The sequence below is a fragment of the Camelus dromedarius genome, chromosome 35 (assembly GCF_036321535.1).
Source record: "Camelus dromedarius isolate mCamDro1 chromosome 35, mCamDro1.pat, whole genome shotgun sequence".
NCBI lineage: Eukaryota > Metazoa > Chordata > Mammalia > Artiodactyla > Camelidae > Camelus > Camelus dromedarius.
In genome coordinates, this window is record NC_087470.1 from 12,376,425 (window position 1) to 12,655,299 (window position 278,875).

Sequence of the window (278,875 nt, forward strand, 5' to 3'; positions counted from 1 at the left end):
GGGTTACAGTGTCACAAAGGAGATGGACAGGTCATCAAGGAACCACCCTGCCGTGATCACGGAGCCGGGAAACGGGGTGGGCGGCAAGATGTATGACGCAGCCGCAGCTGTGCCCGCGCTTCTAGGCAGGTATCCAAAGTCACCTCGACATGGCGTCCAATGCTTGTGCCCACGTCCTCATCACCTGAGATGTATTTAAGAGAAATGAAAACTAATAAACGGAAAATACCTTTGGTGGGCACACCGTCCAAAGAGCAAAATCACAGTTTGAAAACTGGCCATCTCGGTTCCCTGGGATTAATTCTTGGAGAACCTTAAAAACCACTCCTCTGTCCTCAAGAAGCGCTGCCTTCTTGTCCTAACTTTGGCTCAGGGATACAGCACGTTCACGTGAACTTCAATGTCTGCACAGATTTGACTGTCTTTGTCCAGGTTCACTTGTCCATTCTGAAGAGGCCTGAGTTAAGTCCATCCTCTGTAAGATCAATTCCCTCCAGTGAAAACTCATCGAGCCTGCAATTAAAAGCCAAATGAACAGGACTGTCCTCAGCTAAAAATGTCACCCACCCCTCACTGCTTTCTTAATTTCCTTTCCTGGCTAATTGCAACAGACTAAAAATTCCCTCCACCCAGCTACCCAACTATGTCAAACAGAAAGTAAGGTCCATAAAAGAGGAGACAACTCCATAGTCACCTCTGGATTCCTAGCATATACTAATGTCAATAAATAGAACTATGATTATGGCTTCTTTCCTTTAAAACCTTTCTGGTTATTTAAATGAGACCTTGGAAGAGAGCTGTTTGGGTCTAGTATCTTGATCCAGAAGACTCAGGAGGCCTTTTTCGGAATGGCTGTTCACTGAATCATTCAAAACACAACTTCTTATTCCGGGAGGAGCTGTGATTTTCTGCCAAGAGATTGTGGTCACTCCCATGCCAGAACAGCTTTAAACTAAATCCTTACTTTGGATTTGTTATTTTTCCCTGCTTCCCAAAAAATTGACTTTCCTTAATTTCTTGCCTTGAGGAATGATATTTTTCTTTCTTTCTAATTCACCCTTTATTAAACAGGATTCTCAGGATGTGCTTGGCCTTACATAGGATGAGCCATCCAACTCCCAGTGTGAGAGGTCTGGAGCTCACCTCCCACCCTCCTGCCAAGGCAACTAACACTCACTTCAGGAGCCAACCGGCACCCCAGGGCTTCTAAGGCTCGCGTATCTCCCAGAATCCCTGCTTTCTGGTTTGACTTGGCTTCTGAGGATTTCCCCTCACTTTCTTGAAAATTAGCTGTGCAGCTTGAAAGATGAGGAAGGAATGTTTTATTTCTTAATCAGCATTTTAAGGAACTTGTGTAATGAACGTTTTCACGAGTTTCTAGAACCCTCTATTGTCGAGACAGAAAACACAATAGATATTTTCTAAATTTAGGTATCATGTGCATTGTTTCTTTGCTTTTCTTTTCTTAACTACTAACACACATTTTTTAATTAAAAAAAATAAGGCCCAAAATAGGATAGAACCTTGAAGGGGCAAACAAAATTTAAGGGCAAAGAAAGAAAAATGATAAATACTCTACAAAGTTAATATAATATATACACTATGGATCAGATCAGCAATTCTCAGTAACAGCTAATTGAAACATGACCATGAGGTAAAACGTCTCTTCTGTCAGGAGATGACCAACAGAAAATAGGATTAAAACAACAAATTAAAATTCTAAGTCTGGTGAGGTATAGAAGGCTACCAGCTAAATGTGTCTTCTTCTGGAAAAGAGGGAGGCTCACCAGCTCTTTACTGTGGAGCCTAAGCCTAGGGGAGGGTGGTGAAGTACCGCCCTGTAAGTACCCAATTAGCAAAGTGGGTGATGAATAAAGAGATGTGAGCTTTGATGACAGAAATGAAACTACTATTCACTTGTCCTGTAAAGTATGTCTTCACGTTCAGTGATCAATACCTCTGCGTCCTTAGGGATTGAGATTATAGGAAAATGCACAGCCCGGGCCAAGTCCTCCTCTGTGAGCTCATGACACTGCACTTAGATGTCTCAAGGGCAACTCCAACTCCACCTGCAAAGAGCTGACTTCACGGTTCTCCTCCCATAGCCGTCCTGCCCAGTACTCCTGGTCGGGGGGAAGGTCTCTCTGCCCCTCCCAGCTCAGGCCCATCACTCACAGATGTGACGACCCCTCCTTCAGGGCTCAGATTTCCTCAGTCACCGAGCCCCACCACCCACACCTGACCTACCAGGTACTCACAGGCACTCCCTCAGCACTGACTCTGGGCTGGGGATCACGCTGCACACTGTGTGCATGTTATCTCACTGGATCTCCACAGCAGTCCTGGGAATTGGGTACATCACTGCTTCAATTGATTAGATAAATAGTTTCACTTCCTTGAGTGCATCATCCAAAGTGACACGTCTACTGAGCCACAAACATGGGACTGAAAACCACTTGAAAATTGAACACTGCTACACCTTGCAGCCACCCTACTCTGATTCGTCACATCACTTTCTGCCGAGCCTACTGAATGTTTGCAAGCATTCTACAAACACAAAAGTGATCTACGAGAGCACCCCACTCCCCTACTTAAAATCTGTCAATGACAGTCCACTGCCCTTCAGAGAAAGCCTCACCAGGCCTGAGCACAGCCCAACGGCCTGGCATCTTCGTTCCCTGCACGGCCGCGCCGCCTCACCCACCACGCAGCCCTACACGTGCCGTGTCCAGGACTGGGATGCTGACTCCGTACAACACGGGGCTCTTCTCACTCGAACAATGATCACGCTCTTCAGTGGTCACCCTCTTCACTGCTGACTCTCAGAAAAATGTTTTCTCAGGATGAATCAATATCTTTTTCCTTACAACTTCCAGTCATTGATAATGAGCTCCTCCAAAAAGAGAGAAGACTTAATCCTCAGTCTCCTTATCTGTAAAGTGGGAATAACAAGGAAATATGTGAGGTTTTCAGAGAAATAAAATTCATGTGAGTCTGAGGGACAATTCCCAACATACAGTAAGCACTCAATATGGGCTTACTTAGTATTAATAAGAATATGTTGCATTCCAGCAACCTTAAATCAATGTTTTATGGCTTTGTCCAACAGACTACTGACAAACAGTTGGACGAACCCCTTTGAGCAGATCAGCACAAGCGTATTGGGAGAGGTAATTGCTGCCTCCAGTTACAGCTCAAACTCTTACATGTTGTTTGAGCATTTAGTTGTTGTTATTGAATAAAGACAGGTGTTCTTTAGTCAAAGCTCCTGAAACATAAATCTTCAAAGATAGATACAAATTAGGTTTCAAGTACAACATTCTCACTAGAATTTATTTGAAAATGATAGTCTTAGCTCCTCTGTACATCAAAAGGGCATGTTCTTAATGTATCTGACTATATACACTGAAAGGATTGTTTAAAAGAAATTAAGATGAAGCCATCCTAAATTAGCTCTCAGTATCATCTGCACAAAGCCCCACCCAAGGGTCTCATTTCTCACTTCCACATAGGTGTTGAGGTAGTTTAACCTGGGTCTTGGGTTCTTATAACACAGGGGAGGGAAGAGTTGTGGATAGATTAATGTAGCAAATATAAACCTAGTGTATTTGATGTGTAGGAATCCTAGAAATAAACAAATTGATATATAGTCCCACCCTTAAGAAGCTCAGCCTTTCCATTTACAACAGCATTAAAAATAAAATGGGAGATACATTTAACAAAAATTTACAAGATTTGTACATTGAACAATTTGAAGTATCACTGAAAAAATTTTAGAAGATCTACATATATGGAAGACTTCCCATGTTCATGGAATGGTAGACAATATTGTTAAAAATGTTAAGACTCCCCAAAGTGATCTACAAATTCAGTGGAATCGCTAGCAAAATTCCAGCTGACTTCTTTGCAAAAATTGAAAAACTGATCCCAAAATTCATATGGAAGTGCAAGGGGCCCAGGTCAGCCAAAGCAATCTTGAAAAAGAAGAGAAAGTTAGAGGACTCACTTTAAATGTTACTACAAATCTATATCACTCAAGTCATTATGGTACTGTCATAAGTTTGTATACATAAATCTATGACACACAGTAAAAATTCCAGGGGGGAAACTTACATTTACAGTCAGTTTTCAACAAGGATGCCAACAACACTCCATTGAAAGAATAGTCTATTCAACGAATGGTGCAGGGACACCTGGGTATCTGCAGGCAAAAGAATGAATCTAGAATCTGAAACCCCCTATTGTATATAACAAATAAAAATTAATTGAAAATGGATCACAGACAGAAACATAAAATCCAAACCTATAAACTTTCTAAAAGAAGACATAGTATAAATCTTTGTGGTCCTAGGATAGGTTATGGTTTCCTAGATACAATACCAAGAGCAGAAGTGATAAAAAAAAAAAAGATAAACTGGACTTCATCAAAATTAAAACCAATTGTTACAAAAGACATCATCAAGAAAGTGAAATGAAAGGGGAAGGGGGTAGCTCAAGTGATATAGTGCGTGCTTGGCAAAAAAAATAAATAAATAAAATAAATGAATAAATCTAATTACCTCCCCTATAAAGAAATTGTCTTAATATTTAAAAAAAGTAAAGTGGAATGACAATCTGCAGAATAGTAGAAAAGATTTGCAAAGCATATATCTAACAAGAGACTAGTATCCAGGATATAAAACAAATGCTTACAACAGACCAATACAAAGAAAATTGACCCAATTTTTAAATTTACCAAGGAATTAAATAGATACACAAATGGCCAATAAGCATATGAAAAGATGCTCAGCATCACTAGTCCAATCAAAATCAAAATGAGATCTCATTTTACACCCACTAGGATGGTTATAATCAAAACATGGACAATAACAAGTGTCGGTCAGGAGGCAGAGGAATGGGAACCCTCAATATGCAGCCATTGGAAAGGGGCAATGGTGCAGCTTCTTTGGAAAAGTCTGGTGTTTCCTCAAAAGTTTAGTGTTATCATATGGCTTAGCAAATCTACTCCTACATATAGGGTCATCCCTCACTATCCTTGGGGGATTGGTTTCAGGAACCCACCACCATGGATTCCATAATCCAAGGATGTTAGAGTCCCTTTACAATCAGCCATCTGGATCCATGAAGTGGAAACTACAGATATGGCAGGCCAACTGTACAGCCAACAGAATTAAAACATATTCTCACAAAAATTTGCACATCAATATTCATAACAGTATCATTCAGAGTAGCCAAAAGTTACAAACAATATCCATCCATCAATGAATGGGTAAAAAAATTATCAAGAATAGTCCCAAAAACTTCTGGTCATTGAATCTTTGACAAAGGAGGTGAGAACATACAATGGAGTAAAGACAGCCTCTTCAGAAAAGGTGTAGGGAAAACTGGACAGCTGCATGAAAATCAATGAAGTTAGACTACTCCCTCACAGCACACATAAAAATAAATTCAAAATGGCTTAAAGACATAAACATGTAGACACGACACTACAAACCTCTTAGAAGAAAACGTAGGCAAAACATCTGACATGCATCTCAGCAATGTTCTCCTAGAGCAGTCTACTCAAGCAATAGAAATACAAGCAAAAATATACAAGTGGGGTCTAATTAAACTTACAAGCTTTAGCACAGCAAAGGAAACAGTAAGCAAAACAAAAAGACAACCTATGGAATGGGAGAAAATATTTACAATAAATGAGACTGTCAAGGGGTTAACTCCCAGAATATATAAACAGCTTTTACACTTGATAAGAAAGAAAAATAATCAATTCAATCCAAAAATGGGCAGAAGTGCTAAAGAAACTTTTCTCCAATGAAAACATACAAATGGCCAATAGGCACATGAAAAAATGCTCAATATCATTATCAGAGAAATTCAAATCAAAATTACAATCAAGTATCACCTCACACCAGTCAGAATAGCCATCATTCAGAAGTTCACAAACAATAAATGCTGGAGAGGCTGTGGAGAAAATGGAACCTCCTACACTGTGGAGGGAATGCAGTTTGGTGGAGCCATTGTGGAAAACAGTATGGAGATTCACCAAAAGACAAAAAATTGACTTCCCCTATGACCCAGCAATCCCACTCCTGGGCTTATATCCAGAAGTAACCCTAATTCAAAAAGACACCTTCCCCCAAATGTTCACAGCAGCACTATTTACAATAGCCAAGACATGGAACAACCTAAATGTCCACTGACAGATGACTGGATAAAGAGGTTGCAGTATATTTATACCATAGACTACTACTCAGGCATAAAAAATAATAAAATAATGCCATTTGCAGTAACATGAATGGACCTGGAGAATGTCATTCTAAGAGAAGTAAGCCAGAAAGAGAAAGAAAAATACCATATGAGATCGCTCATATGTGGAATCTTAAAAAAAAAAAAACAAAGAAAGAGAAACTTATCTACAGAGCAGAAACAGACACAGAGACATAGAAACCAAACTATGGTTACCAGAGGGGAGATGGTGTTGGAAGGGATAAATTGCGAGTTCAAGGTTTGCAGATACTGATTATGTATAGAATAAAAAGCAAGTTTATACTGTATAGTACAGGGAAATATGTTTAATATCTTATAGTAACTTATGTTGAAAAAGAATATGAAAATGAATACATGTATATTCCTATATAACTGATGTGTTGTGCTGTAAACAAGGAACTGATGCAACATTATAAACTGACTAGACTTCAATGAAACTATTTTTAAATAGACCAAAAACAAGAAAAAAAGGAAAAAGATATTATTAAACCAAAAGAATAAATTACTGTTTCAGGCTACAACATGGATGAACCTTAAAAAAGTATGCTGAAATAAGCCAGACACAAAAGGACAAATACTGCCCTTTTAGGTGAAGTGTATCTAAGTGTTCATTGTACTACTCCTGTAAATTTTCCAGAAGTTTGAAGTCTATCAAATTAAAAATAAAGTGTATTATTCATTAAAAACATAAAACGATTCCTCACAGGAGGGCTTTAAATAATAAATGAAGAAATGCATGTAAATCTCCTGGAACAACATTTGCATGTCCACAGACAGTCACTGCTGTCACTGCCACTCAGAGGTTGGTACCAGCGCTGATGAGAGCTGCCTCCACTCGCTGCCCTGCAGACAGGAGTGAGGGCCTGGGGTCTGACAGGCAGGGTGACCTGGAACCTGAGTCAGACACAGCCACGCCCCAGACTCTGTGTTACCCAACTTTCTTATACAAGCTGCTACATGTAACGTAAACACGCTAGAGGGATGTATCTTACAACATAGGCAATACAGTCAATGTTTTACAATAACTATAAATGGAGCAACTATTGTACACCTGAAACATATCATATTGTACATCAGATATACCTTTAGAAAAAATTAAAAAATAATGTAAAAATGTTATAACTTTAATATCAGTCCGGTTTTTAAGTAACTACTAAACACCTTAGAATGTATAAAAGCATTTAAGTGTGATGTTTATTTACATATATATTTACTTTCAACCTCCTGCTAAAAGAGAATTTAAACAATTTTTTAAACACAGCTTAACAACCATAACAACAAAAAGACAAAAGTGAGAGTGAAAAGAAAATGGAGATTCAATACTTAAATGAAACCAGGGGGAGGTAAAGTCATAAAAATCGATGCCATGAAGTCAGGGTAAGTGTTAAAGGCCGACTAGAAATTCAGCTGTAAGATTTTTGGCAGCTAAAGCAAAAAGAAAAAGATGAAGGGGCGGGTGGTAGAGCTCAGTGTTAGAGCTTGTGTATAGCATACACGGGGTCTGGGTACAAGCCCCAGGGCCTCCACTAACAGATAAATACACCTAATTACCTACCCCCCAAAAAAGAGCCCCAAAGAAAAGAAAAAGAGAAATTTGTTTCCTAAAAAAACCTGATATTAAATTTAGATTAAATACATAAAAAAAAAAAAAGAAAAATAGAAACAAATGAGTGACACAAGCGATAATGCCCGTGAGATAAATCTGCAGTGGCAGCTGGCAGGTCCCCATGTCCCACGTGGGAAAATCTGAAACATCCTTCACACCACCCAGAGTCATCCTAGGCCTACCCCACCCCTCCCCCTGTTAAATGCAGGAGCACAGCCAGGGCCGGGCCTTTGTTCTCTCTGTGTCATCACAGTGAGACAGGATGGAATGGGGCAGAGCACAGCCATTCAAGGAAGGCCACAGCAATAAACATCAAAATGGTGAAGGATTCAACCCCCAATAGGCCTTGAGGCTCAGGATGAAGAGATTTAACTTCTAGCAGAGCTTGAGCTTCATTATACGCCCATTGTAATAGTAACATGGTGAATAACACGCCCCCAGGCACCATGGCAGTCCCAAGGCTAGCCAAAACAGGTCAAAGTGTGGGAAATGGCCAACTCCTTGTGAATTCCAGCCCCTTGCCCTTAGGCTGGTCCTTCTACTTATTAGCATATGAAACCACCAAGCCCATGAATACAAGCAAAACAGCACCGCCTAGGGGTCACACCTCTCTCTCCCGCTTCAGAGAAGGCCCACAATCTGTGGAGTGTGTACCTACTTTTAATCTGAGCATCAAACCCCCACACATCGTGGAATTTCTCTTGCCTTTCAATGAATCTCTCTGAATCAATCTACCTTTACTCAACAGTGGCTTGCGCTTGAAAACTTTCCTGCATGAAGCCAAGTACCCACATCTGGCAGGGCACATCCAAGGGGCTCAACCAAAGCCTGGGACATAGCCCTTCTCATGTCCCACTTATTTTTTCTTGTATAAACAGGACTGGGTTGTGAAGGGAGCTCTAAGGCCCCGGCTAAGGGACAGAAGCAGCCCCAAGGGCTCGAATTGGCGGGGAGCCTCTCCCCCAGCAGGGGCCCTGGGGTCTGCCCGGTTCTCTGTGTTTCTTTGTTGTGCTGACTCCCCAGCCACAGAGCGTTCTCCCTAGTACTGTCCCCACAAAACCCTTCTCTCCAAAATACAAGCACATCATGTCACAGTCCTCTTGTTCAACCAGGAAATGTTCAGCCCACTATTTCCCTCCCCAGTAAAGTACCTAACTGTCCTCCCTCACATCCCACCACTTCTTTCTTTGTGACAACTCTGCACTCCCCACACACCATCCTGAACGCAGGTGCCTTGCTGGCTGGGACCGAGATATTTCACCCTTACACAGCCTGCGTCCTTTCACATTCCCCTTTCTACCTTAAAAAGCCTTTCCTGAGTCTCCCACACATCTGATTCTGAACTTCACAAAGTGCTGAGTTTACGGTCACTATGTGCATATATCCCAGGTTTTGACTAGGTTTCCTTCACAAGATCCTCATTAAGGAGCTGCATCAAGAAGTTTAAAGAGGCTATTCTTACATCTGAGTGGAGGAGCCTGCATAAAATTTAAATGGCTTTGAATAGACTGTTAACCAAGGACAGAGAGATCACAGGTCCTAGTCAACAGTGTCATGAGGCAAAATGTTCTTCAAAGGCTCAGAGTGGCTTCTGAACACGGAGTTGGCAGGGAGGAGGTTCCAGGCAGTGAGTGGAGTGTGTGACAGAGCTTACGCTCCCCCAGCTTGGGAAGAATTGAATTTTTTTCTAGTTTTCCAAACAATTTCTTACTACCTTTTTCTCCTATTGTCACATACCATTTCCTATGAATTAAGAAAATCAATATCAGTCATTTGGGCCACTTGGGAGAAGCTACACGATGCCATTCACATGGCTGGGGCATGACAGCCACGCCAGTCTAGGTTGAAAGACCAGTGGGGGTATTTCCAAGGTGATCACGGGCATGCAGCAAACTCCCCAGCTTCAATTACCTCATCTCAAAGGTGGGGCCAATAAAACTACCAAGCAAAGTGCGTGATGATTATGACCAACATCTGTTTACTAGGTAAGTGCCCATGACAGCTGCTGCTTAATGGGGAATGAGTATCACCAACGAGGCCCAGTCTACCTGGTCACATGCGCCCTGCCTTCCTGCCTTGGTGCAGCAGCAGAGCTTGTTTAGCTGAGATGAACGCCCCCAGAGCAGCCCTGACGGGAAAGCTCCCAGAGCTGCACAGCGAGGCCTGTTCCTTTCCTTCTCAGAGCTGATCACAGTTTGCAGTCATCTGTTTTTATGTTTATCCTTTTTGTAACTGCCTCCACCCCGGAGTTTTGCTCAAGCAGCACAGGGCCAGGTACGTCTTGCTCCCTGCTGGATATTCTGGGCTCGGGGACAGCCGAGCACACATCTGGCTCAGGTGCTGAAAGGAGAGGGCAGAAGGCCCAGGTGCCCATGCTGAACTGAGGCCCCTGCACCCAAAATTATGGTCTGACTTTGGGTAAATTACACAGTCTTCTTTACCCTGAGGTTCCTCATCTGTCCATGAAAATAACTGCCCATGGCACACAGATTTACCAAGATTAAAGGAAATAACCAAATTCACAACCTATTCAAGGGGCTACCAGTGCACCCTCAACAGACAAATGCTGCCTTTACGGCTCTGACACATGTGAAGCGGGACGTCCACACACAGTGAACACTGCTAAGTGCCAGTGTGTTAAGTGCTTCATGTGTGCTATAATACTCTTTACAACTTACAACAATCCCAGGAACAAACGAATATTATCATGCCCATTTCACAGATTCACCAACAGGTTAGGAGAGGTTACATTCTATTCCAAGGCCCCATGGTGAGGAAATGGCGATTTAAACCTGAATCTGGGCCCAGGCCTGGGCTCCATCTCTCTCCCATCCACCTGACCACTTGCCTATGAAATCCACCTGTCCAATACACAAGTTTGCAGCCGGCCAGCTCTTGAATGCGATGTTTGCCACCGTTTCTCAATGTTCATTAATTACCATAAACTGTTCTCAGAAACCACTACAGAAAAGAAAGGTGGGTTTACGTCCCTGCCCACAAAGAAAAGGAATTCTGCCTTCTCCTGTAATGTGCAGAACACCTTCCCTACACCACCAAATACTTTTGTATGCTTCCTCCATGTTTATGTTTGCACACGGCTTATTAAATTAGAAGGTACCTGAAGTAATTCCATCTCGGTTGCTTTCTAAGTTTGCAGATTATCCATAATCATTCTGTGACCGAAAATACTACAGTGTGAATGAAAATACTGCAACCATGTCAGTAAACAAAGAATGCTGAAACCAAGTCATCAGCGGCTGCCAACACACCCCAGCGAGGACAGGCCTGCAGCCCAGCCTCTACAGCCACTCACAATGGTGCCCTCTGAGCAGACTCAGAATAAGAAAGGACAGGATGCTTGCCCTAGATTGCTAGATGCTTGTCTAAAGAATGAATTCAGTGAGTCAAAATGTTTGCTTCCTCCCATACATGGAAAAGCACTAAATTCTTGAACTTGAGATACCTGGCTTTCTTTAGATAACAAGCAATCTTTTATTGTTCCATCATCTTGTCTTTGTTGTAAAGCTCCTGTATATCCTAGCTCCTCCTCAACCTCTTGGGAACAGTCCCTCTGAGCGATCTGAGAGGCTGTCATCCCGGCTCGAGTCCTCCCGCCAAATAAAACATAACTCTTAACTTTTAGGCTGCACATGTATTTCATTCAAAAGTTTTGGACACCAGGAAGGGACCCAGAGCAGACTTCTCTCCAGCTGAACTCTCCGAGTTACCGGAGCCTTGGTACCAGCATTGGCACTTTGTGCCCATCTGCCTCCTTGGGGAATCCAGATGAATTTGGGTGAGTCTCTCCTGGTTCTAGGATCTCCCATATTGGTTGATGATCCTGAGTTTTATTTGGTGGTGTATCCAGGTACCTGGCCCTCCAGTTGAAAGAGACTGGGGGGAATTACCCACCAAGTGGAGACATGCTGGGTGGGGCCTGGTTGAAAGATAACAGGAAACACCCACCTTGAGGAGACATCTGAAGTGGGGCTGGTGGAAACATATGAGGAAAATACTCACCCAGTGAAAACGTCCTGAGTGGGTCCAAGTTGAAAGACACTGGTTTCAGGACTGAGTTGTTAGGTAAGAGGCTGTTCTAATGTTGTCCTCGATTTGGTTACCTCCATTGAATTTTTCGGAATAAAAGTAAAACTCTTATGAGGAACCTTTCAACTCCAAAAATGGGACCCTCCTCCTGGCTGGTAACAGCTTTCTCCAGTGACGGAGAAACTTTCAGGAATGGTAGAGGCAAAGACTTCATGCCATAGTGTTGTCCCTGCGGGAAATCTTACCAGCAATTTTATTCTGAGAACCCGACCTTACAATGGGGAATAGAACTTTCAAAAAAAAAATTAATAAAAAATAAAAACACAGAACAGAAAAGAAAAACAAATGACAGATTGCTAGCGTCCAACTAATACACTGGACAGGTTTATATACGTACAAACTTACAAAATTAATTAGGAATTAGAAAAAAATCTCACCCTGAAAGTAACTAACCAGGCCTGATAAAATATTTTTTGGAATTCTGAACTTATAAGAACAAAATCCCATTTAGGGGGAACTTGGATTTCTCTTCCTGTGTCCTTGAAATGTAAACGTTTTATATTTCTCTGAGTGTTTTTTGTGTGTGCATGTATGTATATATGTGTTTCTTTTTTTTTAAACGAAACCTTGGACTCTGTCATACAAAAGGTACAAGTATTGTGTACATATTGTGGCCACGTAAATAAATTGGGATTCTCAAAAATCCTTTGATTTTACCAATTTTCAGATATTTTGCCATCTTAACCGTTGTTGCATCAGCCTGGACCACAAAGGCTTTTAGCTTTTGGAAAGTAAAATTTGAATTTTATTTAAGCAACACCCCCACTCTCATGTGGAAAAGCCTCTTCATCTTATTGGTTTAAAATCCCTATATATATATATATAAATTGATGGCCATATGATGGAACCTTTAATTTGGGAAAACTTTTAAATTGGTGAAAGTTGAAAGAGCTCTCATTATAAACAGCCGTTTTATTGGTACCTATTAAAATCAAGTTTAAAGGTAGAAAAATATATCTAATGGTTAACCTAAGAAATTAGTTTAAAAAAAAAAACTGGTTTGAAAAGCTACATTTGTGTTTTTCCTTTCCGATCAATGGTTTTAGAGATGCTAATAAATACTTAGAATAATTAATGTTAATTAGGCTGAATAACTGGAAAAAGGATTGTAAAAATGTCGGAAAAAAAAAAAATAAAGGGCTTATCCCAAATGGATAAATATTTTTATATGGTTATTTTGAATGAGATAAATAAAATGGACATTTTTGGATTTAGATACAAGGTTTTGATACTACACTATGTAAAGTAAAAAAAAAGGGCCAAAGAGATCACCTACTGCCCCCCAACATTAAAGTTCAAACAAGTCTGCTTTAGCACAGTTTAAAATATATGTATTTATAGAGCTAAAAATAATACATATTTATAGACTGAAATACTTGATCAATGATTGGGACAACAGACCTATTAATCAAATTGAAAATTGAGAAGGGCCTAAGCTCTTTGGCTGAAACTTGGGAATCCCAGAGACTTTTCTATATAATTAGATACAGTGCACAAAAAAAAAAAAAAAAAAAAGCTTCTGACACTCCTTCTAGAAATAGGAATTACTGATTAAACCTAATAAATATAAAAATTAAAGATACAAGATTTAATAAAATTGAGATAAAAGTGGTAAAATTGGTATATTAACTGGGCTTTATATAAAACTTTTGCTTAATTATATTGTGGGATAGATATACTTCAATGGAAAAACGCTTCCCCTTCTTGGTATTATAAGGCTGGGCACAAATCTGTCCCTCAGAAAATATTAATTGAACAAAGTAAAGGAAACCAATAGAGTTTCGTGAAACTTCCAATATAATGTAAAATTAAAAACTAATATTCAGTGGCTAATAGACAATAAAATAAGAGGTTTACCCTGGGTTTAACTTATAACTCAAGGAAAAGAGACCTCACTAAATACCTTATGCAAGCTTTGGAAGACATGCTAAAGTAAATCTTAAAGTTTTAAAACATGGAATTCTTTGTTTACATCTCTTCTCACTGATACAAAAAAGCCAATTAAGGAGATACAATTGGACCTGCGTGACAGAGCAGTTCTCTGGGGAACTGGAAGCATCTGTCTTTGTCTTGCAGATCAGAAATATAAATACAGCAAACAGTGACCTAGGACTGAGCCTAATTAGCTCAACGAGATAATACTGAAGGCCAAGAAATTTTTGGCATTTTAGAACTCAGAACTCTGATGCGTCCTTCAGCATTTGTCAAGAAATCTTAAATGTCGGTTTCATAAACAGTAAGCCTTAGTGATTTGAGCAAGCAAATTCAGCTTACTACAACTATTATTATGCCTATCTTATAAGTAAGTTTTAAAGTGAACCTATGAGATCTCTAGCTTTTGTCTGTATATAAGCCTGCGTACACATTATAGATGTGAGATATTTCTACAGCTGAAAAAAAATCAAAGTCAAAGATCTCTGCTTAATTGACATAAAAAAAGTAAGAGCTTACAAATTAAGTATTTTTAAAATAAAAACTGACCAAATTGACTTTCAGCTTCACATGAACTGGAAAATATTCAATATTAAGATAATATTTGATATTGTTTAGTTTAAGTATGTTCTAATTAAAATAGACATCTTTAAAGTCATCAATATTAAGTACAATACCTTTACTGTTCCTAGTTTTAATGAAAGTCAAATAAGATCCTGTTATATCTGTTGCAGAATTGTCAAGAAAAAAATACTAATGTGGTGTAGTAAAATTTTAAGTAAATTAAATGCAAGTGAGATGAGAGCTTTGGGTAAATTTTTAAAATATATTTTTAAAATGTATGGTTAAGATAATCTCTAAATGTTTGGTATCTTTAAATTCTAGAGTTGTGCTAAATTAAGTTAAATGATAGGATTTTATTAAATAGCTATGACACTTTCAGATAAAATAAGATTGAAATATGAATTATTTAACATTTAACTTACCCTTACAGAGAAACTAAAGGTGTTTAGAAATATTAATAAATGGTTGGTGCTACCCTGAAATAATCTCTATTATTAAGGGTATAATCTCAGTATCCTAGGAAAGTAAGATAAATGTGTAAAGGAAGATATATGAATGTAATTATATTTTGTTAATAAAAAATAGTGACTTTCTTCTGAAGCTGGTTACTTCTGAATGGAAGAGAAAATAAAGGACACACTAATGTGAGTATAGAAAGCTGTGGAACGCTTGTGGAAGAGGAACCCTGAGGAAAGAGTTTTGTACGTTGTCGGAATTGTCTAAGTTTAGAATCAACTTGGGCAAAGTAAATGAATCTTTGAAGTAATCTGGTACAAGACCAGATTTGGTTTTCTCTCTGTTAAGATGACAAAATTTTCTAAAAATGTTAATCCACTTTCAGTAACAAATTGTAAAGCTTCTTATACCACATAACTGACCTGTTCTGCTTTTACCTTTAACGTATTTTCTTGTTAATGAAGAAGAACTACTTTACAGTGATCTATATGTTTATCTGACCAAGTGTTCTGAAAACTTTTAACAAGCTCCCCAAATATCAATTTCTAATTAAAGTTCTTTTAATCTCCAGTTAAGTTTGGGATGCTACAGAGGGCCCCTGAAACATCCCAAAGAGAGATTTTAAACTAGTAAGTTTCATTTGGCATGTTAAATAACATGGTATTATCAAATGAATAATAGATCTTCCTAGGTTATATTGTATGAGAAAATATTATTAATATAGATATTCTAGAAATTATATGGATTCCCTAAAATTCTGGTATATCTGAAATGTTACCAGTCATAATTCTAGTTATAGTGACCAGCTTTCTTTATCGATTATAGTGTAACGTTGTTTAACCATGCTTTTAAATCACTTGTCATTTATATACAGTTAATTTTTTCCTTCTGATGATTTTGCAAATTGCTTTCTCTTCAAGGAGATTTATTGATTTCAAATAAATTTCAAACTATAGCACTGAACTAAACTGGGTAAGAAATTTTAAAGGTCTAATGAAAACTCTGAGTAAAAGAATTAGTTACATGGGACTGAGTAAACTGGTGAATATGGTTATAATTTTTGATTTTGTCTGAAATACTACTGGCTTTTAACCTGTTTCCCAGACATAAAGAAACTCTTCTTCTTAAGCTAGTTATGATTCACAGAAATTTGATAAATTATACTTATGTTCGCAGACTTGGAACAGTTATCTTTTCTCTCTATCTGATCCCTCAAGAGACTAAAAACTCTAAGGTCCCCAGTGGCTCTATCAGACAAATTAGGAAGATCATCTCCTAACAGATATAGGAATCTCGAGGTATTTTAAGGAATTTAAAGAGAAAAGAATTTACCTAAATCTGTAAGGCAGAAATCCATGGCAAGCCCTTGACAAGGCATTCCGGGCCTAAGAAAACCTTATTTACATTCTACCCTGAGAGTCCTTATTAAAAGTTCCAACACAGCCAATTTAAAAAAAAAAGCCTATATAATCAAATAATCAGAATTAGCTTGTAAATAAATTAATCTTGATTTGACTATATTTGAGAAAACTGAGGGTAACTTTAGAGAGAAAAAAGATTATATTTTAGTGGATATTAATTTCTAGTTTTGTTGATTGAGGTCTATATTTACTAAGACATTTCCCAGATCATTCCTTGCTGTTATGTCACTGCTGTAAAGTTTAATTGAATTATAAAAAGAATACTCTAGGTTTGTTTCTGAAGCTCAGTAATCTATCCTTGGGCAAAGTTCCAATGCCCCATGACCAGCAGCCAGGGTATTATAAATACTGGAACAGGCATGACTTAAAGAACTGTCTCCAACCTGAATGGAACGACCCTTTATCAGGTACTCTTAACTAGACCATACACACCAAAGCTGAAGGAAATGGACTTTCAGATACATTTCCTATCAGAAACAGCCCCTGCAGTGCACTGGCCTATAGAGCACTGCTCACCTTAAAACAATGCCCAAATGGAGAAGAATCTACCAGGTCAGGATGAGAAGAAGACAACATCTGAAGAAGACTGCAGGCCCAAGACCCCGAACCAGGCCTGTATGCCAATTACTTTGATAATTTCTCCTACCTTTGATTATGAACTAATCCAACTGTTAAAGTTATGGTAAATTACCTATGTCTAGTACTTCTGTGTTACCTTGGTGGGTTTCCCTACTCCAAGGCTCTAACTAGATAGCCCTCAGAAATGTTATTCTAAAAAGAAATTATAATTCTGTTTAGGCCACTGTTGATCTTACAAGGTGGGAGACCTCATCTGGCCAATTAATACCTGCTCTGACCCTGACCATAAATATGAAATTTCTCATAAGATCACTCAAACTCAATCAGGAACACAAGGAAAATTTTAACCCAAAAATATAACTTCTCGACTATTAAATTCTTACTCATGACTTTATAAACGTTACTAGCTGAATTATTTATATCCTGTCTATATAATAAAATTGTTGTCTGTTACTTTTCCCAATGTGTAACTAGGCCTACAAGATTGATGATGGCTAAACATCTTGAAGGAATAGATAAAATATATAACTCTGTGTAAAATAATTGTAATAGTGTGATTCTAGTTATGGTAATGAGCAATGAAGAGTAAACAATTCCTGGATCATAATAGACTAGTAAGACAGGCGATCCAGAGAACTTTTAGTATCAACAGGTTCTGATAAAAAACTAACACCTTGAATGGCAGCTCAGAAGATACTTCACCTGAACTAGGAATGAGCCATCCTAGCACCGTGTTACAAAATTGGTCATGAAACGTCTCTCAAAATATTGGTCGAATTTAGGACCAAGGGGGAGCACTGTGAATGAAAATACTACAGTGTGAAAGAAAATACTGCAACCATGTCAGTAAACAAAGAATCCTGAAGCCAAGCCATCAGCAGCCGCTGCCACACCCCAGCGAGGACAGGCCTGCAGCCCAGCCTCTCAGCCACTCATATTGGTGCCCTCTGAGCAGACTCAGAATAAGAAAGGACAGGATACTTGCCCTAGATAGCTAGGTGCTTGTTAAAGTATGAATTCAGTGAGTCCAAATGTTTGCTTCCTCCCATACATAGAAAACCACTAAATACTTGAACTTGAGATACCTGGCTTTCTTTAGTTAACAAGCAATCTTTTATTGTTCCAACTACCTGGTCTTTGTTGTAAAGCTCCTGTATATCCTAGCTCTTCCCATACCTCTTGGGAGCAGTTCCTCAGAGTGATCTGAGAGGCTGTCATCCCGGCTCGAGTCCTCCCACCAAATGAAAAACAACTCTTAATTTTAGGCTGAACGTTTATTTCAATCAAGTCCCAGAATAGACACAACTCATCACTTCTGTAATGGAATACACTGGATGAGGAACCAAAAGCGTGTTCTAGTCCTGAAAAACTACTAGTTCCTCTTTCTTCCTGTCATTATACAGTCCCACCAGAAATCATTACTTTGCTGTCTGCTCATCTGGTAACCAAACTCAGAGAAGAGTCAACTCAGCAGACTGCCCTACTGGGGAGAACAGCCGGCAAAAGCACTGTGGGTTTCCTGCCCTCCCGCACGCTCTGCTGACCCCTAGTGTCCTCCGTGGAGACCAGGGCAACAGAGCTGTTCCCAACAGCTGCAAAGTCCCACACATTAAGAAAACCATTTTATTTTATACGATATGTTACGTATATACCTATCTCTGAAAACAGCTTTGCCAGAAGTCCAAATCTTCAACATTAATCTGCAAAGGCAAATCCGGTCCCTAAGTGAAAACAAGTCTTAAGACGACGCTAAGGCCTCCAAAGTTCTCTCCACGACCATCAACCAAACTGCCTGCAGGTCTGCAGCTGCAGGCGGCAACATGTCTGCTTTTAAAGCAAACCCATCCTGCCCTCGGGTGCTACAATGTCCCTCTACGCCCTCCCATCTCAGGGTAAGAGCAGCCGCTGCAGAACCTCACAGGGCATCACTGACAGGACTGGACACAGAGGATCAGAGCTAAACTAAGCCTTCTGATGAAACGAGCTTGTCCCTGTGTCACTTTACAGATGAAGATATATATAGAGAGAACTGGGGTGATATTGCTCAAAGTCACACAGCTAATAAGTGGCAAAGTCTGTAACTCTGCTCCTCCCTCTGGCGTGACGCCCCAGCTGGGACGCCCACAGGGTTCTCTCGTGCCTGCCTGACCAGTCCTTTACTGTCACTTATAATACACCACAGGGTCTGACCCTAGCCTGCCTTTTCAGCATCTTTTACCTCCAGTCTCTCAGGAACAAGGCTGCTCGGGCCACTGTATGACTTCCGGCTTCCCAAACCCTCCGTGTTCAGGGTGGTCTTGCCTGTGCATCCAGCACCCTGCTCAGAGGCTCTTCCTCCCCTGCAGGAGGACGTTTCCACTCTCCACAGGGACACCCCCTCAGGGAAGCCCTCTTCTCTCCCTCAGCACAGCAGGTGTCCCAGGCCACATCCCGAGCTGCCCCATTAGGACTGCAGGTGCCCAGGGGACTAATCAGACTAGCAGCCTCAGAGCCAGGGATTATGCCCGGGTCTCCCTGCAAAACTACTGCCTGCCTCACAGTCCCCAGCCAGCAGGTCACCTGGAAGTCACAGCAAGTGCCCCACCCAATCCAGAAGTCTCTTCATTTGCCAGCACCGCTGAAGACTGGTTTCCAAACTTTGGTCAGTTTTGCACAAAAAGGCACCTTCCACTGTGAACCAGGGGGGTTTTGCTTATGCTACCCACCCTTACTGGAAACGTCAAAGGAAACCAAAAGGCCTTTTCTCGACACTTTTTTGATGACACCCTCCCACCCACAATACTCAAATGTTCAAGAGAATTGGGCCCACGTGATTTTGTTTTCCTTACGCTAAGTGGCTCAAAACACTGCGGGATTCTTTCTCTTTTGAGGGTATTTGTACTCAGTTCATAGGCTTTAATCTGCTTTTGTCTCTCTCTTCAGTATCCCTAGCAGTTGCCACTTCTTACTCCCTTCAGCAGCCTCCCTCCCAACATCAAGTCTAGGAAATCAGCTGTGATGAGGGGCCCAGGGGCAGTCACAGAAGATGCAACTAAGGCACAGAGAGGCGACATAATTTGTCCAAGGTGATCAGCTGCAACCCCTAACAGTGTGTGTCACGTCCCTCTGTTTAACTCTTATGCTAAGCAAGTTAACTTTTTGTAGATTATAGATATAAACAGATGAGGTATCAAAATATATACAAGGACACACATCAACTCTAAGATGTTGATTAACTCCACTATTTTGTTTCTATTTATTTTATTTCTGTTAAATAAATTAAGAACCTCTGCAGTCAATAAAGCAAAATGTTACTGGGTTTTAAATCCAGAATATAGAGGTGTTAAGTGTGTCATTGCTCATACTTATTTGTATGTTCACAAGACAAAATGATTTGAAAGTCTCTCTCCCCTCACCCTACTCACTACTGGCTCTCACCAGAGCTCCCAGTCCACACATCTAACAGCCTTTCATTTTACCCACAGCTGAACTCATCAGATTTTCCCCAGAACTACCTCTGCAGGTTTCCCTCATCACAGCACAGCAGGACTATCATTTACCTCATTAATCCACCCAGAAACCTGGGCCTTACTCCATCCTACCTTCACAGACAGCATTCATCCTTTCCTTTTTACCATCGAAACATGTCTTCAATCTGTTCGCTTTTACCCACTGACCATCCCACCGCTCAAGTGGAAGCCACCAACACTGCACACCTGGTCTCACGAGTCTCCCAAGTGGCCCTACAGCTGCTCTCCCCAACTTGAGACAAATGGGATTGTGTCACTCCCGCAATTTTAGGACTCTTTTCAAACCCACTTTTCTTAGAAGAAACTCCAAGTTCTTCACCTGGTGAAGGTCTTTGCCATCAAACTGTCAGCTCAGGGAGGGCAGGACCCGCCCCCTCCCCTCGGCCCAGCCCTCTGGCAGAGCATCAGCATGGGAGGACCTGCTGAGCTACACCAGCCTGTATTCTAAACCTGGTCTTGATTTCTTAGCAAACTGCTTTACTTATCCATATAAATCCAAGGTAGATTAGAAAGATTTTAGATGTTGAGCTAGACTATTGATTTGGGCATTTTGCACTAGCAACCTGCAAGTGCATGTTCTAATGATTCTGTCTTCTTAAAACCACACCCAGATTTAAGTAGTACTTGTGGAATGTCTTCGGAGTAAAAGGGACTGTACTTTTACAGACTTTATATTTTATAACATGAACAACCCGCACAGGGTCACAAAAGGAATTGCCTCACAAGTGGCAGAAGACAGGTGAGAGGCATATAGCAACAGGTCACAAAGATGGTAAGAGCAACGTTGATTCTCCAACCCCCGAAAAAATTCCTCAATGAACTGAAAACTCTGAATTTTGAAAGTAAAATACTATCATATAAAGAAATAAAATAAATAATCCTCTTCATCAGTGTTTCAAGATCTGACTCCAGAATTTTTAGCAGGGTATACTGAATCCTAGCACAGGAAAATCAGATAGACTAGTGGTGAGTAAGTTCCAGGGAAACGGCACTAATTCCTCCACTTTTAAAAGGACATAAACTCACCTGCCGAAGGTGAATGTAAACCGCATTCTGGAGAAATTCGGAAGCTCCCAGGCTCTGCTTCTGGATGGCAAGTACACGGACAGCTTCGAAGCATGCTTCTAACTGAGTCACCGGCATTCTTACACTGCAGGGGGAAACGGAGGCCCTCAGTCATGAGCTGAGATGTTCCTGTCGTGTCTCACAGCCCGCGCCTCGGGGACTCAGTGCCCTGCAGCAGCCCGGCCCCAGGCGAGGACCCGCAGCGTGGCCCACCCAAGCATGAGGTGCACTGTGCTTGAGAAAGCCCATCCCCGATGGGGGCAAGAGGTGCTGGTGGGGTTGTGTGAACCTATAAATGCTCACAGAAATACACCTACATACAATGAAGTGATACAATTAAGAGTAGCAGGCTATTTAACAAAATTTCAATTGTCAGTGGAAATTTTACCATTCCTTTCCACTTGTCCCCTGCACTCTGAGACAGGCTTAGACTCTCTCACACCTGCAGCTCTGATGCAATCGTTGTGAAGTCATTTTGCTTTGCTGCAAGTGTCTTCGCTCCCCGTGTCACTGTGACTGTCGTCTCTTAACAGAGTCAGATGTCTTCCTGGATCTCTCCCTGAGTTCCTTGCTCCTGCTTCTCAGATCCTAAGATAAAGGGCAAGTGAAGACACATGACTATAAAAGGCACTGTGGACTTGACTAAAGCCTTCAGTGACCCCTAGGTGATTGCTGCCCACCCCTTACCTTCGATTCTCAAGGTTCTGCCCAGGGTGACATCCAGACAGGATAGCTTCCTGGGCCAATTAAATGCTGTGTGGCTTGGGCGCACGGACAGGTGCAGGAGCTGGTTCCGGAGCCGGGCACCTCCCCACCTCTGCTCGTCTCTCTCCCGAAGCCCCACTTCCAAGCCCCCAGGCTCCCTAATCTTCTGTCTTCTCTTCTACTTTACTCCAAGCCCTTTTCCTCTTCCTTTATTCCCTACTTATCCCCAGCTGGAGTGATTTTTCAATCACAGTATCTGAAAAAATTTCCTGCAGCTGAAAAAGAGGTCTCCAGAAGTTAATGCCCATATGCTGGTTCTTGAAGAGAGCCCCAGTTTAGGGAGGCCCTCACCAACACTCACAGGGCTTCAGACATGTTGCAGGGTCGACCACCCCCAACAAGAGTTTGCTGTGACCCCAAGGCACGCACAGCATCCCTGCTCACAAAAATGTAGTTGGCTCATTTATCCATTATTGAGAAGAAAAATTAAAAAATGTTCATGTTCCTTACTAAAATTATTTATGAGGTGGAAAAAGGAATTGTAATAGAAAAGAAAAAATTTGACTTCATGTTAGATGCGTTCCTTTGGCTTTAAACCTGTGCCTTGTTTTCTAGGCTCAGACATGCTAGCTCTGCACCTTTTGTAAAAGAAAGTTGCCTTTAACCTGAAATATCCAGGAGTACCTATTCTGCGGGCTCTGATCTTTAAGGATGTTAGCTCTTCTACAATTATGTAGAGATGGCAAGTTGCAAAATAGAGAATAACCTTTTTTTTTTTTTTTGGAGGTTTTAAAGGTTCACTGTGATTTGACCCACATGGACAGCTGCAAGAACAAAGGATTCCAAGGAAATCAATTCATACAGCAAGAAGTTTGCAACAACCAACCACAACCCCGCCCCTTTTTAGTAAAAAAGGAAACTGAATTCTGACTTGGGGAAGAGGGTTCTCCAGGATATCAGTATGCCATCTTCTGGGTCTGCCAGCTTTTCAAATAAAGTCACTATACCTTGCTCTAACACCTCATCTCCCGATTTACTGGCCTGTCATTCAGGAAGCAGAACTAGCTTTGACGTGGTAACTAAATGACTTCATTGGAGGTAGTATGTCTCCACTGTTTCCTCATTTCCAATATGTCACAACCTATAAATTTTATATGCTGTTTAGCAACACAACCAAAAAACCTAACATAGGGAATTGATTCCATGGAAATAAAATTATTTCTACTCCTTCAAAACTTTTTTTCTTTTCTATTTTATTTGTTTTGCTTATTGAAAAGAAAATAAAAGTCAAATCTATTTATTTCATGTATTTTTGTTATAGCTGCATATTTTAAATACTAAAAAGATATTTAAATTGCAATAAAAATTGTTCATATATTAGTGTAAAGATATATAAACAATCAATGTGGATTAGGAAAGGAATGGATATTTACTAAAAATCCACTGCACATCCAGTCTTTTACAAGCATATCCTGGAATATAAGCTCTATGATCCAAGGGTCCACCACCCACATTCTCCCTGCCGAGTTCCTTAGTAATCAACTACCAAGGCACCAACATACAACCACGTGATCAGTATTTTAGGTATAAATGAGGGAATTAGCTCATTCAATTCTATAAAAAAAACCTTAAAATATTTACTGAACTTACTTACAGACAAAGAAAATTGGACACAAACAAGTACAGTTTCTTCCCAAAGGTCACAAAGCTAATAACTGGTAAACGCAAGATTTGAACTCATCTGCCTGATTCTAAAAACTAGGTGGAAATCCCATTTGACTGTGGAGGGTCCAGCAGCACAGCCTATCACCCTATCTTTGTTCAGATCTAGCCTTAGACAGCCTGAGACAGCACCCCATTCCTATGGAATTCGAGGGCAACTGATATCAATAAAGATTTTATACTCAGTAGATTCTTAGGCCTCATTTATATAAAGTGTCAGCAGGTCAGCAGAAAAACTCTGGGAAATATGAGTGGATCCAGAGCTTTTTGCTGATTAGCAACTCAGTCTACCAGGACAGAGTGGCCTTCCCATGAGAGGTCACATGGACATAAACTAAAGGCAGGTGAGCAATGAAAACTAGCAAGACCCTGGAACTCAAGCAAGAAGGACCCCTGCCATCCCCTGCCCAGTTGCCTCTTCTCCCGCATGGACACAATGGCAGAAGACCCAGGTTCTTGTCCAAGTTACACCATCATGGATTCTCACCCATAAAAAGTTACGGCTCTATGCTCTTAAGTACTTTCCAACTCAAATATGATGAAACCAATATCTCAGCAGAATGTCCATATCTCCACTTCCTCTCTTCTATTAGGAGAATATTTCTATGGCAACAAAGCAGAAATCCAATTAAAAACACCATGCAAGAAGCCGGGAGAAAGTCCTCATAAGAGACTTTGTTCTCACGCTCAGTGAATGGAAACACAGAAAAAGTGTTCCTTCTCCCTCAGCAAGTGGGAGGTAGCCTGATTGTGTGTGTGTGTGTGCGTGTGTGTGTGCGTGTGTGTGTAAATCAAATACAATGAATTCTGGGATATTTACAGATTTTTTTATCTTACTGTCATTTCATGAGGATGAGACAACCTTTAAAGTAATTTGATTCTAGTGTTCTGAGAGAGTCTCAGGCTCTTATGGTGGAGGAGGGGAAAGGGGAAAGGAAAGGAGGAAAGAAGTAAATGAAGCAAAGGAGTACGAATACTGCTAGGGAAAGGCAAGACATTAATTTTGTTCCTGCTTGCATCACACACAAATTAGGGACTGGCTTTCCCCCGATGTCTTGTCGAACACTGAGTTGCAGAAGAAAGGTGACAGCCCATTTCTCACTGAACTTGTGACAGTACGTGGCATCTTATAGACACAAATCATTTACCCTGATCAAACACTCTAGCAGCAGACCGTAATTCTCCTATTTTGAGACACAAGAAAACAGGGGTTCAAAGAGGATGTATAACTTGACAAAATTCAGAGGACAAGTAAACAAGAGAGGATTAATTCACACTCAGATCTGAATGCAGAGTCTGCTCTTCCCACTCCCAGGACTGGAAAATCCTTAACACACAGGCTCCCCAGCTCCCCTGCAGTGTTCCTGGCACCAAGGATTTCCCATGGCGATGGTCTCCAGTTCTCACAGACACAGCACTCTGTGCAGCCAATGGCCTCCATCAGACCTTGATCATCTACCTGCCACGCCCACCAGGCTTCACCATACAGGCAGGAAAGCTGGCTTTCAAGTGCATAAAAAGCCATCCCCAGTCTAACCTGGGCTCTTCTGCAGCTTCTCCAGCCTAAAGGCAGCCATGAAAGTGCTCAGATTTTGTACATGAGCCACACTACCTCTCTCCATCTGTCTCCACAAATATACTACTTAGCTATGACCATTTTGATAATCTTGGAAACAAATTTTTAAAAACAGAAAAGAAAGGATTCTGGAACAAGTACTTAATACTTACAATTTTAAATGACAATTTACAAAGTGAGTATTTACAAACCGAATCTGCCTTCCTAGGTGTCAGTTTTAACAGTTACAAAAGATAATAGCAAAAAATTCTCACTTACTGAATTAACAAAGACATCAACAGTAATCTGGAATAAACTCAAAATTAAAGCCCATGTTCTACATGGAGAAAACTACTGGACTCTACTGAGGAGTAAAGTAAGAGGTGTGAATGTATAGACATCAACATATTGCATGGAGGAAAGCAGTTTTGTAAAGATGTAAGTTCTCCTAAAGATAATTCAAAACTTACTAAAAAATCCCATGAAAACCCTTATCTGTTTTTTTTAACTTGAACAAAGTATTTTAGAATTCTTCAGGAATAATAAAGTCATATTACTAGCCAAGAAAATTTGGGATGGAAGAAAAGAATCAAAAAAAATCACACTTTCAGTTATTAAATAAATTTTTACAATATGTATAATATAGCACTGGAGTAAGAAATTAAAATTGACAGAAATAAACCATGAGCTCAAAAAGAGACTCTAGTGTACATAAGTATATTGTACAGGTGGGATTTCAAATCAAAGAGCAAAGTATGAATTCAATAATTGTCCTGGGACAATCAGAATCACCTGGAAAGAACAAATTCTATTCCTGTGCTAATGACCACAAGAAAAATTACAGATAGTGATGTAAATATTAAAATACTAATAACAACAAATGTAACTCTTTGCTCATATTAATTCAACTTTTCCTCACTATAACAAGTACTATTATCATCTCCATCTTAGAGATTAAAAAAACTTACAGAAGAGATTTATATCATTATAAGAAAGTGTTTCTAAGAATAATACCAAAGATAAAACCCAAAAGGAAGACATTTACAATCTTAAAAATATTTTGAGCCACAACGAAAATAAAAAACCTACTGAACAAAATGAAAGGCAAGAAATGACAAGAAAAAGCTCTGTGATACATGTTGATGAAGACAAGGGGTTAATGTTCATAACATACAAAGAGCTGTCACAAAGTAACAAGAAGCTCCCTCACTTAAATGTGTGCAAAGGACAAAAGGGATCATTCACTTTTAAAAAGTCAGATGGCTAATGAGTGAAAAATGCTCAATACCTCACTGGTCATCAAATACAAACTAAAACAATGAAAAAGCACTTTTGCTCATCATATTGGCAAATATTTATAAAAGATATTCTAGCTAGTGTCCATCTGTGAGAGAACAAACTGTGAGCGACATTTTGGAGGACGACATGCCAATGGATATGTAAACTCTGAAAAACGTGTGTACACACAGACTCAACTCAACTTCTAGGAATCATTTCATTTAGAAAAAAATCAGTTCAAAAGTTGTACTCATCAGAGCATTTACACAGCACTGTTTACAATGGTGGGATGAAAAGCTGAAGTGAAATCATATCCAGTGATAGAGAATTGGTTACATAAGTTATTCTACATCTTTTCATTCCCCACTGGAGAAGCAATTTCTAGAGTCACTTGAAAGGAGCCTGTGATGAATGTAAATGTCACATCCAGGGACTAAATTTCCAGAAGCCTTAACTAAAGGAATACACATACAAGATCACAGGTATGTTTGTACAAGAGGGATGCCAGTCAAACATCCTTTCTGACAGTGCAAATTGGAGAAAACTTAAGGGTCCAACATCAAGAAAATGATGCGGTAAATCACGGCAAGTTGTGGGCTCTGAAGGGGCCAGCGATTCGGCATGCTCCAGGGCCTTTTCCACATCACTCTCCCACCAAAGGTGTCCTTGCACAAGAGACCACACCTGCACATCAGGAGACCCCTCCACTCTATCTGAAAAGAAAGGGTGAGTCTGGAGTGGGAGGACGTCTATGATATACCCGTGAGTGAATAAAGCGAGCTGCAGAACACATATAGTATGGTCTTATTTTTCAATAAAGCATATATACACACACAGATACATAGATTTCTCATATACGTGTATGTATGTAGGTATGTATGTATTTATGGGTATATATATATATATGTCATAGGCATAAAGGTCATGAAATATATACACCACATTGGCAACAGCTTTTACACTCAGGAAATAAGGGGAAGGGAGGTAGGGCTCTTTCGGTACCACCACAGTTCTCTTTTCACTATTTCAGTTAAGTATACTTGGAATTTAAAAGTTTATTTAAGTCCGAAGTAAAATGGACCATGCCTCCACAAGACATAATGCTATAATGGTCATTAAAAATCATTCCAGGGGAGATAGAATATTGTAGAAAAACATGTAATAAGCTGAATGGAAAATGGAGGTCTCCACAGAGTAAACAGGCACAGAGTGCTCACTGGTTTTTATGACAGAGGTGATACACACTGACGAAAAGAACACAAAATAAATGTTAAAGTGTTAATTAGTGTCTCTGAGTAGTGGGACAAGGATACCCTCTTTTGCCCCTTTTTTCAGACTTATTATATTAAATACACATTATTTTTCATCTGAAAAAAGCATTTTTAGATGTCTAGTACCATGCATTGGAGAAAATACATGAGTACTTACAGAAACAAATAACTAGGAGACACCACAGCAGTGTCACACAATGTAGAACGGGCGATCCTGAATAACAACGTGCAGTTACATAAGGACCCACAAAGCGAGAGCACCTGCTGTAACAGGGCATGGCCCCCTTCTATTTGTCAGTTGTGTCTTCAGGGCTGAGGCAGTTCTGAGCATGGCCAGTTTCAATGCTGGTGTCTGGATGGATGCCACTGGAGGTGAGGGCACCTGCAAGCCGAGAGGAAGAACAGAAACCATCCTCTGCTTTTTCTGTCTTGTTTCTTTGTTACTGTAAAAGAGAGGCATAAATAAGATAAACTAAATCTTCCCTGCTAAAATTTAAGTAATGAAACCGTTTTTAAAGTCTTCACAGCTTATATTCTGCCTATAACTGTCTTTACAACAAAGCATCATATTTACTAAATGTTAATTAACTCAATTAACTCCCTGTTGAAACCTATTAAAGAACATGAAATGCACTACGTGAAAGCACCACGCCTGCAGTGACTACCTCAGCTGTCTTGACGGCAGTTCAGTCATCACACACCATCCCGTGGCCCTGAGCTCCTGATGCTGCTAAGAGAGCACTCTGCCACCTCAGATGGAGAGGAACTGTGAAAGCATTTTCTGAAGTCAACAGCACTGACAAAACATAACTGACAAATCCCAGGCTTCTTGGAGGATGTCATTTTCTGTTTCTTGCCAACACCTGTCAATGAGCAGAACCACCCCATTCTGAGCCATGGGACTCACGTGGGAAGCAGTTTTGGAGAAATTTCCATGTATAGAATGTAACCAACTATACATAGAATTCTGACAAAGGAAAAGATGAAATATTCTGATTTTGGAAGACACTCAAAATATTCTCCTAAGCCTTAGTAGCTGGAAAGGCTGGGCTACTCCTCAGCCACTTATTTATTTCACATCCAGCGAGAATCTCCCACAAACCCTGTTTCCCTGTGTCTGCTGGGAGACTCAGGCACACTCTTGCTGTCGATCTTATAAGTCACAGCAATCTTATAAGTCTTATATGTCTCAAGCCTGCAACCATCACACAATCTCGCCTCCTAGCCTCACTGTCTGAACTTGGCCCCATTTTCTCACCTGTTTATTTGGTATCTGTTCTTCTGTAAGCTGCCTAATATGCTTCTTGGAACATGTCAGAAGAATGAGTGGGTTGATAAATGGACAGATGGACAGGTGAGAGATGGGCAGACAAACAGAGAGACTCCAAGAAAAGGGGAAAGAAAATTTCCTGTGCAAAACCCTCTTCTAGTCAGGGAAGAAAACCGCCACGTAGAAGTGTGGAGAGGCAGGTGGCTTAGGACTGTTTCCTGGATTCCATGAAAAGTCACACCAAGAGATGAGAGCGTAGAACTATAAATAATAAAAGAAAAAAGCACACATGCTTGAAAAATATATCTACAATATGTACTCTCTAAAGAATAGATTCAAATCAGCAAGGCCCAATAACACAATTTTTGGTTATTTAGAGAAGTGAGAATCCCATCTCCAAACCACAAGACATCCCTTTGGCGCACTGAGAGTCTACACGGGACGGTCATAAAGCTGTCTCCGCAAATCCATTCTATCCTGCACTTACGAGGAACGAACAGCTGTGCTCGGGCTGCCCACTTGCGTCGTTTACACCCCACAGCACCTTTACGGGGGAGGGACGCCTAGCGAGCCCCGTCTCTGCAGGACAGGAAACAAGTATGGGAGAGGCTAAGCCGACCTACCAGTTCTCCATCTCACAGGACTGGTCACTCCAGAGCAGGACTCGATCTCAAACTCATGTTTGTAACCACAGTACTACCATGCTTTATGTGCTTTTTGTGTGTATAATACATTTGTTTCTGGCATGAAAGGATATTTAATAAATTTTCGGTTGTCTTGTCTATCTCATTAGCTCACAATCAATCTTTATACTGTTGAACTGTACTATTTCAAAAAGAGTACAACGGAAAGAACAGGGGTCAGAATAAGTGTGGCTGCATTTTTTATCTGGTACCTCATCTCATCCAAGTCCCCAACCAGGGAGAAGGAGCAAATGTTTTCATCTTTTAAAGAGAGGGCTCCACTGATGGTGACTTACTCAACTCCAAAACCAAGGCTGGGGGAAGGGCACAGGCAGCAACCAGAGCAGTATCACATGTAGGAAGGAGAAAAGAGCTCACAGGAGGGCTCAGGGGGTCAGCCTGATTTAATTTCAATCGATAAAAGAATACCACAGTCTGAAAATACTACCATGCAATGGATTTGCTATTTCTTGACATCTAGCAAGTTTCCACAGCCCACATGTAACATTACCATGTACCAGTGAAAGGAATAGTGTACAGACAGGGAAAATCAATGCCACAGGCAGGCTGAAAACCAGACTGGATGAAAGGAAGACAAAGGGCATAGTTAAGAGGAGGGGAAAGGCTGGGAAAAAGACATCATCAGAAGGACTCTCAAGCATCATCCAACAATCATATAATCATTCATTCAAGAGAGGGTTACTGAGGTCCTATTTTGTGCAAGATTTTACACAGGGCAAAGAAAGAACACAGCGTACATGGTGGCAGCAAGTGGCGGGGCTCAAATACACTTCTGATCCCGGTAACTTGCACACTTTTACTCAGTATAAAGGCAAAGAAAAAAAGTAAAATAATACTCTGTAAACACAATGCATTGTTGAAAAAAATTAAAAAAGTCCTAAATACCTGGACAGACACACCACGCACATTCCTGGATCAGAAGACAGCGCTCTTGGAATGGCAGTGCTCCCCAGAGCGATCCATACATACAACGTGGTTTCGATTACAATCCCAGCAGTCTCCTCTGCAAAAACTGACTAGCTGCTACTACAATTCATATGGGAATTCAAGGGTCTCAGTAACCAAAACGTACTTGAAAAAGAAGAACAACATGAGAGGACTTGTAATTCTCAATTTCAAACCTTACAACTGTATCTCCAAGTGATATAAGAGGCCATTTTTAAGTTATTATTGTGTTTATCCTTATTTTCCAAATTGTCTAAAATGAATATATCTTTTACAATAAGAAAAATAAAAAGTAAGGTACCTTTTAAAACATGCACACTGATTCATTCATTGGGAAAAAAATATTTTAACTGTAAAGAGGTAAACATATATGTAGTGAAAAAGGACTACTTAAAAACAAGAGTGCATTTACATTTTTCATAAATTGAAATCTGAAAAGCACAAACACATCAAGATTCTAAGGAGACCGATGCAACATATTAATATTTATTTCCAAAATTCTAATTTAACAATGAAAACTCAAGAAAGGTATAATTTAGGTATGAGACCTAAAATAAAACTACACTGACCTCTGCAAGGAAAATGAGGAGATGAGGTCCCCAAACAGAAAACAAACTAACAAGAAATCAAAAACGGAAACACTTTTTCATTAACAATTCCAGGAAGGAGAGGAGCATGTTTGGTGAAAAGCACAGATGTTGGGGACAAACATGAGGGTCTGAAGTCCCACAGCACTGGGTAGCTGTGACACTGATATGTCAGTGAAATTTTCTGCATCTCAGTCTCCTGTCCATAGACTGGGGACAACAACAGCACCCATCTCCTAGAACGGTCCTAAATTAAGTTATTTTATATATAAAAGTTTAAATAAAATACCTCAGATTTTAAATATTACCCCTAAAGCACAAGGAACAAAGAAAACAGAGATAAATTGGAGTTCATCAAAAGTGAAAACTTTGCTTTAAAGGACACAATCCAGAAAGTGATAAAACAACACACAGGAGAAAATTTTTTCAAATCATTTATCTGATTAGGAATTTGTATCTCCAAAAAAAAAAAACAAAAAAAACAAAAAACAAAAAACTCCTACAAGTAAACAATACAAAGGCAACTCAATTACAAATTGAATAATGGATCTGAAAAGGTATTTTTCAAGGAAAATATACAAATGGCCAATAAGCACAAAGAAACGATGTTCAATATCATTAGCTGTAATTGAAATCAAGTCAAAACCACTAGGAGAAACTGCTTCACACTCACTACAATAGGATATACTCAAAAAGAGAGTAACAAACAGTAATGAGGTCACAGAGGAAGTGGAGATCCCAGCCCTTGCTGGTGAGGACTTAACACAGCGAGGCCACTTTGGAAAACAGCCTGGCAGGTCCTCAGAGAGTTAAACATTTGGTTTATGAATGACCCAGACTTTCTGCTCTCTGGGCACACACGTAAGAGAACTGAAAACAAGTGTCCACATAAAAACTCCTACAGGAATGTTCACGGTGCCATTATTCATCACAGACAAAAAGCAGAAACAAACAAAATGCCTATCACCTGATGAATGGGTAAACAGTGGGGCCCAGTCATACAGTGGAATATTATTCAGCAATTGCAAAGCATAGAGTACTGACCCAGGACACAACTTTGACAAACATTGAAAACGTTACTCAGTGTGAAAGAAGTCAGTCATAATAGACGGTTTCATTTACATGAAATGACTCGATTTACATGAAAATGTCCAGCACAGGCAAATCCTCATAGAGAGAAGAGTGACTCCTTGGGGCTGGGGGAGGATGGGGAAGATGTGAATAACTGCTTATGTATACGGGGCTTCCTGTTGGGGGATGAAAATGTTCTAAGATTGACTGGAATGCACAATTCTGGGCATAGAGCAAAAACCGCTGTACATTTTAATGGGTGAATTGTATTAAAACTGTTAAGAACAAAAGCACCTCGGGCCAGTACCTTCCCATAGTAAATGCAAATTGCTAACTTTTATTACAGGAAGAAGAAACTGCCCTCAGCATGAAAGCAGGAGATCATCAAATGTGGGTAAACTGAAATTGGACAAGAGCATTTCACTTGAAACAGTTGCTGCGTGTACAAGAAATATTCAGAAATAGGAAAATCAGTTTGACATCACGAAGAAGCATTCTGCTTCAAATGAAGATCAAGGATTCGGCAAGCCCAGCTGCTAAAATTGACAAGAGAAGAAACCTGGTTCTTAAGCACCAGAGCCAAAAAGGAAATGCTGGTGAGGAAAGCAGGAGGCCGAAAATCTGGAACAGTTAGCTACAAATAATTTCTCCACTGAAAATTCAAATATAAAATGAAAGTGATGCAATGCTGTGTTGACCTCACGTGAATGGGCTTCCTCCGGTGCACGACAGTTCTGTAACCCCGAATGAGAGACTCAGGAGAATCAGCATGGTTCCTGGGAGCCCCAAGTGACTGCCCACCAGCACACCGACCACCATCACATCTGCCAGGGTTCAATTGCAGAGAAGAGACCAACTTCTGAAAGGCACAGGAAATGTTGACCAGGGAAGAAAAGGCTGCAGTCAGTCCTGGGACAGAGGCCCTGTGAGAAGAGGCCAGAAGGCTGCAGGTGAACTGGAGTTGCCCTGGGGCAGGAAGGGACCACAAGGAAGCAGATATCAATTCTCTACTCTCTCTCCCTCGGGTAGGAGAGATAAACCTGCATCCTTCTCACCTGGAACTGTGGGTTCTGGCTGGCAGAAATCTTACAGACACGGAATGATTATTCAAGACTGGAAAAAGTCCAGCAATCGATAGGGAGTAGGGAGCCAACTCCACAAGCCTATCAAATGCTCCCATATTTATTGTGTATAATCAAAGGAAATAGTCATTAACAGTTGTGTGATAGTAAGCAGGAACTTGGGGAAAGTGGATGAGACAGAGATTATAGAATCCACCATGAGTACAAAGTCTTAGTGTATCTTTAGGGAAGTCATCTGGTGAGGGGAACAAAATACATTCTTTAGATATGTGAATTACAAAGCAGACCACCAGACCTGCCAGGTCCTTGTTTTGGGGATAACAGACTGTCTAACAGCACACAAGCCCAGCTTTTATGACTGAGGTCCTGGGTCCTTGCTTTGCAATGAGCAGAATGCTATCTAAAACCTCAACTACGCAAGCAAAGCATTGTCTCTGCTTTTTAAAGCAAGGAGACAGGAGTGAGGATGCACAGGCGCTTGCTTGCAAAGCAGTTACTAAGCATAGTTTTTCTTCTTAAAGTTGACAGGCGGCCTGGGTCTGCTACAATTTGTTAACCCAATCAAGGGCTCCCACATGCAACCATTATGGAGAATACCCTGGGATGACAAATCCTGGTTTTGGGTCTTTTCCTGCCAGCTTCAGCCACTCTAGAAGGGTCCATGCACATCCCTGAATAACGATCCCACAGAACCACCCACACTCATAACTCCTGGTGCTTGAAACTTACTTTTAGCTCTACACAACTTAACTTAGAAAAGTTTCAGAAATAAAAGATATTATATACATTTTACAGTTCATCATAGGACTGATTTTTCTGATTGCTCTAAGCTGCTTCTACTTGGTAAAGCACCTAACTCTGCCGGTGAATTCAATACTTTCCATTGGGCATAACTAGCCAGTTTGAGCTCGGTAACTTCAATTGGTCAAATACCGATACACTTAATTGATTTTATTGTTCATCAATTTCAGCCGGGAGGAGAGGGAGTGTCACTCTGTTCCTCAGCCCACCCTCAACTGTTTTCTCATCAGCAACTCAGGCCTCCTGAAAACCAAAAAAAAAAAGCATTTGTTTCCCTTCTTCTACACATTCCACAAACCCAACAGGAAACATCAACCTGAAGAAAGAATTCAACACAAATGTTAAAACAAAAATCTATAAACCTGAAGTATCTCCATCTCCGAATCATGATACACAATGACATGAGAGTAAGTGTGTCAGGCACAAAGCATGTGTCAGCCTAACCACCTGATTTATATTCTTCAAAGGAAGGAAGGTTTTCGTATTTTTTATTATCACTCTTTGTCATTGTTTCTGATTAAGCCAAAAAATAGTTTATGAAATTATTTAGCACTGCAATAACAGATTTTTGTTGTATCAATTACAGAAGGCATTCAGAGGGGATAGGAAAACCCACCTCTTTAAAAATTCAAAATATCTTCCCCTGTTAAAAACACGTATACAAAATGCAATAGGGAATTAAAATTCTTGTGGAGAGGAGCAAAAGCCACAGAAAAAAAAGCAAAGTAATACTATGAGTCAATTCATAATTCACTGGACAAACATGCTCAATGCATTCAATGAATTTTAAAGGCACACTGCAAGCCATTCACTTAATGATATGCAGGCTAGAGGAAGAATTTCCCTCTTTAACACACAGCAGAAATCAATAGGGTGCTCCACCAAACAATGACCAAAGAACAATTAAGTTTTTAACAGTTCTGATAAATCAGCATGTTCTAAAGATGAAAATCCAAAAATTTTAAACATTCATTCACACCACAATGAAACAAGCACTTAAAAAAACCAAAAAACCCCAAAGAAACTAAGCACATAGATCATGTACATAGATCAATGAGAATTTCTTGTGCCGCTGGAAGAAAGAACAGGATATAGCCTTTTCCTTGAAAAATAAAACTACTTTTAAAGATAAATGTTAAAACACATTTCATCATTCATGTTGCCTTGAAAAATCTGAGGCACTTGTATCTGATCAGAAAAGCAATTCTGAGTAATAGTAGGTTACAATTCAGCGCCAGTTTGCTTTAGAAGAAAAGAGAAAAGAAAAGCTACTGTTCCTCAAATCCTGCACAGAGTGTGAAGTGCCTCCCGGCCTCTTTCTCCTCCCGTTTTCTAAGCTCATGCTCCCCAACCCTTCTGAAACAAGTATGAGAACGACTTATTCACACCAATATGCCAAATGACAAAAGAATATCAATTTATTTGTGTAAATATATGCCTACAGCTTAAACTAGAGGAGAAATATATCAGAAGTCTATATGGAACTTCTTTCTACATTCCTGAAATCACACACACAATCGTTCACAGAGACAGACATATTCCCCCTGGATTAATGGGCACTTCACAAGCTTAGGACTTCCAACTTCTAGAAGATAAATTTGTAGTTAGTTTAACATACAAAACTGTCAGCTTTTGAAAGCCTTGATCATCTGCTAAACCATCCAATTATCAAAGAGACCCAATTAGACTTCTCTGTAGAATGTAATTTCCCATGATGACAAAACAGACCCTAAGAAGTACTGGATCCAAGTCTCGTGTTTATCACTAGCTATGATTGTTTTTAAGCACATTAACAGATTCAGAAAGGTTTGTCCCAACAACATTTATTCTTCTTGATATAGTATATGTGTTCAAATGCCTATACAGAGACTATGTCCCATGATGGTGTTTAAGAGCTCTTTTGTGTATTACAATATTTATTTTTAAGTGCAGACAAGGAGGGTGGGTGTTACTCAGTTGTAGGCCACCTGCTTAGCATGCAAAATATCCTGGCTTCAGTCCCCAGTACCTCCAAAAATAATAAATAAAAATAAGTGCATATTTAAAAATGAGTAAAGATATAAAAAAATGCAGACTAAAAACCACTGCAATCTAGGAGCCACAATTGGAATAAAAAAACAAGTGTTTCTATCAAATATTGACTATATGCCAATCACAGAGACAACCACAAATCACACCTGACAACCATCACGTGTGATTCTCAGCAACCCTATTAAGTAGACACGGATGAGAAACCCAGCACTGCGGATGAGGAGACGGAGCTCAGAGGAGCCGGGGACGCTGACCGTCCTGCTCCCCGTGACACCGCGTCTGCCCAGGGCAACCGCTGACGGAGCTGCACTGAGGGGACACCCAGCTGCATGGAACCTTGGGGCACTGGGGAGTCCCAGAAAACACAAAAATTGTTTAGTGAAAAACCAGCTCAAATATATTACACTGTGCCACATCCTTTAAACAGGGAACATGACTGAGACCTTTTTGATGCCTCTGTGTCCTTTCTGCCATCATCAATATTTGCCCTCTCAGCGCGACCAGTGATGAACTGGACCCCATATGAAGTGCACTCAGATGGAAGATCATTTGAAGCTGTTTTATGAAGTTTATAGGACTCTGTCTATGCCTCACACAGGCGGTCATCCATCACTTCTCCCCGGTGTGGATGTACCACCTGAAATCACTCCTTTCTGCTTTTTAAAGTCCCTTCATCTACTCCAGACTTTTCAACAGCAAAGAAGCAGCTCAACCACAGACAGTGGACAGCTTCTCACCAAAGGGACTTGAACAGCCCATCGGACTACCTGGAAGCCCTTTTCTTCTATTAAACCCACTTTGAGGTAGTTCATCATTTTCTGATTGGTGGACTTGGCCTCTGACTGGCCTTCTCAGAAAGCTTCCAGCCTCACATCCAGGGATGGGATAGGACCCTGATATTGGGGTAAAAAAGTGCGGAAGGCGGACATCATCCAGTCAGGTCTACACGGTTAGAAGTGCCACAACGTGCTCAAAAATTATGCAGTCAGCACCCCTGGGCTCCCATGGACTGATTTCACATTAACCAAACGCATGAGACACTGATGCAAGAAAACCAGAAACTTAACTTATTAATGTAACAGAAGACGTGAAACCATGAACCAGACTGAAATATCAGAGTTCAACCATGAGTACATTTTCTCCTCAATGGCCCAATCACGGGCAGGCAGTCACATGGCAAGCATGGACAGAAGTAGAGCAGGAAGGGTTTCTAGATTAACTCAATGGACTAAATTTCTGTTATACCAACAGATCTACTGCCTGGAAAACAATGCTAATCAGGGTGCACTCTTCGTGGACAGTGGCCGAGACACGACTGTGAGCACCTGTGTGACTCTACTTTCCCTGTCCTTTCTGGGCTAACGGATGCACAGACGTACAGAGATCAAGGCATGCAGATACATCTAAACACCCAAAGCCCATCTCTGGGAGCCTCAAAACCAGACAGCCAGGGTTTAAATACAAGCTCTGCCACTTACTATTTCTGTGACCTTGGCCAACTTACCCTCTGTGTGCCTCAACTTCCACACTGTAAAGCTGGGTTAAAAATCAAACCTTCCTTACTCGCTTGTTGAGAAGATTGAAGGATACATTTCTGTAAAACTCTCAGAAAAGAATGTAGCACATTTTTGGTGCTCAACAAATGTCAACTTAATATTACAGTGGTTTACAAGTCTCCCTTCTAATCATCTTCTGTGTTTCCTGGCTCGTCTAAGTCCCAAAGAAAATCCTTATTTCTCCTTTTATAAACTCTTAGGGAGCACCCTTCTGTTCCATCCCACCACGTCTTTAAACTGAGGGGGGGATGCCTCCTCCCCACTCCTCTGGGCCATGGAGAGTGCTTCTCCCTTCACACCCCTGACCCCTTGCCCATAGCTAGCCCTCCTCACACTAACAGAGTGAGGTGTGATTCCAGGGAGACAAGCAGGGCATGTGAAACCCTTCCTTTCCCTCCAGGGTTGGCGACCCTTGGGAAGCACCCGGGATGCTCAGCTCCATGGCAGGACATCCCTGTGCATGATGGGGCAGATCCTCTCAAGGGAAGGCTTGCTGTGGCACAGAGATACCTGGGACAGGGTAAGTCTCTACTTCTGGGACACAGTATCACGACACTCATTTACCCACAGCCCTGAAGTTCATGGAGAACGTGGTTTCATCAGTAACAAAGAAGACATTTAACGCCTGCCTACTCTTTTGTGTCATCTCTCATTTGGCTGCTGGAGACAACATGTGTATAAGTATTGGATCCCCTTAAGCCCCAACATATATGAAGTAACAAAAAATTCTGTGGCTTAACATTGTTTCAGGGCCACTGTGTAACAGTTCTGACTCTGCTGATGCTAAGTTATGGGTATAGGAACTATGGAACCTCCTCAAATATCTTTCATCATAAAACCAGCTTTTCTTATTTTCCTGCTTCTTAGTAGTTGCCAAAGACCGTCAAATGATGGCTTCACACAAAACAGCAGCAAAAGTTTAAGAGCCCTCTTGACATACCAACTGTGGTAAACACTTTACATAACTTCTAATTCTCACAATTCTACAAAGCAGATACGAGCGTCCCCATCTCACAGATGAGGGAAAGACTCAGAACGAACTGACTTAGGCTCACGTGGCTCAGTGGCAGCACGTGCAGACAAAACCAAGTCAAAACACTACACCCCTTCTTATATGTACCAAATCATCTCCCACCAATAAGCACACAGCAGCGGGGTCAATACTCAGGGAACTCAATACACTTTTCACCTTTAAGGTGTTCCAGAGGCCGCTTAGAGCTGTTTTATAAAATTCATGCTCACTGGTTTCTAACACTGGAAGAAAAGTCCGATTTTGCCATTGTTTGCACAGCAAGTCTGAAAAGTTCACAGTGAGATTACAGAATAAAACTAAGATATAAGCAGAATAATTTTTCCAGGCAGACAGACACAATGGACATTTGGTATTCTGAAGCACTAAGCAAAGAAATCAAAATAAAATCACGTTGTTTAAGCCTTCTTTTAAAAACAGGAAAATTAAGACTGTAAGAAGGTGCAACAGTGCCACCTATGGCTAAAAAGACCTTCCAGGTTGCCGGGAAACATGCAACACAAAAATTGCCTGTAGGATGAGAAAAGAGAATCAGGTAACTAAAAGCTTGTGTACCACATACTGCACTTTGCTTCAGGGGAAGGGAGGGGTATTCAGTATTTAATCTGATATTGCTAATAGTCCTGAATATAAACAAAAGACATAGGCTCATGGAAACTCATCTTAGAGGAGGGAAGAATACAGTCCAGCCACTTCATTTTACAGGAGGGGAGACTGAGACCTGGGATCTGTCCTCCTGTCAATCCGGAGCAAAGTTCCCCTAGGCCTCATGTCTTGAACTGTAGCAAAAACCAACAGATCTGTACTAGGCCTATATTCATAAAAGTCACGTCTGTATTTATCCAAAAGCAGATAATCTAAGTATCTTGCAAAATACTTCTCAAAGAGCCAGAAATCATATGTTTGTTGAAATACAAAAACATTTATTTACCTAGTAAAACAGCATGAGCTTTATTCTCTCTATTAAAAAGTGACACGTCAAATCAATGTTTTGATATTTTAAACCTGTTAAGAGTGCAGGAAAAAAAATCAAAATTTTCTTTTATCACAAAAGTGAGAAGCTTACTCCCTGAAAGTGATCAATGTGGATTTTTCTAAATTTAATGGATCTGTTCAGAATCAGACGAATTTAAATGTCTGAGGGGATGGTTACATGGCAACATGAATTCTGAGATGTAACAATACATATTCTGAATAAATAATCTTCAAGGTCGTCTCCTTAAGGCAATTTAACTAGTCCCTGTCTCATTAGAATGATACAGATTTCGTTAAAACTTCATACTGCACACACAAAAAAGAATCCTTGTTACTTTAAACCATATTCATATATATCATATATAAACATATTGAATATGCATCAGAAATAAGCCACCTTCTTTAGTATTCAGAGTTGATCCTTCTAAACTATCTGGCGTTGTGACAGCATATTTTTATTATGCACATCTTGGGTGCTTTGTATACAAGGCGTCTAACTCTCACAGTCAGACAACTTAAACCATATTACTCAAATATCACAAATGAGGAAATGTACTTAAGTCATGAAAACAAATTACATATTCATCATCAGGAAAGAAAAGAGTAAAGATTTTAGTTACAATATTCACTGACAATCTTTTCTTCTATACTAAGACTACATAAAACAAATTCAGTCTTTGTAAGTATATCTGTCAATAAGGGCCACTAGAGAAAAACATGTAACATCATAAGCAATGGTTGGACTTTCAAAGCCCACTTCTCTTTTGCACAATAATTATTTTAAATGTTTTGTTTTAATGCTTACAGAACACTAAAATACAAAAATACTAAATTTTTAAGTAATTACCTGAGAATAAAACATTTCTGAAAATGTGCAATTTTAATTTATGCCACTCTGTCTCACATTCTCACTGGTGTCTCTCCTTTCAAGGCCTCATCAGGCTGAGATCACTAAAATCGGCCATTTATGGACTTAGAGGTGTTCGGGAAACCACTCAATGGGAGGCTGATTAGAGGAGCAATTAAAAATGCATCCTGTGCAGCCAGGGTTCCAGAACAGAGGTAGCCACCACCAGCTGCATATGATTTGGGACAAGCTGCTCCATCTGAAAATCCCTCAGCTGCAAAAAAGGAGACACTGATACCTACGCTCAAACACCTGCTATGAAATAAAACATGAGGAAAGCATTTTAGCCTTAGGTAGGTGTCGACTCACAGCGAGTTTGGTCATTATGATGATGAGGATGGCTGTTAATAAATTAAGCTAGACCAAAAAGTAGAAATCACCATAAAGGAGAAACATTTTAAGTCAATGAACATTTCCTTTTGGATGGAATGCAGAATATTCTATTGATTTTTTTTAATACACCAAGTTTTGTCCATTAATTATAGATTTACATGTTCATGGATAAGTCTCCAGAAAAAGAATTAGAGGCCTCTAAACTCTGAATATTAAGAAAGTAAAGTTTAAAAAAAACAGGGGGGAGATTATACCTCATTTGGGAGAGTATGTGCTTAGCATGCATGAGGCCCTCAGTTCAGTCCCCAGTAAATTCATTTAAAATTTTTTTTTAAGAAATGGAGAATTAAAGCAAAATGATGGAGGAATACAGAATTTTTTTAGAAGCACAACTCAGATTTAAGATGGGGAAAAAAACATCCATTTCTCAGAGGAAATCTTGAGAACTATGTAAACTGGATCTGAGATGTCTAGTCTTTTAACATTACTCAAGAATTCATATTACCAAGTCTTAAAACTACCTGAAAACCCACAGTGGTGATAGTGATCATAACAGCTGCCAACACGGATCGAGTTCCGGCTAGGACTGCTCTGTTCTGACATCTCTGCCCCTGAGGCCTCACCAGGCTGAGAGCACTAAATTCGGTCATTCATGAACATCACGTGTAATTCCTATATTTGTGCTTCTCACTCCCCCCTCCCCAGCCCCTCTGAGGGAAGCACTGTTATCATCTTCCCCACACGCAGATAGCCCACTGATGCACTTAGACTAAACCCCTTCCAGGTCACATCGGCATTAAAGGACGTCTGTATTTCTGCTATTTTCCTTTTGACAAAGGAATCTGACATATCAATTCAAGAGAGACTGTTAAATAATCAAGTCTGTCTGGTCTTCACCTTAAAGAGCAGATACTATAAATTCCTGATGTAGGATGAGGCTGCCGCCACAAACTGACTCAGCTTGAAATTAATATCCAAGATGAAGCAGCGGATACAAGTAAATATTCACGAGTGTCAACTCCGCTCACTGTTCTGGGCCCTTCACTGCCTGAACGGGGGTGAAATCCCCACCCGTGTCTGGGAGGGAAGCGCGGATCTTCCAGGTCTCACCCAGGCTTCACGGGTTATTTCCCCCCACAGACTGTCCTCAACGATTAAAAAGCTCTCAAGATTTTTACACCATGCAAAACTGAAAGACATTTCTGCAGATGGAGCACTTTCTCAGGCTTAAACCTTTTTTGCCTACACTTAGCAAAGGGGGAAAACGAAACATGACTCTGCAAAGTCTCTGACCCTCACCACTCACAGGAGTAGAACGGCCACAGCAGAAGATGACTCTTCACATTGCAGGATGAGGCCAAAATAAAGCCGCCCCAACCACAGGCACTCCCAGAGACAGCGCTAAGCAGTCTTCTGCACACTCACGGCTGTGCAGCCCTCACCACCATCTATCTCCAGAACTCTCCATCGTCCCAAAAGAAACCCCCTGTCCACTAGTAGTCACACCCCATCCCCCCTCCACCCAGCCATTTGCAACCATCACCTGCTCTCTGCCTCTGCATGTGCCTATTCTGGGCATTTCAGATCACTGAAATCAACAATATGTGGCCGTTTGTGTCTGGTTCCTTTCACTTAACATGCTGTTATCAAGGCTCGTAGATGTTGAAGTGGTATCAGCATCTCTCTCTGTTTTTTTTTTTTTTTTTTTTTGAAAACGTTAAAGTTTATTAGAAGGTGGTAAGTACTATCAAAAAGAGTAGAGTGGAGCATAAGGGTATTGGGTTTCAAACGGAAAAGGGCAGGTTGAGCAGTCAGGGTGGACTTCCCAGAACAGGTGGACTTTTTCATCTTCCCCTTTATTTTTTTTTCTTTTTTATTCACTCTTACGTCTGAATAATGTTCCACTACATGGAGATACTACATTCTGTTCATCCATTCAGCAGCTATGTATGGACGAGGTCCAGAAGTATGAGTGTAAGAGGTGACTAGCAGGGATGGCATTAAACAAAGGGCAAGATGTGCTTTAAAAAAAAAGCCAACCAATGGAGGCACAAGGAAATTCACTGCGTTTCTGAGCAAAGTGCATGCTTGGTTTGGCAACATTACCGTGCATGGCTGGGGTGGATATTGGCAGGAATCAAGGGGAGGGAGTCACCTGAGAAGACGCCCCACTGCAAGAAGCTCAGCCAGTTCTCCTCCCTCATCCTGTATTGTTAGAGCCATGTTTCTTGGTTTCTCTTATTTCAAGTAATGGCACTTTAACTACACATCTGATCATCTGCATCAGACCAACTTACCTCCAAGCCACAGAAAATCATTCACTGACCGGAGCAGCTCCAGGACATAATGGTGATGGATCAGGGAGTACTGCAGCATCCCTGCCTGCAGGCACAAACCCCACATATGCCCTTGTGATGTCCGGAAAATAAAATGCATGGAAATATCTCACTGCTGGTACACGACATCTAACCCTAAATTTCCCCAAAATCATGCTGGCAAAGCATTACTCAACCCTCTCACTACAAAACAAACAAACAAACAAACAAACAAACAAAAAACGGCTAAGAAGGCAAATTTAGGCTCTTCCATTGAAAACCAGCAACCATCAATGTCAGTATCTGAGCTGGAATGCTCCTGACTTCAAAAACCACTGCGTAGTTACTTTTGAATCGTGAAAGGCCCATATGTATTCCACGTAGATTATATTACAGTAGGATTTTTCATTTCAAAATTTCCAGTTGCAACATTAGCACAAGAAAGTTTATGTTTCAGATTTCAAAAAAATCAATTATCTTCCACATTCTTAATGTTGATCCTATTATTATTTTATAAAGGGAGCTATGCTGCATATTATAAACCAAGTGTTTGGTTTCTGCAAACAAGAGCTTTATGACCTCACTATTTCAGAGCAAACTTTAATGATGCTTTGAGAGTTGGGGCCTGGGACGCTCCCTAACAGCTCTTTAAATACTGACAAGGATGTGCTATTAAGTAATGCAAAGGCTATAAGTCCACATTAACTCAGAAACCAAAGAAACTACACCAAAGCCTTACTTTATCATTTTTATATATTCCTATTCTTTTGAATATTAATGTTCTTAAAAGATATGATTTTTTTAAGAAACATAACAGCTGTATTAAATTTCCTCTCACCAAGAATGCAATTTTTATCAAGAATAAAACCCCTATGGAAATCCAAAAGATGGGGTATTTCTACCGAAGTGTACATGCAGATCTGAACACAAATCTAAATCCTATCAGATCTCATGCGAACGAGCTCAACAAAGTCCTGGGCTACCCTGGAACTTAACTCTTCTGTTCCAAATGTTGGCTGAGCTAAGATCATCAGGCAAGGCAGGGAAGGAGAGAAGAGGAAAGTACACCTGGCGGCCTCCATCTGTTTTCTTCCAGCCAAAAGGCGCCGCTAGGGCGGCCCCGCTAACAAGCCCTCCCCATAAGAAAATCCATCATCCACACTGCCCCTGCCGTCCCCAAGCAGCCCCGACGCCCCTCTCCCACGGGTCACCTCCCAGCCTGTGAATGGTCTTCTAATGACCCCCCCAGTAGGTGGCACCCTCCCCCTCTTCCCCGCTACACACACACACACACACTCAGAGCAAGGGCAGCCTTCCCAAAGCACAAATTTGATTACATCACCCCCACTTCAAACCCTTCAGAGGCTCCCTGGTGGAGTTCTAGCCCCACCCCCGACACTGCTCACCCAGCCTCACCACAGTTCCCAGGTCCCCAGTGACCTCAGGGGCCCCCTGAACTGCTCCTGCTTCCCACTTGCCTCCAGGCTCATTTTGACTGTTTCTCAAGGAAGCCTTCCCTCCCCCCAACCTCCGCACTTTGTTCCTCTGTTCCTAGAACATTCTAGGTTAAGTCAACTTCTGACACTGCTAAGCTCCCAAGAAGCAAATACATTTTGCTTACTAATGTGGGTCCACACTCTCTCCCCTGGCCACTCAGAAGTGCTCGTGTTATGAATAAATGAATGACGGGTTGGGACTCAAAGGGACAGACATACCTGCTTTCGCCCATCCTGACCCTTCTTTCTGTAGAATATCAGAAGCAAAACCAGAAGTACCTTTTCTGAGGGTCACTTCCTGCTGACACCCTTCATTGCCTCCTGTGTCAGTTCTAGTAAAACCCAAACTCAACCAAAGCCCTCCACCCAAGGCCATCTCCAGTGTCCTCCCCAGCAGGGCACTCTCCACCCTGGACCACACAAGGCACACTCCACGAGTTTCCACCCCACAAGCCTCCAGGCCTCTGCCCGGGCTGCTCCTGCCACGTGAGCCATTTTCTTGATGCCTTCTCCTGGCTGACACTTACTATGTCCACACAACTGAATGTAGAGCCCATTTCTTCCAGGAAGTCCTCTCTGATAATGTCCTTTAGGTCTTGACTGGGCTCCCTCTACATCAGCACTGCATGGAGACCAACTGGGTGTTTGCCTGCTCCTTTGAGACCACGACCTCTTGGGGGCCACGTGTGAAGGAGTGAGAGATTACAAGAGGGGTGGGAGAAGCAAAAAGCAAAAATCACAGCCCAAGTCCCAAATTCAAGGTTTCTTTCTCAGAAAAAAAGAATAAAATATTTCACACGTATGCAATATGGTTACTATTTTTGTGGCTTGTGGACAGCAAGAGCTTGGTGTTCTAGTCCAAAACCCAGGTTACATGCAAAGAAATGTATATATTCATATCCAAAGGAAACCAGAGCTGCTCAACAACAGTGTGCAGTTAGAATTGAAAGGAACTTTGATAAAGGCAATCTCTCTCTCTCTCTTTTTTCTTTTCTAGCATCATATAATTTTAGAAGTATTTGCGTGACTAAGAGATGGCTACAGCCCGTGATTCTGCACTGGAGTGTTTGGGGCTGAGGAAGCCCAGATTACATGCACTGTGTAAATGCAATCACACCAACACAAAGACAGCGCCCTGGTGGTGGAGCTGATGTTCCAAAGCAGGCAGCCTTATGCTGTAAGAGAACTCTAAATAGAAAGGAAGAAATGCAATGTTCTGTACTCAATTGCATTCGCTATAAGGGCCATGAACTGATAGTATATCTTGTCTAATGAAACCCAAAAATAAACTGTCAACGTCGATTTTCTTCATCTGACCGTTTTATGCTAACTTTATATAAGAAACCCTCACTCCATACAGAAAGCTCAGGCCTACGCTGCAGCACAGTTACATCCCGTGGAAGAAAACCTATCAAGGGAGAACTAGAGAGTTTCCCTTCAGAAGCTGCTAAGTCTGGTTTTGCTCCTGTACGTCATTTGCAACCACGTCATCATCAAAGGAGTAAGACCTTACCTCTGTGGGGCGAAAAGCACTGCAGTGCTTCCGAAACATCAAAGAACACTGAGATTTGTGAAACAGTCCTGAGGCACATAAGTTGCACTTTTTCTGAAAGGCTCCAAAACTGACCCACTTCAACATTCCAAGTACAACAGGGAGGTACCGGAATTAGTAGAGAAAACATGCCCTTGAAATCTGACAAAGCCCTGCTTGAATCTTGCTACAGAATTTACTAGCTGCAAAACAGACCAATTCCTTAACCCCTCTAAGAAGGCTTCCCAATCTGCAAAAGGGGGCTGCCACCACCCACCTGGGAGGCATGGATGTGAATGCAACACGCAAGTAGGGCTGCTGACTGGTACCTGACACGGGGCCTGGCTAGTTTCCCTCCGCTGCCCTCCTCCCCCTTCAAACTTGCTCTGTTCACCCCGGTAAGGGTCAAGCCCCCGGAACAGACTGCCTGATTCTTCTGTGTGTCCCCGGATACATGAATTACCCTTAGGAGGCCAGAAAAACAACTGTCTCCTCCCCAGTCACCATCAATATTCTTAAGAGTCTGAGAATTTTTAACTCTATTTTGCAGGGAGACTATTCCAGAACTGTCCAAGCACCATTCTCCAGGTTGGCTCCTCACCCAGCGCCCATCCCTTCTCACCTCAGATCCTCTGTCTGATTGCCTTCTGTTCATAGGAAAGCAAGTCCAGTAGGGTGGGGACTTCCAAGGCCTCCCTCTCTCCCTCACAGATGGGTGTGACTACCTTCTCCCCACTCCAACTCTAGCTTCTGAGGAGACTCCCCTCCCGGACCCTGGACCCTGCAGCCTCTGCATTGTCCCAAGACGAGCACACGTAGCCACAACCTTCCCTTCAGATTTCTTCCTGGGTGGTCCTCCCCATCCCCCCGCCCCTTAAGGATAAATGGTATTGCTCTGAAAATCGCAAACGCTGCCGCTGACTGACACAGCAAACCTGCATTGTCTGGGCTTTCCTCCAACCGAGGCACAGCCCTGTGCCCCCTCAGCCTCAGTCTGCACCTCTCGAGATGAGCTCATCCACCTACACGGCTGTGAACACCAGCTAAGAATGACAACTCCCAACGTGTATCTCTAGTCCGGCTCCTTCACCTGAGCCCCAGGCTCATAGACCAGTGTGCGTCTTTGAAGTCCTAACTTGGATGACAAATGGCATCTTAAAAATGCCTCATGTCCACCATTTACTCTGGAATTCGATTCCTGGAGGTACCTCCCAGGCTCCCCATATTAGTAACAGACCCAGCACCCACCTATGTGTTTGAGGTCACATTAAATTTCCCCTGTTCCCTCCCCCTAGCCCTGCCCTGGAATCTGTCTTGTCATTTCCATCGCTAAGCCCATCTCAAGTCTGGTTCTGCAGGGACCATGGCCGGAACCCCACAAGCTCATAGCATGGTGCAGTGAGTCACAATCTTCCGAAGGGTGCTTCCTGGATGGGGAGGCATCTCCTGGCACGGGTCACCTCAGTAGGCACTGGATTCTCACAAAGGAGGCCCAGGAGAAGGGACTCAAGGTTCTCCCATGGTCTGAACTTTGAAGGGCCCGAGGTCTGTGGAAGCTCCTAATTAGCAGACACACTTGCCAGTGAGCAGATGAGGATGGAGGAACCCAGGCAAGGCTGTTCTCACTCCGACCCCTGGGCTCTCAGAGCCACGGGAAAGGCCTGTGTCCAGGGCACAGCCCACACATCACAGATCCCAGCCTGCATTTGCCAACCCGGACAGCCTAGACTCCTTCTACTTGTGACACTTACATTTCTTCTGTTCCCCCCGAGAATGTGATGGACTCTTTCAGAAAGCCTGGCCTGTCTCAAGTGAGACCAAGTCAGTGAAGGGTGAAGTGTCGATATTTGGACCAGAGCATGAAAGGAGAAACAAGGCCTCATGGTCAGCATGATGGTGGTGGCCAAACACTTCCCCCAGGTGAGATGAACCAGAGTGGGGGTGAGAATCCAAGGTCCTAGGTCGGTCAAAGCTTCTTCCTACACGGCTGACTTAGGTGTTGGAGACGCACTCGGCAAACTAACGACACGGCCGTCAGTGGTGGACGTCAGCTGCAACAGACACAGAGTCAGCTACTTACTGACAACATGCGTTAAAAGTAAAGTCCTGTGCAGGGAGGACTGCATGGCTGCTGAGGCAAAGCACAGACCCGACTCTGAATGCCCACTGTCTGAAGCAGAGAGGAAGCCAAGGTCCCCTTTAGCGGACCCTGTGTCCACCAGATCCAGGTGAGCCAGCTACTTAGGAGAAGGCCATGTTGTCCTGATACTCAGAAAAAACAGCCTTGTAAAGGGAACAAAAGAGTGACATGGATTTTAGACCCGCTTCTGCCCCTTTATGAAGGCAAAGTAAAGTAAATGGCACTGGGAAGTTGAATGCAAAAAAAAAAAAAATGGTGACTGCTTCCTCCAACAGCTTCTCACCCACGAGCCGGCCACTTCCTCACCAGTGACCTCCGACCAGGCAGCACCATCACGCACGTCACAGAGAGACAGCCAGGAACCGCGTGCCAAGCACGTTTGTGGAAAAGCAGGAATCGAGCAAGCTGCTGCAGACTTTGAGTTGACAAGTTTAAATACTCCATGAAAATAATCCCTCAGCAGCCGCCTAAATCAATTCGTATCTCACTTCTTCAAAACAATCAAACAAATTTAATAAGGGAGCATTTGTCACCAAATATAAGGAGGTCCAAACAGGTTCCTCAAAGCAAGGATTTTAACAGGTATCAAACAACAGTGGGTGATGTGATAACAAAGCAAACATTCCAAAAATTAGAAAATAAAAAGATGACTAGGATAATACATGGATCAAGGCAGCTGTTAAGTTTTTGCCTTTTAAAGTGATGGAGACAGCACGGAGGGTGATCCAGCTATTTCCAATGCAGGGTGTGCACAGCCCACCTTTTCAGACACAACAACATACTCAAAGGCCAGTACAAGAGAAAAAGGGAAAAAGAAAAAGGAAAAGAGGAACAAGCGAAAATTAGAAACACACAAGAACAAAAATGAATTTGACAGCCTGTACATGAATTTACGTGAGCGTGTGAGGCCAGGGACGCAGGGACAGTGAGACCCATCCTCACCTCCTGCTCCAGGGAAGGCAGGGGCCTGTGTGGAGCAGCGCTGCCAGGGGACACCAACGTGGTCAGAGCCCCAAACCAAAACTCCACCTACATGCGTCTAGACAGCTTTTGAGCTACAAATTGTGGTCACATTTCAGGCTGGACAGTTTTACTCACTCCCACCAAGAGTAGCAGGAGAGGATTAGGCTCTGCTCCTGCACCGAAGCATTGTTTTATAAATTAATGACTGTAGAATAGTAAAAGGAACAATGGAGTAAAAGTGACTGGAGAAGAACGTGCTTGACCCGAGCTCACTGGCTGCAGTATCTCACTGACGTTCAGATGCTGGCTGGGTGCTTTTTGTACCAAAACAGACAGACCCACCAGGAGGGAGGTTTAATGTGCTGCTGTATTTTGATGCCGAGAACCATGCCTGGTACACGAGGTTCTGGGTAAACAATGGTGACAGTGTCAAACACTATGGGCTAAGCACACATCCAACTACTCTGCGAAATCCCAAGGACAGATTTGAAAAGGCAAAAACAAGCTGGCATTCTCTGGTGGGTCTACAGACTCAGAGCCAAGCAGTTGCTGAGCAAAAATGTCACCAGTGCCTCCTATGACAATAGAGGAGGCACTGGCCATGGGGCTGGGGCAGGGCTCCAGGCTTCCACTGCTCACGCAGCAGTCTGTCCAGGGGGAGAAGTTGGTCCCTGCTTACATTGCACTGATGAACCTACCTGGACTAACGCCTCGGGGCTCAGCAGGAGGTGACAGGTGAAGTGAACGGAGCCAGTCTGGGAGAAGCCCGGTGCTGGCAGCTGTGCCTTCAGCAGTGCCCAGGCTCCTAAACCTGCCACCTCATCTCCAAGGAGCAGAAGGGGAGTGCGGACATGTAGATCACAGGGCCCTGTGAGGACAAGTACAGATCATGGCCATGACATTACTTGCCCCTTCCTTAAGCCATAGAAGAATGTCTGGGGAGGAACTGAAAATTCATCCAGAGTCCGCCAGGCAACTCACGCAGGTGGGACTCGGGTCCCCTGTGCCTCTCACTCACAGGGCTGGTCTGGACTTTCTTTTTATCAATTCTCTGGCACCTTCTCCTCCAACTGACCAACAACCAGAAATTAGGATCTGATCTTAGGTAAGTTCAAGAATCACAGATCACCGCCTCCACAGCGGACCCAGCTGCACGTTCTAGGAGCTCCGACCGTCACCTGTGAGACCGCCATGAGTGCTCTCCAGACTCAAGGCCCAAGGCCGTAGGCCGGGGAGACACAGATTCCCTCACTTTCGGCAGCAAAGGGGGACCACCTCTCTGCAAAGGCATCTCAACCTCTCCTGCCCAAGGGACAGCATGATGGACACACGGGGAAACAGAGCAGAAGGTGGGGAGTAGGAAGCCCAGAAGAGCTCGTCTGCACTTTCGAGACAAAGTGAGGCCTTTGACATAATCACAGGGACAAAGTGAATATGAACCTTTCCCTGCTCTGTCCCAAACTCCGTGACAAGCCTTTTCCTGCATAAGGAGTTCTTTTGGAAGTCCCTGGCTGTGTTTCTGATGTCTTAACCTGGCATGGTGACTGTCAGGCATGAAAAGAGGGCCTGAGCCGTGCAGGTGCTGCACCTAGGAGTCAGCAGACACCGGCTCCACCCCCACCTCAACTGGAGCCTCATTCTGCATCATGGTATTCAGCATCTCATCTATAAGCAAAGGGATGAGACTATCCCAGGACAGGCTACCCATCAGTAATGAAATGAGATCCATGTAAAGAAAGTTTCCCAGTTGACACATTTAAAAAGTAAACAAAGAACTAAACAAACAAACAAAAACAAATACTAGAAACTGATTTTAAGAACAGATCTTACTTATTCTACTGTATGTAAAATACTATCATTTTGACATGTAATCAATATAGAAAGTAACAAGATAGTTTACATTCTTTTTCCTAGACAAGTCTCAGCATCTGATGTGCATTTGACCTACAGCACCTCTCAGCTCAGACCAGCCTCCTCCCCAGAGCTCCTAGCATCAGTGGCTGTGGCTAATCTATTGGACAGCAGCTCCAAGGGTCCCACCAGGGTTCCTGTCTGAAAAGTGGGAGGCAGTATCCACACTAACCCTAAAAGGATCTCTCTGAAACAAAGGCGGATTCACTTTTAAATGTCTGTAAACCGGCGGGCTGCACCTCCCTCCACCCTTGGCTACTAGACAGCCCTCTTCCTTGCTGATCCCTTTCTGGATGTAGGGAAGCAACCTGGCACAGAACCAGGGCGGACGGGCCGCCAGGTAAATTACCTTCAGTCTGTGTCCAGTCCCATGAAGTCCTCCTTCTCAAACAGGATGCAGAGGAGTGGGATCTTGTCCCCAGATTTGTCGGGGGCCCCATCCAGCCACTTAAACTTGAGCAAGATGAAGTGTAACTCAGTGAAGCCCTCGATCCTCTTCACCACACTGCAGTCCTTGTAGATTGAACGCCACGTCGGTGCGTGTCTGCTCGGCTACCTCCCCATGCAGCACAAAGAGAAAGAGCTGAGAGTCATTAAGCATGGTGGTGCCATACAGCTCCTCTGCACGTGGAGCTTATCGAAGGCCTTGGCCAAGAGGCACTCCGCAATGGTGACAAGGCACACGACCTTGTGGTTGTTCTGGAGTTCGCTCCACCCATTCTCGGGCGCATAGTGGTGCCTGTAGTAGATACAGAGTGCCCACTGGGAGCCGCAGGGGATGATCCAGCTCACCAAGGAGATTTGCTTATAAATGCAAAAGAAATTCTCCTCTGAGATGATCCCAACGGCTTGGACCACCATGTGGAAGTCTTGTAGTCCTCAGCACTCTGAACGTAGTCAGGGATGCTCATGTTGCAGGCCCTGCAGAGAGGGGAGAGGAGATCGAGGTACATACTGTGCTGCGGGCTGCAGGCCCTTCTGGGTTGCAGTGACCTGGTGCGTACCAGCCAGAAGGCAAGGGAAGTCCAAGCAAAGCCGGGGGTACAGTTTGTCCTCAGAGTCTGCACATGGCTACCGTAGCTCGGATCACATTACGCAGCTTTTGGTCTAGGCTTCCGGGCCCTGCAGAGAAGGATCATTTATTGTTTACTGTACCAAGCACCTAGCCAGACCCTTATGCATAGTAAGTCCTCAAAACTGCTGAATAAAGAAATGAACAAAGGAACTGCTTTCCTGAACCCACTTCAGCAGAATATAAACAAAAGAACCACAGTGGGATTAAAACATCTGGATTTCAACTCCAATTTATTTGAACTCCTAAGCTGCAGAATAATGGATAAGAAAACTTGCCTTGGGTAGGAGGGTACAGTTCAGTGGTAAGCACGTGCTTAGCAAGTACAAGGTCCTGGGTTCAATCCCCAGTACCTCATTTTAAAAAATGAAACAAATAAATAAATCTAATTACTCTCCTAAAAAAATATTTTTTAATTCAAAATTCAAAAAACACCTTGCAATTGACACAACATTGTAAACTTGAGTATACTTCAATTAAAAAAGAAATCCTTGCCTTACAAGAATATATCTGGATTATGGATATGTAAAATGTAAAATGCCTAGGGTACCACCTGCATAAAAAACGGGAACTGTACAAATTTACTATCCCTCCTTTATGAGCTATACTTCCTTTGGGGGGTTTATAACTTCGCAGAGCTAATTTTCTCAGATTAAAAAAGAAAATATTACCTGATTATCAGTACTGCTGAAGAATCAGATAACCCTATGAAAGCATCTGACCCACTGAGGTTAGTCAATAAAAGTTTGTTGAATGAATGAATAAACAAGCAAAGTGAATGCTGCTGCTTGCCACAGACCATCATAATGGTACTGCCTGGAAATTCCAAGCCCACATTCCACCCGACTCTACATTAACCATGTGGGTGACCTGGGCATGCCTGTGTGCTTCTCTAAGACCCAGGTTAATCATGAATAGAAATGAGGGCAATAACACAAACCTCAAAGGGTTAGTGAGTCAGTAATGAATTGTATCCCAACTTTGCAAGGTGGAACCATTAAGGAAAATTGGGCAAAAGACCATAGGCCCTCTCCATATAATCTCTTATGACTACATGGGAATCTACATTACATCTTAAAATAAAAAGTCTAATTTTTTAAAGAGGCTATTGAGGTTAAATGAGCTCACTGTCTCAAATAAGGAACACACAGTACAAATAGAACAATGCCCAGCCCATGAGATACACTCAGTTAAATTTCCCACTGAATCCACTTGTCCCTCCAACTTAAGAGCACGAGGATGGGTCCTCGTGGCCAGAGGACACTGCACCTGAAACTAACAAAGCTAATGTTCCCCACTTCCAACAGCCCCTGTCACCACCCTAGGTCTAATTTTGTATTCGTAATTTTTTTTCTTTTTATTAAATAGAAACCCCCAATTGCATAGCCTTCAGGTCACCAAAAACTGACCACAGAGATCATGATGGCAGCCTTTCTTGGTGAAACAATAAAATGAAAAGCCATTTCCACAAGGCCTCTGTGTAAATATACTAGGGAACTTCATCCTGGACTGAGAGGAAGAGGACTGGGGAGGAGGGGGCAATCTGAGGCACACAGACCCATGGGCCACCTGTCCCATGATGGACTTTAGACTCAACCCTCACTTCCCAGAAACTTCAAAATACACACAGACAGACTGCTATGGACAAATTTTTTTTTTTCCGAAGAAATCCCTGACTCCTTAGCAGGTCTTGTTTCTACCGAGACACAAATGGTTTATGTGTATAATGTTTCACAAAAGCCTTAAAATATTATCACCCCAACTTGACACATTAGGAAACTGAGGGAGAGAGGTTTATCACATTGTGCAAGATTAGAGAGAGGCCACGTCAGTCACCGTATTTAAACCCAAGCGCCTACTCCTGTGCTCACACTAGAAAGTGTGACATACTGACCCTTTCCTGCTTTCTCCTTGCAATAAATCACTGAAGAGTCTTTTCTATGACACCTGGAATCACAATCACATCAATTTTCCACAAAGAGCTATGTCACTCCTTGGAGGACTTATCAAAATCTAAAGTGTTGGGATGGGAGGAGAGATTTGCATTTTCTGTTTCTCAAAGGAAACATGGCTTAAAAAGAAACTGAAAAGGACTTATCTAGTCTAAACCCTCATTGTGCAGAGAAGGAAATGGAGGCTCAGAAGAGATGAGGAAAGGGTCTTATTAACAGATATTGCCTCAGCATAGCACCAAACCTTCCCTCGGCACTTCTGGGGGAGGATCTGGAAGGCCCAGGAGAATATGTGTTAGAAAAAGGAAAGAGAAGAAGCATACAAGTCCCTGTATCTACAACACCATACCATGAATTTCCACCAAATTACCCAGTATGGGTGCAGCCAATATTAAGGTGGGCTAAACAGATTATAGAAACCTGGAATTCTCAACCATAGTGGAAATTCCAACATTTAATATGCTTTTTTTCCCAGTTCAAGCATCAGCTCAGTGGGCGCTCCATACCAGGGGCGACACTAGGCCTGGAGTTCTCCCAAATACAGATCTCTATTACCACATGTGCAAAACACATAGAGGCCCACCAGAAGAAAAATGCCCACAGATAAGATGGAATTACTGAAACTGAAAGCAGCCAACCAGCATATATTACTAGGAAAAACGGTGCTGCCAGAAATGGATTCATGGACATAGAAAGCAAACTGTGTTTAGCAGGCAGGAAAGGGGGGATTAACAGATACACATTAATAAATATAAAATAAATGACAAGGACCTACTATATAGCACAGGGAACTATATTCAATTTCTTGTAATGAGTTGTGCTAAAAACAATCTAAATCATATATATATACATATGAATATGTTTATAACTGAATCTCTGTTGTACACCTGAAACTAACATTGAAAATTGACTACACTTCAATGAAAATAATTTAAAAAATAAGTAAAAATAAAAGCAACGCCATTAAGAAAAAAATAGAAGAAAACTGTAATCCCCTTAGCTGTAGGTGGTGGAGAATTCTGGTTGCAAGCACCAAGTCCACTAGATCACTCCAGCACTGACTGAAATCTTTCTCACCATCAGAGAGTTACTTGGCTTCACTGAGGTTACTTTTCTCTCCTGTGAAAGGCAACAGTTGCAACTAACGATGTATAGAATCTCATCATTCACAAGCCCAACAATTAGTGAGGACTTCCCATGGGCCAGGCTCTGGACAGATGAAAAGATAGGGTCCCAGATTTATTCATGCGTAGAAGAAGTTTAAGCCATAAAGACATTAATTCTTCCTGTTTTGATAGACAGATTCAATGCAATTCTGATTAGAATACCAACCAGATATTTCATGGAATGTAACAAGTTAATTTAGGGTCAGGAACAGCCAAGAAACTTCTTTAGAACCACCACTGGGGAGGGGTAGTTAGGTCATTCATTTCCACTGTTCTTACTGAAGTGATGAAAACGTTCTGGAATAATAATGGTTGCACCACTGTGAATATGCTAAATGCTACTGAATTGTACCATTTAAATGGATGGACTTCACAGTGTGTGAAGAATATCACAATAAAGCTGTTATATGAAAAAATATTTCTTGACAATTATTTTTCACTCTATACAACTAGTCTGCCCCACAATTTAAGAAAAAGAAAAAACCAAAACAAACCAAACTGTGCCAGGAGCTCTTTAGGACTGCAATGTCCCTAGGTCTTCAACGCCTCTGGTGGTGCTGTTCCTGTTAACACATACTAGCTGGGCTGGACTACTTAGGGACTGCAACTGTATTCCTAAAATCAGCGGTCACATGTTTCACTCTGGGAGAGGGAAGGAAGGAGGATGTCGCAGCCTCATGCCTTCAGTTCATTTCTAAATGAACAAAGCCCTGCTTTCAACACTATAATCCCTCTCACTATAAAAACACGTGACATCAACAAGCACAGCCATCATAACAACTGAAAGTGTTCAAGGTACTTACCTGGGGCAGAAACACTGAGGGAGGAGAAGGAAGCTCGCTCAGCACTGGGGCTCCCTTTTCCTGACTCCACCAGGAGAAGCTGGACTTTACAGCTGGAGCCTCTCAGCCCAGGGAGCAGCACCCATGCTGCTGAGCTTGTCCTCAGGGAGCGGGAAAGGGAAAATGGCAGTGTGTGGACGCGGGCTACAGCCCCGCTCGGAGGCCAGCCCCAGCCCCAGCTGCTCACTCCCGTCCGGGTCCACAGACCCTGCCGGCCCGGGACACAGCCCTCCCAGGAGCAGGGACGGGCTGGTGGCCGAGGAGAGGAAGCCCAGGAGGAGAGGACTCGCGAGCAGGAGAGGGGAAGGGGACGCCAGCGGTGGACTGAGGGGAGCCTGGCTGGGGCGAGAAGCGGCAGGTGCACACCTGGCCCTGGGCAGCTATGGCCAGGGCGCCGGGGCAGGTGGCGCGGTCAGAGGGGCCTGGTCCAAGGAATTCAGCTGAACACACGCTGACTCGCGCCCTCGCCTGCTGTGACACGCATACCGCCCTCCCGCAGCCGCCTGACCCATTTCCCTGGAGACCCCAACTTGCACTTCCACAGCCAGAGGCCCAGGCTTCTGGAAGGAGCCAAAGCCTACAGGGAGACAGAGATGAGAAGCCTTTGGGGCTGATCCCCAGCTTGGAGCTGGGGCTTCCAACCCGGCGGTCCAGCGGGCACCGACTGCGCATGCGTAGGAGGGCCAGGGATCTTCTTGGTTCTGCGAGAAAAGCTGGGGCAGCAATGGAGAGAGAAGATGGGAGAAGGAGGGGAGGAGGGGAAAAGTGGAGTGAGACAGATGGACAGGAGGTGCAGAGAGAAGGGAGGGATCTGGAGAGGGGAGGGGAGTAGCGGAGATGCGGAGAAAAAGCTTTACCTCTGGGGGCACCACAAAGGAGGAGGCAGTCCTGCCTCTGTACCCTTCTCTAACACTTCAAGTCCCGCAGCTCAAGTTTTATCTCCCTGGTCCAGCCCTCCAGCCAAGGCCTCTGCAGAACCCCTACGGGGATCACACCCATTGCCCCCACGCAGAGCTGGGTTTCCTGTTGCTCTGGGAACCAAGCACCCTAAGGTGTTGTCGCTCAGAACTACCTTGGGAAGAGTACATATTCAGCTTTTACACGCTGGGAAACAGGCAGGCACGATCTCTGCCTTGGCTCCACTGTCCCAGGTGTTGGGCTGGTGGGGAGCGGTAGGTAGATCAGAGCACCAGACAGAGCAGACTGCCTCAGTGTTGGTGCATAGTCCCTATCCCTCCTGGGTAAACCACACCCCACCCTGGTGGAACCATCAAGGGCTCACAGCAGTTCCCTGGGTGTGGGAAAGCTGTCTTCAGTTCCAGTGCCCAGCTTGCTAGGTAGATAGGAGTGTTACCGAGTCCAAATTCATTCTTCTCAGTTTAGGACAGGCCAATAAGTTCGGAGACCAGGTGTTGGGGCATGGAATAGCAAGTTTCTGTAGACCTAGATGGCAAACTAATGTCCTGGAAAACCATCTCCCCAAGTCAGAATTCAGGCTCCTTTCCTACGTGCTTGGTTGTAGCAAACTTCTTGGTGTAGGAATTCTTTGTTTTTAGAATCCTTTGTTCTTGCAGCTATCTGCCTGGGTCAAATCTCTGTAAACTTCCAGCAAAACAAACGTTATTTTCTATTCTGCAACTTGTAATCTTTTTATGAATGAAAAAGTGTTAAATATCCTTAAAGGGCAGAGCCTTCAGAATAGGCTCCCCTGTATAGTTTAGGCTCTAGGCAACATTTTTATACAAGCAAGATAAAGCCTAGGAGGCAGAGCACAGGGTTAAAATCAAAGGAATAGATCTAATATGGAGACAGATTTGTTCTTTTCTATTACCGGGGAAGAAGCCACTTCAGTATTTACATCACTTTAAGTTAAATATAACTAAAACTTTAAAGGAATTTACATACATAGGTGGGAATGTGCATAGCATATCTGGAAAATCACACAAAGATTAGTAAACAGTAGCATCTCCAGGGAGGGCTGAAAGAACAGAGGATGAGGGAAAAATTCTTTCACTTGTGTATTTTTGTGCTCTGAATTTTTTTAACCACATGCATGAATTTCTTTTTCAGTAAAAAAAATTGTAATGGAGCAAAGGAGTAACTAGCACAGCAAATACAGCAGCCATGGAATCACTGAACCATCACTTTTGATTTAAGCCAGGAACCATTTATTGACTCTCTCCTATGTGCCCAGTGCTGTTTTAAGTATTCCTTTATTATTATTATTATTATTATTATTATTATTATTATTATTATTATTATTTTATAAAATTATAACATGATATCCCTCACCCCTGCCCTTGGTTGGTGGAAAACCCACTGAGTTTTTATTGAGTTGTTTTCCAAGGTGTAGGGATGAGTTATAAACAGAACACATTTTCAGGGCAAAAGAGTCGGAGTGATTTCCAGCAAGCCAGATATCTATGAAGAGTTTGTAATAGAGGCGCCCAGAGGCTGAGAGAGAAAGCCTCCAGGACCCTATAAAAAGCTGCCCAAAGTGCCTTCTCCATGGTACTACTGAAGTAGGAAAGAACAAATCTGACTCCATATTAGATCTGTTCCTTTGACTTTAACAAAACCAAGTTAATACGCTCCAGTCTTTTCATGGGTTATGATGTCACAGAGGAGAAGGACAGGTCAACAAGGAACCACTCTGCCGTGATCACGGAGCCAGGGAACGGGAAGGGCGGCAAGACGTATGATGCATCCTCAGCTGTGCCCGCGCTTCTAGGCAGGTACCCAAAGTCACCTCGACAAGGTGTCAAATGCTTGTGCCCACGACCTCATCACCTGACATGAATTAAAGAGAAATGGAAACCTATAAAAGTCCAATATACTTGGTGGTTACACCGTCCAAAGAAAAAAGTCACAGTTTGACAACTGGCCATCACAGTTCCCTGGGATTCTTTCTTGGAGAACCTTAAAAACCACTCCTCTGTCCTCAAGGAGTGCTTCATATTTGTCCTATTTTTGGCTCAGGGATGGAGCTCATTCAAGTGAACTTCAATGTCTGCACAGATTTGACTGTCTTTGTCCAGGTTCACTTGTCCATTCTGAAGAGGCCTGAGCTAAGTCCATCCTCCGTAAGATCTATTCCCTCCAGTGAAAACTCATCGAGCCTGCAATTAAAAGCCAACTGAACAAGACTCTCCTCAGCTAAAAAGTTCACCCACTCTTCATTGATTTCTTAATCTCCTTTCCTAGCTAATTGCAACAGACTAACAACTCCCTCCACCAAGCTCCCCAACTATGTCAGTTTGTCTCCCCAAACAGAAAGTGAGGTCCATAAAAAGGTGACTCCATTGTCACCTCTGAATTCCTAGCATATAGTAATGTCAATAAATAGAACTATGATTATGGCTTCTTTCCTTTAAAACATTTCCAGTTATTTGAATGAGACCTTGGAAGAGAGGTGTTTGCAGTCCAGTATCTTGATCCACAAGACTCTGGAGGCCTTTTTCGGAATGGCTGTTCACTGATCCATTCAAAACACAACTTCTCATTCCAGGAGTAGCTGTGTTTTTCTGCCAGGAGTTTGTGGTCACTCTCATGCCAGAACAGCTTTAAATTATATCCCTACTTTGGATTTGTTATTTTTCCCCTCTCCCAACAAAATTGACTTTCCTTACTTTCTTGCCTTGAGGAATTTTTTTCTCTTAGTTCACCCTTTAGTAAAACAGGCTTCTCGGGATCTGCTTGGCCTTACATAAGATCAGCCACTCAACTCCCATTGTGAGAGGCTTGGGGCTCAACTCCTGCCCTCCTGTCAGGGCATTTGAAACCCAGCTCAGGAGCCAAACGCCCCCCAAACACTTCTAAGGCTCGCTTACTTCCCAGAATCCCTTTCTTGCTTGTCTTGAATTCTGAGTATTTCCCATCACTTTCTTGGCAATTAGCTGTGCAGCTTGAAAGATGAGGAAGGAAGGTTTTATTTCTTAATCAGCATTTTAAGGAACTTATGTAATGAAGGTTTTAACGAGTTTCTATATCACTCCATTGCCGAGACAGGAAACAAACTAGATATTTTCTAAATTTAGGTATCATGTGCATTGTTTCTTTGCTTTTCTTTTCTTAACTAACAGATACTGTTTAATTAAAAAAAAATAAGGCCCCAAACAGGATAGAAACTTGAAATGGCATACAAAATTAAATGGCAAAGACAGAAAAATGAGAAATACTCTACAAAGTTAATAAAATACATACATTATGGATCAGAGCAGAAATTCTTAGTAACAGCTAATTGAAACATGATCATGAGGTAAAACTTCTCTCCTGTCAGGAGATGGCCAACAGAAAATAGAATTAAATCAACAAACTGAAATTCTACGTCTGGCGAGGTACAGAAGGCTACCAGCTAAATGTGTCTTCTTCTGGAAAAGAGGGAGGCTCACCAGCTCTTTAATGTGGAGCCAGAGCCCAGGGGAGGGCGGTGAAGAACCGCCCTGTAAGTACCCAATTAGGAAAGTGGGTGATGAATAAAGAGACGTGAGCTTTCATGACAGAGATGATACTACTATTCACTTGTCCTGTAAAGTATGCCTTCACGTTCAGTGATCAATACCTCGGCATCCTCAGGGATTGAGATTATAGGAAAATGCACAGCCTGAGCCCAGACCTCCTCTTTGAGCTCGTGACATTGCACTTAGATGTCTCATGGGCACCTCCAACTCCACCTGCAAAGAGCTGAATTCACGGATCTCCTCCAATAGCCGTCCTGCCCAGGGCCCCTGGTTGGGGGGCAAGGTCTCTCTGCCTCTCCCAGCTCGGGCTCATCACTCACAGATGTGACTGGACCCATCCTTCAGAGCCCAGATTTCCTCAGTCACCGAGCCCCACCACCCACACCTGTCCAACCAGGAACTCACTGGCACTCACTCAGCACTGACTTTGCGCTGGGGTCCATGCTGCACACTGTGAACACATTATATCACTGGATCTCCACAGCAGTCCTGGGAAGTCGGTACGTCACTGCTTTAATTGATTAGATAAATTGTTTCACTTCCTTGAGTGCGTCATCCAATGTGACATGGCTACTGAGCCACAAACATGGGACTGAAAACCACTTGAAAATTGAACACTGCTACACCTCGCAGCCACCCTACTCTGACTCATCACATCACCTCCTGCCAAGCCTTCTAAATGTTTCCAAGCATTCTAAAATACAAAATGATCTATGAGAGCACCCTAGTCCCCTACTTAAAATCTGTCAATGACGGTCCACTGCCCTTAAGAGAAAGCCCCACCGGGCCTGAGAACAGCCCAATGGCCTGGCATCCTCATTCCCTGCGCAGACACGCCGCCTCACCCACAACGCAGCTCTACACTGGCCGTGTCCAGGACAAGGATGCTGACTCCGTACAACCTGGGGCTCATCTCACTCGAACAATGAACACCTTCTTCAGTGGTCACCCTCTTCATTGCTGACTCTCAAAAAAATGTTTTTTCAGGATGAATCAATATCTTTTTCCTCACAACTTCCAGTCATTGATAATGTGCTCCCCCCAAAAGAGAGAAGACCTAATTCTCAGTCTCCTTATCTTTAAAGTGAGAATAACAAGGAAATATGTGAGGTTTTAAGAGAAATAATATTCATGTGAGGCTGAGGGACAATTCCACCATACAGTAAGCGCTCAATATGTGCTTACTTAATATTAATAAGAATATATTCCATTCCAGCAAACTTAAATCAATGTTTTATGGCTTTGTCCAACAGACTACAGACAAACTGTTGGACGAAACCCTTTGAGCAGATCAGCACAAGCGTACAGGGAGAGGTAAGCGCTGACTCCATTTACAGCTGCAGCCAACCAGCACTATGGGGCGGGGGCAGTTTGCTCAAACTCTTACATGTTGCTTGAGCATTTAGTTGTCATTATTGAATAAAGACATGTGTTCTTTAGTCAAAGCTCCTGAAACATAAATCTTCAAAGATTGATGCAAATTGGGTTTCAAGTACCACACTCTCACTAGAAATTATTTGAAAATGATAATCTTAGTTCCTCTGCACATCAAAAGGGCATGTTCTTAATGTATCTGACTAAATACACTGAAAGGGTTGTTTAAAAGAAATTAAGATAAAGCCATCCTGAATAAGCTGTCAGTATCATCTACACAAAGCCCCACCCAAGGGTCTCATTTCTCACTTCCACATAGGTGTTCAGGTAGCCTAATTTGGGTCTTGGTTTCTTATAACATGGGGGTGGGAAGAGATGTGGATAGATTTATGTAGCAAATTTAAACCTAGAGTATTTGCTGTGTACGAATCCTAGAAATAAACAAATTGATATATAGTCCCAGCCTTAAGAAGCTTAGCCTTTCCATTTACAACAGCATTAAAAATAAAATGAGAGATACATTTAACAAAAATTTACAAGATTTGTACATTGAACATTTTGAAGTATCACCGAAGAAAACTTTAAAAGATTTACATATATGGAAGGCATCCCATGTTCATGGAATGGTAGACAATATTGTTAAAAATGTTAAGACTCCCCAAAGTGATCTACAAATTCAGTGGAATCGCTATCGAAATTCCAGCTGACTTCTTTTCAAAAATTGAAAAACTGATACCAAAATTCATATGGAAGTGCAAGGGTCCCAGGACAGACAAAACAATCTTGAAAAAGAAGAACAAAGTTGGAGGACTCACTTTAAAGTTTACTAAAAAGCTATAGTACTCAAGTCAGTATAGTGCTGGCATAAGTTTGGATAAATAAATCAATGAGACACAATAAAACCCAGAGGGGAAAAACTTACATTTACAGTCAGTTTTCCACAAGAGTGCCAACAACACTCCATTGAAAGAATAGTCTATTCAACAAATGGTGCAGGGACAGCTGGGTATCTGCAGGCAAAAGAATGAATCTGGAACCTGGACCCCCATATTGTATATAACAAATAAAAATTAATTCAAAATGGATCACAGACAGAAACATAATAACTAAACCTATAAACTTTCTAAAAGAAGACGCAGTATAAATCTTTGAGGTCCTAGGATAGGTTTTGGTTTCCTAGATACAATACCAAGAGCAGAAGTGACAGAAGATAAAGGCAGGTAAACTGGACTTCATCAAAATTAAAACCTTTTTCTTACAAAGGACATCATCAAGAAAGTGAAATTACAGGGGAAGTTTGTTTCTAAGGGATAGAGTGTGTGCTTAGCAAGAAAAATAAAATAAATCAATACATCTAATTACCTCCCCTATAAAGAAATTGTTTTAATGTTTAAGAAAACTAAAGTGAAATGACAATCTGCAGAATAGGAGAAAAATTTTGCAAAGCATATATCTAATAAGAGACTAGTATCCAGGATATATAACAAATGCTTACAACTGAACAAGACAAAGAAAATCGACCCAATTTTTAAATTTGCCAAGGATTTAAATAGATACACAAATGTCCAATAAGCATATGAAAAGATGCTCAGCATCACTAGCCAAATCAGTATCAAAATGCGATCTCATTTTACACCCAATATGATGGTTATAATCAAACATGGACAATAACAATGTCATTCAGGAGGAAGAGATACCTTATATGTGGCCATTGGAAAGGGACAATGGTGCAGCTTCTTTGCAGAAGTCTGGTGTTTCCTCAAAAGGTTAGAGTTATATGGCTCAGCAATTCCCCTCCTACATATTGAGCCATCCCTCAGTATCCTCGGGGGGTTGATTTCTGGAACCCCCACCCTGGATACCATAATCCAAGGATGTTCGAGTCTCTTTACAATCAGCCATCTGGATCCATGAAGTGGAAACTACACATAAGGTGGGCCAACTCTACAGCCAAAAGAATGAAAAAATATTCTCACAAAAAACTTGTACATCAATATTCATAGTAGCCAAAAGTTACAAACAATATCCATCCATCAATGAATGTATAAACAAAATTACCAAGCATAGTCCCACAAAGTTTTGGTCTTTGAATCTTTGACAAAGGAGGTGAGAACATACAATAGAATAAAGATAGCCTCTTCAGCAAATGGTGTAGGGAAAACTGGACAGCTGCATGTAAATCAATGAAGTTAGACTACTCCCTCACAGCATACACAAAAATAAATTCAAAATGGCTTAAAGACTTAAATATGTAGACAAGACGCTATAAACCTCTTAGACGAAAAGATAGGCAAATCATCTGACATACATCTCAGCAATGTTCTCCTAGATCAGTCTACTCAAGCAATAGAAATACAAGCAAATATATATAAGTGGGATCTAATTAAACTTACAAGCTTTTGAACAGCAAAGGAAACAGTAAGCAAAACAAAAAGACAACCTATGGAATGGAAGAAAATATTTGCAATGAATGAAACTGACAAGGGCCTAATTCCCAGAATATGTAAACAGCTTTTACACTTGATAAGAAAGAAAAACAAACAATTCAATCCAGAAATGGGCAGAAGACCTAAACAAACATTTCTCCAATGAAAACATACAAATGGCCAATAGGCACATGAAAAAATGCTTAATATCATTATCAGAGAAATGCAAATCAAAACTGCAATCAAGTATCACCTCTCACCAGTCAGAATAGCTATCATTCAGAAGTTCACAAACAATAAATGCTGGAGAGGCTGTGGAGAATAGGGAACGCTCCTACAGTGTGGTGAAAATGCAGTTTGGTGGAGCCATTGTGGAAAACACTATAGATGTTCCTCAAAAGACAAAAAATTGACCTCCCATATGACCCAGAAATCCCACTCCTGGGCTTATATCCAGAAGTAACCCTAATTCAAAAAGACACCTACACCCCAATATTCAGAGCAGCACTATTTACAATAGCAAGACATGGAAATAACCTAAATGTCCACTGACAGATGACTGGATAAAGAGGTTGTAGTATATTTGTACATTAGACTACTATTCATCCATAAAAAAATAATAAATTAATGCCATTTGCAGCAGCATGAATGGACTTGGAGAATGACATTCTAAGTGAAGTAAGCCAGAAAGAGAAAGAAAAATACCATATGAGATCGCTCACATGTGGAATCTAAAAAAAAATAAAACAACCAACAAACAAAAAGATAAACTTATCTACAGAACAGAAACAGACACAGAGACATAGAAACCAAACTATGGTTACCAGAGGGGAGAGGGTATGGGAAGGAATAAATTGGGAGTTCAAGATTTGCAGATACCGACTATGTATAGAATAAACAGCAAATTTATACTGTATAGCACAGGAAAATATATTTAGTATCTTATAGTAACTTATGTTTAAAAAGAATGTGAAAATGAATACAGGTATGTTCCTATATAACTGAAGTGTTGTGTTGTACACAAGAAACTGATGCAGCATTATAAACTGACTAGACTTCAATTAAAATATGTTTAAATAGACCAAAAATGAACAAAAAGAAAAAGGATATTATCAAACCAAAAGAATAAAGTACTGATTCAGGCTACAACACGGATGAACCTTCAAACTTTATGCTAAAATAAGCCAGACACAAAAGGGCTAATTGTCCCCTTTTAGGTGAACTGTATCTAAGCGTTTATTGTACTATTCCTGTAAATTTTCCGGAAGTTTGAATTCTATCAAAATCAAAATAAAATGTATTATTCATTAAAAACATAAAATGATTCCTCACAGGAGGGCTTTAATTATTAAATGCAGGAATGCATGTAAAGCTCCTGGAACAACAATTTGCATGTCCACAGACAGTCACTGCTGTCACTCCCACTCAGGGGGTGGTGCCAGCGCTGATGAGACCTGCCTCCACTCGCTGCCCTACAGGCAGGAGTGAGGGCCTGGGGTCTGACAGGCAGGGTGACCTGGAACCTGGGTCAGACACAGCCACGCCCCAGACTCTGCGATAACCAGCTTTCTTATACAAACTGCTCCATGTAACATAAACACACTACAGTGATGTATCTTACAACACAGGGAATATAGCCAATGTTTTACAAAAACTATAAAAGGAGCATAACATTAAAAATTGTGCATCTATTTAACACCCTGAAACTTATATCATATTGTAAATCAGCTATACCTTTAGAAAAAATTAAAAACGTGATTTTAAAATGTTATCCCTTTAATATTCCATTTGGTTTTTAAGTAACTACTAAACAGCTTAGAATGTATAAAAGCATTTAAGTGTGATAAATTTGTTTACATATATATTTACTTTCAGCCTCCTGCTAAAAGAGAATTTAAACAATTTTTTAAACACAGCTTAACAACCATAACAACAAAAAGACAAAAGTGAGAGTGAAGAGAAAATGGAGATTCAATACTTAAATGAAACCAGGGGGAGGTAAAGTCATAAAAATCGATGCCATGAAGTCAGGGTAAGTGTTAAAGGCCAACTAGAAATTCAGCTGTAAGATTCTTGGCAGCTAAAGCAAAAAGAAAAAGATGATGAGGTGGTGGTAGAGCTCAGTGGTAGAGCGAGTTCTTAGCATGCACGGGGTTCTGGGGTCAAGCCCCAGGGCCTCCACTAACAGATAAATACACCTAATTGCCTAACCCCCAAATAGAACCCCAAAGAAAAGGAAAAGAGAAATTTATTTATGAAAGAAATCTGATATTAAATTTCGATTAAATACTTAAAAAAAACAGAAAAAGATGAGTGACACAAGCGATAATGAACGTGAGATAAATCTGCGGTGGCTGCTGGCAAGTCCCCATGTCCCATGTGGGAAAATCTGAAACATCCTTCTCACCACTCAGAGTCATCCTCAGCCCACACCACCCCTCCCCCTGTTAAATGCAGGAGCACAGGCAGGGCCTGGCCTTTGCTCTCTCTGTGTCATCACAGTGAGACAGGATGGAAGGGAGCAGAGCACAGCCATTCAAGGAAGGCCACAGTAATTAACATCAAAATGGTGAAGCATTCAACCCCCAATAGGCCTTGAGGCTCAGGATGAAGAGATTTAACTTCTAGCAGAACTTGAGCATCATTATACACCCATTGTAATAGTAACATGGTGAATAACACAACCCCAGGCATCATGGCAGTCCGAAGGCTAGCCAAAAAAGGTCAAATGGTGGGAAATGGCCAACTCCCTGGGAATTCCAACCCCTTGCCCTTAGGCAGGTCCTTCTACTTATTAGCATATGAAACCACCAAGCCCATGAAAACCAGCAACACAGCGCCACCTCGCGGGCACCCCTCCCTCTCCCTCTTTGGAGAAGGCCCACACTCTGTCTGTGGAGTGTGTACCTACTTTTTTTTTCAGTTAGCATTAAAGATTTGTATTTCAAAATACAGACGTTTTCTAAGCATTACAGCCAACAGATGACACTTAAAATTCAGCAACGCTTTGTTTACGCTTTAGCCCTAGTTCTAACAGATTTCATGCTCAAAAAAAAAAAGAGATAGAGAAAGAAGAAATTGAAAAAAATTAAAAACCCTGCCATATTTGAAATAATTAAGATCAACTATAGTCAAATTTCAAGTAAAAATGCATTTCACACAAAATAGAGAAAATGCTCAGAAAGGGTTTTATATCTGGAACCATTCCTTGAAAACTTCCTCACATTCTTTTTTTTTTTTTACATTTTTTATTGATTTATAATCATTTCACAATGTTTGTCAAATTCCAGTATTCAGCACAATTTTTCAGTCATACATGCACATATTAACACTCATTGTCACACTTTTTTCTCTGTTAGTTACCATAATGCTTTGTGTAAATTTCCGTGTGCTGTACAGTATAATCTTGTTTATCTATTCTACAATTTTGATATCCCAGTACCTACTTTTAATCTGAGCATCAAACCCCAAAACCTCGTGGTGTTTCTCTTGCCTTTCAATGTATCTATCTGAATAAATCTACCTTTACTCAACAGTGGCTTGCTTTTGAATTCTTTCCTGCATGAAACCAAGGACCCACATCTGGCGGGGCACATTCCAGGGGCTCAACCAAAGCCTGGGGCACAGCCCTTCTCATGCCCCATGTTTTTTTTTGTATCAACAGGACTGGATTTTGAAGGGAGCTCTGAGGCCCCAGCTAAGGGAAAGAAGCAGCCCCCAGGGCTCGAATTGATGGGCAGCCCCTCCCCCAGCAGGGGCCTGGGGTCTGCTCAGTTCTCTGTTGTTCTCTGTTGTGCTGACTCCCCAGCCAGAGAGAGTTCTCCCTAGGCCTATCCCCACAAAACCCTTCTCTCCAAAATACAAGCACATCATGTCACAGTCCTCTTGTTCAACCAGGAAATGTTCAGCCCACTATTTCCCTCCCCAGTAAAGTACCTAACTGTCCTCCCTCCCATCCCACCACTTCTTTCTTTGTGACAACTCTGCACTCCCCACACACCATCCTGAACGCAGGTGCCTTGCTGGCTGGGACCGGGATGTTTCAGTCTCACACAGCCTGCGTCCTTTCACTTTACCCTTGCTACCTTATAAAAGTCTTTCCTGAGTCTCCCACGCATCTGATTCTGAACTTCAGAAAGTTCTGAGTTTACTGTCACTATGTGCATACATCCCTGCTTTTGGCTAGGTTTCCTTCTCAAGATCTTCATTAAGGAGCTGCATCAAGACGTTTAAAGAGGCTAGTCTTACATCTGAGCAGATGAGCCTGCATAAAATTTAAATGGCTTTGAAGAGAGAGTTAACCAGGGACAGAGAGGTCACAGGTCCTAGTCAACAGTGTCATGAGGCAAAATGTTCTTCAAAGGCTCAGAGTGGCTTCTGAACATGGAGTCCGAAGGGAGGAGGTGCCAGGCAGTGAGTGGGGTGAGTGACACAGGGTACGCTCCCCCAGCTGGGGAAGAATTGGGTTTTTTTCTATTTTTCCAAAAAATTTCTTACTATCTTTTTCTCTTATTGTTACATACCATTTCCTATGAATTAAGAAAATCAATGTCAGTCATTTGGGCCACTTGGGAGAAGCTACATGATGCCATTCACAGGGCTGGGGCATGACAGCCACGCCAGTCTAAGTTGAAAGACAAGCGGGGTTATTTCCATGGTGATCACGGGCATGCAGCAAACTTCCCAGCTTCAAGTACCTAATCTCAAAGGTGGGGCCAATAAAACTACCTAGCAAAATGCATGATGATTATGACCAACATCTGTTTACTAGGTAAGTGACCGTGACAGCTGCCACTTAATGGGGAATGAGAATGATCAACGAGGCCCTGTCTACCTGGTCACACGCGCCCTGCCTTCCTGCCTTGGTGCAGCAGCAGAGCTTGTTTAGCTGAGATGAACGCCCCCAGAGCAGCCTCAACGAGAAAGATCCCAGCGCTGCACGGCGAGGCCTGCTCCTTTCCTTCTCAGAGCTGATCACAGTTTGCAGTCATCTGTTTTTATGTTTATCACTTGTAACTGCCTCCCCTCTGGAGTTTTGCTCAAGCAGCACAGGGCCAGGTGTGTCTTGCTGCCTGCTGGATATTCTGTGCTGAGTGACAGTCAACCCCACATCTGGCTCTGGTGCTTAACGAAGAGGGTAGAAGGCCCAGGGGCCCATGCCAAATCGAGGCCCCTACACCCAAAATTATGGTCTGACTTTGGGTAAATTACACAGTCTTCTTTACCCTGAGATTCCTCATCTGTCCATGAAAATAACGGCCCATGGCACACAGAGTTACAAGGATTAATAGAAATCACCAAATTCACAACGTATTCAAGGGGCCACCAGTGCGCCCTCAACAGACACATGCTGCCTTTACTGCCCTGACACACGCGAAGCGGGGCGGCCGCACACAATGAACACTGCTAAGTGCCAGTGTGTTAAGTGCTTCATGTGTACTCTAATACTCTTTACAACTTACAACAATCCCAGGAACAAACGAATATTATCATGTGCATTTCACAGAATCACCAACAGGTTAATAGAGGTTACATTCTATTCCAAGGCCCTATGGTGAGGAAATGGCGATTTAAACCTGAATCTGGGCCCAGACTTGGGCTCCATCTCTCTCCCATCCACCTGACCACTTGCCTATGAAATCCACCTGTCCAATACACAATTTCCAGCTGGCCAGCTCTTAAATGCATTGTGTTCCATCTTTTGTCAATGTTGGTTAATTACCATAAATTGTTCTCAGAAACCACTACAGAAAAGAAAGGTGGAATCACGTCCCTGCCTACAAAGGAGAGGAATTCTGCCTTGCCTTCTCCTGTAATGTGCAGAAAGCCTTCCCTACACCACCAAATCCTTTTGTATCCTTCCTCCATGTTTATGTTTGCACATGGCTTATTAAAGTAGAAGGTACCTGCAGTAATTCCATCTCGGTTGCTTTCCAAGGTTGCAGATTATCCATAGTCAGTCTGTGAAAGAAATTATTACACTGTGAATGAAAATACTGCAACCATGTCAGTAAACAAAGAATGCTGAAACCAAGTCATCAGCGGCTGCCAACACACCCCAGCAAGGACAGGCCTGCAGCCCAGCCTCTGCAGCCACTCACAATGGTGCCCTCTGAGCAGACTCAGAATAAGAAAGGACAGGATACTGGCCCTAGATAGCTAGGTGGTTGTCTAAAGAAGGAATTCAGTGAGTCAAAATGTTTGCTTCCTCCCATACATAGAAAAGCACTAAATTCTTGAACTTGACATACCTGGCTTTCTTTAGATAACAAGCAATCTTTTATTGTTCCAACTTCCCGGTCTTTGTTGTAAAGCTCCTATATATCCTAGTTCCTCCCCAACCTCTTCTGAGCAGTCCTTCAGAGCAATCTGAGAGGCTGTCATCCCAGCTCAAGTCCTCCTGCCAAATAAATCATAGCTCTTAACTTTTAGGCTGCACATGTATTTCAGTCAACAGTTTTGGAAACCATGAAAGGACCCAGAGCAGACTTCTCTCCAGCTGAACTCTCCGAGGAACCGGAGCCTTGGTACCAGCAGTGGCCCTTAGTGCCCGTCTGCCTCCTCGGGGATTCCAGATGAATTTGGGTGAGTCTCTCCTGGTTCTAGGATCTCCCATATTTATTGATGATCCTGAGTTTTATTTGGCAGTGTATCCAGGTACCTGGCCCTCCAGTTGAAAGATACTGGGGGAGAATTACCCACCCAGTGGAGACATGCTGGGTGGGGCCTGGTTGAAAGATAACAGGAAACACCCACCTTGAGGAGACCCAAAGTGGGGCTGGTGGAAACACACCAGGAAAATACTCACCCAGTGGAGACGTCCCGAGTTGGTCCAAGTTGAAAGACACTGGTTTCAGGACTGAGTGGTTAGGTAAGAGTCTGTTCTAATGTTTTCCTCAATTTGGTTACCTCTACTGAATTTTTCAGGATAAAAGTAAAACTCTTATGAGGAAAATTTCAACTCCAAAAATGGGAACCTCCTCCTGGCTGGTAACAGCTTTCTCCAGTGACAGAGAAACTTGCAGGATTGGTAGAGGCAAATACTTCATGCCATATAGTTGTCCCTGTGGGAAAACTTACTAGCAATTTTATTTTGAGAACCCGACCTTAGAATGGGGAATAGAACTTTCAAAAAAAGAAAAAAAAAAAGAAAAAGAAATGACAGATTGCCAGCCTCCATCTAATACCACAGCCAGGTTTATATACGTACAAATCTTACAACATTAATTGCAAAAAAAAAAAAAATACTCACTCTGAAAGTAACTAACGAGGACTGTTAAAAACATTTTTAGGAATTCTGAACTTATAAAACAAAATCCCCTTTAGGGGGAACTTGGATATTTTTTCCTATGTCCTTGAAATGAAAACATTTTATCTTTCTCTGGGTATTTTATTTTTGTGTACGTATATATATGTGTGTTTCCTTTTTTTTTTAAAGGAAACCTTGGAATCTGCCATACAAAAGGTAGAAATATTGTGTACATATGGTGGCCACGCAAATAAATTGGGATTCTCAACAATCCTTTGATTGTACCAATTTTCAGATATTTTGCCATCTTAACCTTTGTTTCATCAGCATGTACCACAAAGGCCTTTAGCTTTTGGAGAGTAAACTTTTGAATTTTATTTAGGCAACTCACCCACTCTCATGTGGAAAATCCTCTTCATCTTATTGATTTAAAATATATATATATATATATTTTATTTTATATAAATAAATATATAAATATTGATGGCCATACGTTGGATCCTTTAATTTGGAAAAACTTTTAAACTGGTGAAAGTTGAAAGAGCTCTCTTTATAAACATCTGTTTTATTGGTACCTATTAAAATCAAGTTTAAAGGTCGAAAAATATATCTAATGTTTAACCTAAGAACTTAGTTAAAAAAAAAAAAAACTAGTTTGAAAAGCTACATTTGTGTTTTTCCTTTCCAATCAATGGTTTTAGACATGCTAATAAAAACGTAGAAAAATTAATGTTAATTAGGTTGAATAACTGGAAAATGGATTATAAAGATGTAGGAAAAAAAAAAAATAAGGGGCTTATCCCAAATGGATAAATATTTTTATATGGTTATTTTGAATGAGATAAATAAAATGGACATTTTTGCATTTACATACAAGGTTTTGATACTACACTACGTAAAGTTAAAAAAAAAAGAGCCAAAGATATCACCTACTACCCCCAACATTAAAGTTCAAACAAGTCCGCTTTATTTACCACAGTTTAAAATATATATATTTATAGGGCTAAAAAATATATATATATAAATATATATAGACTGAAATACTTGATCAATGATTGGGACAACAGACCAATTAATGAAATTAAAATTGAGAAGGGCCTAAGCTCTTTGGCTCAAACTTTGGGATCCCAGAGACTTTTCTATAAAATTAGATACAATGCACGGAAAAAAAAAAAGGCTTTTGGCACTCCTTCTAGAAATAAGAATTATTGATTAAACATAATAAATATAAAAATTAAAGGTATTAGATTTAATAAAATTGAGATAAAAGTTTGTAAAATTGGTATATTAAATGGGCTTTGTATAAACATCTTGCTTAATTATGTTTTGGGATAGATATGTTTCAACGGAAAAACGCTTCCTCTTCTTGGTATTACAAGGCTGAGCACGTATTTGTCCCTCAGAAAATATTAATTGAACACAGTAAAGGAAACCAATACAGTTACATGAGCAGTCCAATATAACGTAAAACTAAAAACTAATATTCAGTAGCTAATAAAAAATATAATAAGAGGTTTACTCTGGGTTTAACTTATAACTCAAGGAAAAGAGACCTTACTAAATGCCTTATGCAAGCTTTCAAAGGCAAGATAAAGTAAACCTTAAAGTTTTAAACATGGAATTCTTTGTTTACAGCTCTTCTCACTGCTACAAAGAAGCAAATTAAGGAGATACAATTGGGCCTCCGTGACAGAGAAGTTCTCTGGGGAACTGGAAGCGTGTGTCTTTGTCTTGCAGATCAGAAATGTAAATACAGCAAACAGTGACCTAGGACTGAGCCTAATTAGCTCAACGAGATAAAACTCAGGGCCAAAGAAATTTGTGGCATTTTACAACTCAGAACCCTGATGGGTCCTTAAGACTTTGTCAAGAAATCTTAAATGTCTGTTTCATAAATAGTAAGCCTTAGTGACTTGAGCAAGCAAATTCAGTTTACTCCAACTATTATTATACTTATCTCATAAGTAAGTTTTAAAGTGAAGCTATGAGATCTCTAGCTTTTGTCTGTATATAAGCCTGCGTACACATTGTAGATGTGAAATAATTCTACAGCTGAAAAAATAAAAATCAAAGTTAAAGAGCTCTGCTTAATTGGCGTAAAAAATAAGAGCTTAAAAATTAAGTAGTTTTAAAATAAAAACTGACCAAATTGACCTTCAGCTTCACGTGAACTGGAAAATATTCAATATTAAGATAATATTTGATATTGTTTAGTTTAAGTATGTTCTAATTAATATAGACATCTTTAAAGTCACCAAAATTAAGTATACTACTTTTACTGAAACTAGGTTTAATGAAAGTCAAATAAGATCCTGTTATATCTGGTGCAGATTTGTTATAAAAAATAATACTAATGTGGTGTGGTAAAATTTAAATAAATTAAATGCAAATGAGATGAGAGCTTTGGTTAAATTTTTAAAATATATTTTTAAAATGTATGTTTAAGATAATCTCTAAATGTTTGATATCTTTAAATTCTAGAGTTGTGCTACATTAAGTTAAATGATAGGATTTTATTAAATAGCTATGCCATTTTCAGATAAAATAAGATTGAAATATGAATTACTTAACATTTAACTTCCTCTTACAGAGAAAATAAAGGTGTTTAGAAATATTAATAAATGGTTGGTGCCACCCTGAAATAGTCTCTATTATTAAGGGAATGATCTCAGTATCCTAGGAAAGTAAGATAAATGTGTAAAGGAAGATATAAGAATGGAATTATATTTTGTTAATGAAAAATAGTGACTTTCTCCTGAAGCTGGTTACTTCTGAATGGAATAGAAAATAAGGAACAAAGTAATATAAGTATAGAAAGATGTGGAAGGCTTGTGGAAGAGGAACCCTGAAGAAAGTGATTTGTACGTGGTCGGAATTGGCTAAGTTTAGAATCAACTTGGGCAAAGTAAATGAATCTTAGACATAAACTGGTACAAGAGTAGATTTGGTTTACTCTCTGTTAAGGGGACAAAATTGTCTTGAAATGTTAATCCACCTTCAGTAACAAATTCTAAAACTTCTTATACCACTTAAGTGATTTGTTCTGCCTTTACCTTTGACGTATTTTCTTAATGAATAAGTACTACTTTACAGTGATCTATATGTTTACGTGACCAAGTGTTTTGAAATCTTTTAACAAGCTCCCTAAATATCAATTTCTAATTAAAGTTCTTTTAATCTCCAGTTAAGTTTGGGATGCTACAGAGGGCCCCTGAAACATCCCAAAGAGAGATTTTAAACTAGTAAATTTATTTGGCATGTTAAATACATGGTATTGTCAAATGAATAATAAATCTTCTAAGGCTATGTTGTATGAGAAAACATTATTAATATAGATACTCTAGAAATTATATGGACTCCCTAAAATTCTGGCATATCTAAAATGTTACCAGTCATATTTCTGGTTATAGTGACCAGGTTTCTTTATCGATTATAGTGTAACGGTGTTTAACCATGCTTTTAAATTTTTGTCATTTATAGACAGTTAATTGTTTTCTTCTGATGATTTTGCAAAATGCTTTCTCTTCAAGGAGATTTACTGGTTTCTAATAAATTTCAAACTATAGCACTGAACTAAACTCGGTAAGAAATTTTAAATGTCTAATGAAAACTGATTAAAAAATTAGTTACATAGGACTGAGTAAACTGGTGAATATGGTTATAATTTTTGATTTTGTCTGAAATACTACTGGCTTTTAACCTGTTTCCCTGACATAAAGAAACTCTTCTCCTTAACTAGTTATGATTCACAGAAATTTGATAAATTATACCTATGTAAGCAGACTTGGAACAGTTATCTTTTCTCTCTATCTGATCCCTCAAGAGACTAAAATCTCTTAGGTCCCCAGTGGCTCTATCAGACAAATGAGGAAGATCATCTCCTAACAGATATAGGAATCTCAAGGTACTTTAAGGATTTTAAAGAGAAAAGAATTTACCTAAATGTGTAAGGCAGAAAACCATGACAAGACCTTGATGTGGCTTTCCTGGCCTTAGAAAACCTTATTAACATTCTACCCTGAGACTCTTTATTAAAAGTTCCAACACAGCCAATTTAAAAAAGCCTATATGATCAAATAATCAGACTTAACTTGTAAACAAATTAATCTTGATTTGACTATATTTGAGAAAAATGAGGGTAACTTTAGAGAGAAAAAAGATTATATTTTAGTGGATATTAAATTCTAGTTTTGTTAATTGAGGTCTATATTTACTAAGACATTTCCCAGATCATTCCTTGCTGTTATGCCACATTGCTTTAAAGGTTAATTGAATTATGAAAAGAATACTCTAGGTTTGTTTCTGAAGTTCAGTAATCTATCCTTGGGTAAAGTTCCAATGCCCCATGACCTGCAGCCAGGGGATTATACATACTGGAACAGGCATGAATTAAAGAACTGTCTCCAACCTGAATGGAAGGATCCTTTATCAGGTACTCTTAACTAGACCGTACATACCAAAGCTGAAGGAAACGGACTTTCGGATTCATCTCCTATCAGAAACATCCCCTGCAGTGCACTGGCCTATAGAGCACTGCTCACCTTAAAACAATGCCCAAATGAAGAAAAATCTACCCAGGCCAGGATGAGAAGACAAAGACATCTGAGGTAAGACAGCTGACCCAAGACACCGAACCAGGCCTGTATGCCAATTACTTTGATAATTTCTCCTACCTTTCATTATGAACTACTCCAACTGTTAAGTTAATGGTAAATTACCTATGTCTAGTACTTCTTTGTTACCTTGGTGGGTTTCCCTACTCCAAGGCTCTAACTAGATAGCCCTCAGAAACGTTATTCTAAAAAGGAAATTATAGTTCTGTTTAGGCCACTGTTGATCTTACAAGGTGGGAGATCTCACCTGGCTAATTAATACCTGCTCTGACCCTGACCATAAATATGAAATTTCTCATAAGATCACTCAAACGCAATCGGAAACACAAGCAAAATTTTAACCCAAAAATATAACTTCTCGACTATTAAATTCTTATTCGTGACTTTATTAACGTTAATAGCTTTATTACTTATATCCTGTCTATATAATAAAATTGTTGTCTGTTACATTTCCCAATGTGTAACTAGGCCTACAAGACTGATGATGGCTAAACATCTTGAAGAAATAGATATTTCTGTATAAAATAATTGTAATAGTGTGATTCTAGGTATGGGAATGAGCAACGAAGGGTAAACATTTCCTGCATCATAATAGACTAGTAAGACAGGCGATCCAGAGAAATTTTAGTATCAACAGGTCCTGATAAAAAACCTAACACCTTGAATGGCAGCTCAGAATATTCTTCAACTTAACTAGGAATGAGCCATCCTAGCACCATGGGACAAAATTGGTCATGAAATGTCTCTCAAAATACTGGTCGAATTTAGGACCAAGGGGGAGCACTGTGAATGAAAATACTACAATGTGAATGAAAATACTGCATCCATGTCAGTAAACAAAGAATGCTGAAACCAAGTCATCAGCAGCTGCTGCCACCCCCCAGCGAGTACAAGCCTGCAGCCTAGCCTCTCAGCCACTCACAGTGGTGCCCTCTGAACGGACTCACAGTAAGAAACAACAGGATACTGGCCCTAGATAGCCAGGTGCTTGTCAAAGAATTGAATTCAATGACCAAAATGTTTGCATCCTCCCATACATAGAAAAGCACTAAATTCTTGAACTTGAGATATCTGGCTTTCTTAGATAACAAACAATCTATTATTGTTCCAACTACCTGATCTTTGTTGTAAAGCTCCTATATATCCCAGCTCCTTCCCTACCCCTTGGGAGCAGTCCCTCAGAGTGATCGGAGAGGCTGTCATCCCGGCTCGAGTCCTCCCGCCAAATAATACATAACTCTTAACTTTAAGGCTGAATGTTTATTTCAATCAAGTCCCAGAATAGACACAACTCATCAATTCTGTAATGGAACACACTGGATCAGGAACCAAAAGCGTGTTCTAGTCCCAAAAACCACGGGTTCCTCTTTCTTCCTGTCATTATACAATCCCACCAGAACTCATTACTTTGCTGTCTGCTCAGACCAAACTTAGAGAAGAGTCAACTCAACAGAGTGCCTTGCTATGGAGAACCCCCTGCAGAAGCAAGGCGGTCAGCCTGCCCTCCCACACGCTCTGCTGACCCCTACTGTCATCCGTGGAGACCAGGCCAACTTAGCTGTTCCCAAGACCTGCAAAGTCCCACACATTAAATAAAAGCATTTTATTTTATACCATATGTTACGTATATACCCATCTCTGAAAACGGCTTTGCCAGAAGCCCAAATCTTTAACATGAATCTGCAAAGGTAAATCCAGTCCCCAAGGGAAAACAAGTTTTATGATGATACTAAGGCCTCTAAAGTTCTCTCCACTAACTTCAACCAAACTGCCTGAAGGTCTGCCAATGCAGGCGGCTACATGTCTGCTTTTAAAGCAACCTCTTCCTGCCCTCAGGCGCTACAATGTCCCTCTACGCCCTCCCATCTCAGGGTAAGAGCAGCCGCTGCAGAACCTTGCAGGGCAGCACTGACAGGACTGGACAAAGAGGATCAGAGCTAAACTAAGCCTTCTGATGACACGAGCCTGTCACTCTGTCACTTTACAGATCAAGATATATGTAGAGAGAGGTGGAGTGATATTGCTCAAAGTCACACAGCTAATAAGTGGCAAAGTCTATAACTCTGCTCCTCCCTCCAGTGTGACGCCCCAGCTGGGATGGCCACAGGGTTCTCTCGTGCTTGCCTGACCAGTCCTTTCTTGTCACTCATAACCCACCACAGGGTCGGACCCTTGCCTGACTTTTCAGCATCTTTTACCTCCAGTCTCTCAGGGACAAGGCTGCTCGGGCCACTGTATGACTTCCGGGTTCCCAAACCCTCCGTGCTCAGGCTGGTCTTGCCTGTATTTCCGGCCCCATGCTCAGAGGCACTTCCTCCCCTGCAGGAGGAAGTTTCCACTCTCCACAGGGACACCCCCTCAGAGGAGCCCTCTTCTCACCCTCAGAATGGCAGGTGTCCCAGGCTACATAATGAGCTGCCCCATTAGGACTGTGGGTTCCTAGTTCTGCTAGTCAGACCAGCAGCCTCAGAGCTAGGGATTATGCCCGGGTCACCCTGCAAACCTACTGCCTGCCTCACAGCCCCCAGCAAGCAGGTCACCTGGAAGTCACAGCAAGTGCCCCACCCAATCCTGAAGTCTCTTCATTTGCCAGCATAGCTGATGACTGGTCTCCAACCTTTGGTCAGTTTCACACAAAACAGCAGCTTCCACTGTGAAGAGGGGGTTTTCACTCCTCTGCCCCATCCTTACTGGAAATGTCAAGGGAAACCAAAAGGCCTCTTCTCAACACTTTTCTGATGACATCCTCCCACCCACAATACTCACATGCTCAAGAGAATTGGGTCCACGTGATTTTGTTTCCCTTACGCTAAGTGGCTCAATACACTGCGGGATTCTTACAATTTTGAGGGTATTTGTACTAAGTTTATAGGCTTTAATCTGTTTTTTTGTCTCTCTTCAGTATTTCTAGCAGTTGCCACTTCTAAATCCCTTCAGCAGCCTCCCTCCCAAAATCTAGTCTAGGAAATCAGCTGTGATGAGGGGTCCGGGGGCAGTCACAGAAGATGCAACTAAGGCACAGAGAGGCTACAAAATTTGCCCAAAGTGATCAGCCTCAACCCACAACATTGTGTGCCCCGTCCCTCTTTTTAACTCTTATGCTAAACAAGTTTTGTAGATTATGCTTATAAAGAGATGAGGTATCAAAATACATACAAGGACACACATCAACTCTAAGATGTTGATTAACTCCACTATTTTGTTTCTATTTGTTTTATTTCTATTAAAAAAAAATTAAGAACCTCTGCACTCAATATAACAAAATGTTACTGGGTTTTAAATCCAGAATTTAGAGGTTTTGTGTGTCATTACTCATGCTTATTTGTATGTTCACAAGACAAAATGATTTGAAAGTCTCTCTCCCCTCCCTCTACTCACTACTGGCTCTCACCTGAGTTCCCAGACCACACATCGAGCAGCCTTTCAATTTACCCACAACTGAACTCATCAGTTTTCCCCCCGAACTCCCTCTGTAAGTTTCCCTCCTAAAAGCACAGCAGGACCATCATTTACCTGATTAATCCACCCAGAAACCTGGGCCTTACTCCATCCTACCTTCACAGACAGCATTCATCCTTTCTTTTTACCATCTAAACATGTCTTCAATCTGTTCGCTTTTACCCACTGACAGTCTCACCGCTCAAGTGGAAGCCACCAACACTGCCCACCTGGACTCACGAGTCTCCCAAGTGGCCCCACAACTGCTCTCCCCTACTTGAGTCAAATGGGATTCTGTTAGTCCCTCGCTTATAGGACTCTTTTCAATCCCACTGTTCTTAGAAGAAACTCCCAGTTCTTCACATGATGAAGGTCTTTGCCATCAAACTGTCAGCTCAGGGAGGGCAGGACACGCTCTCTCCCCTTGGCCCCACCCTCTGGCAGAGCATCAGCATGGGAGGACCTGCTGAGCTACACCAGCCTGTATTCTAAACCTGGTCTTGTGTTCTTAGAAAACTGCTTCACTTATCCATATAAATCCAAGGTAGATTAGAAAGATTTTAGATGTTGAGCTAGAATATTGATTTGGGGACTTTGCACTAGCAACCTGCAAGTACATGTTCTAATGATTCTGTCTTCCAAAAACCACACCCAGATTTAAGTAGTACTTGTGGAATGTCTTCAGAGTAAAGGGACTGTACTTTTACAGACTTTATGTTTTATACCATGAACAACCCGGACAGGGTCACAAATGGAACCGCCTCACAAGTGACAGAAGACAGGTGAGAGGCATATAGCAACAGGTCACAAAGATGGTAAGAGCAAAGTTGTTTCTCCAACCCCCCAAAAAATTTTTGAAAGAACCGAAAACTCTGAATTTTGAAAGTAAAATTCTATCATATAAAGAAATAAAATAATCCTCTTCATCAGTGTTTCAAGATCTGACTCCAGAATTTTTAGCATGCCATGTTGAATCCTAGCACAGAAAAATCAGATGGACTAGTGGTGAGTAAGTTCCAGGAAAACTGCAGTAATTCCTCCACTTGTAAAAGGACATAAACTCACCTGTCGAAGATGAATGTAAACCGCATTCTGGAGAAATTCGGAAGTTCCCAGGCTCCGCTTCTGGATGGCAAGGACACAGACAGCTTCGAAGCATGCTTCTAACTCAGTCACCAGCATTCTTACACTGCAGGGGGAAACGGAGGCCCTCAGTCAAGAGCAGAGGTGTTCCTGTCGTGTCTGGCAGGCCGTGCCTCTGGGACTCAGTGCCCTGCAGCAGCCCGGCCCCAGGCGAGGACCCGCAGCGTGGCCCACCCAAGAAGGAGGTGCACTGTGCTTGAGAAAGCCCATCCCCGATGGGGGCAAGAGTGGCTGGTGGGTTTGAGTGAACATATAAATGCCCATAGAAATATGCCTGCATTCATTCAAGTGATACAATTAAGAGTAGCAGGCTATTTAACAAAATTTCAACTGTCAGTGGAAATTTACCATTCCTTTCCGCTTGTCCCCTGCACTCTGAGACAGGCTTAGGCTCTCTCACACCGGCAGCTCTGATGCAATAGTTGTGAAGCCGTTTTACTTTGCTGCAAGTGTCCTCGCTCCCCGTGTGGCTGTGACTGTCGTCTCTAAACACAGTCAGATGTCTTCCTGGATCTCTCCCTGCGTTCCTTGCTCCTGCTCCTCAGATCCTAAAATAAAGGGCAAGTGAAGACACATGACCAGAAAAGGCAACGTGGACTTGAACAAAGTCCTCAGTGATCCCTTAGGTGGGTGCTGCCCACCCCTTACCTTCGATTCTCAAGGTTCTGCCCAGGGTGACATCCAGACAGGAGAGCATCCTGGGCCAATTAAAAGCTGTGTGACTTGGGCCCTGGGACAGGTGCAGGAGCTGGTTCCAGAGCCGTGCCCCTCCCCACCTCTGCTCCCCTCTCTCCCAAGGACCCACTGCCAAGCCCCCAGGTTCCCTGATATTCCGTCCTTCTCTTCTAATCTAATCCAAGCCCTTTTCCTCTTCCTTTATTCCCTAATTATCACCAGCTGAAGTGGTTTTTCAGTCACAGTATCTGAAAAAATTTCCGGCAGCTGAAAAAGAGGTCTCCAGAGGTCAATGCCCATATGCTGGTTCCTGAAGAAAGCCCTTGGTTATGGGGTCCCTCACCAACACCCACGGGGCATCAGACATGTTGCAGAGTCGACCACCCCCAGCAAGAGTTTGCTGTGACCCCAATGCCCGCACAGCATCCCTGCTTTCATAAATGTATTTGGCCCACTTATCTGTTACTAAGAAGCAAAAGTAAAAAAATTGCTCATGTTTCTTACTAAAATTATTTATGAGGTGGAAAAAGAAACTGTAATAGAAAAGAATAAATTTGACTGCATGTTAGATCTGTTCCTTTGGCTTTAAACCTTTGCTGTTTTATAGGCTCAGACTTGGTAGCTCTGTACCTTTTGTAAAAGAAAGTTGCCTTTAGCCTGAAATATCCAGGAGAGCCTATTCTCCGGGCTCTGATCTTTCACGATGTTAACTCTTCTGCACTTATGTAGAGATGGCAAGTTGCAAAATAGAGAATCAACTTTGTTTTTTTTTTGGAGGTTTTAGAGGGGCACCATGATTTGACCCACGTGGACAGCTGCAAGAACAAAGAATTCCAAGGAGAAACAATTCATACCGCAAGAAGTTTGCAACAACCAACCACATCCCCGCCCCTTTTTAGTATAAAAGCGGACTGATTTCTGACTTGGGGGAGACGGTTCTCCAGCATGTCATTCTGCCATCTTCTGGGTCTGCCAGCTTTTCAAACAAAGTCACTATTCCTTGCTCCAACACCTCAATCTCCTGATTTGTTGGCCTGTCATGCAGCAAGCAGTACTAGTTTCAACTTGGTAACAAGATGACTGCATTGGAGGTAGTAAGTCTCCACTCTTTCCTCGTTTCTAATATGTAACATGCACATCATTTATGATCTAGTGCAAATAATTCATCAAAGACAACCACAAAAAGAAACTACACTCACCTAGCTATCAACACTGAAGTCACAACCTATCAATTGTATATGCTGTTTAACAACACAACTAAAAAACCTAACATAGGGAATTGATTCCACAGAAATAAAATTATTTCTACTCCTTCAAAACCTTTTTTTCTTTTCTATTTTATTTTGTTTTGCATATTGAAAAGAAAATAAAAGACAAATCATTTTATTACACGTATTTTGTTATAGCTACGTAATTTAAATACTACAAAGAGATTTAAATTGCAATAAAAAATTGTTCATATATTGTACAAAGATATATACACAATCAATGTGGATAAGGAAAGGAATGGACATTTACTAAAAATCCACTGCACATCCAGTCTTTTACAAGCATATCCTGGAATATAAGCTCTATGATCCCGGGGTCCCCCACCTGCATTCTCACTGCTGAGTCCCTTAGTAATCTTCTACCAAGGCACCAGCATAGAACCACGTGATCAGTATTTTAGGTATAAATGAGGGAATTAGCTCATTCAATTCTAAAACAAAAACCCTAAAGTAAATACTGAACTTATTTACAGATAAAGAAAATTGGACACAAACAAGTACAGTTTCTTCCCCAAGTTCACAAAGCTAATAACTGGTAAAGGCAAGATTTGAACTCATCTGTCTGATTCTAAAAACTAAGATGGAAATCCCTTTCGACTGGGGAGGGTCCAGCATCACAGCCTATCACCCTATCTTTGTTCAGATCTAGCCTTAGACAGCCTGAGACAGCACCCCATTCCTATGGAACTTGAGGGCAAATGATAACAATAAGGATTTTATATCCAGTAGTTTCTTAGGTATCATTTATATAAACTGTCAGCAGGACAGCAGAAAAACTCTGGGAAATATGAGTGGGTCCAGGGCTTTTTGCTGATTAGAAACTCAGTCTATTCAGGACAGAGTGACCTTCCCATGAGAGGCCACATGGACATAAACTAAAGGCAGCTGAGCAATGAAAACTAGCATGACCCTGGAACTCAAGCAAGAAGGATCCCTGCCATCTCCCGCACTGTTGCCTCTTCATCCACGTGGACACGAAGACAGAAGACCAAGGTTTTGTCCAAGTTACACTATCATGAATTCTCACCCATAAAATGTTACGACTCTATGCTGTCCTAAGTCCTTTCCAACTCAAATATGTTGACACCAATATCTCAGCAGAATGTCTATGTCTCCACATCCTCTCTTGTATAAGGAGAATAGTTCTATGGCCACAAAGCAGAAATCCAATTAAAAACACCATGCACTAAGCAAGGTGAAAATCTGTGTAAGAGACTTTGCTCTCACGCTCAGTGAATGAAAACTCAGAAAAATTGGTCCTTCTCCCTCAGCAAGTGGGAGGTAGGCTGATTGTGTGTGTGGGTGGGTGTGCGTGTGTGTGTGTAAATCAAATACAATGACGTCTGGGATCTGTACAGATTTTTTTTAAGTTACTGTCATTTCATGAGGATGAGACACCATTTAAAGTAATTTGAATCTAGTGTTCTGAGAGAGTCTCAGGCTCTTATGGTGGAGGAGGGGAAAGGGGAAAGGAAAGGAGGAAAGAAGTAAATGAAGCAAAGGAGTAAGAATACTGCAAGGGAAAGGCAAGACATTAATTTTGTTCCTACTTGCATCACAAACAAATTACGGACTGGCTTTGCCCCGATGTCCTGTCGAGCACTGAGTTGCAGATGAAGAGGTGACAGCCCATTTCTCACTGAGCTTGTGACTGTACATGGCATCTTATAGAAACAAATCATTTATCCTGATCAAACACTCAAGCAGCAGGCCGTAATTCTCCTATTTTGAGAGACAAGAAAATAGGAGTTCAAAGAGGGTAGATAACTTGACAAAAGTCAGAGGACCAGTAAACAAGAGAGGATGAATTCAAACTCAGATCTGAATGCAGAGTCTGATTTCCCACTCCCAGGACTGGAAAATCCTTAACAAAGAGGCTCCCCAGCTCCCCTGCATTGTTCCTGGCACCAAGCATTTCCCATGGCAGAGGTCTCCAGTTCTCACAATCGCAGCACTCTGTGCAGCCAATGACCTTCATCGGACCTTGATCACCTACCTGCCACGCCCACCAGGCTTCACCATAAAGGCAGGAAAGCTGGCTTTCAAGTGCATACAATGCCACCCCTGGTCTAACCTGTTCTCTTCTGGGGCTTCTCCAGCCTAAAGGCAACCATGAAACTGCTCCCAGTTTGTACATGAGCCACACAACCTCTCTCCATCTGTCTCCCCACATATACTACTTAGCTATGACCATTTTGATAATATTGGAAACAAATTTTTAAAAAAAGAATAGAAAGGATTCTGGAACAAGTACTTAATAATTACAATTTTAAATGACAAGTTACAAAGTGAGTATTTACAAACCGAATCTGCCTTCCTAGGTGTCAGTTTTAAGCAGTCAGAAAATACAATAGCAAACAATTCTCACTTACAAAATTAACAAAAACATCAAGAATAATCTGGAATAAACTCAAAAATTATGCCCACGTTCTAAATGAAGAAAACTACAGGACTGTACTGAAGGGTAAAAGAAGAGGTGTAAATGTAGAGACATCAACATATTGCATGGAGGAAAGCAGTTTTGTAAAGATATAAGTTCTCCTAAAGATAATTGAAGACTTACTAAAAAATCCCATGAAAACTCTTATCTGATTTTTTTTAACTTGAGCAAAATATTTTTGGATTCTTCAGGAATAATAAAGTGATAATACTGGCCAAGAAAATTTGGGATGCAAGAAAAGAATAAAAAACAAATCTCATTGTAAAATATTAAATAAATTTTTACAATATGTAAGATATGATGCTGGAATAAGAGAGGAAAATTGATAGAAAGGAACCATGAGCTCAAAAAGAGACTCTAGTGTACATAAGTATTTTGTATAGGTGGGATTTCAAATCAAAGAGAAAAAATTTGAATTCAATAATTGTCCTGGGAAGATCAATCACCTGGAAAGAATAAATTATATTCCTGTCATAATGACCACAAGAAAAATTACAGATAGTGATGTAAATATTAAAAAGTAATAATAACAGTAAATACAACAATTTGCTCATATTAATTCAACTTACCCTCACTATAACAAGTACTATTATCATCTCCATCTTAGACATTAAAAAACCTACAGAAGAGATTTATTCCATTATAAGAATGTATTTCTAAGAATAATGCTGAAGATAAAACCCATAAGGAAGGCATTTACTATCTTAAGTATATTTTGGGCCACAATGAAGATAAAAAACCTACTGAACAAAATGAAAGGCAAGAAATGACAAGAAAAACCTCTGTGACACGTGTTGATGAAGACAAGAAGTTAATGTTCATAACATACAAAGAGCTGTCGCAAAGCAACAAGAAGTTCCCTCACTTAACTGTGTGCAAAGAACAAAAGGGACCATTCATTTTTAAAAAGCCAAATGGCTAATGAGTGAAAAATGCTCAGTACCTCACTGGTCATCAAATGCAAACTAAAACATTGAAAAAGAACTTTTCATCATATTGGCAAATATTTGTAAAAGGTATTCTAGCTAGTGTCCATCTGTAGGAGAAAAAACTGAGCAAACTTTTTGGAGGATGACATGTCAATGAATATGTAAACTCTAAAAACCGTGCGTACACACTGACTTAACTCCACTTCTAGGAATCATTTCATTTAGAAAAAAGAAATCAGCTCAAAAAAATGTACTCATCAGGGCATTTACACAGCACTATTTACAATGGTGGGAAGAAAAGCTGAAGTGAAATCATATCCAGTGATAGAGAATTGGTTACATAAGTAATTTTACATCTTTCATTCCCCAATGGAGAAGGAATTTCTAGAGTCACTTGAAAGGAGCCTGTGATGAATGTAAATGTCACATCCAGGGACTAAATTTCCAGAAGACTTAACTAAAGGAATACTCATACAAGATCACAGGAATGTTTGTACAAGAAGGATGCCAGTCAAACATCCTTTCTGACAGTGGAAAGTGGAGAAAACTTAAGTGTCCACCATCAAGACAATGATGCGGTAAATCACGGCGAGCTGTGGGCTCTGAGGGGGCCAGCGTTTCGGTGTGGTCCAGGGCCTTGTCCACAGCACTCTCCCACCAAAGTTGTCCTTGCACAAGAGACCACACCTGCAAATCAGGAGACCCCTCCACTCTATCTGAAAGGGCCGGGTGAGTCTGGAGTGGGAGGACGTCTATGATATACCCCTGAGTGAATAAAGTGAGCTTCAGAAAACATATAGTATGGCCTTATTTTTTAATAAAGCATATATACACACACATATAAATATATTTCTCATATACGTGTATGTATGTAAGTATGTATGTGTGTATATATATATATATATATGTCATAAGCATAAAGGTCATGAAATATATACACCACATTGGCAACAGCTTTTACACTCAGGAAATAAGGGGAAGGGAGGTAGGGGCCTTTTGTTACCACCACAGCTCTCTTTTCAGTATTTCAGTTAAGTATACTTGCAATTTAAAAGTTTATTTAAGTCCGAAGTAAAATGGACGATGCCTCCACAAGACAGAATGCTATACTGGTCATTAAAAATCATGCCAGGTGTGATAGAATATTGTAGAAAAACATGTAATAAGCTGAATGGAAAATAGAGGTCTCCACACAGTAAACAGGCACAGAGTGCTCGCTGGTTTTTATGACAGAGGTGATACACACTGACAAAAAGAACAGAAAATAGATGTTAAAATATTAATTATTATCTCTGAGTAGTGGGACAAGGATACCCTCTTTTGCCCCTTTTTTCAGACTTATTATATTAAATACACATTATTTTTCATCTGAAAAAAGCATTTTTAGATGTCTAGTACCACGCATTGGAGAAAATACACGAGTACTTACAGAAACAAGTAACTAGGATACATGGCAGCAGCGTCACACAATGTAGAACGGGTGATCCTGAATAACACCACGCAGTTACATAAGGACCCAAAAATTGAGAGCACTTGCTGGAACAGGGCGTGGCCCCCTTCTATTTGTCACTTGTGTCTTCAAGGCTGGGGCAGTTCTGAGCACAGCCAGTGTCAGTGCTGGTGTCTGGATTAATGTCGCTGGAGGTGAGGGCACCTGCAAACAGACAGGAAGAACAGAAAGCATCTTTTGCCTTTTCTGTCTTGTTTCCTTTTTACTGTAAAGAGAGGCACAAATAAGATAAACTGTGTATCTTCCCTACTGAAATTTCAGTAATGAAACCGTTTTTAAATCCTTCACAACTTATAATGTGCCAATAACGGTTTTTTCAACCAAAGCATCATATTTATAAAATGTTAATTAACTCAGTTACTTAACTTCCTGTTGAAACCTTCTATTAAAGAACATAAAATGCACTACGTGAAAGCACCACGCCTGCAGTGACCAGCTCAGCTGTCTTGACGGCAATGCAGTCACCCCCACCATCCCGTGGCCCTGAGCTCCTGATGCTGCTAAGAGAGCACACTGCCGCCTCAGATGGAGAGAAACAGTGAAAGCATTTTGTGAAGTCAACAGCACTGACAAAACATGACTGAATAGTCCCAGTCTCCTTTGAGGCTGTCATTTTCTGTTTCTGGACAATACCTGTCAATGAGCAGAACCACCCCAGTCCTGAGCCATGGGACTCACGTGGGAAGGAGTTTTGGAGAAATTTCCAGGTATAGAATGTAACCAACTACACATAGAACTGTGACAAAAGAAACGATGCAATACTCTGATTTTGGAAGACACTCAAAATATTCTCCTAAGCCTTAGTAGCTGGAAAGGCTGGGCTACTCCTAAGCCACTTATTTATTTCACAGTCAGTGAGCATCTCCCACAAACCCTGTTTCCCTGTGTCTGCTGGGAGCCTCAGGCATACACTTGCTGTTGATCTTATAAGTCACAGGGTAGAGGCGTGTGTCTCACCCTGCAACCCTCACACAGGCTCACCTCCTAGCCTCACGGCCTGAACTTGGCTCCATTTTCCCACCTGCTTATTTGGTATCTGTTCTTCTGTAAGCTGCCTGAAATGATTGTTGGAACAAGTCAGAAGAATGAGTGGGTAGATAAATGGACAGATGGACAGGTGAGAGATGGGCAGACAGACAGAGAGACTCCAAGAAAAGGGAAACAAAGTAAATTTCCTATGCAAAACCCTCTTCCAGTCAGGGAGGAAATCCACCACGGAGAAGTGTGAAGGGGCAAGTGGCTTAGGATTGTTTCCTACTTTCCATGAAAAATCACACAAGAGATGAGAGTGTAGAACTATAAATATTAAAAGAAAAAATCATGCATGCTTGAAAAAAAATCTACAGTATATGCTTTCTAAAGAATAGATTCAAATCAGCAAGGCCCAATAACACAATCCTTCGGTATTTACAGAAATGAGAATCCCACCTCCAAACCACAAAGCATCCCTTTGGAGCACTGAGAGTCTACATGGGGTGGTCATAAAGCCGTCACCACAAAAGCTATGCTATCCTGCACTTACGAGGAATGAGCAGCTGTTCTCAGGCTGCCCACATGCGTCATTTACACCCCACAGCACCTCTACAGGGGAGGGACGCCTAGCCAGCCCCATCTCTGCAGGACAGAAAACAAGTCCTGGAGAGGCTAAGCCGACCTACCAGTTCTCCATCTCACAGGAAAGGTCACTCCAGAGCAGGACTCGAACTCAGACTCACAATTGTAACCACAGTACTACTATGCTTTATGTGCTTTTTGTGTGTGTATAATACATTTGTTGCTGGCATGAAAGGATATTTAATAAATGATCGATTGTCTTGTCTGTCTCATTAGCTCAAAATCAATCTTTATACTGTTGAATTGTACTCTTTTCCCCTGGAGAGAGGAACGGAACGAGCCGGGGTCAGAATGAGGTGGGGCTCCATTTTTATCTGGTACCTCATCTCATCCAAGTCCCCAACCAGGGAGAAGGAGCAAATGTTCTCTTCATCTTTTAAAGAGAGGGCTCCACTGATGGTGACTTACTCAACTCCAAAACCAAGGCTGGGGGAAGGGCACATGCAGCAACCAGAGCAGTATCACCTGTAGGAAGGCGAAAAGAGCTCACGGGAGGTCTCAGGGGATCAGCCTGATTTAATTTCAATCGATAAAAGATTACCACACTCTAAAAATACTAGCATGCAATGGATTTGCTATTTCTTGACATCTAGCAAGTTTCCACAGCCCACATGTAACATTATCGTGAACCAGTGAAAGGAAGAGTCTACAACAAGGAAAATCAATGCCACAGGCAGTCTGAAACAAAGGCTGGAGTTTAAGAAGGGGAAGGGCATAGTTAAGAAGTGGGGAAAGGCTGGGGAAAAAATCATCACAAGGACTCTCAAGCATCATCCAACAATCATATAATCATTCATTCAAGAGAGAGTTACTGAGGTCCTATTTGTGCAAGATTGTACAGAGGGTGAAGCAAGAGTACAGAGACCATGGTGGCAGCAAGGGGCGGGGCTCAAATACACTTCTGATCCCGGTGCCTTACACACTTGTCCTCAGTATAAAGGCAAAAAAAAAGTAAAATAATACTCTGTAAACTCAAAGCATTGTTGAAAAAATTAAAGTAGACCTAAATACATGGACAGACGCACCACGCATATTCCTGGGTCAGAAGACAATGCTCTTGGTATGGCAGTTCACCCCAGAGTGATCCGTGCATTCAATGTGGTCTCGATCACAATCCCAGCGGGCTCCTCTGCAGAAACTGACTAGCTGCTGCTACAAATCATATGGGAATTCGAGGGTCTCAGTAACCAAAGTGATCTTGAAAAAGTAGAACAACGTGAGAGGACTTGTAATTCTCAATTTCAAAACTTACAACTGTACCTCCAGGTGAGATTACAGGCCTTTTTTAACTTATTTACTGTGGTTTTCCTTATTTTGTAAATTCTCTACAATGAATATAACTGTTACAATAAGAAAATAAAAAGTAATGTATCTTTTAAAACATGCACACTGATTCATTCATTGGGGAAAAAAATTAACTATAAAGAGGTAAATAAATACCTAGTGAAAAAGGACTACTTAAAAACAAGAGTGCATTTACATTTTTCATAAATTGAAAACTGGAAAGCACAAACACATCAAGTATCTAGGGGGACTGCTGCAACATATTAATAGTTATTTTCAAAAATTCTAATTGAACAATGAAAACCGAAGAAAGGGAAAATCGTGATTGACACACAACTTCCAACACATGGAGAGCAAAGGCCTAGAAATCCCAGTCTCTGTAGCTCTGCTACTAACTCAGTAGGAGAGGAAATTCCTCACAGAGGGGACAGTGGGATTCCATGCATAAGACAGGATACACAGTACAAACTGCACTAGATACGGGAGTGATTTTCTTAGAAGAATTCTAAAGGTAGTACATTGCTGAAAAACTATAAAAACACTGAAAGACAGTTTAAAACACACACCCATATATATTATATATAAATGTATGAAGTCTGCTCCCATGTTGCATAGAAATACAAAGTTACATTTGTTCATTTATGGGCACTGATTACTTTATCCCAGGTAGAATATTTCAACTAAAACAAATAATAATACACCCCTCTTGTCAAATCTAGTTGATAAGTGAGTCTGCTATGTAACCATAATGTGTCAAAGATAGATCTATAATTAGTGAAAAATATCTTTGTATGGTTCCTTGAAATCTTCTCAAATTTCCAAGCTTAATTTTAAAATAGATCTGAGCAGTATTTTATGTTATCCTTTCCCTTATCAAATGAACAACACAGTCTATTGTCAATAATTAGGAAAACAACACAGTATGTCCTTACAATAATTCACGAGCACCGTATCCTAACAATACTGCTGGACAGCAAGGCACTAACCAGACACTGTGACCAAACAAATGAAACACAAGGAAGACAATTGACCCTATTCTGGAGGGCTTATAATCTATGGCAACTCTGGGGTTTTTATTTGATTGGTTAGCAAAATAAAATCAATCAAGTACTTTCTTCTTTGAGCATTCTGTAAGTCATGACTCTGCTGTTAGTGTCATGAGCAGGAAAGACTTAAGCATGACTTGATTAGGTCAACTAGCAACAGCCATCACTGCAGAGTGAGTAATAAAAATGTTACCTGATAACAATGCTTCTGCCTATATGAGACCTAAAATAAACCTACACTGAGCTCTGCAAGTAAAATGAGAAGATGAGGTCCCCAATGAGAAAAAAACTAACAAGAAATCAAAGAATGAAATACTTTCATTAACGATTCCAGGAAGGAGTAGAGCATGGTGGTGACGAGCACAGATGCTGGGGACAAACAAGAGGGTCTGAAATCCCACAGCACCACTGGGTAGCTGTGACACTGATATTCACGGAAATTTTCTGCATCTCAGTCTCCTCATCCATAGACTCAGAACAACAACAACACCCATCCCTAGAATGGTCCTAAGAATTCAGTTATTTTATATATAAAAGTTTAAATAAAATACCTCATATCTTAAATATGACCCCAAAGCACAAGGAACAAAGAAAACAGAGATAAACTGGAGTTCATCAAAATTTAAAACTTTGCTTCAAAGGACACCATCCAGAAAGTGAAAAAACAACACACAGGAGAAAATTTTGTGAAATCATTTATCTGATAAGGAATTTGTAATTCCAAGATAAAAAAAGCTCCAACAGCTCAACAATAAAAAGGCAACTCAATTAAAAAATGAATAAAGGATCTGAAAAGTTATTTTTAAAGGAAAATGTAAAAATGGCCAATAAGCACAAAGAAAAGATGTTCAATATCATTAGTTGTAAAGGAAACCAAGTCAAAACCACTAGTAGAAACTGCTTCACACTCACTACAATAGGTTATAATCAAAAAAAGATTATGACACAGAGGAAGCAGAGCTCACAGCAGTTGCTGGTGTGGATGTAACATAGAGTGGCCACTTTGGAAAACAGCCTGGCAGGACCTCAGAGAGTTGAACATTTGGTTACTGAATGACCCAGCAATTCTGCTTCCTGGGGACACACGTAAGAGAACTGAAAGCAAATGTCCCCATAAAACCTCCTACAGGAATGTTTATGACACGATTATTCATCACAGGCAAAAAGCAGAAACAACCCAAATGTCTATCAAGTGATGAATGGGTAAACAGAGGGACCCAGCCATACAGTGGAATATTATTCAGCAATAGCAAAGCAAGGAGTACTGAGACAGGCCACAACGTGGACAAACGTGGACAAACATTGAAAACGTTACTCAGTGTGAAAGAAGTCAGTCACAATAGACGGTTCCACTTACATGAAGTGACTCGATTTACATGAAATTTCCAGCACAGGCAAATCCACAGAGAGAGAAGAGTGGCTGCCTGGGGATGGGGGAGGATGGGGAAGATGGGAATGACTGCTTATGGGTACGGGGCTTCCTATTGGGGGGATGAAAATGTTCTAAGATTGACTGGGTTGCACAATTCTCGGCATAGAGTAAAAACCGCAGTACATTTTAATTGGTGAGTTGTATTAAAACTGTTAAGAACAAAAGCACCTTGGGCCAGTACCTTCCAATAGTAAATGCAAATTGCTAACTTTTATTACAGGAAGAAGAAACTGCCCTCAGCATGAAAGCAGCAGATCAGCAAATGTGAGTTAACCGAAATTGGACAAGAGCAGTTCACTTGAAACAGTTGCTGAGTGTGCACGAAATATTCAGAAATGACAAGGGAAATCAGTTTGACATCACGAAGAAGAATTCTGCTTCAAACTCAGATCAAGGATTCGGCAAGCCCAGCTGCTAAAATTGACCAGAGAAGAAACCTGGTTCTTAAAACGAGCACCAGAGCCAACAAGGAGACAGTGGTGAGGAAAGTAGGCTGCCGAAAATCTGGAACAGTTTGCTACAAATAATTTCTCCACTGAAATTTCAAAAATAAAATGAAAGTGATGCAACGCTGTGCTGGCCTCACGTGAATGGGCTTCCTCAGGTGCTCGACAGTTCTGTAACCCTGAATGAGAGACTCAGGGGAATCAGCATGGCTCCTGGCTGTCCCCAGGTGACTGCCCACCAGCACGCTGGCCACCATCACATCTGCCAGGGTTGAATTGCAGAGAAGAGACCAACTTCTGAAAGGCACAGGAAATGTTGACCAGGGAAGAAAAGGCTGCAGTCAGTCCTGGGACAGAGGCCCTGTGAGCAGAGGCCAGAAGGCTGCAGGTGAACTGGAGTTGCCCTGGGGCAGGAAGGGACCACGGGGGAGCAAATCTCAATTCTCTCCTCTCTCTCCCTCGGGTAGGAGAGATAAAGCCTGCATCCTTCTCACTTGGAACTGTGGGTACTGGCTGGCATAAGTCTTACCGACACGGAATGAATTACTCAAGACAATGTGGAAAAAGTTAACAGAGCGAGAGGGAGTAGGGAGCCAACTCCATGAGCCTCTCAAGTGTTCTCATATTTATTGAGTATAATCAAAGGAAAAAGTCATTAAGAGTTGTGTGATAATAAGGAAGAACTTGGGGAAAGGCAGAATGAGATAGAGATTGTAGAATCCAAACTGAGTACAAAGGCTTAGTTTATCTTTAAGGAAGTCATGGGGTGAAGGGAACAAGATACATTCTTTAAATATGTTCATTAGAAAGCAGACCACCAGACCAGCCAGGTCCTTGTTTTGGGGATAATTGAATATCTAACAGCACACAAGCGCAGCGTTTATATCTGAGGGCCTGGGTCCTAGCTTTGCAACGAGCAGCGTTCTATCTAAAACCTCAACTATGCAAGCAAAGAATTGTCTCTTCTTTTTAAGACAAGGAGACAGGAATGAGGATGAATAGGCGCCTGCTTGCAAAGCAGTTATGAAGCACAGCTTTTTCTTCTTAAAGTTGACAGGCGGCTGGGGTCTGTTATAATTTGTTAACCCAATCATGGGCTCCCACATGGAACCATTATGGAGAACACCCTGGGATGACAAATCCTAGGTCTGGGTCTTTTCCTGCCAGCTTCGGCCACTCTAGCAGGGTCTAGGCACATCCCTGAATAACGATCCCACAGAACCACTCACACTCTTAACTCCTGGTTCTTGAAACTCAATTTTATCTCTACACAACTTAACATAGAAAAGTTTCAGAAATAAAAAATATTATATTATTTGTATATCTCATCATAGGACTGATTTTTCTGATTCCTCTAAGCTGCTTCTACTTGGTAAAGCACCTAATTCTGCAGGTGAATTCAGTACTTTCCATTGGGCATAACTAGCCAGCTTGGGCTCGCTGAAATCTATTGGTCAAATACCGATACATCTAATTGATTTCATTGTTCATCGATTTCAGCCGGGAGGAGAGGGAGTGTCTGTTCCTCAGCCCACCCTCAACTCTTTTCTCATCAGCAACTCAGGCTTCCTGAAAACAAAACAAAGCATTTGTTTCCCTTCTTCTACACTTTCCACAAACCCAACATGAAACATTAGCCTGGAGAAAGAATTCAACAAAAATGTTCAAACAAAAATCTACAAATCTGAAGCAGCTCCATCTCCGAATCATGATACACAATGACATGAGGGTGTGTCAGGCACAAAGCATGCGTGAGCCTGACCACCTGATTTATATTCTTCAAAGGAAGGAAGGTTTTCATATTTTTTATTATCACTCTTTGTCATTGTTTCTGATTAAGACAAAAAATAGTCTATGAAGTAATTAAGCACTGCAATAACAGATTATTTGCTGTATTAATTACAGAAGGCATTCAGAGGGGATAGGAAAATTCACCTCTGTAAAAAAAGCAAAATTTCTTCCCCTGTGAAGAACACGTATACAAAATGCAATAGAGAATTCAAATTCTTGTGGAGAGGAGGAAAAGCCAAAGAATCAATGCAAAGTCATTACTATGAGTCAATTCAAAATTCACGGGACAAACATGCTCAATGCATTCAAAGAGTTTTAAAGGCACACTGCAAACCGTTCACTTAATGATCTGCAGGCTAGAGGAAGAAATTCCCTCTTTAACAGACAACAGAAATCAATAGGGAACCCCATCAAACAAGGACCAAAGACCAATCAGGTTTTTAACAGTTCTGATAAATCAGCATGTTCTAAAGATCAAAATTCAGAAATTTTAAACATTCATTCAAACCACAATGAAACAAGCACTTAAAAAAAAAAAACCCAAAGGAACTAAGCACATAGATTATGTACATAGATCAATGAGAACTTCTTGTACCTCTGGAAGAAGGAACAGGCTGTAGCCTTTTACTTGAAAAATAAAACTACTTTTAAAGATAACTGCTAAAACACATTTCATCATTCATGTTGCCTTGAAAAATCTGAGGCACTTGTATCTGATCAGAAAAGCAATTCTGAGTAATAGTATGTTACAATTCAGTGCCAGTTTGCTTTAGAAGAAAAAAGAAAAGCTACTGTTTCTCATCCTGCACAAAGAATAAAGAACCTCCCTGCCTCTATCTCTTCCCATTTTCTAAGCTCATGCTCCCCAACCCTTCTGAAACAAGTATGAGAACCTCGTATTCCCACCAATATGCCAAATAAAAATAGAATATCAGTTTATTTGTGTAAATATATGCCTACACCTTAAACTGGAGGAGAAACTTATCAGAAGGCTATATGGAACTTATTTCTACCTTCCTGAAATCACACACACACATTCTCTCAGACACTGACACAGACACATACACACTGAATTACTGGGCACTTCACAAGCTTAGGACTTCCAACTTCTTGAAGATAACTTTGCAGTGAGTTTAAAATACAAAACTGTCAGGTTTTGAAAGCCTTGATCATCTGCTAAATCATCCAATTATCAATGAGACCCAATTAGCCTTCTCTGTAGAATGAAATTTCCCTTGATGGCAAAGCAGACCCTAAGAAGTACTGGATCCAAGACTCGTGTTTATCACTAGCTATGATCGTTTTTAAACAAGTAAACAGATTCAGAAAGGTATGTCCCAACATTTATTCTTATTGAAATAGCATATGTATTCTATTGTCTATACAGAAAATAGGTCCCATGATGGTGTTTAAGAGTTATTTTGTGTATTGCAATATTTATTTTTAAGTGCAGACAAGGAGGGTGGGTATTACTCAGTTGTAGAGCACCTGCTTAGCATGCACAATGTGCTGGCTTCAATCCCCAGTACATACATAAAAATAAATAAAAATAAGTGCTTATTTATATATAAGAATAAAGTTATAAAAAATGCAGATTAAAAACCACTGCAATCTAGGAGCCACAAGTATAATAAAAACAAAAAACAAAAACAAGTGTTTCTATCAAATACTGACTATATGCCGAACACAGGGACAACCACAAATCACCCCTGACAACCATCACGTGTGATTCGCAGCAACCCTACTAAGTAGACACGGATGAGCAACCCGGCACTGCAGATGAGGAGACGGAGCTCGGAGGAGCCTGGGACACTGACCGTCCTGCTCCCCGTGACACCACTTCAGCCCAGGGCAAGCACTGACAGAGCTGCACTGAGGGGACACTGAGCTGCATGGAACCTTGGGGGAGTGGGGAGTCCCAGAAAACACTCAAAACTGTTCAGTGAATAACCCAGCTGAAATATATTACACTGTGCCACATCCTTTAAACAGGGAACATGACTGAGACCTTTCTGATGCCTCCATGTCCTTTCTGCCATCATCAATTCTTTGCTCAGCGTGACCAGTGATGAACTAGACCCCAAATGAAGTGCACTCAGATGGCAGAGCTTTTAAAGCTGTTTTATGAAGCTTGTAAGACTCTGTTAATGCCTCACACAGGTGGTCACCCATCACTTCTCACCAGTGTGGATGGACCACCTGAAATCACTCCTTTCTGCTTTTTATAATCCTTTCATCTAATCCAGACTTTACAACAGCAAAGAGGTAGCTTAACCACAAACAGTGGACAGCTTTTCAGCAAACGGCCTCGAAGAGTCCATTGGACGACCTGGAAGCCCTTTTCATCTATTAAACCCACTTCCAGATACTTCATCATTTTCTGATTTGTAGAGTTTGCCTCTGGCCTACTCAGAGAGCTCCCAGCCTCACGTGCAGGGCTGGGAGAGGACGCTGCTGTTGGGAGAAATCAGTGAGGAAGGGGGACATTCTCCAGCCAGGTCTGCATGGGTAGAAGTGCCACAACGTGCTCAGAAAATATACCATCAGCATCCCTGGGCTCCAATGGACTGGTCTCACATTAACCAAACTGATGCAAGAAAACCAGGCGTTTAACTTATTAATGTAACAGGAGACATGAAACTATGAACCAGACTGAAATATCAGATTTCAACCATCAGTACATTTTCTCCTCAACAGCTCAATCATGGGCAGTTGGTCATATGGCAAGCATGGACAGAAGCAATGCAGGGAGGGCTTCTAGGTTAACTCAATGTTATACAAACAGACATGCTGCCTGGAAAACAAAGTTAATCACGGTGCACTCTCCTGGACAGTGGCTGAGACACAACTGTGAGCACCTGTGTAACTCTACTTCCCCTGTCTTTTCTGGGGTAACTGATGTACAGAGTTACAGAGACCCAGGCATGCAGATACTTCTAAACACTCACAGCCCATCCCTGGGAGCCTGGAAACCAGACAGCCAGGGTTTAAATGCCAGCTCTGCCACTTACTAGCTCTGTGACCTTGGCCAAATTACTTACCCTCTGTTTGACTCAATTTCCACACTGTAAAACTGGGATAACAATCAAACCTTTTTTACTCGCTTGTTTTGAAGATTGAAGGATTCATTTCTATAAAATGCTCAGAAAAGAATGTAGTGTATTTTTGATGCTCAACAAATGTTAACTTAATATTAAAGTGATTTACAAGTCTTCCTTCTAATCATCATCAGTGTTTCCCGGCTCGACTAAGTCCCAAAGGAAATCCTTATTTCTCCTTTTATAAACTGTTGGGGAGCACCCTTCTGTTCCACACCACCACCTGTTTAAACTGAGGGAGGGGATGCCTCCTCCCCAGTCCACTGGGCCATGGAGAGTGCTTCTCCCTTCATACACCTGACCTCTGGCCCACAGCTAGGCTTTGTCACACTAAAAGAGTGAGCTGTGTATCCGGGAGACAAGCAGGGCATGTGAAAACCTTCTTTTCTCTCCTTTGTTGGCCACCCTCGGGAAGCACCCGGGATGCTCAGCTCCAAGGCAGGACATCCCTGTGCATGATGGGGCAGATCCTCTCAAGGGAAGGCTTGCTGTGGCCCAGAGCTACCTGGGACAGGGTGAGTCTCTAGTTCTGGGACACAGTACCATGACACCCATTTTCCCACAGCCCTGAAGTTCATGGAGAACATGGCTTCCTCAGTAATATAGGAGATGTTAATCGCCTGCCTGCTTTTCTGTGTCATCTCTCAGTTGGCTGCTGGAGAAAACATGTGTATAAGTATTGGGTTCCCTTAAGCCCCAATGTATACTAATTAACAAAAAATTCTGTGGCTTAACGTTGGTTCAGGGTGACCGTGTATTGGTCCTGACTCTGCTGATGCTAAATTATGAGTATAGGAACTATGGAACCTCTTCAAATATCTTTCATCATAAAACCAGCTTTCTTATTTTCCTATTTCTTAGAAATTGCCAAAGACTATAAAACGATGGCTTCATACACAACAGGAGCTAAAGTTTATGAGCCCTCTTGAGATACCCACTGTGCTAAACTCTTTACATAATTTCTAACTCTCACAATTCTACAAAGCAGATATGAGCATCCCCATCATACGGACGAGGGAAAAACAGAACGAACTGACTCGGATTCACGTGGCTCAATGGCAGCGCATGCATGCAAACAAAGCTACACCCCTTCCTATATATACCAAATCACCTCCCAATTAACACACAGCGGCGGGGTCAATACTCAGGGAACTCAGTACACTTTTCAGGTTTAAGGTGCCCCAGAGGCCGCTTCTAGCTGTTTAATAAAATCCTGGCTCACTGGTTTCTAACACTGGAAAAAAAGTCCGATTTTGCCATTCTTTGCACAGCAAGTCTGAAATGTTCACTGTGAGATGACAGAATAAAAGTAAGATCTAAGTAGAATAATTTTTCCAGGTAGACAGACACAATGGACATTGTGCTATCCTGAAGCATTAAGCAAAGTAATCAAAATAAAATAACGTTGTTTAAGCCTTCTTTAACAAACGGGAAAATTAAGACTGTAAGAAGGTGCAATAGCGCCACCTATGGCTAAAAAGCCTTTCCAGGTTGCCGGGAAAGATGCAACACAAAAATTGCCTGTAGGATCAGAAACGAAAATCAAACTCAAAATGGATTAAAGACTTCAACATAAGAGAAGATACAATAAGCAATAGAAATAAACGCAAGAATAAACAAATGAGACCTAATTAATTTTACAGGCTTTGAACAGCAAAGGATACCTAAGTAAAACAAAATGACAACCTACAGAATGGGAAAAAAATTTTTGCAAAAGATGAAATTGACAAAGGCTTGATCTCCAGAATATACAAGCAGCTCATAATACTTAGTAAGAAAAAAAAAACAACCCAATCGAAAAATGGGCAGAAGACCTAAACAAGCAATTCTCCAATGAAGGCATATGAATGATCAATAAGCATAGGAAAAAATGCTCAGTATAAGTAATTATCAGAGAAATGCAAATCAAAACTACAATGAGGTATCACCTCATACCTGTCATAATGGGCATCATTCAAAAGTCCACAAATGGCAAATGCTGGAGAGGCTGTGGAGAAAATGGTACCTCCCACACTGGGGTGGGAATGCAGTTTCATGCAGCCACTGTGGAAAACAGTATTGAGATTCCTGAAAAGACTAGGAATAGACTTCCTATGACCCAGGAATCCTGGTCCTGGGCATATATCCAGAGGGAATCATACTTCAAAATGACACCTGTACCCCAATGTTCATAGCAGCACTATTTACAATAACCAAGACATGGAAACAGTCTAAATATCCATTGACAGATGACTGGATAAAGAAGAGGTGGTATACAATGGAATACTATTCAGCCATAAAAATGACAACATAATGCCATTTGCAGCACCATGGATGTCCCTGGAGTATGTCATTCTAAGTGAAGTAAGCCAGAAAAAGAAAGAAAAATATCATATGAGATCACTCATATGTGGAATCTAAAAAAGAGAAGAAAGGGACAAATGAACATAAATACAAAACAGAAACAGTCATAGACATAGAATAAAAACTTGTGGTTGCCAGGGAGGAAGAGGGTGGGAAGGGACCGACGGGGAGTTTGAAATTTGTAGATACTGACAGGTATATATAGAATAGATAAACAAGATTATACTGTATAGCATAGGAAAATATATACAAGATCTTGTGGTAGCTCACAGTGAAGAACAATGTGACAACGAATATATGCATGCTCATGTATAACTGAAAAATTGTGCTCTACACTGGAAATTGATACAACATTGTAAACTGACTATAACTCAATAAAATAAAATTTAAAAAAAGAAATAAAGAATAATCAGATAACTGAAAGCTTATCTAGCACTTACTGAATTGTGCTTCGGGGAAGAGAGTGGTATTCAGCATTTAATCTGAAATTGATAATAGTCCTGAATATAAACAAAAGACATAGGCATATGGAAACTCATCTTAAAAGAGGAAAGAATCCAGTCCAGCCTCTTCATTTTACAGGAGGGGAGACTGAGACCTGGGATCTGTCCTCCTGACAATCAGCAGCAAAGATCTCCTAGTCTTCATGTCTTGCACTATGTCAAATGCCAACAGATCTGTACTAGGCCTATATTCATAAAAGTCACTTCTGCATTTTTCCAAAAGTAGGTAATCTAAGTGTCTTGCAAAATAGTCTTCCCAAAGAGTCAGGAAATCATATCATTTTGTTGAAATGCAAAAAGATTAATTTATGTATTAAAACAGCTTGAGCTTTATTCCCTCCATTTAAAAAGTGACATGTCAAATCAATGTTTTGACATTTTAAAACGTATTAAGAGTACAGAAAAAAATCAAAATTTTTTTCAATCACAACAGAGATAAGCTTATTTCCTGAAAATATTTAATGTTGATTTTTCTAAATTAATGGTTCTGGTCATATTCCTACAAATTTAAAAGTTCTAGTGGATGGTTACACGGCAATATGAATTCTGAGTTGTAAAAATACACATTCAGTGTAAATAATCTTCAAGGTCGTCTGTTTAAGGCAATGTAACTAGTCCCTATCTTACAAGAATGACATTGATTTCATCAAAACTTCATACTGCACTAAAAAACAACTGAATCTTTATTACTGTAAATCATATTCATATATATCATATATATAGATATCGAATATGTATCAGAAATAAGCCACCCTCTTTAGTATTCAGAGCTGATTCTCCTAAACTGTCATTGTGACAGCACATTTTTTTATTGAGCACCGCTTGGGTGCTTTGTATACAAGGCGTCAAACTCTCACAGTCAAGACAAGTTAAACAGCATTACTCAAATTTTACAAATGAGGAAATGTACTTAAGCCATGAAAAACAACTTACATATTCATCTTCAGGAAAGAAAAGGGTCAAGATTTTACTTTCAATATTCACTGACAATTTTTTCTTCCATACTAAAACTACATAAAACCAATTCAGACTTTGTAAATTTTTCTTTCAACAAGCACCACTAGAGAAAAACAATCAATGAGTCAATAACAGTGGTTGGACTTTCAGAGCTCACTTTTCTTTTGCATTATAATCATTTTTAATATTTTGTTTTTAGTGCTTGCAGAACTCTAGAATAAATAACACTAACTTTTTAAGTCATTAGCCGAGAATAAAACATTTGTGAAAATGTATAATTTTAATTTATGCCACTCTGTCTCACATTCTCACTGATGTCTCTCCTTTGAAGGCATCAGGCTGAGATCACTAAAATTGGTAATTTATGGACTCACAGGGGTTTGGGAAACCACTCATCAGGAGGCTGATTAGAGGAGCAATTGAGAAGGCATCCTGTGCAGCCTGGGTTCCAGCCCTGAGCCTGCCACCACCAGCTGCGTGTGATTTGGGACAAGCTGCCCCATATCTCAATCCCTCAGCTGCAAAAAAGGAGACACTGATACCTACCCTCAAACACCTGCTATAAAGTAAAACATGAGGAAAGCATTTTAGTCTTTGGTCGGTGCCCATTCAGGGCGAATTTGGTCATTATGATGATGAGGATGGCTGTTAACAAATTAAGCTAGATCAAAAAGTAGAAATCACCATAAAGGAGAAACATTTTAAGTCAATGAGCTTTTCCTTTTGGATAGATTGCAGAATGTTCTATTGATTTTTTTTAATAGGCCAAGTATTGCCCATTATTTATAGACTTCCAGGTTCATGAAAATGTCTCAAGAAAAAGAATTAGAGGCCTCTAAACTCTGAATTCTAAGAAAGTAAAGTTAAAAAAAAATTGGGGAGAGATTATACCTCAATTGGGAGAGCACGTGTTTAACATGCATGAGGTCCTCAGTTAAGTCCCCAGTAACTCCATTTAAAAACGTTTTTTGAAGAAATGGAGAATTAAAGCACTAAGATTGAGGACTACAGAATCCTTTGCAGACTCAACTCAGATTTAAGTTGGGGAAAAAAGACACCCTTTTCTCAGAGGAAATCTTGAAAACTATGTAAACCGGATCTGAGATGTCTAGTCTTTTAACATTATTCATGAATTCATATTATCAAGTCTTAAAACTACCTGATAACCCGCAGTGGTGATACGGATCATAATCACAGCTGCCAACATGGATCGAGCTCTGGCTGGGACTGCTCTGTTCTGACATCTCTGCCCCTGAGGCCTCACCAGGCTGAGATAATTGAATCCAGTCATTCATGTGCATCTTGTGTAAGTCCTCCATTTGTGCTTTTCACTCCCCCTTCACCAGCCCCTCTGAGGGAAGCACTGTTATCATCTTCCTCACCCGCAGATAAGGCCACTGATGCACAGAGACTAAACCTGCTTCAGGTCACATCGGCAATAAAGGACGTCTGTATTTCTGCTGTTTTGCTTTTGACAAAGTAATCTGAGATACAATTCAAGAGAGACTTAAATAATCAAGTCTGTCTGGTCTTCACCTCAAAGAGCAGATACTATAAATTCCTGATGTAGGATGAGGCTGCCGCCACAAACTGACTCAGCTTGTAATTAATATCCAAGATGAAGCAGCGGATACACATAAATATTCACGATTGTCAACTCCGCTCACGGGTCAGGGCCCTTCAATGCCTGAACGGAGGTGAAATCCCCACCCGTGTCAGGGAGGGAAGCGCGGCTCTTCCCAGTCTCACCCAGGCTTCACGGGCTGTTTCCCCCACAGACTGTCTTCAATGATTAAAAAGCTCTCAAGTCTTTTACACCATACAAACTGAAAGACATTTCTGCAGATGGAGCACTTTCTCAGGCTTAAACCTTTTTTGCCTACACTCAGCAAGGGGGAAAAAGAAACATGACTCCGCAAAGTCTCTGAGTCTCACCACTCACAGGAGTAGAAAGGCCACAGCAGAAGATGACTCTTCACATTGCAGGGTGAGAACAAAATAAAGCCGCCCCCAACCACAGGCACACCCAGAGACAGCGCCCAGCAGTCTTCTGCACACTCACGGTTGTGCAGTCCTCACCGCCATCTATTTCCAGAACACTCCATCGTCCAAAAAGAAACCCCCTGTCCACTAGTAGTCATTCCCAACCCCCCCTCCGCCCAGCCCTTTGCAACCAACACCTGTTCTCTGCCTCTGCATGTGCCTATTCTGGGCATTTCAGATCACTGAAATCAACAATATGTGGCCGTTTGTGTCTGGTTCTTTTCACTTAACATGCTGTTATCAAGGCTTGTCCATGTTGAAGTGGTATCTGCATCTTCTTCTTTTGTTTTTTTTTTTGAAAATATTAAAGTTTATCAGAAGGTGGTAAGTACTATCAAAAAGAGTACAGTGGAGCATAAGGGGTGGGGATTCAAAGGGAAAAGGGCGGGTTGAGCAGTCAGGGTGGAGTTCCAAGAGCTGGTGGCTGTTTTCATCTTCCCCTTTTTTTTCTTTTTCATTTTTTTCATTCTTTTATATGAATAATATTCCACTACATGGAGATACCACATTCTGTTCATCAATTTAGCAGCTATATATGGATGAGGCCCGGAACAATATGTTTCAGAGGTGACTAACAGTGATGGCATTTAAGTAAAGGGCAAGATGTGCTTTTAAAAAAGGCCGACAAACAGAGGCACAAGGAAAGTCAGCGCATTTCTTAGAAAGTGCATGCTTGCTTCAGAAGGACTGCTGTGCAGGGCTGTGAGGGAGTGTGACAGGATACATAGTGAGGGAGTCACCTGAGAAGTTTCCCCACTGCAGGCAGCTCAGACAATTCTCTTCCCTCATCCTGTATTTTAGAGCCATTTTTCTAAGTTTCCTCTTATTTCAAGTAACAGCACTTTAACTACACATCTGATCATCTGCATCAGATCACCTTACCTCCAAGCCACAGAAAGTCATTCACTGTCTCTGACAGCTCCAGGACAAATGGTGATGGACCAGGGAGTCCTAAAGCATCCCGGCCAGGTGATGTCCAGAAAGTAAAATGCACAGAAATGTCTCACTGCTGGTGCACGACGTCTGCCCCAAAATTGCCCTGAAAGCATGCTGACAAAGCACTACTCAACCCTCTCACTACAAAAAAAAAAAAAAAAAAGCAAAGAAGGCAAATTTAGACTCTGCCATTGAAAACCAGCAACCATCACTGCCAGTATCTGAGCTGGAATGGTCCTGACTTCAAAAAATACTGGGTAGTTATTTTTCAAACATGAAAGGCATATATGTGTTTCACATACATAATATTACTGTAAGAGTTTTCTTTCCAAAATTTGCAGTTGCAACATTAGCACAAAAATGTTTATGTTTCAGCTTTTAAAAAAAAATCAAGGATGTTCCAATTTCTTAATTTTGAGCCTTTTGTTATTTTATAAAGAGAGCTATGCTGCATATTATAAACCAACTTTTTGGATTCTGCAAAAAAGATCTTTATGACCTCACTATTTCAGAGCAAGCTTTAGTGATGCTTTGAGAGGTGGGGCCTGGGGCGCTCACTAACAGCTCTTTAAATACTGACATGGATATGCTATAAAGTAATGCAAAGGCTCTAACTCCACATTAACTCAGAAACCAAAGAAATTACACCAAAGCCTTTCTTTACCATTTTTAAATATTCCTATTATTTGAATATAAAATTTCTTTAAAGATAAGATTTTGTTTTTGAGAAAAACAGTAGCTGTATTCAATTTCCTCTCACCAAGAAAGCAATTTTTATGAAAAATAAAAACCCCTATGGAAATCCAAAAGCCGGGGCATTTCTAGCTAAGTGAACGTGCAGATCTCAACACACACATAAATCCTATCAGATCTCACTCGAACGAGCTCAACAAACTCCTGGGCTACCCTGGAACTTAGCTCTTCTGTTCCAAATGTTGGCTGAGCAAAGATCATCACAGAAGGCAGGGAAGGAGAGAAGAGAAAAGTCCACCTGGCGGCCTCCATCTGTTTTCTTCCAGCCACAAGGCGCCGCTAGGGCGGCCCCGCTAACAAGCCTTCCCCATAAGAAGATACTGCATCTGCAGTGCCCCTGCCGTCCCCAGGCAACCCCGATACCCCTCTCCCACTGTTCATCTCCCAGCCTGTGAAATGTATTCTAATGACCCTCTCACTTGGTGGCACCCTCCCCTTGTTCCCAACTGCACACACACACAGACACAGCCAGAGCAGCCTTCCCAAAACACAAATTTGATTACATCACTCCCCTGCTTCAAGCCCTTCAGGGGTTCCCTAGTAGAGTTCTAGCCCCCGCTGCCCCTAATTGCCCAGCATCACTGCAGTACCCAGGTCCCCAGTGACCTCAGGGCCCCCCTGACCACCTGCTTCTTCCCACTTTACTCCAGGCTCATTTTCACTATATGTAAAGGAAGCCTTCCCTGCCTCCAACCCCCGCACTTTTAGTTAGGTGTCCCTGCTGTGTTCCTAGAACATTCTACGCTGGGTCAACTTCTGAAACAGCTAAGCTCGCAAGAGGCAAGTACGATTTGCTTACTACAGTGGATCCATCACTCTTCCCTACACACTCAGAAGGGTACATGTAATGAATAAATTAATGAAGGGGTAGGTCTCAAAGGGACAGACAGAGCTGCTATCTCCCGTCCTGAACCCTTCATTCTGTAGAACATCAGAAGCAAAACCAGGAGTACCAGTCCTGAGGGTCACTTCCTGCTGACACAATTCACTGTCTCCTGTGTCAGTTCTAGTAAAACCCAAGCTCTTCCAAAGCCCTCCACCCCAGGCCTTCCCCAGTGTCCTCCCCAGCAGGGCACCCTCCACCCTGGACCACACAGGGCACTCACCCCGGGTCCCCACCCACAAGCCTCCAGGCCTCTGCCCAGCTGCTTCTGCCACCTGAGCCACCCTCTTGATTCCTTCTCCTGGCTGACACTTACTCTGTACTCACAAATGAATGTAGAGCCCATACCATTCAGGAAGTCCTCTCTAATAATGTCCTTTAGGTCTTGGCTGGTCTCCCTCTTTGGCAGCACTGCATGGGGATAAACTGGGTGTTTGCCCGCTCCTTTGAGGCCACGACCTCTTGGAGGCCACGTGGGAAGGAGTGAGAGATTACAAGACGGGTGGGAGAAGCAAAAAGCAAAAATCACAGCCCAAATCCCAAATTCAAGGATTCTTTCTCAGAAAAAAGAATAAAATATTTCACACGTGTGCAATTTGGCTACTATTTTTGTGGCCTGTGGACAGCAAGAGCTTGATGTTCTAGCCCAAAACCCAGGTTACATGCAAAGAAATGTATATATTCATATCCAAAGGAAACCAGAGCTGCTCAACAACACTTTGCAGTTAGAATTTAAAGGAATTTTGATAAAGGCAATCTCTCTGTCTCTTCTTTCTTTTCTGGCATCATATAATTTTAGAAGTATTTGCGTGACTAAGAGATGGCTACAGCCCGTGATTCTGCACTGGAGTGTTTGGGGCTGAGGAAGCCCAGATTACATTCACTGTGTAAATGCAATCACACCAACACAAAGACAGGCGACCTGGTGGTGGAGCTGATGTTCCAAAGCAGGCAAACTTATGCTGTAAGAGAACTCTAAATAGAAAGTAACAAATGCAATGTTCTGTACTCAATTTCATTCGCTATATGGGCCATTAACTGATAGTATAACTTGTCTAATGAAACCCAAAAATAAATTGTCAACGTCGATTTTCTTCATCTGACCATTTTATGCTAACTTTGGATATCAAACCCTCAGTCCATATGGAAAGCTCAGGCCTATGCTGCAGCACAGTTACATCCCGTGGAAGAAAGTGAGAAGTGGAGAGTTTCCCTTCAGAAGATGCTAAGTCTGGTTTTGCACCTGTACGTCATTTGCAACCACGTCATCGTCAAAGGAGTAAGACCTTACCTCTGTGGGGCGTAAAGCACTGCGGTGCCGAACCGTCAAAGAACACTGAGCTTTGTGAAACAGTCCTGAGGCACTTATATCGCACTTTTTCTGAAAGGCTCCAAAACTGACCCACTTCACCATTCCACGTACAACAGGGAGGTACCGGAATTAGTAGAGAAAACATACTCTTGAAGTCTGACAGGGCCCTGCTTGAATCCTGCTACAGCATTTACTAGCCGCTAAACGGGCCAATTCCTTAACCCCTCTGAGAAGGCTTCCCAATCTACAAAAGGGGGCTACCACCGCCCACCTGGGAGGCATGGGGGTGAATGCAACATGCAAGTAGGGCTGCCAACTGGTACCTGACACGGGGCCTGGCTAGTTTCCCTCTGCTGCCCTTCTCCCCCTTTAAACTTGCACTGTTCCCCCTGGTAAGGGTCAAGCCCCCAGAATAGACTGCCCGAATCTTCTGTATATCCCCGGATACATGCCTTACCCTTAGGAGGCCAGAAAAAGAACTGTCTCCTCCCCAGTCACTATCACTGTTCTTAAGAGTCTGACTTTTTTTAACTCTATTTGCAGGGAGACTATTCCAGAACTGTCCAAGCACCATTCTCCAGGTTGGCTCCTCTCCCAGCACCCATACCTTCTCACCTCAGATCTCACCTCACTGTCTGATTGCCTTCTGTTCATGGGAAAGCGAGTCCGGTAGGGTGGGGACTCCCTAGGCATCCCTCCCTCCCTCACAAGTGAGTGTGACTACCTTCTCCCCACTCCCCACTCCAACTCTAGCTTCTGATGAGTCTCCCCTCCCAGACCCTGCAGCCTCTACATCGTCCGAAGATGCGCACACGTGGCCACAACTCTCCCTTCAGATTTCTTCCTGGCTGGCCCTGCCCACCCCTGGCCCCTTAAGGATAAATGGCATTGCTCTGAAAATCACAAACGCCGCTGACTTACACACCAAAGTTCCATGGTCTGGGCTTTCCTCCAACCGAGGCACAGCCCTGTCCCCCCTCAGCCTTAGCCTGCACCTCTCAAGATGAGCTAATCCACGTGCACGGCTGTGAACACCAGCTAAGAATGACAACTCCCAACGTGTATCTCTAGTCCGGCTCCTTCACCTCAGACCCAGGCTCATAGACCCGAGTGCCTCTTTGAAGTCCTAACTTCGATGAAAAATGGCATCTTAAAAATGCCTCATGTCCACCATTTACTCTGGAATTCAATTCCTGGCAGGCACCTCGCAGGCTCCCCATTTTAGTAACAGACCCAGCACCCACCTATGTGTTTGAGGTCACATTCAATTTCACCTGTTCCCTCCCTCCAGCCCTGGCCTGGAATATTAGTCCTGTCATTTCCGTCCCTAAGCTCATCTCAAGTGTGGTTCTGCAGAGACCGTGGCCGGAACCCCACAAGCTCACAGCAAGGTGCACTGAGTCACAGTCCTCCGAAGGGAGCTCCCTGGAGGGGGAGGCATCTCCTGCCACCGGTCACCTCAGAAGGCACTGGATTCTCACACAGGAGGCCCAGGAGAAGGGACTCAAGGTTCTCCCGTGGTCTGAACTTTGAAGGACCCTAGGTCTGGGGGAGCTCCTAATAAGCAGACACACTTGCCAGTGAGCAGATGAGGATGGAGGAACCCAGGCAAGGCTGTTCTCACTTCGACCCCTGGGCCCTCGGGAGCCACGGGAAAGGCCTGTGTCCAGGGCACAGCCCACACATCACAGATCCCAGCCTGCATTTGCCAACCCGGACAGACTAGACTCCTTCTACTTGCGACTCTCACCCCTGTTCTGTTCCCCCCGAGAATGTGATGGACTCTTTCAGAAATTCTGGCCTTTCTCAAGCGAAACCAAGTCAGTGAAGGATGAAGTGTCGACATTTGGACCAGAGCATGAAATGAGAAACAAGGCCTCATGGCCAGCATGAAGGTGGTGGCCCAGCCCTTCCTCCGGGTGAGATGAACAAGGGTGGGGGTGAGTATCCAAGGTCCTAGGTCGGTCAAAGCATCTCCCTTCACGGCTGACTGGGGTGTTGGAGTCTCACTACCGCAAACTAACGACACGGCCGTCAGTGATGGACATCAGCTGAAACAGAGTCAGCTCTTTACTGCCAACATGGGTTAAAAGTAAAGGCCGGTGCAGGGAGGGCTGCACAGCTGCTTAAGCAAACCACAGACAAGGCTCTGAATGCCCACTGGCTGAAGCAGAGAGGAAGCTATTGTCCCCGTTATTGGTCCTTGTGTCCACCAGCTCCAAGTGAGCCAGCTACTTAGCAGAAGGCCACATTTTCCTGATTCTCAGAGAAACCAGTGTCATAAAGGGAACAAAAGAGTGACATGGATTTTAGACCCACTTCTTCTCCTTTATGAAGGCAAAGTAAAATAAATGGGATGGGGAAGGCAAAAGCAAAAGAAAACTGCTTCCTCCAACAGCACCCCTTGTGGGCTGCTCACCCCACCAGCCGGCCACGTTCTCCCCAGTGACCGGCGGCCAGGAAGCCCAGTCAGATTCATTACACAGCGACGGCCAGGAACCGGGTGAGAGTAAAAGCCAGAATCAAGCAAGGTACTGCAGATTTTGACTTTCCAAGTGAAAATACCCATGAAAAACTTCCCTCAGACGCCACCTAAATCAATTCGCATCTCACTTCCTCAAAACACACAAACAAGCAAAATTAATAATGGCTCATTTGTCACCAATATAAGGAGGACCAAACTGGCTCCTCCAAGCAAAGATTTTAACAGGTATCAAACACCAGTGTGTGATGTGTTAACAAAGCAAAAATTCCAAAATTTTAGAAAATAATAGGATGACTAGGATAATAAATGGATCAAGGCAGCTGTTAAGTTTTTGCTTTTTAAAGCGATGGAGGCAGCACGAAGTGAAATGTAGGTATTTCCGATGCAGGGTGTGCACAACCCACCTTTTCAGACCCAACAGCACACTCACAGGGTGGTACGAGAGTAAAAGGAAAAGAGGAACAAGCAAAAGTTAGAAATACACAACAACCAAAATAATTTTGACAGCATGAATATAAGAATTTATGTGAGTGTGATGAAGCTAGAGACGGGGGAGAGTGAGACCCACCCTCACCTCCTGCTGCGGGGAAGCCAGGGGCCTGAGGGGAGCGTCACTGCCATGGGGACCCCAACGTCATCAGTGCCCGAAACCAAAACTCCACCTACATGCACCTCGACAGCTTTTGATCTACAATACTTGGTCGCATTTCAGGCTTGACAGTTTTGCTCACTCCCACCAAGAGTAGCAGGAGAGAATTAGGCTCTGCTCCTGCAACAAAGCATTGTTTTAAGAGTTGGGTGACTATGGAATAAAAGCAACAATGGAGTAACAGTGATGGGAGGAGAATGTGTTTGACTGGAGCACACTGGCTGCGTTATCTCACTGACGTTCAGATGCTGGCCGAGTGCTTCTGGTACCAGAACAGACAGATCCAACAGGAGGGAGGTTTAATGTGTTGCTGTATTTTGATATCCAAAGCTGTGCCTGGTAGACGAGGTTCTGGGTAAACAATGGTGACAGTGTCAATCACTATGCACTAAGCACACTGTCCTGAAACTAGCTCCTCCACCAAATCCCGAGGACAGACTTCCAAAGGCAAAAACAAGCTGCAATTTCCAGTGGGTCCGCAGACTCAAAGCCAAGCAGTTGCTGAGCAAAAATGTCACCAGTGCCTCCTATGACAAAAGAGGTGGCACTGGCCAGGGGGCTGGAGCAGGGCTCCCGGCTTCCACCACTCACCCACCAGTCTGTCCAGGGGGAGAAGGTGGTCCCTGCTGACGCTGCAGCGCTGTGCGCACGTGCAGCCCCACCTTTGTGCATCACCGATGTACCTCTCTCGCCTAACGCCTGGGGGCTCAGCAGGAGGTGACAGGTGAGTTGGACAGAGCCAGCCTGGTTGTGGCCTGGTGCTGGCAGCTGTGCCCTCAGCAGTGCCCAGGACCCTAAACGTGACACCTCATCCCCAAGGAGCAGAAGGGAGTTAGGTGTGTAGATCACAGAGCCCTGCGAGGACAAGTACACATCATGGCCACAACATGTCTCGCCATTTCCTTAAGCCATAGAGGCATGTCCGGGGAGGAACTGAAAATTCATCCAGAGCCCGCCAGGCACCACACGCAGGTGGGACTCTGGTCCCCTGTGCCTTTCACTCGCAGGGCTGGCCGGGACATTCTTTTTGTCAGTTCTCTGGTGTCTTCTCCTCTAACTTACCAAAACCCAGAAAGTATGGTCTGACCTTAGATAAGTCCAAGAATTACGGAGCCTCAACTCTACAGCGGGCCCGGTAGGATGTGCAAGGACCACCAACTGTCACCTATGAGACCACTTTGCGTGCTCTCCAGCGCAGGGAGAGCAGACTCAGGGCCCGAGGCCCGAGTCCGGAGGACACATCTTCCCTTGCTCTCCACAGCAAAGGGGGACCACCTCTCAGCAAAGGCATCTCGCCCTCTTCTGCCCAAGGGACGGCACGATGGCCACACAGGGAAGCAGAGCAGAGGGTGGCGGAGGGGGCAGATTGCCCAGAAGAGCTCGTCTGCAATTCCGGGGCAAAGTGGGGCCACTGACCTAATCACAGGGACAAAGTAAGAATAAACTTTTCCATACTGTGTCCCATAATCCGTGACACGCCTTCCCCTGCGTAAGAGGCTCCTTTGGAAATCCCTGGCGGTATTTCTGATGTCCTACCTGGCATGCTGGCTGTCGGGCATGTAGAACAGCCTGGGAGGCAGGAGACATGGGCTCCAGACCCAGCTCAGCTAGTGGTCGATCTGCTGCGTCTAGGGATTCAGCCCCTAACCTATACATCAAATGGACGAGACTGTCCCAGGACAACAGGAATGCAATAAGAGTCACACAAAGAAAGTTTTCCAGTTGCCACGTTTAAAAAAGTAGAAAAACAAACACTTTAAAGTGATTCTAAGAACAGATCTAATTTAATGTAATATGTATTATAGTATCATTTTGACATGTAGTAAATATAGAAATTATCAAGATAGTTTACATTCTTTTTTCTAGACAAGTCTCAGTGTCTGATGTCCATTTGACCTTCTGCACATCTCAGCTTAGACCAGCCTCCTCCCCAGCACTCCCAGCCTCTTTGGCTGTGGCTACCCTATTGGACAGCAACTCCAGGGGTCCCACCAGGGGTCTTGGTTGGAAAGGGGAAGTAAGTATCCAAACTAACCCTAAATGGATCTCTCTGAACTAAAGTTGAATTCATTTTTAAAACTGTGAAAACCGTCAGGCTGCATCTCCCTCCCCCCTTGGCTACAAGACAGCTCCCCTTCTTGCTGATCCCTTTCTGGATGTAGGAAAGCAACCCAGGCACACAGCCAGGGCGGCCAGGACTCCACGTAGGCTTACCTGCTGTGTCCAGTCCCACCAAGTCCTTATTCTCAAATGGGATGCAGAGGAGGGGGATGTTGTCCCCAAAATTGTTGGTGGCCCTGTCCAGGTGCTCGGACTCTAGCATGATGAAGAGAGACTTGATGAAGTCCTTGATCCTCTTCTCCACCACCCCACAGTCCTCTTAGCTGGGGTACAAGGCCACATCAGTGCGCAGCTGCTCAGCGAGCTCGCCCTTCAGCACAAAGACGAAGAGCCATGAATCGTCCTGCGTGTTGCCACACATCTCCTCTGCACAGGGAGCTCCTCTATCTGCAGCCAGTCCTTGGCCAAGCGGTCAGTGATGGTGACGAGGCCCATGACCCTTCGGTGGGTCTTGAAGTCTACCCACTCGTTCTTGTGTGGGTAGTGTTACCTGTAGCAGATACAGAATGACTGCTGGAAGCCGCACAGCCTGACCTGGCTCACTGAGGATATCTGTTTATAGATGCACAAGAGATTCTCCTCCAAGATAATCCCCACTTGCTGGACCACCATGAGGAGAGTCTGGTGGTCCTCAGCACACTGCACGTAGTCAGCAATGCTCATGTTGCAGGCTCTGCCAAGAGGGGAGAGGAGACTGAGGTACACGCTATGCTGTGGGTTGCAGGCCCCTCTGGGATGCAGTGACCTGTGTGTACCAGCCAGAAGGCAAGGGAAGCCCAAGCAAACCTGGGGTTACAGTCTGTCCTCAGAGTCTGCACATGGCTACCATAGCTAGGATCACATTATCCTGCTCTTTCTTCCAGCCCCTGCAGAAAAGGGTCATTTCTTGTTTTCTGTTTCCAACATCTAGCCAGGCCCTGATGCTCAAAAATGCTGAATAAATGAATGAACAAAGGAACTGCTTCCACACTCCTCAGCAGAATATAATGAAAAGAACCACAGTGGGATCGAAAGATCTGGATTTCAACTCCAATTTACTTGAACTCCTATGCTGCAAAATAATGGATAAGAAAACTCGCCCTAGGGAGGAGGGTACAGTTCAGGGGTAGAGCACATACTTAGCATGCACGAGGTCCTGGGTTCAATCCCAAGTATCTCCAATAAAAAAATGAAACAAAAAATAAACTTAATTACCCCATAAAAATTAATTTAAAATTAAAAGGAAAAAACATTGCAATTAACACAACATTCTAAACTTGACTATACTTCAATTAAAAACAAAACAAAACAAAACAAAACAAAACAAAACAAAACAAAACAAAACAAAAAACAAATCTTGCCTTACAAGAATATATCTAGATCAAGGCAGATTGCAAATGCAAAACGCCTAGGTTACCACCTGCATAAAAAAGGGGGATGTACAAATTTACTAATCCCTCCTTTATGAGCTGTATTTCCTTTGGGAGGTTTTATGACCTCTGAGAGTTAATTTTCACAGATGAAAAAAAGAAAACGTTAGCTGATTCTCAGTACTGCTGAAGAATTAGATAACCGTATGAAAGCATCTGACCCACAGAGTGTACTCAATAAAAGTTTGTTGAATGAATGAATAAACAAGCAAATGAATGCTGCTCCCTGACACAATCATAATGATACTGTCTGTAAATCCCAAGCCCTTGTCCCTCCCGACTCTACTCTAACCATGTGGGTGACCTGGGCAGGCCTGCGTGCTTCTCTAAACCCCACTTTAATCACGAATAGAAATGGGAGTAATAACACAAACCTCAAAGGGTTAGTGAGTCAATAATGAATTGTACCACAACCCTCAAGTTGGAAACATTAAGGAAAATTGGGCAAAGAGTACATAGGCTGTCTCCGTATCAGCTCTTACAACTGCATGGGAATCTTCATTACATCTCAAGATAAAAAGTCTAATTTTTTAAAGAGGCTATTGAGATTAAATGAGCTCACTGTCTTAAATAAGGAACACACAGAACAAATAGGACAATGCACAGCCTATGATATACACTCAGTAAACATTCCCACTGGTCCCTCCAACTCCAAAGCACAAGGATGGGTCCTCATGGCCAGAGGCCACTGCACCTGAAGCTAACAGAGATAATTGTCCCCACTTCCAAGAGCCCCTGCCACCACCCTAGGTCTAATGTTGTATTTGTAACTTTGTTTTCTTTTTCTTAAATACGAACCCCCAATTGCATAGCCTTCAGGTCACCAAAACCTGACCACGGAAATCATGACAGCAGCCCTCCCCAGTGAAACAATAAAATTAAAAACCATATCCACAAGAACTCTGTGTAATTTTAATGGCAGGAACTTCATCCTGGACTGAGAGGAAGAGGACTGGGGAGGAGGGGGCAATCTGGGGCACACAGACCCAGGGGCCACCTGTCCCATGATGGACTTTAGACTCAACCCTCACCCTCCAGGAACTTCAAAATACACATCGACAGCATGCTATGGACAAGGTTTTTTTTTTTTTTGAAAGAAATCCCTGACTCCCTAACAGGTCATGTTTCTACTGAGAAACTAATGACTTCTGTGTATATTGTTTCATGAAAACCCTAAAATAATAACATTCCAACTTGACACATGAAGAAACGGAGGAAAAGAGAGGTTAATCATATTGTGCAAGATTAGAGAGAGGCCACGTCAGAGGCTGTATTTAAACCAAAGCCCCTGCTCCAGCGCTTATACCAAAAAGTTTGACATACTGTCCATCTCCTGCCCCCTCCCTGAAATAAATCTCTGAAGTCTTTTCTGCACCACTTGGAAAGAATCAAAATCACATCAACTTTCCACAAATAGCTGTGTCACCCCTTGGAGGACGTATCAAAATCTGAAGAGTTAGGGTGGGGGAGGGATTTGAGTTCTTGGTTTCTCAAAAGGAGACATGGGTTTAAAAGAAACCAAAAAGCACTTATCGAGTCCAAGCTCTCACTGTGTAGAGAAGGAACTGGAGTCTCAGAAGAGATGAGGAAAGGGACTTATTAACAAATATTGCCTCAGTGCAGCACCAAGCCAGCCTTGAGCGCTGCTGGGGGAGGATCTGGGAGGCCCAGGAGAGTGAGTGTTAGAAAAAAGGAAGCCCTGTCTCTACACTGCCATACCATGAAGTTCCATCAAATGATCCACTACAGGTGCAGCCAACATTAAGGTGGGCTAAGCATAGGTTACAGAAACCCAGAAGTCTAAATTGTACTGGAAATTCCAAACTTTACTATGTTTTTTCCCAGTTGAAGCATGAGCTCAGCGGGAGCTCCGTGCCAGGCACTACAAGAGGCCTGGAGTTCTTCCAAATACAGAGCTCTATGAACACGTGTGCAAACCACATGCAGGCCCACCAGAAGAAAAACACCTACAGATAAGGTGGAATTAATGAAAATGAAGGCAGCCAACCAGCATATATTACTAGCAAAAAGGATGCTGCTAGAAATACTCATGGGCATAGCAAACTGTGGTCAGCAGGTGGGAAAGTGGGGAAGTACAGATTAGGAGTTTAGGATTAACAGGTACACATAACTATATATAAAATAAATAAATGATAAGGACCTACTGTATAACACAGGGAACTCTATTCAATTTCTTGTAATGAGTTGTACTAAAAACACTCTGAAAATTATATGTGTACATATGCATAAATATAACTGAATCACTGCTGTACTCCTGAAACAAACATTGTAAATTGGCTGCACTTCAATAAAAAATAAGAATTTAAGAAACAAATAAATAAATAAAAATAAAAGCAACACCATTAAAAAAATTAAAAGAACTTTGTAATCTCCTTAGCTGTAGGAGGGAGAGAACAATGGTTGCAAGCACCAAGTCCACTGGATCACTCCAGCACTGGCTGTCACTCTTTCTGACCATCAGGGAGGCACTTGGCTTCACTGAGGTTAGTTTTCTCTTCTGTGAAAGGCTACAGTCACAACTAATGATGTATATAATCTCATCATTCACAGACCCAACAATTAGTAAGGATTTCCCATGAGCCATGCTCTACAGAGCTAAAAAGATAAGGTCCCAGATATACTCATGGATAGAAAAAGTTTATGTCATAAAGACATTAACTCTCCCCATTCTAATATACAGATTCAATGCAATTCTGATTAGAATTCCCCCCAGATTTTTCATGGAATGTAACAAGTTAATATATGCTCAGGAACAGCCAAGGAACTTCTTTAGAACTGGGGAGGGTTGGATGGGTCATTCATTTCCACAGCTCTTTTGGAAACAATGAAATCATTCTGGAATAATGATGGTTGCACCACTGTGAATATGCTAAAAGCCGTGAAATTGTACCATTTAAATGGGTGGACTTCATGGTGTGTGAACAAAATTGCAATGAAACTGTTATATGAAAAAAACATTACCTGACAACTATTTTTCCCTCTATACTAGTAGTATGCCTCACATTTTAAGAAAACAAAAAACCAAAACCAAACAAAAATTTTCCAAGAGATATTTAAGACTGCAATATTCTTGGGTCTCCAATGCCTCTGGTGGTGTTGCTCCTGTTAAATACACTAGATGAGCTGGGCTAGTTAGGGACTGTGACTATCTTTTCAAAATTGACAATCATATGTTTCACCCTAGGAGGGGAGAGGATTTAGGATGTCTCATCCCTCATGCCCTCAGCTCATTTTTAACTGAACCAAGCCCTGCTTTCAACACTGTAATACCTCTCGCTATAAAAACACATGATATTGGAGTTTAGAAGCAAGATGGAGGAGTGGAAGAATGCTCATAGCTCACTCTCTCCAACAAATACACCAAAACTCACATCTACGGACCCACTCAGCCAACCAGAGCACCTGCTTAATGCAGACAGAACATCACCTTCTTTGAAAGACAAAGAAGTGAAATAATCTGTTTTATTCCTGCCTAGGCTTTAGGTAGATAAATAAATACACTCCTTATGGACCACAATAGATAACTGATACTCCTTAAGTCACAGTGCCAGAGAGGTATGAGCAATATGAAGAAGCAGAGGAACCACTCCCAATTAAAAGAGCAAGAGAAATCCCCTGAAAGCACAATCAAGGAAATAGACATTGATGGCCTACTAGATCAAGATTTCAAAGAAAGAAGTGATCAAAGTACTGAAGGAACTAAAAGAGATAGTGTTTAGAGATATAAAATATGTCAAAAACGTAATAGAAACTATAAAGAGAACAAAGTATATTTGGTAAACTCATTGGCTGAAATGAGAAGTGATCTAAAAGCTGTACATAGCAGGCTAGATAATGCAGAGGAATGAATAAGTGACCTAGAAGACAGGACAACAGAAACCACCCAATCAGAACAGCTGAGAGAAAAATAAATAAAAAACAATGGAAACAATAAAGGGACATACGGGATAATACAAAGCACGCTAATCTATGCATAATAGAGTTTCCAGAAGGGGAAGAAAGAACAAACGGGATTGAAAAGGTATTTGAAGAAATCATGACTAAAAACTTCCCAAACCTAAAGAAGGAATCAGATATCTAAGTACAGGAGGCTCAGAGGGTCCCAAACAGGAAGAACCCAAACAGACTCACACCAAGACACATCCTAATCAAGATGGCCAGAGTCAAGGATAAAGAAATGATCCTAAAGGCAGCAAGAGAAAAAACAAATGTGAGTTATAAGGGAACCTCCATAAAGCTCTCAGTTGATTTCTCTACACAAACACTACAGGCCAGGAGGGAGTGGCAAGATATATTCAAATTCCTGAATGAAAAAATATGCAGCCTAGGATACTCTATCCAGCAAGGCTATCCTTTAGAATAGAAGGAGAGATAAATAACTTCACAGATGAGCAAAAACTAAGAACTTAACAACACTAAACCCATGCTAAAAGAAATATTGACAGTTCGACTCTAAATAGAAAAGAAGCAGGATGCTACAAAAATGAGAAACTCAGAACTGGAAAAGAGATGACTGCCATGAATTACAAATAGAATAAATACAAAATTGTAAAAGAAGACATCTAAATCATTAAGAGTGGGAGAGGGAAGCAAGAAAACATACAGTATTTTGTTTTTCTTTCTTCTTTAAAAAAATATGTGTTCTCGGTAGGATGGGTTTGAGCTAATATTACTATCTGTTTAGTACAAACATTTACAGTAATAGGTTAATAGACTTACAAAAAAGGGTAACCACAAGCCAAAAGCTTACAAGTGAGTCAAACAAACTAAATGAAATCCAAGATAATACACAGGAAACTTACCAAATCACAAAAGGAAGAAGAAAGTAACAAAGAGAAAATGCTAAATCAAATGCAAAAGTAAGTTAAAAATGGCAATAAATACTCATCTATCATTAATTACTGTAAATGTTAATGGACAAAATGCTTCAGTCAAACGACGTAGAGTGGCAGACTGGATAATAAAGCAAGAATCTTCAATATGCTGCACATAAGAGACACACTTTTGGGAGAAGGACACATATAGATTGAGAGTGAAAGGATGGAAAGGATATTCCATGCAAATGGAAAAGCCAAAAAAGCAGGTGTTGCAGTACTGATTTCAGACAAAATAGACTTTAAAACAAAGGCCATAAAGAAAGATAAAAAGGACATATTATAATGATTAAAGGAGTAATACAAGATGAGGACATTACAATCATTAATATACACGCACCCAATGTAGGAGTACCTAAGTACGTAAAACAACTACTAACAGAGATAAAGGAGGAAATTGATGGGAATACAATCATTGTTGGAATATTTTAACACCACATTAAATCACTAGACAGATCTTCCAGACAGAAAATAAAGAAGGCAACAGGGAAATTAAATGATACAATAGAAAAATTAGATTTGTTGGGTATTTTCAGAGTATTGCACTCCCCCAAAATAGGATATACATTCTTTTCAAGTTAACATGGAACATTTTCTAGGATTCATCATGTACTTGGGCACAAAAGAAGCCTCAACAACTTTAAGAAATTATCTCAAGCATCTTTACTGACCACAATGCCATTGAAACTATAAATCAACTACAGAGAAACAAAGAACAGAAAGAGGAAAGCATGGAAATTAAACAACATGCTATTAAAAAACCAATGGATCACTGAGGAAATCAAAGTTGAAATTAAAAAATACCTTGAGACAAATGAAAATGAAAACACAACGACACAAAACTTATGGGACACAGCAATATCAATGCTAAGAGGGAAATTTACAGCAATACAGGCTTTCCTTAAAAAAGAAGAACAATCTCAAATAAACAATATAATCCACCTGCTAAAAGGACTAGAAAAAGAAGACCCAAAACACCCAAAAATCAGCAGAAGGAAGGAAATAATAAAACTCAGGGAGAAAATAAATAAAATAGAGATTAAAAAATAGAAAAAATTCAATCAAACCAAAGGCTGGTTTTTTGAAAGAGTAAATAAAATTGAGAAACCTCTGGCCAAACTTACAAAGAAGAAAAAAGAGAGAGCACAAATAAGCAAAATAAGAAAGGAAAATGGAGAAATTACAACCAATAAACATGGAAATACAGAGTATCTTACGAGAATATTATGAAAATCTGTATGGAACCAAAATGGATAACCTACAGAAGATGGACAAGTTTCTGGAAACATACAGTCCACCAAGATTGAATCTAAAGAGACTAACCACTTGAACAAACTGATCACTAGAAATGAAATTGAATTAACAATAAAAAACATCCCTACAAATAAATGTCCAGGACCAGACAGCTTCACAATTGAATTCTAACAAACATACAAAGAGGAACTAATACCAGTCCTCCTCAAACTCTTTCAGAAGACTGAACAAGAGGGAGTATTCCCAAACTCATTCTATAAAGCCACCATCACCCTGATACCAAAACCAGGCAATGCCACCACGAAAAATAAATAGAATTACAGGCCATTATCACTGATTAACATAGATGCAAAAATCCATACCAAAATACTAGCAAATAGAATCCAACAGCACATTAAAAAGAGTACACATCATGATCAAGTGGATTTCATCCCAGGGACACAAGGATGGTTCAGCATACGCAAATCAATCAATGTAATACTCACATCAACAAAAGGAAGGAACAAAAATGATCTTCTCAATAGATGCAGAAAAAGATTTTGATAAAATTCAACACCTATTTATGATAAAAACTCTCACCATTGTGGGTATAGAGGGAACATATCTCAACATAGTAAAAGCTACAGCCACCAGAGTACTCAATGGTGAATAGCCCAAAATCTTCCCACTAAAATCTGGGACAAGACAAGGCTGGCCACTATCACCACTCCTATTCAATGTAGTCTTGGAAGTCCTATCCACAGCAATCAGGCAAGAGAGAGAAATAAAAGGGACCCAGATTGGAAAAGAAGAGGTAAAAGTGTCACTATATGCATATGACATGATACCACATATAGAAAACCCTAAAAGGTCCACACAAAAACTGCTCGAAATAATCGAAGAATTCAGCAAGGTAGCAGGTTACAAGATTAACATTCAAAAATCAGTTGCATTTCTTTACACTAATGGTGAATCAACAGAAAAAGAAAGTAAAGAAACAATTCCCTTTAAAATGGCAACCAAATTAATAAACTATCAGAAGTAAATCTAACTAAGGAGGTGAAAGACTTATACATGGAAAACTATACAAACACTGATTAAGGAAATTAAAGAAGACTTAATAAAATGGAAAAAATATCCCATGCTCGTGGAGTAGAAGAATCAATATTGTTAAAATGGTCACCCTGCTCAAAGCAATCTACAGATTTAATGCAATCCCTATTAAATTATCCAGGACATATTTCACAGAACTACAACAAATCATAATAAAATTTATATGGAAGCACAAAAGACCTAGAATTGACAAAGCATTACTGAAGGAAAAGAAAGAAGCTGGAGAAATAACCCTCCCAGATTTCAGACAATACTTTACAGTTACAGTAATCAAAATAGCATGATATTAGTACAAAAACAGACATATGAACCAATGGAACAGAGTAGAAAGCCCAGAAATGAACCCACAAACTTTTCATTGACTAATCTTTGACAAAGGAGGCAAGAACATATAATGAAACAAAGACAGTCTCTTCAGCAAATGGTGTTGGGAAAACTGGACAGCAGCATGTAAATCACTGAAGCTAGAACACTCCCTTACACCATACACAAAAATAAACTCAAAATGGATCAAAGACTTAAACATAAGACAAGATACAGTAAACTTCCTAGAAGAAAACCTAGGCAAAGCATTATCTCTCATACATCTCATAATGTTCTCCTTGGGCAGTCTACCCAAGCAATAGAAATAAAACAAGAATAAACAAATGGGACCTAAGTAAACTTACAAGCTCTTGCACAGCAAGGGAAACCATAAGCAAAACAAAACTACAACCTACAGAATGGGAGAAAAGTTTTGCAAAAGATGAAACTGACAAAGGCTTGATCTCCAGAATATATAAGCAGCTCATACGACTTAATATGAAAAAAAACAAACAATCCCATCCAAAAATGGGCAGAAGACCTAAACAAGCAATTCTCCAAAGAAGAAATACAAATGATCAATAGACACATGAAAAAATGCTCAATATCACTAATTATCAGAGATTTGCAAATCAAAACTGCAGTGAGGTATCACCTCACACCAGTCAGTATGGCTATTATTCAAAAGTCCACAAATGACAAATGCTGGAGAGGCTGTGGAGGAAAAGGAACCCTCTTACACTGCTGGTGGGAATACAGTTTGGTGCAGCCACTGTGGAAAACAGTATGGAGATTTCTCAAAAGACTAGGAACTGACTTAACATATGACCCAGGAATCCCATTCTTGGGTATATATCCAGAAGGAACCTGACATCAAAAAGACACCTGCACCCTAATGTTAACAGCAGCACTTTTTACAATAGCCAAGACATGGAAACAGCATAAATGTCCATAGAAAGATGACCGGACAAAGAAGATGTGATATACCTATTCGATGGTGTACTATTCAGACATGAAAATGACAATATAATGCCATTTGCAGCAACATGGATGTCCCTGGATAATGTCATTCTAAATGAATTAAGCCAGAAAGAGAAAGAAAAATACCATATGTTGCTCATATGTGGAATCTTAAAAAAACAAAAAACAAATACACTTAAATGTAAAACAGAAATAGAGTCACAGCCATAGATTACAAACTTGTGATTGCCAGGGGAGAGGAGGGTGGGAAGGGACAGACTGGGAGTTCAAATTTTGTACATACTGACAGGTATATATAGAATAGATAAACAAGTTTATACTGCATACCACATGGAAATATATACAAGTTCTTGTGGTAGCTCATGGTGGAAAAGATGTGAGAATGAATAAGCGTATGATTGAAAAATTGTGCTCTACACTTGAAATTGACACAACATTGTAAACTGAGTATAACTCAATAAAAAAATAAAATAAAAAGAATTTTTATAAAAAAGAAACAGTTGTCCTGGGGTCCCCAACTCCTCCCAATGCCAGAACCCTAGGCTGGGGAACCTGATGCTGGGCTTATAATTCCCACTCCTGTTGGAGGTTCGTTGTGATTTATTCTTCACCTTGTGAGTTGCCCACAGTGAGGGATATGGGGTCCACCTATATCATGAGAATGCCCCTCCTACCATCCTGCTGTGGTTCCATCTCTGTTTCCACTGAAGATCTTCTTTTGCTAGGATCCAGTCTTTTTTTTTTTTTTTTTTGATGCTTGTTTAGCAGTCAGTTGTGGTTTCACTGTAGTCATGAGGAGAGGCAAATAGTGGAAGCCTATCAGCTGGCTTTCAGCAGAGCCACTGCAGGCCAGAAGGAACAGCCATGATATATTTAAAGTACTCAAAGGAAAAAACCTGCAATCTAGGCCACCTACTCAACAAAGTTATTAATCAGAATTGAAAGAGAATTAAAAATCATCTCAGATGAGCAAAAACTAAGAGTTCATCATTCCTAAACTGACATTACAAGAAGTATTAAAAAGTTTTCATTATGTGAAAAAGAACAAGAAGTAAGAACTTATGTGAAGGGGGAAATCCCACTTTCAAGGCAAAAATGGAGCAATGGCTGTGAATCAAACACTTAAACAAGCTACTACAAAGACTAAAAGACAAAATTTGTAAAAACTATACTTACAATAAACACATAGGATGCATATGAAGATGGAAAAAATACAATCAAAAAAGGAGTGGAGAGGGAGTAAAAGAGCAGATCTTTTTTGAACTTATATAACCTTAAATGACAATCACTTTAGAACAATCATATATTGTAACAAAGCAACTTATATGAACCTCATGGTGTCCATAAATCAAAAATTTACATTAGATATGCAAAAACAAGTGAGAAGCACAAATGTAACAATAAAGAAAATCAACTACCCATAAGGGAAGAGTATGAAAGAAGGACAGAGAAGAACTATAAAAACATGTAGCAAGGTGGCAGGATACATCATTAGCATGAACAAATCAGTTGCATTTTTTACACTAACAATGAAATAGTAAGAAAAGAAAGTAAAGAAACAATCCCCTTTAAAATCACAACCAATAAATGATAAAATACTTATGAATAAATCTGACCAAGCAGGTGAAAGACTTATAAATGGAGAACTACAAAATACTGATTAAAGAAATTAAAGATGACTTAAAGAAATGGAAAGAAATACTATGCTCTTGGATTGGAAGAATCAATATTGTTAAAATGGCCATACTGTTCAAGGCAATTGACGGATTTAATGGAATCCCTATCGAGTTACCCAGGACATTTTTCACAGAACTAGAACAAATAATCCTAAAATTCCTATGGACTCATAAAGACCCAAAATTGCCAAATCAATATTGGAGAAAAAGAATAAAGCTGGAGGAATGAACTTCCACAACTTCAGATGAATCTACAGAGATACAATAATCAAAACAGTGTGGTACTGGCATGAAACCAGACATATAGATCAATGGAACAGAACGCAGAGCCCAGAAATAAACACAGACCAACAGTAAATTAGTCTTCAGCACAGGAGGCAAGCACACACACTGCAGTAAAGACAGGCTCTTCTGCAAATGGTGCAGGGAAAACTGGACAGCTGCATGCAAATCAATGATGTTAGGACACTCCCCCACACCACACACAAAAACAAATCCAAAATGGCTTAAAGACTTAAATATAAGACAAGACAGTACAAGACTCTTAGAAGAAAACATAAGCAAACCATTCTCTCACATATTTCTCAGCAATGTTCTCCTAGGGCAGTCTACTCAAGCAATGCAAATAAAAGCAAAAAATAAACAAACGGGACCCAATTGAACTTACAGGCTTTTGCACAGCAAATGATTCCTTAAGCAAACAAAATGGCAACCTACTGGATGGGAGAAAATATCTGCCCATGATGCGACTGACAAAGGCCTAATTTCCTGAGTATATACACAGCTCACACAAGTTCATAACACAAAACAAGCAACCCAATCCAAAAATGGGTAGAAGATATAAACAAGCATTTCTCCAATGAAGACATAAGGCCAATGGACACATGAAAAAATGCTCAATACTTCTCATTATCAGAGAAATGCAAATCAACACTACAATGAGCTATAACCTCACACCAGTCAGAATGGCCATCATGAATGAGAAATGCTGGAGAGGTTGTGGAGAAAAAGAAAGCCTCCTACACTGTCACTGGGAAATGCAGTTTGGTATAGCCATTATGGAAAACAGTATGGAAATGCCTCAAAAAACTAAAAATAGACTTACACTATGAATCAGCAATCCCACTTCTGGGTATATATCCAGAGGGAACTCCAATTCGAAAAGGGACCTGTACCCTAATTTTCACAGCACCTCTATATGCAACAGGCAAGACATAGAAGCATCCTATAATGTAGCAACAGATGACAGGATAAAGAAATTGTGGTATATTTATGCATTGGAATACTACACTGCCATTAAGTAAAGGATGAAATAATGCTGTTTGCAGCAAGATGGATGGACCCAGAGAATATCATTCTAAGTGAAGCAAACCAAAAGGGGAAAGAAAAATACCACATGATATCACTCCACATGATATCATGTGGAATCTTAAAGAAAAAGAAGAAAGAAACAAGGTCACTATGAATTCATCTACAACACAGAAACAGACTCGTACACATAATTAACAATCTCATGGTTACCAGGGAAAGGGGGTGGGAAGGGATAAATTTAGGAGTTTGAGACTTACAAATGTTAGCCACTATATATGAAAATAGATTTTAAAAAAATGTTTCTTCTCTATAGCACAGAAACTTACATTCAATATCTAGCAATAACCTATACTGGAAAAGCCGCTACTGCCACCACCTGAGGAAGCAAGAGAAGAAAGGAGAGTGAGTTACCCTGGGCTAGAGCCCGGTCCTCCACAAGTCCTTGCCCGCTGTTGACGCTGCCCTACACAGCACTGCACCCTCCTCCCAGGAGCGGGCTGGCATGAATATGTGTCTCCGAACACGGGGCAGCAGAGGCCGCCCCGAGAACAGGCCCTGGAGGAGATGGGAGCAAGTCCACCTGCTCCCCCTGAGGACAGGCACCCCTCCTCTAAGCCGCCGCCCATTGACTGCACCGCACCAGCCTCCAGGGAGCAGGCCACGGTCTGAGGGCCAGTTGGAGATGTTCCGGGGCCACACCACCTTTCCCAAACCCGGGAATAAGAGTCAGGGCAGACACGGGGTTCAGGGACTACTAAGGAGAGGGGACAGCACCACGAACCAGGCGGCGGCCTCAGACCCTCCTCAGGGTCCTAATGGGCCTCATGGCCCGGGACTCATCTAAGCACCCCTACCCATGCCCCTCCCCAGCTGCGCAGCTCAGGCCGCACTCGCCGGCTCCGTGCCCCATCCAGCGCCCCTTCACCTCCCAGGCGGCAGCAGCGGAGGAGACTGTAAACGTCGGCCCAGACTCCAGGCCGCGCTCCTTTTCAGGGAGCTGCTCCAGGAGCGCCCGGCTCCCACCTGGCTGCCACACGCTCTGCGCGGGTTCCGCTGTCCGCGCGTCTGTGCGTTTGCGCATGCGCGCCCTCACCCACCCCGTCCCGCCGTCATCGGGGACTTTCGGCTGGGGCTCCTGCTGTACTGGAAGAGGCACCTGGGGCCAGGAGGACCTGGGTGGGGCCCTGCGGTGGGGCGGTGGGCTGGGACACCACCCTTCTGCAGGCCCACTTTCCTGCGGGCCTACCCTCCTGCCCACCACACCGCTGCCCGCCATTCCCCAGATCTCCATCCCCAGTGCCCCCATACCGCCACCAATGGGGTCCTGGTGCTCAAAACCAAGACCGCCCTGGGCCGGGCCACAGCCCCAGCCCCACTCCCCTTGCTAGCCTCTCCCTTCCCGATACTATCCTCCTATCCTGGACAGGCCCAGTCTCCCACCAGACCCCAAAGATGGGGCTCCTTCTCCTCACACTGAGGTCCCTGCCACATACTCAATCCTGCTAGGTCCTAACTTATGGCCCCTACACCCCAACTTCACCCCTCTTGCCTCACCACAGGACCTCCAACATCCCGAAGTGGTCCCCCTCACCCCTCAATTGGGTCAGTTCCTTCTGAGCAGCCCGTCACCTCTCAGCCTATATCCCCTTCACTGCGGGTTCCCCCCTCACTCCTAGTGCATCCCTACCTAGAGATGACTCTCTCACCACTCACCCCGTGGTTGGGGTTTGGTAGTCCGGACTCCAGTCCCCATGGTGACTGCCACCAGCGAGGGTTCTGGCCTAGTGTGCACCTGCATAGCTAGTGTCTGAGGCTACAGGGTGAGGTGGGCCGAGCTGGAGGCAGATACAATTCCCGCCCTGGTGTCCTGAACCCTGCGTGCTGTGCCTCATCTGAGTCTGAGTGTCAGGGTGATCTCTGGCTGCCCGCAACTCGCCTGTGGACCTGGGGTGGTTGATGGTCCTGATGGTGATCCAGACCCCTAGGGCAGAAGCACTGGGAATGCACACCTGCAGGGATTGGGGAGTTTGGAGGTTGCAGCTAAGCCCAGAGATGGAGAGCAGGCAGTTGGCTGTGTGCACAGGGCTGTGTGCATGGCGTGGGCTCAGCCCATGTGGGTGCAGGGACCTTGTTCATTCACACTGGGCCAAAGGGAAGAGGGATGGGAGCTTTTAAAGTGTTCATGTTAGGAAGCCAAGGCTGGAGAACAAAGCAGGCAGCTTCGATGGCCAGGCCACTATAGAATCTGCCATGTTGCTGGTCCCTTGCGTCAGGGGAGACTGACTGTTGACTGGCCTATGAGATGTCTCTTGCCATGGTATGGTTTACAGGCAATTGAAGGGACTTTCACTGCAATTTTAATCACCAATAATTGTTACTTTCTCTGCAGGAGATCAAGTCTACATTCATGGTGAACCTGGAAGGACTCCTGCCTGAACCCCAGCCTGGGGCAGAGGAGGACCCACCTGTAAACATCCTCTTACCTCTCAACAAAAGGCACTGTAATAGAAAAGAACAGATCTGAATCCATATTAGGTCTGTTTCTTTTCCTTTAAACCTGTCTTCTGTTATCTAGGCTTATTCTTGCCTGCTCTGCACCTTTTGTAAAACAATGTTGCCTTTAGCCTGAAATATGCATGAGAGCCTAGTCTCAAGGCTCTGACCTTTAAGGATATTAACACTTTTGCCCTCCTGTAAAGATAACAAGTTGCAGGATAGAACATAACCTTTGCTTTCTTCGAGGTTTTACAGGGATACCATGATCCGACCCACGTGGACCGCTGCAAAGGATTCCAAGAACAAAGAAATCCTACGTCAAGAAGTTTGCAGCAACGAACCACAGCCCCTCCCCTTTTCAATAGAAAAGGAACCTGAAGTCTGACATGGGGAAGATGGTTCTCCAGGAAGTAGTCTACCATTTTCTTGGTCTATAGCTGTCCACGTGGGTCAGGTCATGCCGCCCCTGCAAAACATCTAACAAAACAAGTTATTTTCTATTTGGCAACTTATTGTCTTTATATCAGTGCAAAAGTGTTAATATGCTTAAAAGTCAGAGCCTTGAGAACAATCTCTTTCATTTACCAGAAAGGCTAAATGCAACATTGTTTTACAAAAGGTGCAGAGCCAGCAAGACTGAGCCTAGAAGACAGGGTACAGGGTTAAAGACAAAAGAACAGATCTAATATGGAGTCAGGTTTGTTCTTTTCTATTAGAGTAACATCTAGTTATATGTTTTAAGTTTACAAGAATAAAGTTTAGCCTTTTCCCATTTAAAATTCTGCAATTAAGGAGCATTAAGTGCACTCATAATGCTGTGAGACCAACTCCAGTGTTTGGTTTCAGACTATTTCCTTCCTCAAAGTAAAAGCTTGTATTCAAAGCACAGCCCACATCCTCCCTCCCCCAGCCCATGAAAAACCCCAATCCCCTTTCTCTTTCTGTGTCTTAACCTATCCTAGAGGTTCCCTGTTAATGAAATCATATAAAAGGTGACTTTTTGTGTGTGCCCACATAACTTAAGAGGGGACTGGTGATTTTTGTGTGTGTGTGTTTACATGAATTAGCATGTTTGTATTTTGAAAGGAAAAATTCAGATGAATTAAAGATGATATGTACAAAATAAAGCCCTTTTAATAACTCTGTGCATTATCTGGAGGTAGGCACTGCTGTTCTAATTATGAAACCAGAGCCAAAAGGGAGATTCTTCGCTCTTCCTGTGGTGAAACAAATCAAACAAAACCAAAAAACAAACAAGGGCCAAGAAAGACAGCTGCGAAGCCAAACCACAACGTGGAAAAAGCTTTCCTCATGACCCAAGGTCAGAGAAAGATTTCATATCCCTGTGGGCCAAAAACCTCATGAAACCCAGTGTTCTAAAAAGAAAGAGAACTCACACAGGCAGTTCCAATGAGAGGGAGTGCAGGTGGCCAGTGTGCTCGAGATGCTCAACCTCTCAGCTGAGGACACAGGCAGACGGACACACTGTGGAGGCAGCACTGGTCACCATCGCACTGGCATGTCTTTAGCCTTGTGACAACATGAGGAGGCAGAGTCCCCAGCAGGTCCCCTGGAGGGAAGAACGAACAGACTCTCCTCTTTGGGGGAACAGTGTGCAGGATGCATCAAAGGGCCACAGGCGCATCCCTTCCCCAGCGGTACTGATCCTTAGAGCTGATCCCACCAAAGTGTTTGAACAACTTTCAAAGATTTTTTTTTTCAGTAACATGAATACCACATAATATGTCATCAAGGCATTTTCAGAAGTGATCTGCCCTGGGTCCTAAAAAACACACACATGAATACACACATATACACGTAAACATATGCACACATACATACAGGAAAGAGACAGACAGGATGAAACACAGAGAGGCAGAGGGAGAGAGAGAAACAGAGACAAAACAGACAGAGAAGCACTGAGAGACAGAGAAAGAATGAACACTGGAGCTGGGAATGTGTGGAAGTCATACACGTTTTCACAAGTCAGTCTACATGTCAGAACCTGGTCCCAATGTCCATCCACCCTGCAGGGGAGGGTGTGGGGATCACACAAGGATGTGTGACCAGAAGGCAAACAAGCAGGGAGACACTGTGGGGCAGCTCACCCTAGAGGCCCAGATGAGACACTGAGCCTGAATCTGAACATGAAAGAATGACTTAGGAGGTTGTATGCCAGAGTGGACAATTTCAGAATTGTACTTAATTTCAACGTGGGGACAGGGAGCTGGGAAGCAGGCGGCAAGAAGGGTGACTTTCCCCATTCCTCAGGGCAGACCCCAGCCTGTGTAGGGTGTGCTCTGTGCTCTGCCAGCCCTGTGTGGTGTCTTTCATTTGCTAGGTCTGTGCACAAGCTCCCTGTGATCCCAGCCCATGGGGGTGACATATGCAGTGGACATTTATGTGTCTACAGTCTTATGGCTTACTTAGGAATCAGGGGCCTGAATGATGCTCTCTGCACTGATGGGGGACTGGGGAGACACTGAAAGGCACGTGGCTTGTCCATGGTGACAGCACTGGTGACGGGGGAGCCGGGTCTGAACCCAGCTGTGTCCTCAGAGGTGTGTCCAGAGCTGGTGTCCTGGCTGCATCCAGGTCTCCCCAGGGCTAAGGGCTGAGCTGAGTTGGTGTCACTGTGTGTGGACATGGCATGGGGTGGGAAGTGAGCCATCAGCAGCCCAGAAATGCCCTTGGGGAGCTTTGTGTCAGGAGGAAGCTTGGATAAGTGGACCCCAGGAAGTGACCTCACAATAGAGCTCAACAGAACTTGGAACCTAGTTCCAAGTTCCAAGACACCAACTTTGTAGAGGAGCCCCCTACTCAGCTGACTTGGTTGGTCAACTCAGCGCAACTCAGAGATGTTCTGCTGCATCTCAACACCTGAGGCGCGGTCTGTGGAATACTTGCAACAAGGGACTGTATCATCGGTGCTGACACTGGGTGAATCTTCACCCCAGACGCCTCTGGCCTTTTGGCCAGAGGGACCCAAAGGTAAAACAGGGAGCCCCAGGGCAGGCTTACCGAGGCTGTGCGACCACTCAGATCCCACCTGGGTAGCCCCACAGCCCTTTCCTGGCTGGTGCAGATGGGGCCGTCATGTTGGGGTGGGAGGGTCTTGCCTCAAGCAAGAGCAGGCTGAGGATGAGTCAGAGGCCTGTGAAGCCGGTCACGTCCACAACCCGGGTCCAAGATGGCTGGCTGGGATGTGGAGAGCCAGGGCAGGGCCCTGATGCTCAAGGTGGAGCCCATGCCCTCTGGGTGTGTCTCTTCCCTCCCCGGTGACTGTCTGAGCTGACAACGGTCCCAGTCTGATGTGGCAGCAGAGGGTCAAGTTGGCAGAAACAGGGGTGGTCCTGGCCGGGCAGGGCTCTGAGATCTCTGGTCCAGGGTGGCTGCTGGTCACTGTCATTGCAGAGCCAGACACCACAGGAGCTGGTGGACAAGGACACCCATTCCACATCCCCGAGTGAGGGGCTGGTGCACCACACTTCTGAGGGCCAGCACAGGCTCCGGGTGGATCTGGACATGGAGGTGTCCCCACTACCACGGCCCATAGGTGAACAGGGCAGGCCTCCTGCCCAGACATCACCCAGGCCTCTCACTAGGGTCCTGCCCGGGGCTGACAGGCAGCTCAGCACACCCGGCTCCGACCTGGAGCACCATGCCCTCCTCCCTATGGGGCAGGTGGAGGACCAGGAGCCCACAGAGGCCTAGCCTGAAAGTGAGAAGGGCAGGGCTGGGTGCATGTGTGTAGGTGAGGGAGGGCCGAGGGCTGGGCCACACAGGGAGGCATCCCCAGAGGCTGCTGTTGGGACCAGAGCAAACACTGGCCTCAGACCACCTGTCTGGAAGAATTCAGTCACAGAACACATCCTGTGGGTACTTCCTGGGTGAGACGTGTCTGAAAAGCTCTAGGAAGATTTCTGTTCTTGAAAAGGCACATGGAAAGGGAGGCAAGTGGGTAAATTGTTTTTCTGTCACAGCTTCAGCATTTCCACAAGACTCAAAGCTCTCTCCAAGTCTAACAGTTGCAGATCCAGAGCAGGTGGGGTAGGGGAAGATGCCAGAGACCAAACAAAGGATGATCTTGGCCCACCAGGAGACCCCAAGCTCCGGCTTGCAGCTCCTTCTGCTCCTCCAGAACCTAAACCTGGAATGCTGGGCAACGGAGAACCAGTTCAGTCATCACCACCCACTAGGGCTGAGCCCCCTCTGCCCCCAGCCACACCTTCTTCTCCAAATTCCCACGGTCAATCCCCTCCCCCACCCAAAGTTGACTTCCCTTCCCCTGGAGTTGTTTTCTTTTGGTTTTTCTTTAGTTTCCTTTGTTTCTTTCACATGTTCTATGATAGCCTTTATTTTCTTGCAATAAAATATAGACTTTTCCCTTTTGAATTGTGCAATTCAGGAGGATTAGGTGCATTCACAATGCTGTGCGACCATCACTACTATCTAGTTTCTCACTATTTCTTTCCTCAAAGTAAAACAATGGATCAAAAGCACACACTCCGCTTCCTTCCTCCCCAATCCCTGACAACCCCAAGTCCTCTTCCTCTCTGCCTGTTTTTACCTCTCTTGGATATTCCCTATGAATGAAATCATATGAAAGGTGGCTTTTTCTGCCAGCCCACATGGTTTAAGTGGAGGATAGTGAATTTTTTTTGTTTTCAATTGAAATAGCACTTTTTACTTTGCCTCCCCCCAGGAGCTTCCTAAGAACATACCCGAAACAGGCTCACACACATATTTTTGTCTGAGAATCTGCTTCCTGGGGAGCTCAGCCTGAGACAATCCCTACAGATCTTATCACAGCACTCAAGTATTAACGCTGGCTTTTCTTTCTTCTATATATGTGATCTCATCGATGAATTCACAAGTGATTTCAGGGAAGGAACTACACTTATTGCATCATCAGTTTTCCTCATCGTCTCCTGAGCAGCACAGAATTTTATGTAGGACGGGGAGTGTGAGTCAACTTTTCAGTGCCAAAGTTTTTTTATTATGTTGCAAGTTTTCATTTCTACCACCTGGAGTTTAGGAAACTCACCAGTTTACTGAAATGCATGTAAAATATGTAAATACTATTCATATAAGGTATGTCATTATTGGAGCCCAAGCTCCTGGTTTTGGATGTACATCGTTTTTGTACATATCCACCAAAGGGGAGGTCAGCTGGGAGAAGACAGCCTATACTTTCAGGAGTCAATGACTGAACATAACGTGCAGGCTTATCCTTTTGAAGTGAAAGATTGAAGGGTATCTGGCTGTTATTTATAGCAGTTCACAATGTCACTGAGTCAGAGGGACCTCGGGACCATCTGGTGTCTGACCTTCTTCTATCCAGTTGGTAATTTGCAAAGAGGTCAATATAGTCTCAACATTTAGAGTAAGAACGTGAAAACACCTTGGTAAACCAGATGAAGAAATAACCAAATGGAAAAGGGTCTCCCATCAGATTCTATGCCCATTTTCCTAGATCCTCTGTGTGTTAAGATCTTTGTGCTTTGGAGATGGATGACCTGGGCCCCACCTCCATCATCGGTAATTAGTATTAGAAAAGTCACTCCTCTTCCAACCTCAGCTTCCTTGTCTGTCAAATAGGGAAACAGTAAAGGCACCAACTTCATAAAGGGCTTGTGAGGGTTAAAGTAAATGAAGTAATTACTGAGTACTGTGCCCAGTATGGTCTTGGGCACCTCCAACCCCCACTGTCATCATTATCACAGCAGGGACTCAGTATGTGCATAAGAAGTGGGGTGTGAGCCCCTGGATTGGTTTCCATCTCCCCTGAGGCCTGCCTTGGGGGCAGCATCTGCTTCCCCAGGTTCAAGGGATGCAATTCTCCTGGTTAGATTGCTCCCAGGAGGCTTGTGTGGTGAGGTCAGGGGCCTGTGGGTATGGCAGTGACAGAGGCAGGTGTATGGGACCTGCCCAGTATACTCTGCTCTGGTCATCTTGCTCCCATCTCCCACTCAGACAAGCCTGGAGTCTAAGAACACAATTCTTCAACTTCTTTCTTATGAAAATGCTAAGGAGGAATACAAAAAGGCTATCGGCCCCTTTAAAGGGAAGGCTCCATTGACTGAATATATGAAATTGTGCCAGAGAGTGGGAACAGAAAGTTTTAAGGCCAATATGATGTTGCAAGCCATGGCAGGATTGAAATTAGGAAAAACTTTTCAAGGCAAATATTTTAATTGTGGAAGAATTGGTCATACAAAAAAGGAACGAAGAAATACAAAACAAAAGGATGCACCAGAAAATCTTATGAGAAATAAAAAGGAAAAATCTCCTGGAGTCTGTCCAAGATGTGAAAAAGGAAATCACTGGGCAAATCAATGTAGGTCTGTGTTGCATAAGGATGGGACAATGCTTCAGGAAAGCTTCAAAAAGGGCTTGCTTCCAGCCCCACGACAAAAGGGAGCGTTCCCTGTACATGCCAGCATGAACAAAGATTACAGCACAATGTCATGGAATTATCCCCAGCAACCGCAGGGAGTGCCTCCATCGATATCCCCTCTTTAAATTCACTTATTCTTATGCCAGGAGAGAAGCCATCATTAATAGAAACAGAAATATATGGACCTCTTCCTCCTGGGACAGTGGGCCTGTTATTAGGAAGATCGAGTTTAACTTCTCAAGGTGTCCGGGTTCATACTGGGATGACAGATAGTGACTATACAGGAGAAATTAAGGTAATGATGTCATCTACAAAGCCATGAAAATCAGAAAAAGGAAATAAAACTGCTCAGCTGCCACTGCTGCCACACTACCCTGCAGGAGTCAGCAACAATGTGTGAGGAAATGAAGGGTTTGGAAGGACAGGAAAGGTGGGGGTGTTTTTAACCAAAAAGATTCTGGATTCACATCCTGTCTGTAATGAGAAAATAGAAGAAAAATCTTTCAGAGGCTTTTTGATTCTGGAGCGGACATTTCTGTCATTAATTCTACTCACTGCCGAGCCGATGGCCAACGCAGCCAGCAAATATTGATGTTTTGGGTCTAGGGAGAACCCAGGGATTAAAATGTAGCAGTCTGATCCTTGATTGTCGAGGCCCTGATGGTCAGACAGCTAAGATACAACTTTATATTGCTGACTTTCTGATAAATCTATGGGGGAAAGACTTATTAAAACAATGGAAATCTAAAATTTACATTCCTCTCCCAATCTAGTCAAATAAGCCAAGCAATGATGGCACATCAAGGCTACCTGCCTGCTATAGGTTTGGGGAAAAGCAATCAAGGAATGTTAAGCCCAATAGAGCCTAAAATAAATAAAAACAAAAGATATCCCATGTTCCTGGATTGGAAGAATCAATATTGTTAAAATGGTCACAATGCCCAAGGCAATCTACAGATTTAATGTAACCCCTATCAAATTACCCGGGACATTTTTCACAGAACTACAGCAAATCATAATAAAATTTATATGGAACCACAAAAGACCTAGAATTGACAAAGCATCACTGAAGAAAAAGAAAGAAGCTGGAGGAACAACCCTCCCAGGCTTCAGACAATACTATAGAGCTACAGTAATCAAAACAGCATAGTATTGGTACAAAAACAGACATATGGACCAATGGAACAGAATAGAAAGCCCAGAAATGAACCCACACACTTTTTATTAACTAATCTTTGACAACGGAGGCAAGAACGTACAATGGAACAAAGATAGCCTCTTCAGTAAATGGTGTTGGGAATACTGGACAACAGCATGTAAAGCAATGAAGCTAGAACACTCCCTTACACCATACACAAAAATAATCTCAAAATGGATCAAAGACTTAAACATAAGACAGGATACAATAAACCTCCTAGAAGAAAACCTACGCAATGCATTTTCTGACATACATCTCAAAAATGTTCTCCTAGGGCAATCTACCCAAGAAATAGAAATAAAAGCAAGAATAAACAAATGGGACCTAATTAAACGTACAAGCTTCTGCACAGCAAAGGAAAGCATAAGCAAAACAAAATGAAAACCTATGGGATGGGAGAAATTTTTGCAATGATGAAACCGACAAAGGCTTGATCTCCAGAATATATAAGCAGGTCATATGGCTTAATTTAAAAAAAAAAAAAAAAAACCAAAAATCGGCAGAAGACATAAACAACCAATTCTCCAAGGAAGAAATACAAATGATCAATAGACACATGAAAAAAAGCTCAATTTCACTAACTATCAGAGAAATGCAAATCAAAACTACAATGAGGTATCACCTCACACCAGCCAGAATGGCCATCATTCAAAAGTCCACAAATGACAAATGTTGGAGAGGCTGTGGAGAAAAGGGAATCCTCCTACACTGCTGGTGGGAATACAGATTTGTGCGGCCAGTGTGGAAAACAGTATTGAGATTCCTCAAAAGACTAAGAATCAACTTAACATATGACCCAGGAATCCCACTCCTGGGCATATATCTGGAAGGAAGCCTAATTCAAAAAGACACTTGCCCCCCAATGTTCATAGCAGCACTATTTACAGTAGCCCAGACAGGGAAACAGTCTAAATGCCCATCAACATATGAGTGGATAAAGAAGATGTGGTATATTTATACAATGGAATACTATTCAGCCATAAATATGACAACATAATGCCATTTGCAGCAATATGGATGTTCCTGGAGAATGTCATTCTAAGCAAAGTAATCCAGAAAAAGACAGAAAAATACCATGAGATCACTCATATGTGGAATCTAAAAAGAAAAGAAAAGGACAAATGAATGTAAATACAAAACAGAAACAGACTCATAAACAATGATTGCAAACTTCTGGTTGCCAGGGAGGAGGGGTGTGGGAAGGGATAGACGGGGAGTTTGAAATTTGTAGATACTGACAGGTATATATAGGATAGATAAACAAGAACAAGCTGTATCACACAGGGAAATATATACAAGATATTGTAGTAGCTCACAGTGAAAGACAATGTGACAATGAATATATGCATGTTCATGTATAACTGAAAAATTGTGCTCTACACTGGAAATTGACACAACATTGTAAATGACTATAACTCAGTAAAATAAAATTTAAAAAAAAGAAAGAAGAATCAGATAACTAAATGCTTATCTAGCACACACTGAATTCTGCTTCGGGGAAGGGAGTGGTATTCAGCATTTAATCTGAAATTGGTAATACTCCTGAATATTAACAAAAGACATAGGCTCATGGAAACTCAGCTTTGTAGTGGAAAGAATCCAGTTAAGCCTCTTAATTTTACAGGAAGGGAGACTAAGACCCGGCATCTGTCCTTCTGGCAATCAGCAGCAAAGTTCTCCTAGTCCTCATGTCTTGCACTATATCAAAAACCAACAGATCTGTACTAGTCCTATATTCATAAAAGTCACTTCTGTATTTTTCCAACATAGGTAATCTAAGTGTCTTGCAAAATACTTCACAAAGAGTCAGGAAATCACACCAGTTTGCTGAAATACAAAAATATTTAATTACATATTAAAACAGCTTGAACTTTATTCTATTTAAAAAGTGACATGTCAAATCAATGTTTTGATATTTAAAAACCTATTAAGAGTACAGAAAAAAAATCAAGATTTTCTTCAATCACAAAAGAGATAAGGTTATTCCCTGAAAATATTTAATGTTGATTTTTCTAAATTAATGGTTCTGGTCAGATTCCTTCAAATTTAAAAGTTCTAGTGGATGGTTACATGGCAATACGAATTCTGAGTTTTAAAAATGCACATTCATGTAAATAATCTTCAAGGTTGTCTGCTTAAGACACTTTAACTAGTCCCTATCTTACTAGAATGACATTAATTTCATGAAAACTTCATACTGCACTAATCAAGTCTGTCTGGTCTTCCTCGTAAATTCCTGATGTAGGATGAGGCTGCCGCCACAAACTGTCTCAGCTTGAAATTAACACCCAAGGTGAAGCAGTGGATACACATATGTATTCATGATGTCACCTCCGTTCACTGGTCTGGGCCCTTTACTGCCTGAAGGGGGGTGAAATCACCACCCGTGGCAGTGAGGGAAGTGCGGCTCTTCCAGGTCTCACCTGGGCTTCACTGACTGTTTCCCCCACAGACTGTCTTCAATGATTAAAAAGCTCTCAAGTTTTTTTACACCACGCAAAGCTAAATAAGGACATTTCTGCCGACAGAGCCCTTTCTCTAGCTTAAACCTTTTTCACGTACACTCAGCAAGGGGGAAAAAGAAACATGACTGCAAAATCTCTGAGCCTCACTGCTCACATGAGTAGAACGGCCTCAGCACATGACTCTTCACATTGCAGGGTGACAACAAAACAAAGCCACCCACAGCAACAGGCACTCCCAGAGAGAGGGAGCAGAGGACCGGGGGCTTAGAAAGCTGGAACATCCTCCCAAAGACAGCAGAGACGACGGCAAGGGATAAACACAGAGGGGGGAACACTGACGGGAGGGACCTCAGGTCAGAATCAAGCCCAGGAAAGGGGGAACAGAGACATCTAGACCTGATCTCCTCTGTCACATCTCAGGCTGCCTCTTCCCTCTTCAGCTGAGACCCCATTGAGACCACTAGAACGGCCTGAGGAAGAATGATGAGCCTGTCTTCAAGAAGCATCAGATTCATTGGGTACAAAGAGTGCACCCAGGTTCAGACCACACAGCTTCTGTTCTCTGCACCACTTGGTGGTGGGGGGGGATGGAATAAATCAGGGAGAAGGAAATTTAAGGCATTTCCTCATCTAATACACATCTACTACCAGAAGCTTTCTCCTTGGAGGGAATAATCCATAAAAAAAAAATAAAATCTCATGGATCAAAAATCACCTGGCAGCTCTGTGTCCCACCGGGATATCCGCATTCTGTTATTACCGTTGCAACCTGTGTGATATGACAGCTATGTTCTGAAACTTTTAAGGCAATTTCATTCATTAGGGGCCCAAAGGGTCAAAGTCATTCAGCGATCATTTGCAGGTCATCTCCTGAAAAAAAAATTCTTTGCTGTCTGCAGCTGCTAATGAACATAACCAAGTCTAACTTCATTCAGTAAGAGAAATTCGTCAACCAGGAAAAAAAGCAGCAGCTCCCAGGCCCTGAATCAGCTGTTAAAACTGACATCTGGGATTAACATCAGCAAATACACAGGATGAAAAGAACCCAGAAGTTCAAGGTCGATCTACCATGAAATGTTATGTATCTGTTCCAGAAATCAACCAAAGACTGTAATCCATTATTATCATTCAATTAGACTCAATAAGATCAATGCATATTCAGTAAAATCAGAAGAAAATGTCTCATGTGTAGGATTCCTGACGCAACGGATTTTATACTTTATTTAAACATTAGTCAAGCTTAACTCAGAGGGGAAAATAACAAATTACTCCTGTTTGCTGAAGGACTGCCAACTAGCCCAGGACAGAGGCACGGGCAGAGCTTACCTGGGCGGTGTCTGTTGGCTGCCTTGGCAGGAAGTGAGATTCCCTGGAACCTCTGAGCCCCAGCTTGGCAACCAGTCTCAGCAGGACAGTGACAGATGACAGAGGCTGAACACAGCCCCTCAGGCTCAGCTGGGCGTTAAAATGAAAGTACAATGAACAAAATTACGGCCCATCCTCATCTCAGACTGCAGTGACTAAGAATGATTTGGACAATCTGATTACCTGGAAATGCCAATTTTTCCCCCAAAGATCAAACCCACAGATCTCTGGTTCTGTTACAAACAGGAACACGCCACCTTTTCTGCTCTGCACGCCCGTGTCAAGGCTGGCAACACGGAAGAATCTCACGATGCTCAGGGTTCCACTGATGGACTGAGCCCACACGTGAAACAGGCCATCCAGTCCTTCATTTAACCAAGAATCTAATGTGCGCTCTGTGGCAGGCTCTGGGCCAGATGCTGCCACTGCAGAGAGATGGATTGAGCAGGAAGGACCCCATAAATGAAAGTGTTTTAAAATAATACCACCTGAAGCAGGACCAGAATACCTTTCCACCTCCTTCACCCTAAATTCATCTGCCCCACCTGGAATAAATATCTAACTGGCCTGCCTCCTTCTCAAAGGCGGCCACAGTTAGTAGCTACAACCGTTTGCTCTCCTCTCACCGGCAGTTCCACCCTGAGAGCTTTACGCAGCCACACGCCTGACAAGCTGGGCTACAGTCTTAATCTGTATTCTTTAGCTCTGTGGGCCTCCAACTTTTTGGTCTTAGATCTCCCTGACACTCTGGAAAATCACTGAGGGTCTCAAAGAGTGCTTCTGTGTGTGTGTGCAGGTTACACTTACAGATACTTACCATATTCAAAAGTAAAACTAGGGGAGAGGGATATGGCTCAGGGATAGAGCACATGCTTAGCATGCAAGAGGTCCTGGGTTCAATCCCCAGTACCTCCATTAAAAAAAATGAAATAAAATAGAGAAGGATTTAAAACTTTATGCATTCATTCCTATCAAAATAATAAGCACATTAAATGTTAAATTTTTATGAAGGATAACTATTTTCCAAAACAAATTCCAGAAGAGTGGCCTCGTTTTATGGTTCTACAAATTTCCTTACCATCTGGCTCAACACAAGTGAGCCGGGTCCCCACAAGCTCTTCTGCCCTCCGTCTGCTGTGGTGTCGCATGTCGTGGAGCCCCCCAGAAGCTCCACTGTACCTTTCCAATGGACTGAAGGTGAGAGGCCAAGAACCCAGGACCCCGTTCTCTGCAGGAAGCTGACAGCCCGTCACCACCATGTGGGTCAGGGTCCCGGGTGGGTTCTCATCCTGAAGAAGTGCCCAATCTCACAGGTACCCTCCAGCCATCAGTCACGAGTATTTACAGACTTCTCCTTCAATGCAACGTACTCAAGCTCCCATCATTTCCTTTTCTCATTCAGCTTAATTATTTTTACATGTTTTCTCTTTTCTTTTGCATTGATTTCTTCTTTCTCACTTTTATTTCTCTCTACTCTTTAAGAAGCCATATTAGGAAATGTAAGTCCATTCAAGAATCTCTTCGACTTAGTGTGTACTACAGCTGGTTGTTAAAATTCTATCAGAGAATTTTGTTACTTCACTCTGACCGGTACTTATCCTAAGTGGCTGGCAGGCCCTCTGAGCTGACAGCTTCTTCCAGGAAAGAGCCCCATTTTAGTCCTCACTCCCAGGGCATTTATTAACAAGCATTTAGGGAACATCTACAACATACTAGATGATGGAGACACATAGACCTTGCCTCCCGCTCCCACCTCCAGGAGACAGTCCCTGCAGGAGAAAACCATGTCACAGGCAGCTCCAGCCCAGGGGGAGACTGACAGACCCCACTGCGGGGCGGGCCCGGGAGAGGCTGTCCTTTTTTTTTTTCCAGTGTTTTATAATTGAGATATAATTCACATATAATAAAACTCACCCACTTAAAGGGGTACGATTCAGCAGCTTTCTGTATATTCACGGTTGTGCAGCCCTTACCATCATCTATTTCCAGAACACTCCACCCCAAAAGAAATCCCCTGTCCATTAGCAGTCACTCCCCATCCCCCTGTCCAGCCAGCCCCTCGCTAGCATCATCTGCCCTCTGCCTCTGCATGTGCCTATTCTGCACATTTCAGATCACTGAAATCAACAATATGTGGCCTTTTGTGTCTGGCTCCTTTTACTTAACATGCTGTTATTAACGGTTGTCCATTTCAAAGTGGTATTAGCATCTTATTTTTTTTTAAAGGCTATAGTTCATTAGAAAGTGGTAAGTACTATCAAATAGAGAGGAGTATAAGGGGTGGGGTTTCAAAGGGAAAAGGGCGGGTTGAGCCATCAGGGTGGACTTCCCAGAGCAGGTGACCTTTTTCATCTCCCCCCCTTTTTTTCTTTTTTATTCATTCTTATGTCTGAATAATATTCCACTTCATGGAGATATTGTATTCTGTTCATCCACTCAGCCGCTACATATGGACAAGGTTTGGAAGAATGAGTGTAAGAGGTTCCTAACAAGAATTCCATTCGAAGCAAAGGGCAAGATGTGCTTTAAAAAAGCCAACACACAGAGGCACAAGGAAATTCAGCGCGTTTCTGAGCAAAGGGCATGCTTGCTTCGGTAAGACTACCATGCAGGGCTGGGGCGGATATTGGCAGGAATCACGGTGAGGGAGTCACCTGAGAAGACTCCCCACTGCAAGCAGCTCAGACAATTCTCCTCCCTCATCCTGTATTTTTAGAGCTGTGTTTCAAGGTTTTCTCTTATTTCAAATAACAGCGCTTTAACTACACATCTGATCACCTCCATCAGACCACCTTACCTCCAAACCACAGAAAGTCATTCACTGACCGGAGCAGCTCCAGAACAAATGGTGATGGACCAGGGAGCCCTGAAGCATCCCGGCCTGCAGGCACAAACCCCCTCGTGTTTCCGCATGCGCCCTGTTGATGTCCAGAAAGTAAAATGCACAGAAATTTCTCACTGCTGGCGCACGACGTCTGCGTCAAAATTGCCCCGAAAGCATGCTGGCAAAGCACTACTCAACCTTCTCACTACAAAAAAACAAAAAAACAAAAAAAAAACAAAAAAGCAAAGAAGGCAAATTAAGACTCTACAATTGAAAACCTGCAACCATCACTGCCAGTATCTGAGCTGGAATGGCCCTGACTTTGAAAAACACTGCGTAGTTATTTTTCAAATGTCATAGACATATAAGTATCTCATGTAAATGACATTACAGAAGTATTTTTTCTTTTCAAAATTTCCAATCACATTAGCACAAGAATGTTTATGTTTCAGCTTTAATATCTATCTTCTACTTTCTTAACTTTTAACCTATTATTTTATAAAAAGAGCTATGCTGCATATTATAAACCAACTGTTTGGATTCTGCAAACAAGATCTTTACAAATTCACAATTTCAGAGCAAGATTTAATGATGCTTTGAGAGCTGGGGCCTGGGGAGCTCACTAACAGCTCTTTAAATAGTGACAAGGATGTGCTATTAAGTAATGCAAAGGCTCTAATTCCGTGTCAACTCTGAAACCAAAGAAACTACACTGGAGCCTTACTTTATCATTTCAGAATATTCCTATTCTTTTGAACATTAAATTTCTTTAAAGATAAGATATTTTTGAGAAAAACAGCAGCTATATTCAATTTCCTTTCACCAAGAAAGCAATCTTTATCAAGAATAAATACCTTTATGGTAATGCAAAAGACGGTGAATTTCTAGCTAAATGAACGTGCAGATCTCAACACATACTTAAATCCTATCAGATCTCACTTAAATGAGCTCAACAAAATCCTGGGCTACTCTGGAATTTAGCTCTTCTCTTCCAAATATTGGCTGAGCTAAGACCATCACACAAGGCAAGGAAGGACAGAAGAGGAAAGTCAGGCTGGCTGCCACCATCTGCTTTCTTCCAGCCACAAGACGCCAAGAGGGTGGCCCAGCTAAAAGCCCTCCCCATAAGGATATACTACATCCACCCTGTCCCTGTTGTCCCCACACAGCCCTGACGCCCCTCTCCCACTGGTCACCTCCCAGCCTGCGAGTGGTCTTCTAACGACCCTCCCACTCAGTGGCACCCACCCCCTTCTCCCCGCTACACATACACACACACACACACACACACACACACACGAAAGAGAGCAAGAGCCAGAGCGAGAGAGCGAGAGAGAGCAGGGACAGCTTTCCCAAAGCACAAATTTGATTACATCACTCCTCCACTGAAACACTTCAGAGGTTCGCTGGTACAGTTCTAGCCCCACCCCCGCCCCTGCCTCTCATCACCCAGCCTCACCGCAGTACCCAGGTCCCCAGTGACCTCAGGGGACCCCTGACCTGATGCCTAGCTACTTCCCACCTGCCTCTGGGCTCATTCTGATTCTGTTTATCAAGGAAACCTTCCCTGCCTCCAATCCCCGCACTTTGGTTTAGGTTTCCCTGCTGTGTTCCTAGAACATTCCAAGCTAAATCAACTTCTGACACTGCTAAGCTCGCAAGAAGCAAGTACATTTTGCTTACTACTGTCGGTTCACCCCTCTCCCCTAGACAGTTAGAAGTGAGCATGTTATAAATAAATGAATGAAGGGGTGGGTTTCAAACGGACAGACAGACTTGCTCTCACCCATCCCGACACCTTTCTGTAGAACATCAGAAGCAAATCCAGGAGGACCTCTACTGAGGGTCACTTCCTTCTGACAAACTTCACCGCCTCCTCTGTCAATTCTAGTAAAAAGCAAGCTCCCCCAAAGCCCTCCACCCCAGGCCTTCTCCAGTGTCCTCCCCAGCAGGGGCACCCTCCACCCTGGAGCACACAGGGCACTCTCCCCGAGTCCCCACCCACAAGCCTCCAGGCATCTGCCCGGGCTGCTCCTTCCACCTGAGCCACCCTCTTGACCCCTTCTCCTGGCTGATTCTTACTCTGTCCTCACAACTGAATGTAGAGTCCATTTCCTCTAGGAAGTCCTCTCTGATAATGTCCTTTAGCTCTTGGCTGGGCTCCCTCTACAGCAGCACTGCATAATGACCAACTGGGTGTTTGTCCACCTGCTCCTTGGAGAACACGAACTCTTGAAGGCCACGTGGGAAGAAGGAGTGAGGGATGATAAGAGGGGTGGGAGAATCAAAAAACAAAAATCACAGCCCAAGTCCCAAATTCAAGGAGACTTTCTCAGAAAAAAGAATAAAATATTTCATACATGTGCAATTTGGCTACTATTTTTGTGGCTTGTGGAAAGCCAGAGCTTGGTGTTCTAGTCCAAAAACCAAGTTACATGCAAAGAAATGTATGCACTCATATCCAAAGGAAACCAGAGCTGCTCAACAAAAGTTTACAGTTAGAATCCAAAGGAACTTTGATAAAGGTAATTTCTCTCTGTCTCCTTTTTTTTTTTTTTTTTTGGCATCATATAGTTTTAGAAGTATTTGAATGACTAAGTGATGACTATAGCCCTTGATTCTGCACTGGAGTATCTGAGACCAAGGAAGCCCAGATTACATGCACTGTATAAATGCAATCACACCAACACACTGATAGGCGCCCTGGTGGTGGAGCTGATGTTCCAAAGCAGGCAACATTATGCTGTAAGAGAACTCTAAATAGAAAGTAAGAAATGCAATGTTCTCTACTCAATTTCATATGCTATTTGGGCCATTAACTGATAGTGCATCTTGTCTAATGAAACCCAAAAATAAATTGTCAACGTCGATTTTCTCCATCTGATCATTTTATGCTAACATTGGATACCAAATCTTCACTCCATAGAGAAATCTCAGGCCTACGCTGCAGCACAGTTACATCCCGCGGAAGAAAGCCGATCAAGGGAGATCTGGAGAGTTTCTCTTCAGAAGCTGCTAAGTCTGGTTTTGCACCTGTACGTCATTTGCAACCACATCATTGTCAAAGGAGTAAGACCTTACATCTGTGGGGTGTAAAGCACTGCGGTGCTTCCGAACCATCGAAGATCACTGAGCTTTGTGAAACACTTCTGAGACACTTAAATCACACTTTTTCTGAAAGGCTCCAAAACTGACCCACTTCACCATTCCACGTACAACAGGGAGGTACCGGAATTAGTAGAGAAAACATGCCCTTGAAGTCTGACAGGGCCCTGCTTGAATCCTGCTGCAGCATTTACTAGGCGCTAAATGGACCAATTCCTTAACCCCTCTGAGAAGGCTTCCCAATCTGCAAAAGGGGGCTGCCACCGCCCACCTGGGAGGCATGGATGTGAATGCAACACGCAAGTAGGGCGGCCGACTGGTACCTGACACGGGGCCTGGCTAGTTTCCCTCCGCTTTCCTTCTCCCCATTTAAACTTGCACTGTTACCCCGGTAAGGGTCAAGTCCCCGGGACAAAATGCCCGATTCTTTTGTGTATCCCCGGATACATGCCTTACTCTTAGGAGGCCAGAAAAAGGACTGCCTCCTCCCTAGTCACTATCCGTGTTCTTAAGAGTTTCTTTTTTTTTTTAAGTCTACTTGGCAGGGAGAATATTCGAGAACTGTCCAGCCACCATTCTCCAGGTTAGGTCCCCTCCCAACCCCCATCCTCTCTCACCTCAGATCTTCTGTATGATTGCGTTTTGTACGTGGAAAGGAGAAAGCGAGTCCACTGGGGTGGGGGCTCCCCACGCCTCCCTCCCTCCCTCACAGATGAGTGTGACTACCTTCTCCCCACTCCCCACTGCAATTCCAGCTTCTGAGGAGGTGTCCCGCCCAGATCTTGCGGCTTCCGCATCTTCCTGAGATGCACATGTGGTCACGACCCTCCCTTGTGATTTCTTCCTGGGCGGCAACGACCCCCTCGCCGGCCCTTTGATGATAAATGGCATTGCTCTGAAAATCCCAAACGCTGTTGACTGACACACCAAAGCAGCATGGTCTGGGTTTTCCTCCAGTCCAGGCACAGCCCTGCCCTCCCTCAGCCTCAGACTGTACATCTTGAGATGAGCTCATCCACATGCAAGGCTGTGAACACCAGCTAAGAATGACGACTCCCAACAAGTAACTCTAGTCTGGCTCTTTCCCCTGAGCCCCAGTCTCATAGACCGAAGTGCCTGTTTGAATTCATAACTCGGATGACAAATGGCATCTTAAATTGCCTCATGTCCACCATTTACTATGGAATTCAACCCCTTGCAGGTAACTCCCGGGTTCTCATTTTAGTAACAGCCCCAGCACCCACATAGGTGTTTGAGGTCACATTAAATTTCCACTGTTCCCTCACCCCAGCCCTGCCCTGGAATTGGTCCTGTCATTTCCGTCGCTAAGCCCATCTCAAGTCTGGTTCTGCAAAGACCACGACCGGAACCCACAAGCTCACAGCAAGGTGCATTTAGTCACAGTCCTCTGAAGGGAGCTCCCTGGAGGGGGAGGCATCTCCTGGCACAGGTCACCTCAGAAGGCACTGGATTCGCACAAAGGAGGTCCAGGAGAAGGGACTCAAGGTTCTCTCGTGGTCTGAGCTTCGAAGGGCATGAGGTCTGTGGGAGCTGCTTGTTAGCATACACACATGCCAGTGAGCAGGTGAGGATGGAGGAACCAAGGCAAGTCTGTTCTCACTCCGACCCCTGGGCTCTAAGGAGCCACGGGAAAGGCCTGTGTCCAGGGCACAGCCCAGCCATCACAGATTCCAGCCTGCATTTCCCAACCCGGACAGCCTAGACTCTTTCTACTTGTGACACTTAAATTCTGTTCTGTTCCCTCCCAGACTGTGATGGACTCTTTCAGAATGTCTGGCCTGTCTGAAGTGAAACCAAGTCAGTGAAGGATGAAGTGTCCACATTTGGACCAGAGCATGAAAGGAGAAACAAGGTCTAATGACCAGCATGACTGTGGTGGCCAAACCCTTCCCCCGGGTGAGATGAACCAGCTTGGGGGGTGAAAATGCAAGGTCCTAGGTCGGTCAAAGCATCTACCTTCACGGTTGACTTGGGTGTTGGAGTCTTACTACCGCAAACTAATGACACGGCCGTCAGTGGTGGACGTCAGCTGCAACAGACAGAGTCAGCTCTTTACTGACAACATGGGTTAAAAGTAAAGGCCGGTGCAGGGAGGCGTGCACGGCTGCTGAGGCAAACCACAGACCTGGCTCTGAATGCCCACTGGCTGAAGCAGAGAGGAAGCTACGGTCCCCTTTAGCGGTCCCTGTGTCCACCAGATCCAGGTAAGCCAGCTACTTAGGAGAAGGTCATATTGTCCTGATACCAGAAAATCCAGCCTTGTAAAGGGAGTAAAAGAGTGACATGGATTTTAGATCCGCTTCTGCCCTTTTATGAGGAAAAAGTAAAGTAAATGGCAAGGGGAAGGCAAAAGAAAAAGCAAACCCGCTGACTGCTTCCTCCAACAGCGTCCCCTGCAGCTGCTCACCCCCGAGCCGGCCTCCTCCTCACCAGTGACCGCCAGCAAGGAAGCGCCATCATGCACGTCACACAGCGACAGCCAGGAACCACGTGCCAAGCACATTTGTGTAAAAGCCAGAATCAAGCAAGGTGCTGCAGACTTTGACTTCCCAAGTAAAAATACCCATGAAAAACATCCCTTAGAAGCCGCCTAATTCAATTCGCATCTCACCTCCTCAAAACAAACAAACAAAATTAATAAGGGCTCATTTGTCACCAAATGTAAGGAGGACCAAACATGTTTCTCAAAGCAAGGATTCTACCAGGTATCAAACACCAGCAGGTGACATGCTAACAAACAAAAATTCCAAAAAATTAGAAAATAAAAACATAACTGAGATAATACATGAATCAAAGCAACCATTAAGTTTTTGCTTTTTAGGGGGGTGGTGGGTGGGAAGGGATAGACTGGGATTTCAAAATTGTAGAATAGATAAACAAGATTACACTGTATAGCAGAGGGGAATATACACAAAATGTTATGATAACTCACAGAGGAAAAAAAATGTGACAATGAGTGGGTATATGTCCATGAATGACTGAAAAATTGTGCTGAACACTGGAATTTGACACAACATTGTAAAATGATTATAAATCAATAAAAAATGTTATTAAACAAAAGTTTTTGGTTCTTAAAGCGATGGAGGCAGCACGGAGGGCAATCTCGCTATTTCCAACGCAGGGTGTGCACAGCCCACATTTTCAGACGCAACAACACGCTCACAGGGAGCTCCGAGAGAAAACGGAAAGAAGAGAAAGAAAAAGAGGAACAAGCAAAAATTAGAAACCCACAGCGCTCCTAGCCTCAGGGGCTGTGGCTGCTCTATTGGACAGCGACTCCAGGGGTCCCACCAGGGGTCCTGGCTGAAAAGGGGGAGTAAGTGTCCACACTAACCCTAAAAGGATCTCTCTGAAACAAAGGCGGATTCACTTTTAAATGTCTGAAAACTGGCGGGCTGCACCTCCCTCCCCCTTTGGCTACAAGACAGCCCTCCTCCTTGCCAATCCCTTTCTGGTTGTAGGGAAGCAACGTGGCACACAGCCAGGGTGGCCGGGCCTCCAGGTAGGCTTATCTGCTGTCTGTGTCCAGTCCCACCAAGTCCTTCTTCTCAAACGGGATGCAGGGGAGGGGGATCTTGTCCCTAGAATTATCGGGGGCCCCGTGCAGGCTCTTGGACACGAGCACGATGAAAAGTGACTCAATGATGTCCTCGACCCTCTTCTCCACTATTCTGCAGACCTTGTAGGTTGAAGGCCACATCAGTGGGCGGCTGCTTGACCACCTCTCCATGCAGCCCAAAGGCAAAGAGCTGAGGGTCGTAGAGTGTGGTGCCACACAGCTCCTCTGCACGTGGAGCTTCTAGAAGGTCTTGACCAAGAGGCAGTCGGTAATGGTGACAAGGCCCACGACCTTGTGGTGGGTCTGGAAATCGCTCCACCCATTCCTGGGCCCGTAGTGTTGCCTGTAGTGGATACACAGTGTGCACTGGGAGCCACACGGGCTGATCTGGCACACCGAGGAGATTCATTTATAGATGCAAAAGAAATTCTCCTCTGAGACTATCCCAAACAGGTTGGACCACCACGGGGAGATTCTGGTTGTCCTCAGCACACTGCACATAGTAGGGATGCTCATGTTGCAGGCCCTGCTGAGAGGGGAGAGGAGACTGAGGTACACACTCTGCTGTGGGCTGCAGACCCTTCTGGGATGCAGTGACCTGGTGTGTAGCAGCCGTAAGGCAGGGAAGCCCAAGCAAAGCCAGGCATACAGTTTGTCCTCAGCGTCAGCACATAGTTACCATAGCTCGGATCACATTACCCATCTTTTGGTCTAGGCTTCCAGCCCCTGCAGTAAAGGGTCATTTCTTGTTTTCAGTTTCCAACACCTAGCCAGGCCCTGATGCAAAGTCAGTGCTCAAAAATGCTGAATACAAGAATGAACAAAGGAACTGCTTTCCTCACCCCCTTGAGCAGAATATAAAGAAAAGAACCACAGTGGGATCAAAAGATCTGGATTTCAACTCCAATTTACTTGAACTCCTAAGCTGCAGAAAAATGGATAAGAAAACTTTCCTTGGGGAGGAGGGTACAGTTCAGTGGCAGAGCCCATGCTTAACATGTATGAGGTCCTGGGTTCAATCTCCAGTACCTCCATTAAAAAATGAAACAAATAGATAAACCTAATTACCCCACATCAAATATTAATTTTTTTAATTCAAAATTCAAAAAAAGACCTTGCAATTGACACAACATTGTAAACGACTATACTTCAATTAAAAAATAAATCCTTGCCTTCCAAGAGTATATCTGGATTATGGAAGTTTGCAAATGTAAAATGCCTAGGGTACAATCTGCATAAAAATTGGAGGACTGTACACATGTACTATCCCTCCTTTATGAGCTATATTTCCTTTGCGGGGGGTTATAACCTCTCAGAGCTAAATTTCTCAGATTAAAAAAAAAGAAAACATTACCTGATTCTCAGTACTGCTGAAGAATCAGATAACCCTATGATAGCATCTTACCCACAGAGGTTACTCAATAAGTGTTTGTTGAATGAATGAATAAACTCGCAAGTGAATGCTGCCCCTGCCACAGACCATCACAATGGTACTGCCTGGAAATCCTTAGCCCACGTTCCACCCGACTCTACACTAACAATACGGGTGACATGGGCAGGCCAGTGTGCTACTCTAAACCCCAGTTTATTCACGAATAGAAATGGGAGTAATAACACAAACCTCAAAGGGTTAGTGATTCAATAATGAATTGTACCCCAACCTTGCAAGATGGAAACATTAAGGAAAATTGGGCAAAGTGTACATAGGCTGTCTCCGTATCAGCTCTTACAACTGCATGGGAAGCTTCATTACATCTCAAGATAAAAAGTCTAATTTTTTAAAGAGGTTATTGAGATTAAATGAGCTCACTGTCTTAAATAAGGAACACAGAGTACAAATAGGACAATGCACAGCCTATGATATACACTCAGTAAACATTCCCACTGAACCTACTGGTCCCTCCAACTCCAGAGCACAAGGATGGGTCCTCATGGCCAGAGGCCACTGCACCTGAAGCTAACAGAGCTAATGGTCCCCACTTCCAAGAGCCCCTGCCTCCACCCTAGGTCTAATTTTGTATTTGTAACTTTGTTTTCTTATACTTAAATAGGAATACCCTATTGCATAGCCTTCAGGTCACCAAAACCTGACCACAGAAATCATGACAGCAGCCCTCCCAGTGAAACAATAAAATTAAAAGCCATATCCAAAAGAAGTCTGTGTATTTCTAATGGCAGGAACTGCATCCTGGACTGAGGAAGAGGACTGGGGAGGAGGAAACTGGGGTCCCCAGACCCAGGGGCCACCTGTCCCATGATGAAATTTAGTCTCAACCCACACACTCCAGGAAATTCAAATTACACATAGACAGATTGCTATGGACAAGATTTTTTTTTTTTTTTTTTGAAGAAACTACTGATTCTCTAGCAGGTCAGATTTCTACTGAGACACAAATGGCTTATGTCTATATTGTTTCACGAAAACCTAAAATAATATCACTCCAACTTGACACATGAAGAAACAGAGGAAAAGAGAGGTTTATCACATTGTGCAAGATTAGAGAGAAGCCACGTCAGAGGCTGTATTTAAATACAAGCCCCTGCTGCAGTTCTCACACTAGAAAGTGTGAAATACTGCCCCCCACCTGCCCCCTCCCTGCAATAAATCTCTTAAGACTTTTCTGTGCTGCCTGGAAAGAACCAAAGTCACATTAACTTTCCACAAAGTGCTGTGTCACCCCTGGAGGACGTATGAAAATCTGAAGAATTAGGGTTGGAGCAGAGATTTGAGTTCTCTGTTTCTCAAAAGGAGACATGGGTTTAAAAGAAACCAAAAAGCAATTATCAATTCTAAGCCCTCATTGTGCAGAGAAGGAAACGGAGGCTCAGAAGAGATGAGGAAAGGGCCTTATTTACAAATCTTACCTCAGCGCAGCACCAAGCCAGCCCTGGGCACTGCTGGGGAAGGATGTGGGAGGCACATGAGAATGAGTGTTAGAAAAAGGAAAGAAAAGAAACATACAAGTCCTCTCTCTACACCGTCGTACCATGCAGTTCCACCAAATTATCCAATATGGGAGCCACCAACATTAAGGTGGGCTAAATAGGTTATAGAAACCTGGAAGTCTCAACCACAGTGGAAATTCCAAATTTCATATGGTTTTTCCCAGTTCAAGCATGAGCTCAGTGGGAGCTCCGTGCCAGGCACTACACGAGGCCTGGAATTCTCCCAAATACAGATCTCTATGAACACGTGTGCAAACCACATGCAGGCTCACCAGAAGAAAAACGCCCACAGATAAGATGGAATTACTGAAAATGAAGGCAGCTAACCAGCATATATTACTAGCAAAAAGGATGCTGCTAGAAATACTCATGGACATAGCCAACTGTGGTCAGCAGGTGGAAAAGGGGGAGGGACAGTTTAGGAGTTTAGTATGATCAGATACACATTACTGTATATAAAATAAATAAATGACAAGGACCTACTGTATAGCACAGGGAACTATATTCAATTTTTTGTAAAGAGTTGTACAGAAAACAACCTGAAAAATATACATGAACATATACATATATATAACTGAATCTCTGCTGTACACCTGAAACTAATATTGTAAACTGATTACACTTTACTAAAAAATAAGAATTTTAAAAATAAATAAATAAATAAAAGAACACTGTAATCCCCTTAGCTGTAGGTGGTGGAGAACACTAGTTGCAAGCACCAAGTCCACTCGATCACTCCAGCAATGGCTGTCACTCTTTCTGACCATTAGGGAGTCAATTGGCTTCACTGAGGTTATTTTCTCTTTCGTGAAAAGCTACAGTTGCAACCAACGGTATATATAATCTCATTATTCACAGACCCAAAAAATTAGTGAAGACTTTCCATAGGCCAGCCTCTGGACAGACGAAAAGATAGGGTCCCAGATACATTTATGGGTAGAAAAAGTTTATGCCATAAAGACATTAATTCTTCCTGTTCTGATATGTAGATTCAACGTAATTCTGATTAGATTTCCTACCAGATTTTTTATGGAATGTAACAAGTTAATTTAGGGTCAGGAACAGCCAGGAAACTTCTTTAGAACCACCACTGGGGAGACTTGGATGGATCATTCATTTCCACTGTTCTTTCTGAAGTGATGAAAACGTTCTGGAATAATAATGGTTGCACCACTGTGAATATACTAAAAGCCACTGAATTGTACCATTTAAATGGGTGGACTTCACAGTGTGTGAACAATATCGCAATAAAGCTGTTCTACGAAAAAATATTTCTGGACCACTATTTTTCCCTCTATATTACTAGTCTGCCCCACAGTTTAAGAAAAACAAAAAAAAAAAAACCAAACAAAAATTTGCCAGATCTTTAGGACTGCAATGTTCCTAGGTCTCCAAAATGCCTCTGATGGTGCTGCTTTTGTTAACACACACTAGTAGGGCTGGACCAATTAAGGACTATATCTTTTTAAAATCGAAGGTCACATGTTTCACTCTAGGAGAGGGGAGGATGGAGAATGTCACAGCCTCATGCCCTCATCCCTTTATTTTGAGAAGAGAAAGTTTTTTACTGCAGGGCCAAACAAGAACAGTGGCTCATGCTCAAAAACCCTGAATTCTCTGATGGTTTTTGAGGTGAATTTTTTTTTTTTAGGGTAAAGCTTTTAATAGGCAAAATGAGGCTTGAGGGCTTCCAGGTGTGTGACTTTCTTCTGACTAGTTGGTGGTAGGTAATAGGGCCGTGTTCCAGGAATCTCGTGCTCAGCCTGAAGTTACCATCCTCCACATGGGTGGGGGCCTTAGCTCCTGCAGAACAACTCAAACATATTAAGTATAGCCCTGCCCCTACTCCTCAGCTCATTTTTAAATGAACCAAGCCCTGCTTTCAACACTGTGATCACGCTCACCGTAAAAACACGTGACATCAGCAAGCACCCCCATCCTAACACCAGAAAAAGTATTAAGGCTATTTACCTGGGGCAGAAACACTGAGGGAGGAGACAGAAGCATGCTCAGCGCTCTCTTTTCCCAAGTCTCTGCCAGGAGAAGCTGGGCCTTACAGCCAGAGGATCTCAGCCACAGGGAACAGCGTCCATGCCACTGAGCTGGACCTCAGGGACAGGGAAAGGGAGAGGAGTGCAGTCTAGGGGAGGCGGGGCAGTTAAAGCGGCGGGGACGCGGGCTGCAGCCCCGCTCAGAGGCCAGTCCCAGCCACTGCCCCGCCCATGCCCGGTTCCGCAGACCCCGCAGGCCCGGGACACAGCCCGCCCAGGGGCGGGGCGGGATCTGCCGCCGGCCGAGGAGAGGAAGCCCGGGAGGAGGGGACTCGCGGAGGGAGAGCTGAAGGGGGCGCCGGCCGCGGACTCAGGGGAGCCCGGCTGGGGCGAGAGGTGGCAGGTGCGTGCCGCGGTATGGACGGGGGTGGCCATGTCCCCGGCAGGTGCGTTCCCGGCCCTGGACAGGTGTGGCCTGGGCGCCGGGGCAGGTGGCGCAGGCAGAGGGGCCTGGGGCGAGCCAGTCAGCTGGACACGCGCTGACTCGAGCCCTCGCAGGCTGTGACACGGGGACCCCCTTTCCCAGAGCCCCCAACTTTCCACTTACAAAGCCGGAGGCCCCGACCTGGGGCAGGAGCCAAAGGCCTACCAGGCGACAGAGCCGAGCAGCCAAAGGGGCTGATCCCTGGCTCGGATCTGGAGCTTCGGACCCTCGGTCCAGCTGGCATCCAACCATGGGCATGCACGGGAGGGCCAGCGATCCGCTCTGGGCTCTGGGTTCTGCGAGATACACTGGGGAATCGAGGGAGGGAGAAGATGGGAGGGGGAGAAGTTGAGAGGAGTAGGAGAGGAAGCTTAAAGTGGAGGGAGAGAGATGGACTGAGGAGGAGCAAGGAGAAGCGAGAGATCTAGAGGGAGAAGGGGGAAGGGAGTAGCCGAGATGAAGAGAAAAGCTTTACCTTCAAGGGCACCCCGAATGAGGTGCCAGTCCTGCCTCCATGCCCTTCTCTAGCCCCTCAAGGCCGGAAGCTCAAGTTTCACCTCCCTGGTCAAGCCCTCCAGCCAAGGCCCTGCAGAACCCCTACAGGGATCACACCTGTTGCCCCCAAGAGAAGCTGGGCTTCCTGTTGCTCCCGGAACCAAACACCCACAGGCGTTGTCGCTTAGAACTACCTTGGGAAGAGTATAAATTCCCCTTTTACAGGCTGGGAAACCGAGGCAGGCATGATCTTTGCCTTAGCTGCATTGTCCCAGGTGTTGGGCTGGCAGGGAGTGGGAGGTACAAGTTCAGAGGCCCAGAAAGTGAAGACTGCCCGATTGTCGGTGCATAGTCCCCATCTCTCCTAGGTAAACCACTTTCCACCCTAGTGGAACAATGAAGGGCTCACAGTAGGTCCCTGGGTGTGGGAGAGCTGTCCTCAGTTCCAGTGCCCATCTTGCTATGTAGATAGGAGTGTTCTCGAGTCCAAACTCATTCTCCTCAATGCAGGACAGGCCAATAAATCAAGAGACAAGGTGTTGGGGCATGGAATAGCAAGTTTCTGTAGACCTAGATAGCAAACTAATGTCCTGGAAACCCATCTCCCCAAGTCAGAATTCAGGCTCCTTTCCTACTTGCTTGGATGTTGCAAACATCTTGGTGTAGGATTTTTTTGTTGTTAGAATTCTTTGTTCTTGCAGCTATCCACCTGGGTCAGATCCCTGTAAACCTCCAACAAAACAAATCTTACTTCCTCTTCTGTAACTTGTTATCTTTATATGAATGGAAAAATGTTAATGTCCTTAAAGGTCAGAGCCTTCAGAATAGGATCTCCAGTCTATTTCAGGCTCTAGGCAACATTGTTTTACAGAAGGTGCAGAACCAGCAAGACTAAGCCTAGGAAACAGGGCACAGGTTTAAAGTCAAAGGAACAGATCTAATACAGAGTCTGATGTGTTCTTTGCTATTATCGAGGCAGAAGCCACTTGAGGATTTAAATCCCTTTAGGTTAAAAATAAGTAAAACTTTAAAGGAATTTCCATACATAGGTTGAAATATGCATAAAATATTTGGAAAAGCTCACAAAAGATTATAAACAGTGGCATCTCCAGGGAGGGCTGAGAGAACAAAGGATGAGGGAAATCTTTCCCTTGTGTATTTTTGTGCTGTTTGAATTTTTTTTACCATATGCATGGGTTTCCTTTTCAGTTAAAAAAATAAGTGTAATGCAGGGAAGGAGAAACTAGCTCAGCAAGTACAGCAGCCACGGAAAACTGAGCCGTCACTTTTGCTTTAAGCCAGGAAGCATTTATTGACTCTCTCCTATGTGCCCAGTGCTGTTTTATGACTTCATTTATTATGTATATTTTTTATAAAATAATAACATGCTATCACAGACCCCTGTCCAGGGGAGCTGGTGGAAAACCATTTTAGATTTAATTGAGTTGTTTTCCAAGGAGTATAAATGAGTTATAAACAGAACACATCTTCTGGGCAAACCAGGTGGAATGGGTTTCCAGCAGGCCAGACAGCTAGGAAGTGTTTTCAACAGAGATGCCCAGAGGCAGAGAGAGAAAGCCTCCATGGCCCCACAAAAAGCTGCCCAAAGTGGTTTCTCCATGGCACTATTGAAATAGGAAAGAACAAATCTGACTCCATATTACATCTTTTTCTTTGACTTTAACCCTGTGCTCTGTTTCCGAGGCTTAGTCTTGTTGGTTCTGCACCTTTTATAAAACAATGTTGCCTAGAGCCTGAAATACACAGGAGAACCTATTCTCAAGGCTTTGACCTTTAAGGATATTAACACTTTTCCATTCTTATAAAGATAACATGTTGCAGAACAGAAAATAACATTTGTTTTGTTGGAGTTTTACAGGGATCTGACCCAGGTGGACAGCTGCAACAACAAAGGTTTCTAACAAAGGATTCCTACACCAAGATGTTTGCAACAATCAAGAACACCACCTTCCCATTTTTAATATAAAAGGAGCCTGATTTGTGACTAGGGGAAGATGGTTCTCCAGGACAATTACTCTGCCATCTCCTCAGTCAGCTGGCTTTGCTATTAAAGATGCTATTTCTTGCCACAGAACATGGTCTTCCAATTTATTGGCCTGTCCTGCAGTGAGCAGAATGAGTTTGGACTCAGTAACACAACCAAACATTGAAAGTATTCATTTGGTATATTAAATGACTTGCTTCTGCTGGTCTTTCTTCCTGACTTTTTCTTTTCTTGAACACTCCTGCTATGTTTATGAAAAATCTGTCAGTCTGCTCTTGTGGACACATTTACATCTCTAGCCACTACCTTTCCAGATAAGAACTGATGTCACCAAAATTTCTAAGAGATATTACATGGTCAGAAAAGAGCAGAAGTGTGTACCGGCTGATGTTCAGGAGCAGGCTGGGACACCTGACAAGATGTCATAAGCATGGATAGACAGCTGGGCACCAAAGGAGAAGCTTCTAAGCCTCCATGAAGGACTTGCTGGATAAGAAGGAAAAGTCCCAGATTGTAGATCTGATTCCACCATGAGCTTCCTTGGTGAGGCTCGGCAAGTCATTTAAGTTCTCTAGTCCCGTGCTGTCCAACATGTGAGCCACCAGCCACATGCAGAATTATGAAGTTATTCTGTACCCAGGCAGAATTATAAATAAACATTTTACAGCAAAGGCTCAGCACGTATGATGTTTAGAAACATTAGTGGTTTTCTTGCCCTAACACGTTATTTTTGTATGTCTAGCTTTCTGTGGTTTGTAATGCCCGTGACTAATGATTCCCTTATAGTGAGGTATTTTGAAGTTATAAGTTACTGGACATAGTGCCGTCATATCACATTGAAAAAAAAAGATCAACATAAGCCAGGACATTTGATTTAGTAATTATGAGCAGGGTCTCCGGGGCCAGCCTGCCTGAGTATAAATTCTCACTCTGCCTCTGGGGGGTTCTGTGTGAATCTTGGAGAAATTTTTATTATTGTTGTTGTTGTTGTTGTTGTTATTTTACTTATTTGTGCCTCTTTTTCCTAACCTTTAAATGGTGAGGAATATGTAGGCTCTATCTCCTACTGTGCTGGAAGGATTAAGTGATTTAACGTCTGTGCTGCCCACTTCCCTGGGTTTCAGCATTCTCCAGGCAATCAGTTTCACACCCGGAGGCATTCTCCACTGCCTTAGTCAGTCTGGGATGCTGTAAAAAATTACCATGGGTTAGGTGGCTTAAACAACCAGCATATTCCTCAAGTTTTGGAGGCTGAGACATTCATGATCAAGGTATCTGGGAGAGGATTGCCTTCATGGCTTGAAGATGGCTGTCTTCCCACTATCTTCATGGGGTGGAGAGCAGAGAGAAGCAAGCACTCTGGGGCCCCTTATAAGTGCCCTAATCCCATTCATGAGGGCTCTATTCTCTTGACCTCATTTTATCCTACTAATCACCTCCCAAAGGCCCTGCCTCCCAATACCATAACACTGGGAGATGGGGTTTCGACATATGGATTTTGAGGGGATGCAAACATTCAGTCCACACATCGCCTAACTCTCCCCAACATGCAGTCATCAAACCTGTAGCTAATTTCAAAGTAATGTTTATATCTCTCTGCCCATTTCCATTCTGAAGCCCTGTTAGAATTTATTCCTTATTTTTCTGGTAGAGATTTAATTGATTCCTCTACTCCAATGCTCTCCTCACTCCAAACAGTCTGCTCAACAGCCCTGCCAGGTAGGTATTCCTTAAAACACCTTCCAACTTCACCTGGTTGTTTTTTAGGTGTAAATGTCAGAATCCTCTCCACACCCCATCCTAGGCCTTTAATCCCTTACACTACCGCTCACTATGTTATTATTCTATTACCACTGTAACAAATTTCCATAAGCTTAATAGCTTAAACCAGCACAGATTTATCAGCTTATGGCTGTGGAGGTCAGAGATCCAACACAGTTCTCATTGGGCTAAATTCAAGGTACCAGCAGAGTGCCTTCTTTCTAGAGGGTCTAGAAGAAAATGTTTCCTTGTTTGTTTTTTTCCAGTTTCCAGTGGTCACCCACCTTCCTTAGCTTGTGCCACACGACTTCCTTCATCTTCATGGCCAGCAGCCTTTCTGAACATCGCTCCATGGCTGCACCTCCCTCTGATCCTAAACTCAGATGGGAAATGTCCTATGCTTGTAAAGACCCCTGTGATTACACTGGGCACACCTGGAAAATCCAGGCTACTCTCCCTATCACCTCATCTCAGGATCCCCTTGTCCCATCCCACTCAGGCATTATGTATGTGCCTGTGACACTCACCGTGGGTAACATTTCTTCTCGTGAGCAATTAAAGGTTCAAGACACTTGTGAACGGCTTTTTGATTTTCTTCCTTAGTCTTTCCACATTCAGTACGTCTGGTGAGATTATACAAATCCTGTTTATTTGTAACCTGGCACTAATCTTTAACAACGTATTATGGGTTTAAAAGGCTAATAGCCAATTTAGAAGGAAAATCCTCTAAGATTTTTTAAGATTTTTGTCCTAAAATGCCTGTCATCCCTTTACTGTCTACAGTAACATGTCACAGGTGACTTCCCTGTAGGGGTGGGGGACACATTGTTCTGCCACCACAGTCCCTTCATTCACACCAACGTGCTGGTCTCTAACAGAGGATCTATGCTCCCAGCTTTGCTCACTTCCTTCTCCTTTCCATTGACCATCCTGTTCCCACCGCTTCCTTCATTCACCACATCAGGATTTCATGACCACATTCTTCTCTAAATGGAATGGATATTGTGCATCTAACGTCTAATAATTCTTCTCAGTGTATACACACACACTCACCTACGTGTCTCCCCATCCCTTTATTTTCCTAGAATCTTCCAGAGGAATCTGTTCCATCATGATGATGATGATGATGATACTGACAGTGATGACAGGGGCCTCTCAAGGACTCTGACAAAGAGAGAATCAATGAAGAGAGGGAATCATTGCAAAATTGCCCCAGAAACAGGTTAAAGGTAAATAAATGTTATAGTGTTTAATGAAATTGACTAAAATTTAACTATTTTTTAAAACTTTATATCACTGTATTTTAAATTTTAAGGGGAATTTTCATTCACCACTAACCAAGATTTGAATTTAGGACCAAAATCTAAGAGGACTTCTATCTTCTAACAAATTGTCCACTAGCCTTTTAAACAGGCGATTCTTAAAAAAAAAAAAAAAAAAAAGGTTAGTGCTGGGCTGCAAATAAGTAGGATTCATATAATTTCACCAGACACACTGAATGTGGAAAGACTAAGGAAGAAAAAAAAAGCCATTCATAATGTCTTCAAACTTACGTTGCGCACAGGGGGACACGTTAGCCAAGGTGAGCGTCACATCAACCTGACACCTGAGTGGGACGGGGAAGCTGATCTTCCTCATCAGACATTTATGCTGATTCGTTAGATGCCAACACAGTTTCCTCTTTGGATTTGCTTCTAATAATTATGGAACAGTTTAGGCTCTACCAAAAGCAGACTAAACATTTTCCCCTGCCACCAAATCTCTGGACTGAACGTCCCCACAAGAGGGACATGATTATATTTCACAGGAAACTCTTCCTGAGAAACAACAGGCTTTTTGAGGGCAGATCTACTGGTCCCCCAGGGAGGGCTGGAGGAGGGATCGAGGGGACACTAGAAATACAGGAGGAGTCAGTTCAGATAGTGCTGTTCAAGTAGCCAAAGACATCCTACCAAAAGTTTCGTGAGTGAAGGAGCCTATGAACACTGAGCAGGTTGTTAAGACACAGCAGTACATAACTAGCATCACAAGTCAATTGTAGCAAGTTTTGATATTTGGAAAATAATTAGCCCATTGCTCTTTGAAAATGCAGCAGTAGCAATAGAAGTAATAAACACCGAGCTGTTTTGGAGATAACAAATAATAAACAATTCTAAATCTGCAGGATTCCTTGACAATATGCAAGCGATGAGCTAGATGTGTGCTGCAGATGCCTCTGACTGCAGGACTCACTCCTGCAAAGCACAGAACTAGTTTTCTCAGCAGACAGAGGGAACCAAGTCAAGATTTCTAATCTTGAGAGCTTTACTATATGGCAGGAAAGATCAGACAAATAAATACAGCTAAATATGAATAAATGCAATCAAATATTATGAAGTGTGTATGGAGCATAGAAGAAGAAAAATTCCTTTCACCTGGGATCCAGAGAAACTTCTTCAGAAAATGTAGCTTTGAAGATGACCAAAGACATGGGTGGAAATTTGACAGAACAGGACGTAGGAATTTAAAAATAATTCTAAAATTCATATAAAAATGCAAAACATTGCAAATATCCAAAACAACTTTGAACAAGAAAAATTTTGAAGACTTACACTATCTGATTTTCAGACTTTTTAAAATAAAGCTACAGTAATCAGAAAGTACGGTATTGTAAAACAGGAAAATAGAATAATGGAACAGAATAGAATTTTCTGAACTAAATCAACACTTAGATGGACAATTGAATCTCAGTAAGGATGCAGTGGAGAAAGGATCTTTTCAGCAAGTCGTGCTGGAACAATTAGATATACATATGCAAAAAGAGAAAAATGAACTTTGACCCAAACCTCACAAAATACAGAAAAATTAATTCAAAATGGATCATAGATCTTAATAGGAAATCCAAAACTATAAAACAGCTAGGAGGAAAAGCATAGGCTTAAGCAATATGACCTTGGGTTTGGCAAACATTTCTTTGCTATGACACCAAAAGTATAATCTATTTTAAAAAGTAACTGATAGAGTGAACTTTATCACAATGAAGACTCTTCAAAGCTCTTCAAAACACTGCTAAGCAAATGAAAAGACAAGCCACAGAGAGAAACTATTTGCGCCAGCTTACCGGCCCCCTGACCGCACCGCGCCCGCTCCCCAGCAGCAAGCTCACCTGGAGACGGGCGTCCGGCTTCTCGGGCAGCAGAGGCCGCCCCCAGGCCACGCCGCGGGGAGGAAGGGAGCAAACTGCCGGCTCCCGGGCGGCGGGCCCCCTACCCACGTCGCCCCCGCACCCTAATTGCACTGCCCCGCTCCCCTCCTCAGCAAGCGGAGTGGGACAGCTGTGTCAGGCGACCTGGGGCAGCAGAGGCCGCTCCCAGGCCCGGCCTCCGGGGAGACGGGAGCTAATCCACCAGCTCGCCAGGGGCAGTGCTGCTCCCCTCCGCTGCCGCCGCCTCTGCCGCCGCCTCTGCCGCTGCGGCCGCCCCTGACCGAACCGCCCCTCCTCCCAGGAGCAAGCTCACCTGGAGTCCGACTTCCGTGGAATCTCCTGCCGCCAAGGCTGCCTCCAGGCCAGGCTGCGGGGAAGAGAAGGAAACAACCGGCTTGCCTGGGCAGCCCCCTCCCGCCGCCGCCACCCCAAACGCACCACACCCGCTTCCAGGGGTCAGGCTGACTGCGAGGATGTGCACCTGCCTTCTGATTCTGGCCACGAGCCTGAGCACCTCCCTGCACCCCTGCACCCCTGCAACCCCTGCAGCCCCTGCACTGCATGCACGCTTGGACCTCTGCACCCCCTGCACCCCTGCACTCCCTGCGCCCCTGAACCTCTGCACCCCCTGCACCCCTGCACTCCCTGCGCCCCTGAGCTGCCTGCACCCCCCACAGCCCCTGCACCCCTGGCACAAATTTCACCTTGCACCACCTACACCCCTGCACCCCTGCATGTCCCACACACCACCTCTTGGGCCTGTGGCAGAGCCTCTGCTGTTGCACCAGCGTGCAAGGACTCATATCCTTGCCACTACATGATGCATCAGTGGACCTCTGGGGTTGCCTGCCAGAAAGTATGTGTTCCCTAGGCTGGGCCACTAGGGTGATCTCTGTGATGTCTCCCAGGACGGGCTCAGAGATGCTGTTCTCTGGGAAGAGAGGAGTTGAAACCGCTCTTGAGGGCAGAGCTGTGCTCACCAGGCCGTCCACGCTTCATGTTTTACACAGGGCTTCACGGAAATGAAATGGACCCTGCCAAGTAAGGCCTGCTGTGCGCCCACCTCAGTCCTGGGCTCTGAGGCTAACAGACTGGCTCCCACCCTCAGGTCCCAGTTTGGACAACTGAATGGTCCCTTGGAGGCATCCCATCAGTTCTCAGGAAGAAGTCTGGCTGCTTCCACCCCATGGCCCTCCCTCCCACTGTGCTGGCCTCAGGAAGTTTCCTTATTTGTGGAAGAAGGCAGCCCACCCCCTACCCCACCCCTCACCATGCTCTCACCAGGATGCTGCTCTCTCAGCCCGTCAGAGTCTGGAAAGCCATCCCTCTTCAGTTATGTCCCTTCTGAGATGGACTTGCTTCCATTAAATACTAGGCGAGCATGCAACGTGGGATGCCCTGGGTAAGAGAACCAAAATAAATAGTTTCTTCTGTGAGATTTTCTATTTATCTGCTGGGACTGGGTTGTGTGTAATTTGCTACAGCTATTGGTGTGAGAGGCTAAAACAGCCTGTGTGTCCTTGTTTTCATCTCCCCGCTGTCTTTGGGTTTTCCCTAGGCACTCCTGAGACATTTACTTCTTTCAGTTTTATTCCTGTTATTACACAGGGGCCCTACTGACATGGAGGTAAGGTGATGGGGTGGTGGGACAGAGGGGAGCATCTGTAGTCCTGTGATTATTTCTCATTGAGCCTGTGCCCTGAGCTGTGACCTCCACAAGTGTGTCTCTTTCCCCCCAACCCCAATTTGGGCGACACAGAAGGTATTTCCCTTCCCCCAGGTTGGTTAGGCTCTGGGAAAATAATTTCTCATTAAAAAAACAAACAAACAAAAAACAACTTCCCCCAATGAAAGAGAATGTTCTGGGTATATTTCAATAGAGTTATTTTCTCCTTTCCAGGCAGGAAGCATGAGGGGTTTTTCTCTGACCTTCATTCTGAGAACAGGGCATGGTCCTGGAGGTGAAATGAATGAAAAAGAGGAGGGGGCCCCTCTGACTGGCCCCCTGGAGTTGTCACACTCTGACTTCCCCATGCTGAGCCTCCCGCTGGCCTCAGGGACCTGTTAAATCTGCCTGCCCCCGGGGTTCTAACAAAAGCGGGTTCTGCCCTGGGAGCTGTGACTCTCCAAGACTGCCCGGCTGCCTCTCTGGGTTGGGAGCAGATTTTCCCCTCAGTTTTCTGGGATCTAAGAAGAGCAGTGGGTTTGCAGCTCCCTCAGCCCTGGTGTTGTTTTCAGGACAGAAGGAGCAACTTCTGAGCTCCACACGAGCTGGACCAGCTCCCCTCCTCTGCCTCCGTGCAATCAGTGGCTGTGGTTCTAGCCGAGTTTCTGAAGATGTGGATTTAAACACACACATCCCAGCCCCTACAGGAGCACAGAGTCCCATAAATCCCCCCAGTTTCCACTGGTAAGTATGGAGCCGATGGGGACACGGGTTTTGGGACCACAGAGGCCTGAATGCACGACTTGCTCCGTGGCCTATTAACGTGGTTGCTCTGGGCCTTGTCTGAAGTGGCTTGCTTACCACACCTGGTACATGGGAAACACAAAATAAGTACTAGAACCTTCACTTATTCTCCCTCCAGGGCCTTCAAACATAGAAATTAATAAGTGAACTCAGACGGCCTAGTCACCACAATGAGGTCCGACCAGCCCGGCTCTCCTGAGTGATGGGCAATGACTTGCACCTTAACTCGGAGCAGTAGGGGAACTGCCTTCCTCTAACTGGGCATCTCCCCACATCGGGCACGCCCTCAGCTGAGATGGGGCCAACTTCCCCATTGAGGTGTGTGCTGGTGGCTTCAGTGTGACCTGGCCCTGCCGGGATGTGAACCTGCAGTGAGTGAGGTGGAGGGTCAGGTGGAGAGGGGTCCCTTCTGGGGTGGCAGGGGGCCCGGCAGCACCCAGCCCAGCCTGGTGCCTGGGGCTCCCTAACACCCCCTACAGCTCCTGGGTTGGCTCCGGTCCTGGCCAATCCACACACCCTCCCAGTATCTTCTCATTAAGTCCCTTTTTTGCTTTTATCAGCGAGAAGTGGCTTCTGTTGCTTGTTCAGTGAAACAGTGCATCGGGAAACCAGACTATTTCTAACATCAGTAAAATACCAACCTCGGTCAGCTCGCCGGGCAGACCGCGCAGCACAAAGGCCTGCAAAGTGCTGTGTGAACAGCTTACGTGAAGGGTCTCCATCATCTGTCTTCAGAGATACAGAAGCTGGTGGTTCAGGTAAATCCTCAGGGAGGGATTGAGGAATACAAAGCTGGTTGATTTCAAAGGCTAACTGGTCAGACCAGACCCCCAAGCTGTGGTCAGGAGCCTAGCACAGCATCACGCAGACTCAGCGCCCTAAGTGCCGGGTGGGGCCGGTGGTGTTCCCTTTGCAGGCTCTCGTTGGGGATTCACAGTAGCCCCTTACATGCAGCAGAGATTCCAGCCCCCTTAGCCCCCACCCTGAGTGTTCCATGACACAAATCCCGGGAGTGTTTAATTTTCATCTTTGTTTAGGAGGATGAAGGTGGGGCAAGAGGAGACATAAATTCATACTGACTGACACAAGGTCACAGCCAGTACCTCCTCCTCGGAGAGCTATGTGCTCCCACAGTGGTGGCTGGGGGCTGGGCAGAGACCCTCCGCTGGTCCCAGAGGGACTCGATCCTCTGGCCACAACTGATGGGTTGGACAACAGATCCAGAGGGAGACAGAGCATCTTTCCTGGGAATTTGGAACTGACACACAGAAATCAAGTTCACTCATCTGGGGATTGGCGAGGGTAAGGGTCGGTGGTTGGAAATCAAATGAAACCAGAGCCTGAGAGAAAGTTAGAAGTGAAAGAGAGAGAGACAGAGAGACTGAGCTTGTGAGAGCAAACAGTCAGAAAGAAGGAAAACAATCAGGGGACAGAGGAATTCCAGCTCCTGACTGTCTACTCTTTCCCAGCCCATCAATGACCCCGCGGGATGGTTAATATCATTCCAGTTTTGCAGATTAGGAAACAGGCTGAAAGAGGTGGGGGCTGGGTTTGGGTGCACAGTTAATTTAAGTGCCGCTGGACCCCTCACTTCCATTGCCTGAAGGCACCTTAATCCTCACAGGGACCCCTGCGGTCCACTGACAGCCCAGCACCCTGATCAAAGGGCCCTTGCGGGAGTGGGAACCCCTCTGAGTGTGGAGAGTTCCCTGCACCGAGAAGCCATGCATCAGCAGGCTCCCGCTCACCCCAGGTTAACATCTCCCCAGCTGTGCAGTCTCCCGACCCGCTTCCCTCCCTGCCAGGCACCCCCGTCCTTACCACCGAGTGTACTGCAGGAATTCAGACACAGGGATGCCCAAAGCAACATGAGCCCACTGGCTATACAAACAGCAGACTCCCAGCCTCACCTGGGTTCGGAGGGGACAGTAGGCGTCCTCACCTTTCATGTGTCTAAGACAATCTTCTTCTTCAGCTGGAGGTTATAGAGGAAAATAAAATGTCCAAAACATAGTTCGGTGAGGAATTCCTCCAAGGACCTGACTCCAGAGTCTACAACCAGGTGTACCTACCCCCCGGACTTGGGGTGAAGGCGGATTATTGATCAGCACAACCTCCGGTGGCCCAGCTCCTCGGCTTGGCTGCCCAGAGTGGGCTGGGGGAATGGGTAAAGCCAGGGCACTCAGGAAGAGCACAGAGGACCTGATCTCCCCTCTCCGCACTTGTAAACCCTTCCCCAAATCTCAAGGCATCGGACAGAAAGCAGCCACCACAATAAGGATATGCTCCCATCTCTTCACTCAATCCTGACGATTCACTTACTTGCTGAGCATCCACTGGGTCCCAGGACATGACATACAGGATGGCCGATGAGACAGGCTTGGTACATCCCCCTGGACCCTGTTCAATCTGATGGAAGAATGATCACTCATAAAGAGTTTCTAAAAATTACACAGAGACTAAAGACAAACTGCAGAGTGAACCAAATTTAGAAATATATATGAAGATCCCCCAGTCTCCCCGCCTAAGGTTAACAGAATAAAGCAAAAAGATCTTGCCTTTGATCACCAAGGAAGTTGTCACAACCTCTCAGGTGGAAAGGAAAGTTATTGTTTGAGCAGGACACAGAAGTGCTCCATCGGATTGGACCAGGGCATCTACATTCATTCAGCAAATGTGTATAAGCTCCTACTACGTATGGGAATCTCCTAACTACACCCATTCCCAAGGCTCTCGGGCTTTATCAGTCAACAAAATAGACATGACTCCCCATCACTGGGGGCTCAGAGTTTTAGCAGAGGAAACAGGCAGCATGTTGGGGGTAGCAAGAGCTTGGAAAATTTAAAAAAAAATAAGAGTGATATGAGCAAATTCGGGTGATGGGGGTGGGGTGGGAGGCAAGCAGGAGGGAATAAGGCAATCCTGGCAGATCTCACGGAGTAATGAACTTGAAGCAGAATAGATCCAGAGGAAGAAGGAAGAGCCGGAGCCAGAGGCCCCCAGAGTGAGGGGGAGAGTGTGGGCGGAGAGGCAGAGCACGCCGGGTCCTGAGGCCTTTGTGACGGCTTTGGATCCTAATGGAATGGTGAACCGTTTAGTGAATTTTGAGATGAGGGGTGATGTAGTCCAACTTATGCTTTTGTGTTTGTGTTTTTAGTGGGAGGTAATTTATTTATTTTAATGAAGGTGCTGGGGATTGAACCCAGGATCTCATGCATGCTAAGCATGCGCCCTACCACTGAGCTACACCCACCCCCTCAATGTATGCTTTTACAGGCTCCCTCTGACTCTGTGTGGATGAGAGATTGTAGGAAAGCAAAGATGGAAACAGGAGGCTATTGGTGTCCAGGAAGGGCTGAAGGAGGCACTTAGGAGGGCGGGGAGCAGGGAGCAGGTGGTTAATGAAGACAGAGTATCGAGAATTTTCTAACAAGCTGTATTTCCAGTCTGTGTGTGTAAGAGAAAGAGAGAGAAAGGACATGGTTCCAACATCTGGACCTGGACAATGGGAGGGATGTCCTCTCCATCCACAGGGTATGGGACAAGGTGGGGCTGAGCAGGTGGAAAGGGGCTGGAATCAGCTCAGTTCTTCAATGTCATGGTTAAGGGGTGTATTACATATTGCCACAGAAATGCCTAATAGGTAGAGGAGTCTGTTTTCTTTTTATTTTTAACATTTAAAAAATATAAATTAAATGTATTAATTGCATTATGTGAATGATTTGGGAATTTGGTTTCATGCCAAGGTATATGTTATATATAGCCAAATGGAAAATATATCAGAAAAGGGGAGAAATGAGGGCCTTCACATAAACTGACTGTCCATAACGTAGGTAAAATTTCAATAAAACCAGTCTTCAGTGCAAAAACCTCATCTCAGTGTTTCATAAAAATAAATGAAAAAGTCTATGTTGATGTATTATTATTTCATGTTACATAACAGCCCCAAACAAACACACTGTTTAACTATGAGGCTTGTAGAAATGCTATTCGCTTTATTCACATAAATACAGAAATGCAGAAAGGTTCTAAGGTAGAATAAGCATCTTAGTGGAAATAATACAGATTTGAGTATTTTACATGATATATATGTACTGATTCAAAATTTGTCAAAGTAATTACATAGTAGAACATATGTATGAATGTGAAAGGAAGATGAATGAAACAAAAAGAATGTGAGTCTCAGGGATAAAGGTCCAGATGGAAAGGGCAAATCAGGGAGTTTTGGAGAAATCGAGAAATTGATGGCATGCTAATTTCCAAGGCTGGGTTGTTTCCACCAAAGGAATAGCAGAGAGAGAGAGAGGATAGGCCCAGGAACCAACCCTGGGGCACACCCACAGTATATGTTTGGAAAAAAGAGGAGACATTGGCAAAGGGCCAGCCAGTAGACCAAAAGCAGAAAGCAGACAGAGCGATGGATGGAGGTTGAGTGAAGCAGGAACACGCGGGAGAAGGGATGGAAGAGCTGGGTCAAATGGGGCTGAGGGGCTACGCATGATGAGGACTGAAAATTGACCACTATATTTAGCAACGTGGGGTCACTGATGGCCTTGACAGGGCAGTTTCCGTAGAGCGAGGGGTCAGGGGAAAAGCCAGACTGGGTGTAAAGGGGGAAGGCTCAAGAGAAGATGCAGACAGTGAGTTTAGACATCTCCTTAAAGATTTGCTGCAAAGACACAGGGTGGCAGTTGCTGGGGGTGAATTAGGTTCAAGGAGTGCTGTTTGTTCCTTTTAAGAGGATGGACGTTTATATACTGATAGGAGCCAACTAGCAGGAGAACAAAATAGATGAGGTTGTGAGAGAGAGGATGGTTTTGGGAGTGACAGCCCGGAGAAGATGGGAGGGATGGGGCCCCGGGGACTTTTGGAGTATCTGGCTTTCGATGTAACTTGTAATAAGAGGTGGAGCACCGAGAGTGAGGTCACAGACATCAGAAGGCGAGCGGATGTGCTGGGAGTTGCTTGTGAAATTTCTTTTCTGTTGGCTTGTTTGCTTGTTCAAAGTAGAAAAGTAACCTTACCAGCTGAGGGACGAGGAGGAAGAAAGAGTTGCTGGAGCCATGAGCAGAAGATAAGAAAGAGCCTTCCAGGGAGAATGGGACAGTGAACAGAGCAGGGGGAGTCGGGGGAGTGCGTGCCAAGAAAGTTACATCTTCTCTTTGAGGTCCCCAAATGTGTGATGTGTGATTACCCTTCCTGCTGTCTATGAAATAATAATGAAGTATGGTTCAGAGGGAATGCTATTTCATTCTAAGAGGCTGCCTGTTTCTCAGGAATGATCATCTTAAACTGCAAACATTACAAAAAATGTTGAAAAGATTAACCTGTGTACCTAAAATCTAATATTTTCTATTAATCTGGTTACTACTTAGTTCCCCTATTAATAACAGATAACCAATACTGCCATGATGGAGGTACATCGATGCTTAAAAGTAAATGAGATCTGTATCATTTTCCTAAATTCCATGGCTTCCTTAATATGCAGTTCCCCTTGGAATTTAGGCATGTCTGGTATAAGAAATGAGAAACAGTTTGAGAAAATCCCGGCTCAGAATTACACAGCACAACCGCATCTCAGACGTATATACAGCCGTAAAAAATTTTAGAAGCAAAACTCCGTAACTACTCTTAAAGACTTTTGCAAACCTGGGCCTGCCCAGATGTTTCCAAACTGGAAATGAACTCCAATCACTTGCCTGGTACCGGGACCAGAGGCTGCTCAGCCTTTTCTGTAAAAGCGAGAGAGTAAATATTTTCAGTTTTGCAGATCATTTTGTTGTAACCATGCAGGTCTGCAATAAGAAAGCTAAGAGCACTAGGAGACAGGAAATAAATGGGCATGCCCACACCCTCCCTTCCACTCAGGGCAGCTTCTCTGTGGTGGGGAGCTTTGCCACAATCACTTGATTCTTTGTTTCCATTGGTTTCTTTGTTTCCACCTTACTGCTCAAGCTCAGAACTTCAGGTGGGCCTGGTCCTTCAGCATCCATGCAGAGAGAAGGCTGAGCGGGGGTGGGGATCCCACCTGACAGAGAAGAGAGATTGCTGGGAGGGACACTGCAGTGGCCACCATGACACGAGACAATCACACCTTCCGAGGTGAAAGGGAATGAAGACAAGGGAGGGACACAGCAGTGGGACCCCTAGGTCGCCTGCCAGGTATGCTCTCCCTCCACGGCCACCCTGGAGGCCTGGGGGGTGTTGGGCTTCAGCTAAGGTGATTAGGCTGGAGGGACTCAAGATAAAGGACCCTCCACCTCCTCACTAGATTCCAAATGCAGACCCTGTAAGTCCACCCTCTGAGTTTCTGGAACTCAGCTGGAAGAATACGTGAGCAGGCCAGACCCAGAGCCCAAGCCAAATATGACAGGGGTCACGTGGGGTTGTAACCCCGTGCTCAGTGGTAGGCGACTCTTTGCAAATCTGCAGAAATCCCTGTTCTGCCTCATTCCTGGGAGAAACCCCAGATCTCCTGCTCTGTCTGTTCTTCTCTTGAAGCTATTGTCCTGGAGGGATGCAGAGTCCTTGAACCTGGCCCTCCAAACGTACATAAGCAGCCTGTTCAATAAAACAAATTATGCACTTTTTCAAATTTGCCAGTTTTTTGATTCCAGAAAGGCTGCGGGACTCATTCTCACAGTCTCCTGTGCCCCCACCACTTGGTGGCCCTCTGCTCATGGAAACACGATTTCCCACAACTGCACCCTGCCTCCCAGCTGGTCAGAGGGGAGTGACCCACAAAGACACAGGTGTTTGTGAGGATCCTGTCCCCCAGCAGAAAGCCTACTCCTGGAGCGACGGACAGGGATCTGGCCTCCTGAGCCACTGAGATCTAATTCAAAGCCTAAAGTGGGGGCCCCGAACATTGCTGAATGACTTTCTGAGTCACCTGGACTGGAGGGGCCTGATTTTTCTTTCCAGGAATGGAGGTAGCGCAGCCTCCGTTTTCAGGGCTGACAGTAACGATGGATCTAGTTCCCCCACTGCACCAAAGGAAGGAGAGGCCCTTCCATCCCACAGATTAGAAACCCAGCCCAGGGGACTTCTGAAGCAGTGTATCGCTGCCAGGCCCAGCATCCCTGCAGAGTGGCCTCTGTCCCTGAATGAGCCCCCTCTCTGGGCCTTTCCTGCCCCGACACGACCACACCCCAGTCTGAGCCAGAGCTCGGGGCTCTGCGTGTCCAGGGCACACAGGTGGGACCTGAGCCACGTGTCCCCTGGGCCTCAAGGGGAGAGGTCTGCTTCTGCATCAGGGGAAGGTGACACCACATAGCTGGCAGGACACTCTCACAGTGGACCTCCAGGAGCCCTGGGAGCAGTTTCCCTACAGGTGTTAGAAGCCATCATCAGGAGGGCAGGCCCCTCTTTGTGCAGACCATCCCACAGTGCTGGGCCCACGTGCTGACCACAGAAATCTACATGCCCCCAGGGTACCCCAGGCAACCTCACAACTTGGTCACTTGGTCACCTGGGTACCACGGGCTCCTTGGCCATCCCATGAGGGTGGTCCTTGCAGGCATGGTCTCCAGGTGCTCCCGTTAAGAAATCCCCCTGGGTTTCTGTGGTCACAGGGCCCACACCAGAAGATTCTAGTCCTGCAGTGACCCCACAGCAGTCAGCTCCCCTGTGCATGTCCAGGGACAAATGATAGCAATTTATTGCCAGGAACCTTGATGAAAAAGGGGGTGGGATTCCATACTAAGTTCAGGATCCTGGTAACTCACTCTGCACCCCAAAAAGCATCCATGAGAAATGTGTGTATTGGGATGTCTGTGCCCCTAGAAGAGCTGTTCCTGAGGGCTCCTGGGAACCTCCAGCCCCTCTCAAGGTTCTCAGAGCCTGGGTCTAAATTTCTGTCTCCCTCCTTTGGTGTACGGCCACCTGTGTCTCATGGTCACGGGTCACTTTATTGCACGACTTGGCATGTTCTTAGTGCTCGTCCTCCACCCCTGCAGTGGACCCCCAAGATGTCCCCACTGACCCTTGGCTCCGTGTGTGGGTCAGGGGGCCCTAAGTCTGCACCCTTCAGTCTCCTCCCCTTCCCCCACCCCTGGGGCCACCCCTAGGTGGACTGGGAGGTGTTTGTAAATGATTCTTACATGAGGATATGACTGGACAAAGCAGGACCCCACCCCCGGAAAGCACACCTGCTCCCTTCTCTGAAGAGGACCCCACAGACCCACATTGCCTCCAGGGGTCTACGCAGGACACAGTCCCCCAGTTCTGGGCAAGGCGTCTCCCTGGAATCCTTGCTTCCAGGAAGAGTCTCTCTGTCCTTTTTCAGAGTTTAGAGTTTTTCCCATGTCCCTGACCACCAAGGTGCCCAGCACAGACCCTTCATTGACCTGGAGAGACAAGGAAGGTATGTGGCCACAGATCTCACAGGACACATCTGATGGGACCCCAGGTCAAAGGGCCGTCCTTCTCCCTTCTCAGGTGTAGATCCCATGGTACCTTTTTGCAGGGGGCCCAAATGGGGTGTGGGTCCCAAAGCAATTCATGGGGCTCTCTGGGCAGGGAAGACTTGGGCCAGTCGGCTTTGCCTGGTTTCCCTGCTGGGCCACTCTGAAAAACCCCGCTCCTCTGGCTGTGTCTGCAGGCCCCCCCAAACCTCAGGGCGGGGCCCTTCCTCTCAGCCTCCACTGCTTCCCAAGCCACGCTGGCGCTGGCGTGGGGAAAGAGCTTTCTTGCCTTCTCGTGGCCAAGTTGCCACAGGTGGCTGCTGCGGGGAGCTGGAGAGTTAGCAGTTGCTCAGATGTGAGTGGTTAGGCAACTTGACACCCTGTCAACTAGCCTTAAACATTGGAAAGAGGGCTTTCCCGGGAAAGCTGGAAGTTACTTTCAGTAATTTGTCTAAAGATTTGTTTGGTTTTTTTTTCCCTTAAAGACTCATAAAACCTCTCCCAGGTCATTCCTGGTTTGGAGACAGACCTGCAGTGGAGACCGCAGGACTTCTGAGAAGCCAGTTTCAAAATAAAGGCAGCATGCGCTGGAATACCCAGTTCGAGCGAGTGCTTCATCGTAGACATGTAATTTACATAGTCCTTCTCACCACGAAACTCTGTTCCCAACACGTTACGTGAATGACGGCTTCCACACACATTCATTTCTGAGATGTGAACAGGTGTAGAGCCGCTCTTTCATCCAGCATAATGCGCATGGTCACACCTAGGAATGCTTACCAAGATTTCTCACAAGACCCAATTTCAAAATAAAGGCAGTTTTCGCAGGAAAAGCCTGTTGGAGTGAGGGCTTCCCCATACACATGTAAGTTATATAGTTCCCCTCACCATGAAACGCTGTTCCCAACACGCTACATGCATGAAGGCTTCGACACACATTCAGTTCTAAGATGTTAGCATGTGGAGAGCCGCTCTTTCATTCAGCATAAACGGCCTGGTTACACCCAGGAAGATTTACCCAGGTTTCTCAGCTTGTTCCTTCACCCAGATTCAAAATAAAGGCAGTTTGTGATGGAAAAGCCTGTTGGAGCCTGTTCAGAGCTGTTTCGGGCTCTGTCACAGCTGGAGGGTGCAAGCCCCAACCTTCAGAGAGATGCACCAGGCCCCCCACCCCCAGGTGATGTTGCCTTTGTTGGGGAACAACGATCTTTGGGTTAGATATTTTGCGGCTCTCTAAAAACTGCTTTGACTTAAGTTTGCATCTTAGTCACCAGTTCCAGAGCAACAGAAAAAGCATACCCTACATCCCTTTGCACTCAAATCTTCCCAAAAGAGCAAATATTTGCCCATGAAAATACCAGCTGCTCTTCTAAGGCCCCCTAAATACTCAGCAGTGTGGGCAGTGTACTCTTGATCAGGGACAGGAGGAGAGGGACCAGCAGTCCTCTGGCAGGCTTTGCCCGGTGTGGCAGCTGCGCTGTGGGTGCGTGGTGGGGAGGGCCATGCAGGGAATCCTGTTTGAGGGGCCTCTGTGCACGCCTGCATTATGGTCTGAGGTTTCATACAAAGTCTCCAGGCATAATAACTGGTCACATACAGCCACCAACCTCGGGCTAGAACCACCAGGAGCTCAGTACCTGTAACAGGGACAGTGCCCGGGGTGGGGAGAGGTCATGGGACACTCCGGGGGCAGGGCCGGTGGTGCTGGGGAAGGCAGGGGATGCAGTGAAGGCTGGAAGGAGCAGGGTCCCTTGCTTGGGGGTGAGAGTTCTTGGGGAGACCACAGAGCATGGCACACACCATCCCCACCCCATACCCCAAATTCCTAGCCCCGCCAACACAGGGGCTGCTCTGCACCCTCTCACCGTGGCTCTACTGTAAGACCGCACCTCACCCGGCCTCTGGCACCCCTGCCCTACCTCCCCACTTGGGACAGATCCCGTCTTCTTGGAAACTTCCCAGCAGCGCGAACACAAGGCCGGCAGCAGGCCTGGCGGATCTTCACTTCAGGTGCCCTATCTGGCCAGCCGTGCGTGCCTGGGCTCAGTCCTCTATCTTGCCCAACGGCAGCCTGGGTCAACGTCCGGTGCAAGCGGAGGCCGCGGAGCCCAGGCTGAGCCCTGCACACGGACAGGTGAGGGTGCCCCGCCCCTCTGCCCCGCTGCCCCGCTGCCCCGCCGCCGCGCCGCCCCGCCCACAGTTGGCAGCACCGCCCCAGCCTCCGGCCGGCGCCACCTGCAGGTGAGGACGTCCGCGTGGCCCCGCCCGCCGCGGCCCAACCCAGCTGCCCCATAAGCCTCCCCCCACCCCCGTCCTGGCCGCGCCCTGGCTCCCATTGGCTCCGCAAGTTCTGCCCTCGCACGTCTAGCCTCGGGAGGACGCAGACGCAAGCGCTAGGGGAGGGCCCCGCGGCGTTGCCATGGCTACATGCGCCGCGCTCCGCGCGGGCCGGCCTGCTCTTCTGGGGCGGGCAGCGGACTCCGGAAGTGTGCAGCTGCCCGGGACCATGGCGGTGCTTGCTGCGGGGGATGGCGGCTTGCTCGGCCGGGCGACTAGTTCTGGCCTGGTCAGTCGGCGGCCGACATCCTGTCTGGGGCGGCGTCCCACAGACGATAAACTTACCGCCGCGCCTTTGGCGGGGCTGGTGTACACGGACCGGGGTGGGATCCGGGTTCGTGTGGCTGCCGGGGAGGGGCCGTGGTGCCGGGGAGCGGGTTGGGGCGGGGGGGGGACAGGGCTGGGGCACAGCCTCGGGCTTTCCTCCCCCTCGAGCGCTGGGGCTGGGACCGCGAGTCCGGGTCGCCCTGCGTGGCTGCGGCCTCCCAGAACCCCCGGGAAGGGCAGGCGGTGGATCCGTCTTTTATGAAGCGGGGACTTACCCGGGTTTTGAAGAGCCCCAGAATCAGATGTTGGAACGGTGGGGTTTATCAGCCTTGTTTATCTGCAGGGAAATTCAGTTCCATCCAGATGTTGGCTCCCTCGATAAACCTCAGGAATAAGACAAGGGTCAGTGCCGATTAGCAGTTATCTAGGGCTTAACTCAAAATAGACTGTGCAGGCGGTAGGGATGGTAGATGGGCCCTCCCTCTCAAGGTTGGCAGTCTTCTGGGATTAGAGGACCCAGTTGAGGATTACATCCTCATCTGCAGTAATGGAGGTTGTGGGAAACATTAACACATAGAAGGGAGGGGTGTTACTGCGGTAACTCATTAAAGAAGCCAGGACCCTTGCCTGGCTCTTGTGTAGGAGAGTCTCGCCTAGGGTAGGGCAGCAGTTATCAAAGTGTGTCCAAGGCCCCTGAGATGCAAGACTATTTTCGTAGAAACGCCGGTATGTCACCTTCCTTTTACACACTCTTGCACTCTCGAGTTTCCTGTGGGCTTTTCCAGGGAAAACCTGGTCTGTGATACCACAAAACAAGGAATGTAGAAGCAGAAAGAATTCAGCTCTCACCAGTCCAAAAGAGATTTGCAGAAATTAAAATCACTGCTAATCTTCTCATTAATGATATTTGTTTAGAAAAATATACTTATTTTTTGCTTAAGAGTATTAATGGTAACAGGTAGTAGGTTGTTATTATTTTTAAATGAACTCATAAGCATTTTTTAAAGTTCTTATTTAACTTCTAACACAGGAACTATTGATAGATTTAACCCACATAAACAGCAGCCTTTTGGAGTCCTCAGTAATTAAGAGGGTACAGGGGTCTGTAGGCCAAGAAACTTGAGAGCTCCTGGAGAACGGGTGCTCAGGTGCTTGTCAGGTGCTTGGTGTTGTTAGACAGATGCCAAGATGTCTTCTGCATGTGCTCCCAGACTCGAAGTAATTGGCCACATGGAGACGGGTGGGCAGTGCCTCCACTATACAAACCAGAAGCTGCTGAACGTGTCTTGAGTCTAGGCCATGTGCTGTGCAGGGATTCTGGTTGTATCTGTTCTATCTAAGCCGGGATTCCTGTGCAGAGGCCTGGCCCTGAAGACCCGCTCTCCTTTGCTTCCTGCCATGTACCTTCTGTGTGACGTCAACCCTCTAGAGGGCTTCAGCCTCCGTAGGGGCGTCTGTATCCACATCGCCTTCCTCCTGAAGACCCTGCTGGAAATGGAGGAGTCGGTGCTGGTGATATCCCCTTGGGGCCGCCTCTACCATTGGCAGAGCCTGGACATCCACCAGGTCCGGATTCCCTGGTCTGACTTTTGATCTCTCAAGTCTCAACAGAAACATCCCTGACACTGAATACGAACAGTTCATTGCAGGTGAGATTGTGATTGTGTAACTGGGGCCAGACGGTTGTTGTTCTGGTTCCGATGTGAACGTCGGGCCGTCTTGCTTTGGGCTTGTTGGTCTTCTTAGGGGTCTTGCTCATGTTTCCCGCACTGAAGGTGAATTTGGTCTTTCCATAGTTTTTCTCAGGAAATAGATCTGAAGTGTATGAGCTCTGTGTTCCCTCCCCTCTGAAAACCCTGGCCTCCTGGTGAGATGGAGCGGTGACAAGGAGGCCACTGCCAGAGAGGACTTGTCCCAGCAGGACTCTTTCCCTGGGCAGTAAGGGCCATTCTTAGCTGAAGGAAAACACGATGTGTGTGTAGCATGGGCCACGTGCTGGAGAAGGTATGTAACCTCTCGTTCAGTATAATTTGGTCCTGCTCAAGCTTCCCATTTTACTTTTTGTAAGAGGTAAGAGTTGAAGGTTTTCTTTGAATAAAGGTATTTAGAGCTTATCTTTTTTTTTAATTGAAATGTGGTTGATTTACCATGTTTTGTTAGTTTCAGATATACAGCTGTTTTGTTGGCTTCAGATATACAGCATAGTGATTCAGTTGTACATATACATAGTCTATTATTTTTCAGCTTCTTTTCCATAATAGGTTGCAAGATACTGAACAATTTCCCGTGTTCTACAGTGAATCCTTGTTGTTTGTCTGTTTTAAATATAGTAGTTTATAATTGTTAATCCCAAACTCCTAAGCTTGTTTTCTAAGGCTGTGAGCCTGTTTTTGTTTTGTAAGTAAGTTCATTTGTATCATTTTTAAAAATTCCACATATAAGTGATATCATATGATACTTGTCTTTCTCTGTCAGAGTTATTTCACTTTAGTGTGATAATCTCCAGGTCCATCCATGTTGCTGTAAATGGCATAAATTCCTTCTTTGTTATGACTGAGTAATATTCTTTTATATCTAAATACTACATCTTTATCCAATCATCTGTCAGTGGGCCTTTAGGTTGCTTCTATGTCTTGGTCATTGTAAACAATGCTGCTGTGAACATTGGGGTGCAGGTATATTTTGGAATTAAGGTTCCCTCTGGATATATGCCCAGGAGTGGGATTGCTGGATCAAATGATAAGTCTTTTTTTAGGCTTTTGAGGTATCTCCATACTGTTTTCCACAGTGGCTGCACCAAATTACATTCCCACCAAAAATGTAGGAGTGTTCCCGTTTCTCCACAGCCTCTCCAGCATTTATGGTTTGTGGATTTTTGAATGGTGGCCATTCTGATTGGAGTGAGATGAGAAGTTATTGTAGTTTTGATTTGCATTTCTCTGATAATGAGCGATATTGAGCCTTTTTTCATATGTCTATTGGCCATTTGTATATCTTCATAGGAGAATTGCTTGTTTAGTTGTTCTGCCCATTTTTGGATTAGGTTGTTTGTATTTTTCTTATTAAGTTGTATGAACTATTTATATAGTCTAGAAGTTAAGCCATGTTCAGTCTCATCTTTTGCAAATATTTTCTCCCATTCCATAGGTTGTCTTTTTGTTTTGCTTATTGTTTCTATTGCTGTGAAAAAATTGATAGGTTTAATTAGGTCCCATTTGTTTATTTTGGCTTTTATTTCTGTTTCTTGGGTGGATTGCCCTAGCAAAACGTTGCTGAGATGTATGTCAAATGTTTTGCCTATGTTTTCTTCTGAGAGGTTTATAGCATTTTGTCTAATGTTTAAGTCTTTAAGCCATTTTGAGTTTGTTTCTTTTTGGGTTTTTTTTTTTTTTTTTTTTTGCGACTCTATTGTATGCTTTCGATTTGGGGTTACCTTATTTTTCAAGTATATCAACCCATTACTATATCTATTTCCTATAGACTGGTAATCACGTAGGCTCCAACACATCCTAAGAATAATGAGAAAAAAGAAGAAAGAGAAAAAAATCTATCTTTTCTTGCTACTGTCTCCCAATCCCACCTTTTTGTATTTTGATGTACTTTTTTCTTTTTTACATATTCATGTTTATTCTCTTGTAACTCGTTATTGCATTTTCAACTATGGATTTCCCATTTCTATAGCATCCTGCTTCCTTTCTGTTTAGAGTAGAACCTTTTAATGTCTCTGTTTGGTTCAATTATGCTGAATTATCTCCCCACCCACTCCCCACTGTGCCTCTGAAACCTCAGTCCAGGGAAGCCAAACCATCCTAGCCTTCACCTGTTCTGGGAAAGCAATCTTCAGAGTGGGGAAAAAATGAAAAATAATATTCTGTGTGTTGCTTTCTACCCTTGCCCAGACAGTGAGAATCACCTCTGTAGGCGGAGGAAGAAAGTTGGAGGTGCGGGGCACAAAGTCTTTTCTCCTTTTGCTACTGAAAAAATGATTGCCTTTGTAGTTAGTGATGATGCCCTTTAAATTGGTGAGATCGAGATTCCACAGCTTCAGAGCCTGTGAATAACCAGCCGGGAGAAAGCTCTCCAGGGCCCCTGCAGTGGGAAAGGCAGCCCCTCTGAGCACCTGTTGTTCTGTATACTTCCTGCCTCCACACGGGTTCGCTAGGCACCGTGCAGAACGATGCTGTTCCCCGAGGTGGAGGACGGGGAGACCCCTGCTGGGTGGCGAGCCACAGGAGCCCACACTTGAAGGACAAATTGAAGAGTAGTGGGGAGGGCGTAGGAACAGAGGATGGTTGAGACCCAGGATGGTGTCCTGGAGTCTAGCAGGCGAGGCTGGCGGGGCAGATGGGGCCCTGGGGCATGGGCAGTCCTTGAGGGATCTGAAGCAAAGACATGAACCAAAAGACTGGGCTCGTGTGGGGGAACAGCGTGCCCTGGAGGCCACGGGGCAGCGCAGTGAGCCCAGGGGGAGCGGGAACTTCCCCAAAGTTGGGTTGACAGGTCACAACCAACTCACTGGGGACCAAGAGGTACCGAGATATTGTTAACATTTTGTCCCTCTTCCTGGAAAAGAAACTGCTTCCTGTTGAATAGCCTGTGTCGTTAGTGAGAATTAAAGACATGAAGCAACATTTCCTCAAAAGTCATCCATTCTGTAGTTGTTAGTAAGGGTCAAATGCAAACTTGAATAGACTAAATCAAACATTCATCATCGGATTTTAAAATCCTTTAAAATAAAAATTCTTGCTGTCTTTGTTCTTCATTTCAGGGTTCACTTGGCGATAAAAATAGTAACCAAAGCAACAGCAAACCCTTACAGAACTCTGTCCTGCTGTTCCAGGAAAGCTGTTTTCACAACCCAATGAGGTGGCACTTTACAGGAAGGACAGTCACTAATCACACAGCTAGTAAATGGCAGAGCTGGGACTTGAACCCAAGCTGTCTGGCCCCAGAGACCCCCTCAGCCCCTTCACTGCAGCTCATCACTTGGCATGCCCGACACAGGCCAGCATTAAGGAGCAGCGTGACCTTGGCCAGGGCTGCTTCACCGCTTGGTCTCTGATTCCTCATCTGTAGAATGGGGGTGTGGGCAGTGAACTCTGTGAGCTCAGTGGTCACTTCCTCCAGCTCTGCTATTCTACTGCTTTTAGTTAGTTTAGTAAGTATCCAAGCCCCTGCGAGGCCCACGCATGGGCTGGCGCTTAGCTAGGCCCTGGGTTACAGAAAGATCAGCCTGCTTCTCCGAGGAGCCTGTGTCCCTCCACGGGAAGCAGCTGCGAGGCTCAGGCTCCCTCGCTGGTGGTCGGGGGCTGGGCAGGAAAGTCTGATAAGAGAAGATGGAGGCAGAGCCCCTCTGGGAACAGTGGTGGCCACACAGGTCTCTGAAGAGGGAGCGTCTGTCCAGGCTGTTGAGAGGGGGGTCCTCATGAGGCCAGTAGCCCCCAACCTAAGCCCTCAGGACGAAGATCCAGCCATCCCTGCAGTGTCACCATAGAGCCAGGGCATCCTCATCACTGTGCCCCTGTGCTCCTTTGTCCTGGGGACTCTCTTCCCCCTACACCCAGAAGACTTTTCTCCCTCTCTTCCCTGAGTGTCCCCTCACTTCACCCATGGTCCATGCTTCCTGGGCCACCATCTGTGGAGTTGACACTTTGCCCCCTCACATGCCCCCGTTTGATCAGGAGCCTGGGTTGGCCTCCTTGTGCTCACTTTCCCCCTTCAGATGATTGCTCCTCCCCTCGTGGGAGCACCTGGAAAACCCAGATCCTTTCCTAGCAGTGCCTGCCACCCTGGCCTCCCTGCTCATCTGCCTCAGCCAGGAGCACTGGACCACCAGCTCTGTATTGCCTCGCCTCCTACCATCAAGATGTCAAAGTTCATTCTCCCTCCTCCACCCAGTGTGGTCATTTTAGGGTCTTCTTCGCCGTCAGCCTGAGCCAGCCACCCCCCATTCTCCCTACCCCCGGGCTCATACCCGGGCGTGTCTCCACCCCAGGTCCAGCCTCTCTCCTTTAAGTGCCCACCTCTAGCCGTCCAGCTGCTTCTCCACCAGCCTCCCTGGTCCTCCTTCACCCTCACTGGGGCATCATGCGCTGACTTGTCTGCTTTCCTGCCTGTCCACGTTCCTCTTACTTCCACTTCCCCACCTTCTGGCTCTGCACCCACAGTCAGCACTCTCTTTATGACAGACAAAACCCCCTTGAGCCTTGACCTTTTCAGCTTCTCACCAGGCCGACTTCCATCTCGGTTCACCCAGCTCTACTTGTTCTGAGCCTGCAGGCAGCAGGCTCTCCCAGCACAGGTTTCTAAGACTGCAAATCAATGCCCACCGTGTTGCCGCTGCCAGGCAATCCTCCAGGATTTCTCTAGTGAGCACATTTCCCCACTTACCACTCAGTGGTGTCAACATTCTCTGCTCTCTGCACACCTCTAAGCTTCCCTCTGTCTCTTCCCTGACTCCCAGCATGTGGCCTTGCCTCCTGCTTCAGAGAGAATGACATGCTACTGGAAAGGAACTCGCTCACCTGCAGCAAATCTGCTCACCTCACCTGTTCTCTGTCCCTCTCCCACCTGGAAGCTACCTGTAGTTCTTAATTCAGTGAGTTTAGTTGACATATATATACACAGTTAAAAGCATAGCACACTATCGGCTACCTTCTAGAGCTTACTTTTTCAATTTAGCATAGAGTGTGTGATTCATCCACTTCGTTGCATGTACCTGCTGTTCACTTGTTTTAACTGATCTTAAATGTTGTGTGTGTGAAAGTAACACAAGGCAAGGGTAAGCCAGGACTCAGGATGCTGGTTACTTCCTGTGAGAAGAGGCCAAGAGCAGGATAGGACACAGTATGTCACTGTCAATAGTCCTGTTCTGATGCTGGGTGAAAGGTTCACAACTGTTTCTTAAAATATAGATTTTAATACATAAATAATTCTGACAGGCACCTAAAGTGAGAATGTGTCATGAACCAAGACGTACAATGGGTAATATTGCATCATTATTGTTATGTAATCTTGTTATAAAATATATTAATCATAATCCTACATTGTTATGTGTTATATATTATATAGATGCATGAATTATATATTATGTATATAAATACCTACATATGTATTATATACTATCTAATAATAAATAAACAGCATAATATGCTAGTATATCTATTATTATGTTTTATTTAATAAATAATAACATTCTATATCCTGTTATTTGACATGGCACCTAATCTTTAATCAAATAAATATATGTCACTATATGTAATGGTAATTAATAAAATTAAGTGAGAAAGCCTGCATCTTTTAACGCCGACACCGCTCCAGCTGTCACTGTCTTTTCTCTTCCTTTTCATGGCCGAGGTCCTCACACTGCTGTCCATTCCCCCTTTCATCTCCTTATCCTGAACCTTCCTCCTCCTCCGATCCCATGCTGCCTTCCGCCCCTTGGCCCCTCTAGTCACCAGCGGCCTCTGGGGCACTGGTTTCCGGGGATGGTCTCAGGCCCCAGCTCACCTGCCTGTCCGCCACCTCTGTCACCGCTGGAGTGGCCATGGCGGGGGTCAGAGTGCACCCCTTGTCCTGGAAGAGAACACAGCACAGACCCCGTGACCAGCAGCAGGTGTGGCCGGGACCTGCAGGACTGGGGGGAGAGCCAGGCTGTCTGCATCCAGACCGGGGTCACTTGGAGTGTGAAGAAACCCAGTCCTCACTGCCCCTGAAGTGAGGAAAACACCCTCAGGTGAGTTAAAGTGCTTATGACCCAGGTCTGTTGGCTGGAAAGGACAGACGGGCCCCTAAGGGGAGGGTAGTGGATGTTCCAGGGCCCACCAAGGCCCTAAGGGCTGGCGGGGAACCAGGCTGGATGCTCCCCTGGACCCAGTGCCCCCTCGGGGGTGGGGCCTTCGGGAACAAGCAGAAAGACCTCTGTCTCTTGGGGGGAACGGGGCAGTGTGGGAGCATCCCTGCAGCGAGTCAAGTGACGTCAGGGCCTGTGGGAACCGTTTGTATGGCCACATCGAGCCTCAGCAGAAGCCACAGCAGGAGTGGATTCCTGTCTCTCCAGCTGTCATTGTATTTGAGTGCCAGGCTTCAGACACGATCCCCTGGGGCGCTAGGACAGTTATAGACAGAGGCGGCTCGGGGATGCCTCAAGAGGGCGGTACTGGCCTTCCTGGCAACACGGTTACATGAAGATCGAACAATCCATCGATGGGAAGAAAATAAGAACCATGGTCACATCTGGACCCCAAGCTTAGACGTGGTGAATGGGTGAGATTTATCAACAATCCAGCGAGGTTCTGGCCAGAGCTACAGACCAGGGCAGCAAGACGGGAGTGGCACTAAGGAGCATCGTGGTGCAGAGGCTGGGCTGGGGGTCTGCAGGCTCCTCCCAGGAGAAGCCTCAGTGTTTGGGAGGTGGCTAACGTGCCTCCTTTGGGTCACCAGCAAGTGACGCCACCTGCGGAAAATCAGCTATAATCCTGAGCCGGGTCAGCCCTGGGTGATGGGATAAAGGCTCCTACAAGAGGGGGCGCCAGATGGACAGTGAAGCAACCAACAGGCTGATGTGTTTCTGGCCTGTGTTTATCGTGCTTTCGTAGCCAAGAATGAGGAGAGAGTTGAATGGCTCACCATGAAGATTTTAACAACTTAAGAGGGTTCCGTGTCTCACTGCATTTCAGTGTCACCCGGTGGAATTCAGGAGGTGTTTAGACCCAGTGGAGACTAACGGCCTCTTGGTTCCTCATCAACCTGGCAAACCCACCAGCCCTCTATGACCAGACTTGACAAGTGCCTTCCCTTGTTCTAACATAACCCTTTCCACCCACGCCTGTGGTAAGCTTTTGTTTTTTTTAATTAGTGGGAATGAAGATACATTACAGCCTCCTTAGAACTTTCCTTAGGGCTTCTGCCCTTAGATCCCGGCAAGGGGGCCCACTGCCCTGGGTCCTGCACTCCAGAGGGTCCCTCTGGCCCTGACACTTCCTCTGGCCACGCCCTCCATGGGGTGGAGTCAGCAGGGCCAACGGGACACGGTCATTGGCTCCATCCCGTGCTCTAGAAACCCAGGACCCCAAATGCCCTGCCTCAGCAGCCCCTGACCCATTTCTAGTGCCTGCACCGGCTCTCCCCAGAGTTCAGATTCCCAACTCACAGAGATTCCAAAGGGCAGCTCTTTGCATAGAGGGTATGAGCAGAGCCCGGATGTGAGGTCTGAGTGTCCCACTGTGCACATCCAAGGCCCCTTGTGGCAAGGGATGGACCCAGCATTGGGAAGAAAATGGTCAGGCTAGGGGTCAGAGACTAGGAATCAGCTCTCCCCATACACTCACTTTCTTTGCAGGACTCCCGAGTCTGGGAATTCTAAATTTGAACCTGGCCTTCCCCATTATAATGAATGTATATTTGTAAAGGCAGAAGTTTAGAACCTACTGCACTTCACATGTTTACATGTATAGGATGTGAGCTCCCAGGTATGCTCTGGCCCCACACTTCCAAAGGTCCAGAGCAGTTATGTTGGCTCTACTGAGACTGTAAGTGATAAAGACCATCTCCAGAGAGGAGGGGCTCCTGCTTCACGCTCCAAAGTCAGGATCTTCTGAGTGGATAAAAAAATGGACACTGAGACCCTCAATTGTAAATTGATTTAGAATAAAGCCAAAGGTGTCTATGACGTGTGTGTGCACACGCGCGCACCTGGGGACGTGTGTGGTACATGACTGAGAGTGTGTGTGTGGCTGTGCGCGTGCACGCCTGGGGATGTATCTGGTTGTGTGTATGGTACGTGTGTGTGTGCGCCTGAGGACATGTGTGGTTGTGTGTATGGTACGTGTATGTGTGGTACATGAGTCCATGTACGTGTGAGTGTAGGGATGTATGTGGAGCAGAGCCAGTGTGTCTGCACGTGTGCTTGTGTGTACGTGCATGCATTAGTTTTAACAGTAGAAGCTGTCCTTTAGAATTCTGAAGTAGTAAAATTTTTATGATGTCCTTTGCTGTATAATTCAAAATTAAAATAATGTTCAATCACCAAATTTAGTCCCCCTCAGATTCTGATTTTTTTCCATATTGATTATGTCTTCATTTTACTGATGAGGAAACTGTAGCTTAGAGATGTTAACTGACTCAACCAAGCGCATGGAGCTTGCGCGCCCAGGGCCAGGACGCAGTCCAAGCCGCGCTGCTCCAGAGGCCTGGAGCCCTGCTGACGGTCAAGCGTGGCCTCTTGGCGGGGGAACAGATTCTGATGGGCTGTGGCCAGCATGCAGGCTGCCCAAGCCGGGGACTCGGGAAGCCGGGCGGAGAGTACCAGACAGCAGACAAGAGTGAAGGGCTGCTCAGAAGTCAGATAGGTTCCTAGGTCTTGGATGAGGAAGGAGGCTCACTGCTCATCCTTGATCCCTTTGCTGGTGGCTAAAAGGGACAAAGGCCCACGAGAGCACTTCTGGGAGCTGCCTGCCAAAACCTGGAAAAGGACTGCTCAGGACTGGCTCTGCAGTAGGAGCAGAGGAAGGAAATGTCGCCTCCTGGTGGACATCCTTGGTGATGACTGTAGGAGGCCTAGCAGCCTTGGTATAGAGGTGGCAGGACAGGGTCCTAGTGGATGATCGTTTTCACGTGTCTTAAAAATCATTGCTTCATATATTTTATCCATTTTGTGGTTTATTTTAGGGTGGTAAATATGGTCTCTGTTACTCCATATTACCTGGATTGATTAATTTTTTTATTGTTAATTTTCTCTTCAGTGATTTGGAAGCTATATTGCCTCTTAATGAAAATTCTCTCTAAATTTTTATAAATCATCTCTAAGTTCATAACTTTGTATGCAATTGGACCAGTATTCCTATAAGAGTCTCAAAAATGAAATAATCTATTAACTCCTGTTCCTCAATAATGATAAATTTAGCATATTTTACCTCTCTGCTGTTCCAAATTATGTGTGTGTGTGTGTGTTTGTGTGCTCCAGTTACTACTTTTTAGACAGTTGCTTTAAGTTTGTTACATTAACAGAGAAAACATAGGTATAAACATCTTGGTTTTCATTGCTCACTACCACTATTTAATCCCATGTCTTTCCCACTTTTGAGTTATTTACTTATCGGGATTTCCCAATCAACTGGACACATGATTGACTAATGTTTTTCGAGCGGTGTACTTGGAACCCTTACATATCTATTTGCATATTTATGTTCTCCTCATCAACAGCTCTCAGCGTGTTGTTGATGGCCCAATCCTTGTTATAAAATAAGGCATTGTTTTTCATCACCAAAAAACAAAAAAAGTTTTCTTGATTTAAAGTGCTGTCTTTTTATGACTGGCTAGTCTTGTCTGCTGGATAGAGATTTCCTTAACCTTCCTCCTTCTTTTCGCCATAACTCGGATTCATTGAGATGCATGTTTTTACCATTTCTCAGATGGGCTTCCGCTTTGACTTCCACTTTAAACCATCACCCCACTCTTTATCTCCATGCTTATTCCTGAAAAAGTGAGCTCTCTATCAGATTAAAGTTGGTTCCCATCAGAGATGTGTGGCTCCCTGTCCAAAGGTCCAAAGGAAGGGAAAAGGAAAGATTCCTGTTTCTGTGGTTACATTTTGTCAGGTTAGAGATCTAGTTATCCGTGTGGCTGCGGTGGAATGTGCAATATCTTGGCTCAGAGTTTCCTTTTTCTGGCTTACTAGGGGAGCCGCATTAGCTGGGGTCACGGCGCTGTGGCCGTTGTCAGGATCCCGGGGCTGAGGCAGCCCCTCTCCCTCCTTGTTATTTTGATCTTCCAAACTGGGTCCCAGCTATGCGAACCCTGCACCTGGCGGCCAGGATCGCCCCCCACACGACGCGTCCCCAGTTCCTCGGCGTCCCTCACTGCTAGCAGCTAGCTCCAGTAAGAGTACGAGATGCCTTCCACAGCGGTCCTTCCTCCTTCCTCTCCAGGCAGGCCCCCCTTTCCCACTAGTTGGCTCTAAGCCTTCTCTCCTGCGCTACATATGCTGACGGAATTCCTCAGGGTTTCCAGCAGGTAGATGGCGCTCTTCTATGTTTGGACCCCTTCAGTGCTTGCAGTGGAAATTTAGGAGGTGGGAAGGAGGAGCTTGGGGGTTCTCCGTATTTAGGGGCTCCCTATCCAGCAGATTCAACTAACTGTGGATTTAAAATATTCGGGAAAACAGAAAGTTTCAAAAAGCAACACTTGAATTTGCCACACACCAGCAACTGCTTACATAGCATTCATGTTTTACTAGATACCATGAGTAATCTGGAGATACTTTACACAGGAGGACACAGTGAAAGAGAAAGTGACAACAAACATATGTGTATATTCATGTATAACTGAAAACTTGTGCTGTATGCTGGAATTTGATACAACTTTGTAAAATGACTATAACTCAATAAAAAATGTTTGTATATATAAAAAAAAAGTAGATGGGAGGATGTACATGAGTTCCATGCAAGTCCTATGTCATTTTATACAAGAGGCGTCAGCATCCATGGATGTTGACGTCAGGGGGGAGTCCTGGAACCAGTGTCCCATGGTTACCAAGGGATGACTGGTGGTCCAGGCTCCTTATCCCAGCCTGTCAGGTCCCCACGTGGTCTGAATGCTGCCTGTACCACACTCTCAGAGTCACTCTCCTCCAGCCCTGCCAGACTGGCCTCTGATTCTTGAACAGGCCACACTCACTGCACTTCATGTCTGGCCCCTAGAAATACCCGTTACTTTCTAAGCATGGCTCTGCTTTAGTAAAACGGGCTGCATTGTCACTAGAGAAGACAGGGTGGAGGCTCCTTTAAAACTGAAAATGGACTTAACTCATGATCCAGCCTTTCCACTCCCAGGCATATGTCAGGATTAAACTCTAATTCAAAAAGTCACATGCACCTCAATGCTCACAGCAGCACTATTTATAATAGCCAGGACATGGCAACAACCCAAGTGTCCATCGACAGCTGACTGGATAAAGAAGTAGAAGTATATTTAGACAAAGGAATACTACTCAGCCATTAAAAGAACAAAATAATGCCATTTGCAGCAACATGGATGGACGTAGAGATAGTCATTCTAAGTGAAGTAAGCCAGAAAAAGAGAAAAATGCCATATGACATCACTTATCTGTGGAATCTAAAAAAAGACACAAATGAACTAAACTACAAAAGAGGAACAGACCCACAGACATAGAGAAACAAACTTACAGTTACCAGGGAGAGAAGGGGATGGGAAGGGATAAATATGGGAATTCGAAAAGTGCCCCTGTTGGGGAGTGATGGAAATGTTAGCTATCTTGATCGTGGTGATGGTTTTCTGGGTGTAGACATTTATCAAATTCATCAAATAGTACATGTGAAATATGTGTATTTTACTGTACAGGAATCATACCACAATAAAGGTGCCTGTAAAAAAACAGGAAAAGATTGGCGGCTTTGTGTCCAACGTTTTTATGTGTCTTCAGTGAGTGGGTGTTCAAGTTTCTGGTCTGCCATATTTTCTGAACCAGAAGTGCCCTCCTTCCCTTTTCTTTGGTAAACTGTCAGTGGGTGGCATTTATTCCCGTGGCTTCAACTGCTCTCTGTCCACTGATTAACTGTCAAATCTTTTCCAGCATGGACATCTCCTTTCAGTCCCAGAAATATACTTCTAACTGACAAGTAGACATTCCCACTTGATTAGCCCATAAAAATCTCAAGCTCTGTGTGTTTGGATTTACACTCGCTCAGAACTAGGTTTACTTCTTCAAACAATGGCATCACTATACCATCTGTTTTCCGTGCCATACATCTGGGGGTTTTCCTTTACTTTTCCACTCCCTCACGCCCGTCAGTACTGCAATTCTATTCCTTAATGTCCCCCAACTAAGTCCCCGCCCCTCGCTCCCCACTGCATTAATTCCCACCCCTTGCTAGTCCCCCCAGTGCTGTTCTTTAGAGTGAACAATCCACTTTGCTCACTTTTAATGGCTAATCTGTGTCACTCTCCTCCTTAAAACCCCAAAGAATTCCCCACGGCGTATGTGAGGAAGTCCACGCTCCCTGATTTAACGTCTCACCTTCTCATCACCTAGTTGCTGCTTTTTTTCAGCCTCAGCTTCCGTTAGTTCCCCACAGCCTCTAGCCTCACTGACCTTCCTTCCCTAATTGCAAAGTGCTCTTAGACACGATCAGACCTCTGCACGAGATACGCAAGCTGCTGAGAATCCCGTCACCACCTCGCACTCTCCTGGCCTGGAGATTTGCTGGAATCCTTCAGATATCAGTGCAGAAAGCATTTCCTCTCCGACACCTTCCCTACCTTCTAGAACCCTGCCCCAGGAAGTGCAAAAGCCCCTCTGAACATACAGTATACATGATGCCAAGTGACTCTTACCACATTGTTTTGAAAAACTATTTAAATTTGTTTCTTCCACGACACACTGTGATCTCCTTGAGGGATGAGGGATGTGTGGTATTTGTCTAGACAGCTAATGTCTGGCACAGACCCCAGGCCATCGGAAACAGTCTGCTGACTCATCAAGAAGAATTGTCGTCTTTGCGACGTAAGAAAGAATACATGATCTCTGATCTTACACCATCCGGCAAGAGTCAAAATAATTTCACATAAAACTACACAGGCAAAATATGTGTATTCTTTTCCTCTTTGTGAGCCCGAGATCATAGGCATTCTGGAACGGAGGTGTCACTCTGAGCTGTCTGTCCCCTAGGCTGTCACGTCCGGATTAAACATATTTTGTAGAAGTTGTAGGGATACGTGTATATCACCCCGTCTTAGAGCAAATGGGGCTTCAGCCTGACCCAGTTTAATGTTCATATAAAAATCAGAAATCTTCCAAACTGAAGCCTGAAGAAACATTTCCCGTCTATCCTTCCAGTCTGTCTTCCATCTGCACCCCACATCCCCACTGCTCATCTGCTTCAGGCCACCTTCTATCTAGAAAGATTGTCGGTGGGACACTTGGATGAGAACTAATTACAGCAGTCATGAAAATGGTCCCATGAACGTAGGCTCTGCACAACAAGGATGCTTTGACCTGAGGCCTCAGCCGTGGCCTGCAGGGTCTGTTCACGTGTTCTGCCTGGCTTCCCTGCAGACTTTCTACAGAACATCAAGCCTGCAGTTAAAGTCATAGAAGGCCCAAGAAATCCAGAAAAATAGAGTGAGATTCCTCTCCTTGGGAATATTTTTGAAACTCACCCACTAATAGGAAGAGATGTAAGAGGTTCGTTTCAGAGCAGATGATGTCCAACTGCAGGTGTGTCAGTTTTGTCATTGTTGCCCGCTAGTTGGCTTTCTGCTGCTTCTAACACGCCGCTGTTTAGAGAAGTGGCCTGAGTAGGCCCTCAGAGCAGAAAGGTGAGCTGGGCCTGGCGACAGCCTAGCTCCTGTGCTGTGTAGTAAACCGCTGAGAAGGAAGAGATGGCGAGGGCTTCCTCTGACTCTCTCCCTCAGTTATAAACTCTCTGAAGGGAAAATGGAACAAAAAATCTTAATTCAGTATGGTATTGTCAAAGTATAAAAATAATTGTCTTTGAAGGGGAGGGTAAAATTCAAGGGGTAGAGTACGTGCTGTGATCAATTCGCAGTACCTCAATGTAAAAAAATAATAAGAAAAATTCTTTTTTTAAAAAAAGAAAAAGAACTAAGAATAAAAGAGATCTCAAACAACCCAACATTAAAAAGAAAAAAGTTTTTTAAAAATAGTAATCAGCTCGGTCTTTTGCTAGATTAGGAAATTTGGATTAACAGATACACACTACTATGAATAAAATAAATAACCAACTGCCAGGTCCTGAATAACCTAGTTCAACCTGAATCCTTTCTCTTTTTCCCCCTAAGCAACCCGTGGAAGTCTCTGAAATTCTCATCTTATGAAAGAATTCATTTAAGGCGGTTTGAAAGTTACTGGTTAAAACAGTTATTTGAGTTTCCATGAATATAGGTCTAGTAGAAAGACAGACAATAAACCAGTAAGCAAATAAACATATGACGTACTGCCAGGTACTAATAATTGCCACAAGGAAACATAAAGCATATTAGGAGAGAAAATGATTGAATAGGAAATATGTGCGTGCTATTTTAAATAATGTGGTCAGATAAGTCCTCTGTGAGGGTAAAATAATTTGAACAAAGTCCTGAATGAAGCAGAATAGTAAGCCACTTAGGTAACAGACAAGAAAAGCCTCCCAGGCCGGGAGAAGTGTAGGTACGAGACTTGGAGTTACAAACACAGCTGTCCCGGTGGGGACCAACTGGGCGGTGAAGATGGGCTGGAGCATAACGGTGAGAACTGAGGCTGCAGAGGCGGTGAGGGACCAGATCACACAGGGCCTTGGTAGACACTCTGGATATCCTTCTGAATACAATGGAAAATCACGAGAGTATTTTGCAAAGGGGAACAACTTGATCCAATTCATACTTTAATAAGACCGCTGTGGGTAACATATGGGGAATAAGCAATGGAAGCAGGGCAAGGTAAGCTGATGGGAAGGCACTGGGAAGAGTGCTGCTGACCTGGAGAGAGACACCGAGGTCGGGGTGGGATGATGGCGGGAGACGTGCTGAAATGGGGACACGATTTGACAGTAACGGTCACAGGCCTTAATGCTCGAGTTGGACACAGACACAGAATGGTTCATGGTGATTGGGCTCAGTCACAGTTTTTGGGGCTGAGTCACAGTTTTTGTGCAGAGACCTGACAGGAGAATAAAGTGGGGACGCTGACGTTGGTAAGAAGGGTTGGTGGGTGTTGAATTCCCCCTAGGGCCGCATCTCTGTTTCTCTGTAGATGAAGTCAGCAGAGCAGGGATGGGTGTTCCTACTTCTGCAGAGAATTGCATGTCCTTCTCATCGACAAATTCGTGAGGCCGACCTGCCCATACAATTGCAACATCTTGAATCTGCTTCTTTCTACCCAGGAGGAGATTTCCAACTAAGATGCCAATCAAAAATCCCCGTGTCCAGAGTTAGAGCTGTGTGAATTTGGGATGATCTCAGAGATGCCTCCACAGAGGCTTGGCGTGCTCTCTCTCCCTCAGAGCACACAGTTCCCTTCAGTCCGGTGGGTCTCAGTGGAGAAGATTTCACAAATAGCCCCTCTCAGGCCCTGGGGACCAACCTCCTGCTTGGCCGAGCTCTGAAAATGAGCACGAGTTCCGGGCAAAGGGCCTTCTCCAGGGCGCCATCTGGCAGATTACATGAGGACAGTGCACAAAAGAGTGGGAGGGTTGTGGTAGAAATGGATTTTAATTTTTGCTCTGAATCTGATTCTGTCCTTCCGTTTTGTTAAGGAAGTGTTCTTAGACCAGACATGATTCTCCTTTTTTGTTTCTATTTGATCATCCAAGAGGTTTAGATAGGGTATTTGTTTTAGGGTAAGAATCTTTAAAAAAAAAAAAAAAACCCTTGTAAATAGCGTCTTGTTAGTCATTTGGACAAGACAACCAGTAAATTCTTCCAGCAGTATTGAACCCCCTTGTTCCTCCAGGGGGTCTCCAAAGGTATACATGTTCCAAATCTGGCCCAAAACCAATGAGCTTTTCTTTTTTTTTAATCACTTCACCATGGACAAAAGATATCACTAAAGAAGGTGAGAAAAGAGCAGGTCCCCAACATCCAGAGTCCCTCCCAAAGAGCCCACAAAAGTAAATAGGAGATGAACGAGAGAAACGGGTTATTTATACACACGCAGGAGCCAACCAGAAAAGTAACTACCATGTTAAATGGTGAAAGTTAAAGGCTTTTTTTATCAACCTAACTTAATAGGGCAAAGGGAGAGGAGAGAATTGGCTTCCATGAAAGGTTTTCTTCTACATCTATTGAATCTCCGGTATCTTCAGGTTAAAGTGCTTTTGTATTAACCGTGGGTTCCATCTGACTTTCCATTCCTCGAACGTTGTTCTTCTTTTTCAAGATTCATTCATGTATTCTGAGCCCCTGGATTTTCCACGTGAATTTTAGATTGATTGTCAATTCCTGCAAAACACCACCTGGGATTTGGGTAGGCATTTTTGAATCCTTAGATCTATTCGTGGACTATTGTCATCTTAGTAGAATGAAGTCTTCTGCTCCATGAATATGGGATTATTCTCTGTGAATGTAGGTCTTAATTTCTCTCAACAGAATCTCTAATCTATTGTAGTCTTCAGTGTCCAAGTCTGGGACTTCTTCCTCACCTCTTTTGGATGCTGATTCAGAAGAGACACGACCTCCTGGAGAACCTCTGCTGCCACGGAGCTGACATGGAACTGATTTCTAAGAAGGATTTAAATTCTTTTAAAAATAGGATTAATGTACTTTAATTACTCCATAGATGAGTAAAGAATGGGTCACATTAAGATAGGATTTTAATCCTTTTAGAATTAGTAGAGTAATACAGACACATTACAAAAAATTGAAATATTGCCTAAAAGAGAAGAGATTTGTAATTCCCACCCACAGAGGTGTCTGCCATGAATGATTTGGTGCTTATGTCTCAGTCTCTGTGTCTCTCAGTATGTCTCTCTCCATCTCTGTCTCTCATAGACTCACAATCAGATCAGTTTACATCTATACTGATTTCACATATATGTGGTCGTGCAGATGGGACCCTGGGTGCACACTGTGGGTCTGCACGGTTCCACCCTGAGGCCTCCCTTGATATTGGGTTGAGACCAGTCACCCACTTTTCCAACTGCACAGCATTCATTCATCCACATGAACCAGAACGAGGGGACCCCATCCCCTCTCCATCAACGTTAGTGTTGCTTTAATTCCGACTGTTGCAACCAGTGCTGTGACGATCACCCTTGAAAAGGTATCTTTGAATAAGTGTGTAAGGATGTTAGTGGGATGAACTGTAAGGATCAGAACTTCTGGGGAAGAGATGCATCTGTGGCCCTTTGATGCGTCCTGCACCCTGTTCTCCTGAAGAGGAGCGTCCTTTCACTCTTCCCTCCAGGGGATCTGCTGGACCCTCTGCCTGCTTACACTGTCACCAGGGCTGGTTGTCACCTGACTAAAGACCTGCCAGTGTGATGGTGACCGGTGCTGTCTCTGCAGTGTTTCCTCCTGCCTGTGTTCTCACGTGAGAGGTCAAGCATCTTTAACACACACTGGCCACCTGCATTGCCTCTCATTGGAACTGCCCATGTCTGTTCTGTTTCTGTTTAGAAAGCTGCGTTTCAAAAGCATTTTGGACTACAGGGATGGGAAACCTTTCTCCAACCTTGGGTTATGAGGAATGCTTTTTCCAGGTTGCGGTGTGTATTTCAAGCAGTTTTTCTGGGCTTTTTCTAATTTTTTTTATTTGTTTGGTTTTGTGTTTGCCACAGGAAGAGCTAAGCATCTCCCTTCTGTCTTCTGGCTGTGGTGCCACAGGGGGAACAGCAGTGTCTACTCTGAGATTATGCACAGAGTTACTAAAAGGGCTTCATTTTGTTCATCGCATCTTTAATCCCCTTGGGTAGCCCCTGAAAATGATAAAAATGCTGTTTCAAGTGAAAACAACAAAAAATCCCCTGCCCCAGCTTAAAACATGTGGGCAGGGACAAAATAAAAACCTTTTTTAAAGTTTCATTGACAGGGAACAACAAGGAGAGGTAAAGACACGCAGAGAGAAAGAGGACTTGGGGTTGTCAGGGGCTGGGTGAGGAGGGAGGGGAGTGCGCGCTCTGGATCCAAAGTTTCAATTTGAGGAAAGAAATAGTGTGAAACTAGATGGTAGTGATGGTCGCACAACATTGTGAATGCCCCTAATGCTCCTGAGTTGCACGATTTAAAAGGGGAAAAGTCTATATTTTATTAATGAAACTCTAAAAAGAAAAATAAAGGATGCCATAAATGACGTGAAACAAACAAAGGAAATTAAAGAAAATTAAACAAAAACATCTCCAGTGGAAGGGAAGTCAAGTTTGAGAGGGGGAGGGGTCTGACGGTGGGATTTTGGAGAAGATTTTGGAGAATAAGGTGTGGGTGGGTGCAAAGGGGGCTCTGCCCCAGGGGGTGGCGATGCCTGAACTGGTTCTTGGTTGCCCAGCAGTCCAGGTGCAGATGCAATTCAGGAAGAGCTGCAGGAGTGGCAGGAGGGAACTCGGGTCCTCCTGCTGGATCCAAATCGTACTTTTTTTGGTCTCTGACATCTTCCCCTGCCCCTGCCTCCTCTGTAACTATTGGATGTGGAGAGAGTTATAAGTCTTGTGGAAGAGCTTATGCTTTGGGAGAGGAAAAATTTACCCACCTGCCTCCCTTTCCATGTGACTCTTCAAGGACAGAAACCTTCCCAGAGCTTTCCAGACAGCTCCCACCCAGAAAGTGTCCACAGGATGTGTTCTGTGACTGAATTCTTGCAGACAGGTGGTCTGAGGTCATTCTTTGCTCTGATCCCAACAGTAGCCTCTGGGGACACCTCCCTGTGTGGCCGAGCCCTCGCCCCTCCCTCAACTACACACATGCACCAGCCCTGCCTTTCTGACCTTCGGGCTCTGCTTTGGGGGCTCCTGGTCCTCCACCTGACTTGCAGCGAGGAGGGCACGGTGCTCCAGGTCAGAGCCGGGTGTGCTGAGCTGCCCGTCAGCCCCGGGCAGGTCCCTGGGGAGAGCCCTGGGTGATGTCTGGGTCAGAGGCCTGCCCCACTGATTTGTGGGCCATGGTGGTGGGGACCCCTCCATATCCAGACCCACTTGGATTCTGCGCTGGCCCTCAGAAGAGTGGCACACCAGCCCTTCACTTGGGGAGGGGGCGTGGGTGTTCTTATTCATCAGCTTCTGTTCAATATGTAGTATCTGGCTCTGCAAAGACAGTGACCAGCAGCTGACCCGGCCTGGAAGTCTCAGAGCCCTGCCCGGCCAGGAACACTCCTGATTCTGTCCACTCGACCCTCTGCTGCCAGATCAGACTGGGACTTTGTTCAGCTCAGACTCCCAGGAGGAAAAGACATACCCAGAGATCATGGGCCCCACCTCGGGCAGCAGGACACTTCCCCGGCTCTCCACATCCCGGCCAGCCAGCTTTGACCTGGGATGTGGGTGTGACCGGCCCCTCAAGCCTCTGACCTGCTCTTGCTTGAGTCAGACACCCATCCCCAACTGCTCCACCTACACCAGTCAGGACGGGGCAGTGGGGCTACCTGGGTGGGATCTGAGTGGTGGCCTGGCCTGGGAGGGCCTGCCCTGGGACTCCCTGTGTTACCTTTGGGTCTCTCGGGCCAAACGGCCAGAAGCACCTTGGGTGAGACCTGACCCAGCGCTGGCAGCGTTGGTACAGCCCCTCGCTGCGGGCTTTCCGGGGGCTGCGGCCTTGGGATATTGGGATGCAGTAGAACATGCCTCTGTCTCCAACCAAGTGAGCTGAGTAGGGACTCCTCTACAGAGTGGGTGCCTGGTGACTTCGGTTCCAAGTTCTGTTGGGCTCTATTGCCAGGGAAGTGAGGTCACTTCCTGGGGTCAACTTATCCAAACTTCCTCCTGGCACAAAGCTCCCCAAGGGCCTTTCTGGGCTGCTGATCTCTCATTTCTCACTCCATGCCATGTCCACACACAGTGACACCAACTCAGCCCCCCGCCCATAGCCCTGGGGAGGCCTGGATGCAGCCAGGGCCGCAGCTCTGAAGACACAGCTGGGTTCAGACCTGGCTCACCCCACTCAGCAGTGCGGTCACCCTGGACAAGCCACGTGCCTCTCAGGGTCTCCCCAATCCCCCATCGGCACATTGGGTATCATTCTGGCCCCTGCTTCCTAGAGAAGCCATCCTGTCTCTAGACCTAGAAACACCTACTGCATCTGTCACCCCCATGGGCTGGCATCACAGGGAGCTCGTGCACAGACTCAGCAAAGGAAGGACCCCTCAGAGGGCTGGCGGAGCGCAGAGCACATGCCACACAGGCCTGGGTCTGCCCTGGGGTCTGGAGAAAGTCACTTTACTTGCTGCTTGCTTCCCAGCTCCCAGTCATGCGACTGAAATTAAATACAACTGTGACATCGTCCACTCTGGCATACAACCTCCTAGGTCATTCTGTCATGTTGACATACAGGCCCAGTGTCCCATCTCGGCCTCTGTGGTGGGCTGCCCCACAATGGCTTCCTAGTTTAAGCCTTCTGTTCCCACACTATTTTGTGATCCCAACAAACTCCCCTGGAGGGTGGATGGACTTTGGGACCAGGTTCTGACATGCAGACTGACTTGTGAAAATGTGCGTGAGTTCCACTCATTCCCACCTCCAGTATTCCTTTTCTCTGTCTATTTCTCTCAGTGCCTCTCTCTCTGACTTGTCTCTCTCTCTGTTTCTCTGTCTCCTCCTGCTTCTCTGTGTTTCAGTCTGTCTGTCTCTTTTCCTGTATGTATGTGTATATATATTTATGTGTATATGTGTGTACTTATGTGTGTGTATTGTTTGGGCCCAGGGCAGGTCACTTCTGAAAATCCCTTGATGACATATTGATTATTTTGAATTCATGTTACTAAAGAAAAATTATCTTTGAAAATTGTGCAAGAACTTTGGTGGGATCTTCTCTAAGGATCAGCACTGCTAGGGAAGGGATGCACCTATGGCACTTTGATGTGTCCTGCACCTTGTTCTGCCGGAGAGGAGCGTCCATTTGCTCTTCCCTCCAGGGGACCTCCTGGGGCCTCTCTCTGCTCACGTTGTCACCAGGGCTGGTTGTCACCGGGCTAAAGACCTGCCAGTGTGATGGTGGCCAATGCTGTCTCTGCAGTCTGTCCGTCTGCCTGTGTCCTCACCTGAGAGGTCGAGCATCTCTGGCACACACCAGCCACCTGCACTGCCTCCCGTTGGAACTGCCTGTGTGTGTTTTGTTTCTTTTCAGAACACTGGGCTTCAAGAGGTTTTTGGAACATGGGGATGTGTAGCTTTTCTCTGACCTTGGGTCATGAGGAAAGCGTTTTCCAGGCTGTGGTTTGTATTTCCAGCTGTCTTACTTGGCCTTTGTTTTCTGCTTTTGTTTGGTTTTATTTTGTCACAAGAAGAGCTAAGCATCTCCCTTCTGGCTCTGGTTTCACAGTTAGAACAGCAGTGCCTACCCCGAGATTATGCACAGAGTTACTAAAAGGGCTACATTTGGTACGTCACATCTTTAATCTATCTGGAGTAGAAAATAACATTTGTTTTGTTAGAGGTTTTACAGAGGCTCTTGACCTGGTCTACGTAGACAGCTGCAGACAAAGATAATGGCAGACTAATATCTTGGAGAACCATCTTCCCCAAGTCAGACTTCAGGCTCATTTTCTACTAAAAAGGGGAGGGGCTGTGGTTGGTTGTTGCAAACTTCTTGGTGTAGGATTTCGTTGTTCTGGGAATCCTTTGCAGCTCTCCACGTGGGTCAGATCATGGTGTTCCTGTAAAACCTGCAACAAAACAAACTTTTTCTAGTCTGCAACTCGTTATCTTTATACAAGTACAAAAGTGTTAATATACTTAAACGTCAGAGTTTTGAGAATAGGCTCTCCTGTTTATTTCAGGCTAAAGGCAACATTGTATTACAAAAGGTGCAGAGCTAGCAAGACTAAGCCTAGAAAACAGGGCAGAGGGTTAAAGGAAAAGGCACAGATCCAATATGGAGTCAGATTTGTTCTTCTCTATTACAGTGACTTTTGGTGAGAAATAAGAGGATGATTCCTGTGTGTATCCTAACATGTCCCAGGCTGGAGTTCAGGCAGGATCCCTGCCAGATTCACCATGACTTTGGACCTGATCTCCCGCAGAGAAAGTGACAATTATTGGATTAAAATTACCTGTCAAAATCTCTTCAATTGCCTGTAAACTATACCACAGCAGGGGATGTCTCAGTGGCCAGTCACCTGCCAGTCTCCCCTGATGCAAGGAACAAGCATCGCGGCAGGCTCCATGGTGGCCTGGCCAGTGCACCTGCCTACTTTGCTCTCCAGCCTTGGCTTCCTAACTTTGACGCTTTAAAAGCTCCCGTCCCTCTTCCCTCTGGCCTGGTATGAATGAACAATACCCCTGCACCCACCTGGGCTGAGGGCAGGCCACGCACACAGCCCCATGCACACAGCCCACCATCTGCTGTCTATCCCTGCGCTCAAGTGCACCCTATGAACTCCCCCACCACCAAAGGTCTGCGTGCCCAGTGCCTCCGCCCTAGGGGTCCAGACCACCATCAGGACCATCAAACACCCAAGGCCCACAGGCCAGTGGCTGGCAGCCTGGGATCACCCTGACCCATCGGGTCAGTTGAGGCAGAGGGTGCGGGGGTCAGGGTGCCAGGGTGGGAATTGGAACCGCTTTCAGCCCAGCCTGCCTCACCCTGTAGCCTCAGACATTAACTATGAAGGTGCACACTAGGCTGGATCCCCGACTGGTGGCAGTAGTCATCATTACTGGAGCCCGGATTTCCCCACCCCAACCACCGGGTGAGGGGTGAGGTAGTCAGCTCAGAGTAGGGGTGCACTCAAAGTGAAGGGGACCCCATGGTGAGGGGGTACAGGTTGAGGGGTGTGGGGCCTGCTCAGAGTGGAACTGACCTGGCTGAGAGGTGAGGGGGAAAATTTCAGGATGTTGGGGTCCTGTGGTGAGGCATGAGGGGTAAGCTTCTGGGTGTAGGGGCCATAGGTTAGGACCTAGCAGGACGCAGTGTCAGGGCAGGCACCTCGGTGTGAGGAGAAGAAGCCTTGTCTTCAAGGTCTGGTGGGAGACTGGGCCTGGCCATGGGTGGGAGGGTAGTAACAGGGAGGGGAAGTTGAGCAGGGGAAGTGGGGCTGGCAGGGTGTGGCCTGGCCCAGGGTATTCCTGGTTCTAGTTCAGTGCCAGGACCCAGTCGGTGGCGGGATGGGAGCATTGGGGATGGAGACCCGGCGGGATGAGCAGGAGGGGACCCACCTGGACCATCCCGCCCCCAGTGGCCAGGGCCTGTAAAGCAGGAGCCCCACCCGGGCAGTTTGCGCTGCGGGCGGGAGGAGGAGGGGCGCGCACGCGCAGACGGACAGACGCGCAGACGCCGGAACCCGCCCAGAATGCGTGGAAGCTGGCGGGAGCCGGTTGCTCCTGGACCAGCTCCTGGAAGAGGAACACGGCCTGGGGTCTGGGCCGCCGCTTGTCCGCGGCTCGGCTGCCGCTGCCAGGCAGTCAAGGGGGCGCTGGTGGGGGCGCGCTGCTCGGGGAGCCGGTGGGTGACGCCTGGGCTGTGCGGCTAGGGAGGCGCCCAGGGAGGGGAGCGGAGGTGAGGCCCCGGCCGCGCGTCCCCTTAGGAAACTGAGACGGGTCCCATCCGCCGCTGTGCTTCATGGTAACCCCGCTATTAGTAGTTCCTGAAGCCCGTGTTTTTACTGCCACTTATACCCGGGTTTAGGAGAGCAGGCACAGCCCCGGGAGGCGGGAGGGCGCCGAACGGCTCCGGAGCATCTCCGACTGGCCCTCAGACCATGGCCTGCCCCTGGGAGGCGGGTGTGGTGCGGGCGCGGGGCCTCGGATGGAATGGGGGCTGCCCCATGAGAGCCCCTGGATTTGCTCCCATCTTCCCCGCGGCCTGACCTTGGGGGCGGCCTCTAAAGCCCCAGGTTCCTTGGATTCAGGTTACAGGTCAGGCTGTTCCTGGGAGGTGGGCGCGGTGCGATCAGTGTGCTGGGATGGCTGCAGCAGCAGCGGGAAATGGCCGCAACCCCCGCGCTCTCACAAGGCAGCCCCAATCCCGCCATCGCAGCCGCCGCCTTTCCCTGACAGCACAGCACCCGCCTTCCAGGAGCAGGCTGAGCTGTAACCTGAGTTCCATGAACCTGGGGCAGCAGAGGCCAAGCTCAGGCTATGCGCTGGGTAGTTTGAAGCAAATCCACGGGCTCACATGGGCAGACCCCATAATCCGCCACTGCCTTCGATCACACCGCGCCCTCCTCCCGGGAGCAGGCTGACCTGGGGACCGTGCCTGGAGCAGCAGAGGCCGAGCCCTGGACAGGCCGTGGGGGAGATGGGGGCAAATCGACCAGCTTGCCAGGTCGCTGCCCATCTCCATGCCGCTGCCCCAGGTTCGTGGATCACTTGTTTTCAAGTCAGTGGGTTCCTGAGAGGTAGGCTCGGTGCACTCAGGAGGCCGGGGCCTCGGGGAGCGTTGCTGCCCCAAGGGGAGCAGGTGGACTTGCTCCCATCTCCCCCACTGCCAGACCTGGGGACGGCCTCTGCTGCCTCAGGTTGCAGGACACATGTCATGTCAGCCTGTCCCTGGGAGGAGGTCTCAGTGTACTCGGGGCAGCCTCAGTGGCTGACAAGGATTTTAGAAGTGGGCTCTAGCCCAGCATAACGAACACCTTTCTTCTCTTGCTTCCTCAGTTGGTGGCTGTATCAGCTTTTTCATTATAGGTTATTGCTGGATAATGAACATAAGTTTCTGTGCTATACAGAAGAAAGTTTATTTAAAATCTATTTTTATATATAGTGGCTAACATTTGTAAATCTCAAATTGCCAAATTTATCCCTTGCATCCCTTTCCCTGGTAACCTTAAGATCGTTTACTAAGTCTGCAAGTCTGTTTCTGTTTTGTAGATGAGTTCACAGTGTCTTTCTCTCTCTTTTTTTAGATTGCACATATGAGTCGGTATCATTTGGTATTTTTCTGTTTCTGGCTGCTTTCACTTAGAATGACGATCTCTAGCTCCATCCATGTTGCTGCAAATGGTTTTATTTTGTACTTTTCATGGTAGAGTAGTATTCCAGTGTAAAAATATGCCACAACTTCTGTATCCAGTCACCTGTTGCTACATTTAGCTTGCCTCCATGTCTCGGCTATTGTATACAGTGGTGCTTTGAATACTGGAGTGCAGGTATCTTTTCACATTGGAGTTCCTTCCAGTTGTATACCCAGAAGTGGGATTACTGGGTCATAGGATAAGCCTACTTTTAGTTTTTTCAGGGATTTCCATGTTTTCTATAATGACTACACCAAACTGGTTTCCCACCAGCAGTGTAAGAGGGTTCCCTTCACTCTACAGCCTCTCTAGCATTTATCATTCATAAACTTCTGAGCGATGGCCATTCTGACTGGTGTGAGCTGATACCTCATTGTAGTTTTGATTTGCATTTCTCTGTTTATTAGTGATATTGAGCATTTTTTCATGTGTCTATTGGCCACTTGTGTCTTCATTGGAGAAATGCTTGTTTAGGTCTTCTGCCTATTTTTGGATTGAGTTGTTTGTTTTCTTGTTATTAAGTTGTATGAGCTGTTTATATATTCTGAAAATTAAGCCTTTGTTAGTCGTATCATTTGCAAATATTTTCTCCCATTCGTAGGATGTTGTTTTGTTTTACTTATGGTTGCCTTTCCTGTGAAGAAACTTATGAGTTTAATTACGTCCCATTTGTTTATTTTTTTCTCCTATTTCCATTGCCTGGGTAGATTGCACTAGGAGAACGTTGCTAAGATTTATGTCAGATAATGTTTTGCCTATGTTTTCTTTTAGGAGATTTATCATGTCTTGTCCATCTGCATCTTAAGCCTGTACTCTAGATCTGTGCTTCAGTTTTGAATTTTGAGCTTCTTAGAGAACACCTACTCTTAGCTCATATGTCAGATTCAACATGTCTAAAGCTGGTTTCATAATCTTTTTTCTTGCAGCGTCTCCACTCATTCAGTGGGATAATCATTCTTCCGGTCTTGAATACCCAAAGGCTTACAATGGTTTTTGATTCATCTTTCTCTCACCACCCTCCACATTTTGTCAGCTTCTGGAACTGTATGTTTTTGGTTTCAAATGTCTATTCTGATTGCTGATGCTCTGATGAAGAGCTTTCATCCCGGATACATGAATTTTTCCTTCTGCTGAATTCTTGGATATTCTCTCCCCCCCCTTTCAGTCAACCTACAGTTTTGACGCTCCAACATCTACAGTCAAGTCAAAGACTTACCACAACCAGATCTCAGCCAGGTGGTCTCGACCCTCCATCACTTTGGCCTTACCTTATGTATTCCAATCATTATGTGACTTAGCCTCCTAAGGTAACCTGTGCCTTATTAAAAACCAGGAGTCACCAGCCTTTTCCTATCCAGTCCTCAGTTAAAACAGCTTAGAATTGCCCTGAGAACTAGTTGGAGCCCCATCCCCTTCATAGCGTGTTCCCTATTTACTCCAAATACTTCTAGCTCCTCTTTGTATTCCTGCACTGTTCATGATCAGTAGCCTGTAATCTAGGCTTTGAGTACTGACTTGGTACCATTCCCGGGTGGTTTCCAATGTGTCTCCTCACTGAGCTCGTAACTGGAGAAGACTCCCGTGTTCAGCCTCCTTTATACCCCTCACCCTGCTTAGCATCGGGCAATAGCAGGCATCCAGGCAGTGCTAACCTAATTTACTTATTCGCAGGGGTGGTGGTGTGGATTATAGCTAATAACTATTAATTCAGTGTTGCAATTAAAAAAGAAAGCCAAGAAAATCCATAAAACTTTATCTCCATGTTCAGTTTAGCGCTTTACCTTAACAGTTTTCTTAACCCTGTGTTTACATTCACATAGTGTTCAGTGCTAGTACAGTTCCCTGAAGCAAGCAGGTGAGATGTCATTATGTTTGACTTTCACGTTATATTTCATATTGGATATATTTGTGGAATGACAAAACCTTCTTTTATAAGTAAACAGCCGGAAGCCCAGAGAGACTAACAGCCTAACCCAGGGTCACCTGGTTAGTGTTTGGCACAGGCCAGGACCGCGGTTCACATCTTCCAGCTGCTCCTCTTCCAGTGCCTTTTCATTCCAGTGCTGGGGAATGTAGCCCCATCAGCCAAACGGCCAAGTCAGATTGCTGCCCCTTTACCTGCCAGTGATGGCAGTGCTACAAAACGTGGCAAAGGAAAGGTCAGAAATAGGAGTGATAAAAGACATGGAAGTGCTGGAAATGGATCCTCAGCCTCTTCCTCCTTATTTGAGCGCCTCACATGTGTCCCACTCTGACACTGCTGTTCATTGATTATAACACAGTCTTTAAAATCAGACTGATCTTTTGTAGGACATGCTTTTATCCTGGTCCCTTTCCTGCTAGTAGTCACCATAATGGGTAGAAAGTGCCTGACTGTGCTCTGTTTGTCACGTAGGTGGGAGGGGAAGTGGGAGAGGAAGCGGGTTGAACTGAAGCCGAGCTTTTTCCAGCTCTGTTGTTCTAGGACCAGAGCAGTTCCACTCCTGCTTTCATCACCTCTCCACCTCTGAGTCCCAGCCACCCACTCCTGCCTGCTTCCCCACTTGCCATGTCCTGGGGGAGGACAGGGTGGTTGGCAATGCCCCCTCCGCCCTCCGCCCTCCGCCCTGGGAGGTGCAGGAGTCTGCTTCAACTTTTGAGCTGTTTTGGTAGTTGGGCTTTTCCAGCCTTTCTAGACATCTGCTTTCCAGCTCTGGGAAATTGGAGATGTAACTTAACCATACATGGACTATACTAATGTATTCAGTGGCATTAAAGTGATGTTGTCTGTAAGGAGTTCTGTGACTGGATAGGAGGTTTTTTTTTATCTCAAAGGATGCTTCATATCCAATTCTAAAGGCATACAGGCTGCAGGTGTAATTCAAGTTCTTACATGTCTGTAAGGCAGACATGAACATTATTTGATAATATGACCATATGTTCATAGATTACGGTTAGTCCACCGGCTCTGTATCTAATAAAAGTTTAAATTCCAAACGCTTGAAGAAAATTCACGTACCATGTCTTTTTGCCTGTAACTAGTTGCAAAAACTGAAATCAAGACACTACCACAAGCCACAGTGTTTCCCAGTAGAGAAATCCCTCCACTTTTACAAACTATAAGTAATGCGGTGGTTCTTTGGGTGAGATGAGGGATGCCAGAGTATTTTGTTGGGACACTAGAGTGGCATGACAAGTATTCTGGTACTGGTTACAGTTGAATCTCTGCTTCCTGTATCCTGGACTGATTACAGAGGCAATGTTAGTGTGGTAAACAGCTTCTGAATGAAAGTGTAGCTAGGAAGACAACAGAGAAAATAGAAGGGATATAAAGTAATGGAGAGACTTCAGAACAGTACAAATGGTGACTTTGACACCACCAGCTGCTGACGTCAACTTGGCAGGAATTTGTGAGAAATGGTGGGTGTCACTGCAAGCAGGAGAGTCCTGCAGCTTTTGGGGTGAACAGGCAAAGGGGAGAGCAGATATGGTGACCACCCTGGGGCTGAGTATTTGTGTCCTGAATGTGAAAATGTCTGGTCTCCTGTTCAATTTTGCAGCCACAACTTCACATGACTCAGGGCATTATTTCCACCAGAAAACCATAAAAACATAAACAACCTCTGTTTCCCAAAGTGTTTGTTCTCCATCTGAGATGATTGTCCTGTGGTGGGAGGTAAGTGGGCGGTGGGTCCTATTACATCACTCCCTTTCACTAAAATCTACCTCGCTGTTTTTCACCCTACTGCTAGAGGTGTTGCCATTCTGTTACACCTAGACCTATAAGACGGGCTTGCCTGAATCCTCACGTGAAGAGGGATAGTTATGTGAAGTTTTAAATAATTGCTTGGGTGAGGTGGTCCTTTGTTCCCTCCATTGGAAATCACTATTCCAGAGCAAATAGTATGAATCTATATAAACTATATTGTTTGTAAGATGTCTTCAGAAGTTTTGCAGTAGGTATAAATATTTGCTTGGTGATGGCCTCTTGATTGTTTGAAGGAGACAACCCTCACTAGGGGCTTTGTTGGCTCCCTTAGAGTTCCCTTACTGGCAGTAGAGTGTTCGTAGGCAGAGTTAGAAAGTTAACTGTCCTGAGAAGCCATATTTGCCCTCAGCTGGGAATTGGCAGAAGAGTCAGTTATGGAAGGAAGGCTTTAGGATTATCTGGTAGCAGAGTTCTGGGATCCAAGCCCTGGGAAACCTCAGCTTTTGTAGCGTATGTTCTGTAACAATAGGCTATTGGATAATTTTAACACTTGTTATGGGATGTAGAGTTGGGGAAAGACTTAAAAGTGAAAGAACCTTAAAAAAGAATCTCCAAATATTTTAAAGAAGACAGTTCTCAGAATGAGAGCTTTTCTGGAAAAGACTAGTTATTCACTTCACAGGGGAAGCAGGGAGCAGGTGTAACTGCACTTACGGTAACTTAGAAGGTAAACCTCACCCTCCCACTTAGCTGTGTCCTTGTGTACGTTCATCTTCCACACCTGTAGTTTTAGACATGAAGTGTCATTTTCTGGTACTGCATTCTGCTTCTGAGTGAGAGACTGACACAAAGTCACATAGCGATTGAAAAATTGCGCAAAGGACTTATTATTAAAAATGTAGCCCTGTGGCAGGGTGCTGCACTTGCAAGTGACTTTCAGTACAGAGAACACTTAAAAGAATGCAGTGTTATTTCTTTTTTATTCATTTAAGCCTTTGAATAGAAGGTTTTCTTTGCAGAGTTTCTGGAGTACATAAGAACAAGCAGGAACTAAAAATAGCTTTAAGAAAACACCAGTATAGACGTTGCTTATAATATGGTATCTGTCTTAAAGTTAATTCTTTAAAGCAGGAAGTTATAACTCTCAATTTCTTAAGCAAATATAAACATTCTTGACTCTTAATGACATTCTTTGTGGGGTGAAGCTGCTTTTGCTTCCATTCTGAGCATTGAAAGGCCTTCTATGATACTTCTACCAGTCCTCAATATTTTATTTTCCCTCTGTTGTGAACTTGTTATTAAAGTTGACGCAGATATAAATATCATTAACTTGCTACATATGTAGATATTCAGTGTTACATAGTCAGAAAGTTTGTGTACATAACACGTATCTACATAATTCCCCCCTTTCCAACTGTGTTCCTGATGAAAGGATGATGGGAAATGGCATTATGGGGATATGTCTTACAGTACACAGTGTTTCCCCTGTTCCCTCTACCAGATCTGGATGTTCTTTCATCTTTCGGCTGCTAGACTTACTAGCTCTTTTTCTTAAGCCAGGTGTAACTCATCCCCTTGCTCACACACACATGCGTACACACACACACACACACACACACACACACACACACACGTTCTGCCGTAGGGAGTAGGTTGCACCATCCCATTCTCCCACTCCAGCTCTGGACCCACCCACTGGAGGCATTGTCTTGAAAGAATTTTTTGTAAGTTCCTTTTTAAAACTCGAGTGGTCGGAAAATAGGACTGATATCCACACCTAGTAGGCAGGCCCTCAAGGATAACTTCGATGGTTAATGCCAGGTTATCTTATGTTTGACTACCTGGGTTTCATGTCTTCCTCTGCCACCTGTGTGACCCATGATTCCCACATTTCTGTCTCCCGCTAGACTTTTTCTCTCCAACTCTGGACTCTTAAAATCTTCTGCTGATTTGACATCTTCACTTGGAACTCTGATATCTTAAAACCAACATGTGTAAAAACTGAGCTCTTGGTCCTCCTACCCCCCAAACTGGTTCTTCCTGCAGCCTCCCCCCATTCAGTTAGTGGAAACTTAATCCTTCCAGGTGCTTGGGTCAAAAATCTTGGAGTTATTCTTTCACTGACACAGCACATGAATTCTGTCAATAGATCTGGTTTAACACTGCCTTTAAAACATATCCAGAACCCAGCCACTTCTCACCATGGCTCCTGCCTCCACTGCTGCTTCCCTGCCCTGAGCCACTGTCCTCTCCTCCTGCACAGCCCTTCTCAGTGGCTTCCCTCCTTTCATCTCTGACCCGTTTCACCTATTCTCACCCAGCATTCAAGTGAGCCTTGAAAACCTAAGTTAGATCGTGTCGTCCTTCTGCAGTGCCTCCCCATGTCACTCCGGGAAAAAGCCACAGTCCTTACAACATCCTCCAAGGCCGTACAGGATCTGCACTGACTTTTCTCCGCAGCTCCAGACGTGCCCGCATCCTGGAACATGCGATGTGCACTCTGACCTTGGTGATGGTTATTCCGTCCACCTGGGACTTCTCACCTCCTAGTCCTAGTTCTAACCTCAGTCCTCAGTGTGGCCTGCTCTGATATTTAATACAACATCACCCTCATCCCATACCCTCAACCCTATTTAACTTGCCCTTTATTCTTTTTTCCATGGTTCCTCTTTCCTAACATGCCACCTCCTGTGCTGCTCTGCTGTGTGAATTGTCATCTCCAACCCCCACCTCAGCTAGACTCCAACCAAGCTCTGTGAGGACAGGACTTTGTTTTGTTTATTGATCTATTCCAAGTGCCTAGACTAGTCCTGGGTACATAGAAGGCAGTCAAAACTTATTTGCTGAATAAATTAAAAGACTATTTTAAAACTGAATCATCCTTTCAGGAACGGGTGAGGAAAGGAAGCTGCATGAAGGAAAATGGCGCAGTAAGTAATATTTGCCTCTTGTTCTTTGTGTGATATATATGTGTTTTAGTCTTAATTTGGTATCCCAGTTTCTTAATTTAATAGCTGTATTAAGGTGTAATTTACAGGCCATAAAATTCACACGTTATAATTGTACAAGTCAGCCATTTTAGCTATTTCTAGAGTTATGCAACTGTGTCCTCAAAAATCCCCTTGTGTCTGTCCATATGCAGTTCGCCCTCCCCTCAGTGGCACCCTGATACTATTTGTTTTTGTTTTTTTGGCAATCACATCTCAAAAGAATAATTTACACAGCAGTACTAATATAGCTTTGCACTTTTAGAAATGACACACTTAAATATGAAGTCAGTGGTCATTGCTGAATGTAGGCAGCAGTATCAGACATCGGTGAGAAGAATGGACTTGAGTTTCAGACTGGCTGCGGTCTTACCCAGCTCCACCATTTACCAAGTTACACAAATTATTTTCTGCCTTAAGCTCTTTATCTGTTATATGGGGGTAATAATAGCATCTTACAGAGTTGTTGTGAGGATTAAGCAAACAGGGAAACAAAATTTAGTATAGTGGCCAGCTTATGTTATTACCTAAAAAAAGACTTGCAGGTAGAGAGCAAAATTCAAATCAGTTTCTAAAGTATGTGTAAAATATGATCCAGTTCCTGCCTGGTTTGTAAACATGTATGCCTACTGCAGAATGTAAAAGCAGACTAATTTCCAACAGAAAAGATCATTTCTCAGCATTTCTTTCAAAGGTAGATGGAAAATCATTTTTACCAAATTTTCTGTGCCCATCTCTGACAGAGCTTTGACACCAGGGAGGTAATTATCTGCTTTTTTGTTAAAATCATGCTGACCATCAGGAAGTGTTCTGAATTATATTTTAGCCTTTATGTTGGGAAATACTGTGAGACTTCTTCTAAATTAATGGGGGGAGGGGCATTCATTGTAGCTCTTGTAGCTTGATAAACCTGCACTAAATTATCTTTTTTTAAATTTAATTAAAGTAATTAATTAATTTTTTACAGGGGGGTGGTAATTAGGTTTTTATTTATTTATTTATTTTATTTCTAGAAGAAGTACTGGGAATTGAACCCAGGCCCTTGTGCATGCTAATAATATGATCTTTCACTTGAGCTATACCCTCCCCCCTAAATTATCTTTAATAAGGCCTTTTCCTCTGTTTTGTTATTTTCTTTTATGTACAGATGCACAAAGCAGGGTCATCAGAAGCCTCTCAATTCCAAAGATGATAATAGTGAAAAACATTGCTCAGTGACAGTGAACCCTTAGCATATGAAGAAAGATTGTAAAGTCCTGAATGAATTAAGAAGGTATTGTTACATTAACATACATGTAACCGTGGCTCTCTTAACTTTATTTTTCACTTTATAATGAAGATACTCCCCACCAGTCAAGGTTGCTTTCTTTGATATAGGGAATACCTAAATCCTTTTCTGCAAGATTTTTAAATAAGTAAGAGCAGGTAATTTATCAGAAGTGTGAATGGTGTAATCTGCTCTGTCTAGTATGGTAGCCACCAGCCACATGTGGTTATTGTGAATTGAGATGTTCTATAAGAGGAAAATACATAATAGATTTTCAAGATTTTGCACAATAAAAATAATGTAAGATATTTATTAATAAGTTTTAAAAGTGTTAATCACACTTTTGAAATGATAATATATTGGATATTTTGGGATAAATATAATTATTACTGGAATTAATTTCACTTGTTCCTTTTTATTTTCTAAATGGGATTACTGGAAAATTGTGACTGGCACTATGTTTCTATTGACAGTGGTGGCTTCTAACATTGCAAATTATATGAAAAAACTTTGATTAAAAATTTTGTAATTGAGGAGTTGATTTACATCATATTAGTTTCAGGTGTAAAACACTGAGGCTCAATATTTTTATAGATTATATTCCATTTAAAATCACCATAAAATAATGGCTATATTCCCCTGTGCTGTATGATACAGCCCTGTAACCTATCCATTTTATACGTAGTACTTTTTACCTCTCAATCCCCTACCCCCTTCCTGCCTCCCCTCTCTTCCTTCTCCCCATTGGTAACCACAAGTCTTTTCTGTGTACCTGTGAGTCTAATTCTGTTTTATTATAGTCATTAGTTTTATTTTTTAGATATACATATGTTAATACATAGAGTACTTGTTTTTCTTTCTCTGACTTATTTCACTTAGCATAATACACTGTAGGTCTATCCATGTTATTGCAAATGGCATTATTTTATTTTTTAAGGCTGAGCAGTATTCCATTTTGTGTGTGTGTTCATGTGTATATATGTGTGTGTATATATATGTATATATGTATATATACATATATATATATATATATAATATACCACACCTTCTTTATCCAGTCATCTGTCAGTGACCATTTGGGTTGTTTCAGTGTCTTGGCTATTGTAAGTAGTGCTGCTGTGAACATTGGGGTGCATGTGTTTTTTGAATTATATTTTTCTCCAGACATATACCCATGATTGGGATTGCTGGATCACATGGAAGTCTATTTTTAGTTTTTTAAGGAACCTCTATACTGTCTTCCATAGTGGCTGCACCAATTTACATTCCCACCACCCGAGTAGGAGGGTTCCTTTTTCTATTAAAAGTTCAAAAATTCTCTACATTTATATACTTTCCTTACAGTTTAGGACACAATTTGGCAAAAGCCAGATAAAATTTAATAGCAGTAAATACAGTACTTTTTTTTTAAATGGCCATGCATTATAGATAGATATGTTATTGATGAGTTCGTTCCCTATTTTTGTAGATGCAGAAGTTTTTATGCTTCACAGACATTTCAGTCTTGCAGAGAGAAAAATTTCTTGCATTTTGCTGAACTTGTCCGGGTGGCTTTATCGAATATGGTCCAGGCCTGCAGAGGTGAATACACATCCAAACCTGAACCATTTGAATGCCTACAAGATTTTACGAGTCTAGAGTGTCAGATCTGGACTATAACTCTGGTGAATGACATCAGTGAGTGGACACAAGAAAACTCCATTTGAGTGCAAAACCTTTCATAAGCCAAAAAAGGCTTTGAAATTGTGGCAAAGCCAGAGACTTTTGTGCACCACATATGGCCACAAACACATGGGGACAACCACAGGCCTTCTGGAGTGCCAAGGGAATTCCATGTGAGTAGTCCAGCACTCACAGGAATCCAACAAGTCCCTGCCAGCCAGAGCACCTTCATTGCTACTGTGCTGTTTTGAGCAAATGTCTTTTCATAAGGTTCAAATTGGTTTGTTGTTATTCTTTTGCATAAAAAAATCAAACAATTTCTTGTTCCCTTGGTGAAAGTAACAGCCTAACATTTTCTGATTTCTTTTGACAGAGAAAGCATGAGCCTATGAATCTAACCTCATCTGTGATGGTCTGCAGCTGGGAGCAACCTGATCAGTGTCAGTCCCTTTGCAGCCATTGGCTGGGAGCCTGCATTTTATCTGGAATGATATTTGAAATATGTCATCCTAGCCGTGCCTTCACTGTGGGCTGGGAGGCGAGTTAGTCAGAATCTGCATTATGGAATGTATGTTTCAGATCCAAAGCTAGGAGATCTTTTTTAATAGCCAGAGAATGTAGTCATAAATATATCTATTAATGTATTAATGCAGGAAAATTTTTAACGATTATTTTATTATAAAAATTTACCCCCAAAATTGAAAATGTAAGAAGAGTGGAATTAAAACTCATCTGTACATTAATTATACATTAAGAATCTTAAAATCCTTCTAAACATTTTTTGTTCAAATGTAGATATTTTTCCCTTCCAAAAAGGAAAATTATTATTTCACATTTTTTTGCTTTTTCCTTTTATTATATATTCCATATCAATAAACATAATTCTTTTAAATCCCTTTTAATGGCTGTTTAACACAGTATTGAACAGATATGTAAATAGTCCTAGGTTTCAGAAATTTAAAAATTTGTCATTACAATACCACTGCAAAGCATATTTTGGTGTTTCTATTTTTAGTTACTAATTTGGACTAAAAATTAACAAGTTTGCTTTTCTTCACCAAAAACATTGGTTATTTTATGAATGGACTGTAAGGATTTTAAATAACTTTTCAGTAATTCAACAAAGAAATTATCTTTAAGGCAAAAACGTATGATGGTTTGCAAATCTATTTTTATTATATCTTCACTTTTACCAGTGTCATATGTGTGTGTGTTTGCACAAGTGCTTTAACTAACAGCAATGTAAGAAAAATCTGTGTACTAAAAATGTGAAAATACTTAGTTTCCTGGTTTGTGCTTTCATTCTCCCAATACAGGTTTTGGATGACAAGCTTGTATTTTCAAAAGTACACACCCTGTGGGAGGTGCTCTGTACATAGGCTGAGATACTGCACATAAAATTGCCTCTGAAGCCCAGTGATCTGAAAACCCGGTCCTCAGCCTTTGATAATTTCAGCTGTTTTATGAAAGTCCTCCATGTGGATGAAAGTATCATCAAGCCGGAGCAAGAGTTTTTCATTGCCCTATTTGAGAAGAGCTGCGTGAGTGACTTTTATATTCAGGATAGAGATACATTCTTCAATCCAGCCACCAGAAGCCACATTGTAAGTCTAAACCGAGTTTAGCTGCTGTCTTGGGGGTGATTTAGAACCTGCTGTTGAATTATCAGTGATTTGGTTTGGTTTTTAAAAGCTGCCCATAAAAAGGAAAAAAGAGAAAGAAAAGAAATATGCCTACAGATTCCTGTTAGGATAGTAAACAGTGGCTGGTTAGTTACCCTGTATAAGCCACAGACTCTCTTAAAATCTTTTTAGGTTTACTTCATCCTTTCTCAGATCAAGTATCAAGTAAGGGACAGTGTTAAAAGAAATTCGGGATTAAAAGGTTTGTGAGCTCCGGGATCTGCAAGGCAGCTTTCCCTCCCCATAGTGTAAGTCAAATGGCAGAAACGAAATAAAGCACCTTATGTATCCTCCGGTGTTAACAGGAAAAGGCTAATTTTCTTGACCTTGTTTCTTCCTGGGTAAAATGAAAATAATATGTAGGAGGTGACAATCTCATTTAGGGCAGGAACCATGTTGTCTTGTTCACTGCTGAATCCCAGGCACCGGGAAGGCTGGGTTTAACGAGTCAGTGAATGAATGAACTGTAGTTCCCCCACAGTTAGCATGTGGGGCAGTGTGGATTAGCAGTTAAGAGCATAGATTCGAGAGGGGAGGGTACAGCTCAAGTGATGGGGCGCATGCATAGCCCACATAAGTTCCTGGGTTCAGCCCCCAACACCTCCTCTAAAATAGACAAATAACCCTAATTACTTCCCCACCCCCCACCAGAATTACCTTATTATCTCCCCGCCAACAACAACAAAAAAAAAGAGAAGTGGCCAAGAGCGCAGAGTCAGGATGGAACACCTTTGCTGGTTTCTCGCTGTCGACCTTGTAAAAGACATTTAGCCTCTGTGTTTATCAAGTTCCTCATCAATAAAATGGGGATAATAATAGTACCCACCTCGTAGAGTTGCTATGGGGATTAATGAATCTGTGTCAATGTTAGAACAGCCCTGGCTAATAGTAAGTACTACGCATCTGTCAGCTATTTTCATAATTACTGACAGATGTTATTATCAACCAAAGAAGTATTAGTTCTTTGTAAAGGAAATGCATGTTAGACCATTTCATTTATCATTTTCTGTAATTCAGGCTTTTCCCTCTGAAATACCATTTTCTGTCTGTGCACTAGAAAGCCACAGGGCTTTCCAAATTTCATCTGTCTGGGTTCTTGTCATGATGGCAATACTGCAGAGTGTTGACATTTTTTAGGGACTCCGTCTGAGATGACAGCAACCCCTCAAATACAGGAGCACTTCTCTAACTGATAACATCTCACATGAAGTGAAGTTTTTAAAATGTAACAGCCTCAGAGGCTTAATGATGCCATAAATGCAAGGATGTTATATCTAAGCTCTTTAAAAAAGTCCTGTAATTGAAATAAAGGAAATACTATATTATAGTGCTGTATGACTTTGTTATCTTTGCTATCCTTTTATCTGACTCTCTAAGACCAAAGAAAGCAAAGACTGAGATTGATCATTACTACTGTGTGGTACACGTATTTGTGGATGAAGACAATACTGAAATGCACTGTTTAAGATATTAAAATGGACACTAAACAGCTGCTAGATGCACATGCATGAACAGAACAGGGAGCTGGGTGCAGGGAGCAGACACTGAGCTTCCTGGATCAGAGACCCAGCATGGCAGTCCAGCCCAGCAGTCCATATGATTTATATTTATGTCCCAGCAAAATTAGCAGTGAGAGTCTGAAATGAACTTTGGGGACACTTGCAAACAGCTGTCATGATTACTAATGTGGGACACCAGGATTCTACAGTGTTTAGTTGGCATCTGTGCACAACCAGTTCTTTTCCACTAAAGCCTGTTGTAATTGCTGGTCCCACATCCAGGCTGAGGAACCATCTCATGTGGTGTTTGGGAGGGAGGTAAGTGGAGTCAGGACCCATGTTAAGGCTGGGTGGGTAATAATCTGGTTCTAGTACAGTAGAAAGGAAAGTGGGTCAGGTGGGAAGGAGAATGACAGGATTTAAATTTTGTTTCTTAAGTAAGCTAAATACATATCATCATGTCAAGTTTCTTTGTTTATATTCCATGTGCTGTCACCGAATAACTACTGAATTGTGGGGACAAAAAAGCATGGGTTTTAGAATTGACCCTGCCCCTAACCAGCCAGAGTCCAGGTTCCTCTGGGTGTCCAAGGAGGGGCTGGACCGTCAGGTGTCCCTCCACTGCAGCAGTTTGGGCACTTGGGTGACCTAGTTTTTTGCTGTGGAAGACTGGCCCGGTTGTAGGACATTAAGCATCTGCAAGGCCCTCACAGGTACCCACGGTGGTCCCAGGACTGTAACATCCAAGCGTTCCTTTCCACCCATGTTTGCAAATGACCCTCAAGGGGTTAGTATTAATCCTGGGTGAGAATTATGAAAAATTATATGGTACCTCCATCCCTTCTGGCAAGTGAGGGCCCCTTATTTACAAATGAAGACAAAGTGTATCACCGCATTTTATCAACAGAACATGTGAACATGTGGTGACAGTGATGCTCACCTGTTTGCTTCTGCTTCCCAGTGCAACTTCAGCCTCCGTCAGAGGACCTCAGCTGCCCCAGCGAACAGGGCCTTCTGTACAGGGAATGGGCTCCTCCTCGAAGCATAGACAAGAAGCAGCCCTTAGATCTCATCAGGTGAGCTGTTGTGGAGAGCACTCCAGTGGGAAGGACTCAGGTTTGCCCTCATGGAATCTGAGTGTGACAGTCCTCCAAGAGTGTTACCAACCAGGAAGCTCACAGGAGCTCTGAGCTTTGTTGCCCCAAGTTTTACAGGAGGCTTTATTACAAAGACATGATTTATTGGGTCACTACCTACATGGTTAACCCAAACCCTAACTGTAAGTCAAACCTTTCCTTAGCCATAACCGTTGAGCCCCTTCCTCTCCTGGTGGTAACTCACTTGTCACAGAGCTCAAAGCCCCACTCCTCTAATCACATGGTTGGTGTATCTGGCTGGCCAGTCCCCATCCTGAGTCAACTCATGAACACAAGCCATCCAAGGGTCCACCATGAATAGCAAAGACATTCCTATCTTGGGAAATTTCAAGGCTTTAGTGGTTGCCGTCCAGGAACTGGGACCAGAGTCCTACTGAATTCTTCATTAAACAGGAGTAAAAGTTAAATTTCACTTAAATTATAAAATAAGAGAGAAATTCTCACTGATTTGCTGTATCTGCTGTTCGACACCGTTTCACTACACCACGTGACTGTAATGTAGTTCTCGGCATGTTTCTTCTCAGAGCACCAGTGCCGGCTGCTCCCCGGGAGCTTATGGTGTTTGGGCAAGGCTGCTGGGGGGAGGGAGGCCAAGGACAACCGAGCAAACAAAAATCATCAGGCGAATAAGGAAACAATATCAGATTGAAATGAAGGAAATAACACAGTGTTGAGATGGGAGACTTGGGGGGAAGTTAGTCAAGAATGCTATCTTTGAGTAGGTTACATGTGAGCTGAGATGGTGATAAGGAGGCTGGACTTTGAGGATCTGGGAAAAGTCACCCCAGGAATAGAGGCAGCTTGTCCATTGGCCCCGAGGCACAAATGTGCTCAGCAGGTTTGAGGAGATACTGGATTCAGCGCTGGTGAGAGTGACGAGACGCGAGGTTTAGAAGGGCATCAGGAGCACGGAAAGGAGTGTAGACTCTAAGTGCAGTGAGAAGCAGTCATGATAGTTTAAGCACTAAAGTAATTTTCTCTCACTCACATTTTGCCAAGATAATGTGGAGAATGAATTGCAGGGACCCAGGAAGCAGGGAGGCCGGGTAGGAGGCCCTTGGACTGGGCCAGATGAGAGATGGTGGGAGCCAGGGAGGAATGCGTTTGGGGAGTGGGGCTGACAGGATGCAGTTGTGGGCTGGCTGTGGATGGTGAGGAGAAGAGGAGGGTCAAGGTAGCCCCAGGTCTGCCTGGAGCCAGGTGCCTGTTGTTTCTAATCTCAGTGCCCCATGCAGGTGCCCACCTACTTGGGCAAAACTCTTAACCTTCCAAGTGAGGGTTTTAAAACACGGAAGTCTTTTTGTTTGTTTCACATTTTATGGAAAGATTCAACATGTACAGAAGTAGAGAGAACAGCACAGCCAGCCTGCCTGTATCAGTCACCCAGCTCCAGAATTATCAACTCAGAGTCACTGTTGTTGCATCTTTCATCGCCACCTCCTCCCCTCCCCCACCACGGGATCATTTTGAAGACAATCCTACCTAGCTTAACCTTTCATTAGTGAAAAGACAAGGTCTCTTTCAAATACAATTGGAATATTCCTTTTTTTTTTTAGGGTTACAAAATAATTTCCTGATTGTCACAAAAATACAATTTTAAGTAGTTTTGGGGTTGAAATCAGGATCCAGACTAGGTTCAGACATTGCAGCTCGCATATCTCTCAAGTGGGTTCTAATCTATAATTTTCCTTTTTCTCATTTTTCTTGAAATTGCTGAGGGGTTTCTCTATTTACTGTGTGGCTGATTTCATTTTCCCTGTGGTGTTAGACTTGTTTCTCCATCCTATGTATTGGCTTTAGCTAAGTGATTTGATCCTCCCCTAAAAGCTTGATCTGACTGAGGTTCAACTCTGTGCAAAAATACTTGTTATGTGAAGTTTTGTACTCCTGTCACAAGGTACATTATGTCCAGCTGACTCTCTTTTTTGTGATGACAGCAGCCAATAATGATTGTCACCCGGGAACATTATTTCATAAGGGATTTTATTTCATGTGGTCATACTCTAATTTTCTCCCTCAATTATCAGCAAGATCACAGTCATGAAGAGGCATTTTCTCATTTACACGGGTTATTCTGTAGAACAGAGTTCTAAAAGAGGATGTTTGTACATATGTAAATATTGAAAGTTGATAAATTTTTCTTTTTTTTTAAATCTTTACTTTTTTCTAATGGAGTTACTGAAGAATGAATCTAGGACCTTATGCATGCTGAGCACACACTCTGCCACTGAGTGGCATCACCCTTGAGATTCATATTTATATGATATTTTCCTTCTGTTATTTTTGTTTTATGTTGTACAGTATTTGATGGCAGGGCAATGGGTTTGATGGCTCTTTAATCATTCTTAATGGGTTTTCGGGGTTTGTGTGTGTGTTTGTGTTTGTTAAAAAAAATTTTCCCACTATTTTAAGTATGTTCTACTAAGGAAAATATGTTGATCTGTTCCCTGCTCCTGGTCCGTGTGTTCCCTTTGTTCCTTCCCACTAGTGGGCCCTTGAAATCTGTGACAAGACTAGCATGTCGTTAATCCAGGTTGAAGGAGATCTGAAGAGATTTATTCACAAAGATGAAATTTGTAAACAATGTATTGGAAAGTATTGAGAAAGTTATTCATTAGGAGAAGGTCTGGGGTTGAATTGTTAAGTGCACAGAAATCTAAGCTATGAGCCACCAAGACAATTATTAGCTCCAGGAAAAACAAAGTAGGGAAGAAAAAAGTAAGCCTAGCAGACAACTTGCTACAGCTGTGAACAGTCTGTACCGAGTCCTAATAATGTAAAGCAAGGATACCGAGCTGATCAAAATTGTAATGTAATTGTATCAAAAGTTTGGAAGAATGAAGGTTTGGGTGTGTAGATGAGATGGGGCTTGAAAGAGAGCTTAATCCTCATTTTCCAAAATAGAAAATTAGATAGGTGATACATAAAGTTGAAAAAGTCAGTAGGCTGTGTTTCAAGGATATTAGTCAGAGAAAGGGAGTAATTATTCCAAGAGTCAGCAGTAGGAAATGAACGTGGTTGCTTCTGACCAGGAAGAAGGGCGGTTGTTGGGAACTGCTCCTTTTTACAATCGGTGTTCGAGAACTGTTTGACTCTTTAATGAATGTATGGTATAACTTTGATAAAAAGAAATCAAAGCTGAATTTTGAAAAATTGATGTTAAGAATTGGGGTGTCTTTGACAGAGAGACATAACAAACAGACAAAACTACATTTGAAGGGATCCTCATTATTCCTAGCTTTTCAGCAAGGACTAGGAGGCAGACATCTGTTAAAGGTTCAAAAATTCTTTCTGACCTATTTGCCGACATGTAACCTTTGGAAGTAATGAACTCCCCGTTGCTGTAAATATCCAGGCAGAGGCTGCGTGACCAGCTCTCTAACTGTAGCAGGGTTTGTTTACCGTTGGCCAGTTGGAGCAGGCAACTTCTAACATTCTTTCAGTTTTGAATGTGGCATTTTCAGGACGGATATTTGATAAGAATGTATTACAAAAACTTAACAAGAAAGAGTCCAAGACATCTCAAACCCATTGCCAGGGTTTTCTCTGCCAGACACCATCCTGAGCCTGCCATCTGTGAGCCAGGCCACAAAGCCCAGTCACATGAGAATGAACACAATTTGTCCCTCCTATCTGACTTGGCATCGGGCTCAGCCCTTTTCCCCCTTTTCTCCACGCCCAGGTCTCTGAGGATGGAGCTGCTCTCACAGCAGCCCTGTGAGCGCTGGTCCAGCCCAAGGGGTTCCTGCGTGAAGTTTCCCAGGACTGCAGGCTGTTCTCAGAGCTGAGTCCCCCCTAGGCTAAGCCCACTGAGCTCATCTCAGCTCCAGACTGAGCCGGAAGCCTCAGAGAGAACTCAGAGCTGAGGAAAGCCACAGGTTTTACCCAGCACTGCCGAGTCAGCAGTGCACCAGCTGAGGGAAGTATCAGCAGCAGCAAGACCCACCTGAGCTGCCGCCTCATTGTTCCGCCTCATCCCTAAGCCCTCTGTGTCTGCCTGTCTGTTTCTGTCTCCCTTTCAGGACCAGCCTGGCACCGCTTCATGCCCTGCTTCCTTTCTTCTCATCTTGCCTCCCTGGCCTGTTCCATCTACTCCAGATTAACTGAGAAACATTGAAGAGTTTTTTAAAACCTAAGAACAACAGACGTGCTAGATGCAAAGAATACAGGGCAGTACCTTCCTCAATCACATCCCTCCTGCCCTCTCCCATTCCCACAATGAGTTTTATAAATATTTTGTCACAGAGACATTGCACTCCCAGTTGTTATCATTATCAGCCATTTCCTTATTATCTGTGGTTTACGATGCATTTGCTCCAGGGACGTTCCTGAGATAAGGCAGGAGCAGATGACTTAGCCAGTTGTTAATGTCCACTTGTGTCAAGCCTGTTAAGAATGATCTTTGGGGGGATTTGTTGAATGTGCCAGCCTATCCAATGGGTGGTGATGATCCCCTGCATCTGCTCTGGAGTCAGCCTCATCCCCTCCTTTGCTCTGTTCTCATTTATCTCTCTTCAGCAGGTGAACAAGTGATCTGTACTTCTATGATACGTAAAATACTTCTTATTTCACGGTAGAATTTGGGGGCTGCTATGAAAACGCATATGTTTTAAGTGTGAATTGAGTCAGAGTTTTAAACTTAAAGCCCCCTTGATTTGGAATCAGAAATTAATATGATGGAGGGAGGGTATAGCTCAGTGTTAGATTGCATGCCTAGCATGCATGAGGTCCTGGGTTCAATCTTCAATGCCTCCATTTAAAAAACAAATAAATAAACCTAATTATGCCCCCCAAAAGAACAAAGAAAAAGAAGTTAACATGAGGATGAAGCTACAGAGTGATTATGTGTGTCTTCTGAAACTACCTTCTGTCTTTCTGCAGGAAATTCTGCACAGAGAAGGTCAGAATCTACTTTGATTGTCTGGGCTATTACACTCAGATGCTCCTCCTGGCAGCAGTCGTGGGGGTGACTTGCTTTCTGTATGGATATTTTAATCAAAATAAGTACCTGGAGGTAACTTCTCTTTATTCCTTGTTGCCGTGCTTACTTAACTTAGAATGACATTTTCCAGGAGCATCCATGTTGCTGCAAATGGCCCTATATTGTCAGTTTTTATAGCCGAGTAGTATTCCATTGTATAAATATACCACTTCTTTAGCCAGTCATCCATTGATGGACATTTAGGCTGTCTCTATGTCTTGGCTATTGTACATAGTGCTGCTATGAACATTGCGGTGCAGGTGTCATCCTAAAGTAGGGTTCCTTCAGGATATATGCCCAGGAGTGGGATTCCTGGGTCACATGGCAAGTCTATTCCTAGTATTTTGAGGAAACTCAATACTGTTTTCCACAGTGGCTGCACCAAGCTGCATTCCCACCAGAAGTGTAGGAGGTTCCCCTTTCTCCACAGCCTCTCTAGCATTTGTCATTTGTGGATATTTGAATGATGTCCATTCTGACTGGTTTGAGGTGATACCTTGTAGTTTTGATTTGCATTTCTCTGATAATTAGCGATATTGAGCATTTTTTCATGTGCCCATTGATCATTTGTATGTCTTCCTTGGAGAATTGCTTGTTTACGTCTTCTGCCCATTTTTGGATTGGGTTACTTGGTTATTTCTTATTAAGTCATATGAGCTGCTTATATATTCTGGAGACCAAGCCTTTGTCAGTTTCATTTGCAAAAATGTTCTCCCATTCTGTAGGTTGTCTTTTTGTTTTAATTATGGTGTCCTTTGCTGTGCAGAAGCTTGTAAGTTTCATTAGGTCCCATTTGTTTATTCATGCTTTTATTTCTATTGCTTGGGTTGACTCCCCTAGGGGAACGTTTCTGAGATGTATGTCAGATATTTTGCCTGTATTTTCTTCTAGGAGGTTTATTGTATCTTGTCTTATGTTTATCTTGCTGAAGAGAGTGTCTTTATTCCATTGTATATTCTTGCCTCCTTTGTCAAAGACTAGTTGACCAAAAGTTTATGGGTTCATTTCTGGGCTCTCTATTCTGTTCCATTGTTCTATATGTTTGTTTTTGTACCAATACCATGCTGTCTTGATGACTGTAACTCTACAGAATTGTCTGAAGTTTGGGTGAGTTGTTCCTCCAGCCTCTTTCTTTTTTCTTCAGAAATGCCCTGGAAATTCTATGTCCTTGATCGTTCCATACAAGTTTTATTGTGATTTGTTCTAGTTCTATGAAATATGTCCGGGGTAATTTGATAGGGATTGCATTAAATCTGTAGATTGCCTTGGGCATTGTGACCATTTTAACAATAATAATTCTTGCAAACCAAGAGCATGGGATACCTTTCCATTTTTTAAAGTCTTCTTTAATTTCCTTCACCAATGGTTTATAGTTTTCTGTGTATAATTCTCTCACCTATGTGGTTAGATTTATTCCTAGATATTTTATTACTTTGGGTGCTATTTTAAAGTGGGTTATTTCTTTACTTTCTTTTTCTGTTGATTCATCATTAGTGTAAAGAAATGCAACTGATTTTTGAACATTAATCTTGTAACCTGCTACCTTGCTAAATTCTTCGATCATCTCTAGTAGTTTTAGTGTGGACCTTTAAGGGTTTTCTATATATAGTATCGTGTCATCTGCACATAGTGACACTTTTACCTCTTGTTTTCCAATTTAGACCCCTTTTACTTCTCTTACTTGCCTGATTGCTGTGACCTGGACTTCCAAGTCTATGTTGAATAGGAGTGGTGATAGTGGGCATCGTTGTCTTGTCCCAGATTTTAGTGGGAAGCTTTTGAGTTTTTCACCGTTAAGTGCTATGCTGGCTGTAGGTTTGTCATATATAGCGTTTATAATGTTGAGATATGTTCCCTCAATACCCACTTGGGTGAGAATTTTTATCATAAATGGGTGTTGAATTTTATCAAAAGCTTTTCTGCATCGATTGAGATGATCATGTGGTTTTTGTCCTTTCTCTTGTTGATGTGAAGTATGACATTGATTGATTTGCATATGTTGAATCACCATTGTGTCCCTGAGATGAACCCCATTTGAGTATGATGTATAACCTTTTTTATGTGCTGTTGGATTCTATTTGTTAGTATTTTGGTAAGGACTTTTTGCATCTGTATTCATTAGTGATATTGGTCTGTAATTCTCTTTTTTGGTGGTGTCTTTGCCTGGTTTTAGTATCAGGGTGATGGTGGCTTCAGAGAATGAGTTTGGGAATATTCCTTCTTTTCAATCTTCTGGAAGAGTTTGAGAAGGACTGGTATGAGTTCTTCTTCGTATGTGTTGTAGAATTCCGCGGTGAAGCTGTCCAGTCCTGGACTTTTATTTGTAGGGAGGTTTTTTATTGTTAATTCAATTTCATTCCTAGTGATCAGTTTATTGAAGTGGTCAGTGTCTTCTTGATTCAGTCTTGGTGGACTGTATGTTTCCAGAAACTTGTCCATCTCCTGTAGGTTATCCATTTTGTTTCCATGTAGTTTTTCATGATATTCTCATATGATATTGTGTATTTCTATGTTATTTGTTGTAATTTCTCCATTTTCCTTTCTTATTTTGCAAATTTGGGCTCTCTCTCTTTTCTTCTTTGTGAGTTTGGCCAGAGGTTTGTCGATTTTATTTACTCTTTCAAAAAACTAGCTTTTGGTTTGATTGATTATTTTCTTTATTTTTTTATCTCTATGTTATTTATTTCCTCCATGATCTTTATTATTTCCTTCCTTCTGCTGACTTTTGGGTGTTTTTGCTCTTCTGTTTCTAGTTCTTTTAGCTGGTGGGTTAGATTGTTTATTTGATATTGTTCTTTTTTTGAGGAAGGCCTGTATCGCCCTAAACTTTCCTCTTAGCACTGCTTTTGCTGCGTCCCATAAGTTTTGTGTGGTTGTGTTTTCATTTTCATTTGTCTCAAGGTATTCTTTAATTTCAACTTTGATTTCATCATTGACTCATTGGTTTTTTAATAGCATGGTGTTTAATCTCTATGCTATCCTTTTTTCCTTCTTTCTTTCTCTGTAGCTGATTTCTAGTTTCAAGGGCATTGTTGTCAGTAAAGATGCTTGAGATAATTTCTATATTCTTAAAATTGTTGAGGCTTCTTTTGTGACCAAGTACATGATCAGTCCTAGAAAATGTTCCATGCGGACTTGAAAAGAATGTATATCCTATTTTGGGGGGTTGTAATGCTCTGAAATTATCCACTAAATCTAATTTTTCTATTGTATCATTTAATTTCTCTGTTGCCTTCTTTATTTTCTGTCTGGAAGATCTGTCTAGTGATGTTAATGTGGTGTTAAAATTTCTGACAATGATTGTATTCCCATCAATTTCCCCCTTTATCTCTGTGAGTAGTTGTTTTATGTACTTAGGTGCTCATGTTGGGTGCATATATATTAATGATTGTAATATCATCATCTTGTATTGCTCCTTTAATCATTATAAAATATCTTTATTTATCTTTCTTTATGGCCCTTGTTTTAAAGTCTATTTTGTCTGAAATAAGTACTGCTACACCTGCTTTTTTGGTGTTTCCATTTGCATGGAATATCCTTTTCCGTCCATTCACTCTCAATCTATATGTGTCCTTCTCCCTTAAGTGTGTCTCTTGTATGCAGTGTATTGAAGGTTCTTGCTTTATTATCCAGTCTGCCACTCTGTCTTTTTACTGGAGCATTTAGTCCATTAACATTTACAATAATTAATGATAGGTGAGTGTTTATTGCTATTTTGAACTTATTTTTGCAGTTGATTTGGTATTTCTTCTTTGTTCCTTTCTTCTTCCTTTTGTGTATGGTAATTTTCCTTTGTATTACCTTGGATTGTATTTAGTTTTTGTGACTCACTTCTAAGTTTTTGGATTGTGGTTACACTTTTTTGTAAGTCTGTTAACCAATTACTGTAACTGTGTGTACTAAACAGATAGTAATATAATCTCAAACCCAACCTACCGAGAACAAAAAATTTAATTAAAAAGAAGAAAGAAAATAATACTCTATATTTTCTTGCTTCTCTCTCCCACTCAATAATTTAGATGTCTTCCTTTACAATTTCATGTTTATCCTATTTGTAATTCATGGCAGTTATCACCTTTCCAGTTATGAGTTCTCATTTCTGTAGCATCCTGCAACTTTTCTATTTAGAGTAGACCTTTCAGTATTTCTTTTAGCATGGGTTTAGTGTTGCTAAATCTTTTAGTTATTGCTTCTCTGTGAAATTCTTTATCTCTCCTTCTATTCTAAAGGATGGCCTTGCTGGAGAAAGTATCCTAGGCTGCATCTTTTTTTTTCATTCAGGACTTTGAATATATCTTGCCACTCCCTTCTGGCCTGTAGTGTTTCTGTAGAGAAATCAGCTGAGAGCCTTCTCTTGTAACTCACTCTTTTTTTTTTCTCTTGCTGCCTTTAGGATCATTTCTTTATCCTTCAGTCTGGCCATCTTGATTATGATATGTCTTAGTGTGGGTCTCTTTGGGCTCTTCCTGTTTGGGAACCTCTGAGCCTCCTGTACTTGGGTGTCTGATTCCTTTTTAGGTTTGGGAAGTTTTCAGTCATGATTTCTTTAAATACCTTTTCCATCCCCTTTGTTCTTTCTTCCCTTTCTGGAACCCCTATAATGCATAGATTGGCATGCTTTATATTATCCCATAGGTTCCTTATATTGTTTTCTTTGTTTTTTATTTGTTTTTCTCTCAGCTGTTCTGATTGGGTGCTTTCTGTTGTCCTGCCTTCTAGGTCACTTATTCGTACCTCTGCATTATGTAGCCTGCTTTGTACAGCCTTTAGGTCAGATCTCATTTCAGCCAATGAATTTACCAATTCTACTTGGCTCTTCTTTATAGCTTCTATTTTGCTTTTGACGTATTTTATGTCTGCAAACACTATCTCTTTTAGTTCCTTCAGTAATTTGATCACTTCTTTTTTGAAATCTTCATCTAGTAGGCCTTCAATGCCTATTTTATTGATCGTTCTTTCAGGGGATTTCTCTTGCTCTTTTAATGGGGAGTACTGCCTCTGCTTCTTCATACTGCTCATATCTCTCTGGCACTGTGGGTTAAGGAGTATCAGTTATCTATTGTAGTCCTTAAAGGAGTTTACTTATTTATCTATCTAAAGCGTATGTGGGAATAAAACATAAAAAAGAGAGAGAGAGAATTTTAAAAGTATGGTGGAAAAGAAGGTTTGAAAACAGTGTATAATCAATAATAGAAGAGCAATTTGAAGCAGAATAGGAATTGAGTTGAGATGTCTTTTAAAAACCTTAATAAAAAGAAGAAAAAAAGATCAAAACACAATATTTGAAACCTGTGAATAATCAATAACAGATCAAAACCAAGAGAATTAAAACTGAAATGTGAAGTGTAAATATATAGAACTGTTTAAAAAGTAAAGATTAAAAAGGTAATAGAAAATAAAACATATAAAATGATTTAAAAAACAAAAATGTGTTCTCCTAGAGACTGTGTGCTCTTAATGGTTTTTTTGAGAGGTCTTTGTGTCTTCGCCCTGTTTCATGAACTCAGCTTGCTCGGCTGGCCCCCTCACCTGTGCTGCTCACAGTGTCTGTCGGCAAGAAGATCACGCCCCTCCAACACTGGGTCAGGTGCTGCTCTCCCTCGCAGTGGGTGGGTGGGTCTCTCCCCCTCCTGATGCCGCAGTCAGTGCTGTGCCAGTTTCTCCATAAGTGGGCTCAGCTTCAAGAATAACAGCTTTATGGAGATATAATTCACATACCATAAAATGCAGCCTTTGAAAGTGTGCATTAGGGTTTTAAGTACATTTCGGGGTTGTGTAACCATCACTCCCAAAAGGAACCAGTACCCTTTAGTAAGTTACTCCCTAACCTTCCTTTCCCTTAGGCCCCAGCAGCCACTACTTTACTTTCTGCCTCTATGGATTTGCCTGTTCTGGGCATTTCATATAAGTAGAACCATACAGTATGCTGCATTTTTTGATTGTCATCTTTCATTTACTGTGACGTTGTCAAGGCTCATCCATGGTGTAGCATATATCAGTACCCAAATTCCTTTTTGTGTTCAAATAATATGCCATTGTTATAAATACACCACATTGCTTATCCATCCATCAGTTGATGATGAATAATTCTGCTGTAAATGCTCATGGACAAGTTTTTGTGTGAACACATATTTTCAGTTCTCTTGAGGATATATCAAAAAATTGAATTGCTGGGATGTATTCTACTTTTAATATTTTGAGGAATTGCTAAAGTAGTTTTTAATGTGACTGCACCATTTTATATTTCCAGTAGTAATGTATGAGGAGTCCAGTTTCTCCACATCCTCATCAACAGTTTGTATTACCAGGTTTATAGATACATATTTATATATCATATATCATATATATTTGTCATCCTAGTTGGTATGAAGTGGCATGTCATTGTGCTTTTGATTTCTGTTTCCCTAATGCCTACTGATGTTGAACATCTTTTTATGTGCTTATTTCCCATTTGTATGTCTTCTTTGGAGAAACATCTATTCAAATTCTTTGACCATTTTAATTGTATTTGTCTTTGTATTGCCACGTTTTAAGTCTTCTTTGTCTATTCTGGGTAAAAGTCCCTTATCAGGGAAAATATTGGAAATATTTTCACCCATTCTGTGGATTGTCTTCTTACTTTCTTGATGAAGTCCTTAGAAGCACAGAAGTGTTTAATTTTACTGAAGTCCAGTTTACTTGATTTTTTTCCTTTTGTTGTTTGTGCTTTTGGTGTCATGTCTTAGAAGTATTTGTAATCCAAAGTCCTGAAGATTTTCTCATTGTTCATTTTCTAAAAGTTTTATAGTTTCAGGTCTGTGATTTATCTTGAGTTAATTTTCATAAATGGTGTTAAGATAAAAGTTCAGTCTTCTTTCTTTCCAGGTTTATGTCAGGTGTCCCAGCAACATTTTTCTAAAGTTTATTTTTTCCCCATTGGATTGTCATGGCACCTTTGTCAAAAATTAACTGGCTACGTGTAAGAGTTTGTTATGGACTCTCAGTTCTTTTCTCTCAGTCTATTTGTCTGTCCTTTATGCAAGTACCACACTTTATGGATTAGTTTTGTTAGTGAGTTTCGAATTTGGAAACTTCAAAAGTTTCTTCTTTTTCAAGATCGTTTTGACTATTCTAGGTATCTTGCATTTCCATATTAGTTTTAGGAGCAGCTTGTTCATTTCTGCCAAAAAGTCAGAGTTGCATTGAATCTATACGTCATTTTGAGGACAATTGCCATCCTAACAATAATAAGGCTTCTGATCCATGAACACAGAAGAGCTTTCCATTTATTTTAGGTCATTTTTAACTTCTATCATTAGTATTTAAGTTTTCAATATACAAGTTTCAGACATTTTTCTCAGTATTCCACATATTTTTCTTAATATTCCTAAGTATTTTATTCTTTTTGATGCTATTGTAAATGAAAATGTTTCCTTCATTTTATTTTTAGATTATTCACTGCTAATGTATAGAAATATAATTACTTTATTATATATTGATTTGTGTCTTACAATTTTGCTCAGACTGGGTTATTAATTCTAATAGGTTTTTTTCTCTCTCTCTCTCTTTTCTTTGTGGATTCCTTGTGATTTCAATATACAATATCATGTCATCTGGAATTGAAATAGTTTTATTTCTTTCTTTCTAATCTAGAAGCTTTATTTTCTTTGTCTGGTTGCTTTGACTAGACCCTCTAGTACAATGTTGATTTTGGAAGGAAATAATTCAGTCTTTCAGCATTATGTATGATCTTTGCTCCAGGTATTTCATAGATGTTCTCTGTCAATTTGTGGAAGTTCTCTTCTATTCCTAGTTTTTAATCCATTATTCTATTAATATGGCATATTACATGAATTGACTTTTGTATGTTGAACTGCCTTTGCATACCTGGATACATCCCACTTAATTGTGGTCTATTTTTTATGTTACTGGATTGGATTTGCTTGTATTCTGTTGAGGATTTTTGCATTTATATTCATAAGAGATAGTCTTTAGTTTTCTTGTGATGCCTTTGTCTGGTTTTGGTATCAGTGTGATAATAGTCTCATTGAATGAATTGGGAAGTGTGCCCACCTCTTTATTTTTAGATGAGTTTGTAAAATATTGTTTTTTGTTTGTTTGTTTTTGTTTTTGTTTTTTCTTTAAGTAGTTGATGGAATTCACCAGTAAAGCCATACAGGCCTAGCATTTCCTTGTGGGAATATTTTGGGTTACTATTTCAGTCACTATTTATTGTAGGATTATTTGAGTTTTCTATTTCTCCTTGAATTAGCTTCAGTCATTTATGTCCTTCTAGGGATTTATCCATTTCATCTAGATTATCTCATTTATTGGCTCTATAATTATTCACAGAATTCCCTTATATTCCTTGTTATTTTTGTAAGGGCAGTAGTGACATACTTCCTTTCATTTCTCATTTTAGTAATTTGAAACTTCTCTCTTTTTTTCTTGAGTACTAGCTAAAACTTTGTCAATTTTGTTTATCTTTTCAAAGAACCAACTTTTCTTTTTGTTGATTATTCTCTGTTGTTCATCTATTCTCTATTCCAGTTATTTCTGCCTTTAGTATTTTGATTAGAATGTTTAATTCATTTACACTAATGTAACTTCTTATCAGGTTGAAGTTACATCTGCTATCTGCTTTCTATATGTCTTTTATTTTTCCCTTTCCTCTATTACTACACATTTTTGTACAAAGTAGGCATTTTCAAGTGTGCCATTTTAAATTCTTCTTTATTTTATCTTTTTTTCTCCTCCTCCTCCTCCTCTTCCTCCTCCTCCTTCTCCTCCATTGCCCTGGAGATTATAATTAACATCTTTTTTTAAAGCAATCTAGGTCACATGAATGCCAACTTAATTTCAATAGTACACAAAACTTTGCTTTGGTACCAATCTTTTCCCTCCCCCTCCTCATGCTGTCACTGTCATACATATTACACCTTTATGCATTTATAAGCGCATCTACACAGTTTCATAAGTATTGTTTTATGCAGTTGTCTTTTACATCAAATAGAAGAATACACTTACATGTAATGCTTTATTTATACTGTTTTATTGTTTTACTCATGTAGTTACCTCTACTAGTGCTCTTTATTTTTCAGGCGAGTGTCCTTTCATTTACAGCTGCTGGACTATCCTTATTATTTCTTGTAGGGCAGGCCTGCTAGCAATGGATTCTTTCAGATTTTGTTTTTGTAGGAGTGTCTTAAATTCTCCTTTAATTTTTTTGAAGAATCATTCTGCTGGCTATAAAATACTTGGTGACAGTCTTTTCCTTTTATCACTTTGACGATACCATTCCACTGCCTTCTGGTCTCCATTGTTTTTGATGAGAAATCAACTGTCTTAGACAGGAGCCTTTGTATATGTTGAGCCACTTTTCTCTTTCTGCTGTCAAGATTCTTTGTTCTTGTCTTTTGACACACTAAATCTGATGTGCCTATTCTAGATGTCTCTAGGTTTATACCACGGGGAGTTTGTTGAGCTGCTGGGATGTATAAATTAATGTTTTCATCAAATTTGGGAAGTTTTCAGCCATTATTTCTTTATATATTTTTTCTACCCCTTTTTTTCTCTCCTTCCTTCTGGCACTCCCATTTTGCATGTATTAGTATTGTTGATGGTGTCCCACCTACCTCTGACACAGTGTTCATTTTTTTCCATTCCTTTTTCTTTCTGTTCCAAAGAATGGATAATCTCAGTATTTTTAAGTTAACTGAATTTTTCTTCAACAAGTTCATATCTACAGAGAAACCTCTTACTGAATTTTTCATTTCAGTTATTATATTTGTATCTCTAGAATTTCTAGTTGGTTTTTAATATAAATTTTATCTATTGATATTCTCTGTACAATGAGATGTTCACATAATTTAATCCTTTAGGCATGGTTTCTATTAGCTCTTTGAACATACGTGTAATTGCTTATTTATGTCTTTGTCTAGTAAGTCCAGTGTCTGGGCTTCCTCAGGGAGTTTCTATTGACTACTTTTTACCCTCTGTTATAGCCAAACTTTTCTGTTTCTTTGTACATCTTGTAATTTTCTGTTGAAAACTGGACATTTAAAATATTACAATGTAGCAGATCTGAAAGCCAGATTTTCCTCATCTCCAGGGTTAATCGTTGCTTCCATTGTCATTGCTGCTGCAGTTATTTATGTAGTTACTTTCCTGAACAAATTCTGTAAAGTCTGTATTCTTTACCATGCATGGCCATGAGATCAGTATGTGTGCAGAAAGCCTAGTTGTCATCACTGTAATAATGATTGGACAGTGATTTCTTTCAATGCCTGGAGCCAGTCGTTTGAGCTGTTGCCAGGTGGCTGTGTGTCTGCGTGTGGAGGGATGCCCTCAGCACCGGCAGGCAGTCTGCAGCTCTTCCGTAGCCTTTAGTTCTTGCTTATGCAGAACCTCTAGTTCAGCCAGAGTTGAAGGCTTAAGATTTTCTCAGATCTTTCCTTGCCATGTGCCACACATGTGTACGGACTTCTAAAATTCTCAGAAATTTTTGGACATTTTTAACCCTACCTCCACCCCCAGAAAGTCTCATTACACAATTTTGTCTTCTAAGTTTCCTAGTCAGCATCTAGTTAGCCTCTACTGGTACCACTGCCTCAGGCAGTTTTAATGTTAAATACTCACTGCTGATTGTTTTCCACAAGCATTCAGGGGACAGGCTGTTTGCACAGAATGGGTTTGAGATAGGTCAAATAGTGACAGCTCTCTGGGGGCGGATTTTTTGGGTAACTTCAAATCACTTCTGCCCCTACATTGATTGTGAGACTGTTGCTTTTAAAGGCCACAGTTTAGGTGAGGATACAGGGATGGGGGTAGATTAAGTTACAATGCCACAAACCTCACTATCTTTATGGAGATTTAGCTGTTTATTTTTTTTTCCCAAATAAACCCTCCCCGGATTGCTGGAAGCCTTTGTTTAATTTCTAGAGTTCTGCAGAGGTTAAGTTTGACAAATTTTGCCATTGTCATTGCTTCATAGAGGAGTAAGTTTTCCAAGATTTTTACTCAGATATTCTTGAAGTGTATCCCATTTGCATTTTTTTAACTGAGTTACTTGCAAGACTAACTAATTCTACAGCTCCAGCCCCATTCACATAAAAGTCCATTTGCCTGTCTTCTCCTACAGTGAGCAGTGTGCAACTTGTTGTCAGTTTGTTGTTTTCCTTATTAAAGTGTAGGAGTTTTTAAAAATATGCTCATGAATACCCTTTGCCATTTTTACACATTACAAATCTTCCACTAGTCTGTGGCTATTTATTTCCCTAACTTTTCGTTGCTTTAATGAAGTTCTCACTTTTAAAGATTTTCAGTATAGCAGTATGTGGATGCTGATCACACAGGTGAGACTTTTAACTACTGCCTAAACCTCAGTCTTGCTCTGATTCACTGTCTAGAACATCTGAACACATCTACTGAAACCCGTATACAAATGGATGATGACAGCCCTAATTAAAAAAATGCTTTTTAAGTAAATCAGAAAATATTAACTTTGACACTGGAAAATACAAATCTCAAATTTCCTAGTTGATCTTGCTTTCTGTGATCATTAGCTACATAATGATTATAGAACCAACAGGCATATTGAGCTACTGATTTTATTTCATCAGATTTTAGAATGCAGAACACATTTCAGGCCCACTTATAGCACCATATGTGTATCTATAAGGATATGTACATATGATGATGTCTTTATATTATTTTAAGTACCTACTGCTGTGAACCTCATTAAGGAAACCTTGGAACTGCAGAACTGAAATATTTAATACCACCATCATCCAGTAGCATATTCTTTTGCACTTAGATATTGTGTGGCAGAGTATTTTTCTGCTCCCTAGAAATGATCAATGTTGAAGGGGAAAAAAAGAACCCTCCTCTAATAAATATAGTCCAAATCACACACTTATCTGAACACTGTCCACCATTTTAGTCCACACCAATCCATCTACTCATACTGACTCAGAGTCCTCAACACAGACAATCCACCACTGAAGTCAGGGTCCTCAGCACACGTTCTCTCCCCTCCCCATTCCTTGTTGTTTCTGACCTACTTTTGTCCAGCGCGTCCTGCCAAACTCCTGACTGCAGTTTTTAATTTTTACCTTTGAGTTCCAGGCTGCGCCTAGTGATTTCCAGAGAAACGCCAGACACCTGGCTCATCAGGAGGGCCAGGGAGGATTTCAGGAAGCTGTTACCCTAACTCACTTGCAGATCAGTGAGTGGCTCTTGTGAGCATTCCTTCTAGATCTCTGCCGTGCCGGCTGCCTCTCCCCCAGCAAAATAACGTAGCTCCTCCAAACACCTCTGCCTCCATTCATCTGGGTTTCTGCTTTCAGTGACACTCAGATGCTGCTGATGGGCAATATATATATATATATATATATACATATATAAATATGTATGTATATATATTAATTGAAGTATAGTCAGTTACAATGTGTCAATTTCTGATGTACAGCACAATGTTCCTGTCATTCATATACACGTATATATGTATGAATTCCTTTTCATATTCTTTTTCATTAAAGGCTATTACAAGATATTAAATATAGTTCCCTGTGCTATACAGAAGAAATTTATTGTCTTTAGCTATTTTTATATATAGTATTTAATATTTGCAAATCTCAGTCTCTGATGGGCATTTTTAAAGCCACATCTGGAACCCTTGCTGCAGAAGAGTCTGAGAAATATATTTTCAACCTCATAGCCTTTTGGTTAGGAAGTTGGAATAAAGGCTGAACTGGCTCACCTACCTTGTCTGCCTTTGTGAGTAAAGATGTCTGGAGTTTCAAGGCCCAATGAAATGTCCCAGCTCTTCAGTAGCAAACTCTGAAAGCAACCAAAATTCTCCCATCTGTGAGAGTATGACTTGTCCTTAGACACTGCTGGACATAACCACCAACGCTGTCTAGGGCATCGTCTTCATCTGGTGCACACTTTCTTTAGATGTCTAATATCCTGATTAACAGGAAAAGCTGGTTTGGATTCCCAAGGTCACAGGCAGCCTTCTGCCTGACTTTGGTGTATATATGTTCATTGAAGAGTCCTCTCTCAGATCAGCTAGAGCTGCCTGGTGTGTGGTTTGCCAGAGAAAGTGGGTGCAGTGCTCCCCACCAGAGTCCTACCAGTTGTTTTATTGCAGGAAGAGAGAGAGCAAAAGAGACAGAACAGGAAGTTCTTGTCCAGCATCAATCACAGTCACCCCCGCCCAGGGCTATTGCTCTGGGACACACAGCAGTGCAGGTCAGCAGCGATGTGGCCCCGGTGTACTCCAAAACATGGTGTGGTTGTACTGGGCTATCTGTGTCTTTCATGGACCCTGCAACGTTCTCGGCTTTGTCAAATGGGGAACTAAGGATCTCCAACCCATGCCTGTAGCTAACAGGTTTTTCACCCTTACGGGTTTTGAGGATTTGCTGGTAACTCTTTTTCACCAGGTCATTTCTCAGTTACACGGCAGTCCTGTGACTTCCTTATCAGAAATGCTCCTTAAGTTCGGGATTTAATGAAAGATGCCATTTTACCCTGTAAGTTCATGTTCAGGGAGGAGGAGGAAGACAGCACAGATCAGAATTGCTGTTTTGCTTTTTGTTGTTGTTGTTTTCATAAGCTGTCTCCTGTTGTCGAATAGACACTGAGCAAATGAATGACTGTGTCACTCCCATTTGAAGGATGAGGAAAATGACACTCAGGGAGAGGAGGCAATTATCCTGAGGTTCCAAAGACAAAAAGGGATGAGCACAGAATAAGATCCCTTCAAATTTCTTGGCTGTCATCAGCCTTTAGGTCAGTGACAGAGTGCCGTGTGTAGTAGTAACTTGTAGCATGCTTTTAGAAGTGTGCAAATGTTCTTGTTTTTGTTGATACAATGACACTGTTTTGTCTGGGACTCTGAAAAGGGGAAATGAGTTAGAAAATGTTGGTTTCACATCCTTGGTCCTTCCTCACCCTCACAGATATGGACCCTTCCATCTGTAGCAGGAATAAGACAGCCCCAGCCTTCCCGTCTCATGAGATCAGTACTCATTCGTTTCATCCCTGCCCACCTGTAGGTGATAAAGCACAGCATGATTTTCATGTCCTGCTTCACTGATTCTTGTGAAATTAGGTGTTTGAAGATAGAAACTCATGAAAGGAAGCTGCTTTTTCTATATAAAGTGCAGTAATTTTCTTAGCAGAGAAGGAAATTGAGGATTTTCTTCATTGAAAATCAGTGGAGATTTCAAGACCATCTGTATTTCTGATGCGTAGATTAAAATGACAAATCTAGAGGGATTACAGAAACACAAGGCAGACACCAAGAGTGTCTTTAAAGAGCTTTCCTAAGACTGGGCTCATAAAGAGACTGTTAGTTGACAGAGACCCTCTTCTCAACCATAGTCCCTCTCCTTAGGTTGGAAAGGGCCAGCGTTTCCCCTGTGTGCAGCCCTGGTGCTTCAAGTGAGTTGTGGGGCAGGGCAGTGCACATGGGGCTGCCTTCAGTTCGTCCTGAGTAACCCCTGGCAGTCAGAGGGCGAGTGTGTTGCAACCTCATGAACCAGACGCCATGCTCTCTGGGGTGTGTGCCCATCTCAGTTCATCCCGGCTCAGGTGATGGCAGAGCAGAGAGTGGTGGCAAGAGGTCAGCCATGAGTAGCAGGGAGCACCTGAAGTCAGCTGGGACCCAAGAGGCTAGGAGTTGCAGGTGGAAATCCCAGGACTTCCCACAGCTCATTCATTCAGCTAATACTTCTCCAGCACCTGTGATGTGCTGGTGCTTCTGTTGCGAACAGAACCAAATCCCTGTCCTCATGAAGGTGACGTTCTTGTGGATGTGAGAAATGATACACACAGAAGCAGATCCAGGTCAGGACACATGAGTGCTGTCTATTTTGGAGTGCACAAGGTGAGATCCTTTGGGAAGGAATGTATGATACAGGAAAATTTGGGGGAGAGGATGGCCGTATCCCAGGCCTTATTTGGCTCCCTGGGATGCACCTCGTGAAGTGTGGGTCCTTGGTTTGCACAGAAACGAATTCAAGAGAGAGCCACAGCTCAGTGAACGTAGATTTATTCAGAGAGATATACTCCATAGACAGAGTGGGCTGTTTCAGAAGGCAAGAGACAGGCCATGAGGCTTGGGGGTTGGGTGCTCCAGTTTAAAGTAAAAGTAGATACACACTCCACAGACAGAGTGTGGGCTGTCTCCATCAGCAGGGAGAGCAGCCACGAGGTGTGGGGTTGTTAGTTTTTATGCACTCAGTATCTTCATATGTTAATAAGTGGGAGGAATATTCCAACCGCTTTGGGGAAGGTGCTGGGATTCCCAGAAATTGGGCCACCACTCACACTTTGGACTTTTATGGTCAGCCTTGAACCTGTCCTGGCACCTGCGGGTGTGCCATCTAGAATCCTGCTGTATTTCAGTGAGTGTGTATTGAAGCTCAAGATCTACTGGGAGTTGACTTTTCCACCATCTCGTTGCTAATGGCTATGCCATTCTTTTAATGGCTGTGCCCAGCCCCCTTCCCTCCTGTCTCATGAAGGAGCTCTGGACTGATTGCACAGTTGCAGAGCAGGGGACAGATTGGAAAGAACTTCATAAGTGAAAGGTGGAAGGCAGTGTTGGCAGTAGAATTCTCAAGTCAATTACAAAGTAAGGGTCTTCCTTTTGCTGGGGGTACATGGTGTCACATGAGGGAACTGTGAGCCTTGGATACTGTAGTGAGTGTGTGGCTCACTGTGTATACTGTGTTGCTTCTTAGGCGGCCCGAGGACAGTTGGCTTATAGGTGACCCATTCCCCCAAGCAGGGGTCTCTTTGGGGATTTTCTGCATGTGAGGCTAACATGGGTCACGTGGGGGGCAGGACCAGCCAGTGACAGCTTGGTCCACAGTCACCTAGTGCCCTCAAGGCTTTCACCCCATGGATGCATCACCTCCCCCTGGATGGGGACAAGGGCAGAAGAGGTGGGGCAGCTTCTCAGTGGTGGAGGCATTGATCTCCAGACCCAACACTCAACAGCGTGGACCCCTGGTGTTGGTTACAGTCTTGGCTAGATGAGGCTGTTCGGTAGCTGAGCTCATGAGACGTCGGTGTCATGCTTCCATTCTCAACAAGAGCTCTAGTTTTGAAGGTTCTCGTCAGACAGCCACAAATACTCCATAGCCCATAAACAAAGAACAGTCTCCTTCAATCGGGGAAGGGCACACAGAAGGAGAACGGATCATCCTGAGAGCAGGAGAGGCCAAATCCGTCCTTCCATCAGGGATCTGACAGACGAGCCAGCTCAGTTCCTCTTACTAGTTTTTTACTTGGAGGATCTGGGGAATTTGAGTACCTGCAAGTGTCAGGAAATAGTACACGAGGGCTTTGTAGATTTTCTGGTCCGGTGTTAACTCACCCCATTGTAGCTGTTGTGCAAGGAAACAAAACTTGGTGGCCTACAGGCCATGGCCTCTAATTCCTGGTGGAGCCTGGAGGTTGCAATGTTAAGTACGACAGCGGGGGCATCATTTCTATGTTAACAGGCCAGATGGCCTTACATATACCTCATGCTGGATGTCTAAGTTGCAGAGGGAAACTGGATTCCATCCAGCTCTCCGCCAAGAAGGAGACCAGAAGTGGCCTCCGCCACCAACTGTGAGATCTTTGCCTCCACTGACAGCAGCATTTATAGCAAAAGGCTGGGCTGCCACCTGCGTTTCCGTGTAAACATCCGAGTACCCACAGCAATGGCCTCGTGAGGGTTGGTGTGCCCAAGGAAGCGGTGTGTGGGACGGAGGGAGGAGTGCCGGGGTCAGACACCGGGCGGGCAGGCAGGCAGTGACGATATCTGTGCAGCGCAGGCCCCATGGAAATGAGCCAAAGGGAGGCAGGTTTTGGAGCAGGGAGCCTGGGCGTTGCCGTGTTATTCGTAAGAAGATCCTGGGCTCTGGATCCAAGAAGGCATTGGCTTGATTCCTGACCCCAACCGTCATCTTGGGCAAATGTTTGACGCTTTCTGTGCCTCTGTTTCTTGGTGTCCCAAATGGGGACAATAATAGCAATTACCACTGAGAGTCAGGAGGGCCTTTATAGGTGTCATTTCATTACACTCAGAGCAGCCCACGAGCACGGTTCTAGGTCCCCCATTTTACACGTGGCAGACGGGTAACCTTTTAATCAGTAATCAGGCAACTAAGAATGGTCAGAACCATCATTTGAATTTGATCCCTGTGTCCAGATTATTTCTATTCTCACTCAGTATTACTGAAAATCTAGTAAACTCAGAACAAACACTGCTGGGAAGTGGGTGCTTGAAACATGTTCGTCATCTTCGCCATTGGGGAGTGTTGAGTTCACGTTCCTCACAGACAGTCTGAGGCTCCCTGCGTCTCCGGCTGCCCCTGGTGGGGTCTGCAGGGCTCTGGGCAGCTTCTCCTTGATCTCTACTGCAAGGCTCTCTGCTCTCTACAGGTTGATTCTCAACCCTGGCTGCTCAGTAGAGCTAATGTCTAAAAACAAAAAAAGGTGGGGAGCGTACGGCTCAGTGGCACAGCAACTGCTTGGTATGCAAGAGGTCCTGGGTTCAACTCCCTAGTGCCTCCATTAAAATAAATAAAGCTAACACCCCCCCCAAAAGGAAAGTATTTAAAAAACAATAAACAGTACAAAGGCCCCACTCCAGGCTGGGGCACACAATTTTTTAAAGGCTCCCAGATGCTTCCCATGTGCAGGACGGTGAGGTCTACCCCTCTACACCTCTTCTCGTGAGCTTGTCCACTCACACCCATTAGCCTCTTGAAACAAGAAAACTACTTGGCTCAGCCTAGAAATTTCTCCAGATTTCTAGACTTTTATTTGCCTACTGGACATCTCTCCTGAAGCCCACAGGCACCCAGCCAGAACTGAATCAGTTGTCTCCTCTCACGACTTGCCCCTCTTCCTGCCCTTCTTATTTCAGGGAACGGCACTATAATTTAAGACACTGCCAAAGCCAGAAAGCTGGCCGGCATCTTTGACCTCTTCCTGCCCTTCCATCACACCTGTGGCCAATCCTTCCACCGGCTGAAATGTTTTCTTCTCTCTCCTCCTGTCGGGGCCTCAGCAGGCCTTCACATGAACCTGCCAATAGGTCTCCCTGCCTCTATCTTATCTCTTTCTAGATCACTTTGCATGTCTCCTCTACCTTGGAGGCACACAGAGTCCTGTGTGATCTCTCCACCTGGCTGCCTCACCTGCCTCCCACATCCTGTGCTCACTCCTAGACTATTTGCAGTTCCTGGAAGAGACCTGGCTCTCTTTGGCCTCCCTCCTTTGCATGTGCAGCTCCCCAGGGAGAAATGGCCTTAACATTATACCTTCACCTGATCACTTCTAGGGCGCCTGAGAGCTCACCACATTGGTTCCCTCCTCTGGGAGAGCCTAGGCTACAGTTCCGGCTCTCTGCCCCGAGCACCCTCTGCTGACTGTTATCCAAGCCCTCTTAACACGCCTCCAAAGCCATCATTTCACGATGAGTCCTGTGCACCTAGGAGCTCCCGGAAGCAGGGACTGTGTCTTTTTTCTCTTTATTCTCAGAGCACTGTAAAGACTCAGGTATAATGGTGGAGGGAACAGTGGTTATTCTGGAATTTCTCTAGAGTTGGGGCCTTGGGGTAACAGTCTGGTTGGAAGAAGGGCTTAGGGGATTTACCCTGAAGCCACATTTTCAATTAACATTTCATGTTGTGTTTGTCTAAAACTTGAAGTTACGAGTCTTAAAACAGAATGACGATTTCTAAAAAGTACTTTACCGAAGATTGAGGAAAATGGCAGTTTTCCATATTTAAGAATATTATTTTAATTTTGTGTGACTGGGGTGGTGGAAAATAGAAGTGCAGGGGCTACTAAAGCATTCTCATCCCCTTTCCCAACATCAGGTCCTTCTGACAAAAGAGACAGAGGGATGTGAGGAGTAGGTTTGGAGGGTGGACCGTGCAGTGATTTTAAATTATGACAGTTACTTGTGCTTTTTTTTAAATTTCTTTTTAATGGAGGTATTGGGGCTTGAACCCAGGACCTTGTACATTTAAAGCACGTGCTCTACCACTGAGCTATACCCACCCATCCCCCTGATATTTGTGTTTTTAGTGGGCATAATGTGCTGGTAGCAGGTACTTTAGCATCAGACACAGTCACCTGCCCCTGACCATCACGTTAATACCTTTCCCCTGAGCTACAGAGCTACTTAGACTGTTTTCCCAAGTTCAATAAATTATCTATATTTTCTTTTTTCTTTAAAAAAAGGCATTAACTCATGTTTCTCTTTAGTATCGCCTATAAATAAAATGTGATTTTATTAACCATTTACCAAAGTGTTAAGGGTAATAAAAATTAAGTACATATTTCAGAAGCATCAGTCATCATTGAAGATCCACGTTCTGCGGTTCTCTCTCTCTGATGGTCACCTTAATTCTGGAGCTCTGGAAGCGGCGCCAGGCAGAACTTGATTACAACCGGGACACGGTTGAGCAGGAAGGACAAGCCCGGGAGAATAGGAGGCGCGGTGTCCCCACTTGGAGACAGATGAGATTACCCAGGAAAAGTGGGCGCTGTTTAGATGCACTTTAGTCTGTTTACTTCTGGGCTTGTCAGCCTTGGCTGCATGTTGGAATCACCAGGGGGCCTTAAAAAATGTTGCTACCTGGATTCCATCACTGCAAGCTCTGATGGTACTTAGTGGCCTGGGGTGCATTCTGGCATAGGGAAGTTTTTAAAGCTCCTCTGGTTATTCTAATGTGCAGCCAAGCTGAAGGAGCACTGCCCGGAATGGTGGACACAGAAGAGAAGTGTGGTCCTTCCTTCATACTAACAGTAAAAAGGGGGAAAAGAAAAAGACTGCTATAAGTGTATAAGAAAACGGGCATTGATTTGTATCCTTTCATAACGCCAATAAATAAATGCAAAATATAAATTAGCCGCAATTACATAGATGTAGAAGGTAAGACACATTGGTTTTTATAGTTGACTCCCATTTTTTCACATGTGCCGTAATTATTGCCGCCTCCTTTCCATCGTAGACTAAGTGCCCCTTTGTCTTGAACTAAGTCCAGGTCACTGCTCTCCCTTCCGTTTGGGATGTGCACAAAGCAACGTGTCTCTCACCCTAAAGTCAGAGAAAGGGAAGAAGAAGCAGGGAAACCTTTGTTGAGGTGCCATCACTGTTTGAGCAGTGTTTGAGCTAGGCATTGTATATAATTGGAAATGAAAATTTATTGCTGCCACTCATGCTGCAAAATTAAAAAAATAAAACTATATATCTTTGTATCAACATTCCAGAGCTATGTAAAGATGATTTTTTGAGACATCTGTATTATTGCTTCTTTCCATCAGCTGAGATAATTTAGAGCTGATGGTACTTGCAGTCAGCAGCAGCAGGAAAGTAGGTTGTGAGCATGAATAACACTTGGAAAGAAAATGCTTTTACTAGGAACATCTGAAAATGTCTCCAACTAAAGATTTAATAAATTGAATCACAGATCTACAGAATGTTGGCACTGAAAATGTCTGGAGGGAGCAGGTCAAACTCCTCTTTTTATAAATGGAAAAAAATGAGGTTCAGCTAAAAATAGAAAGGGACATTTGTCTTTTACAATGTAATAAGCTTCTAATAATCCCCATTGTGAATAGTTCCCATTGTTTACAACTGAAGATGGTGTCAAAGAATATGTTGGTGAAAGACTGTACATCCAGAGATGAAAGCTGAAACTTACACAAAATTAGATGTGCGTAATGTTTTTGAGTCCTGAAAAACAAAAACGTATCATATTGGCAGCATACAAAAAAATACTGAAGAAAAGATTTTTGGACATTTAAACTGCCAATTGTAAATTTAAAATTGCCAACTAATAAGTTTAAATTTTCACTGGAACATGCTTGTTGAAAAATTGAAGATGAAGACTCATTTCACTTTATCGTTCTTCGTTATTTAAAAAATTGTTTAATTTTTTTTTAGTTATTTATTTGAATTGTTTACTTTAATTGCGAATGCATGCTCCATTGTTTAGAGAGGCCAGCGTTGTGGTAGTGAGACCTTGGGAATGAAGTGGCCTAAATACATATTTGAACACAACACCTTGCTTCCTGAGTGATCTTGGACAACTTAACTTCTCTGTGCCATAGTTTCCTATAAAATAAGGATAAGATATTTGCTTCCTCATGACTGCAGTAAGGACAGGTCTAATTAATGTACAAAATATACTTGGAAAACTTCCTGGCACAGAGGAAGGGCCATGTACTTAGGGACAGCTATTATTATACTGTATCTGCTTTTATAATCCAGGTAAATCTTGAGTCTTACTGATTTCATCTCTAAAAAAGAAATCTAAATATAAACTCTAAGATGGAAACTCTAAAACTTCATAGTTGTAGCTAATTAACACATAAAGCTCAATCAAGAAACACACAGTGGAGACCAGTTATCTGCAGACACCTGTGAAACTTCCTATCTTGCATGGAGTCTAAGCTGTCACTACTGTCACTTCTGAAATCAAAGGCAAGCTAAGGAATAGAGCTTTAAAGCTTGGCCTCATCAGGTACACAGACCCCTAAATTCAGACCATGGCAGGGAAACAGTTTACTGCTGACATGTGCATTTTGAAAATATAGTATTAAAATGAACAGTGTATGTATTTTGTTGTGTGTTTTACATCGATAACAGAAAAGAAAAAAAAAGAAAAAAAATACCATGAAGTTACAAATAAGGAGGCTACGTCTGAAAATTATTATTATTTTTTTAAATTATATTTACGATTTAGTGACCAGTTAGGAGAAAAATCATTTCATTGGTGTAATCCCTTGATTGACTAAACTTGTTTTTTTAATTAGGAAGAAGAGCGTGTTCCATTTACCACCTGGGGAAAGTGTATACATATAACTCATTGTGCAAGTGCTTTTTTCTGGGTAAGAACCTGCCACAGACTTTTTAAAATCTAATGTGAAGTGCTGAGGAAACTGAAAGTCAAGCTAGGAACTATGTAGTCTCATACAGAATACTTTTTCCAGAGAACATCTGAGCCAACGCAGGGCTCCAATCTGGAGGTTCCACAATCTCTTCTGCTCACAGTGCTTCCCCCAATACTTTTCGCCTCATTTGTTAAAGTCAGATCATTGGTTTAGGATTCTCCAGGGTCTGATTAAGAGACCAGATGGAGGCATTAAAAATTCTAAAATTTTCCAAGAATAACAACCAAGGTAAAATGTCTAAGAATAGCCTAACTAAACGATAGTAGGAACTATCAAAAAAAAAAAAAAAAACTACTGAAAGATATAAAAGATGCTTTAATCACATGATTCTAGATTAAAAGATCATATCTACAAAATATCAGAAGTTATAAAATTGATTTGGGGTTTATTGTTTATAAAATCATATTAGTAGTATAATAATTATTAAGATAATGAGAGTTTTACTAGCTCAAGAATAGCCAGATTAGAAAATAGGACAGGAAGTCCAGATATGGGCTCTGATATCAATAATAATTTAATATAAGAGATGGAAGACATTACAAATCAGGGAGATAAAGGATATTCAGTAAATGGAACAATTGTTAGCTAATTGGGGGGAAAAGAAAAGATTGAAATCATACAGTGAACCATATATTGTGTTACATTCCAGAAACATTTAAAAAAGTAACACAATTAGAAAAAATCTACAAATAATTATGGATGAATATACAACCTCTAGATGAACAGCGAGTTTCTGAGGAAAATATATAAAGAATTCCATGCATCAGAAGCATCCTAATTGTAAACAAAACAACAGAGGGTGTTATATGTTTACAAATCTGACAAGGGGCTAAGTCCTTCAATACATAGAGAGTTCAGATCAATTCAAAGGTAACATCAAAAAATCTCAGGAGCTTAGGAGGCAGAGAAGATGAACACACATTCACAAAGGAAAAAATAGATGTCACACTCCAATGGTAATTCATTCAGTGCACATCAGAATGAAATAGTTTTCCACCTCTCAAGTGACACAGCTCTGTTTATGAGGATGAAGTGCCAGTGATCACCAATCCCATGCCTAGGTTACTGGATACTTTTTGTGAAGTATGGTTGATTAACAATGCTGTGTTAATTTCTGGTGTACTCCTCAAGGCTTCTTAGAAAGCAGTCTGGCAGTTCATATCAAGAATCAAAAATATTCATATGCTTTAACCCAATAATTCAGTTTTGAAACACTTTTAATCAGGAAGTATTTCAAAATGGCAGGGAAAAGTCAGTATGGATGCAACTCACAGACATACATTTGTATGTATATATATATAAAATCTCAGCCAAAATATTCTTCCAAACTTTCACATAGTAGAATATTATGCAGCCATGAAAAAGTGTGTCCATGAAAATATTTTATGACATGTCAAAGTGTTATGCTTATGATAGGCTTGAGAAAAAAATTAATATATAAAATGATTTGTAATATACAAACAATGCACCGTTCTGATGGAATTATGTCTATAGGTAGAAGCATTTTTCTTATTTTATTTTTTATTCATTTTCAGAGTTGGAGTCTTTTGATTGTAGGTGACAAAATCAATCTCCAATGTGTTTAAACAACAACCAAAAAATGGGGATGCATGGGATTTATTGGTTCCTGTAAATGAAATCCTCAGGTCTGAGGTCTGGCTTCAGTCAAGGAGAGATACCGTAGCCTAGATGTTGTCAAGGGCTGCTTTTGTCCTGTCTTCATTCTGTGCCCAAGGATGTCTCAGCATTCTGCTTCTAGGCACTCAGCATCTCAGATCACACATCAATCCAAACAAAAAGAGGTCTCTTTTGGCTGCTTCCTCTCTTGATAGAGGAAGCTTATCATTCACATGGGCACCAGCACGTATCTTCTCACATAATAGTGGCTCTTCCTGGTTTATTTGCAAATTCTCAAATGTGCGAAGCCAATAGAATGAGGGGTATTATTTGTCTTAAACCAACTGAGATCTACCTCTGATGCTTCAGAAAGTTTGGGTCAATCGAGATTAAATCACAGGACTAAAATCAGAAGGGAGGTTATTTACCATAAAGCAAATTCTGGGTCCTCTTCTAAGACTGGTGACAGATCCAGGACAGCAGTTCTGTCCACTACTGACTACTTTCAAATTTTCTTTAATGAGCAAATATTAAAGTTATGATCAGAAAACATGATAAATAAGAAGAAACTTGAGGAAGGAGAATGGAAAGCTTTCCTGTTTCTTAAGAAATATTGAACGCAATAAGAGTTTGGAAGAAAAATACAAATGTGTCAAGTTTGTAAAAGTTCTGAAATGAATTAGAATTGATTTCACAGACCATGTAGGAGGCAGTGCTATACAGTTAGTGTGTCTTTGGGCTCTTTGAGTATTTCAGTTCTTTCACTTAATAGTTGCTTCATTTGGGGCAAATTGCATCATCTCCACGTGGCTCTACTTCCTAATCTGTAAAAGAGACATAATATTACGTTCCCCACAGGGTTATTGTGAGGATTTAGAAAAATAAATGTGTACTGAAGCAATAGTAAGCATTTAAAGAATCTTAACTATAATGTTTTCTTAATACATAATTAAAAAAATATTATGCAGACTTATTTAAAATGCATAATATTTAAATGGCCTATATGTGCTGTACAAGAAAGGAAGGCTTAATATACCTTCTAGAATACATTTTTCTCAGCCTTAACTAATTTTTACATTTAATCACACACACACCAAAAAGTTATTCCTTTCACAAGCATGAAGCCTTAACTGTGAAGAAAAGGATGATGAAAGAGAATAGAGGAGGAAATAAAATGCATTCTCTACAAACTGATGGCTTAGAAACTAAGAAAAACAACTTTTTAAGAACTTGGTCACCATATTCATAGCTAAAACTTAGGTAGAGTTTTTCACATGCCTGTGGTTAATGTTCTAATTGTTTTCACAATTAGTAAATCATTGACTCATCACAATAGTCCTATAAATTGCTATTATTATCCTCCCATTATATGGGTGAGGAGATGGAAGCCCCTAGAGGTTAAGAAATTTGCACAAGGCCCGACAGCTAGCATCGGAGCTGGGATCCAGATGCAGGAGTGTGGCTCCTGGAGGGGCTTGTAAACACTCCCTCTGCTCTCCCCTGCAGGTGCAAGCCAGCCTCCCGCTGTTACTGTAAATAACATGATGTGGTTCACTTAGTCTTGAAATTCACATTCTTTGTAGCTTTCTCTCTGGGGCAGCCATCAAGAGCGGCCAGGGACAATGAGTACATGCTTCTGGACTATGACCAAGAAGGTAGATGAAAGGAAAACAGTTTAAAAATGGGATCTTTAATGTGCATTCTTCAGTGGCCAGAAAAATACCTGCCTAGTGAGGAGCTGAAACCCTATCAGCCACGTGAAAATTATGCTTCAGACACCCCCGTTGCCCTTGGGTCCACACAGTCAGAAATACAATGGATCAGGGACATGAATCTTGTGCAAATGCAGGGATTATGAATACCTGCGATTTTAAGATCTCAAGGAGTACGAAAATCATGTGAAGCTTCCATCAGAAGAGACCTGCTGTCACTTCCACTTTTCCCTCATGGCACGTCCACAGCTTCACTGGTCCTATTCAGAATGAAGAGGACAGCTATCACCTGCTGACCCCTGAATCAGTGATAGGTTCTCCCTTGAAAGGAAGCGTATCCCTTTCATGGGTTACAACTAGATCATAACCTAAGTAATTCTATAGATGTAGAAGGGGTATTTTCATTGGTTCTACTATCACAGACTTGTCTCCAAAAGAACATGCCACCAGTTACTCCATTTTCAGCCATTTAAAGATATACTTAGAGGCTTCCTTCTTTAGTGCAGTTTTAGGTTTAAAGAAAACTTCACAGAAATTGGAGTTCCCATATATTCCCTATGCCCTGCACACAGCTGCACCTGCTGTCAGCATGTTACATTAGTGGATGCACCCATTCTTTTTGACATCCTTCTTTCCTCCTCCACTAAAGTTTAACATGCATGATATTCACGACTCTTGTGGCATTTATGTGCCATTAACATGACTTCTCAAGTTTATGTGAGTTTTACAGGCCATGCATGTTGTCTGTTTAAGCGTGGGTTGGGGTCAAGTTTTCTGTTTAAAAATACGATCATTAGTGAGTCTCATGCTGCTGGGTTTTTGGGTTGTCAGGTCCTGTTGACCGTTGCTTCAGTTATTGGGATCATTGTCTGCAGACTTTCAGTGTTCATTGTATTTTCTGCAAAACTTTCCAAGAACCTGAATGGAAGAGACCCAATCCAGAATTACCTGACTGCAGGTGGGCCACGCCCATCACTGCTTCTCTCATCAGCGTTATCATCATCGTGACACTGAACGCCATATAAGAGAAAGTGGCAATCATGATGACTGACTCTGGTAAGCTCCTCCTGCAGCTGAGGTCATTTCTACACCAGTTTTAGAACCAGGTCCAAACAAAGACTGTATCTTGTAGGCACTTCAATTCCAGTACATTACAGTCTTTAGAAAACTTCAAGTGTAAACGTATTTTCTCTCGCCTATGTGAGAAGTGAATTAGCTGCAGCTTTGCATTACTAAAAGGGAAAAAGGAAGCATTAGAATGTCCAAGCTCTGTGTAAACAGTTCAGTGCTTAATAATAACTTCAATTACATTAGATCATGAACCTTATTGTTGAAAGTAAATAGTCTCTGTATTGCAAATAAATGGAAGAGGGTCGTGGTTCCAGTGGCAGATTTGCTTGTGCGCTACGGAGAGGACAAGTAATCACAGTTTTATGTGTCCTCCCCCCATGCTGTTCCTGTTAGTGTAGCTCCATTCTCATCAGCTGTGGCTTTTTTAATAAATGTTTCTTCTCTCTGGCTTGTTTACCAGCCAGCGGCTTAGCGGCCCAAGTTAAGTGCTTCCGACCCGCTGCATGTGGCTGGGTGGTTCTCCCAGTGGTCTGCTCAGTGGTCATCTTCTGAAAACACTAAGACCAATTCAAATTCTGAACTAGGAGGATGACCAGTTTTATGTTCCCCAAATGCTTGTAGCAAGATGCCCCGTGTTTTGTTTGTTTTCTTCAATAGTCCTAACTTACTGCCGTTCAGGGAGACAAGAGAATATCATTTAGCAGGATGTTTAAAAGTAGCTTTCTGTCAGCTTACACCTGACAGAGGACAGTTCTTGCCCATTGTATAGTGTTGTGATTATAAATTTTAAGGAACGGCTGACTCTTTTTTTTTTTTTTTTTTTTGCCTTGTGGGATATTGCGTTCATAGTGGGAGAAACTCTTACAACAGTGTGTAGACTTGGAATTAACATAGTAGCTATGTTAAGGAATTCAAAACAGCTTAAATGAAAACAGTGTGAATTGTGTATATATATACATATTTACTGTGTTAACTCATGTGTCCGTGGCTTTGATGAGCGTCTCAAAGCCGTTCACAGTTTTACAGAATTAACTTTTCTTTATTCTAGCTGCAGAGCTCCCAAGGACCAGACTGACTATGAGAACAATCTAGCCATGAAGTTGTTCTTGTTCCAGTTTGTCAACTACTACTCCTCGTGTTTCTACATCACATTCTTTAAGGGCAGATTTGTGACTTATCCTGGAGATCTGGTGTATTGGCTGTGAAAATACAGAAATGAAGACGTGTGAATACAGCTTTGTGTTCTGACAGTCTAACCTGTTTCAGGTTTTCTCTTAGTTGCCCAATGAAGAGTGTCTTTACTCTCTGTTCCTTAGACATTTTTAGGCATATAATAATGACTTTATTTCATTTTAGAGCTACCTAAAATTTAAATGAGATTTTCTTTCTAATATTCCAGTGTGACCCAGGTGGCTGTCTCCTTGAACTCATGACACAGCTGACAATAATCATGGGAGGACAGTCCATCTGGAATAACATACAAGAGGTTTTACTTCCGTGAGTACTAAGTCATGTGATCTTGGGGTGAGAACGGCCCACCCATCCACGTCAATTTCCTGGTTGCCCATCTCTAAAACAGGGGAGACTCTCTGCTTATTAAAGCTCTCCAGATAAGATGATCCAGCCAACAGTGTAAACGTACCTGCTGTTTAATAATTATGCTTAGATACCTTCCTTTTTATGTTTAACTTAATCCCCAGGTGCTATAGTTTCTGCTTATGAGCCCATCATTAGGGATTGACTGATCAGAGCCCTTTGAGAGATGGCCCTTTTTAGGGCCGTGAACTAAGTTTTCCCACAACTTCCCACAACTTTCTCCTCCTTTTACACACACATTTAAAAATCCATAACAGGAATTTGTTGAGTGCCTAGTATGTGCTAGTCACTGTATTAAATGTTGTACATATAAGTGTGTGTGCATGTGTGTGTGTGTGTGTGTGTACAATTTAATCACCCAAACAATCCTTACTCTTATCTTCCTTTTGCAAATGAAGATCCTGTGGCTTAAAGAGGGTAAATGATTTGCCCAAGCTCTCATTGCCAATAAGAGACCACTGTGGGACTCACATGTAAGACCCTATCTCTCTGAATCCATGTTCTTCTAAGAAAAGACACTCTTTTGCGGTCCTAAGGCACAGAGTTACATAATGTTTTAAGAGACACTTGTCTAAAAGAATAACTACAGAGGTTTTGACTTACTGCTCTCTTCCTAAAAATGAGAAAAGCAGATGTTAGCAAAGGTCACACTGTCCTTTTGATTTTCAAATAAGCCCAATCCCATATCAAAGTGGACAGTCCAGTGTTATCTGTAATTTCGGAACATTTCAAGGGGCTTACAGTATTCGCTTTATGTTGCTGTTGTAACAAGTATCCCCAAACCTCATGGTTGTAGGAAGAAAAAAGAAAAAGTATCCACTAAACAACACAAATTTAACCTTGTAGCGTTCTTGAACACAGAAGCCTGCTGAAGTCAAATTATTGGCAGGGCTGTTTCTGAAGTCCTCAGAGGAACCTGTATCTTTGAATTTTCTGGCTCCCAGAGGCACCTGCGTTTCTTGGCCTGTGACTTTTTTTCTCTCTCTCAAGGTCAGCATGGTTTTGTGTTTCTGACTCTGATCCTGTGGTCACATCTCCTCTCCTCTCTCCCTTCTTCTGTCTCCCTCTTCCTCCTTTAACGACCCTGGTGATTACACTGGGCCCACCTCTATAATCCAGCTCGTCTCACTTAGAGTCGGCTGGTTAGCAACCTTAACCGCATCTGCAAACATAGGCCCCCTTTGCCAGGGAACCTGACCTCTCATATGTTCCGGGGATTAGGACATAGACATCTTGGGAGGAGAATCATTTTACTGCCTACCACACTAACCTTTTTAAGATAATTTCTGGGTTTGAGTTTCTGTTCTCATGAAACTGTTGATCTCTCTTCTGTCTTGCCTTCCATACCAGCATTCTGTTCCTGGCCAACCTAACTGCAGAGCTCACCCCTCTCTGCGGTGTCCCCCAAAGCCACTTACACAAGCAAGCCTTACTGTTGTTTGGAAAAGGGAGGAGAAACTCAAACAACTTGAATTTTGAAATTAAAAAACCTCCGTAATTTTAAAATCTTCCATGCCACTATAAAAATTTATATTTTTAACTTCATTTTTAAATTTTTAAACTATTTTAAACTTTGTTACTTTTTAAAATTTACTTTTTTTCTTATCATCCTACATTGTAGGCTCCAGAAACCTGCTATTCTGCCCACTGCATCCAAGTTCCCTTTCATTGTTTCTGCTCCCTTCCCTAACCTTCCTTCTCCCTCCCTTATTACCAAGTTTCTGTCCATTCTTTTTATAGGGCAATTAAATTATTTTTTCTTTCTTTCTTTCTGTTTTTGCCGAGTGAACACCTTTGGGTGTCAGTGTGCCCTTCCACATTTCTTCACAAGGGCTTCATCTTTCAGCTTCAGAATGGATTACTGGGGTCTGTCTATAAACAAAGGCATATCCCTTGTCCCCCAGCTCACCACGCCCCTCAAAAAAACCAAGATTCTGAACTTTGCTGTGAAATGAATCTTTTTTTCCCTACTGTGCAGTAGAGAAATCTTACCCTGACCTCACAGTCAGATTTTTTCCAGAGGAGTAAAAGTAGCTCATGTGCAAATAACACTATTTTTCTCTGTGAAAAGAAATAGATCAGATAGAGGAAATACTTAAATCAGAGTACTCAAAACCATTTCCTGAAGGAAATACGTTAATTATTTAACAGTAAATTTTGTTGAATCTGATTTTCAGTGAGCTATTTTTACCAACCAAGGAGAAGGATATATTTCCTAAATTGGTACTGAGCAATTCATGTGAAATGAACCTTGCTCACATGAACTAGTTTAAAGTAAAGGGTGCATTATAGTATCTGTGGTCTGTTTATGCCTTCGCTTAAGTAAGCACATTGTTGTAGGTTCCAGTGAGCTGAACTTTGCCTCCATGTATTTCTACTCTGGGCTGAAATATTTAGGGAATATATTTTGAATTATGTTTCCCTTGTTTGAAAACCAGGAATGCTAAGTGGTAGCCAAGTTCGAGGGTGGCTTGCGTTTTCCTCACTGCCTCTTCACTTTGTATAATGTGCCTGTTTCCTTCTTAATTTTTCATATAAATTCCTAACATACCAGAGATCTATCAATTACTCTTGCTGCACCAATACTATACCCATCCTCAAAAATACATACGAAGGGAAAAGAAAACTTATAAAGGTAGCGACTATTTTCATGCTATGTAAATATGTCTAAAGGAACATAATGAAATGAATTTCACCATAACTCACCTGCCTCCACACCCCAAGTTCCATGTGGATTTCTCGAGTAGGATTCTCGGAGCAAATGAAGAAGGACAGTGATGACGTGTTCCAGGCTCCCTCTGGGGTCTCCCCAGCACTTGGATCGACAGCTGGTATAAAGTAGGTCTCAGTCCGAGCCAGCTGAGTGGGTGAGTGACTTACAGGCATCAAATGCGTGACATCAGTGAATTAACAGCATTCTTTTTAGGACTCAGAGAATAAGCTGAGAGCCGTGTGGCCTTCCGTGCCTCACATACTATTTTGATATTGGGGTCATTTCTGGGAATGTTATTCTGTACTTGACAAAAGGCTAGTACAATTCCAGGGTTAAGCAACTTGCCCTAGGGAAATTTTATGATAAAATATTAAGAAAAATCGTTAAATGCCCAAAATGACATAGCATTGTCCTTTGGTGTTTAGATAATGTATGGCTGTAATTTTCTTACTTTATATGTTTTCTACGTTTTCCACCGTGTGTATGCACTACTATACAGTAAGAAAAAGCAAATGTTTAAAAGAGAAAATCTCTCTTCTCCAGATATGATTTGGTTAGAGGATGTGTCAGATACATTTAATAAGAGAATCTTAAATACATGTGTCCATAATTCACTCTTTAATTTCAGGAACAGGACTCAGGAATGAAATAGATTAAGAGAATCAAAGATACTTGTATTCAAGATAAGCAAGTGGGAGTGTCCTCAGCAGAGAAGGTGATAATCTATAATGCAGGGATTAAATGTGATAATGAAGGTACAAAGACAAAATGAAGTAGAAAATGCCACGTATCAAGTAGTGAGTAAAGGGCAAATTACTGTGATTATGCCAATATGTGTGGTCAATTCCCAAGCAAATGATAGTGGAACCCCTGCTAGAGGGAGAAAACTTCCAGCGTTGACTGGAGAGGGGGGTGTATCCAGTGTCTGTATTTTTTTAAATGTCTACAGGTGCTTCTCATGTGCAAATTGATATCCCTGCACAAGAACCATATCCCAACAGAAAACCCAAAAGACCGAGGACAATGATGGGTAGACGACCGCCCAAGTTTTCTGCCACAGAAGCGTGGTTCCACTCAGGAAGACTGGGCAAGCGGCTCAGAGCCTTAGCTAAGGACAAGCCAGTCGGGACTTCTAATACGACCCAATGCCATCGACGGGGGAGGGCAGGTCAGCACAAGAAGGGAGCGCCAGTTGCGTTAACATGGAAGTTTCATCCTGGATCCAAACTGTGTTGGATTTGGGTCCCGGAGGGTAAAAGCCCTGCTTCCCTGGGGCATGGACCGGATTCCACAGGAGGCTGAGACACGAAGTATGAGGCAGAGAAAAATTCCCCCAGGAGACTCCCGAGTCTGGGTACCAGGGAGGGTGATGGACGAGCGCGGTCCCAGCGCCACCCGCACCACAGGGCTCCGAGGGGCTGTGGAGCTGCGCGCTCCCGGCTGGACCTCAGACCTGACTGCAGCGCTCCGGGCTGCGGCCTTGGGAGCGGCTTCAGCAGCAGGCTGTCCCCGTCAATCTCGTAGGTGCTGCAGTGACCCCCACCCCTGTGGCCACGGCGTTCCCAAGCCAAGGGTCTTAGTGACTTCAACCCTATTTCCAGGTGACCACAGCTGGTTAGCCTGTGCTGTTCAAAAGGAAGATCCCACATGGGGTTTTGATGTGTTAGGGGGGTTTCTGATACCTGGCCTGCTTTGAATCGTTTCATCCTGACAGCAGCCTGGGCAGTGGAAGTTTCATCTCCCAATTTTATTTCAACGTCTTTTGTTGAAAGTATAGTTGGTTTACAATATTGTGTTAATTCTTGGTGTACAGCATAGTGATTCAGTTATACATACATATATATATATATTCCTTGTCATATTCTTTTTCACTATAGGCTATTAAAAGTTACTGAATGTAGTTCCCTGTGCTATACAGTAGGATCTTGTTGTTTGATGCAAAAATTACTAAACAAAGTATTTGCAGACTAAACCTAGCCATGTGTATGACAGAGTTGTGTTTATCTCAGGATTTAAATGTGGTTTTGATCTCCAGGATCTCTTTATCAACTTATCATAAGTAAAGAACCTGTGGACCACTTTTCAGACAAATGTTTTAAAATCATAAGATTTAGAGAATAAAGAAAGAAGATAATTATACTGAAAAGCCGATATCAACATATAGAAATGGGCATTTGTGATACAGTAATATCTGAATTATTGGAAGAACGTGTTGAATAAGAGGATCCAGTGGTGTGACTACTAACCGCAACATTCTGCCACAGCAGTGAGTGTAAATCATCTTCTGAGATCCTGAACAATTGCATTTTGAATGTAAATAAACTTAAATAACAAATAAGCCATGAAGTGTGGATTGAGATTCAGGGGTATCTCGAGTCCATATCTCCACCCCTTCCCGGAGCTCCCTGCTCTTCCCCTAAAGTTATTGAAAAAATGGGGAAAGTTTGTGAAGCGAAGGGCATGTTCCATTGCAAAGAAATCTCATAGCAACCCTGGGAGCATGGCCAGGGAAAGGTTAACGCTGAGACCAGAGGCAGTGGGAAACCTAGCAGGGACAGCTCTTTACAAGTCACATCATATACTCTGTGTGTGTCCATGTGTGTGTGCATACAGACGTGTGGGCATGTAGGATGTATACACCTGCCTTTCATGTGAAGCCGCCTCACTGTCCAAATTTGAAATTCATCCAAACGTGCAGTGCAGTCAGCCAAAACTCAGCTAGACGTTAAGTTGTCTGTTGTTGCTCTGTCTCTTCTGCTGAACTCCACGACTAAACCAAGTGCCAGCTGTTGCTTTCAGGGACAACAGCTCTGTAGGCTACAGGTCCATGCCTTGTTTCACTGCCAACTCCAATTTCATTTCAGGACAAATTGCCATTTGAAAAAGGGGGAAGAATTCAGTTGGCCCACAAGCCACTGAGTGAGGGAAAAACATAACCTTAGAGACAGCTCTGTGGGACAGCATCCAGGAGTGGGCAGAGCACTGGGCTGCGAGTCGAGGCTGTGTTTCTTTCAAGCTCTGCACTGATTTTGAGGCGGCATGTCACTTCTTTGGCGCTTGATTTGTTCAGCTTAAATTAGGGTCTTGGACCTGTTCGATCCAACGTTAGAGTATCACTTTTTTGCTCGGTGACCCTCCATGGCTCCGCAATTCCTTCAGAGGGAAAAATGCCCACATCCTCACGGCAGCCTCTAAGGCTCCACCCCCAAAACCACCACTTATTTCCTATTCACTCTGGCCCACACCAGCCTCCATGCTGCCTGTCCAGCGTGAGGGACCTCCAGGCCTGTGATCACCGTTCCCTCTGCCCCTCCTCTGCCCGCCTCTTTGCCTCCATCTTTGCCTTGTTGAAAGGTCACTGCCCCATCCACACTCCTCCCTCCCACACATTACTCGCCCTCCTTTATTTTCCTCTGCAGCACTTATCACCAGCTCACAGACCCTGTATTTCTTTCTTTTACTTATATTCTCTGACAATTTACAGACTGGAAAGGCCATGGTGGATAATAGCAGAGAAATAGGGGGAAAAAACAAATGAGGGAAGGTATCTTCTAAAAGCTAAAATGCCCACCTGAAAAGGAGGTTTGGAGATAAAGTAGTAGTAGTCATTACAATTTTGGTAAACCCAAGGTACATAGTCAGGACCAGTTTTCACAATATTTGGGGGTAGGGAGGCAGCAATAAAAGGAAATTTATCCTGAAAACAAGAAATTAAATTCTTGGGAAGATGATGTTTTCACCTTGAAATGTCAGTAATACTTTAATGACCTTGGTCTGATAATATCCTGCCTTATAATTTGATCTGTTTGGCAGCTGGGTCATGAAACTAATGGTGCCACAGTTTTGGGAGCAGAACAGAGCACCCCACGATGGGAACAGGACAACCATCTGTATCCCATGGGCAAACTGGGCTTATTTTATGAATACCTTGAAATGAGCAAGTCATCAGTGGAGATTTCTGTGCTGTCGGTTATACTAGAGTATGTTTTGGGTCTCAGAAGCATCGGTTACTGAGCCCAACAATGACCTAGCATACCGAAACGGAGCCCGCTTTCCTCCATTAGATGCCATTATGCAATCAGGCTTTCAAATAGGGTGCCTGTGTGTATCTTTGTCAATATTTATGTTGTACAAAGCTGAAGATTTACTGCCAAGGAATGAAATGGAATACTCATTCAGGTACGTCTCCACCATTGATTCTCAGATCCTTCTGGTCATGTCATGTAAGGATGAAATCAGAACCGTTACTAGATGTGACTCAGCTAGGGCCGTAGCCCGTGTGGCACAGCTGTTGGCTGATATCCTTCTAAACAGAGTCATGTGAGCCAGCCAGCCTGTGCAGAAAGCCCATCCTGCCTCATGGCAGCAAGGGTCACAGGGTCACCCCTTCCACATCTCACACCTGCCTTTGACGTTGTTCCTATTTCTTCCAGCCGATGGTTTCTGCCTGGTTCCTTGAGTGACCTCATGGCACATCACTGGCTTGAATTCAGGATGAATTTGCTGATATGGCGTATCGGTTGAGAAAAGATCCCCTCCTTCTCCAATGTCTTTGTCCATTTCTGTACATTTGCTTGGGCTCTGTTTCTCTTTGGTTGAACTTGGATTTGAGCTCTCGGTTGCCTTTAAATGGTTGCATCTCAAAATAGATTTCCATAGGAAACATCATCTTTTCTATTATGCACGGCGCACTTTTATCTACTAGAAGGCTGATGATGTGCACGTTTTGTTTCTAAGCCCTTTCAGCTCACCACTGCCTTGAATTAGTTTTTTGTTTTTTTTAAGCTTAGGAGACAGGAAAGGAGTTTGGTCAATAGGCTTTGCATTTATGCATGCGGGTTCATGCCTGCAAAGGCACCCCTTTGTGCTTCCTGTTTATAAGGCTACAGATAGAGGGAGGTATTTTTTTTTCCTAAATTAAATTCTATATATAAAATAATTGCTTTTAAAAATATACATTATACATGGAAACGCGTCTGGTTCCTTCGGTGAGTGAAAGGTCATCTTGTGGCATCTTCAGTCAGCTATGCTTTGTGGCCTGGTGTCTGATTTGAGTTTCATCTTTGCTTTTGTTGTGTTTCGTGACCAGGTTCCTTTAAGGGTGCAGCTGCAGTCCCTGGTGTAGGAGTTACGTTCGTTTATTCTGCTTATTTTCAAAAGGACTATAAGCCAATGACCTGTTATTCCAAAATGAGTCATAATTGTAAATATGTCTTATTGGGGCTATTATCAGCATTAATAATAACAACAACATTCTGGGGGCAGCATATCATTTGGTATTTTAACACACACGAAAAAGGCCTTGGAAAAAAGTTATTGTTCTAGTTAAGTCAAATAAAGGTTATTGAAAGGAAAAGTTGTACGCTTTTGGGAGAAATTGATAGGACATTTAGAACTTTATAGTCTCATTAAAATACCAATTAAATACTTCAGCCTCCCCCTACCCTTCAAAACAGGATGGAATAACAGCTATTCCAGAGAGATTTTTCAGATTTATTCGTTTTCCTATTCTCTAAATAATCCCTAACGAATTAGAAAATTCAATCCACTTCTGAGAGTAGGCAGTCTGTTATTCTGTATTCAACGCTGGAGTTAAACTTATTTTGTGTTCTTTTTGTTCATGGGAGATAGAATTTCCAAGTGCTTTATGAATTATTTTTGTTCCTCTAAAATAAAATGCCTTTAGTGGTGATCTCCTGACCTCAGTTTCCTCCTCCCAGTTTTCCCCATGATCATTAAAGACACCCCACCTGAATTTTTAGTTATGCCTCTAAGCTGCTGAAGGGGAACAGCTTCTGACAGATGACCCTGGAGTCCTCCACCCGTGCTTCGTTAGGCCTCGCACCCAGCCACAAACCCTAGTCTCCTTCGCCTGAAGTACCTTTCTCTGCTTTTCTGCCTGGAAGGACTCTTGCCACGCCTTGGCAGGAACCCCGCCACATTTTAGAGATTTTCTGTTCTCTCCAGGCATGAATTGCACTTGATTCTTGTCTTCATGGTGTGTGATCGTGTCCATGTCCATCGTGATGCCCGGCTGGACTGATCCTGTCGGAGGCAGTAGTCAGGCTTTTCATCTTCCCGTCCATGTCTGGAGCACCACAGCCTGGACCCTGGTTCTCATACGTGTTTAAGTGACTTGAGCTTGGAGTTTCAACACACTCACATAAAACTGTTAGATGAGTTGGCGGTAATATTGCCCCCAAGGTCCCAACAAGGTTCTATATGGCATATGTTTTTTCTGAGTGAAATTTCTCTTTTATTTGTTTTAGTGAATTCCCCACTGTCCTTTGAGATTATTAGAGTAACCCTGAGTTGTTAACCACAATAGCTCTCCCCCCACCAGCGAATGATCCTGCTGTCTGAGAACTCAGACACGGGACATAAGAGAAATAACATATCAGTCTTAAAATCTGGAAGCCATGATACCGTTTTGTACTTAGAGCACCCACAGCACAAACACCAGTCTCTCAAGAACTTGGCGCTGCCTTCCCAGAGGGTGGGTGCCCTAAGTGAAATGCAGTGAGTGATGAAGTGAGAGCTCTTCATCTCTGGTGCTGCCTTTTCCACCCTTGCTGTGTTAACTTGATCTTCCCTTCATATATTATGTTCTCCATTTAAATTACTGCAGTTAATATCAGTTGTTCTTCAACATCTCCTTGCACCCGCCCCCTCCATTCCCTCTCTCTCCAGTGCTCTCCCAACCACGCCTCTCCTGCGCTCTCCAGGACCAGGCCTGTCTCCCCCACGCCCTCACCTCTGTTCTGTCTGCCCACCACCTGCACGACATTTCCTTATCTCCGCAGGATGAACTTTCCAAAATGGCAGCTGAGTAACTGGGGGGGATTGTAGACCTCTCATCTCTTTATTGATTCATTCGTTTATCCATCCAACAAACACTGAGCACCTGCTATGCCAAACACTGTATCGACTGCTGGGGAGACCAAGACAGGTAAGACTTGGTGTCTGCACTCCGCAGGCCAGGCGAGGCTTGGCGAGTCGTTGATGGATTGCTCAGCAGGTGAACACACATTGGACTTCCTAGAGCTGGAAATATTTGAACTGAATCTTGAAAGGAGAAAGGAAGTTAGCTGTCTAATGTGTGGTAGGGAGAGTGGACATTTCATGCAGAGAGGTAGAGACATATAAGAGCACACGGCATGAAGCGGCTTGGCCAGACTGAAGAACGACAAGTAGGGCTGGAACAATGGATCCGTAGGTGGGAATATCAGGTGCACAAGGCCTCTGTCACGATGGGCCTTGTGTGCTTAGTCTTGAAAGTATCCTTAAAGAAACAGGGATATATTGGAATATTTGTAAGCAAGAGAATTGCATAATGTTTATGTTGAAGAAGATCTGGTTATTCTGGCAATAGAATGGAACATACTATTTTTGGGGGGAGGCCCATATTTTGGGGGGAAAGGATATTTCGGGGACCACCGCAGGTAGCCCAGACAACAAGTGACACACGCCTGCAGAGAGGCCCTGGGCAGAGGGAGAGAGACACGGGCGACAGAAGTGGCGACTGCTGCAGAGGGGACTGCAGGGCCGGGGTGGCGGGCCACAGAGCTGCTGAGGTGACTTTCCAGTGACCCATCCGGAGAGCGGATCTGCAGGGGGAGTGTAAGGGGAGGAGCTGGTTTGGACCAGATGGTTCTGTGTGTGGCATTTTGAGTGCGAAGTGTCTATGGGACATCTGAGGGGTGATGCCCGTTGTTTAGCTGGATTCACCAGTGAGGAGCTCAGAGGAGCTGTGGGTGAGGCCGTGGGGGCGATTCAGTCCTGCCAGGTGGAGGATTGAGGACGAGGCCCTGGGGAAAAGGGCCATGTACATGGCACATGGAAGAAGAGAAATCCAGCAAGAGAAAGAATAATATCAGAGCAGTTGGGAGAAACTAGTTGAGGCAACACAGAGAAGGCTGTAACCTGGCTTAAGAGGGATTTGAACACTGACTAAAAGCAGCATAGTGAGAAAGGTGAGTGTGTGGGGCAATAAACCAAGAGCTAAAGCCCACCTTTAATTGCCAAGCCTGGGGAAAAGGTGGAGGAGGGCTATACTTAGGTAGCCTTTAAAAAACAGATCTGTGTGTATCTGTGTGTGCATATGTGCACACAGATTTTCTGCCTGGGCTTTTTAAATTTATTTAAGGAAAACAAAATTTAAGGGGGGAAAACGTTCCACTGAGAGGAAAATATTTGTCCACAGAAAAAGCTACCTGGTAATCAAATAAACAGGAGCTGAAAATGACCACTGGTTTGAAACACGCAGCCACCGGCAGTGCAACTCCTGTCTCAGTGCTGCGGTGAGGGCCGTGGTGGATGCAGGGCTCTGAGCCATGGAGGAGTCTTCAGCGCAGGTACTTCTCCAAGAAACTGGACTTTAAATGGAAGAAGAAAGTGTAGAAAGTATCAGAGAGGAACACAGGGCTGTGAGAGAGGCTTGGGTGAGGGTTAGTTTTGTTTAACTGTGGGCGTTTCTGGCCTTGCTGAGTTGCTAGGCCTTTGCTGTTGTTAGTCTTTTTCCAAAAGCTTTTTAGAAAGTTCTTCTTGCTTGAATATCTGAACAGATTAAATCATGTTGGGTTATTTCTGGTGTTTTATTTTTTAATTAAAAAATTATCTGGAATTTATTTTAATGTCAAATGTGAGGACAGTGTGCCAGGACTTCCAATGATTTAGCTAATTACTCCAGTACTTGAATCCATTGATTTGAAGTGTCAGTTTTTTAATACTAATAAATCTCATAAATATCCACGTGTATTCTTGAAATTTATTCTATTTCACTCATACTCTCAGTGCACTATTTCTATACTGTTTCCATGACCATAGATTAATACCTCCTAGAGTTGGTCCTATTTTATCCATTTACAGAATGTCCCTAATACTACAAATTCAAACATCCCTCCTCATTATTTCATTTCTATATTTGTGTATATTTCTGGAAGAACTTTAGGATCACCTTTCAGATTTTTTTCTTAAATCCATTTGGGATTATTAATTAAATTTGCATTCAGATTCTAAATTTATTTTGGAGAAAAAATGTTCTATGTCCCCCAAACTTGAGTCTGCCCACTGAAGAGGATGGTGCATTCTACTGTTCATTCAATCATCTTTTTTTTTCTTTTTTTAAGTCACTTATCAGAATCATTTTAACATTTTCATTCATTTATTTCTGTGCCTTTGTTTTCATTATAAATGGTACATTTTCTGGGTTTGAACTGGGTTGATTGCTAATAAAGTCTTAATTTCTGGCTTCTCTTGAATAAGAAGGAGATCTGACAGTGTGAGGCCCTTTTTCCAATATGGTGACTGTGAGCAGTGCGTCTCATTAGGATGTCCACTTGCCAACTTTCCAGTGGCTGCAATCACTCCAAACACTTCTGCTACTTACCTGGCCCCCGTAGGCAGATAAGCTCATGTAGGGTTAGGTGGGTTATGGACACAGATACTGACATCACTGCTGCCACGCTGCTGACCCTGTGGCGTCACTAACTCTGGTTCTTGCTCTCTGACCTCCCTGAATATGACAGCTCCTTCCGGGCTGTGGACATGCTGCATCTTTCCAGCACTGTCTGCTTTTCTGCAACACACCCCTGCCTCTCATGTCAGAAGCAAATGTCAGCTCCTCCTACCCATCCACCCCATCCACGGTCTTGCCGTTCCTGGCCAGAGTGGTCCCTACCCCTTGACTGAGCAGTAACACTAAAGGGACTATAAATTTGCCTCTTATCCACTGTCTTAGTTACATACCTGTGCTAGTTTACATCAAAAGCATGCCAGTTAGGAGGGGAGGGTCTAAAAGTCTTTTAGATCTCTGGCCTTATCATTTCTAACCGCTCCCCCACCCCATGGAACAGCTTACCACAGACCTCTGCTGCCCCATCTGTAGCAATGCCCTGTAAATTACAGACAGAGAGAAAAGTACTTCTAAGCCACCACCATACTTTTGACTTCCTGTGACCACACAGACCATAGAAATATCAAGATAAAAATTCCTGAAGAAGGATATTTTGTTTCTGAAGACACTTTAATTGCATACCTTTCTGTGACTTGTAGTAACTTCATACACCCTCTGAATGTGCTGCACTCACTTTCCCAGACTCAAGGGAGCTTGCTCTCTTGCCTATTTTCAGTGTATTTCCTCCAAAATTCTCTATGCATAGCTTTCCCAAAGGTATATTTCTTACTTCTATTTAACTTGTTAGATACATCCACAATATTCTTTTTTTAATCCCAATTGCAAATCATCTTCCAAGATTGTATAATTTCAACGCTGAGAGTGAATAGTATGCTTCAAGATTCCCACGTTTATTACCAGCAAATAACTATGGTTGGTTAAAGATTTTTAAGTATGTTATTCCTACTAAGGGTATATATGTGAAAGAAACAGGTTGTAATTAGTCTTCTTCCCAGAGATTTTATATTTGCCTTTTGTTTGGATTCTCTCACTGTTGAACATTATTATTACCATGAATGACTTTTCTCTTTGGGACTTAGTTCACAATTTGCCCCTCTCTCTTTACAGGAGTAAAGGAATTGATGTTGTCCTTCCATCCATCCACCACTCCACGTTGTGTGTCCATTCCTTCAACAGGTATTCAGTTTGGGTTCACCAACTTATCTGTGGCCTCTTTCCAGTGACCCCTCTGTTGGCTCTGGAGAACAGTATATTGGAAATCAGAGTGGGTACGTGGAAACTTGACTACCAAGCACAGACGCATGGTGCCAGAAAAAGCCCAGGACATCACAGTGCGGCAGCCCACCATGCAAGGAACAGCAATTCTGGCTGTGGTGGACACATGTGTGTAAAAAGGCTTCATGCGGTGAACACCTAGAAAAGTCCAAAAATGCATTGGCGTTGCTTCCTAAGGAATCCAGTGTTGGGTATTGTTTAATATGAGAGGGAGATGCTAACACTATCATTGTTATGAACAACATATTTGTTGTAACTGTAATTATTATTTTAATATATTTTCTTTACAATTATTATTTGTGACTTACAAGACCATTACAGGGGAAGTTGTTAAGAAGCGTGGCCGTTATACTGATGCTGATGTGTTAATTTAGTAGAAGCATGGTAATAGCATTAATAAGAACTCACTCTTTTGATCCTCACATGACTCTAAAGGTTACCCAGCAGTGCTTGTATAATAGAGATAGAAATCTATCCGTTTAAGAGTTTGTAGAACCTACAATAAGAGCAGTCATTCCACCGTATTTGACCATAGAGTCCAGACTATCAGTTTAAAGTAGGAAATACCTGATGAGGCCATAGAAACCATTTGTGCCTCCCCAATCATTCATTACATTCCTGGTGCCCTGGGGCAGAGGTTCTTCCAGAAGGTGGCCCCATCTCTCCTCCCCACCCCACTCTTGGCATTTGCTACACACTGTTGGTCATTAGCTAAGCATCTTCATACCCTGCATGTGTCTGAGCTGTGAGGGAACAGAACTCAGCTGTTTACAAACTGTATTGACTATGACCAGTCTGAACAGCCTCTCTCCTTCCCTGCCCACACCCCCAAAGGGCAACAGGGGGCTCACAACCACAGCGATTCCCATGCCTGCCCATCGGGGCACCTTCTTCCCTAGAAATACCCTTACAGCCAGGGCTGTTTCCTCCCTTACTTCACTGCCAGTTTCACTCCCAGGTTACAGTCCCCAACAAAAGGCTATCCCAGTTTGAATTCCTTAATCAAATCACATTGACCCTGAGTATCTGTCATTTTCCTATGAGCACTCATAGAAACAGAACAGGGCCTGGCAGTGGCTGCGGGCCAGGTTCCTGGGTGAGGGGACTTGCTGGGCCCTTCAGGTTCTGTAGCCTGGCCCGAGCTCAGCTCCCAGCACGGCGTCTTCCCATCTGCATGATTTCGGGACAGGCTTCAACAGTTCAGAGCTTCATTTTATCACCTGCAAACAGAATAACTCCCTGCTGCCTATTTTAAGACTGTTATGTACCCCAAAGGGTGCTTATTGAATTCAGTGAGTCAGCGCATGGAAGTCACACAACCTGGTCCTCAGGGAATGTTAGATATCTTCATTATGCGTCGTCGATAAAATTGGCTGCACAGACTTGGCCAGGTATCAAAGCTGCAGGCACAAGAATTTGACAATGTGTCCCTGGATCATAGTCACAATTTTACACAGTAAAATAAGCTACCTGGGACCACCCAGCTGTCAGCCCACCCGACTCCCCACCCCAAGAACCCTCAGTTTATCTGATTTGCTTGCTACCCCTACTTTTTGGAGAAACTTGGCAAATCACACACAGTCAATGACTGCTAGGTTATGTCCATTCCCATCCACTCAAATTCCTCATTTTCAGTATCCACTGTGCTGCAAATCATAGACTAATGTTCAGAATATAACAGCAAGGCCTTTCCCGTTCCACAGTCAGAGAAGTACCAATCTGTCATGTTTAATATGCCATATGACACAAAGCAAGGCAGGAAAACAGGCTCCTGTGCTTTAAGAAAACTTTTAGCAATGACGTTTGAAACTAAAAGTGTTTTTGTTTGACCTTCAGCTAACCAGAAAATTCAATTGACTCCTATGACCCATTACTCAGGTGTCCTGGTGTGATTGTATTAGGCACTTTTCCTCATCTCCCCAGCATGGCTTTGCTCCATCAGCACAGATGGAGTGTCTCCAAGGCTGCTCCGTGTGCATGGGTATGTTTGTGCACACATGTGTACCCACTGGTTGGTCCCACTGATTCATATCCAGGAGTTGTTCTGTCTTATAACTCAAGCATTGCTTTATTATATCCTAGAAAACTGCTTTTAGATCATTGATTGAACTATAGACCATCCTCTTGCCCACATTAGGAAGTGACGTCTTCCAAGACACAGGTCTTCTGTGCTTGTATATATGTATAAGTAAGAATTAAATATGCATGTCACCCCCTCACATATTTAATTTGAGCCTTCCCAATTGAATGTGCACAGTAAAGGCTAACTTCCCATAACAGGAGAACTTTTAGGAAGAAAGAAGAAGGAATTAGCCACCAGAGAGAAGACAGGACATCAAGCAGGAGTTTGGTATAAACTCATTAATTTTTTTAAAGTTGCTCTGGCTCAATAAATAAGTGGAATTGACATGTTGTATCATGCCAGAGCATCTGCTATTGAAGACCGATTTTAATTTACTTTAAGTGGAAAATTGTGTCAGAACAGCATGGGAAATGAAGAACACTGCATCTATCTGTACTGCTGAAGTGTGTCTCAGAGCTGCTCAGTTTTGAGGAAAAGTATCTTGTCTGGAGACAACAGAATTATTTTCATTGTTGGAATTTTTGAAGCTTCCAGAAGCACATCTGCAGGTGATTCTGTAAAAGTCTAGAGTTGACTTAAATAGCAGGAAATTTTAGCCTATTGAAATCAGGAGAAGTGAAATATTTTTGCCTACCACCACCACCAGGCAAGCACGTGTACACCCAGGGAGATTTCACATCAGAGGGAATGACAAAGCTGGTTCTCTTTCCGAGGCCAAAGTTGTTCTGCTCACTGCACAACAGTGATAAACAAATAAATCAGGAGACAAGGTTTTGGGGCAAGGAATAGTAACTTTATTCAGAAACCTGGCAGACCAAGAAGATGGGGGACTAATGTCTTGGAGAATCATCTTGCCCAAGTCAGAATTCAGGCTCCTTTTAAGCTGAAAAGGGGACGGGGTGTGGTTGGTTGTGCAAACTTCTTATGGCAGGCATTGTTTGTTCTTGCAGCCGTCCACGTGGGTCAGGCTGTGATGTCCCTGTAAACCTTCAACAAAACAAACGCTATTCTCTATTTTGCAACTTGCCATCTCTGCATAAGTGCAGAAGTGCTAACATCCTTAAAGGTCAGAGCCCCGAGAATAGGCTTTCCTGTAGGTTTTAGGCTAAAGGCAACGTTGTTTTGCAAAAGGTGCAGAGCCAGCAAGATTGAGCCTGGAAAACAGGGTGCAGTGCTTCAGACTGAAGGAACAGATCCAATGTGGCATCAGATTTGTTCTCGATTACAGGTTTTGTTAGGGGAAATTTTGCAGTAGAAAATCCCCTCAGTTGTTTTTCTTGCTTTGCCTGAGATCTCGTTTGTTGGATTGTGATCTCATGGTGTCTAAATCGTATGTTCAGATGAATACTATTAAAATCATATGGTGCAGAAAACATATCTGTTCTGCTTCAAAAAATGACTGAAACACTTATCTTTGTTTATTCCTATAGAATTTGGATTGAATCTATTCTCGACTTTCTTTTTCTTTCAAACCAGTTTTTTACTGGATGTTTTAAAGCCCAAGTGAAAGAATTTTGGAGAAGGCTCATGTAATTCATAAGAGCTTTACATCCGAATTTAAGACTGACCCATATTTATACTTTTAATCAAGGAACACATTTGTTAGTTGTTAGTTAGTTGATCATTTATGAAGTTTTTAACTTTGTCCATGTAATCTTCTGGAAGTTCATAGGCTTAGACACTTGATCTAACAAAACAGGTATCATTGCTTGATTCTGTGAATGAAAGAATCCCAGTAGAGTTTCCTGCAAGTATATTTTATTAAAAATAATAAAGAATTCTTGCTCTCTAATAAAGCAACAGACAGAAGCACATACTGAGTGTTTAAAATAAATCAGACTATGGGAAAACTTATCTAAACAAGTCAAGATAGTATAGAGAAAAAAGTATGAACTTGAAGGAAAATAAACATTGTCCAATTAATACCATATTTCTAAGAAGCAAATGATAAAAAAAAACCCAATTTTTAAATCATTTATTGAAAAAGGATTTATATACAGCCAAGTTATCTTCATAATTTTTACATAAAAGTGGGCTATCTAAATCTACATTATTAAACAATAAAATATACCAAATATATTTCCAAGGTTGATTGATTTTCATGATATTTATAATTTTTGAAAATATAACTTACATATAACATATCCAAGCAGCTCTTGATTTTACCACAGTACTCTTGTCTACAGTTATTCCTATTCAACTTAAAAAAATGCAATAGGCAAGGTTCAGGCCCTTGGTTTTGAACTGCCACTGGACTTCTGGATATTCCCTTAGGTTAAAGACCAAAAGCATAGTAACTATACTACTTTAAAGCAGTTGCTCAAAGACTTTAAGACATTCACTATCTATACGCAGTTATAGGAAAGACAAGTTTTCTGAAGCTTAAAAAAAAGTAATCTACTGCTGAAAATGAAATTCTGTCATGTCTCCTGACCATAACTACAAAGGCTCTAAATTAGTGCTCCCTTTACTGTTTTCCTACCAGCACAGGCCATGATGATCATTTTCACATTCCCTTTTTGCTAGATGAACAAACGCTTGTCCACATGCTCAATACTGAGGGTTGAATGTGTGTGAAAGCCGTCAATCATAAAGCTTTTTAAGAACACAAAGTTACTTTACAGTGGGAAACAATATTACATAAATGTATATGGGGAGGTACAAGCTCCAATGAAGATTCACAAAAAAACTGCATTAATTTCAAAGTGGCATTAAGAAACATACTGAGAAATCACAGTAACTCTTTCAATGGCATTTCATTCACTTTGTGCTACATTAAAGAACACGTCTCAACATGTTCAATTCTGCGAGATGAATGTGCAAGTAATCGGTAACTCACATATCATGTTGGGAACACACAATTATTTCGAGTGGGGAAATAAACTACATTAATATGTATGGGGAAGTAATAGCTCCAATACGGTATCACAGTGAAAATTCATGAAATTCAAACCGGCACTAGGAAACATACTGAGAAACCAGAGTAAGTGTTTCGACTGCAACCCATTCCATTTAAGCTAGATGAACGAACGTCTCTCCACATGTTCGATTCTGAGAGCAAAGTGTGTATGAAAGCCGTCAATAACCTAGCTTGTTGGGAACACACACTTTCTTTTCAGCTGGAAACTGCACTACATATATATATACCTGGAGGTACAAGCTCCAACTCGGTTTTACAGTGAAAACGGCATGAAGTTCAAACCGGCTCTAGGGAAGAGACTGAGAAACCAGAATAAGGGTTTCTTCTGCGAACCATTCCCTTTCTGCTAGATGAACGAAAGTCTCTCCCCATGCTAAGTCTAAGAGATAACTGTGTGTGAAAGCCGCTTTTCACCTAGCTTCTTGGGAACACTAAATTTCTTTTCAGTTTGGAAAAACACTACATATATTTAATAAGGGAGGTACTAGCTCCAAACCTGTTTAACAGTGAAATCTGCATGAACTTGAAACTGGCACTAAGATAACTTCTGAGAAAATAAACTAAGTGTTTTAAATGCAACCCATTCCAATTATGCTAGATGTACGAAAGTCTCTGCAAATGCTAAAATTCAAGACATCACTGAGTGTTAAAGCCGTTTTTCACCTAGTTTCTTGGGAACACAAAATTTCTTTTCATTTCAAAACTACACTTCTTAAATATATATGGGGAGCTACAAGCTCCAAATCGGTTATACAGTGAAAACTGCAGGAACATCAAACCAGCACTATGAATCAGTTTGAGAAAACAGAGTAAGTAACCCACACCTTTTATGCTAGATGAACGAACGTTTCTCCACATTAAACGTTCTGAGAGACAAGTGTGTGTGAATGCCGTCCATCACCTAGCTTGTTGGGAAAAAAGTTTCTTTTCAGTTGGAAACTACACTACATACATATACATCGGGAAGTACTAGCTCCAACTCAGTTTTACAGTGAAAAATGCAGAAACTTCAAACCGGCACTAGGAAACAGACTGAGAAACCAGAGTGATTTTTTCATCTGTAACCCATTCCCATTGTGCTAGATGAATGAACATCTCTCCACATGCTCAGTTCTGAGAGATAAGTGTGTGTGAAAGCCGTCCTTCACCTAGCTTGTTGGGAACATAAAGTTTCTTTTCAGCTTCAAACTCCACTCCATACATATATATGGGGAGGTACTAGCTCCAACTCGGTTTTACAGTGAAAACTGCAGGAACTTCAAAACGGCACTAGGAATCTTACTGAGAATACAGAGTAACAGTTTCTTCTGATACCATTCCCTTTATGCTAGATGAACGAACGTCTCTCCACATGCTCAGTTCTGAGAGATAAGTGTGTGTGAATCTGGTCAAATACCTTGCTTGTTGGAAACACACAGATTTTTTCAGTGGGAAACTGCACTACTTACTCTGGCCTCTCAGTATGTTTCCAATTGCCGGTTTGAGTTTCATGCAGTTTTCACTGTAAAATATAGTTGGAGCTAGTACCTCCCCATATAAATGTATTTTGTGTAGTTATCCAATAAAAAGTAACTCTGTTTTCCCAAAAAGCTAGGTGATTGACGGCTTTCACATACACTTAAATCTCAGAATTGAGGATGTTTGCTGACGTTCACTCATCTAACATAAAGGGATTGTGTTGCAGTAGTAACCATTACCCTGGTTTCTCATTATGTTTCCTAGTGCCGTTTTGAACTTCATGCTGTTTTCTCTCTAAAACCAAGTTAGAGCTAGTACCTCCCCATATATATGTATGTAGGGTAGCTTCCCACGGAAAAGAATCTGTGTGTTCCCAACAAGTTAGATGATTGAGGGATATCACACTGACTTAACTCCCAGAACTGAGCATGTGGAGACACGTTCATTCATCTAGCATAAAAGCAATAGTTTGCTGTGTAAACCCATACTCTGGTTTCTCACTATGTTTCCTAGTGCCAGTATGAATTTCATGCCGTTTTGACTATAAAACCGAGAGGGAACTCTACCTGCCCATATATATTTATGTAGTGTAGTGCCGCACTCTGAAAAAATTGTGTTTTCCCTACAAGCTAAATGATGGATGGCTATTACACACAGTCAACACGCAGTACTGAGCATGTGGAGAGGTATTCGTTCATCTGCCATAAATGGAATGTTTTGCAGTAGAAACACTTATTCTGCTTTCTCAATATGTTTCCTCGTGCCGGTTGGAATTTCATGCATTTTTCACTGTAAAACCGATTTGGAGATAGAACCTCCCGTTATACCGGAAGTTAGTGTAGTTTACCATTGATAAGAAACTGTGTTCCCAACAAACTAGGTGATTGACTGTTTTGACACACAATTAACTCTCAGAATTGAGCATGTGGAGAGACGCTCGTTCATCTAGCATAAATGAATGTGTTGCTTTAGGAACAATTACTCTGGTTTCTGAGTATATTTCCTAGCGCCGGATGAAGTTCATAAAGTTTTCACTGAAAAACCGTTTTGGTATTAGTTTCTCCCCATATATATTTATTTATTGTAGTTTCCCACTGTAAAGAAACTGTGTGTTCCCAACAGCTAGTTGATTGACAGTTTTCACTCACATGTACCTCTTAGAATTGAGCACGCGGAGTGACGTTCGTTCATCTAGCAAAAAAGAAAGGGTTGCTTTAGGAACACTTACTCTGGTTTCTGGGTATGTTTCCTAGAGCCGGTTTGAAGTTCATGCAGTTTTCACTGTAATACCGAGTTGGAGCTAGTACCTCCCCATATATATGTATAGAGCGTAGTATACCATTGAAAAGAATTTGTGTTTTCCCAACAAGCTAATGGAATGACTGCTTTCACACACACTTATCTCTCAGAATTGAGCATGTGGAGAGACGTTCGTTCATCAAGCATAAAGGGAATGGGTTTCAATTGAAACACTTACTCTAGTTTCTCAGTCTGTTTCCTAGTGCCGGTTTGTAGTTCATGCAGTTTTCCTGTAAAACAGAGTTGAATCTAGTACCTCCCCCATATATTAGTTTGTACTGTATTTACCCACTCAATCTAAACTGTCTACTCCCTACATGCTAACTCATAGATGACTTTTGCACACATTCAAATCTCACAGCATAGGATGTTGAGAGGCGTTCGTTCGTCTCGCATAAAGGGAATGGTTTGCAGTAGAAACACTTATCTGGTTTCTCAGTATGTTTCCAAATATCGGTTTGAAGTTGGTCCAGTTTACATTGTAAAACAGATTTGGAACTAGTAACTCCCCATATATATGTATGTAGTATTGTTTCCCACTTAAAATAAATTGTGTGTTCCCAACAAGCTAGGTGATAGACTGCTTTCACACACACTTAACTCTCAGAATTGAGCATGTGGAGAGACGTTCGTTCATCTAGCTTAATGGGAACTCTTTGTAGTAGAAACAATTACTCTGGTTTCTCAGTATGTTTCTCAGTGCCGGTTTGACGTTCATTCAGTTTTCACTGTTAAACCGAGTTATAGCTAGTACCTCCACATATATATGTATGTAGTGTAGTTTCCAACTGAAAAGGTATTGTGTGTTTCCAACAAGCTAGGTGAAGGACGGCTTTCACACACACATAACTCTCAGATATAAGCATGAGGAGAGACGTTCGTTCATGTAGCTTAAAAGAAATGGTTTCCAGTAGAAACAGTTATTCTTGTTTCTCAGTATGTTTTCTAATGCCGGTTCGAAGTTCATGCAGTTTTCACTATAAAACCTAGTTGGAGCTCATAATTCCCCATATATATGTAGGTAGTGCTGTTTCAACCTGAAAAGAAACTGTGTGATCCCAAGAAGGTATGTGAATGACGACTTTCATACTCACTTAACTCTCAGAATTGAGCACGTGGAGAGACGTTCGTTCATCTAGCATAAAGTGAATTGGTCGCAGTTGAAACTCTTACTCTGGTTTCTCAATATTTTTCCAATGCCCTTTGAAGTTCGTGCAGTATTCACTGTAAACCCGGTTGAAACTAGTAACTCCCCATATACATGTAAGTAGTGTAGTTTCCAACTGAAAGGAAACTGTGTGTTCCCAACAAGGTAGGTGATTGACAGCTTTCACACATACTTAATTCTCAGATTTGAGAATGTGGGGAGAAGTTCGTTCATCTAGCAGAAAGTAAGTGGTTTGCAGTAGAAAAACTTACTCTGGTTTCTCAGTATGTTTCCTAGTGCCGATTTTAAGTTCATGCTTTTTTCACTGTAAAACCGAGTTGCAGCTAGTACCTCCCTATATATATGTATGTAGTGTAATTTCCCACTGAAAAGAAACTCTGTGTTCTCTGCAAGTTAGGTGATTCATGGCTTACTAACACACTTACTTCTCAGAATTGAGTATGTGGGAGTCATTCGTTCATCAAGCATAAAGGGAATGGGTTTCAATTGAAACACTTACTCTGGTTTCTCAGTATGTTTCCTAGTGCCGGTTTGACCGTCATGCAATTTTCACTGTAAAATCTAGTTGGAGCTAGTACCTCCCCATATATATATATGGTTTGTAGTTCCCGACTCAGAAGAAACTGTGTGTTCCCTAGAAGCTAAGTGATAGATGGCTTTTGCCACTTTCATCTTTCAGAACTGAGCATGAGGAGAGGTGTTCATTCATCTAGGACGAAGGTAATGGATTGCAGTAGAAACACTTATCTGGTTTCTCAGTATTATTCTAGTGCCGGGTTGAAATTTATGCAGTTACCACTGTAAAACCGAGTTGAAGCTAGTACCTCCCCGTATATACATATGTAGTGTAGTTCCCCACTGAAACAAACTGTGTGTCCCTGAATGCTAAGTGATAGACGGCTTTTGCACGCATTCAACCCTCAGAACTCAGCATGTGGAGAGGCGTTCGTTCATTTAGCATAAAGGGAATGTTTTGCAGTAGAATCCCATACTCTGGTTTCTCAGTATGTTTCCTAGTTCCGATTTGAAGTTCATTCCATTTTCACTGTAAAAGCAAGATGGAACTCTACCTCCCCATGTATATGTATGTAGTGTAGTTCCCCACTTTAAAGAAAATATGTTTTCCCTACAAGCTAACTGATACATGGCTTTTGCACAGATTCAACATGCAAAACTGAGCATGTGGGTTGGCGTTCTTTCATCTAGCATAAATGGAATATTTTCAGTAGAAACACTCTGGTTTCTCAGTATGTTTCCTATTAGGGGTTTTAAGTTCATGCACTTTTGACTTTAAAACCGAGTTGGAGCTAGTAACTCTCCATATATATATATTTAGAATTGTTTCCCACTGAAAAGTATCTGTGTTCCCAAAATGTTAGGTGATTGACGGCTTTCACACACACTTAACTCTCAGAATTGAGCATGTGTACAGACTTTCGTTCATCTTGCATAAATAGAATAGTTAGCAATAGAAACATTTACTCTGGTTTCTCATTATGTTTCCTAGGGCCGGTTTGAAGTTCATTCCGTTTTCATTGTAAAACGCATTTGGACCGTGTACCTCCCCATAAATATGTATGTAGTGTAGTTCCCCACTTTAAAGATAATATGTTTTCCCTACAAGCTAAGTGATAGACAGCTTTCACACAGATTCAACTCTCAGAACTGAGCATGGGGTGAGGAGTTAGTTCATCTAGGATGAAGGGAATGGGTTGCAGTTGAAACACTTATCTGGTTTCTCCGTATGTTTCCTAGTGCCGGTTTTAAGTTCATTACGTTTTCAGAGTAAAACCTTGTTGGATATAGTACCTCCCCATATATGTATATATGTAGTGTAGCTCCCCACTCAAAAGAAACTGTGTGTTCCCTACAAGCTAAGTCATATATGGCTTTCGCACGCATTCACTCTCAGAACTGAGCATGTGGAGATGCGTTCGTTCATCTAGCATAACGGGAATGAGTTGCAGTAGAAACACTTACTCTAGTTTCTCAGTTTCTTTCCTAGTGCCGGTTTGAAGTTCATGCAGTTTTCACTGTAAAATCGACTTGGAAATATTACCTTCCCATATATATGCATGTAATGTAGTTTCCCACTGAGAAGAAAATGTGTGTTCCCAACAAGCTAAGTTATTGACGGCTTTCACACACACTTAAACTTCAGAATTGAGCATTTGGAGAGACGTTTGTTCATGTTGCATAAATAGATTAGGTAGCTGTAGAAACACTTACTCTTGTTTCTCTGACTGGTTCCTAATGCCGGTTTTAAGTTCATGCAGTTTTCTCTGTAAAACAGTTGGGACCTAGTATCTCGCCATATAAATATATATATATAGTGTATTTTTCCACTGAGAAGAAACTGTGTTCCCAGCAAGCTAGTTAATTCATGGCTTTCACACACATTCAACTCTCAGAATTGGTCATGTGTAGAGGCGTTCGTTCATCTAGCATAAAGGGAATGGATAGCATTAGAAACACTGTAATTTCTAAGTATGTTTCCTACTGCCGGTTTGAAGTTCATGCAGTTTTCAGTGTAAAACCCAGTTAGAGCTAGTACCTCCCCATATATATGTATGTAATGTATTTTCCCACTGAAAAATAACTGTGTGTTATCAACAAGCTAGGTGATTGACGGCTTTCACACACATTCAACTCTCAGAATTGAGCATGTGGAGAGGCGTTCGTTCATCTAGCATAAAGGGAATGTGAAAGCGGTGGTCATTACCTATGCTTGTAGGAAAACAGTAAAGGGAGCACTAATTTAGAGCCTTTATAGTTGTGGTCAGCAGACATGACAGAATTTTATTTTCAGCAGTAGATTTCTCTTTTTTAAAGTTTAGAAAATTTAATTGTTTCCTGTAACTGGATATATATAATGAATCTTAAATTCTTTGAGCAACTGCTTTAAGGTAGAATAGCTGGTTTGCTTTTGGTCTTTAACCTAAGGGAATATCTAGAATTCCACTGGCAGTTCAAAAGCAAGGGCCTGAAACTTGCCTATTACATTTTTTAAGTACAGTAAGAATAACTGTAGACTAGGGTACTGTGGATAACTGAAGACCTGCTTGGATATGTTATATGTAAGTCAGAATTTCAAAAATTAAAAATGTCATGAAAATCAATCAAACTTGGAGATCAATTTGGTATAATTTAATATTTAATAATGTAGATTTAGATAGCCCTTTTGTTTCTGTAACACTTATGAAAATAAGTTGGCTTTGTATAACCACTTGCAGATAAGTGATTTAAAAATTGGGGTTTTTTTTATCATTTGCTTGTTAAAAATAAGATATTAAATGCACAACATGTATTTTCCTTCAAGTTCATACGTTTTTCCCTATAATATCTTGACTTGTTTAGATAACATAACCCATAGTCTGATTTATTTTAAACACTCAGTATGTGCTTCTGTCTGTTGCTTTATTAGAGAGCAAGAATTCTTTATTATTTTTAATAAAATATACTTGCAGGAAACTCTACTGGGATTCTTTAATTCACACAGTCAAGCAGTGATACCTGTTTTGTTAGATCAAGTGTCTAAACCTATGAACTTCCAGAAGATTACATGGACAAAGTTAAAAACGTCATAAATGATCAACTAACTAATGTGTTCCTTGATTAAAAGTATAAATATGGGTCAGTCTTAAATTCGGATGTAAAGCTTTTATGAATTACATGAGACTTTTCCAAAATTCTTTAATTTGGGCTTTAAACCCTCCAGTAAAATACTGGTTGGAAGGAAGAAGGAAGTCGAGAATAGATTCAATCCAAATTCTATGGGAATAAACAAAGCTAAATGTTTCAGTCATTTTTTTGAAGCAGAACAGATATGTTTTCTGCACCATATGATTTTAATAGTATTCATCTGAACATAAGGTTTTGACACCATGAGACCACAAGACAACAAACAAGATCTCAGGCAAAGCAAGAAAAACAACTGACAGAATTTTCTGCTGCAAAATTTCCCCTAACTAGAACTGTAATCGAGAACAAATCTGACGCCACATTGGATCTGTTCCTTCAGTCTGAAGCACTGCACCCTGTTTTCCAGGCTCAATCTTGCTGGCTCTGCACCTTTTGCAAAACAACGTTGCCTTTAGCCTAAAACCTACAGGAAAGCCTATTCTCGGGGCTCTGACCTTTAAGGATGTTAGCACTTCTGCACTTATGCAGAGATGGCAAGTTGCAAAATAGAGAATAGCGTTTGTTTTGTTGAAGGTTTACAGGGACATTACAGCCTGACCCACGTGGACGGCTGCAAGAACAAACAATGCCTGCCGCAAGAAGTTTGCACAACCAACCACACCCCATCCCCTTTTTAGCTTAAAATGAGCCTGAATTCTGACTTGGGCAAGATGATTCTCCAAGACATTAGTCCCCCATCTTCTTGGTCTGCCAGGTTTCTGAATAAAGTTACTATTCCTTGCCCCAAAACCTTGTCTCCTGATTTATTTGTTTATCACTGTTGTGCAGTGAGCAGAACAAGTTTGGCCTCGGTAAGAGAACCAGCTTTGTCATTCCCTCTGATGTGAAATCTCCCTGGGTGTACACGTGCTTGCCTGGTGGTGGTGGTAGGCAAAAATATTTCACTTCTCCTGATTTCAATAGGCTAAAATTTCCTGCTATTTAAGTCAACTCTAGACTTTTACAGAATCACCTGCAGATGTGCTTCTGGAAGCTTCAAAAATTCCAACAATGAAAATAATTCTGTTGTCTCCAGACAAGATACTTTTCCTCAAAACTGAGCAGCTCTGAGACACACTTCAGCAGTACAGATAGATGCAGTGTTCTTCATTTCCCATGCTGTTCCGACACAATTTTCCACTTAAAGTAAATTAAAATCGGTCTTCAATAGCAGATGCTCTGGCATGATACAACAATGTCAATTCCACTTATTTATTGAGCCAGAGCAACTTTAAAAAAATTAATGAGTTTATACCAAACTCCTGCTTGATAACCTGTCTTCTCTCTGGTGGCTAATTCCTTCTTCTTTCTTCCTAAAAGTTCTCCTGTTATGGGAAGTTAGCCTTTACTGTGCACATTCAATTGGGAAGGCTCAAATTAAATATGTGAGGGGGTGACATGCATATTTAATTCTTACTTATACATATATACAAGCACACAGGACCTGTGTCTTGGAAGACGTCACTTCCTAATGTGGGCAAGAGGATGGCCTATAGTTCAATCAATGATCTAAAAGCAGTTTTCTAGGATATAATAAAGCAATGCTTGAGTTATAAGACAGAACAACTCCTGGATATGAATCAGTGGCAGCAATCAGTGGGTACACATGTGTGCACACATACGCCCATGCACACGGAGCAGCCTTGGAGACACTCCATCTGTGCTGATGGAGCAAAGCCATGCTGGGGAGATGAGGAAAAGTGCCTAATACAATCACACCAGGACACCTGAGTAATGGGTCATAGGAGTCAATTGAATTTTCTGGTTAGCTGAAGGTCAAACAAAAACACTTTTAGTTTCAAACGTCATTGCTAAAAGTTTTCTTAAAGCACAGGAGCCTGTTTTCCTGCCTTGCTTATTGTCATATGGCATATTAAACATGAAAGATTCGTACTTCTCTGACTGTGGAACAGGAAAGGCCTTGCTGTCATATTTGTGAATATTAGTCTATGATTTGCAGCACAGTGGATACTGAAAATGGGGCAATTTGAGTGAATGGGAATGGACATAACCTAGCAGTCATTGACTGTGTGTGATTTGCCAAGTTTCTCCAAAAAGTAGGGGTAGCAAGCAAATCAGATAAACTGAGGGTTCTTGGGGTGGGGAGTCGGGTGGGCTGACAGCTGGGTGGTCCCAGGTAGCTTAATTTACTGTGTAAAATTGTGACTATGATCCAGTGACACATTGTCAAATTCTTGTGCCTGCAGCTTTGATACCTGGCCAAGTCTGTGCAGCCAATTTTATCGACGACGCATAATGAAGATATCTAACATTCCCTGAGGACCAGGTTGTGTGACTTCCATGCGCTGACTCACTGAATTCAATAAGCACCCTTTGGGGTACATAACAGTCTTAAAATAGGCAGCAGGGAATTATTCTGTTTGTAGATTAAAGAATAAAGCTCTGAACTGTTGAAGCCTGGCCCGAAATCATGCAGATGGGAAGACGCCGTGCTGGGAGCTGAGCTCGGGCCAGGCTACAGAACCTGAAGGGCCCAGCAAGTGCCCTCACCCAGGAACCTGGCCCGCAGCCACTGCCAGGCCCTGTTCTGTTTCCATGAGTGCTCATAGGAAAATGCCAGTTACTCAGGTCAATGAGACTTGATTAAGAAATTCAAACTGGGATAGCCTTTTGTTGGGGACTGTAACCTGGGAGTGAAACTGCCCGTGAAGTAAGGGAGGAAACAGCCCTCGTTGTAAGAATATTTCTAGGGAAGAAGGTGCCCTGATGGGCTGGCTTGGG

General features: G+C 43.0%; 4 long non-coding RNA genes and 1 other non-coding gene across 6 annotated transcripts; 3 read left to right on the forward strand and 2 right to left on the reverse strand.

The window, feature by feature from the left end:
• Positions 1-21,477: 21,477 nt before the first annotated feature.
• Positions 21,478-155,378, reverse strand: LOC116147423 (uncharacterized). The gene is made up of 14 exons (XR_010379070.1): positions 155,210-155,378; positions 143,581-143,812; positions 140,745-140,873; positions 114,032-114,428; positions 88,162-88,386; positions 84,914-85,085; positions 82,726-82,910; positions 81,769-81,968; positions 81,343-81,466; positions 52,035-52,606; positions 50,473-50,642; positions 28,195-28,480; positions 21,895-22,094; positions 21,478-21,591 (listed from the first exon to the last, which is right to left on the reverse strand). It is a non-coding gene; the product is annotated as an uncharacterized LOC116147423 (long non-coding RNA).
• A 46,209-nt stretch (positions 155,379-201,587) lies between these two features.
• LOC135319969 (uncharacterized) lies at positions 201,588-222,238 on the forward strand. Its single transcript, XR_010379071.1, has 7 exons — positions 201,588-201,789; positions 209,822-209,863; positions 211,068-211,193; positions 213,223-213,417; positions 214,166-214,453; positions 216,992-217,106; positions 222,069-222,238. It is a non-coding gene; the product is annotated as an uncharacterized LOC135319969 (long non-coding RNA).
• An 18,914-nt stretch (positions 222,239-241,152) lies between these two features.
• Positions 241,153-241,225, reverse strand: TRNAL-UAA (transfer RNA leucine (anticodon UAA)). The gene has a single exon. It is a non-coding gene; the product is annotated as a tRNA-Leu (tRNA).
• A 6,902-nt stretch (positions 241,226-248,127) lies between these two features.
• LOC135320030 (uncharacterized) lies at positions 248,128-255,034 on the forward strand. 2 transcript variants are annotated; one of them, XR_010379157.1, is made up of 3 exons: positions 248,128-248,510; positions 249,574-250,022; positions 253,784-255,034. It is a non-coding gene; the product is annotated as an uncharacterized LOC135320030 (long non-coding RNA). The 2 variants fall into 2 exon arrangements; XR_010379158.1 differs by lacking the exon at positions 253,784-255,034 and having other exon boundaries at positions 249,574-249,750; positions 249,925-250,341.
• A 1,889-nt stretch (positions 255,035-256,923) lies between these two features.
• LOC135320031 (uncharacterized) lies at positions 256,924-263,820 on the forward strand. The gene is made up of 4 exons (XR_010379159.1): positions 256,924-257,013; positions 259,638-259,783; positions 261,038-261,188; positions 263,357-263,820. It is a non-coding gene; the product is annotated as an uncharacterized LOC135320031 (long non-coding RNA).
• The last annotated feature ends 15,055 nt before the right edge of the window (positions 263,821-278,875 follow it).